General features: G+C 52.6%; 25 protein-coding genes and 3 long non-coding RNA genes across 69 annotated transcripts; 16 read left to right on the top strand and 12 right to left on the bottom strand.

Moving 5' to 3' along the window:
- Window positions 1-6,011: 6,011 nt before the first annotated feature.
- LOC101690398 lies at window positions 6,012-7,208 on the bottom strand. The gene is made up of 2 exons (XR_001181628.1): window positions 6,974-7,208; window positions 6,012-6,363 (listed from the first exon to the last, which is right to left on the bottom strand). It is a non-coding gene; the product is annotated as an uncharacterized LOC101690398 (long non-coding RNA).
- Window positions 7,209-7,594: 386 nt separating this feature from the next.
- Window positions 7,595-18,613, top strand: ZBTB32 (zinc finger and BTB domain containing 32). Of its 8 annotated transcripts, none has more exons than XM_013062813.2 (6): window positions 13,803-14,138; window positions 15,290-16,205; window positions 16,465-16,538; window positions 16,651-16,719; window positions 16,844-17,005; window positions 17,185-18,613. In XM_013062813.2, exons 2-6 carry the CDS (start codon window positions 15,322-15,324, stop codon window positions 17,460-17,462), a joined length of 1,467 nt encoding a protein of 488 aa, XP_012918267.1. In that variant the 5' UTR covers window positions 13,803-14,138; window positions 15,290-15,321; the 3' UTR covers window positions 17,463-18,613. The 8 variants fall into 8 exon arrangements, with proteins under 8 accessions (XP_044931869.1, XP_044931870.1, XP_044931868.1 ...); XM_013062812.2 differs by having other exon boundaries at window positions 15,223-16,205; XM_013062814.2 differs by having other exon boundaries at window positions 13,815-14,138; window positions 16,158-16,205.
- A 142-nt stretch (window positions 18,614-18,755) lies between these two features.
- KMT2B (lysine methyltransferase 2B) lies at window positions 18,756-38,669 on the top strand. 5 transcript variants are annotated; one of them, XM_045075928.1, is made up of 37 exons: window positions 18,756-19,133; window positions 20,263-20,335; window positions 20,581-22,652; window positions 22,897-23,010; window positions 23,104-23,254; window positions 23,541-23,820; window positions 23,982-24,037; window positions 24,279-24,557; window positions 24,845-24,939; window positions 25,217-25,315; window positions 25,456-25,569; window positions 25,711-25,857; window positions 25,957-26,052; window positions 26,498-26,615; window positions 27,104-27,217; window positions 27,408-27,592; window positions 27,668-27,757; window positions 27,849-27,959; window positions 28,094-28,167; window positions 28,743-28,858; window positions 28,955-29,046; window positions 29,129-29,266; window positions 30,115-30,273; window positions 30,450-30,570; window positions 30,647-30,725; window positions 30,826-30,986; window positions 32,059-32,286; window positions 32,368-33,664; window positions 33,751-33,840; window positions 33,918-34,027; window positions 36,567-36,704; window positions 36,794-36,868; window positions 36,972-37,149; window positions 37,424-37,531; window positions 37,647-37,730; window positions 37,849-37,978; window positions 38,072-38,669. In XM_045075928.1, the coding sequence occupies exons 1-37, from the start codon at window positions 18,771-18,773 to the stop codon at window positions 38,345-38,347; spliced, it is 8,211 nt and encodes a 2,736-aa protein (XP_044931863.1). In that variant the 5' UTR covers window positions 18,756-18,770; the 3' UTR covers window positions 38,348-38,669. The 5 variants fall into 5 exon arrangements, 4 of the variants coding, with proteins under 4 accessions (XP_044931863.1, XP_044931864.1, XP_044931865.1 ...); XR_006605546.1 differs by lacking the exons at window positions 36,794-36,868; window positions 36,972-37,149; window positions 37,424-37,531; ... (1 more) ...; window positions 37,849-37,978; window positions 38,072-38,669 and adding an exon at window positions 35,006-35,234 and having other exon boundaries at window positions 36,567-36,694; XM_013062719.2 differs by lacking the exons at window positions 18,756-19,133; window positions 20,263-20,335; window positions 20,581-22,652; window positions 22,897-23,010; window positions 23,104-23,254 and having other exon boundaries at window positions 23,694-23,820; window positions 23,938-24,037.
- A 416-nt stretch (window positions 38,670-39,085) lies between these two features.
- Window positions 39,086-41,014, bottom strand: IGFLR1 (IGF like family receptor 1). The gene is made up of 4 exons (XM_004765097.2): window positions 40,858-41,014; window positions 40,198-40,382; window positions 39,541-39,931; window positions 39,086-39,460 (listed from the first exon to the last, which is right to left on the bottom strand). The coding sequence occupies exons 1-4, from the start codon at window positions 41,012-41,014 to the stop codon at window positions 39,135-39,137; spliced, it is 1,059 nt and encodes a 352-aa protein (XP_004765154.1). The 3' UTR covers window positions 39,086-39,134.
- On the bottom strand, window positions 40,951-44,229 carry U2AF1L4 (U2 small nuclear RNA auxiliary factor 1 like 4). 6 transcript variants are annotated; one of them, XM_045075937.1, is made up of 9 exons: window positions 44,056-44,229; window positions 43,822-43,909; window positions 43,372-43,438; window positions 43,233-43,282; window positions 43,059-43,157; window positions 42,748-42,881; window positions 42,542-42,637; window positions 41,795-42,432; window positions 40,951-41,080 (listed from the first exon to the last, which is right to left on the bottom strand). In XM_045075937.1, the coding sequence occupies exons 1-9, from the start codon at window positions 44,094-44,096 to the stop codon at window positions 41,076-41,078; spliced, it is 1,218 nt and encodes a 405-aa protein (XP_044931872.1). In that variant the 5' UTR covers window positions 44,097-44,229; the 3' UTR covers window positions 40,951-41,075. The 6 variants fall into 6 exon arrangements, 4 of the variants coding, with proteins under 4 accessions (XP_044931872.1, XP_044931871.1, XP_044931873.1 ...); XR_006605548.1 differs by lacking the exon at window positions 40,951-41,080 and adding an exon at window positions 41,321-41,545 and having other exon boundaries at window positions 41,603-42,432; XR_006605547.1 differs by lacking the exon at window positions 40,951-41,080 and adding an exon at window positions 41,321-41,619 and having other exon boundaries at window positions 41,677-42,432.
- A 38-nt stretch (window positions 44,230-44,267) lies between these two features.
- PSENEN (presenilin enhancer, gamma-secretase subunit) lies at window positions 44,268-45,677 on the top strand. The gene is made up of 4 exons (XM_004765100.3): window positions 44,268-44,397; window positions 44,530-44,686; window positions 45,122-45,226; window positions 45,395-45,677. The coding sequence occupies exons 2-4, from the start codon at window positions 44,626-44,628 to the stop codon at window positions 45,532-45,534; spliced, it is 306 nt and encodes a 101-aa protein (XP_004765157.1). The 5' UTR covers window positions 44,268-44,397; window positions 44,530-44,625; the 3' UTR covers window positions 45,535-45,677.
- A 939-nt stretch (window positions 45,678-46,616) lies between these two features.
- On the top strand, window positions 46,617-51,929 carry LIN37 (lin-37 DREAM MuvB core complex component). The gene is made up of 9 exons (XM_004765106.3): window positions 46,617-46,980; window positions 49,730-49,805; window positions 49,992-50,042; window positions 50,346-50,375; window positions 50,461-50,546; window positions 50,632-50,798; window positions 51,346-51,486; window positions 51,574-51,647; window positions 51,733-51,929. Exons 1-9 carry the CDS (start codon window positions 46,947-46,949, stop codon window positions 51,812-51,814), a joined length of 741 nt encoding a protein of 246 aa, XP_004765163.1. The 5' UTR covers window positions 46,617-46,946; the 3' UTR covers window positions 51,815-51,929.
- On the bottom strand, window positions 51,928-54,462 carry HSPB6 (heat shock protein family B (small) member 6). Its single transcript, XM_004765107.3, has 3 exons — window positions 54,207-54,462; window positions 53,103-53,225; window positions 51,928-52,990 (listed from the first exon to the last, which is right to left on the bottom strand). The coding sequence occupies exons 1-3, from the start codon at window positions 54,402-54,404 to the stop codon at window positions 52,820-52,822; spliced, it is 492 nt and encodes a 163-aa protein (XP_004765164.1). The 5' UTR covers window positions 54,405-54,462; the 3' UTR covers window positions 51,928-52,819.
- A 1,226-nt stretch (window positions 54,463-55,688) lies between these two features.
- Window positions 55,689-64,097, top strand: PROSER3 (proline and serine rich 3). Of its 4 annotated transcripts, none has more exons than XM_045075927.1 (11): window positions 55,689-56,169; window positions 56,471-56,567; window positions 56,891-57,093; window positions 57,942-58,069; window positions 58,177-58,283; window positions 59,193-59,275; window positions 59,369-59,508; window positions 62,320-62,507; window positions 62,679-63,624; window positions 63,713-63,794; window positions 63,904-64,097. In XM_045075927.1, exons 1-11 carry the CDS (start codon window positions 56,126-56,128, stop codon window positions 64,028-64,030), a joined length of 2,145 nt encoding a protein of 714 aa, XP_044931862.1. In that variant the 5' UTR covers window positions 55,689-56,125; the 3' UTR covers window positions 64,031-64,097. The 4 variants fall into 4 exon arrangements, with proteins under 4 accessions (XP_044931862.1, XP_044931859.1, XP_044931860.1 ...); XM_045075924.1 differs by having other exon boundaries at window positions 58,174-58,283; XM_045075925.1 differs by lacking the exons at window positions 63,713-63,794; window positions 63,904-64,097 and having other exon boundaries at window positions 58,174-58,283; window positions 62,320-62,460; window positions 62,679-63,208.
- Window positions 64,098-67,693: 3,596 nt separating this feature from the next.
- Window positions 67,694-80,225, top strand: ARHGAP33 (Rho GTPase activating protein 33). Of its 4 annotated transcripts, none has more exons than XM_045075922.1 (22): window positions 67,694-67,849; window positions 68,591-68,672; window positions 69,746-69,843; window positions 69,922-70,006; window positions 70,373-70,453; window positions 70,557-70,694; window positions 71,120-71,212; window positions 71,739-71,861; window positions 71,950-72,027; window positions 72,111-72,177; window positions 72,261-72,320; window positions 72,414-72,566; window positions 72,650-72,752; window positions 73,579-73,723; window positions 73,803-73,885; window positions 73,970-74,077; window positions 75,413-75,558; window positions 76,198-76,351; window positions 76,436-76,581; window positions 76,665-76,739; window positions 77,804-78,478; window positions 78,570-80,225. In XM_045075922.1, exons 2-22 carry the CDS (start codon window positions 68,646-68,648, stop codon window positions 79,838-79,840), a joined length of 3,909 nt encoding a protein of 1,302 aa, XP_044931857.1. In that variant the 5' UTR covers window positions 67,694-67,849; window positions 68,591-68,645; the 3' UTR covers window positions 79,841-80,225. The 4 variants fall into 4 exon arrangements, with proteins under 4 accessions (XP_044931857.1, XP_044931856.1, XP_044931858.1 ...); XM_045075921.1 differs by having other exon boundaries at window positions 68,567-68,672; XM_045075923.1 differs by lacking the exon at window positions 68,591-68,672.
- Window positions 80,226-80,282: 57 nt separating this feature from the next.
- LOC101670183 (inactive serine/threonine-protein kinase TEX14-like) lies at window positions 80,283-89,527 on the bottom strand. 2 transcript variants are annotated; one of them, XM_004765113.2, is made up of 16 exons: window positions 88,048-89,527; window positions 87,169-87,423; window positions 84,307-84,421; window positions 83,764-83,929; window positions 83,530-83,684; window positions 83,388-83,448; window positions 83,187-83,311; window positions 82,966-83,058; window positions 82,184-82,519; window positions 81,948-82,105; window positions 81,677-81,870; window positions 81,521-81,593; window positions 81,349-81,437; window positions 81,089-81,262; window positions 80,568-80,617; window positions 80,283-80,477 (listed from the first exon to the last, which is right to left on the bottom strand). In XM_004765113.2, exons 2-16 carry the CDS (start codon window positions 87,299-87,301, stop codon window positions 80,381-80,383), a joined length of 2,019 nt encoding a protein of 672 aa, XP_004765170.1. In that variant the 5' UTR covers window positions 87,302-87,423; window positions 88,048-89,527; the 3' UTR covers window positions 80,283-80,380. The 2 variants fall into 2 exon arrangements, with proteins under 2 accessions (XP_004765170.1, XP_004765174.1); XM_004765117.2 differs by having other exon boundaries at window positions 81,521-81,691; window positions 87,169-89,527.
- Window positions 89,528-89,556: 29 nt separating this feature from the next.
- On the bottom strand, window positions 89,557-96,671 carry PRODH2 (proline dehydrogenase 2). The gene is made up of 10 exons (XM_004765118.2): window positions 96,398-96,671; window positions 96,126-96,322; window positions 95,898-96,036; window positions 95,728-95,814; window positions 94,064-94,144; window positions 93,832-93,987; window positions 93,589-93,755; window positions 91,279-91,389; window positions 90,782-90,867; window positions 89,557-89,872 (listed from the first exon to the last, which is right to left on the bottom strand). The coding sequence occupies exons 1-10, from the start codon at window positions 96,569-96,571 to the stop codon at window positions 89,688-89,690; spliced, it is 1,383 nt and encodes a 460-aa protein (XP_004765175.1). The 5' UTR covers window positions 96,572-96,671; the 3' UTR covers window positions 89,557-89,687.
- An 11,132-nt stretch (window positions 96,672-107,803) lies between these two features.
- On the bottom strand, window positions 107,804-136,345 carry NPHS1 (NPHS1 adhesion molecule, nephrin). Its single transcript, XM_004765119.3, has 29 exons — window positions 135,923-136,345; window positions 135,597-135,812; window positions 135,391-135,513; window positions 135,078-135,206; window positions 134,509-134,590; window positions 134,042-134,145; window positions 133,725-133,852; window positions 133,458-133,629; window positions 133,117-133,274; window positions 132,735-132,879; window positions 132,496-132,620; window positions 130,309-130,495; window positions 130,003-130,132; window positions 129,657-129,829; window positions 120,726-120,866; window positions 120,508-120,648; window positions 119,400-119,521; window positions 118,041-118,212; window positions 117,789-117,945; window positions 117,541-117,692; window positions 116,047-116,158; window positions 115,782-115,963; window positions 114,005-114,061; window positions 111,509-111,628; window positions 111,344-111,368; window positions 111,162-111,237; window positions 110,900-110,993; window positions 110,697-110,812; window positions 107,804-108,697 (listed from the first exon to the last, which is right to left on the bottom strand). Exons 1-29 carry the CDS (start codon window positions 135,978-135,980, stop codon window positions 108,566-108,568), a joined length of 3,729 nt encoding a protein of 1,242 aa, XP_004765176.1. The 5' UTR covers window positions 135,981-136,345; the 3' UTR covers window positions 107,804-108,565.
- Window positions 136,346-139,233: 2,888 nt separating this feature from the next.
- Window positions 139,234-147,082, top strand: KIRREL2 (kirre like nephrin family adhesion molecule 2). Its single transcript, XM_013062857.2, has 16 exons — window positions 139,234-139,640; window positions 139,847-139,996; window positions 140,568-140,717; window positions 140,873-141,033; window positions 141,394-141,544; window positions 141,786-141,891; window positions 142,001-142,149; window positions 142,484-142,611; window positions 142,702-142,834; window positions 143,152-143,252; window positions 143,391-143,610; window positions 144,084-144,188; window positions 144,482-144,585; window positions 144,912-144,977; window positions 146,095-146,133; window positions 146,403-147,082. Exons 1-16 carry the CDS (start codon window positions 139,298-139,300, stop codon window positions 146,472-146,474), a joined length of 2,178 nt encoding a protein of 725 aa, XP_012918311.2. The 5' UTR covers window positions 139,234-139,297; the 3' UTR covers window positions 146,475-147,082.
- Window positions 147,083-148,562: 1,480 nt separating this feature from the next.
- APLP1 (amyloid beta precursor like protein 1) lies at window positions 148,563-157,584 on the top strand. 3 transcript variants are annotated; one of them, XM_045075919.1, is made up of 17 exons: window positions 148,564-148,807; window positions 149,713-149,856; window positions 150,606-150,738; window positions 150,954-151,066; window positions 151,296-151,429; window positions 151,539-151,723; window positions 152,181-152,311; window positions 152,684-152,758; window positions 153,585-153,743; window positions 153,826-153,954; window positions 154,814-154,913; window positions 155,804-155,911; window positions 156,166-156,189; window positions 156,378-156,448; window positions 156,683-156,745; window positions 156,877-157,020; window positions 157,098-157,584. In XM_045075919.1, exons 1-17 carry the CDS (start codon window positions 148,661-148,663, stop codon window positions 157,230-157,232), a joined length of 1,995 nt encoding a protein of 664 aa, XP_044931854.1. In that variant the 5' UTR covers window positions 148,564-148,660; the 3' UTR covers window positions 157,233-157,584. The 3 variants fall into 3 exon arrangements, with proteins under 3 accessions (XP_044931855.1, XP_044931854.1, XP_004765181.1); XM_004765124.3 differs by having other exon boundaries at window positions 148,566-148,807; window positions 157,134-157,584; XM_045075920.1 differs by lacking the exon at window positions 156,683-156,745 and having other exon boundaries at window positions 148,563-148,807.
- A 3,463-nt stretch (window positions 157,585-161,047) lies between these two features.
- Window positions 161,048-167,797, bottom strand: NFKBID (NFKB inhibitor delta). Of its 6 annotated transcripts, none has more exons than XM_045075917.1 (12): window positions 167,595-167,797; window positions 166,087-166,187; window positions 165,820-165,880; window positions 165,211-165,428; window positions 164,783-164,973; window positions 164,596-164,701; window positions 164,331-164,477; window positions 164,164-164,215; window positions 163,921-164,069; window positions 162,359-162,475; window positions 161,862-162,026; window positions 161,048-161,716 (listed from the first exon to the last, which is right to left on the bottom strand). In XM_045075917.1, the coding sequence occupies exons 4-12, from the start codon at window positions 165,214-165,216 to the stop codon at window positions 161,663-161,665; spliced, it is 987 nt and encodes a 328-aa protein (XP_044931852.1). In that variant the 5' UTR covers window positions 165,217-165,428; window positions 165,820-165,880; window positions 166,087-166,187; window positions 167,595-167,797; the 3' UTR covers window positions 161,048-161,662. The 6 variants fall into 6 exon arrangements, with proteins under 6 accessions (XP_044931852.1, XP_012918232.1, XP_012918230.1 ...); XM_013062778.2 differs by lacking the exon at window positions 167,595-167,797 and adding an exon at window positions 166,295-167,581 and having other exon boundaries at window positions 165,211-165,410; XM_013062776.2 differs by lacking the exon at window positions 167,595-167,797 and adding an exon at window positions 166,295-167,580.
- A 1,163-nt stretch (window positions 167,798-168,960) lies between these two features.
- Window positions 168,961-170,434, top strand: HCST (hematopoietic cell signal transducer). Its single transcript, XM_004765130.3, has 3 exons — window positions 168,961-169,108; window positions 169,924-170,055; window positions 170,284-170,434. Exons 1-3 carry the CDS (start codon window positions 169,066-169,068, stop codon window positions 170,322-170,324), a joined length of 216 nt encoding a protein of 71 aa, XP_004765187.1. The 5' UTR covers window positions 168,961-169,065; the 3' UTR covers window positions 170,325-170,434.
- A 137-nt stretch (window positions 170,435-170,571) lies between these two features.
- On the bottom strand, window positions 170,572-174,203 carry LOC101674756 (transmembrane immune signaling adaptor TYROBP). 2 transcript variants are annotated; one of them, XM_004765132.3, is made up of 5 exons: window positions 174,054-174,203; window positions 173,635-173,661; window positions 173,348-173,482; window positions 173,135-173,178; window positions 170,572-170,805 (listed from the first exon to the last, which is right to left on the bottom strand). In XM_004765132.3, the coding sequence occupies exons 1-5, from the start codon at window positions 174,136-174,138 to the stop codon at window positions 170,740-170,742; spliced, it is 357 nt and encodes a 118-aa protein (XP_004765189.2). In that variant the 5' UTR covers window positions 174,139-174,203; the 3' UTR covers window positions 170,572-170,739. The 2 variants fall into 2 exon arrangements, with proteins under 2 accessions (XP_004765189.2, XP_004765190.2); XM_004765133.3 differs by lacking the exon at window positions 173,635-173,661 and having other exon boundaries at window positions 174,054-174,200.
- Window positions 174,204-187,625: 13,422 nt separating this feature from the next.
- On the top strand, window positions 187,626-190,051 carry LOC101675658. 2 transcript variants are annotated; one of them, XR_200397.3, is made up of 3 exons: window positions 187,626-187,726; window positions 188,924-189,074; window positions 189,621-190,051. It is a non-coding gene; the product is annotated as an uncharacterized LOC101675658 (long non-coding RNA). The 2 variants fall into 2 exon arrangements; XR_001181631.2 differs by having other exon boundaries at window positions 187,689-187,793.
- Window positions 190,052-194,433: 4,382 nt separating this feature from the next.
- On the top strand, window positions 194,434-205,702 carry LRFN3 (leucine rich repeat and fibronectin type III domain containing 3). The gene is made up of 3 exons (XM_004765134.3): window positions 194,434-195,581; window positions 196,918-198,348; window positions 200,411-205,702. Exons 2-3 carry the CDS (start codon window positions 196,934-196,936, stop codon window positions 200,874-200,876), a joined length of 1,881 nt encoding a protein of 626 aa, XP_004765191.1. The 5' UTR covers window positions 194,434-195,581; window positions 196,918-196,933; the 3' UTR covers window positions 200,877-205,702.
- A 1,828-nt stretch (window positions 205,703-207,530) lies between these two features.
- On the top strand, window positions 207,531-222,878 carry LOC101676148 (IgGFc-binding protein). The gene is made up of 8 exons (XM_013062717.2): window positions 207,531-207,543; window positions 208,015-209,313; window positions 212,114-212,994; window positions 215,408-215,963; window positions 216,594-217,189; window positions 219,579-220,167; window positions 220,738-221,288; window positions 222,246-222,878. Exons 1-8 carry the CDS (start codon window positions 207,531-207,533, stop codon window positions 222,864-222,866), a joined length of 5,106 nt encoding a protein of 1,701 aa, XP_012918171.2. The 3' UTR covers window positions 222,867-222,878.
- Window positions 222,879-224,036: 1,158 nt separating this feature from the next.
- LOC123390952 (IgGFc-binding protein-like) lies at window positions 224,037-227,340 on the top strand. Its single transcript, XM_045075908.1, has 4 exons — window positions 224,037-224,254; window positions 224,391-224,532; window positions 224,657-225,348; window positions 226,482-227,340. The coding sequence occupies exons 1-4, from the start codon at window positions 224,057-224,059 to the stop codon at window positions 227,043-227,045; spliced, it is 1,596 nt and encodes a 531-aa protein (XP_044931843.1). The 5' UTR covers window positions 224,037-224,056; the 3' UTR covers window positions 227,046-227,340.
- On the top strand, window positions 227,334-235,830 carry LOC123386982 (IgGFc-binding protein-like). The gene is made up of 6 exons (XM_045075907.1): window positions 227,334-228,101; window positions 228,764-229,310; window positions 229,561-229,760; window positions 231,754-232,149; window positions 235,257-235,546; window positions 235,676-235,830. Exons 2-6 carry the CDS (start codon window positions 228,872-228,874, stop codon window positions 235,719-235,721), a joined length of 1,371 nt encoding a protein of 456 aa, XP_044931842.1. The 5' UTR covers window positions 227,334-228,101; window positions 228,764-228,871; the 3' UTR covers window positions 235,722-235,830.
- A 292-nt stretch (window positions 235,831-236,122) lies between these two features.
- Window positions 236,123-237,259, top strand: SDHAF1 (succinate dehydrogenase complex assembly factor 1). Its single transcript, XM_004765136.3, has one exon. It carries the CDS (start codon window positions 236,252-236,254, stop codon window positions 236,606-236,608), a length of 357 nt encoding a protein of 118 aa, XP_004765193.1. The 5' UTR covers window positions 236,123-236,251; the 3' UTR covers window positions 236,609-237,259.
- A 3,814-nt stretch (window positions 237,260-241,073) lies between these two features.
- Window positions 241,074-245,243, bottom strand: SYNE4 (spectrin repeat containing nuclear envelope family member 4). Of its 6 annotated transcripts, none has more exons than XM_045075910.1 (9): window positions 245,043-245,243; window positions 244,813-244,946; window positions 244,467-244,617; window positions 243,876-244,019; window positions 243,474-243,668; window positions 243,153-243,401; window positions 242,159-242,272; window positions 241,390-241,445; window positions 241,074-241,296 (listed from the first exon to the last, which is right to left on the bottom strand). In XM_045075910.1, exons 2-9 carry the CDS (start codon window positions 244,935-244,937, stop codon window positions 241,119-241,121), a joined length of 1,212 nt encoding a protein of 403 aa, XP_044931845.1. In that variant the 5' UTR covers window positions 244,938-244,946; window positions 245,043-245,243; the 3' UTR covers window positions 241,074-241,118. The 6 variants fall into 6 exon arrangements, with proteins under 6 accessions (XP_044931845.1, XP_044931846.1, XP_044931844.1 ...); XM_045075911.1 differs by having other exon boundaries at window positions 243,489-243,668; XM_045075909.1 differs by having other exon boundaries at window positions 243,153-243,668.
- A 135-nt stretch (window positions 245,244-245,378) lies between these two features.
- ALKBH6 (alkB homolog 6) lies at window positions 245,379-250,571 on the bottom strand. 5 transcript variants are annotated; one of them, XM_013062846.2, is made up of 7 exons: window positions 250,497-250,571; window positions 249,633-249,711; window positions 249,245-249,313; window positions 247,703-247,763; window positions 247,210-247,361; window positions 246,894-247,010; window positions 245,379-245,821 (listed from the first exon to the last, which is right to left on the bottom strand). In XM_013062846.2, exons 2-7 carry the CDS (start codon window positions 249,699-249,701, stop codon window positions 245,558-245,560), a joined length of 732 nt encoding a protein of 243 aa, XP_012918300.1. In that variant the 5' UTR covers window positions 249,702-249,711; window positions 250,497-250,571; the 3' UTR covers window positions 245,379-245,557. The 5 variants fall into 5 exon arrangements, with proteins under 5 accessions (XP_012918300.1, XP_004765204.1, XP_012918298.1 ...); XM_004765147.3 differs by having other exon boundaries at window positions 250,472-250,564; XM_013062844.2 differs by lacking the exon at window positions 250,497-250,571 and adding an exon at window positions 250,375-250,455.
- Window positions 250,572-250,696: 125 nt separating this feature from the next.
- LOC123390951 lies at window positions 250,697-252,699 on the top strand. Its single transcript, XR_006605545.1, has 2 exons — window positions 250,697-250,795; window positions 252,285-252,699. It is a non-coding gene; the product is annotated as an uncharacterized LOC123390951 (long non-coding RNA).
- CLIP3 (CAP-Gly domain containing linker protein 3) lies at window positions 250,973-264,103 on the bottom strand. Its single transcript, XM_004765151.3, has 14 exons — window positions 262,840-264,103; window positions 262,293-262,514; window positions 259,156-259,295; window positions 258,977-259,070; window positions 258,604-258,765; window positions 258,079-258,197; window positions 257,347-257,583; window positions 254,744-254,879; window positions 254,465-254,593; window positions 253,679-253,822; window positions 253,482-253,605; window positions 253,214-253,278; window positions 252,749-252,821; window positions 250,973-252,351 (listed from the first exon to the last, which is right to left on the bottom strand). Exons 2-14 carry the CDS (start codon window positions 262,453-262,455, stop codon window positions 252,297-252,299), a joined length of 1,641 nt encoding a protein of 546 aa, XP_004765208.1. The 5' UTR covers window positions 262,456-262,514; window positions 262,840-264,103; the 3' UTR covers window positions 250,973-252,296.
- Between the last annotated feature and the right edge of the window lie 501 nt (window positions 264,104-264,604).

The raw sequence follows: 264,604 nt of genomic DNA, 5'->3' as shown, positions 1-264,604 counted from the left end.
TTTTCCGTAATTCAGGAAGAATTATCCACTTTGACAACTGATGAATAGTTTAAAAATAAGTTATACTGCGCGCCTGGGTGACTCAGTGGGTTAAAGCCTCTGCCTTTGGCTCGGGTCATGATCCCAGGGTCCTGGGATTGATCCCCACATCGGGCTCTGCTCAGCGGGGAGCCTGCTTCCCCTTCTCTATCTGCCTGCCTCTCTGCCTGCTTGTGATCTCTGTCAAATAAATAAAATCTTAAAAAAAAAAGGTACACTTGCACTTGCATCATGATTTTTTCAGAGTACCAACCTGACCAATGTCATTATTTGAAAATTTGTATCTGATGGCACAATTTCAAAATGTCTTCCAATTTGGATTGCAGAAAGAAATTACACACAGTTGAGGGCCGGAGTGGAAAAAAAGGACACAGGGCAATTCACTAGAAACCAACTCACAAAATGTCCGTTGTATCAAATGGCCAACTCACTGAATTTATCAAAAAGTCTTTTACTGGTATTAACCTAAATGGTTTAAAAGATTGGAGAGAAATGGATTTTTAGTTGTCCCCTCAGAACTGAGCTCAGAGTCCTGCATCAGAGACAGAGCAGAAAGCAGGGAACAGGCTTCCCAGCAGGGTGGGGACCCGAAGGCAGGAATAGTCTTCAGGGAAATCTGGCCGCTGAAGTCGCTGACTCCCCAGTGTGGCCTTGCTTATTCCGAGTTAGGGTTCGAACACCAAGAGTTCAATGTGGGCTAACCTCTCTTAAATGGAAAAGCTTACATTGTTACGTTAATTCTTCCGGAATTGTGATGTAAAGTCCTGGGTGTTCAAGGCACTGTAGAATTACAAGAACCAAATTTTCCAGATCTCGCGATAACCAATTTTTTCTTAAAGATTTTTATTTGAGAAAGAGAGAGAGCACGAGTTGGGGAGGAAGGGGCAGATGGGAGAAGTGGGCTCCCCACGGAGCAGGGAGCCCGAGATGGTGCTGCCGATGCTTAACAGACTGAGCTACTCTGGTGAGAACCAGTCTTATGCAGCCAACGTCACTGATCCCTTAAGCCCCAGGGCCCAGGGGGCCCAGGCACCGACCGGGGGCCCAGGAAGCTATGTTGATGAGACAAGTTGCATCTGCCCTCATTCTGGGTGGTAAGATTGTGAATGTCTTTCCAGTAACATAATGACTCATTCAAACATTCAAATATTTATTGCTTGCCTAACATGGGCATGCACCGGGCACTGGTCTAGATCTGGGGACCCAGCAGGGAACAAATCAGACCTCAATCTCTCCCTTATAAAAGCTGACCTTTTGAAAGAGGAGATCAAGAACACCAAGAAGGGAAATATACATGTCAGAGGATGTAAGTGCTAGGGAGGAAAAGAAAATGTAAAAAGATTTAAAAACGAACAGGGAGGAGAGGCAAGCCATTTCAGCACCACATCTATATCCTGTCTAGGTCTGAGTTTCCCTAAATGGCAAAGTCCCTCTTCTGGATTATTTCCTATTGTCCATTGTCTCATCACCATGTGTGGGGGTTGGAGGGAGCTCAGACTGCCCATCTCTGCAGCACGTGCCTGCCTTGGAGCAGAGATGGATTCAGCGCTGCCCAATGGATCTGGCCAGCAGGGAAAAGTTGGTTACCCAGAGCAGACTCAGGCTCTGAGCCTAGGGAAAGATGAACAGACCCTGGGAGCAGAAAGGACCACTATCCTCTCGCCCCATAAGCCTTCTCCTGATGATTCAGAGATAAATGACACAAAAAAAGTACTGAGAATTCAGTGTTAGCTATTATCATGGCTGTCGTTTTTATTAGCATTTGGGGACCCCATCACTCACTGGGCCAGTTATCCATTTATTGTGTCTTAATTTCAAAATTTATCAGTTGGCCTAAGGTTAGACCTTGTCAGTAGGGGGCGCTGGAGGGACACTGCAAGTGGCTTCTCCCCAGATCCCAGGGCTTTGTTCCTGTTTCCCCAGGACTGTGACCAGCAGGTGGCCGTTACTGTTCTCCACGTTGTAGCTGGCCACCTCCAGCACCTTCTTGAGCCCAGCGAGAAACATACCATTTAGCCCAAGTAAGAGATGTATTGAAAATATGAAATAGAATCATTTCTCCCTTGACTGCCTTTTCTGATGCTCTGCAAATGGAAATAGAAAGATGCAAAACAGAGCAAGTGTTGTTTTTTTGTTTTGTTTTTTGTTTTTGTTTTTTGAAGAGCTGCTTTCAGTCCTACTGCGGGAAAAAAGAAAAAAAATGATCAGAAAGATCCCTGGCATTAAAGTTCATCTCATAAAAATTCATTCCAAAATTTGAACAAGTTTGGAAATGAAGGAATTTTTCAACTTTTTAAAAAAGATTTTATTTGAGAGAGAGAGAGCAAGCAGGAGGGGCAGAGGGAGAAAGAGAAGCAGACTCCCCCAGGACCCTGGGATCATGACCTGAACCAAAGATGCTTAACTGACTGAGCCACCCAGGTGCCCTGAAATTTTTCAACTTTCAAGATCCAGAATCAAGGCCAGTGATATCTGTTTCCTAGAAACTACTCTGGTCCATGCCAATTAGCTTTTTAAACCACCCCAAACACAATGACTTAAAATTATTTTTTAGCTCCTGATTCTTTGGGACCATTGGGGCTGAGCCCAGCCAGGCAGTTCTGTGGGTCTCACCTGGGCTGACTCTTGCAGTTGCAGTCAGCTAGTGGGGTGACTGGGGGCTGTTTGGTCTAGGGTGGTTCCCCTCACATGTATGGCTGGCTGGCAGTGGGTGTAGGTAGCTGGGTTAATGGCTCTCATTGGGCCATGTGTCTACAGCAGGCCAGCCCCAGCGTGTTCACATGGCCGGGCTCGTAGGGTTCCCAGAAAGGGTTTTTTAAACTATTCTCTATAAAAAAAATACCTCTTTCTGTGACTTTGCATGTTCTTAGGAAATGCCAACACTCCCCAGCATGGCCTACCAGGCCAGGCCCTCCCCACCACACCCAGCTCCCACTCACTGCCCCCGGCTCCCCCATGCTCCTCCCCACTTTGCTCTCTCCATTCCAACAGTGGACTTCAGGGTTATGCTTCCTCCCACCCCAGAGCTCTGGAACCGATTTTCCTACTGCCTGGAAGACTCCACTCTCCTAGTCAGGTTAGTGAGTAATTTACTTGTAAAATATTAATATAAGCATCACCTCCTCCAGGAAGGAGGAGGAAAAGCCTGACCAGGTTAGAGTTCTGTTTTCCTTTCTTCAAGTATCTACCTCGTGATTTTCCTTCAGAGACTGTAGCATAGTTTTAAGTTTACTTGCAACTAGTAACAATAGCTAACATTTAAATCACCCCTGGCTCTGTGCCCTGGGCTGTTCTAAGAACTTCATGATGTCTGTTCATATGATTTTCTCCAGGCACAGAAAGGAGAAGAAACTTGCTTCAGTTCACACGGTTGAGGAGTGGTACAGCAGGACACAAACCTGTCAGTCTGGTTCCAGAGCTAGCATCTTAACCATTCTGCTCTGTTCCCTCGCCCTGAAGTAAATAATCTGCATCTCACTACCAGACGGATAGCAGTAGATACTCTGTATGCCTGAATTGTGTCCCCTCCAGAATTCATATGTGGAAGAGCCCTAACCCACAATGTGGCTGTATTTGGAGATAGGGCCTTGAAGGGGGGAGTTAAGGTGAAATGAGGTCAGAAGAGTAGGGAGGGCCCTAATCCAATAGGACTAGTATCATTTCTCAGTCCGCTCAGGCTGCTATAGTAGAACAACATGGACTGTGCAACTTACAAACAACTGAAATCTATTTTTCTCGAGCTCACAGTTCTGGAGGTTGGGATGTCTCCGATCAAGGCACTGGAAGATTTGGTATCTGGAGAGAACCTACCTTCTGGTTCATAGATAGCTGTCTTCTTACCCTAACATCACATGGTGGAAGGAGCAAAGGAGTTCTCTGGGGTCTTTATATAAAGGCGCTAATGCTATTAATAAAGACTCAATCCTTATGACCCAATCCCCACCCCCAGCCCCATCTCCAAATATCAGCATAGTGGGGATCAGGTTTCAATATATGAACTAACACAGACATTCAGCCTATGGTACCTTTTAAGAAGAGAAAGAGATACAAGGAGTGTGTATGTACAGGGGAAAGACCATGAAGGGCCCAGTGAGAAGGCCACCATCTGCAAGCCAAGGAGAGAGGCCAACTCACTGGCCACTTGATCTTGGACTTCCAGCCTCCAGAACTGTGAGAAATAAATTTCTGCTGTTTAAACTACCCCCCCCATCTGTGTAATTTTGTTACAGCAGCCCAAGTACACATACATTTGGTCTCTTCATGCTTGCCATTTGTACTTAGAACCATGCCAAACACATAACAAGTGCTCCAAAAATATATACTCGGGTACCACTACCTTCTCTGGAAAGTCTTTGCTCACCCTTCTCCTCCTCCCACGCCTGGTTTAAGTGCCCCTTATGGGCTTTTGTTGTTACACTTTTCACTTGATTCTGGAAGGATACGTTTTGAGGTTGTATTATTCCTTTTTAGAAGGTTCATCTTTGAATCTAAAGATTTGAGTCTTCCCCAGGGCTCAGCACAAATGGTGTATGCTGTTGGGTGTTCAGTAAATATTTGAGTGAATGCAAGTCTCCTGATCTCCACACACAAGCCCTGGATGGACATCAAGAAGGCTTGAGTTCTAAGCTTCATCCCTAAATTCCTGAGCAACCTTGGATCCTGAAACCTCAAAAATAATCATGGCCTTGGGTTTCTCCAGAGATCAAAGCTTGGGGAAAAGTCTTTTATGCTCTAACAAGCAGGAAGTACAGGGTCATTTTTTAATCAAACACCTGTGCAGTTGAACTGCACTCCTGAGTCTTAGTCATCTGCCTAACTCTAGCTAGACTTCTTGCTGTATCTCAAACATACTATTCACTCCTGTCTCAGGGCCTTTGCACTTGCTATCTCTTCTGGGAACACACCTCCCCCAGAATTTTCCATTGCAAATAATGGCCTTAATTTTCAGTGTTTATGCCAAAGTCAAGGAGGGGTGATGGTGATCGGTAGAAAGCAACTCAGTTTCAAGGCACTGGAGAAAAAGAGAGTTGCCATTGTTCTATTAGTTCATTGACTCCTCTCAGCAGTCCTGAAAGGTGTCATTATCCCCATTTTACAGGTGAAGAAATTAAGGCCATGAGAGGTTAAGTAACTTGCTAAAGTTCTCACAACTAGAAAGTAGCAGGGCTAGGATAGGAATCCAGGCAATTTGGATCCAGTATCAAATTTCTTACCCACAAAGCTCCCTGCTTCTCAACATATATTGCTTAGTTAACACAGGGTCTGGAGTGGGGATGTTGCTCAACAAGCAATAGTTATTTCTCTACCCCTCTCATTTGACTCTTCTAATCTTATAGTCCAACCCCCAGAACCAAGTTGACAACCCTTCCTAGTCTATGAATCTGAAGTCCCTCACTTCATCTTCTTATGCCTGCACATGCTATGTAGCTAGATTTGAGGACTCTAAAATCAGGTTCTCTGGGTTCCCATCTAGGCTCCACCTTTCACTAGCTCAGTAAACATGGGAATGTTACACCCCTCCCCAGGTCTCAGTTTCCTCACCTGTAAAATGGGGACAGTAATAATCCTTATGTTCTAGAATTGCTCTAGGGCTTCATGAGATGATGCATGTAGAATGCTTTCCACCTTGTCCTGCCCATAAAAATGACTGAAATTGTAACATATATGATTAGAGCCTCTCAGTGAGAAGCCCCCCCCTCCACGTGCCAAACTTCCGGGGCTGTGAAAAACACCCAACCACATTAAGGGCCAACATTGGGACCAGATGAACTCATTGTTCATAGACAAGAGGTTGGCTGGGTGAGAGGACTCCTCACCTGATCCAACCCAGATCTACCAGACAGTTACTTCCTAGAGGCAACGTGGTTCAGGGGGGTAATCTCTTGGGTCTGATAGACCTGGGTCTGAATTCCAGCTCTGATTTCTCCTCAGGACCTTAGTTTCTTCATCTGCCAAATGGGAAGAGACTACTGTTAAGACTGATTAAGCATATGAGTTTAATTCAGAAGGTTATGTGATATTCATTCTACTCCTTGCTTAGCCACAGACCAGCTCTGTGGGATGAGATGAGTGTCTTCAGCTCTGTGAGCCTTGGTTGTCAGCTCCACTGGGTGTTGTCACCATTCCTAACCCTGAAGTGGCTATGAGGATTTCCCAGGACCACATGTGCTACACTCTGCACCCTGTAGCAGTATATACCAAGAGTTAGGAGTTTAGGCTCTGGAGTCAGGCTGCAACAGGCCTTGTTCAAATTCCAGCTCTGACAATTAGCCCTGGTGAGGTCTCAGAGAAATCAATTTCTTCTCCCAACTTCAATTCATTTATCTGTGAAGTGAGAATAATATCAATAAATGTCCAATAGAGCTTGTTATAAGAGTTCCATACATGTAAAGCACTTAAAACTGGCTTGGTTCAGTGTAAGTGGCAAAGATATTAGGACAATTTTTAAAATATCCTTTCCTAGAATGCAAATGCATTTGCCCCAAAGTTTGAGGACTTGAAAACATGCACGTAGTGAAGCCTTCAGGATCAGATTCAAGTCCAAACCAAAAACCAAAAACCGGGCACCTGGGTGGCTCGGTTGGTTGAGCAACTGCCTTCAGCTCAGGTCACAGTCCCGGAGTCTCGGGATCGAGTCCCGCATCGGGCTCCCAGCTCCATGGGGAGTCTGCTTCTCCCTCTGACCTTCTCGCCTCTCATGCTCTCTCTCGCTGTCTCTCTCTCAAGTAAATAAATAAAATCTTAAAAAAAAAAAAACCAAAAAAACAAAAGCCAAACCAACCAAACAAAAACCCAAACAAACAAACAAAAACCAAAATATCCACCTTCATTTGTAGTTGAGAAACCAGGGCCACGTGATGACATCAAGCCCCACCCCACATCTACAAGATCAACCCTACTTAACCACAGTGTAGCTCGAATGCCGGACTCTCACCAGAACAAGGTCAGAATCCCAGCAACACCCATGCTCGCCCTGCGACGTGAGCCAAGTGAGACTCAGAAGTTAACCAGCAGAGTAATCAGCTCCCTCGCAGGGTTATTTAGCAGACGTCGATGAGATGACGCACACAACACGGCACCCAGAAAGGGTTCAGCGATCGGGGGCTGTTGTTACTATTGCTACAGCACCTGTCTTCTCCAGCTTTTTTAGGGGTTTACTCCCACCCGCCACTCGCCTTAGTCGGTCTCCGTCCTGACTTCTGGCAGCAGCTACTATCCCAGCCCCTCCTCAGGAGGGTCCTCCTGCGCCCTTCCTTCGTCCCCAGCTCCTCAGCTAGCTGCGGGGAGGTGGGCGCCAGACAACACTCCACCAAGCACAGGGACTGAAATCCAACTGCCGCCTGAAACCGTTGGACTGGGCTCCCGCCTCCTGGTCCTCTAATCAATCAAAAGAAAAGAAGCAAGCCCCTAGACCAATCAGAAGTGGAAGCGGTCGAGCAATGCCCGCCTCCTTAAAGCGCCCTAGCTCCTCATTGGATGTATCCGAGCGCGGACCCAAAGCTAAGCCACTTAGAAGAGAGTGGGGCCAGCCAATCAGCAGTGCAACCGCAGCCGGGCGGGTGGAACCGGAGAGGCAGTATCAGCTCACAGACTCGCGCGGTGCGAGCTCGCCGCCTGTCAACGCCAAAACCCTGCATGGACAGAAAGCCAGCTGGCTAAGCTCTTAGCCCTGGCCAATTAATGGCGGGGCAGAGCAATGGATCATTCTCTCTGCGGTGTGGTATGTGTGTGTGAGAAGGGAGACTGCTAGTACGTGAAGTGCGCAGTTAACCATGGCTCAGGCAAGGAGCATTTGAAGCGCGATCATCTAGACCAATCACAGGTCAAGGCAGTACCCCTTCTAATGCTTTCCTTGTCCCCCCCCCCTTACTTACTTCCGGCGAGGCATGGTGCGTTCTGCAACCAATCAGTGGTGGGCAGGGCAAGAGGCGGGAAAGGGAAGCTGCCTACGGGCACCCGAAGCCTGGCAGGCCCTTGAGGGCCTCCCAACCATCAGAGACACACACTTCATAGACTGTCAGGGGTTGAGAGAGACGTGAAAAGCTTTGCAACGAGGGCTAAGCAGGGTGGCAAGACAGAAGCAGGAAGCGGTGGTATCCCGAGCCCTTGCAGAGGAAGCTTCCAAGACTGTTGAGGCGAAGGAGGTTCAGGGCCCAGTGCTTTCACAGAGAGGGTGACACAGCCACTCAGCAGGGGAGGGGGGCGAGCTGGAGGGTAACGGCTCAGTGTTAGAGACCTGACCCAAGTCCACGGACCAATCAGGCTCCACCGCCCTGCCACACCTCAGAGTCAGCGGAGTGGGTGGGAGCTCCGCAGCCAATCAGGGGTGGGCGCGAGGCGGGAGCGAGCAAGTGGAGCTATCCTAGGTGCCTCCTAGAATGTTGAGCATGCTCAGCAGGAAGCGGCCAGCGCTGCAGCCAATCAGCGTCCGCCTCGGAATCCAGGCGCGACAGGCAAGCTGTGCACGCGCCCAGGCCTCGAGCTCCGGGCCTCGAGACACTCGCCACTTTCTAACGGCCACTCGAGCTTGTGCCGCCCTCAGTGTATGTGAGACTGTGGGAAGAGGAACAGGGTCCAAGTGGGTGAGTGCCGTGGTTTTTCTTACACTTTTTAAGGCTTGGGACTGGTCCAGGCCAACCTGGGGTATGAGGGCTTGAGTGGTTGTTGTGAGGGTTGCGGGCTTTACTCCGTGGGGACTCCCTTTGCCCTGGTGAGGCTGGCAATGGGACCTCCCGGGCACCTTTGGAGGCCAGGCCAACATGTCCTGAGTTGGTCCATGGTCCCTGAGGCTAACTTGACTTGGAAGTCGTATTTGGGGGGCTGTTGGGAGGCCCTCGGGGCTCTGCATGGCATCACTGGCCCTGAGGTATGGCCTCTGAACTGTGGGACGTTGTCTGAGGGCTCTGGACTGAGTCTGAATCTGGCGACTGGAAAGAGAGGCCTGGCGACTCTCCAGAGGTTATTGGGAGTCACTGGGCCAAAGATGAAACTTGTGTGACTTGAGAGATTTTCTGAGGTCTTAGGATCCAGCTTGGGCTGAGAGTGAGAGTTGCCAAGGTTGAAAGCCCAATGGGAAGTTGTCGATGGCCATTGCATCCAGGCTGTGCTAAGAACATGTGGCTGCAAGGCTTTGGGGAGGGGTTGCTGGACTCCAGGTTGAGGCACAGATTTTCCAGTATTGGGTCCAGGTTAGACAGCCTGACCAAGAGGTTAGACCCAAGGTCTTCAGGAGGTTCTTGAGGAGGGAGTTTCTGAATCTCAGAGGTTGTTTGCCCTCCACGGAATATTACTGCTGTGTGACTCTAGAAAAAAACAGGATTGGTTCATGTTAGGCCTTTGGGTCCACTCTCTCCCAAACTCTGATCATTCCGAAAAGGTATCAGGCAGTGAGAATAGGGCCAGATGCATAGGGAAGATGGACGTTCTATTGGAGCACAGGAAGAGGTGTATGAGATATCCTGCTCCTTAAGAAATCACCCAGGTTGTCTTTACAGAAAATTTTTCATTCTTATTGGACAGGGTGTTGATATCTAATTTCACTCGGCTGTTCAAATTATACATGGTATTAGAGCTTTCAGAGTGCTTTCATGTACACCCAGAGTTCTTAAACCTTGGATGGGGGATACAAGGGAGTGGTCTATGAGTAGATTAAAAGGGTTTTTGAGCTCTTGGAAATCACAAGAAAAACTGTATGCATGTTGTTTGGAGGGGAGCATGCAAAGCAGCCGCAAGGATAAACAAGGAGTATTTAACCTGTCCAGGGACTGGCTTCAGTCTGTGAATCCCTTATCATTCACATATACAATGGTATGAGTATCTATAATTTTCTGGTGTAAAGAGTTGATTCTGTGGCTTAAAATGTTTAAAAGGATGGTAATCCCCTTAACCATGACATTAAGAACCACTGGAATTAAGCAGGTTCCTGTATTACCTGTGGGGCCTAGGCCAGACTAGAAATGAAGATTCCCCTTTTCTTCCCACACCTGGTGTTGGCACACATTTCAAGACATATTAGCCTGCATGTCTGAGCTCAGTATACCTGCCCTTCACACAAAATCAAGGCCTGGAGTGTGTACATCGGTGATACAGTTAATCCTCCTGAGTATAGACCTGGGGTTAAGGGCTGTGTAGGTCCTGGAAATGGGCCATTTAGGAGAGGAAGTCCAGGGTTCTAAGCTCCCAAAGCACAGCCAAGAACTGGGGGAAACATGTTCCAGGTGGGCCTTTCCTAGATGCCCTTGGATCCTTGACCCAAGGTGGGAGGACACAGCCAGAGGGGGTCAGAGTAGGTTTCATGCAATACTGGCATTCAGTACTGGTCTTGAAAACAGCCCCACTGAGCAAACTGAGGATCTCAGAAGAGTTAGCCCCATATTAGGGCTGGAGAAAAAGGCCACCTACAGAGAAGATGCAGTGGAACCTAAACTTTCTTTTTAAACTTCGAGTCTAGTTCTTTTTCCACTTGATCCACAAAAGATATGTTAGGATAAGGTTTCTATGACCTAGGTACAGTTCACATAGCTATGATTACACTGGTTCTTGAGTTATATGAAACATAGATTTAAGGGAAGAAAGAAACTAATTTACTCCGCGTTGTCTCTTCTCTGGTATGTGTTGGATGTACTTAACTAGAAAGAGTGGGCATTTGAAAGTTTATGTAAGATTTGGATAATTGGCCTTCATCTGCATAAAATACTGTGGGGGAATTTAACCACCTTAATTTGAAGAAAGAGATGTGTTCCTGGAAAAAGGGAAAGTTCATATAATTTTTCTAAATTGAATCTTGTTTAACTTGGCTTTGGAATACTTAGTATTTAAAATAAGTGCGATAAAGGGAAATATTTTTCATAAAACAAATAATCATGTCTCCAATTGGCCTATTCTGATGGTTTAGTTTTAATTATATTTAAAGAGAATCCATACTTGTATTGCTGTGTTGATATTTTTATATCAAGCCGGGCTGTACCTACAGGGGCATATGAAGTAGCATGCCTATCATTTCTATTGAAGGTCATGACTATCAATTAGAATTTATTATTGAATTAGAATTAGAATTTATTATTGAAGGTCATGCCTATCAACTAGAATTTTAAAATAGCAGACTTTAAACTTTAATTAATAATATAAGTATTGGGACTGAGAGGCAAAAATCATACCTTTTTCTCCCCACATAGTCCTTCCGGTTATGTCTCACCTAATCTCTCCTACCCACTCTACCCTATCCCAGGATGGGGTTTGTGTCCCAGAACCAATGGTTTCCTGGGTCCACCCCAGGAGACAACTGTAGGGGATTCCTACAGAGTCAGCCTGGGAAGTAGAAGGTGGACAAGGTTTTTGAGATTGTGATGGGAGACTTTTTAAGAATAGAGTTATCACTTTCCCTACCCTTCCAAGTCAGAGTACTATTTGCTCGTGCTTCTGCTGTCACTGCTCAATGCAAGATGGTTTGGGCTGTGTAGTCAAGAACATAGGGAGAGAGAAGGGCCTAGAGTGGCACCAGCCTGAGGGCTGAGGCTAGAGGTCCCTGGAGATACCTCTAAGGGGTGGTCTTTAAAAGGATATCCTTAAGTGGGGTAGACACCAGGTAGGAGGCAAAATGGGGTTTCCCATTCTTGGGGGCTTTTGTTCACTGAATGGGGAGTCCCCTTGCCCTTCTCCTCCGTATTAGGTTTCCTGAAAGCCTGCTGACACTCCCTGTCAACTATACTTGGCTTATAGAGGATGCTGCCCTTTGAGGACAATCTCTAACATTCTTGATCATCAATGAGCAAATCCTACCAGTGGGGGAGCTGAGTCACAGGCTCCCTACATGAAGTAGGGTTGTGAGGCAAGGCCACTGGGTGATGCTGTAATCTTCCAGACCCCTGTACCTTTTCTTCTTTTTTTTTTTTTTTAAAGATTTTATTTATTTATCAGAGAGAGAGAGAGAGCGAGCACAGGCAGACAGAATGGCCGGCAGAGGCAGAGGGAGAAGCAGGCTCCCTGACGAGCAAGGAGCCCGATGTGGGACTCGATCCCAGGACGCTGGGATCATGACCTGAGCCGAAGGCAGCTGCTTAACCAACTGAGCCACCCAGGCGTCCCTGTACCTTTTCTTCTGCACTTGGGGTTTCTCTCTCATGGTTTTCCCCCACTTATTCCATATCTCCAGGGCTGTATTACTGTGTTGAAGAACGTTTTTCTCTGTACACCTACATATCAGGAATTGGTGCTTTTATATGTCCAGGCCAAGTGTCTTTTATATGGGTGTTTAATGAGTCCCTGGGTGTGGTGGTATGAGGAGTTAGAAAGCTTAGAAATGGAAAATATTTAACGTTCAGAGTAGCACATGAATACAACCTGTCCATTTGCATTTTCCCTTTCGCTCTGAGTCATCTTCCCCTCTCCCCCCACCCTATGATTGCCCCTCCACCAGCCCCACCCACTGGCACACCCTGTCTGATCTAGGAAGGGTTAACATCTGCATATACCCAAGCTAGAATGAGAGGTAGATGGGGAAGGCATGTTAGGTCTGGAGGGAGAAAGCAGAAGGCTGTCTGAACATTTTGGGGTCCTGGAGCCAAAGGGAGAAACAGGAGTTTAGGGACATAATATTTGGGTCTAGGAGGGGACTAGGATCTAAGGGAGAAAAAGCCTAGGGTGAACCAGACTTTGTCAGGTCACCAGAGCAGCCTACCAATGCCTAATTTGTTTATCTTCCAGTTACTTATTGGGCATATATGATATACCAGGCACATATCACAAATGATTTCTCTACGTTTGTTGAATGAATTAAAAAGCCATAGGATGAGGGATAACAGAATAATAAAAAACAGAAAAAGAAATTTGAGTCTCTCAGACCTCATCCTTTCCCCAGGTTAACGAGTACTAAAGTGTGAAAACAGGGGAAATCTCCTGAGAGCTTGACCCTTTTGACAGGAAGTGAAAGAAACCCCAGAGTTCTGATTTCAGAGAAATGTCATTTGTCATCAACCCAAGAAAAGGGAGTTTTCTCTTCGAGGACCACCGCGGGCCCTTCCTGGGGTTGCCCCCTTCAGAAGTTGATGGGAGAATCTGAGTCACTTGTACATTCAGTCCCCAGTGGTGGCCCAGATGACAGGGTCATTTCCACAGAGCAGTCAGGCTTCCTAGTACTAAAAGTCAGGGAGAGGAAGGACAGGCATGCTTTTGGCTCTCTTTCACTCTCTCCTTGGAATCCCGATGTTTCAGTCCTTTTTACTTCTGAAGTAGTAGAAACAGCTTCTAGCTGCTAGAGCTGACAGTTCTCAGAACTAATCCTATTTGAATGATGCTATTGTACTGACAAACCACTTTCACATTCATCATGTCATTTCATCTTCACCCTCACCTCCAAATGAGATAAGCAAAGGTTATCCCTATTTCATGGATGAGGTAACTGAGGCTTAGAGAGGTGACTTGCCTAACGTGACTCAATTAGTAAACAGCAGAGATGAGACTCGAATGTGGGTCTAATTATTCCAAGGTTCTTGCTGCGAGATGAAATTTTTAAAAAAAGATTTTTATTTATTTATTTGAGAGAGCAGGCAGAGAGTGCGAGACAGCACATGAGAAGGGGAGGGGGCAGAGGGAGAGGGAAAAGCAGACTCCTGGTTGATCATGGAGCTTGATGCGTCGTGGAGCTCTATCTCAGGACCCTGAGATGACGATCTGAGCTGAAGGTGGATGCTTAACTGACTGAGCCACCCAGGCACTCCATGATTTTTATTCTTTTAAAGTAATCTCTACACCCAGCATGGGGCTCGAACCTACAACCCCAAGATCAAGAGTTGCATGCTCTACAAACAAAGCCAGGCACCCCTTCACATGAACTTCTTTGACTCTAGAAGTTCACAAATGAAATACGGAGACAAGGGAGGAAGAATGTCTTGAATCTGGAAGTAGAGGAGGTGGTCTTTCTTAGAGGGGTAAAGCAGAGCCAGGGGTATAAAGCCACACCCCCTTGGGGGGACTGTGGCAGACTGATACTTGGGACACCCAATGGAAGACTGTGAGGTCAGGGGCGGGGCTAGCTCCAGGGGGGCCCCAGGAGCCCCAACAGCAGTTCAGAGCATGCGGTGTCCAGGAGGAAGCTACAACTGGTGAGTGGTTGCTTCTCCCCAGCTGAGACTTTCCTCCCACTACACCCTGCTTTTTGTCCCCTTCCTACCAACCTGTAGCCTTCTCCCTGAGGTGTCCAAGTAGTAATCCTCCCCACAAGGGTCCTTACTCATGGTGACTCCACATTAAGGAATATGCCTACCAGGCACTGAGACACTTAGATCTGTCTCTTAGTATCTGGGTTCCCAGTTCTCTTCTTAAAAGTCAGTGTGGTAGTTTTGATATGTGATGAATTTCTGCCTTATTGGATCTTTCTACTCATTGCTTTGGGCTTATAAAAAACAAAATTAAACCAACTCCTTATCCTAAAATCTGGAAAGAAAATAGCCTCCCCCTATACAGATCCCATTTTCCTTTCTCATGCTTCTTCATAGGTCAAAACTTTCTCCAAAATCTCTCTCCATCCTTGATCAGAACCTTCTCTTCTGTGGCTTCTGCTCTCTCAACCCACTGGATGGGGCTCTCTTCTCGGTCCTTCTCTGAGGACATGTTCTAGAAGTTTCAGCCGTAGGGGGATAATCAATTGATGCTGCCTTGCAGCAATGACCTCAGTCTTACTGTCCTTTCTGCCTCTCAAGACTACTCAGCTCCATGTGATGGGGTGAAGGTGGGGTTGGGGGTCACACTAGCTTTCAAAACTCTCCCGTGAAGCTGTGTCTTGCTCCATCCCTAACTGCCAGGGCTGACTGGGTCTTACGGTGATTTCTTTGTCTGGAAAGAAGAAAGCCTGGCCTGCTCCAAGGTCTTTCCTTGTAGAAGGGCTTAGAGTAGCAGAAGTATCGGCATCTGCTCTTTTTTAAGTAGAGACTGTCAACTGGCAGGGCCCATATATACTAGCCTTAAACCCACTATTTGATATAGTCACTAACTGCTTGGTCCTTACTCTTTAAGTCCTGAATATGGTCTAATTTCTATTCTCCTGCCAACCCCCTCCTCACCCCTACCCTGTGGTCCATTATGATTCTGGATAAGCTCAGGTCCTCTCTTGGGTTAGTTTATTTGTTCCATTCAGGGCACAAAGAGCTCTGAACCAGCAACTCACTCTTTCTCCCCTCACCTCCACAGGCTTGAGAATATGCTGTTCCTCTTTCCTCTTTCCACCATGGACCCCACACTGTGGCCTTTCTTTCAGGTCCTCTGAGACTGGTACCCAGGCAAGGCACAATGCCCCTGTTCCCGACGACAAGACTGCTTAGCCCCTATGGCTCTGATCGGCTGGTACGGCTAGCAGCCAGGCTCCGACCAGCACTGTGTGATACCTTGATCACTGTGGGAAGCCAAGAATTCCCTGCCCACAGCCTGGTCTTGGCAGGTGTGAGCCAGCAGCTGGGCCGCAGGGGCCACTGGGCTCTGATGAAAGGCATCAGCCCTTCCACCTTTGCCCAGCTTCTGTACTTTGTTTATGGGGAGAGTGTAGAACTGCAGCCTGGGGAACTCGGACCCCTTGAGGAAGCAGCCAGAGCCTTGGGGGTACAGTCTCTGGAAGAGGCATGCAAGAAGGCTCGACGGGACAGGGCTAGAGAACTGGGTCCAAGGCTCAAGGAACATCAGGAGGAGCCAGAGAAACCCACAAAGGACTCTGAGAGAGGACTGGAGGGACATGGAGAGCAGAGACCAGAGACATTTGTTAGAGCTGGTTGGAGAGAACAAGAGGCACTGTATGAGCAAAGGCCACCAAAAGACAGCTCTGAGAGAGCAGAGGCAATGAAGGAGGGTGCGGGGAAGCAGAGGAGATCAAAGGAAAAACTTAAGCAATCGCCTAATGGCCATGCGGGAACAGATGGGAAGGAAGACGGGATTATGTGGGTGACAGAGAGTCCAGGGGGCTCTGAGGAAGGTCTGCGGGAGTTCTCTTGCCCCCTTCCCCCACCAGGTTCCCTCCAAACAAGCGTCATTCCTAGGCCCTGGTGGGCTGAGGCCCCTTGGTTGGGGGAGGGCCAGCCCGCCCTGTGGAGCATCCTGCTGTTGCCACCCAGATATGGCACTCCCTTCTCCCATAGCACCCCCATCACTGGAGCCTGGCAGGAGGTCTGGCCTCAGGACCAGAGGTGAGTGAAGAGCCTAATGGAAGACCTCCCTGGCTGGGAGGGAGTGGCTCAGGATAGGCAGCAGTGATGGGTAGAAAGGCACCACATCTCTTATCTGTACTGTACATTTCCTGAGCTGGTGATAGGACAAGAAGCTTCCACCACAGGGGAATTCAAAGCCCAGACCCTAAGGAGGACTCATGACATCTCCCTCTTCAGGAAGGGCCTGGCCAGGATCCCAGGTTTTGCCAAGGCTAACTCTTCCCCACCCCATCCCCAGGATCCCATTGTCCCTGAACCCTGAGAAAGGTCTCTGGAACCAGAACCAGTTGGCCAACTCCAGTCATGCCGCAGGTAAGCCCTGAAGTACCCTGTACAAATGCTGTAACATGGTCTCTCTCTCCTTAGGCTGGGACTCCAGGAGTCCAGCCTGAGGAGAGCACCTCCTTCACTCTGCTCCCTCCAGGTTTCCTCCCCCAGGGCCCCACAAAGCTCAGCCCTGGGGAGATGAAAGAGTCTGATCAGAGGCACACAGGTGAGTAGGGTGAGGGCGATTTTACCTCAGCCCCACTGTAGTTCCCAAAGTCTTTTCTGGGAGTACCAGTGGTCCAGCTCTGGGATTTCCAGCCCTGCTTCCTTTGCCTTCTCTAACCCCACAGGTGAACTTGCAACTTGTGTGGGTCATGTGAGTAGAGCAGGCCTAACTCACCAACAACCTCCCCCACCCCCACCTGCTCGGTCTCGGCCCTATTCTTGTTCTGTCTGTGGAAAAAGGTTCTCACTCAAGCATCAGATGGAGACGCACTACCGAGTCCACACAGGTATGGGCTCCCCACCCAGTGCAATTATCTGCTCCCTTCCAAACTCTGGTCTGTCTGCTCCTAAGTCCTCTGTGTGCTTGACTCCCAACACAGTTCCTTTGCTCAATCGCCCAGATCAACCACTACACCAGCCTTCACCCACTTCTTTCTTTACCGGCCTCCCCCTCCACCTGCCCTAGGAGAGAAGCCCTTCTCCTGTAGCCTCTGCCCCCAGCGCTCCCGGGACTTCTCAGCCATGACCAAGCACCTGCGGACGCATGGGGCCGCACCATACCGCTGCCCTCTGTGCCAGGCCGGCTGCCCCAGCCTGGCCTCCATGCAGGCGCACATGCGCGGCCACTCGCCCAGCCAGCTCCCACCTGGATGGACCATTCGCTCCACCTTCCTCTACTCCTCTTCTTCAAGGCCGTCCCGGGCCTCGACCTCTCCCTGTAGGTCCCCTTCCTCAACCACCTGATGGGGTTGGTAGCTTCTTTGGCTTCAGCTGACAATACAATTAAAGAATGAAAGACGGGCCGACGGGCTGGCTAGGTTTCTGACCCAGCACCACAGCTATTGGCAGCCTAGAAAATCCGGCTCCAAGAAGCGCCGCAGAAAAGTCGCTGCAAGCCTTCTTCCAGATGCCCGCGGGCCCCAGAAGCCTGGGCCAGCGAGCCCGTGTGGGGTGCGGGCAATGAAGTTTGCACGAGTGAAAATTGTGCGGGGACTAGCGATTCCATCATCAAAATAAAGAGTTTCCTGTGCCCTCCTTTCAGGACCAGAAGCGGAGTCCAGACTTTATAGTCTGTGAGCTGGGGAGAGGGAAGGAAGGGCAGCCTTGCCCCTTGTCCTGTGGCGGCCCCTGCTGGCGGTGCTTCCACTGTTCAGCGCGGGGGGCCACCTTCATCTCCAGTTGTCCCTGTTCTCCCTCAGAGGTAGCGGCCCGCGAGGGCCACGAAGTCCAGGCTGACTTAGCAGGAAGCCCTGTTGGCGGAGGCTGTGAGGAACCAAGTTATTAGCCCCTTTCACAGCAAACAACGGTGCGCAGAATATGAGTCTGGGACCCCCAGCCCAGGGCTCCAGGAACGCGTGCTCCACCCTCCTCCTTTCCTTGAGCTTTCTGCCACCCTCCTCCTCTCCTTGAGCACAAGGACCGCAAAGCTGCGGCCTCTCGAGCATTCCCTCGATGCTGTGCAGAACTGAAACCGGGTGGCGCCTCCAACTGAGACTAATCCTCTGCCGCGGCCCTTTCCCACCCCACGCCTCTTGCAGTCGCGAACTTCATTTCCCAGTGTCTCTGGGATTCCCAGGGTCCGAAGCCCACAGCACCCTGGGAGTGGTAGTTCACGCGTACCCTCGTCTCGAAAGGAACAATGGGAAGAGTTTGGGGCGAGAACCACACCTCCCGGCAGCCCCCGAGACGGTTTTCTGGGTCCGATTAGGACCTAGTCCCAGCTCTCGCGGCCCTAGCTCCCGGCGGAAGAAGCGAGGCGCCAGGACTACATTACCCGGAGTTCCCTGCGCCTCGCCCCTCTCCGGCCGCCACACAGGGTCTGTGCTCTCCAGGCGCGGTCTAAGGGTGACTGCCGACTGGCCTCGGACTCCCGCTCCCGTGGTGCCCCGCGCGTGGCCGGCCCAGCCCCCGGCTCCCGCTGGCCCCGCGGCGGCGCTGGTTGCTGTCGTGAGCCGCAGCCGCCCCGCCCCACCTCTCCCTCCCCTCCCCCCCCCGGCCCTGCGCACGGGCCGCCCCTCCCCCCGCCTCCCCGGCCCCTCTCACGGTGCCAAGATGGCGGCGGCGGCGGGCGGCGGCAGTTGCCCCGGGCCTGGCTCCGCGCGGGGCCGCTTCCCGGGCCGGCCGCGGGGCTCCGGCGGGGGCGGGGGCCGCGGCGGACGGGGCAGCGGAGCCGAGAGAGTGCGGGTAGCTCTGCGGCGCGGCGGCGGCGCGGGGGGGCCGGGCGGAGCCGAGCCCGGGGAGGACACGGCCCTGCTCCGTTTGCTGGGGCTCCGCCGGGGCCTGCGCCGGCTCCGCCGCCTGTGGGCTGGCCCGCGCATTCAACGGGGCCGGGGCCGGGGCCGGGGCCGGGGCTGGGGCCCAAGCCGTGGCTGCGTGCCGGAGGAGGAGAGCAGTGACGAGGAATCCGACGATGAGGTGAGGCAGTCGGAGGCGTCCCCAACGCCGGGCGGGGCGGAGGCCGGGGGCTTCCAAGGGTCTGGGTGGCCCCGAGGGGTGGAGTGGGGAAGCGAGGTTCTCAGGGCCCCTGCGGAGGGAAGGGGCCCTGGAAATAGGCCTGGGAGTAGATAGGCTGCACGGAGCTGTCGGTGAAAAAGGCCTATGAAAGTATATAGAGAAGCCCCGGGCTGCAGCTGGGTACTTGGGCCTGAGGCACGTCCTGCAGAAGTATCCTGGGCTGATGATCTTGTTAGTTGGCAGAGCTATTGCAGTAGAGGTTTGAGCGAGAAGGCTGTGGATACTGCATGCCCAACCAGTGGTGGTTGACAGCAGCAGCGTGGCTTTAGTGGACCCAGGCTGGGGCTCCCTGGGCTCTTACCTGTAGGCTGCTTCACCTGGCCTCATAGTCTCTGACATATCCCAGATTCACCAGTTTCCCGATTCCTCTTAAAGTGGAGAGAGGGTAGCATGTTGGAGGGCTTCCTCTTGGGGGCACAGGTTGAAGAAAAATGGAATAAAGGCTGAGACCGGGAACTCTAGCAGGTTCGAGTTCAGCTCAGGATTTATCCTCAGCCTCAGAAAAGTCAGGAGGGTGTAGATTGTATTACTTAAGACAGTTTGTAGTCACCTCAGGGCTCAGAGTAGAGCTTATAATGGTAAACCATTTGAAACACACACACAGACACACACACACTCGACTTGAGTGCCCCTATTCCCATCTTCATTCAGGAGGAAACTGCAACCTGAGAGTGTATAAACAGTAGTTCCACCTTTTTTTGAGTTGGAGGATGGGGGAGTCTGAGCGTAGTGTCTACTGCCTGGCCTGAGAAGACCCAGTTCTGTTCCCTTCTGGGCCAGCGAACCACTGACGGCTGTGCTGGTGTAGTCCGGTATATGGGATGGGGGTTCGAAATACCCTGTGCCTCCAACCCTAGGGAGAGACTCTTTTCTACTCTTTTTATCTTCCACTCTTAAGTTTTTCTCTAAATAGATAGGGGTATGTTAAGGGGGAAACTGGGGCTATACCTCCATACCTGAATCTCCGGTGGAACGAGGGCTTTGGCACTGACTGCTGTTTCTCCCCTCCACCCCTGGTCCCCTAAATCAGGAGTTTCAGGGTTTTCATTCAGATGAAGATGTGGCCCCCAGTTCCCTGCGCTCTGCGCTCCGATCCCAGCGAGGTGAGTGATGGGGAAACTCTACCTCTGTAGCTTTACAGGAATGTTATTCTTGCTCTTCATGTTAGCTCTTCCCTGTTTAACTAGAGTCTCCATCAGCTACATAGCGTGTTCTGTGTTCAAAGCCCAAGCTAGGCTGGGTTGTGGGGGAAAGAGACAAGGAAGACTTAGTCCTTGCCCTCCTGGAGTACCTTCTTCAGTCTGCAGGGCTAGCTTGACCCATCTCCCCACACCTATTCTCCTTTTAGGTCGAGCCCCCCGAGGTCGGGGCCGCAAGCATAAGACGACCCCCATTCCGCCTCCTCGCCTAGCAGATGTCGCTCCTACCCCCCCAAAGACTCCTGCCCGGAAACGGGGTGAGGAGGGCACAGAACGGATGGTGCAGGCACTGACTGAACTTCTTCGGCGGGCCCAGGCACCCCAAGCCCCGCGGAGCCGGGCATGTGAGCCCTCCACTCCACGTCGGTCTCGGGGACGGCCCCCAGGACGGCCAGCAGGCCCCTGCAGGAAAAAGCAACAAGCAGTAGTGGTGGCAGAAGCAGCTGTGACAATCCCCAAACCTGAGCCCCCACCTCCTGTGGTTCCTGTAAAACATCGAACTGGCAGCTGGAAGTGCAAGGAGGGGCCTGGCCCAGGACCTGGGACCCCCAAGCGTGGAGGACAGTCTGGGCGAGGAGGCCGTGGAGGTAGAGGCCGAGGCCGAGGCGGGCTCCCTCTCGTAATCAAGTTTGTTTCAAAGGCCAAAAAAGTGAAGATGGGACAGTTGTCCTTGGGACTCGAATCAGGTCAGGGTCAAGATCAACATGAAGAAAGCTGGCAGGATGCCCCCCAAGCAAAAGTTGGATCTGGACAGGGAGAGGGCCCTTGCTGGAGAAAAGAGCAAAAGCTAGAGGAAGAGGAAGAGGAGGAGACGGAAGAAGAGAAAGACAAGGAAGAGAAAGAGGAAAAGGTAGAGAGAGCTGGACCTGAAGAAGAGATGATGCTAGCAGAGGAAAAGGAAGAGGCAAAGCTGCCATCTCCACCCTCCACTCCTCCAGCCCCTCCAGCCCCTCCACCTGCTCCATCTTCTCCACCTCCTCCACCTCCACCACTGCCTCCACCCCTCCCACCCCCCTCCACTTCTCCTTCATCCCCAGTTTGCCCTCCACCACCCCCAGTGTCCCCTCTGCCCCCACCATCGCCTCCACCGCCTCCTGCCCCAGAGGAGCAGGAAGAATCCCCTCCTCCAGTGGTCCCAGCTACATGCTCCAGGAAGAGGGGCCGGCCTCCCCTGACCCCCAGCCAGCGGGCAGAGCGAGAAGCTGCTCGGGCAGTGCCGGAGGGTACCTCTCCTCCCACTCCAACCCCCAGCACCACCACGGGGGGCCCTCTAGAAGACGGCCCCACTGTGGCCCCCAAAAGTACCACCTTCCTGAAGAATATCCGGCAGTTTATTATGCCTGTGGTGAGTGCCCGCTCCTCCCGAGTCATCAAGACACCCCGGCGATTTATGGACGAAGACCCCCCCAAACCCCTAAAGGTAGAAGTCTCACCTGTTCTGCGGCCTCCTGTTGCCACCTCCCCACTTGCCCCCCCAGAACCAGCACCAGCTCCCTCTCCACCGCGTGCCCCAACCCCCCCATCTACCCCAGTCCCACTCCCTGAGAAGAGACGGTCCATTCTAAGGGAACCCACATTTCGCTGGACCTCGCTGACCCGGGAACTGCCCCCTCCTCCTCCTGCCCCCCCACCGGCCCCACCCCCACCTCCTGCCCCTGTCACTCCATCGCGGAGACCCTTGCTCCTTCGGGCACCTCAGTTTACCCCGAGTGAAGCCCACTTGAAGATCTACGAATCGGTGCTTACTACTCCTCTTGGGGCCCCGGAAGCCCCTGAGCCAGAGCCGCCTCCTGCCGACGACTCTCCAGCTGAGCCTGAGCCACGGGCAGTGGGCCGCACCAACCACCTCAGCCTGCCTCGATTTGCCCCCGTGGTCGCCACTCCTGTTAAGGCCGAGGCGCCCCTTCCTGCGGCTCCGTCTCTGAGCAATGGGCAGCAGTCTCAGGCTCAGTTACAGCAGCCCCTCCAGGCCTTGTCAAGCCAGCTGCTGCCCCAGGCGCTACCACCACAGCAGCCCCAACTACAAGCGCACTTACAGCTGCAGCCACAGCCACCGCCGCAGCAGCTGTCACCACTGGAAAAGGCCCGTACTGCGGGCTTGGGTTCCTTACCACTGTCTGGTGTGGAGGAGAAAATGTTCAGCCTCCTCAAGAGAGCCAAGGTGCAGCTGTTCAAGATTGATCAGCAGCAGCAGCAGCAGAAGGTGGCGTCTTTGATGCCGGTGAGCATGGCACTTTGGCCGGGTTTCTGCACCCAGTCGTCTGGCCTCAGTTTTCTCCATTCTCTCAGTTTCCGGTCACCTCCTGCCTCCTCAGACCCCCTCCAGTATTTCAGGGGACCCTCAGAGCCAGTCCTTCCCTGCTTCTCAGCTGCCTGTGTTCCTTCCCTGGCCTGCCCCGATGCTCGTCCCCCAGCCCTATTTTTCCTCACTTTCCAGCCTCTGACCCTGTTTATTTCCCCACCAGCCGAGCCCTGGAGGGCAGATGGAGGAAGTCGTGGGGACTGTCAAGCAGATCTCAGATAGAGGTTCTGTCAAGTCTGAAGATGAATCGATGGAAACTAAGAGAGAGAGACCGTCGGTATGGAGTGGGAGCAGAGCCCTCTGAAGAAGGCTGGTTACAGGAGCACAAGGGGCAACTTCCCACATGTATTCCTGGTTTCTCCTCCCCTAGGGCCCTGAGTCCCCTGTGCAAGGCCCCCGTATCAAACATGTCTGTCGTCATGCTGCTGTGGCCCTAGGTCAGGCCCGGGCCATGGTGCCCGAAGACGTCCCCCGCCTCAGTGCTCTCCCTCTCCGGGATCGGCAGGACCTCGTCACGGAGGGTAGGGGCGGGTGTGTTGTGGGAAGATTTGACAGCTGTGTCACATTTGGGGGCGAGCACATGCACCAAGAGCCTAGGAGAGTGGGAGCTGAGTTGGATGCTTGGGGCAGGTGGCAGGTGGGTTGGAGTGCTAGGTCTTAGAGCGGATTTGAGGGCACCTGGGACCTGAGCACTGTGGGAAAGTCGGGACCAGAGGGTCAGTTGAATCAGATCTGGGGGAGAACAGGGAACTGAGGTAAAAGGCCTAGTGGCCTTGTGGCCCCATCCTTTCCTCTCCATTGCACTAGATACATCATCAGCATCTGAGACTGAGAGTGTCCCGTCACGGTCTCGGCGGGGAAAAGTGGAGTCAGCAGGGCCTGGGGGAGACTCAGAGCCTGCAGGGTCTGGAGGGACCCTGGCCCATACACCCCGGCGCTCACTGCCCTCCCATCATGGCAAGAAGATGAGGATGGCACGGTGTGGACATTGTCGGGGCTGCCTGCGTGTGCAGGACTGTGGGTCCTGTGTCAACTGCCTGGACAAGCCCAAATTTGGGGGCCCCAACACCAAGAAGCAGTGCTGTGTGTGAGTAGCCAGGGCGCAGCCTCTGTTCCCACCCGTGGTTGTCAGTCACCCAGGCCTCCTGCCCCGCCAGAGCAGTGGGATTGGCATCCTTGTGGAGAGCTTCCTCTCTTCCCCCAGACCACCAGTCCCCTACCCTGGTGACGTGCTGCTCCCCTCCCCAGATACCGGAAGTGTGACAAGATAGAGGCTCGGAAGATGGAACGGCTGGCTAAAAAAGGTAACGAGGCTTGATGCTTTACACAACCTTATTTAGATCCATGGTGTGGAAGAACCGTGTTTTCTTTGCTCTCCTCCCTTTATCTTTGCAGTCTGTTACCTTTGTCATCTTTCCATCGTGTGCTTTCATATCTCTTCTGTACTTACTCTCTTCTGCCCCACTTCTTTTTGGCTTTTTTTGCATCCCAGTGTCCCATGTCCCTGACTGAGCTCAGATCCTACTAAGTCCCCTGTTCCCACAGGCCGGACGATAGTGAAGACGCTGTTGCCCTGGGATTCCGATGAATCTCCTGAGGCCTCCCCTGGTCCTCCAGGCCCACGCCGGGGGGCGGGAGCTGGGGGGCCCCGGGAGGAGGTGGTGGCCCCCCCAGGGCCCGAGGAGCAGGACTCCCTCCTACTGCAGCGCAAGTCAGCCCGGCGCTGCGTCAAACAGCGACCCTCCTATGATATCTTCGAGGACTCGGATGACTCAGAGCCTGGGGGTCCCCCTGCTCCCCGGCGTCGGACCCCACGAGAGAATGGTGCGAATTGCTTGTTGTTTCCCCTTCCAGTCAGTGCTGTGTCTTGTGTAGACGGGTTTTCAGACCAGGGGCTGTATCTGTATGATAGAGAGTGCAGAGAAGGAGGTAATCTGTGGTGGACGGGGAAAGTGGGTGTGTAAAGTTTTCGGAGCTTATCGAGCCAGGTCTAAGAGTCATCTTGTTGGTTAGTTAAAGGCAGTCATGGGGATCCAGGTAACAGGGGATATGGAGGAAAGGGAATGGGGCAGGGAAGAGGAGGACCCTCACCACTTATATGTGCTGCCTAGAGCTGCCAGTGCCAGAACCCGAGGAGCAGAGCCGGCCCCGCAAACCCACCCTGCAGCCTGTGTTGCAGCTCAAGGCCCGAAGGCGCCTGGACAAGGTCAGCACGGCCCCACACCAAGAACCCTGAGCCCTGTGGAAGGCATGGCTCCCGCCCTTCAGGAGCTTCCTAGCAAGTCAGGGTAACGGGCTCACCTGAGTGCTGTGTTGTGTCCACACCAGAGGACAGGCCCTGAGGGGTAAGGCAGGTCCTTCTGGAAAGCAAAGTAGGATTTGGGCAAAAGACAGGGTTGGGCAGGCTGGGGGAGAGGATAGTATGGAGAGAAGTCTGCAGATGGTGAGGCTGGCAGTTTTCTGACCACCGCCACCCTCCCTAGGATGCTTTGGCTCCTGGCCCCTTTGCCTCTTTTCCCAATGGCTGGACTGGAAAACAGAAGTCCCCTGACGGAGTGCACCGGGTCCGTGTGGATTTTAAGGTATGGCTTTGAGGGAGAGGGTCTCAAGGACTGTGTTGGAAAGAAACCTATGGGTTGTAGCGGAGAAACCAGGGCTTTAAAGAATGGCTTTGGCTTATGTTCCTGGCTGCTTTCTGATCTCGTGTCCTTTCTTCCCTCAGGAGGATTGTGACCTGGAGAACGTGTGGCTGATGGGCGGCCTGAGCGTGCTCACCTCCGTGCCAGGGGGGCCGCCGATGGTGTGCTTGCTGTGTGCCAGCAAAGGCCTGCATGAGGTTGGATCCCTGCCTTTTTCCACAACCCCCCAGGTCTCCATTGGCCCTTAAACTGCCTGATTGCTTGGGCCCTCAACAGGGTCTCATCCTTTGGCCTCTTGGCCTCACACTGTGCCCATTGTTCACTCTCCCCATCCCTAGCTGGTGTTCTGCCAAGTCTGCTGTGACCCTTTCCATCCATTCTGTCTGGAGGAGGCCGAGCGGCCCCTGCCTCAACATCATGACACCTGGTGCTGCCGCCGCTGCAAGTTTTGCCATGTCTGTGGGCGCAAAGGCCGGGGATCCAAGGTTTGGGCACAGGAGCCATGAGGGTGGAGGCATGGAGGAGGGGGGAGTACTTGTGCCCATAGGTTCTGCCATTGCTGTTTTTCTCCCAACTTCCAACAGCACCTCCTGGAGTGTGAGCGCTGCCGCCATGCTTACCACCCAGCCTGTCTGGGGCCCAGCTACCCAACTCGGGCCACACGCAAACGGCGCCACTGGGTGAGAGATGAGGCCCACACCCCTTGCATTGGAGTTCTAATTAAGGCTGCTACCACCCCCAGACTGGAAGGTTGGAGGTCCTTATGAGAGTTTTTCTGATAAATAGCATTTTTCTTCCAAAATTTCACGTAGACGAGACTTATGTGCAGAATTTGTACCAAATGATTGAAGAATGCGAAAGGGTTCATGGATTTCATGGTCCTGGGCTCAGAATCACCTGCCCCTGCCTGACCTCTGTTCCTTTTTGTTGCCATCTCTCGGTCTCCCCTACCTCATTCCTGTTTCTCCTCCCTCCTCACTTATCTTGTACACCTTTTCATCTCTTACCTGTCCTTCCTCACTTATCTCCTGCTTACCTTCCACTCCTCTTTGCCCATCTCCTCCCATCGTAGCCCCCCACAATGCTCCAATCTGCTCCCCCTAATGTCACTCTGCACCTCCCCAGATCTGCTCGGCCTGCGTGCGCTGTAAGAGCTGTGGGGCAACTCCAGGCAAGAACTGGGACGTCGAGTGGTCTGGAGATTACAGCCTCTGCCCCAGGTGCACCCAGCTCTTTGAGAAAGGTGGGGACCTGTCAGGGGACCTGGGCCCTGGGGGACACCGGGCAGTGGACCAGGCTCCTACACAGGCAGGACAGATGCAGATTTTAGTGGCTTTGTATTTTCTTCTAGCCACAGAACCTTTTCTTCTGTTCATGGTAGTCTCCCACAGAAGCCTATCCAGTACCTCAAGTAGAGGGACACAGTTCCTCTCAGGGCAGCAGGAGTTGGCCTGGTCCCCACCGTTGTAGTGGTCCCTGACCTGCTTCTTGGAACCTCGAGTCTCCACTGATCACTTTGAAAACCTGGGCTTTCCCCCCGTGTTCATTCAGGCAGCATGTTAGCAAGTGAGGCATTGGGGCTATAGGGCTGCAAGAGGCCGTATCCTCAGCCAGCATTTAGAGAATGGTAGGACCCGAGTTGGGGCATGGCAAAGGCAGCCATCACAGCAGCCAAACAAGGGGTGGTGGCTCTGGCCCCTCTGACTTGACCTTTTCCTCCGTCTTCTGCAGGAAACTTTTGCCCAATCTGTACACGCTGCTACGAAGACAACGACTACGAGAGCAAGATGATGCAGTGCGCACAGTGTGACCACTGGGTGCATGCCAAGTGTGAGGGGCTCTCGGGTGAGCAGGCAGAGTGCCTTGGCTGCCACCTCTGCCCCAGGGGGAAAGGGGGTAGAGGTGTCCCCTGTATACCTGGGGCACAGGCCCTCATGGGTGTCATTAATGTATGTCCTCGGCAACTCCTCTGGGCTGCTGAGAGCTCTCACATTCTCCCAGATCATTCTCTCCTTTCCCACCCTGGCTATTTTAGATGAAGACTATGAGATCCTTTCTGGGCTGCCAGACTCCGTGCTGTACACCTGCGGACCGTGTGCAGGGGCCACACACCCCCGTTGGCGAGAGGCCCTGAGTGGGGCCCTGCAGGGGGGCCTGCGCCAGGTGCTCCAGGGTCTGCTGAGCTCCAAAGTGGCGGGCCCACTGCTGCTGTGCACTCAGGTCTGGGAGGCTCAGGAGGTAGGATGGGGTGGGGTCAGGCCCAGCAGCAGCCCTGCTGACTTTCTGTCTCTACAGTGTGGGCAGGCTGGAAAGCAGCTGCACCCAGGCCCCTGCGATCTGCAAGCTGTGAGTCGGCGCTTCGAGGAAGGCCATTACAAGTCTGTGGTGAGTGGGACACTGAGGGGAATAGGTGGGTGCCAGGAAGAGGGGGTGGTGTGTGGGGTGGGGGCTCTGATCCTGACAAGCCCCCTTACAGCACAGCTTTATGGAGGACATGGTGGGCATCCTGATGAGGCACTCAGAAGAAGGAGAAGGCACTCAGCCAGAGCGCCGGGCTGGAGGCCAGATGAAGGGGCTCCTACTGAAGGTGAGAACTTTAGGGGAATGTCTTTAGAGTGTCTTGAGTGGTAGTGGGGAGGAGAGTGGGGGTCCTCCAGACCCTATCCCTACCAGCTTTCCTGGGGAAGCCAGTTCTTCTCATCCTGTTAACCCACTCCCCAGCTGCTAGAGTCTGCGTTCGGCTGGTTCGACGCCCACGACCCCAAGTACTGGCGACGGAGTACCCGGCTGCCGAAGTGAGCAAGGCTGGGTAACAGAAGGGGAACCAGGAAACAAGGGCAAAAGCAAGGGCACCTGGGAATCCAGGGTCTGGATCCTGGGCCGAGAACAGACGAGGAACATGGTTAGGGTCTGGAGCGTGGTGGAACCAGGGTGAGCGTCCTCGGTGGTTGTAGGCCAGCAAAGACTCTGTACGGTTTGCTCACTTTGTTTCTACTTTGGGAAGGGTAATGTTGGGGAATAGCAGTGAGTAAGCCATGTCTGGGGGGTTGAGCAGGCACATTAGTGCGTGATGACCCAGACGGTCAGGGTGGTGATGGGAAGTCCAGGGTGCTTTGGGAGCCCAGAGAAGGTGCTTAGAGCTAATGCTTCTCAGAAGAGATGACATCCAAGCCGAGATGTGGAAAGAGTATTCCAGGCATGAGGAATAGCATTTCACATGTCATAGGTGGGTAAGGGGCCCTGGCTTATTTGGGAGACTGGAAGAAATGCCACATGGAGAGAGGATCAAGTGTGTCGTGGCATGTTTAGGCTAAGATTGTGGGTGGCCACCCCGTTAGACGTATCAGATGCTGACCCTGCCTGTCCACAGCGGAGTTCTTCCCAATGCCGTGTTGCCCCCGTCCTTGGACCATGTCTACGCTCAGTGGAGGCAGCAGGAACCTGAGACCCCAGAATCAGGGCAGCCTCCAGGGGACCCCTCAGCAGGTACTGGGAAGTGGGGACTGGAAGCCAGGGCCCCTGAGTTGGTGGGACATGCTCTCGGTCCTGATTGTGGGACTTGCCTTCCCACATCTCTTCTAGCTTTTCAGGGTAAGGATCCAGCTGCTTTCTCACACCTGGAGGACCCTCGTCAGTGTGCGCTCTGCCTCAAATACGGGGATGCAGATTCTAAGGTGAGGGCTACCATGTGAAGCCCCAAGTGGTGGGGCCTAGTCCCTGGGGCCTTCCCTCACACCATTTCTCCTCTGCCCCCAGGAGGCAGGACGACTCCTATACATCGGGCAGAATGAGTGGACACACGTCAACTGTGCCATTTGGTCAGCTGAAGTGTTTGAGGAAAATGATGGCTCCCTCAAAAATGTGCATGCTGCTGTGGCTCGAGGGAGGCAGATGGTGAGAGCCCGGGCCTAGAGAGGTGGGCAGCCCCAGGGTCTTGGGTAGGCCCCCTCCCCCAACCCCACCCTACCCCCCACTGTAGGGGAAACTGCTCTTGTTTCACAATTTCTACCCCACCATATCCTCTCACTACTGGTCCCGGGTACCATTTTTTGTTGTCCCAGGACTCTGGTGCTTCAGTGATAGTGGCTCCCTGCCCTATCAGACCCCATATTTGGGTCTGAAGCTTGGCAGATTAAAAGTTAGAAGATCTGTTGATTGAACCTGTGCTGGATGCTTTCTGTACAGGGTGACATTTGGTTTCTACTGTGTCCCCGTGAGGTGAGGTACTGCCTGGGTTAAAACCTCTCCTCACCAGTGTGGGACCTGGTGCTGTAGAATGTCTCAGGCTCAGGAAGTGAGACATGGGATGATACATATTGGGGAGGGGGGAGTGCAAATGTGAAGATTTAAGTAAAATGATACAAGTTTTACATTAAAATAGCATGAGAAGAAGAGCATGCAACTCTTGATTTGGGGTCATAAGTTGAAGCCCCACGTAGAATGGGGCTTCAACTTTTTTTTTTTTAATGGTATGAGAAACATGGTAAATACTGGTTGGTAGGTGTTAGATGTTGTTATTTTTGTCTCTGTGGCTACACGCTGCTTCAGAAAATCTGGAGTAGTTTTGATGTGCACCTGGCCCTGGACACAGCTAGGGAAGAGGGTATGTTTGATGGTTGCCTTTGCTTTGCGAGGTGCTAGGCTAGACGGGCCCAAGCAGAGTCTCAAGGATAGTGATGCTGAGCATCAGACCCTGGTCTTGGTCACTGGCTTCTCCCCTCAGCAGCCCCTTCCACCCGCAGCGCTGTGAACTCTGCCTGAAGCCTGGAGCCACAGTGGGCTGCTGCCTTTCCTCCTGCCTCAGCAACTTCCATTTCATGTGTGCCCGGGCCAGCTATTGCATCTTCCAGGATGACAAGAAAGTTTTCTGCCAGAAACACACAGACCTGCTGGATGGCAAGGTGAGCCAGAACCATGGGGAAGACAGCTTCCCACTGCTCTCGTTTCCCTTCCCACTCCTAGACCCCTGCAGCCCCTCAGCCTTAGCCCCAGCTGTCCAGTCCCTGCCTCAGAGCCTTCCCTCACATCCCCCTTGCTTCTCACCAACCCAGCAATCCCATTTGCCACCCCTCTTCAGGAGATTGTGACCCCTGATGGGTTTGATGTTCTCCGCCGAGTCTACGTGGACTTTGAGGGCATCAACTTTAAGCGAAAGTTCTTGACGGGGCTGGAACCTGATGCCATCAATGTGCTCATTGGTAAGCCTCTTGCTCTCTACCCTGGTCTTCCTGATCCTGCCTGGCCCACCTTCCTGATCTCTTTTCTGCACCGTAGGCTCCATCCGAATTGACTCCTTGGGTACCTTGTCTGATCTCTCGGACTGCGAGGGACGGCTCTTCCCCATTGGCTACCAGTGAGCAGTCCAGGGGGCCTGGGTGGGGTGTAAGTACTCCAGGACAGGATCCCATTTCCCAAGTTATCCTGACCCTCTTACCTACACGCCCACTTGACAGGTGCTCCCGTCTGTACTGGAGCACAGTGGATGCTCGACGGCGCTGCTGGTATCGGTGTCGTATTCTGGAGTATCGGCCATGGGGTCCGAGGGAAGAGCCGGTTCACCTGGAGGCAGCAGAGGAGAATCAGACCATTGTGCACAGCCCTGCCCCTTCCTCAGGTAAGGACCTTGGAACTCCCTCATTTCCTTCCCTGCTCCCCAAATGGTTACCCACCAACCCCATTTCCCTCTTCCCTAAAGAAACCCCTGGATATTTGCCATTCTGCCTTTTGTCGTAATGCCAATAAATGATCACTTAACAGCTCTGCGTTACGTGCCAGGGACTGACTACACTCAGCATTTCACAGGAAGTGAGGGGATAGATAGCTACCTGCTTGTGGGGGGTCGCAGCTTCTAGACAAACAGTTACAGCCCCCTGGCTTGGGGCATGTGTGCCCAGGTTGCTTCCCGCAGCCCTCTGCGGAAGGTGCTGGCTCTGCTCTGCTGCAGCGCAGAAAGGGCCATCGCTCTGCACTGTAACGCCGTGCTGGCATCAAGATGTGAGCCACATCGGTCCCCTCGTAGCCCTGCCAGGGCTGAGGGATGTCGCTGAGAGCCGGATGGCACACAGCAAGGATTGGGCTTGGAGACTGGTAAAGGAGAGCTCGTGGGCTGAACAGGAGGAGGAAGATTATCGGAGTGTGTTTGCAGGGAAGGGGTTTGTGCCAGGTTGGAGCATGACATAAAGTAGAGCGAGGAGGAGGGTATAGCCATCCTGGCTGGTAGCAGGGGAGTGTTGGGAGGAGGTGGCAGAGGTTGGTTCTCATGGATTGGGTGGAGCCAGGTAATGGGGAGCCCCAAGCGCCAGGTTGGGGCAGATGCGTTTGATGTGGCAGGGATGCAAGGCATGGGTGAGAAAGTGGTGGGACTGGCCCTGCTGGAGAGAGGGCAGTGCCCCTTACGGCATACGGGGCCTGAGTCAGAACAGTAGGCGGCTGGGAATGGGGGAGGTGGTAGAAACGGGTGATGAAGGGTTGCAGAGGGCCCCTGATCCACGCATGTGTGGAGGTTTTGAAGAAGCCATAGCAGGGTTTGGGACCTGGGTGATGACTGGGAACCAGTGCACATTGTGACCAGACCATTGGGCAGGGGTGGGGAAGGCTCGGTTGGCTCAAAAGGAGGGAGGGTGTGTCAGGAGAGGCTTTAACAGAGAGCCCCTGCCATTCCTGACGGCATTCTCCTGCCTCCTCAGAGCCCCCAGATCATGTGGACCCCCCTCCAGATATAGATGCCCTCATCCCCGGAGCTCCTGAGCACCACTCACCTGTTCAGAACCTGGACCCCCCACTTCGGCCAGATCCAAGCAGTGCCCCTCCTCCGGCCCCCCGCTCCTTCTCGGGGGCTCGAATCAAAGTGCCCAACTACTCACCATCCCGGAGGCCCTTGGGGGGTGTCTCCTTTGGACCCCTGCCCTCCCCTGGTGAGTACCTGGACGTGTCGGGGAGAGGGGTGGGTGGGTGAGGCAGGAGCTCATGGCTGACACTGACCCTTCCCCCCACAGGAAGTCCATCTTCTCTGACCCACCACATCCCCACGGTGGGAGACCTGGACTTCCCAGCTCCCCCCAGACGTTCCCGTCGTCCCAGCCCCCTGGCCCCAAGGCTGCCGGCCTCACGGCGGGCCTCTCCCCCTCTCAGAACCTCCCCACAGCTCAGGGTGCCCCCTCCTACCTCAGTCGTTAGAGCCCTCACACCTACCTCAGGGGAGCTGGCTCCCCCTGGCCCAGCCCCATCTCCTCCACCACCCCCTGAAGACCTGGGTCCAGACTTTGAGGACATGGAGGTGGTATCAGGACTGAGTGCTGCTGACCTGGACTTTGCGGCCAGCCTGCTGGGGACTGAGCCCTTCCAGGAAGAGATTGTGGCTGCAGGGGTAGTGGGGAGCGGCCACGGGGGCCCAGGGGACAGTTCAGAGGAAGAGGCCAGCCCTACCCCCCGCTATGTCCACTTCCCTGTGACTGTGGTGTCTGGCCCTGCCCTGGCCCCTGGCGCCCTTCCTGGAGCCCCCCGCATCGAACAGCTGGATGGAGTGGATGACGGCACGGACAGCGAGGCAGAGGCCATCCAGCAGCCTCGGGGTCAGGGGACTCCTCCTTCAGGGCCAGGAGTGGGCCGGGCTGGGGTCATCGGGGCTGCAGGGGACAGAACCCGACCTCCTGAGGACTTGCCGTCAGAAATTGTGGATTTTGTGTTGAAGAACCTAGGGGGGCCCGGGGAGGGAGGTGCTGGGCCCAGAGAGGAGCCGCTTCCCCCAGCACCTCCACTGGCTAATGGCAGCCAGCCTCCCCAGGGCCTACCCTCCAACCCAGCTGACCCCACTCGGACGTTTGCCTGGCTCCCTGGGGCCCCAGGGGTCCGGGTATTGAGCCTGGGCCCTACCCCTGAGCCCCCCAAACCTGCCACATCCAAAATCATCCTTGTCAACAAGCTCGGGCAAGTGTTCGTCAAGATGGCTGGGGAGGGTGAACCCGTCTCACCCCCAGTGAAGCAGCCACCTCTGCCCCCTCCCATCCCCCCCACAGCCCCTGCTTCCTGGACTCTGCCCCCGGGACCGCTGCTGGGTGTGTTGCCAGTGGTAGGGGTGGTCCGCCCCGCCCCACCACCACCCCCTCCTCCACTGACACTGGTGTTGAGCAGTGGGCCCCCCAGCCCACCCCATCAGGCCATCCGCGTCAAGAGGGTGTCCACCTTCTCTGGCCGTTCCCCACCAGCGCCTCCCCCAAACAAGAACCCCCGGCTGGAGGAAGATGGAGAGTCCTTGGAGGATGCTCCCCAGGGTCCAGGGCTTAGTGGCAGCGGGTGAGTGAATGTGCTGAGTCTGTGGAGGAGGGCAAGAGAGGTGGGCAGGAGAAGGCAGCTCAGCCTTCTTGGGGTTCCTCCCCCAGGTTTAGCCGAGTGAGGATGAAAACGCCCACAGTGCGTGGAGTTCTCGACTTGGATGAGCCTGGGGAGCCCACTGGGGAGGAAAGTCCAAGGTGAGTAGCCAGTGCCCTTCCCCTGGAGGCTCTGGGGCATCCATCTCTTCCTCTTTCTGACAGGTCTCTCCTCACAGGCCCCTCCAGGACCGGTCCCCCTTGCTGCCACTCCTAGAAGGTGGTCCTCCCCGGGCCCCCGATGGTCCCCCTGACCTGCTGCTTGAGTCCCAGTGGCACCACTACTCAGGTAGGGACCAGCCTTTTGTTCTCCCTACCCCTTCCTTGTGCTTGCCTCAGCTGGGTGATGATGGTCAGATGCAGAATCGGTCCACTTCAAAAGATAGCTCTTGTGCACCAACCCGGCTCTGAGCCCGAGACTAGGTATTCAGAGTTAGAGAGATGTCCTCGGAGCTTGTGGCCCATGGCAGAAAAAGAGAGATGAAGTTTCAGCTCCACATGAAAGGCCCTGCAAAAGTGCCCAAGAGCCCAGGGGTCGGCTTCAGAGCCTGATCTGCCGGGGTCAGAGGGTTAGGTCCCTAGCAGGGCTGAACAGTGTGGGGGCTGTCAGAGTTAGAGATGGGATTTAGAGCCATACAGCTAGATAAGGGCACTCAGCCAGCGAGGAGCTCATCTAGGATCCAGAGGGGCAGGAGGACTAGGAAGGATATAAAAAGAGAACAGTGCCGCAGAGGACACCAGGCATGTGGACTCTTGGGGTACTGGCTGGGAAGGATGTTGCATCAGGGTCCAGAATTGAAGACAGTGGTTGATGAGCGGGCCAAAACAAGACCCAGGCATCTTGCCAGCAAGCTTGGCTAAGGGTCTGAGAGGAGAGGGTGGGCAGCAGCCCAGTGGGATTTGTATGAGAGCTGAGACAGCAAAGCCATGGAGGAGGGTGAAGGGAGCTTGCGGAGGGAAGCAGAGGTGGGAGAAAGCGTGGCCATTGGATCTGAAGAGACAGCTGAGAGGAGCCACGGGGTGGGGGGCGGGGGAGGGGCGTCAGTGCAGTAGCAAAGCTGTCAGGAGGCAGGATGGGTGCGCGCGGAGTGGATTGGGCTAACAGCCTCGGTGAAGCTGGGAGGGCAGTGAGTGCTCTGTTGGTCATAGAGGGCCGTGGGAGAGGGGGTAGGCTACAGCCAAGTGAGCTGGTAACAGAGCAGCCTGAGGTTCGGAATTTCTCCTGGCCCCAGCCCTGTCCGGATACGTGGATTGTCTCATTACGTAGCGCTGTTACTGAGCGTGGAAGCCGAGCGAGGTACACGAGAGACCGCTTAACTGAAAGACTGCGTATGAGGGTCAGAGGTGGCGTGAGGATATGGCAGTGACCATGACGGACAGGTCCCCACCCTTAGGGACCACGCCACATTTTGGTAGAGGAAGCAGACACGTACGTTAGCAAGTGTACTGCAGCTGAGAACGAGCGCCGTGAGAAAGAAGGCAATGAGAGCGCCCGGGTGAGGCCCCTGTAGTCAGCCTGTCGGGTTCAGGGAACAGAATGGAGGTGAGGATGGGGTAAGGGCAAAGAGGAGGTGGAAGAAGTTGTCAGAGGTGAACCCAGGGGCACTGAGGCCTGGAGATGATGGGGTCACACAGCAAACCAGGTTTGGAGTCTTGCCTTGGGCTGGGAGGGCATGTGGTCAGGTTGGCCCAGAGGAGTGGTGTGGGGAGCAAGCGTGGCCATGTGGGTCCTGCCTCTCCTACAGCACCCTGTACTCAAACTCCCTGCTCTGGACGGTCAGTCCTCAGACCGCGCCATACTTGAGCGAGCCGCTGCATCTGGGCTGATCTACACACACACACACACACACATACACACACACACACACACCCTCCCTGCGCCCCTTGTAGCACTTCCACTTCCTTTGTTGGCTTCCCACACCCCACCCCTCCTCATCTCTCTGCTCTTGCCTCCTCGTTGCCCCAGCCTGTCACTTTGGCGTGTCCCAGTGTCCCAGTGCCCCGGCCACGACTTCTCTGTCTGCACTTACTCTCAAGTGTTCTCATCTTTTCCTGGCTCTGGATCCCATCTCGTACTCTGACAGCCTGTAGATTGGTAGCCAGGCTCCTAGATCCCGCTGCCTGCTCCCTGTCTCCAGCAGGTTGCAAGGGCAGGTTTTCTGAGAGGAATTTCAGACTCAGCATGTCCCAAACTCAGCTCTCTACCTTGTTCCACGCTCTCCTCACCATCTCCGTTCCAGTTGTTCAGGCCCCAAACCTCAGAGTTGTCCTTGACCCTCCGCTGGCTCTCACATCCTCATCTCCTACAGCAGCAAGTCCTCTCTGAGCTGCAAAATCTTTAGCCCCTGAGAAATCCCTTAAATAGCTCATAACGTACATGTACTTGACTCTGTGGGTAGGGGCATATATAATAAATTTGTAATATTTACAGAGCTGTGCTGCATATAAAAAAATACATGTGCAAGATATCCTCCTCTGGTATTTTTAATTTTCTGTGAGAGAAGAACAAGGGGCAGATAGATGGGCATTGTTGGTGAACTGGGTTTGAGTGAGCCAGAATTGTGTCCTGCTGAGCCAGGGCACCCCAGGCTGCTGCCGTGGAAGTGCTCATCTCTCCGAGAACTCTAACAGAAAAGGGACTGTGGGCTCGTCAGAAAAAAATAATGTCCATCCTGCAGGGCTCAAGGGGCAGTTAGAGCAGGAAGAGAGCCCTCAGCCCAAGTGTCTATGCTTGTGCATGGAGAGGAAGGGAGGGGGTTGGGGAACCCGGGGCCCCAGAGTCCAGGAGGGGTGATCCTCACCTACTCTCACCTGCTGCTTGGGACCAGGTGAGGCGTCAAGCTCTGAGGAAGAGCCTCCATCCCCAGAGGACAAAGAGAACCAGGCCCCCAAACGGGCTGGCCCGCATCTGCGCTTCGAGATCAGCAGTGAGGATGGGTTCAGTGTGGAGGCAGAGAGCTTGGAGGGTGAGTCGGGAGTGGTGGTGACAGAGGGAAGGTGTCCGGTCCTCCCGTCAAGCCCCATCCTGACTGTTCTGGCCCTGCACTCCCCTCAGGGGCATGGAGAACTCTGATTGAGAAGGTGCAAGAGGCCCGAGGGCATGCCCGGCTCCGGCATCTCTCCTTCAGTGGTAAGCAGAGGGGCTGCTGGGATGCTGAGCACTGGGCGCACTCCCAGAGGACAGGATGGGCCTCTGACATGACATGTGTGTCCTCACCTTTGACTGTCCCCAGGGATGAGTGGGGCAAGGCTCCTGGGCATCCACCACGACGCCGTCATCTTCCTGGCAGAGCAGCTGCCCGGGGCCCAGCGCTGCCAGCACTACAAGTTCCGCTACCACCAGCAGGGAGAGGGCCAGGAAGAACCCCCTCTGAACCCCCATGGGGCAGCCCGGGCCGAGGTCTATCTCCGGTGAGATGTCGGGGCGGCCCTGTGGGTGTTCTCAAGCGCGGGAGTTAGGTCTCGAGATTGGAAACTGAGGCCTGGGAGAAGATGCTTGGCCTCTCCAGGAATTACTCCTAGAGTTCTCAGCAGAAGAGTGAGCCCCATCCGTCCCCCTCCTGCTGTGTCTTGGGGTTGCAGTATTTCTTCCTTGCTAGCAGCAAGCCCCAGTCAGAGGATAGGTGGGTGACATCTCTTTGAAGGAATGGCTGTTACCACCCTCTCTTCTCCCCCCTTGCTGCAGGAAATGCACCTTTGACATGTTCAACTTCCTGGCCTCCCAGCACCGGGTGCTCCCTGAGGGAGCCGCCTGTGACGAGGAAGAGGATGAAGTGCAGCTCAGGTCAACCAGGTATGGAGGGCAGGCCAGGGTGCTGGGGGTGTTCTGGAAGGGTCCTAAAGAGGGTGACCAGGGGCAAGAGAGGTCATTCCTGGGTACCAGCCTGTGACACTGCTGACCCCACCAGACGTGCCACCAGCCTGGAGCTGCCCATGGCCATGCGTTTTCGCCACCTCAAGAAGACATCCAAAGAGGCTGTGGGTGTCTACAGGTTAGTGGGGTTGGGGGGAGGATGCCCCTTGGGTGGATGGACAGGTGCCCTGGTGCGGGGCCACCTTGGTTCTGTCCCCCTCCCTCCTGAGATCCCCCTGGCCCGTCCTAACCTGCAGATCTGCCATCCACGGGCGGGGCCTGTTCTGTAAGCGGAACATTGATGCTGGCGAGATGGTCATCGAGTATTCTGGAATCGTCATTCGCTCTGTGCTGACTGACAAGCGGGAGAAGTTCTACGATGGGAAGGTGGGCTCCGTGGGGCTGTGGGAGCGAGGTGGGCACAGCGGGGCTGGGCCATGGGCACCAAGAGCCCCTGACCGCGCCTCCTCGCCACTCTAGGGGATCGGGTGCTACATGTTCCGGATGGACGACTTCGATGTGGTGGACGCCACGATGCACGGCAATGCCGCACGCTTCATCAACCACTCATGCGAGCCCAACTGCTTCTCCCGGGTCATCCATGTGGAGGGCCAGAAGCACATCGTCATCTTCGCGTTGCGCCGCATCCTGCGCGGGGAGGAGCTCACCTATGACTACAAGTTCCCCATCGAGGACGCCAGCAACAAGCTGCCCTGCAACTGCGGCGCCAAGCGCTGCCGTCGCTTCCTGAACTGAGGCCGCCACCGCCCCCCCACACCCCCTGCTGCCGTCTCGCCCCGAGCTGGGGAGGGGGTGCTCCTGAGCCCCCCCCCCACCCCACCCCCGGAGCCTCTCACCCCCACCCTCCTGTCCAGGGTGGAGGTGGGCTTGCAGGTGGTAGAGGCCCCGCCTCCACCCCTCCGGCCCACCCAGCAATCGCCCCCTCCCTGCCTTGGGGGCCCAGGATGTAGATACTGTACAAAGGTTTCTAAATCCCTTCTTTTCTATGCACTTTTTTATTTAAGAGGGTGGGTTCCCAGGTGGGAACCCCCCATAATAAAGTCTGTCAATGTTTGGAGAGGTGGTCTTCCTGTGTGGTGCTGTTTGGCAAGCGGGAGCTCCTGGTTCTCCACACCACTCCTGAGCCAGGGAAGCCTGTCAGCCTCAGCAGGGGGTAAGAGGCCACCCTTGGGAAGGACAAGGAAATGGGGCAGGGGGTGGGGGCTGCTGTTCCAGCTTCAGAGCCGTATTTGCTCTGCCGGTTCCCAGTGAGAACCAAGTCGGGCTCCCTGCAGATGACCTGCTCCAGGGGTAGCAGGGCCGTTTCTCGGGGAGGACCCGGGCTGTCCAGAGGCACCGGAGGCGGGTTCTAGGTGGCCCCTCAGGCCTTATCTGGTCTGTGTGTGTGGTGGAGTAAGAGCGTTCCTGTTGGGTCTCAGCCTAATTCAGACTGTTTCAAAAGCTCACCTTAATGAGGCTCAGAGACGACAGACACTTGTTTCACAGGAAATTTTATTGAGGACTAGGCTGGGCAAGTCCCAGCTCAGCCAAGTTTGGACAGCACCTGCAGTGCATCTGCCCGCCCTAGCTGGGCCAGGTGTGTGCCAAGCTGTCCCAGAGAAGCAGACGGCTCCCTTGCCACCACCATCTCAATCAAGGCTCGCAGTGGTGAGCGACTGGGCCGCAGCGAGTAGGCGAAGGTGGACCAGGCAGCAGGCACTCCGTATCTTGCCGCCAGGTGTCTGGTTGTGCCACAGGCCATCCCCCCACCCGGCCCCGGCTCGGGATCCAGCAGTACAATCAGCTCCTCCAGCACTTCCAGCTCATCCAGGAGGCGAGACAGGGGCTGCGAGGCCAAATTCGGCAGTTCTGGGAGACAAATTTTGGGGTGAGGGAGAGGAAGGGCAATCTTCCCATCCACCTCCCTCCCTGGCAAGTCCCCAACTAACCTCTGCCCAGGAGTGGAACCAGAGCGACCTCCTTCCGTGAGTCCCCTGTCTCTGATGCCTCCAGGGAGGCTGGAGAGGACAAGTGCGGGGAGAAGAGGAGAGTATGGATGTTGGTGTCCTCGCAAACCAAGCCAGGATAGGGATGGAGGACAACTTTTGCCTGGCGGTGACACCGCTGGGCCACCAGGAGGACCACTGCTGAGGTGACCAGCAGAACCAGCCCCGCGAAAACCAGCACGACCGGCAGGGCAAAATTTGGCAAGACCTGAGTGACGCTGCGCTCAGATGTCCACGACAGACTGGAAATCGGTGATGGGCTGGGGTCCTGGGAGCTAAGGACATCTGGTTTCCCAGACTTCAGGGGACAGGGCCCCTTGGGAGGGATCGACCTCTGCAAATAAGTTGGAGTAAAGTGGGAGGCATGCCCGACTCCTGCCCCCTCAGCCTGAACCTTCCATCCTTCTAACCCTCAGTGGGACCAAATCCCCACCTGATCCAGCTACCCCCAGCCCCCGCAACTTGAACCCAGGTAGGTCTCATGATCTATTATGCCCCACCCCCAATTCTCTTCAGTGGGGCTACACCCTCTCCCTTGATCCAGACCACGCCTCCAGCCCCCACCCCGCCTCCAGCAAGCTGCAGGAGCCGGACCAGCACCTGTGGGCAGCGCTGCTGCGTTCCGCTCCGGCTCCCCGCGGGAGCAGAGGCCGTGGCTCCGCCACCACAGGGGCTACATAGCTCCGCACTGTCGGGGTTGCACTGCCCAAAAGGACATTCTTTGAAGGGGAGCGACATGTGATCGCCAGAATCATTGAGCCCGCAGTTTTCCGAAAACTCGAAGTCTGGTGGGAAACAGGGTCTTAAAGCTGCCCAGGAACTCCTCTCCTGCACTAACGACACCCTTTCCCCCTTTGTCCTATCCCAGCAGGCCCCAGCCCTTGTACTCTACTAACCCAACCTTTCACAAAAGCGCCCACCCTTCCTCCCTGGACTAGCCCCGCCAGTCTCCAGACCCTGCCTCCACAGGCCCCGCCCCCCGTTACCCCAACCCCGCTCCGGCACCAAGCCCCGCCCACTCTTGATTTGTCTGCTCAGCCCAGCCTTTGAACACTGCTGTGATCCGGCCTAAGAGGCAATCCCGGTACCATCCCTTCCATCAGAAGCGGAGCCCCATATCGTCTTAGCTGTGTAAGGCCTGCTGCCCCCACCCCGAAGTAAGCCCCACGGGCAGTAACCCACAAACTTCGTCCCTTCCCCAGCTCCTTATCACCCGCTGGCTCGGCCTGAACATCTGCATGCCCCGTCCCTGCTCCTCACCGGGACAGGGGGGAGGTCCAAAGCGCTGCAGGCAGCTGCTGCAGCACCGGTTATCAGGGTTCCAGTACTCCAGGCGCCCGCAGTGCTGGGAGGCCTCCTGAGGCACCACCTGGACCAGGAGCAGCGCGGCAGGCAGGAGGAGGCATAGGGGCCCCATCCGGGCAGGGTCTGCAGCCTGGGGAGCCGTGACCGCAGGACTTCCGACCACAGCGACTCTGTCACACTTTCCAGGAAACCCAGGCAGAAGAAGGAAGCAGTGATGTGGGGGTATGGAATCCCCAGACCCCTTTGGAAGACAAAAATCTACCCCCAGCTCCTAGTCCAGCTCCTGGTCCATTATCGGAAGGGCCACAAAGGCCTCAAGATGGCTAGAATGACGAGTCTGGGACCACAACGAGTGGATTCATATCCCATCTCTGCCATCTTCCTTGCCTCTTTTCTCATCCCTAGAATGGGATGACAGTACCTGTCTTAAAGGTTTATTGTGAAGAATTAAAATCGTTACTTGAAGTACTTAGAACAGAATCTAGCATATGGTAAGCTTAAGTATTAGGTATTTCCAATGCCATGTCAGGGCAGCTGGCATGGAGGACCGAGCCTGCGCCCTCTGGAGATTCCCACTCAACTCCCAGGAAACAAACTTTAGCTGTCTAACCCCAATCTCCCGCCAGGCTGGGAATCCTCCAACCTGTCACAACCAGGCACCTCCCCCTAGAGAAGCCTGAGAGCCTGGGAATCCTCCAACCTGTCACAACCAGGCACCTCCCCCTAGAGAAGCCTGAGAGCCTGGGAATCCTCCAACCTGTCACAACCAGGCACCTCCCTCTAGAGAAGCCTGAGAGCCGTGCTGAGACTCCCAGCTCAGAGGCGTGCCCACTGCAACCCGTCCCACTGAGGGGTTTCTAGAGCCCTGGGCCTGAGCCTACTGCTCTCCCACCTGTTGTTGGAAGTTCTTCAGCAGAAGTTGTGGCCGGAGACCAGCCCGCTTCCCCTTTCGTGAGGAGATGCGGGGGTGGAAGGAAACTCCAGCCCACAGCTAGGCTCAAGCTAATAGGTTCTAAACCCTCAATACAGAGCTTTATTAGGGGAGGGGTGGTTAAGAGAAGATCCCTGTATTGAACAGATACATCATGGAGCCCAGGAGCCTGGGGAAGATGGAGCTGGGGAGTTAAGGGAGCTTTAAGGAGAGGTCCTGGCTGGGAACATTTAAGCCTGTCAGGGGTGGAGGTCAAGGGAGCCAGGGTCTCAGAAGCGGCCATGCCGGTGGTCTGGGGAATGTCGTCGGTTTCTTTCTCGGGGACGGTGGCCGGTGTGGGACCTCGGGGGTGACCTGGGGACAGGAGTGGAGAGATGAGGGTTAGAGCTGGAAGGAGTGAGGCACTGTTCCCCGGCTCTGCCTCTCTGCTCTGGGATGGGGCAGGTAACCAGAGTTGCTGAGTGGTATCAGGAGGGGTTCTCAGGGACCAATCTCGGGACTGGAGATCCAGACTGGTCTTGGGTTTGGGGCTTTGGGGTTCCAGCTGGTTTGGGGGTTGAGACTCAGGCGCTGGTCTTTGGATGGTGCTCAGAGCAAGTCTTAGGATATAAAAAAGAGACGCTGTTATTGGGGGCACAGGATGAGGTCCATGTCAGGGTCTAAGGGCCTTAGGGTATGAGTTGTCTGGACAGGCTGGTCCTGAGGTACCTGTGCCTGGGTCCCCGCCCATACAGCTGACGTTGGAGGTTACGGGAGATGGGCCGCAGGTGCATGAAGTTGCAGAAGCCACCGCGGGTACATTCCCTGGGTAGAGGATGGACGGACGGATGGACGAAGCCGTTGTCAATGACAGCATCCCAACACACAGGAGTGTGGGAACTCCAGGTGCCCATCCCAGCCCCCTGCTACCATACCCCATTTCATACTGCCGGCAGCATGACTCCCGAAAGTCGGTGACAGGAGACAGCTCAGCATGCACAGCCTGCCCGTTGAACCAGCGGTTATTGAGCTCAGCCACTGCACGCTCTGCATCCTCCTCACGCCGAAACTGAGGGGAAAGTCGATCAGGGTCAGCAATCAAACTCAAAAGTCTTTAGAGGATTTGTCAGCAGCTCTGGGGCCGGGCTGGATTTAGTGATGGACCTCAAACTATGAGGCTTCAAAGGTGGCCATCAGGCACTGAAATGCCTCCACCTCTAGGCTCTCATGTGGGGACAGCAAGCACCTTGACATAGACATTGCCCACGAGGTGGTCCCCCAGGTTGTCGCACACATTCATCTCTTCAATCTCCCCGTACTTCTCCTGCAGCTCCGTGAACACCTCCTGCGGAAGACCAGGAGAAACTCAGCTGAGCTGCTGTTCTACAGGAAACTCTACCCATCCCTTGCCAACCCTCACCTCGAAGAAGTTATCATAGTGTTCTTGCACCTCCTCGTCGCTCACGTGACCTGGGTGGGGGTGGGGGGAGCAGGGTGAAATCAGGGGCTGGCCTGCTGAAGCCTGTCCGCCCTGCCCCCAAGACCGGTCCCTCACTCACAGTGCGATCCGTCTGCGGTTTGGGCGGTGTTCTGTGGATTCTGGTACAGGTTGAGCAGCACTATGGTCTGAACAGAATTTAAAGGGGGCGGGGCCTGAACTCATGCAAAGGGGTGAGGTGAGGTATGACGGTTGAGGGGTGACACTTGGCAACAGAGAAGAAGCCTAAGCGTCTTGAGTGCATCAGCGATGCTTGCCCCTAAGGAAACCAGAAGAGACACCTAGCAGTCAGGGACAGCCCAGCGGTGTTAATTTGTACGTACGGGGGCGTGGCCAATATCCTGGGAGAAGGGACTGAAGGAGGGGGAGGAACCTGCAGAGGCCGGACAAGAAAAAAGCCGATAGTGGGTGGGGCTTAGGAAGCCGGAAAAGGCGGGACCTCGTGGTGACGGACAACAGAAGGGGACTGGCCGGGAGGCGTTAACCCTCAAAGCTCCGTGCCGGGTCTCACCTGGCTGAAAGTCGGTTTGTTGTGAAGCCGGGAGCACCGGTCCCCGTGCCGGCAGGCCCCGATCTTAAAGTAAAAAGAGCAGTTAACCCTGGAAGAGGTGCAAAGACAGAGGTGAACCGAGGGCCGGGGAGGCTGGACACCCCAGAAACACCGCCCAACGCCCCCCAGCCACCAGGGAACCAAATGTCCCGGTCCTGTCCCCCGCAAGGAGCCACTCCCTGCGCCCGTTCTCACTTGTCCTCAGTCCCGAATATCGAAGCTAAATATTCAGCCATTTTTACCCGAACCCTCCAACTCCGTCTGCTCTTTACGTCATTTCCGTTGCTTAAGCGCTTTGGGAAGTGTAGTTCGTCGCTGCCTCCCGACACAGCACGCGCTCAGTAACTGCCTACTGCGCCTGTGGGTTCGAGGCCTGCGCCCTCCCAGCAAAATCACCACTGGAGTTCCGAAGGCGCATGCGTACAGCGTTGCGGCATCTAAAAAGACTACAAACTCCAGAGACACTTGCGGTATCTCGCGCAAACTTCCGGAGTTGAAAGTGGCAAAGGCTTCCAAGCGAGGAAATAGACTGCACTGGTGAGTTGGGGGCTGTTCGCGCACCCGAATAAACGCGAAGAACGTTCAACCCAGCCAGCTTGCTGGTGGGGGCCGGGGTACCCTTCTTTCAGGAAACGCACCCTTCAGTTTTTCTCCGTTTTGTCGTAATAGGGGCGTGGTTGTTCGCGATCCCTGCATCTGTCACTTGGGGTCAAGGCTTGGCTCCTGCTCTACAGACCGGCGGAAAGACTCGGCCTCAGCGCCACTATGAACTTGGAGCGGGTGTCTAACGAGGAAAAATTGAATCTGTGCCGGAAGTACTACCTGGGTAAGGGCCGGTTCCTAGGATCCCAGGAGAAAAGAGGGGACCAGACTAGAGCACCAGAGGGAAGAGAGCCTGGGGCCTGGATTCTTGAGTCTAAGGGATAAAGCGACTGAGGTTGTGAGCTCCTGGGAAAGGAAGGGCCTGGGACCTAAGGAAAGAGGAAGCTGGGGCCTCAGCTTCTGGATCCCAAGAGACGGGGGACGTTGGGCCAGACTCTGGGTCATGAGAAAGAGATGAATGAGGAGTCGGATTTGGGGGCCATAGGGAGGGAGCCAGGATTTCTGTCTCTGATAGCAGAGATTGCCACTTGAACTTGGGTATGAGAGACGGCCTTCCGTCCTCTAGGTGGGAGTTGGGGCGGGGAGAGGTTAGGAGGAGGAGGATCCTCACTGCCTAACGTTTCAGATTGTTTTGTTTTGTTTTGTTTTTTTCTCTTAGGTGGGTTTGCTTTCCTGCCTTTTCTCTGGTTGGTCAACATCTTCTGGTTCTTCCGAGAGGCCTTCCTTGTCCCAGCATACACGGAGCAGAGCCAAATCAAAGGCTGTGAGTCCAGGGTACAGATGAAGGGAGGCCATTAGATGTTGGGAGGGAATGATGGAGGTTTCAGGATTCGGGGCTCCAGAAGAGAAGAGAGGGCCAGCGCGGCGGGGGCGGGGCTGGAGACTAGAGGTCAGATGGAGGCCAACTTTATCCATTCTTGTTCTTTTGCAGATGTCTGGCGCTCAGCTGTGGGCTTCCTCTTCTGGGTGATTGTGCTCACCACCTGGATCACCATCTTCCAGATCTACCGGCCCCGTTGGGGCGCCCTTGGTGACTACCTCTCCTTCACCATACCCCTGGGTACCCCCTGATAGCTTCCTCTGCACAGGCCTGGGACCTGCTTATTCGCCCAGGATGGGCTCCTCTACTCTAAGCTCACTCTCAAACCCCAAGACTTGTTCCCATTTCCTGTGTTCTTTGCTGACATCCCCCAATAAAGGACTCTAATTCTCTATATTGACTTCCTGGATCTTTTGGATTTTGAAACATAAAATGGTTATTAATACTCAGAAATACGTATTTAATGCCTACCTTGTGCCAGGCTTAGTGCTTCACACATATGTGCAGTCCTTCATTCTCTGCACCCTCTGAAATAGGAACTTTCCTGCTCTGGAACCCTATTTTACAATGCAGAATTAAGGATTATTGCTGGCATTGCTAGGGGCCTTTATCCTGTGCTGGTGGTGTGTGAATTTGAAAACTACTTTCTCACTTGGTCTCAGTATTCTCATCAGAAATTTGGATATCAGTGCTATCTCCTAGAAGTTACCTGAGCCAAAGCGTATGTGGTAAATGGAAGTTTCCCGTTTTCTGAGGATGTTGCCTGCAGCATTAGATATGGCCAAGAGTTTTATCAGAGAGGGCTTCCTTGACCATCTTTGAAATTCAGCCCCTACTTTGGTACTCCCAATGTGCCTTCAGTGTTTATCCTTTCTCATTACATTTCATTTAATATGTTTTACTTGTTTCTTGTAATCTCACATCCTCTAAAATATAAGCTCAATTACGGGAAAAGTTTTTGTCTGTTTTGTTCAGTGCTGTGTTCCCAGTACCTAGAAGAGTGCCTGGCACTCTAACAAATACTTGCTAAATAAATGAGGTGCCTGAAGAGAGATTAACAGATAGATGGCACCTAGAGAGTGCTCAGTAAGACTGAAAGCGGCCTAACTCCAGAATTCTCTTCCTCAGGTTAAATAAAAAGGACTCCCACGGTTAAATAAACCCAGTCAATAGCTGAATTCGTGCTCTTCAAAGCTTCTAACACTACAAGTTCCGAGAGGCCTCGCGAAGCCCTGGTCCTACATCACCCATAGTGCCTCGCGCGGCGCAGGCGCCGTTACTCTGGCTGCGTGTTTGGGAGCTGGAACTACACCTCCCAAGAAGCGCTCCGGGATGCCGTTGGTTTGTTTCCGGAAACGGGGCCTCAGAAAGGTGGGACTTAGACCTGGGAGCCGATGGCTGCAGCTGTCAATTGGTCAGGGATGAGATCGACGGTTGCACTGACAAATGGAAATAAGCAGTTGCCGAAGGGGCCCGCCCACAGAAGGGAAACTAGAGGAGGTGACGGCTGCAGTGGCGGTCGCCGCCGGACACTGCTCAGCGCCGAGGATTGGCCGCACACAAAGCTTATCTGACTTCTTCCCGTCTGCCTTCAGCCTTGATTTGTGAACCTGGGCTCTTCTGGGCTCCTCTGACCCAGTTAGCCACACCTCAAACCCAAACCATGTTCCCGGTGAAGGTGAAAGTGGAGAAATCAGGTGAGGACTCCGAGGTAGGGGGCTTTTAGGGGAGCAACGACCGATCGGGGTATGAGAGCTCCGAAAGACAGGATTATCGCCATAAGACGGACCACTCAACTTTTTCCTGCCACCCATCTGACTATCGCTGTCAGGCATGGGACGATTTTTGCCATCTTCATACCCTTCCGGTTTGTACTCAAGGTAGCATTTGAGGTTGAATGGTGGTGGCTCAGACTCTTCGGTGCGGTGAGACATGGGGACCCCGAGCCGTGTAACTCTGAAAAGGACTCGTCTTGGCTCTGCCTCAATTTCCCTATATCCAGCAGTGGTCATTAACAGCAAAGGTCAAGCATTGTGCTCAGAGCCTGAAGTACAGGGAAGCTTTTAATCTTGGCTGTTACTGTATCCCAATAATCCTAGGAAGTAGGAAATGTGATGGATGGGGAAACCGAAGCTGAGAGAGAGGAAGTCATTTTGAGTTGGGTCCGAGTTGATGGGAAACCAGGACTGGCATGTTGAGGGCTAGTGGCACAGAATCCAGACCCCTCCTCCACCCACCCACCCCCCAAAAAGAGTAAAATGATGTGTAGGGTGTTAAATGGTATAATTGGTAATAAAAACGAAACAGGAGAATGTAAGATCTGACAAGATGAGGAAGAGAGCCATGAGGGTAGGTGAGGGACCAGCAAATCAGATCAGGATACAGCTCTGAAGAGGCCCTGAAGTGGAAAACGGATTTGGCCCGTGCGAGGACAAGTATGGAGGCCAGTGTGGCTGGAGCAGAGGGAGTGAGGTAGGGAGCATGAGGGGATGACAGCAGAGAGCGAGAGGGAAGGGAACAGATCTTGTCGCCCCAAGTTAGGACTTTGGCTTTTGCTTAGAGAGGAATTGGGGAGCCAAGGGAGGGTTCAGAACTGAGGAGCAAGTTAATAAAAATGCCCCCCAAATGAAAAAAAAATACTGTGGGTGGAAGAGTAAAGGCCTGGCCACAAATAATGGTTGGGGCAGGCGTAGGCACGGAGGCCTGTGAACACTGGGTGGAAGAGCTCAGTCCCGGGGCTCTGGAGAGCTGTAGAGTGTTCTAAGCAGGAGAGGATCAGGTTTGGTTTGGTTTTCCAAAGAGTCCTCTAGCTATGTTGTGGAGGATAGATCAGAGGACGAGATTGAGGCTGGGAGCCCAGGAGAAGTAAGGGAGAAGACCCGGGTACGGAGGGGGTATGTGGAGAGACACTCAGGAGGCCGAGTGGACAGGCCCTGGGGTTGGTGGGCTGGGGTAGGGGAGGGTAAGAGGTGTCTGTTATGAGGCCCAGGGAGGGATTGGGGGGCTGTGGGACTACCCCAAAATGGCCCAGGGAAAGGGGTAAAGTTTAGAGAGGCCCCGAAGCTAGTGTGGGACCCAGTAGATGGTAAGGGCCAAGGGGATGTTCAGGGAAAGATATCTAGGAGACCATGGGATCCCAAGGTCTAAGGTTCAGGAGAGAAGCAGGGGCTAGGGAAAGAGATGTGGGTATGATCAATGCCTTGGCTCCTGCCCAGGGCTCTTTGCTAGACTCTGAACTGCCTCTAGCCCTTCACCCCCACCATGTCTCTCCTCAGTGATGTTGGGAATCCCTGTGTCTCCCTGTCCCAGGGCTGGCAAAGCATGTCCCCAAGTGTCCTTCCAGGCTTTGAGCATTGGGACAGAGTGATGCTAGGTACTGGCTGGAAGAAGAGAATAAACACCCCACAAGGGTGAGAGGAGAATATTTATAACATTATTACCTCCTTAAATTCTCTGATGAGGGCAGGCAAAAACACAGGTGGACAGAGCCAGGAATGCAGGAAGGTGGGCCCAGATGTCATTTCCTGCCAAAAATGGATATTTTAGGTGCAGTCTCCAAATTATTTTTTTTTAAAGATTTTATTTATTTATTTGACAGAGATCACAGGTAGGCAGAGAGGCAGCTGCGGGGTGGAGGGAAGCAGGCTCCCTGCTGAGTAGAGACCCCCCCCCCCAAAAGGGGCTCGATCCCAGAACCCTGGGATCATGACCTGAGCGGAAGACAGAGGCTTTAACCCACTGAGCCACCCAGGTGCCCCTAGTCTCCAAATTATTAAGTGTTGTCCATTCAGATTTAGTTCAGATTTAAAATAACATCAAATAAAACAAAAAGTCAGCCAAACAAAATACATCTGGGGGCTAGATTCTGCACCCACTTTGAGTCTCTGCCTTATAACTTCGGCTGTAGAGCCAGATGGCCTGTGTGCAAATCCTCAGCCCTAAAATTGCCTCGCTGTGTGACTTTGAGCAAGTAGCCTAACTTCTCTGTGCCTCAGTTTCATTGTACATAAGACATATCTACCTGCCAGAGTCATTTTGAAAATATAACGGGGTTAACAGATGAGACGTGCTTAGAACCATTCTTGGCACATACGTACAACTTTATTATTATTATTACATGTTGCTCAGAGATTTATATACACCATAGGTTTATTTAAATCTCAGAATAGTCTTTGCAGTTAGGTAGCATTGGGAGGCCTATTTTCAAGATAAAGAAACAGGCTCAGTGAGGTAAGATGACTTGGCTTTGGTCACATGTGAGCATGTGGGACAGCCCTGGGACCCAGGGCTTTTGCTCTTCACATCAGTTGTCTTTGCCCACTGCCCCTTCTCAGCATGCCTGGGCCTGGCTCGAGGCTTGGATATACATGCCCTTCCCCAGCCCAGTTGGCTACCCACCTGCCTTGGACCTGGGCACTGACTCCTGCTCGCTGTCCTCTTCCCCAGAGTTGGAGATGGCCAAGGCCCGGAACCAACTTGATGCTGTTTTGCAGTGTCTGCTGGAGAAGAGCCACATGGACAGGTTGGGATCTGGCCAGGTCATTGGGGGCTCGGGGTCCTGGCACATTGGACCCTCTCTCTGGTCCTGGGTGGATCTGGGTAGGGCCCCACAGGCTGACTTAGGGAGCAGGGAGCCCAATGGAAAAGCCACTCTGTCTTCCCACTCGGCCCTGGGAACTCCGAGCCCACAGTTCTCTCCTGCTACCAGGGAGCGTTTGGAGGAAGAAGCTGGGAAAACCCCCTCGGACACCCACAACAAGTAAGTTTTGTGGATGGGATCTGAATCTGAGAATTTGTGTGAGACAGCTTCCTCCTTTATCCAAGCTTCCTCTACCATACTTGTAACCAGCCCATGTGTACAGAGACCCTGTGGCAGCAGAAGCTTAAGTCCCCTCCTGGTTGCCATCTACAGCCCTGGAGGCTCAAGTGGGATGTAGGCTCTAAGGGGTCGGGGGTGGGGTGTCCACGTGAGCATCTCAGTCTCCCCAGGGCACCCTTTGGGTGGTTTTGAGCAGGGGTTTGTTTGAGGGTCAGCCTGCTGACACCTTGTCTCTCCACACAGGGATTGTTCCATTGCAGCCTCTGGCAAACGGTAAGGTGGCAGGGGCCCCAGCCCACTCACTGGCAGGAGGTCGCCAGCCCCTGCCCTGGTCCTGATGTTCTCCTGCCCCGCACAGGCCATCAGCCCGCTTCCCCCACCAGCGGAGGAAGAAGAGGAGGGAGATGGATGATGGGCTGGCTGAGGGAGGGCCACAGCGATCCAGTGAGTAGGCTATGGCCCTAGAGGGCCGGCTGGGTCGGGGAGCTGTGTGAGGATGGTCACACGCCTTCCCCTCCCACTACCCTAGACACGTATGTGATCAAGCTGTTTGACCGGAGTGTGGACTTGGCTCAGTTCAGCGAGAACACCCCACTCTACCCCATCTGCCGAGCCTGGATGCGCAACAGCCCCTCAGTTCGTGAGCGCGAGCGCTCCCCCAGCTCCCCACTTCGCCCGCTGCCTGAGGACGAGGAGGTTGGACATGCGGCGGGCCCCCTCTGGGCAGCCAATGGGGAGATGGTGAAGGATGTCCTCTCCCAAAGCTAGTGGGATAGGCAGGCACAGGTCTCTGTGTTTGCTGGATCCGATGCAGCACACAGATGTGAACCGTTTGGCTGAGAGTGTGGATGGAACTCCTTAAAGCAGACAGATACAACCACCTGGCCTGCCAGAGGGAGGGGACAGGGCTTCCTGAGGCAGGTAGATGTGACCTCCAAGATTAGAGGTTCCCAAAAGCTGGGGGGCTTGACAGGGGTCCTTACTGCAACCAGGTGTAGCCACCTGCCTAGGGTGGCGGATGAGGGTTACTGGGCTGGGTAGGAGTGATTGGGGGTCCCTGGGCTGGATAGAATAGAATCAGGGATCCCCGAAGCGACATTTCTTTGGCATGGCTCCTAAGACGGGTCCCCAGTGAGACCTTTGTGTCTGCTGTCACTGGGAAGGGCAGGAGGAGGGAAGTGCGTACTGCTGGCCCTCTTCTCTAACTCTCTTGGGCCTGGCGTGGGTTCCCTTGTGTCCCCAGAGTTCAGAGGTCACCAACAGCAAGAGTCGTGATGTGTACAAGCTGCCCCCACCCACAGCCCCCGGGCCGCCTGGAGATGCCTGCAGGTCCCGAATTCCATCCCCCCTGCAGCCTGAGACCCAGGGCACCCCTGATGATGAGGTGGGTACGCAGGCTGGCCCAGGGCTCTGGGGCACTGGTACAGGGCTTGGGCATGGCCAACCCAGCCTGGCCTCCCTGTCCATGCAGCCCTCTGAGCCTGAGCCCTCACCATCCACACTCATCTACCGCAACATGCAGCGCTGGAAACGCATCCGCCAGAGGTGAGCGTTCCTGAACCTGCTTGCACCCCCATGGCTTCTGTCCCAGCTGCTAAGTCCTCCCTCTGCCTCTCTACCCCCACCACAGGTGGAAGGAGGCATCTCATCGGAACCAGCTTCGGTACTCAGAAAGCATGAAGATCCTCCGGGAGATGTATGAGCGACAGTGATGTTTCCCTGCTCTTCACACATCCCCCCAATAAACATCCCCTCCCCACACCTTCACACCAACCTCCGCTCTCTCCAGCCCGCATTTCCCGGCCCAGACATAAAGCAGTTGGCGTAGCTGTAGCACGTTTATTGAGGGGAATGGTTAAGGGTGACAGGAAATTCAAGGAGGGAGAAGGATTGTGGGATACCAAAGCAAAAGTGGCTGCCTGGTTGGATCTTGGAAAATGGGGGGGTGGGGCATGTGAAAGGTGGATTACGTGTGCTGTGTGGCTGATTTGGGAATTAAGACAGAATGACTGGGTGGAGGGGGTGGTTCTGGTTAGAGTTGGGAATGGGGCTTAGGGTATCTGTGCAGTCTGAGGTTGAGGGTCCTGCTGGGCCTGAAATAGGTGTCCAAGGGTGAGGTGGGGGTCAGAAAAGGGGTTTAAGAGTCTGGGGGGGCGCTGGCTGGGGGTTTAAGTCACAAGATGGGTGGGGAGAGTAGATTGTCCAGTTGGAATGAGGGGAAGGATCCAGAATCTCAAGGCCCAGGCCTTGGATGGTCTGAATATTCAAGGGGTGGAGGGGGATTATGCTTGACTGGCCTGGGGTGGGGGCAGGGCTAGCCACACCATAATCCAGTGTTGGAGAGGGAAGAGGATTAAAATGCTGCGATGTGGAGATGTTTTAATAGATGAGTCAGAAGGAAGCAGAGGAGGGAGTTCTGAGAGGGTTTACATGCCAAGAAAGTGGGGCCAGGAGACTACAGGCTGTAGGTTGTACCCCAGGGCAGGGAATCTAGGGAGATGTCAGGAGTTTGAAAACTGGAGGGGGTGTGAGAATGGGAGTGTCGGTGGAATGATCTACGTTACCAGGGCAGGGTCTATGTGGGGAAGGGTCAGGGTCAGGGTAGGATCCCAGACTGGGTGGGTGGTTTTGGCGCGCTTGGGACATCTGGCTGGGCGGAGTCAGGTCGGCTTTAAAAGAGGGGGCCTGAGGCGGCTCCCGGGATTCAGGCATGACGCCTACTTGGCAGCAGCCTGCGGCTGCGGCAGTGGGGCCTGGGGCGTTGTGGGTGCGGCCTGGATGGACAGGACGCCCTCAGGGGACAGCACGGACGTCACGGCGGCAGGGTCAACGCCAGCCGGCAATTTGTAGCGGCGGTGGAATTCACGCGCGATGTATCCATGCTCATCCTGGAGAGAGAGGGGACTTGAGTGGCCCCGCCCCTTCCCCATGGATGCCCCGCCCCTCCGGCCTGCGGGTCCCGCCTACGCATTCTGGCCCCACCCCTGCCAGCGGGCTCACCGGACGCTCCTCGTGGCGCGCATGCACCTCCACGTGGTCGCCAACCACCTTGACGGCGATTTCCTCCGGGGAGAAGTGCTTCACATCCAGCAGCACTGAGAAATGCCCAGGCTCCGTCGGGACCTAAGCACAGCCCGATCGTCATCACTGGGGCGAGGCCCCCAGGAGCCAACAGAGCCCTTCCCCCATTGGTTCTGGGGCTGCCCCTGTCGCAGGCCTCCGGAACTGGGCAGTCCCCTTTCCCACTTGTAGCCCCAGAGGATCTCTTCACCCAGAATAACTGCTATCATCCGTCCCCCTGTAATCACTGAGATTCTCTCATCCAGAGAGATGAGGCCCTCTTCCCCTGCAAGGTCAGGGACCTCCGCTCTCACAGGGTGAGGCCTGCGCCCTCCCCCAGTGTCAGAGTGTCCTTTGGACACAGAATCCCCAGCCCCCTAATACCTCAGAACTCCTGATGCCCTCACTGCACACCAATGCCCCCCCCACCAGAAATTGCCAAGATGCCTCTTCCCCCAGCTTCCAGTGTCGTCTTTTTACCCTCCCACTGGAGTCACGGGGCCACTTACGCCCTCCACAGTTACAGTACTCTCCCCCCAACTTCTCAGAGTAGCCAGCCACCCTCTTTCTCAAGTCACAGGACCCTTCCTCCCCCTCTGTCTCTCCAGGAGACATAGGGTCACCACGTACAGTCTCCAAATTCTTCCCCGAGAAATGACAAAACATTCCCTCCCCTCAGGAGCCCCTGGGAACCCCCATGCCCTTCAGAGTAACTGAGCGCCCCCTCTTCCCCAGATTTCCCGGGTCATCAGCCCCCTTCAGAGTCACTAAAGATCGCCTCCGAGTGACGGCCCCACCCTATCCGTGACTCAGTCATTCCAGCCCCTCAGAGCTGAGACCCTCCTCAGATGACCAGGGGCCTCCCACCCGCCTTAGTAATCCGGCCTGTGAGATTCCATACTCAGGAATTCTGGAAGCCCCTCGAGTGGCCGGACTCTCCACCCGGCTCAAAGTCGGGGGACATTCCTCACCGCCCCTTCGGGATGACCGGGGGCCCCAAGCCTTGCAAGTGGTCGAGTTACCGCCCTCCCCCAGGCCTGGCACCTGGGCGGTAGGCAGCGCCACGCTGGGTGCGCGCAGGTAGTAGGGGGCCAGTGAGGCGGGGCAGAGCGCAGCCAGCTCGGCCTCCAGCAGCCCCTCGCCGAAGCGCTGGTCGAAGAGGCGCCCAGGCGCCGAAAGCCCGGGCAACGGGGCCGAAGCGCGGCGCAGCCAAGACGGCTGCACAGGCACGGGGATCTCCATCCTGCTTCGCCGCCGCCGCCGCCGCCCCTAGGCTCCGCAGTGCCCCTGCGTGCGCCGCAGCAGCTCTTATAGTACGCCTTGTGTCCGCCCCTCGGCGGGCCGCCCGGGGACATTGGGACCGCTGCCAGCCCCGGCCATTAATAGAGCCTTATTTAGAAAGCCCAACAATGACTTGGCCATTTATTAAGCGCCTGCTGGATGCCAGAGAGGTGATCCCCCGCTTTCCCAAAGGGGAAACTAAGGCTGAGGAGGCGTAGCCTTGACGGCGCAGCATTTGGGACCCAGGGCCCGAAAACCCCACCGCAGAGTTCGCAGTCCCTTTAATTCACTCCCGCCCTGCAGGCAGCCCTGGGGATGACGCAGACGGCGGTCTTAAGAGCAGATTCTTGGGTACAGGGAATGTGGTAGCCGGCCAGGCTGTCAGGAGGACACAGAACAGACCCGACTCCCATCTCAGCAGAACGCTGGGCCCAGCCCCCCGGCAAGCCGGGCCTAATTCGGGGCCTCTGACTCAGCCTCGGGTGAGCAGAGTAGCGGGGTCTGCCAGGTGAGCAGCGGCCAGAGGGCGCGGGCACGAACAGTCCAGGCTGGCCCCCCAGGGGCCGCGCGCCGGGCCCGAAATAGCTCGTTTTGATCCCACCACCTCGGCTAGGAGCCCAGGCCTGGCACTTAGCGCAACCAGCTGCTCCTACAGCAAGACGGGAAGTGGTTAATGACTCCGCGGCACCGGTTGGCTGGCGCGACTGATGGAGGGGCGGCAGTTAGGCGACAGACTCCCCGATTGCCCTGTACCCAAGAAACGGTGGTTACTTTGGAGTCCAGACAAGCTTTCGGCAGCAAAAGTAGGAGTGGCTATAAGGCAGGGCTGGAAAGAGAGAGTACTTTATGACCCCTCCTAACCGCGAGCTCACCCTCGGATCCTTCCCATTGGCTCACAGGCTTGTCAATTACTGCTACGCGCTACGGTTCTCCAATCAAACACGCTCTCTCAGTCAGTCCGAAAGTACGGCCAGTTGTGCGACATCTCCCTTTGGCCGCTTCCCAGTTACTTTTGTTTTCTCCTCCATCATTGGTCGCCCTGGAGGCCGCTCTCTTCCCGCGCGGGCACTCCGGGAGAGGGACGGGCCTGGCCAGGCATTGCTTAGCAACAAAGATGCACGCAGGCTCAGCCCAGTGAGAGAGCGGAGCTGGCGGAAGCGCCCAGGTAGCTGCTGGAAGGACCGCGGGTGAGGCCGATCCTTCTCCCGGGGACCCCAGGAGGCCTGGAGAGGACCTAGGGTGAGATGAACACAGCGTCGGGTCCGATTTGCTAAGGTCCGGAGTCTCTATTTTTAAAACCGCACTGGAACTACGACTCCCAAGATGCTCCACATCCGCCGGCAGCGCCAGCTTTGGACTTCACCATCTCGGGGTCCCATTGCGTCTTACGTTCCGCTTTCCAAGTGGCTCCAAGGGCTTTTCGTTTTCTTCCACGGGTGTCCAGTGTCATCTTGGGAGTTAAATTTCTGAATTTTAAAACTGCCCCAGATTCCTGTGGGTGTTGGTTTTTAACTTTATTGCTTAGACGGAGCCCAGTTGCTGTTGGGGATTGTAGTCCTTTTACCATTTACACCTTAGTGTACCCAGGACTTTATGGGAAATGTACAGTGTAAGGGGTTAGCCGTGGTTCTCAACCCGAGCTCCACGTCGAAATCACCTGGGACGGTGCCAAAGAGATACAGATGACTAGCCCACTTCCAGATATTATGATTCTTTTCGGCTTGGGGTAAGGACCATGTATCTGTATTTTTAAAAGGCTCCTTTATTGGATTCAGGCTTAAGAACCACCAGTTGGCAGTTCTTGGTTTTCTGAGACTGCCCCCAAGGGCTGGTGGGTAATCGAGCCTCTAGTATCATTATCTTGAATGTGCAGCGCTGCTTCATGGGAATTATAGTTCATCTCTTCCTGGAATCTATGGGAGTGGTAATCTGGTTCTCCCCTCCTCTTCCCAACCCTGAAACCTGACTCCAGCCCACAACCCCCCAACAGGAAGGCTCTGCCTGCCAAACTCACTCTCCTCTTGCAGTCTGCCAGTTTTCTCCATCCAAGACAACCCCCTTGAGGATACTGCCCTGGATCAAAGCCACTATTGGCCATCCGGAAGCCAGACTTGGCACCCCAAGGTGAGGACACTCCATAGAGAGTGCTGTGTGTGAGCCCAGTGGTGAGGGAGTGACAACCAGAGGCAAGGAGGACATGTGATGAGAGACAGGGGTGAGAGATTAAGAGACAGTCCCTCCTCCCCTCCCCATGGCTCTGCCCTCACCCAGTCTTCTGTCATCTGGATCCCTTGTTGTAGCCCCCAGTCACTCTAAGTTGTAACCATTGTGGGATATGTTTCCTCCCCTCTCGACTCGACTAAGACAAACTTCACGTGTGCCTTCATTCCCCTACAGGGATGACCCGTCCACCCTCACTTTCTTCTCTCCTTACCTCCCTATCTTAGACCCTGACCCTATCCAGGTCCCAGAGGTCCAGGCCCGCAGAAGCTCCGAAGGCTCTGGCCACAGGTCCCAGCTCCTCTGAACTGTTTGAAGAGTCCTGGCCATCCAGCTCAGAAAGCCCTTCCCCGCCCAGCACCACTGAAGGACAGATGGGAACCTCTCCGTCACCCACCCTGATCGACAGCAGGGAGTCTGTGGTGGCCAAGTAAGTCCCAGCAGCCCTGGGGGAGAGAAAGGTTTGGATCAGGAGGGGGTAGGCATCCCATAATAATCACCATAGCAAGAGTTGTTTATGCAACACTTTTAGGACCACACTTTATGTGTGCTGTTAAGAGCTCTGGAGGTAGGTTGCCTGGGTTCAAATCCCAGCTCTACCACTTACCCTCTGTATGATCTGGGCCTCAGTTTCTTCATCTGTAAATTGGGGGTATTAACAGCATATATCCCCTAGGGCTGTTTTAAGCTTTCAATGTGTTACTGTCTATAAAGTATCTAGTATCTATAAAGTATGCTATCACATAGTGAGCCCTTGGATTTGTAGCATCTAAGTTCAGCTGCTCTACCAAACAGCCCCAAATTACTTGTGTCTTAATCAAGAGAGCATTTATTTCTCCTTCACGCAACAGTCCAGGCAGAAGCAACGAAGGCCAACATGGCATCCCCTGGCTCAGGTGTCAGGGACACGGTTTGCTTCATGTCTTGTTGTCTCCCATCACTAAGCTTTTGCCCTTTCCTTTATGGACCAGAATGGCTCCCAACCACATCCACTCTCCAGAATCACATCTCCTCATCTCAAAACCCTGCTGGTCAAGAACTTAGTTATGGGGCCATAAAACTATAGGGGCCTCTGAGAAATGCATCTGCAGAAGAGTGGCTATGGGCCTAGTATTATACAGGCTTATATAATACTGCATTACTCTGTAAGAGAAAACAGATGTTGAGGGACAAGCACTAGGTACTGCCAAAGTATCTGATAAACTTCGCTATTGTTATTATTATTATTATTATTTGGCTCTCCTCCTTCACCCGCCTCCCATTCTCTGATGCTCACAGGTACATAAACCGGTTCCGTCAGGCTCAGCCCACAAGCCGAGAGGAGCGCCAGCCTGCAGGCCCATCCCCAGCTGACTTTTGGTGGCTCCGGCCTGAATCTCCAGACACCAGCAGTCAACTTGCTGCAGGTACCAGCTTCAGTCCTGTCCACTGCCGGCCTAAAACCTTTCCTGATCAATGCCCCCAGCAGACATTTCCCATGCCTCCCTAAAAATCAACTGGGGCTTCTCAGCAGGAGCCAATGAACCAGAAGGAAGACCCAGCACAGCAGTCCCAATTCTTGCCAAGTTGGCCAGTGCATCTCAGGCAAAGGCTGTGCCCCCCCTTGAGGAAATGAAGCAGGTGATATATATTCTCATCTACTTTCTTCCCTGTGTACCTGAACTGATACCACCAGCCCTAGGATAGAATTACAGAGTCAATCCCCAATTCAAGGAAGCTTAAAGAAAAAAGGAGGATTTGTTGGCTCATGCAATCAAGAAATCTAAATGTATATGCTTTCAGGCATGGCTGGATCCAGGTGTTTGAATGGTTTTAGGAGGAACTTGATTCTCTTGACTCTCTGTTCCTCTTTCTTGGGCTCAGTCTCAGGCAGGCTTTCCCCTTGAAGTAGTGAACATGGCCCCAGTGACTCTTGGCTTCTAGCTTACATAATCACTTTAGTGGAAAGAGGAGCATTTTCCAGTAGTTCCATCCAGAGCCCCAGAGCTTACTCTCGTTCATTCATTCTTTTTTTTTTTTTTTTTTTTTGCTATTCATTTATCTTTGAGCCAGTTGCTGTGGAACCAGAAGACAGACTATTGTGATTAGCCAGGCCTGGTCAGGAAGGTGGAGTCAGCCCTTCTCCCACAATAATGACTAGAAGGAGGGGTGTGAATCCCCAGAGGAAAACTGGGTCCCCCTTCCCTGGGGAGGAGGAGTGGATTCCTTAGATGGCTTACCAGCATGTGAGCCTATCAGCTGTAACACAGACCTGTACTCCAGGTCTTGTGTCCAAAGTCTGTTTCCCAGCACCCTTTAAGATGGAGCTAGCCTTGGGCGCCTGGGTGGCTCAGTGGGTTAGGCCACTGCCTTCGGCTTGGGTCGTTGTCTCGGGGTCCTGGGATCGAGCCCCGCGTCGGGCTCTCTGCTCGGCGGGGAGCCTGCTTCCCTTCCTCTCTCTCTGCCTGCCTCTCTGCCTACTTGTGATCTCTCTGTCAAATAAATAAATAAAAAAGATGGAGCTAGCCTCTAATCCCTCCTCCCTCGCAGAGCCTCAACACATGGAACTCGTCCCTGCTGGACCTGGAGACACTGAGCCTACAGAGCAGAGCTGCCAGGCTGCTCAGACGCAGGTAGGTGCCTTTCCTGCCCGCCCCCCGCCAGCTCCAGGACCCTCGCACCGCCTCTGAGACCTCTTTTGCCTTGCTTGTGCTTTCTCCCTACAGCAAGGCATCCATCTCTGCCTCCTCACTAAGCCCTAGCGATACCAGCAGCTCCTCATTCCCAGTCAGCTCTGATGGCCTCTCTCCCTTCTCCGTGACCTTCACCCCTGACTTCAGCAAGGGCTCTGACCCCAAGGCACATGGTAAGTTCTGAGGCAAGGATCGAGAAGAGACTGGATGTGAATCCCAGCTCTGACATCTATCCACTCTGGGCCTCTCTGTTTCTCCAAGTTTTAAATCAGCAATAAATGAGTTGAGGGTACAGGGAGCTCTTGCCACAGTCCTCACAGCACCAGTTGTTAACATGGCAGGTTCTCTCTCTGCCTCCTGTTTGCAGTTCTGAACACAAATTTCCAAAATCTGAAGGCCTTTTCCTCATTTGGCCCCGTACCTGCTTGGACAGCAAAATCTGACCGAAAGAATATAAAGGCTGTTTATCGGGCGCCTGGGTGGCTCAGTGGGTTGAGCCTCTGCCTTCAGCTCAGGTCATGATCCCAGGGGCCTGGGATCGAGTCCCGCATCGGGCTCTCTGCTCAGCGGGGAGCCTGCTTCTCCTCATCTCTCTCTCTGTCTGTCTCTCTGCCTATTTGTGATCTCTCTCTCTGTCAAATAAATAAATAAAATCTTTAAAAAAAAAAAAAAAATAAAGGCTGTTTATCATCTCTCTGTATCTCATTGAGGGTGAATAGACATACTTTTTGCTATGACTGTGTTACCTTGAACCACAGGAAACTTGTCCTTGTTAGTAAAAGATGGTTGAGTATGGATAATTTCATATTGTTCAACCAAATACTAATGTGTCTAGGGTACCGAGCCAGCCCTCTGCTGGTGCTGGACGTATGATGTGATTTTGCTGAAGCAGGCAAATTGTTGAACTCCTAATTCCAGCCACCTGAAGTCTTCAGATTTCAGAGATGGGATTATGGACCTGGATTACTGTTACTCCATGGCCAGGTCCTGGGACGCAGTGGTGCACAGGACAGATCCTGTCCGTGTCTTATGGGGTTCGAGTGAATGGGGACAGGCAGGCACAGAAAACAGGTGCACCTGCGTGGTATGTGATCCTGGCAGAGCTCTCGCTTGTCTGATTCTTTGCTTCTTTTCAGCTTTACCTCACCTTTCATTCTCCTCTCCTTCCTAAACCTCAGTGTTCTCATCTGCAAAATGAGGATAAAGCTAGTATCTACTCCATGAGTTGTCCTTTAAATTTACTCATCCTTTCGTCTAAAAAGCACTGAATATCTATTGTGGATGAGGCCCTGGCAGGGAACTTGGGGATTCCACAGTGAAACAGCTGTGTGTGGTCCCACCTTCATGGTCCTCATAGGACATGTGGGCCAGAAAGTAACCACGTAACCCCACAAACACATGTGAAATGTAAGCAGAAATGAGGGCCCTGTAAGAGAGGATGGTGATGCTGGGAAGTCAGAGAAGGCCTTCTTGGAAGAGGTGCTAAGTGGAGACCTGAACAACAAAGGTGGGGACAACACCCCTGCAGCATATACAGAGGACCTCAGGTGGAAGGGAGCACGGTGCAGATAATGGACTAGAAAAGGGGGGGGGGTGTTTGAGAGTAGTATGGGGTCAGATTACATTGGGCCATGGGAGCATGGGAGGCATTTGGTCATTATCTGAGTACTGGGGAGCCATGGGAGGGTTCTGAGCAGAGAGGGATTCAATCTTTCTTGGGTTATTAACAGACTCCCTCTGGCTACTGTCACCCCCCCCCCACCCCACTGCCCCACCGTGAGAGATGCTGGTAGTTTCTCTTGGGCCAGAGCCTAAGGAACAGAGTAGAGGGAAGGGGCCAGCTTTGGAAGTAGAGTCACAGGAAACAGAAGGGAGTGGGAGAGAGAAACATCCAGGATGACACCCTCTTCTCTATGCAGCATCAGATGGTGGGGCTTCATAGAGACAAGAGCCCTACTGATCTTGACGGATGAAGTTAGGCTCTGGGTGCTGAGAATGATGTCCATTTGCCCCACTGAACTGAGGACAGCCTATGGCCCTCCCCTTGGTCACTGCTGTATCCCTGGACCCTGCAGTTCAATATAATAAATAGTTCCTTTGGCATTTATGCCCAGATACTGATGGCACCAGCCTTGTTCTTGACACTGCAGATGTAGTGATAGTCAGATAGACGAAAATCACTGCCCTTGGGTAGCTGGCATTGCAAAGGGAGAGAGAAGAAAGCAAAGAAGTACCACACTGAATATGTTAGAAGGCAGAAAGAGCTAAGAAGGAACCTGGAACAGGAAAGAGGATATGGGCTGGCAGTTGTTGCAGTTTTAAATAGACTGGCCAGGGAAGGCCCCACTAAGAAGGTGATCTGAATAAAGATCTGAGTAAAGATCTGAAGCATGGGAGGGATGGAACCGTGTGCATCCAGGAGGGAACAGCACTCCAAGCAGTGGGAAGCACAAACGCAAAAGCTTGCTTTTTACCAAGACAGGGGAGGTTTCCATTCCAGGAGGGCCCTGACCTGACTCAGATGTTCCCAGGCTCCCTCTGGCTGCGGTGGGTGTGGAGGGGTGTGGGGGGTTAGACAGGACAGATTGAGAGGACAGAAGTAGACCAGAGAAGATCCTGCTGTGGGGCTGGCCCCAGGAAATGGCAGTCAAGAGGGGGAGAAGTGGGTAGATTCTGGAGAATCTGTCTTGTTCACTGCTGTGAACACCATGTCCAGAACAGTGCCTGGCATATAGGAAGAACTCAATAAATATTTGCTGATGAATAAAGAACTGAATGACGACAGGTTAAGAAGCCCATGAGTGCTCTTGCCTCTGACTCTGCCCCTTTTCTCGCTTCCTGCTTGGGAGAGGAGCTGGGACATTATCTGGAGAGCCTGTCTGAATACCTTTCTGGTACAGTCAGAGGGGGTATGCATGCTGTCCTTGGTTTGCTCATCACACCAGCCTGTGACCTTACCCTTCCTCCTTCTACTTACCCCACAGCAACACCAGTACCTGCCTCCATCCCTGCGCCAGCCCAGGTCTCCTCCCAGGCACCCCTGCGTCCAGAGGATGACATTCTATACCAGTGGCGGCAGCGGCGGAAGCTTGAACGGGCTCGGGCTCAGGCTCGAGGAGGACAGGGTGATGGAACCTGGGTACTACCCCAGACTCCTGCCCTCACCACTCCAGTGAGAGCGGGGGTGGGGGTAGGGGTGAGGGTTGGGGAATGAGGTTGGGAGCTTGAGGGGGCTGGAGGGAGGGATGCTAAGGGAAGTTGGAGGAAGGGGAAGCCAGAAGGGAACTGAAGAACCCTCTGCCCTTTTCCTCCCTCTCCCGTCCCTGCCCGCATTTGTCTACAGGCCCATTCTGCCCCTGCAGAGACTCTCGGCTCCCTGGGAACCCAGCCTCCCTGCGTCGCACATTGGGCCAGTGTGGCCCGACCTGGGCCCCTGGAGGCCTTCTATATGGAGAGACCTCCTATTCCCCCAGGGTTCTCTCCACACATCTTTTGGGGTCCCAGCCCCCATGGGTTCTTCTGGGCCCCGCAGTCTGGTCCCTGGGTATCTCTCGGGGCCATTCCTCCCGCACCGTCAACCCCTGTGGCTCTGGCTGCCACATCCCTGCCCCCCGCCTCCACCCCGGCACCCGCAGCCTCCACCCTCCCGCCCCCAACCGCCCCCCAGGACCCGCCCACTCCTGCTCCAAGCTGCCCGGCCCAGCCGGAGAGGCAGGGCCCCAAGCCTCGGAGTAGCAGAGCCCCGCGCCAGGAGTCGGCTGGGGCAGTCGTGGCAGCTGACAAGGAGCCTGGTCCCCAGCTCAGAGGCGCCCTGGGCCAAGTAGTATCAGCTCGACTCTTCCCCGACGGCCTGGAGGACACGCCCCCTCACCTTGAGAGCCCACCTCTACCCGAGGGTGAATCTCTGAAAGTCAAAGCCACACAGCCCCAAACCAAGATTGCGCCACCTCGCTCAGAGGTCACGCCCCCTCTATCTGGATCAGAATTTCCCAAGGCACAGACTCCGCCAAGTCAGTCTAAAGCCGAGTCTCCGAAAGCCAAGGCCACGCTCCCCCTAGCGGTGTGGGAGCCTAGGGAAGACAAAGACACTCCCTTGGCTGAAGCTGGGTATCAGGCGCCCAAGGTCCGGCCCACTCCAGCTAAGGAGGCGTTCCCTGGCGCCAGGGCCCCGCCCCCTTCCTTCAAGGCAGGGTCTCTCGAGGCGGTGGCTGCTCCCTCCTCTGCTGCTGGCCACGCCCCCTCAGAAGATCTGCTCTGCCAGGCTGCCAGACTTCTAGAGGAGGCGGAAGGTGAGCTGATGGGCGTGGCTGCGCGGATCTGGACGGCAGTCCAGCACCTTACGAGTCAACAGCCTGGCGCTCGCCCTTTTTCCCCTAGACTCTGACGGCAGCGAGTTCCAGGACGACCCGGTACTTCAGTTGCTAAGAGTTCAGAGGGCCGAGCTGAGACGCCAGAAAAGGTGACCGTCGCCGGGATATACAACACCCCGTTCCCAGAGCCATCCACCACCCCAGACTCCAATCCTGAGCACATAACCTGAGCCTCTACTATCCTGGCCTTTTTTGCAGGAAAGTGGACGCCCAACTATGCCTCTTACTGGAGCACACTGAAGACCCAGGGACTTGGTCTCCTCCAACCAGGTCGCCCCCCCAGGTCCCCAGGAAGGCGTCTGCAGAGGGAAGGAGTTTCTCTTGAGACCAGACAATATTGAATTGTACAAATTATGTTTTTCCCAATACAATATATTATTTTTTTCACGTTATTGATTGTCTCTGAGAAAGTTGTTCAGGAAAGGCTGAGGGTTATGCTAATTTAGAGAAATAGCTCCCTCCCGCCCCAATCCACCCTCTGCCCCACCCCCACTGTAGTTCCCAACCGACCGTTGGCACAAAATCTCTTCCCGTTTCCCCTCTGAGGAATCCTCTCTGAGGTCCGGAGAGGGGGAGCGGTTCCAAGCCAGATTTCAGGAAAGACTGAGACTCACCTTAGTTGACTCTCAGCTCAGAAGCGGATCCTCCTGACTCAGCTGAAACCAAAGGGCTGTGTTCTGGGCTAATGAAGCTAATGGGGTCATCAGAGTGCTGGACAATGGTCAGCCCTCAGTCGGCAGCCTGCTTGAGCCCACAGCAGCATTCGGCGTGCTCATCCCTCCCTTTTTGAAACACTTCTTCCCCTCTTCCCAGTGCCCCACCATTCTCCTCACCTCTCTGGTCACACCTTGTCATTGCCCCAGCCTGTCACTTGAGGATATCCCAGGTCCCTGGCCTTAACTGTATGTATTCATTCCCAGGTGCTCTCATCTAGCTTCACCTGTCTGGACATCACCTGTCTGGACTTTTGAAAAACCTGTTGTTTTGTCTGTAAATTCTTTGACACACTTCCCATTAAGAAGTAGAGTCAGTGTCCATTCTCCCTGAAACTAGGTAGAACTCTGGGGACTGCCTCAACAAATAGAATACAGAGGAAATGACCCTGCTTTAAGTTTCTAAACCAGATTAGAAAAGGTGATACAGGGACGCCTGGGTGGCTCAGTTGGTTAAGCAGCTGCCTTCGGCTCAGGTCATGATCCCAGCGTCCTGGGATCGAGTCCCACATCAGGCTCCTTGCTCCGCAGGGAGCCTGCTTCTCCCTCTGACTCTGCCTTCCACTCTGTCTGCCTGTGCTCGCTCTCGCTCGCTCGCTCTCTGACAAATAAATAAATAAAATCTTTAAAAAAAAAAAAAAAAAAAAAAAAAAAAAAAAGGTGATACAATTTCCACCTGGTGGCCCAGCATCCCCTCTCTTTTGTGTGCTTTGGAGCCCTGGGCTGCCATGTAAAAAGTGCAGTTGCCCTACTGAGTAGGGATTTTGGTTACACGGGTGTATGCACTTGTCAAGATTCAGTGAAAATTCTGAATTTTATTGTAGGTAGAGTTGATCTCAAAATAAAAACAAATATTGAACTCTAGTTAAAGATATGCATGCTGAAGTGTTTAGGGGATAGTATACCAATATCTGTTATTTATTCTGAAATATATCCAAAAAATAGTGAGACTACTGGAATAGAATGAATAGAGTAATAGGTGACCGGGATATAAAATAGATACAGTAAAATGTCAGTGGTAGGATCTAAGTGGTGGGTATATGGATGTCTACTGTGAAATTCTTCAACTTTGCTATATGTTAGAAACTTTTCGTAATAAAATATTGGGAGAATTTATGACTAGGGTTATTTTGATATCTGTATTTATTAAAAAGGGACGATAGAACGGGTTTCTGTTAAAAGTAGCTTCTGAGGGCTCCTGGGTGGCTCAGTCAGTTAAGCGTTTATTTGACTTTGGCTCAGGTCATGATCCCGGAATCCTGGGATCAAGTCCCGTGTCAGGCTCCCCACTAAACAGGGAGGCTGCTTCTCCCTCTGCCTTTATCCCTGCTGATGCTCCTCTCTCAAATAAAGAAATAAATCTTTTTTTAAAAGTAGCTGTGTATATCATAGACATGGTATATATTTGTTTTCAACCTTTTTGAACAAACCATACATTTAAATGACATTTTTTAAAAAAGGAAATTGCTGTTTAGATATAAAGAGAAATAAAAGATGTTTATAGTAGCAGAACTTGATCTAGTTGGGGGTGACTGGAGCCTAGAAGAATTTCTGAGGAAGTTACAACTTAAGCTGAGACAGGTAGGAATTAACTCATTGACAAAAAGCCATCCTAATTACTATTGCTGGATTATAAATCATCCCCAAAATTTAGTGGCATAAAACAATCATTTTATTGTTCATGGATTCTGTGAATCAGAAATTCAGACAGGGCACAGTTGGGGACAGCTTATTTCTACTCCATGATGTCTAGGGGTTCAGCTAGAAAGACGCAAAGGTGACTTGACAGCCAGGGACAGAATTTCTGGAGCTTCTCCACTTACAAGTCCGGCACCAGGGCTCAGATGACTCCAAGGCTGTGCTCAGATGGAACTATAGACTCTAGTGCTTACACATGGTCTCTCCACAGGGCTTGGGCTTCCTCAAAGCATGGCTTCCTGGCCATAGGTGCACTTCTCACATGATGCCACAAAGCTCTAGAGCTAGTCGTTCCAGCAGACAAAAAGGAAGATGCATTGCTTTTTTGCAACTTAGCCTCAGATATAGCATAATGTCAATTCCACTATTCTCTGTTGGTTGAAGTTGTCAGTCTTGCTCAGATTCAAGGGGTAGAGGACACAGACTCCAGCTTTTCATGAAATCCGTGTCAAGGAATTTGCAGTCATTTTAAAGACTGCAGGCAACGGGAACATCATGTAAGAAATCCCTGCAATGGGAGTGAAGTCTGCAAGTTCAATAAGCTGAAATAAGTAACTCTAAATTGAGCCCTCCTCAGCATTCCCTTTCCCCAATCCTGGCTTAATTTTTTATCCTTAGAATTTATCACCTTCTGATTTGCTATATTTTTGAATATTTTGTTCATTGTTTTCTCCAACCAGCTTCTGAGCCCCATGTGAGCAGGATATATTTTCCCTTGTTTTGGTTACTGATGTAGCCACAACGTAAGTAACTAGAGTTTTTGAAAGAGTGAATAAATCAAAGCGGTGCTCTCTGAGGTGAGGGCCCCTGTTGAGAACACGACCAGGGGAAAAGTTCTCTCGGAAAGGGCGTTGTTAATAGCCTTTTTGGGGCCTGGCTCAAGTCAGAGGCAGAACGATTGGGACTGGCTTTATGGGAGGTGTGGTCTTGTTTCTGGCATTGCGGGCTAAACCAGTTCCTAGGAAAAAGGAGTCAAAGCTGGAGGCCGGCCTGCAAGAAGCAGTAGAGCAGGAGGCAAGGGCAAATATCCAGTGGGCAGGGCAAGGCCGAGTCTCAGAGTGCCTAGGATAACGTCCCAGGCAGGGTATCTGAGTCTGTGAAAACCGTCCATGGGCAAATGCCCTCAGTATTCTGTGGGCGGTGTCAGGGTCAGGACTGACAAGCTGGAGCTACAGGATTGAGACGTTGAAAAGCTGCCTGGGGATGGAGAAAAGCTCTGAGGCCATGGAAGAACCCAACTAAGAGTGTCAAAGGGGGAAAAAAGTGTCAGAGGACTGGTCACTGAGAGTGGACTAAGGGGAGGGCTCAATGCTTAGTGTTAGAAGTGTAGGAAGCAAAGCATAAAGAACCTAGGGGTGTGTCTCAGGAGGGCAATGGGAGCCAATGAAGAGCAGTCATGGGCGCGGCGCTGTCAAACTTCGCTGGGCGGGACCGAAGGCACCGAGCCAGGGATGGGACCGAAGCCTAAGCCAATGAAAAGCCGACAGGTGGGCGGGGCGTCGCCCTAAGGCCAAGGGTGGAGCCAATGAGAAGCGGCGCCGCGTCCCCGCTGCCCCCGCCTCCGTGGGGCGCGCGCCGAAGCCACGGGCAGCCGTTAGGGGCGGGGCCTGCAGCCGCCCGCGCGCGGCTCGCGCCCTCCCCTTTGTGTCGCCATGGCGGCGGCGGCGGCGACGAGGACGACGAGCGAGGGGTCGAGCGCAGCCGGCGCCTGAAGAGGCTACGCTACCATGGTGGTGAGGGGCCCACGCGGCCGTCAGTCCGTCTGCGTGTCAGTCTGTCCGCGCGCGGCCCCGCCCCGCGCGCCCCGCCCCCGGCCCCGCCCGAGCCCGCGGCCTGCGCCGCCCCTCACCCCTCGTCGAGGTCCCTCTCGTCCCGGGTCTTGGGCCCGAGCTCTTAACCCGGCCCCGCCCCCTCAGTGTGCATCCCCTTCCACGCCCTGGAGGGAGGTGACAGTGGCCGAGGACCCAGGCTTGGGGGGATGGGCTAGTCCCGGGAAGGACCCGCACCGCCGGTTGCCCCCTCCCCGGGACCTGCCGAAGCTTCCTGGGTTCTTCGCCATCCCCCATCCCACAGCCATCCTCAGCGTCTTCTCCCAACCTCCATCCCTCCCTGGCTAGCCCCCTCCCCCTCCTACCACCAGCCCCCTTCTTGTTCTTGAGCCCCACCCCCATCCGGCTCCATCCTCAGCCTGACCCTTTTCTTCTCATTCTCACTCCGTTCTGCTCCCTCTCAATCAACCCTCCCCTACCCCTCCATCGGCCTGAGCCTTGGCCTTTCCAGCATCTCCCCTGCCCTTACACCCCAATCCCACACTAGCAGTGTACCTCTGGCTAGATCCTAGGGTCCTTCTCCATCTTCTTGTCCTCACCCTCCCTCCCCACCATCTCCTCCTCCCACCATGCTGCTCCTGCTCATTCATCCATTCATTCCCTCATTCGCTCACTTAACAGACATTCCCTGATACTTCCTGGCAGAGCCCATGTTCCAGACGCAAAGAAATTCACGTCCCGTCCTGCCTTGGGGAGCTTCATGGGCTGGAGAGGGACAGAACCGAGGGTGAGACCCAAGGATGAACCCGGGGTCGCAGGGATATGAAGGAGGGAGTGGCTAGAGCCTGGCCTGGGAAATACCGATCTGGCAGCTGGTTAATTTATTCATCAGATCTTACTCAGCTCCTGCTGTGTGAGTGGGCACTGGGACCCAGAGAAGAATTAGGCTCAACCTTCCTTGTGAGGAGCATCAGTTCTGTGCCCAGCTCTGTGCTGGGTCGCTGATCCTGGGGAAGTCACAGTCCAGTGGGGGGAGATGGACTTGTCACCTGTGGTATCTCAGAGTGCTCAGGGCTGGGATGGGAGAACCTCAGGGGATAGAGGAGTCTAGAAACGCAGGCTAACACTTCCAGGACAGGGAATGAGAGAGATGAGACCTGAGGGATGAGGAGGACGGAACCTATGGAAAGCATAAGGAAGAGTGAGTGTTCCCTGCAGAGGGAACTACCTTTGCAAAGGCCTAGGAGGAAATGAGAAGATGGTGCTTTTGTTGGACTCTTAAAAGTTTGAAAGCTTCCGGAGTGGAGGCCGAAGGGGGAAGATGGGACTGGAGAGGTAAACAGACCTGAGAATTCAGACTTTTATCTTGAAGATAACAGGGAGCCGTTGAAGGTCTATGATCTGTGGAGAGACAGGCAGATATGTGTGGTATGAAAATTATACTGGCGCTTGCTATGAAGAAGCTGGCAGGAGGGGAGAGGTTGGAAGCAGGAAGATTGATAAGATGGGAGCTGTGATTGTCCAGACATCAATAAAAGGTGTGGAGAGGCACATGGGGGCATGACTATACTCCGCAGGGGCTAAAGGAGGGCTTTAAACAGGGAGAGATGGTACCAGCATGTGCTCTCTCTCCCTCACCTTCAGGCTGTGCTCTTCCAGCCCCCCACCCCAGACCACACACAAAGAAGCAGGCCCACCCTTAGTTGCTCTCACCTCTCCTTGACCTACCCTTTTGCTCCATGCTTAGGGCAGCCTATGGAGCAATTCGGGCCTCTGCGCCCAGGCTCACAGATAACAATGCTCCCGTTGTCTCTCTGCTCCCATCTCTGGAGGCCTCTGATTCTTCTTTCTGTTCTACAGGCTCGCAGCACTGACAGCCTGGATGGCCCAGGGGAGGGCTCAGTGCAGCCCTTGCCTCACACTGGGGGGCCCAGTGTGAAGGGGAAGCCTGGGAAAAGGTGAGAGATGAGGGTGAGGTTCAGCTTAGGAGGGGGGTTGAATGCAGGAGCCACCAGTGATGTGTACCTGTCCCCCAGGCTCTCGGCTCCTCGAGGTCCCTTCCCCCGGCTGGCCGACTGTGCCCATTTCCACTACGAGAATGTTGACTTTGGCCATATTCAGGTATGAGGGCTTTGCACCAGGTGGGAGGGTGAGAGCTTCCCCAGCCCTGAAGCAATATTAGCCACTTTACCCTTAAAACCTGTCTCAGGAATAGGTGCTCCTCCCACCTGAGCAGTCAGTGGCAAGAGTCACAGGGCGGAAGGGGAGCACGGTTCATTCATTCGTTCATTTCTTTATTCATTCACCTAACCTTTTGTTAGGTGTAGGCTCTGTGCCAGGACGCTGTACTCTGAGACATTACCAGGCCCTGCCCTCAGGGAGGCCAAGGCCAGGGTTGCAGACCCATCTCTAGATAGTGCCCACCTGGAAAGATCAGGACTGGAACAAAAGTGAGGCCCCTCCCTGGGCCTTTGTTTCCCTCTGCAGCTCCTGCTATCTCCAGAGCGCGAAGGCCCCAGCTTCTCTGGAGAGAATGAGCTGGTGTTTGGGGTGCAGGTGACCTGTCAGGTGAGGCCACCCCCTTCTCATCTGGCCTGACAGATTGGTCTTTGTGGCTTCCAGCTCAGTGTAATGGGACTACTGGTCCTTTCTGTCCCTCCTGTCCCCACAGGGCCGCTCCTGGCCAGTTCTCCGAAGTTACGATGACTTCCGATCCCTGGATGCCCACCTACACCGGTGCATATTTGACAGGAGGTTCTCCTGCCTCCCAGAGCTCCCTCCACCCCCAGAGGGTGCCAGAGCTGCCCAGGTAACCTGCTGGTTGTCTCAGCCCCCTGCCCCCCAGCTATGGTGTGTCCTCCTGAGCAATGTGGGAAGCCGTCAAGAGAGGATAGTGAAATACTTAAACACTGCTATGGCCCAGGTTCCAACCAGTCGGAAGGGAGAGGCCCATGATGAAGCTGCAGCAGGGAGGCTCCTTTCAGTTTTAGGATGATGAGGTGTTCCAGGGGATTCGGTGGGAGAGTCAGCGGGGCCCCGCCCAGTGCGGGCACACAGGAGCCTGGCAGCCCATTTACTAACTGATACGGAAATAGGTCAGTGCTTACCAGTGGAGCGGCACCATGCATTCAGGCTGAATCCCAGCCCTGCCTAGAGGTGAGCTAGGGCAGTAGAGAAGGGCAGTGAACTCTCTCAAGGTCCCCTCACAATAGCCCCCCAACAACCTGCCCCCAGATGCTGGTACCCCTGCTGCTGCAGTACCTGGAGACCCTGTCGGGCCTGGTGGACAGTAACCTCAACTGCGGGCCTGTGCTCACCTGGATGGAGGTGCGCCCAGGAAGGGGGGCTTGGAGCTGGGAGGGAGCGAGGACCAGTTTGCAAGTGTGTGTGGGTGCAGGAAAGAAACGAGCCAGAGTGGAGGAGGCCCTGGTATTTCAGTGTCTGTGTGGGCATGCCTGTGAGGGAGAATGAACGTGTGTGTGTGTGTGTGTGTGTGTGTGTGTGTGTGTGTGCGCGCGAGCGAGCAGGCATTGGACTGTGCGCATGTAAGCATTTCAGGATCTATCAGTTAGAAATAGGTATGACTGTAACTCCTAGAACACCGGGCCCACAGTGGCTCCAACCAGGTTTTCAGAGAGGAGGTGAGCTTGTCTGCTACGGAGGATGAGGGCACCGGGGTGTCCCAGGACATGAGAAGGGCGGAGGGGCTTTGTTGGACAAGAGTTTAGGTGTTTGACCCATAGCTCTGACCAACAGAGGCTCTCAGGTGGGGGACAGGTAGTGGCCTCCTCCTGGCCTGGAGGAAACTTCTCTGCCTTTATTGTCTCCTCCTCGTGGTCTCTCCCCACCTCAGCTGGACAACCATGGCCGGCGCCTGCTCCTCAGTGAGGAGGCCTCCCTCAACATCCCCGCAGTGGCCGCCGCGCACGTCATCAAGCGGTACACAGCCCAGGCACCAGACGAGCTGTCCTTCGAGGTGAGGCTATGGGGAAGCAGACTCCGGCTGGGCTCCCCACTTCCCTTGTCCCTTCTGACCCTCCCTCCAATGACCATCCCTCTCCCAGGTGGGAGACATTGTCTCCGTGATCGACATGCCGCCCACTGAGGATCGGAGCTGGTGGCGGGGCAAACGAGGCTTCCAGGTGAGCCTGGCTCGGGCGGATGGGAGGGCCAGGGCACCGCGCCAGCTAGGGTGGCCCACTCACTGACCCCAAACCCTCCTCAGGTTGGTTTCTTCCCCAGTGAGTGTGTGGAACTGTTTACGGAGCGGCCTGGTCCAGGACTGAAGGGAGGTAAGTGCCAGGGACAAAATGGGGAGGCTTCCCTGCCTTCTTTGCCCATCATCCAGTCTTTCCACCCTTTGTTCACCCCACAGAAGCTGATGGTGCCCAGTGCGGTGTCCCAACGCCCCAGGGTGTCTCCTCTCTGACCTCAGGTAATGGGACAAGAGGGCAGGCCCCTGCCCACCCCACCCACCATGAGACCAGTGGTCACACTGACCCTCTGTGACTTGCCTTTACTCCCACAGCTGTGCCCCGGCCACGTGGGAAGCTAGCGGGCCTCCTCAGAACCTTCATGCGCTCCCGCCCTTCTCGGCAGCGGCTGCGGCAGCGGGGCATCCTGCGGCAGAGGGTGTTTGGCTGTGACCTTGGCGAGCACCTCAGTAATTCAGGCCAAGATGGTGAGGCCCCATGTCCACCTGCCCAGCCCGCTTCTCCCGCCCCGTTACAGCCTGCCCAGACCTGAGCCCCTGCTTCCTCCCAGTGCCCCAGGTGCTTCGCTGCTGCTCTGAGTTTATCGAGGCCCACGGGGTGGTGGATGGAATCTACCGGCTCTCAGGAGTGTCATCCAACATCCAGAGGCTACGGTGAGGGCCTTCCACCAAGCCCTTCCGCAAACACTCACTGAGCATCATCTCTCTTCCAGGCCCTGTGCCATGTGCTGGGGACACAGAGTTATGGAGGGTGTGGGGGGGTGGCGGTTAGGAGAGCTTAGAGTGGGGTCGGACTGGGGCTGGGGGCAGGGAGGGTTTTCTTGAGGAAGTGACAGCCAAGCTGAGGCACAGTGAGTACAGGGGAAAGCAGCAGGAGCTCATGTCCCTGGAGTAAATGGACCTTTCAGATACTGTTAGGATTTTGCCTTTTACTCAGAGGAAGGGGTCTGAGCTGGGGAGGGACAGCGTGAACCGTCTAAGGTGGGAGGCAGTGAGGCAGGAGTCCTGGGGCTAACAGGAGGCGCGCGAGGTAACAGTATGGAGCCTGGGGCTCTGCGAGATGAGGCAAAGAAAGGGTCACACGAGATGGCATTTACCCAAGAGCAGTGGACACAACCAGAAAGTTTTGAGCAGGGGCTGCTAGGATTTTGGCCACATTTTCCAGTGACCTCTTGAAGCCAGGAGAATGACAACTTCGTGGGAGTAGCGTTGTGATCACGTTCTGTATTCAGATGACCTCGGGTAGCCACAAGCAGGAGCACCTCCCACCTGAGCCTCAGTGTCATCCTCTGTAAAATGGGGCACGCTTGGTGGGGCACACAGAGTTGTTAGGGAGTTCTGTAAGGTACTACCTCTGAAGAGCCCAGCACAGGAAGAGAGTTGCTTCTGTCTGTGGACCCTTTGGGAGGTGGGGGAAGAACATGGCCAGGTGGGTCAGCTCTGACCTGAGTCTTTCTTCTCCTTGACCTGGTGGCCTCAGGCATGAGTTCGACAGCGAGAGGATCCCTGAACTGTCTGGCCCTGCCTTCCTGCAGGACATCCACAGCGTGTCCTCCCTCTGCAAGCTCTACTTCCGGGAGTTGCCGAATCCCTTGCTCACATACCAGCTCTACGGGAAGTTCAGCGTGAGTAAGGGAGCTGGCAAGGTTGGAGGGTGCTGGGATGCCCCGGCCCAGCCCCCGTCACGCCTGTGCTTCCTCTCAGGAAGCCATGTCCGTGCCCGGGGAGGAGGAGCGCCTGGTGCGTGTCCACGATGTCATCCAGCAGCTGCCCCCGCCTCACTACAGGTAAGCCAGAAGGGGCAGGGAAGGCCTGTGGGGGGGTCCCATGGGAGCTGAGGCTCAGGTGTCGTCCTCCACTACCACCCCCAGGACCCTGGAGTACCTGCTGAGGCACCTGGCCCGCATGGCAAGACACAGTGCCAACACCAGCATGCATGCCCGCAACCTGGCCATCGTCTGGGCGCCCAACCTGCTACGGTGAGCTGGCAGCCCACCAGCCTGACCCCCTCAGCTTCCTTCCACAAGCTGGGCCTCAAGTCGGCCCCACACTTCCCACCCAGAACCCACCCAGCTTCTGTTCTCTCTTTCACTTCATTCCACACATACTTCCTAAGGACCCCCTGGGTGCGGGCTCTTGTTCTCAGCCAAGGGACCCAGGACCCAACAGTGAGCAAGAACCTGTGCTCCTAGGCTCACATTTTCATGGCGGAGATGGACAATGAGCTAGCAACAAGAAAACTAGAGAGTGTGGTGTGATGGTGACGAGTTCCAAGGAGAAAGATGACAAAGCAGGGAAAGGAGATGCATGTGGCCATGGAATTTTGAAAATTTTAGAGGGGCAGGCGAGGCTTTCATAAGAAGTGAGCCCCAGAGGATTTGATGGTGACCGAGACAGAGGAGCTCTCTGCTCTGCGTGAATTAAGTGGTCCGTGAGATGGTGGATATAAGAACTATTAGGACAAAGAAAAAAAAAAAGAGAGAGAAGGAAGCTTTAACAATTTTAAATAAGGTGGGTGAGGAAGACTCCATTGAGAAGGTAACATTTGGGTCAAGACCTGCCGGAGGCGAGGGTGGGGACCCATGTGGACTTGTGGGGAGGAGCAGACCAGGCTAAGGGAACACAAGTGCCAATGTCTGGAGGCTGGAAAGGCACTTCTGTGCTAGAAGGCCAGCAGGGAGCCCAGGGTGGCGGGAGGGAGCAAGGGAGTGAGTGAGTAGTTGAGGGGGAGGAGATGACAACGTCAGAGTGATGACGGGACCAGCCAGAGCAGTAACTTCTGGGTTCCAGGTCATGGTAAGGACTTTGCTTCTGCCAGGAGAGAGGTGCAGCAGGGGAGGTTCTGAGCCTGCAGGGCCCTGATGGGGTCACAGGCTCCCTCTGGTTGTGGCCTGGAGCAGACTGCAGGGGGCAGGATAACCTGGGAACCCAGGGAGGAGCCGCTGTGATGTCTGGGAGTGGGAGGATAGAGGCTGGGCCACCGTGGGGAAAGTGGGGGAGAAGAGTTTAGAATCTGGAGAGATTTTTGTGGATGGAGCAGACAGGGATTGCTGAGAGGCTGGATGTAGGTGTGAGGGGAAAGAGAGGGGTCAGGAGCATCACCCGGATGTGTCTGGCCTGAGCACTGAGATGGGGAAGGCAGGGAGGGAGGGGGTTGAGGAAAGGTTGAGAACCCAATTCTGGATGTGATCACTTTGATGAGGTCAGAGGTTTTGGATGACTGTCATTTCTTCTGTTGACTTCCCATCGTGCCTAGCTGGAACCTGCCAGCTGGGCTCAAAGCACCTGGCACCCCTCCCCCTTGTCCCATCCAGGTCCATGGAACTGGAGTCTGTGGGGCTGGGTGGGGCAGCAGCCTTCCGGGAGGTCCGGGTGCAGTCTGTGGTGGTGGAATTCCTGCTCACCCATGTGGATGTGTTGTTTAGTGACACCTTCACCTCTGCTGGCCTCGACCCTGCAGGTATGCTCATCCCACCCCCTGATGTCCTGGCTACTGCCCCCTCATTGTTAGGGCTGCAGTGGGAGGGCAGGTGGGCTCCCAGCCCTATCCCTACCCCACTGAAGCTGGACTTCCCTCCTGGCTCCTTGAGGACCCCGCCCCGGCCTCTCCCTCCCCTCCCCCCACCTTCTCATTTCAGCTCCTACGCTCAGGATCCCCACTTCTTGGCCCGGACATCGTTCTTCCTTCACCCCTTGTAGCTCCCGGGGGCTCTTGGGGCCTTGGGGCCACCAGGGAGGAGGTGGGAGGTCCCCAGACTTGACCCCGCCCTGGCCCCACCCAGATTCCCCGCCCTACCCCGGACCCCAGCCCAATCAGGATTCAGCACGTCGGAGGGCCCTCTGGCCCGAGGTAACTGAAGCCAGAGCCGCTGCCCTCGCTGGCTGCCGGGAGCTGCCTCCTCATCAGCTCGTCCTGCCTCACTCCTCCTCCTCACCTGCCTGCTGCCCACCCATTCCCGCCTGATCCGCCCTGGCCCCCTGCCTTGCCAGCCCGGGTGGGCACGCTGCGGGGCCGGGGCTTGGGCTGTGGCGCTTGGCTTTGCCTGTGGCCTTGAGAGGCCCCCAGAGCTGACAGCTGCCCCCTTTCCCAACTCCTTAGGCCGCTGCCTCCTCCCCAGGCCCAAGTCCCTTGCGGGCAGCGGCCCTTCCACTCGCCTGCTGACGCTGGAGGAAGCCCAAGCTCGGACCCAGGGCCGGCTGGGGACTCCCACCGAGCCCACCACTCCCAAGGCCCCAGCTTCACCTGTGGAAAGGTGAGTGGAATGCTGGGGGAGCACAGGGCCAGCCTGGAGGCCCCAGATCCTCTGACTCTCTCCTTTGTCTCCCGCAAACCCCAGGAGGAAAGGGGAGAGAGGCGAGAAACAGCGAAAGCCAGGGGGAAGCAGTTGGAAGACCTTCTTTGCACTGGGCCGGGGCCCCAGCATCCCCCGAAAGAAGCCTTTACCGTGGCTGGGGGGCACCCGTGCACCCCCGCAGCCTTCAGGTCAGAGGCTGCAGTGGGTGGGGAGTTGGGGTGGAGGGGAGGCACTCTGGAGTGCCCCATGCCCATCCTGCCTCTTTTCGCAGGTGGCCGACCTGACACAGTCACGCTAAGATCTGCCAAAAGCGAGGAGTCTCTGTCATCGCAGGCCAGCGGGGCTGGTGAGCGCCAGGTGGCCCAGGCCCGGCCTGGTGGAGGAGCTGGGAGGGCTGGCGGCCCTGGGGTGGCCTCTAAATGTACTTCAAATTTGTGGGTTTGGGGTTCCTTTTTGATGTTCTTTAGTTCCTAATCTGGACATGAGTTTCAGTGTGTTAAAAAAAGTGTCACCCTTGGTTCATGATGCTCTGTGATCACTGGTCCAGGCAGGGCCCTTGCAGGTTTTTATTTATTCCTTTGGGAAAAAAATCTAAGTAATGAAACGACCACCTGTGAGCCCACTGGCCAGAAGTGAAAGAGCCCCACTCCCTTGGTTGCAAGCTCCTTCCCACCAGAGGCAGCCCTGGATTCCATGGGCAGCATCTCCTTGCTCTAAGATTTTATCCCCTGCAGGCCTCCGTGTAACATATGGCACAGTCCTAGCTGTTTTGTAAATGTTGAAGGTCTCCGAAGAAAGGGTGCTGGATGCGGAACTTGACTTCCCGCTCACTGCCAACCACGTAGCTGAGTGTTGCTCAGCCTTGTGCCTCTTAGCTGCTCTCTGGCATTCATGTGCGGCTCTCCCATCCCAAGTCACTTGTCTATCCTCCTCCCGAGGGCTTGGGGGCTTTGGGGAGCACTCCTTACACACCACACTCTGGAGAGTGTTCCAGGCACCCAGGAACGAGGGGAGGGGCACGCTGTGGGCCTTGCTCATGTTCAACTTTACAGGACAAGGCCCAATTGCCCCCTGCCCGCCCCCCCCCAAAAAAAATCAGTCACGTCTGTACTCCTGATAGTGATAGTGAGAGCTCGGGAGTCCCGCTGGTCTCCCGCTCACAAGCCTTGTGGTTGTCAGATGTCAGACTGGCCTTTGGGGGTAGAACGATTCTTATCATGGCCTTGCCATCTCTTTCCTTTCTCATTTTGTGTGTGAATAGTGCGTGGATTTGCAGCCACTGGGACCCTACCCAGGGGAATGCCTCTTCGTGTAACTTCCCCAGCCTAGCCCACTGGGTGATGTACCCTATCCTTACTGCCATATGCCTATGAAGTTCTGACCCCTGACACCTAATTGCCCCCCTTCCAGGCCTCCAGAGGCTGCACAGGCTCCGGCGACCCCACTCCAGCAGTGACGCTTTCCCTGTGGGCCCGGCACCTGCTGGCTCCTGCGAGAGCCTGTCCTCCTCCTCCTCCTCCTCCGAATCCTCCTCCTCTTCAGAGTCCTCGTCCTCCGGATCCTCAGCAGCTGGGCTGGCGGCACTCTCTGGTTCACCCTCACACCGAACCTCAGCCTGGCTAGATGATGGTGACGAGCTGGACTTTAGCCCACCCCGCTGCCTGGAGGGGCTCCGGGGGCTCGACTTCGATCCCCTTACCTTTCGCTGCAGCAGCCCCACGCCAGGGGACCCGGCACCTCCCGCCAGCCCGGCACCCCCAGCCCCTGCCTCCGCCTTCCCACCTAAGGTGACACCCCAGGCCCTCTCACCCCGTGGGGCCGCCAGCCCTGCCTCGCCCACCGCTCTGGACATCTCAGAACCCCTGGCCGTATCTGTGCCACCTGCTGTCCTGGAGCTGCTGGGGGCCGGGGGAACGCCTGCCTCAGTCACCCCAACGCCGGCCCTCAGCCCCAACCCCGGCCTGCGGCCCCATCTCATCCCCTTGCTGCTGCGCGGAGCCGAGGCCCAGCTGAGTGACACTTGCCAACAGGAGATCTGCAGCAAGCTGGCCCTGCCTGTTCCCCGGGGAGCCCCAGGCCAGCATGGTGAGTCCTGCTCTGCCCACCCCATGCCCTTAGGAACCCTGAAGGTGCATCCAAGCCTGGCTGACTTCTCTTCCCATTCCTCTCTGTGTAGGTCCTGGTATGGATTCACCGCTGCTGCCCCCACCCCTGTCGCTCTTGCGCCCTGGGGGGGCCCCACCCCCACCCCCCAAGAACCCAGCACGCCTCATGGCCCTGGCCCTGGCTGAGCGGGCTCAGCAGGTGGCCCAGAGACAGAGCCAACAGGAGCATGGGAGCACCCCTTCTGCTCCCCACTCCCCTTTCCACCGCTCACTGTCGCTGGAGGTGGGCAGTGAGCCCCCAGGGACCTCAGGGGTTGGGCCAGCCCCCAACTCCCTAGCCCATTCAGGTGCCTGGGTTCCTGGACCCCCACCCTCCCTACCAAGGCAACAAAGTGATGGGAGCCTGGTGAGGAACCAGCGGCCCCCCGGGACCTCAAGGAGGGCACTCAGAGGCCCTGCCCAGGTCAGTGCTCAGCTCAGGAGAGGTGGAGGGTGCAGGGGGTATGGGGATGAGCCACAGATGGCAGCTTGGTTCCTGTATTCTGTCCCCCCACAGGTTCCTACTCCTGGCTTCTTCTCTTCAGCCCCTCGGGAGTGCCTGCCGCCCTTCCTTGGGGTCCCCAAACCAGGCTTGTACCCCCTAGGTTCCCCATCCTTCCAGCCCAGCTCCCCAGCCCCGGTCTGGAGGAGCCCCTTAGGTCCCCCTGCACCACTTGACAGGGGAGAGAACCTATACTATGAAATCGAGACGGGTGAGGGAACCCCCTACTCTGGCCCCACTAGGTCCTGGAGTCCCTTTCGCTCTATGCCCCCAGATAGGCTCAATGCCTCATATGGCCTGCTTGGCCAATCGCCACCACTCCACAGGTCCCCTGACTTCCTGCTCAGCTACCCACCACCCCCTTCGTGCTTTCCCCATGACCACCTTGGCTACTCAGCCCCCCAGCATCCCACCAGGCGCCCTACCCGGCCTGAGCCTCTGTATGTTAATCTAGCTCTGGGGCCCAGGGGTCCCTCACCCGCCTCTTCCAGCTCCTCCTCCCCTCCTGCACACCCCCGGAGCCGTTCAGATCCTGGCCCCCCGGCCCCCCGCTTACCCCAGAAACAGAGGGCCCCCTGGGGCCCCCACACCCCTCACAGGGTACCTGCGCCATGGGGCCCTCCAGAGCCTCTCCTGCTGTACAGGGCAGCCCCACCAGCCTATGGGAGGGGGGGCGAGCACCACCGAGGGTCCTTGTATAGGAATGGGGGGCAAGGAAGGGAGGGGGCTGGTCCCCCACCCCCCTACCCCACTCCCAGCTGGTCCCTCCATTCTGAGGGTCAGACCCGAAGCTATTGCTGAGCCGCAGCTGGGAGAGACCTTCCTCCCCTCCCTTCCCCCACACTGATATTGACCCAATCCAATCCCTTGTTTTGTATTTTCTTGAGCTCCTGACCCCTACCCCAGGTTTCTAACTTTGTAACATGTTTCTGATGTGGGTCCCTAACCTGTTATAGCTTCCCTACTCCGGGCTGAAGGGCACACCCATCCCCCCACCAACTTCCCCTCCTGGGGGCTCCCGCACAAATCTGAGGGCTAGGCCAACACCCTGTCTTCCCTCTCCCAGGAGCCCCCAGCTTGTCCTGACCTGTGCACAGGGGATTGGGGAACAGCTCCTGCCCATCTCCCCCCACACTTCCCACTAAACCATCTGACAAAATTAATGAATAAAAATGGTGAAAACACGGCCAGTAGTGTCATGCTGGGGCCAGACTCAGGGAACAAAGAGGCAGAGACAGATGGATTGCTTTATCACGTTATCATTTCAGCAAGTGCTGCATGGGAAGTCCGTCCTGGGAGGCTCTAAGGGGCGGTGTCTGCAGAAAGGCAGTCACAGGCACTCTAAGAATCGATTTCAGGAGCAGGGTCAAAGCTGGGCTTGTCTCCGAGTGGGCATCCACCCCGCAGCTCCGCTATGATCTCCTCCAGCAGGTCCATCCTGGGGAGTAGTGGGATGGGGGTGGAGCCAGGGTCACCACAGGGATGAGGGAGGGGCCCCAGGTGGCCCCCAGCAGGGCCCATTTCTCACTTCTGCAGGCTGGAGAAGAGACATCCTCTGATCAGCTCCGTACTGGGCTCCTGCAGAGGAAAAAGGCTGGAGCTGCCACCCAGTAGCCCTGGAGCTCGGGATGGGCCTGGAAGGGGGAGGAGGGCGAGGGGATAGGCTCCGGTTCCTCTGTCTCACCCACCCTCAGGGCCTTCCCCTGCCAGCAGCCTCCAAGAGGGTGGGAGGCCTCTCTGTGGGTCAGCAGGCAGGGGGTGGGCTTTAAGGCGGGAAGGTCCAGCACGGCTGGCATCTTGGCTGAGTTCCTCTCAAACTGCTCCACAGAACCCTGGTCCCCAGCAGGGAGGCTGTCCTGCAGGCTGGGAGTGTAGGGCAGGGCCCTGGGGGAAGTCAGGTTGGTCAGGGGGCACAGGTCAGTGAGAGGACAGTTGAGGGGTCCCTGGTCAAAGGCAAGGCAGCTGAGGAAATGGGCTGGTGACAACTGGGGTGAGGGCTCATGGTTTAACAAACTGAGTGGTTGCACAGGGCCCTGGGGGGATCCATACTGTAGAGCTGGGCTCCAGGCAGTGGTGCAGGCTGACCCGGGCTGCAGGGCTGGAGTCTGGGTAGAGGCTGGAGCCGGGACTCGGGCTGCTGCCTAGAGTCAAGCTGCTGTCTGAGTCCCAGGCTGAGGCCCTCTGGACTCTGTTGCGGCCTGTGACCTCAGGAGTCTTCAGGGCCTGTGGAGACAATAGCAGGAGCTGTCATGGGTTTCCCAGTGTCCCATAACTCCTCTGGTCCTCCACATCCCTGCCCTGGCTCCTACCTGGCATGGGGAGAGGCCTAGGGACATCACAGGGGGTACAGGCCTGGGTGGAATCTTGGTTCGGGGAGCCACCTCACAGTACAGTGTGTCTGGGGGGACAGACCAGTTGGTTGGAATGGGGGGAGCAGAGCTGAGCTCAGCACCAGCCACCACCCACTCCATGTCCTCTAACCTGGTAGGAAATCCTGAGATGCAGGGCACCGTGTGGTCCAGTGCATCCGGGAGCTCACCTCAGGAGCCGAGTCCTGGGGAAAGGCAGCTGAGTGTGTGATGTGGGTCCGGCCTACGGTTCCACAGTCACTTCCCGGCCGGCCAGCATATCCCGTACCTGGGCCATGGCCTCCTGCAGCAGGTAGCGAGTGTTCTGCAGGCTGCCCCAGCGGTCGGCTGGCCCCAGGCCCAGCCCAGCCTGAACCAGGGCCTGGTAGGGGGCCGGCACCAGGGGATCCAGGGCTGGGCTCTCACCTGCCTCCAATTTAGCCTTCACCTCAGGCCCCTTCCTCCCAGCCCAGGGCAGCTGTCCTGTGAGGAAGCACGATTGGGGGACCCGACCCAGAGGACGACCTCAGCAGGGCTGGGGTGTAGGATCAATCACTGACCGGTGAACACCTCCTGGGCCAGGATGCAGAAGCTGTAGAGATCTGAGGTGGCAGCAGGCGTGTCACCGCAGATGAGCTCAAGTGGCAGCCATGGGTACAGTTCAGGAGGCGGGGGCAGCCCTGGACCTGAGCCTCCCCGGGAGTAGCCCTGCTGTGGCCTGTGGAGGCCGAGGGGCCTAGTGAGCCAGTGGCCACGGGACAGGGATATGAGGCAGGCGGGGGAAGTGGGCGCTCACCTGGGCTGCAGCCAGTGTTGGTGCAGGGGCCGCCCGTGCTCCAGGCTGCTCACTTTGGCCAGGCCTGGCCGGACCAGCTGCACGGCGTGAGAGCTAAGGCCACCGTGGGCGTGCCAGCGGGCCTGCAGGAACAGCAGCGCCTCCAGCACCTGCAGCAGCAGGTGGCCAGGCAGCAGCCCCGGCACAGCACGGGGTCCTCCTGGACTCGGCCCACGTGGGTGCAGCACCACGTGCAGGGAGCCCAGCCACACCGGTTCGAAGAGGAGGCACAACCCCGACAGGTCGGCCGAGGGGCTCAGTGCCATCAGCAGCAACAGGTTAGGGTGGTGCAGGGTGCTGGGCAGGAGGAGAGCAGGCCACTCACAAGGAGGCCCTGACCTGCGTGGTGGGGGCTGCTCCTCGGCACATCAGCACATGCCAGGGGTTGACCATCTGATCTACATCAGCCACCGGACAGAGGAGAAACTGAGACCTGGCTTGCAGGGCCAGCACCCAGTTCATACCCCATCTGGGGTACCTCTGCCTACACCCAGTCACTTCTCTGTGACCTAGAATACACAGCACACAGCCCTGGGACCCACTTTAAAGGAGGAAGGTGGGGGGTGGTCACTCCAGTAGGAGGGCTCCATACCAGGTGCGGGCCCAGAAGTGAAGAACTGTAACTGTGGCTCACTGCCACACTCCTGGCCTCCTGTTTATGAGACACCTTGAGTCCGGAGGGCAGGCTGGAGATGGGTCTGGGGGACTGGGCCATCCTCAGAGCAAGGCTGGGGGTGGTATACCTGCAGTGCTGAAGGTCAGCCAACAGCACATCCGGCTGAGCTTCAGGTGCCTTCAGCTTCCGAGCTGTCACGGAGTGGCCCCTCCACAGGAGGCTAGACAATGCCGGAGGGGGAAAGAGCACAGATCTGAAATGGGGGTCTTCCCACGAGGGAAGGAGCAGAGCTAGACACCTCCCAGACTCTGCTGACAGCCAGGCAGGGGGTGTGGGAGGGGCTCTCACTTGGCCATGAGGGTGTGGGAGCTGCTCTCGTAGGTGCGGTCGGGCTCGCCTTGGGCTGGCAGCAGCTCCTTGGGGTCCGCAAGGGGTATGCCTGTCACCAGCCCCAGTGGCCTCAGGCAGCTCAGCTGGGGATGGGGAGTGGGATTATGATGCACAAAGCAGACAGGGATGTTCCCTGCTCCCCCAACCTCTCCCGCTTACCTGGCCAAACCCCAAGGCTGAAATTCGGGGGGGTCTTCTGATGCGCTCTCGTCTCGGTGCCCTGGGGCAAAGGAAAGTCCAGGAGTAAGTATAGGGCATCTGGGGGCAGTGGGTGAGTGGGCTTTAGGATATGGGTAGTTACCTGTCTGCACACTCCCGCCACGGCAAGGACAGGGAGCCACACAGGCTGTGTCTACAGCCGGCCTGCAACTGGCCCAGGGATGCACTGACCACCAACTCATCGTCATGCACTAGTGCCGACATGTGGGCTCGGCACAGCTCTAAGAGCTCCAGCACCTGGACGGGGAACGTGTGCAGTGAAGCAGATGGGGGTACCAGCTCTATACGCCCCCACTCCACCTGGGCCACTGCTCACCTCCCAGCTCTGCTTGGCACCACCCTGCTCAGCCCAGTCCCAAGGTGTGCGACCCTGCTGGTCATGCAGACGCAGGTCACCCCCTGCCTGCAGCAGGTGCAGCATCACCAGGCTGCGGCCCGAGAAGGCGCCTGCGTGCACAGGTGTGCTGCCATCGAGGCAGCGGCTGCAGTGGAACAACAAGGACAGAAATGCATTAGGAAAGAGGCAAGAAAGAGACAAGAGGTGGCAGGATGGGAGCACTGAGGGATGAGAGGAGTTGCGGTGAACATGGGAGGTGGACATCAGGACAGGAGGGTCACTTGGGGACAGGGTGAGGTCTTTACTGTGAGCATGGCAGGTAGCAGGAGAATGGGAGTAGTCCCTGCTGGATAAGAGGGGGTTAATCCAGAGAACAAGGGGGAGATTACTGGGGCCAGAAGGGTCATCAGGATGGAAGGATGTCATGAGGGAGTGGGTGTCTGGGGAGGAAAGCCTGGCTCTCAGGCTCTCTGGGGCTCAGACCCCGGGGAGCGGTGGGGGCACCGCCATCGGTCCACTCACTGGTTGGGGTTGGCGCCAAAGGTCAGCAAGAGCTGCACAGCAGAGCTGTGGCCCAGCAGCGCCGAGAGGAAGAGCCCCGTCTGCCCAGCGGAGTTCTCACCATCCACCTGGACAACTGAGGGGCAACAAGGCTTAGGACTGTCCCTGTCCTTTACTCCAGAGGCAGAGGTCCTGGGGGCCGCTATGCAACACCTCTGCCAATTCCCAGCCCCTGCAGTCCCTCCTTGACTGGGTGAGCCTTGACTCCAGGTTCTCTCTGTATACCCTGGAAGCCCCACCCTCCAATTACAGGGGACTCTACTCAGGATCTGTCTCAACAAGGTGCTCACCGTTAATGAGCCCACAGAGTTGCAACAGGGGATGAAAACCACCTGCTATGCTGACACCCATCTGCCACCCCAGAAGTGTCAAAAATCACACAAAGTTCCCCAGGGGCGAGGGGGACGTGGACTTCTCAGAACCTCGGCTGACAGGAGCCTCGTGCACCGTCCAGGGAAGGCAGCCTCCACCCAGCTCTACTGCAGTGTATGTACACGGGTCCCATGTGGCCAGCATCCAATTCTTCAAGAACAGCAAACTCTTGGGATGCCTGGGTGGCTCAGTCATTAGGCGTCTGCCTTCAGCTCAGGTCATGATCCCAGGCTTCTGGGATTAAGCCCCACCTCAGGCTCCTTGCTCAGTGGGAAGCCTGCTTCTCCCTCTCCCACTCCCCCTGCTTGTGTTCCCTCTCTTGCTCTGTCTCTATCAGATAAATAAATAAATAAATAAAATCTTAAAAAAAAAAGAAAAAGAAAAGCAAACTCTTGGATTTTCTTAGGAAATCTCTCAAGTTTATTTTTGAGTTCTGCTTCTAAGAGCTGGATCCAAGAAACAACCTCCTCTGCACTGCACTTATGCCAACCCCCTCCCCCCACCATCCTGCTCAGAGCCTCCTTCTCACCCCTCCTCTCCACACCCATTATCCTGAACTCTTCTTCCTTGAGGCCCTTGACCCTCTCCCTACTGAGGGCAAATGCATACTCCCTATGTCCTAGGCAGATATGGCTAAAATCAATCAAGCACTTGGCTTAAGCCAGCTTATTTACTGTCACAAAATTCCTCTAAAGGTGGTCCTTTAAGAACATCTGAATGTCACATTTACTGCCTTCTATTTTAGCCAGTAGCCCACTGTCTTTCGCAAAGGCATTCTAACTGATTTTCTGCATGTGTATTGCCTATAGAAGGGTCTTCTTAAAACACAAATCACTGCATGATATAGATAATCATTACAACCGTAATCATTTCATGTATAATCTTATACAAGTTGTTCCAAAAAAGAGAGCGAGAGAGAGGGAGAGCAAGGCTCTTTTTATGAAGCTAGAATGACCTTAATTCCAAAACCACATAAGTTTCCAGAACCAAAAATAAAATTGTATTTCAATTCCACTTATGATCATATATGCTAACCCCCTGAATAAAGTAAAAGGGATTATCCAATTGATTTATTCCCCAAAATCAAGGATGATTCAACATAAGAAAATCATAGAAAACACATTCATGAATTAACAAAAAATCACACTTGACTCAGTAGATACAGAAAAAGCAACTGATAAAATTCAAAATTTCCATAAGAGACTCTTAATGACAGAGAACAAACTGAGCGTTGATGGAGGGAAGTTGGGGAGGGGGGGGAGATGAGCTAAATAGGTGATGGTTATTAAGGAGCACACTTGTTATGATGAGCAGTGGGTGATATATGTAAATGATGAGTCACTAAATTAAATAAAAATAAAATTCAATACTTACTTATGACTGAGGGGTGGCAAATACCTCAAAAAACTAAGAATAAATGGGAACATCCTCACTTTATAAAAATTATATACCAAAACCCCAGAGCACCCACAATACTTAATGCAGAAATACAGATTAATTCTCTTTAATATAAAAAACAAGGAAAGAGATATCTATTGACAATCAAGTTTGGGGACGCCTGGGTGGCTCAGTTGGTTAAGCAGCTGCCTTCGGCTCAGGTCATGATCCCAGCGTCCTGGGATCGAGTCCCACATTGGGCTCCTTGCTCCGCAGGGAGCCTGCTTCTCCCTCTGACTCTGCCTTCCACTCTGTCTGCCTGTGCTCGATCTCGCTCGCTTTCTCTCTGACAAATAAATAAATAAAATCTTAAAAAAAAAAAAAAAGATTAAAAAAAAAATCAAGTTTGGGGGTTCTGGCCAACAACTTACACGGGGTTAAAAAAAAAAAAAAAAGAATTAGAGTTTAAAGGGCTGAGACCAAACTGTCAACCATCTGTGGGTAACAAAAACTGTAAAAGAGTAAAAAATTTCAACTATTAAGTTCAGAAAGTGGCCAAAAACACAATCGATTTACAAAAATCAATTATAAATTAGATGTTCATTTCCTCCCTACAACTCCAATGGCTTCTCATCACACATAGAACAAAATATAACAGAATTCACCACTACTTCAGAGGCCCTTTCCTGTCTGTGGCTGGTGCCTCTTAGCTTCCACCCTCTCCCTGAGTCCCCCTCCCCTCCGCTGCTACTTAACAATTTGTTTTGACTTCAAGGCCTTTGCAGTGGTTATTTCACCCTGGGGTGGGGGGTGGGGGGTTGCATGACTGGCTCTCATAAAACCACCCTTTTTGGTGTATCTACTTCATCCTCACCACTTTCTTAAATTCTCATGATAGATTTCATTCACAATGACCCAGAAGGTTGTCCCTAAATCCCCATCATGGACATCAGAGGCTGGCGCGCAGTAGGTGCCTGGTACACAGCTGGTGACTGGCCCACTGAAGGCCCGCCTTCCACACAGCCTCTTGAGCTGCACCCCACAGGTAGCTGCAGGAGCTAAAAGAACCCTCACCTCTCCGCAGGAGCCGAGTGAGGCCCCATCCTGGGCCCCCAGCCAGGGCCAGGCGATGCAGTCGTCCCAGCTGGGCTTCTGGATCACTAACAGAGCCCAGCTCCATGGGGAAGCGAGAGCGCAGGGAGGGCATCTGTGGGCTCCGGCCTCCTCACTCAGCTCCTGGACAGGGATCACCTAGGGGTTTCTTATGAGGGAGGCGGAAGTAAACATAGTACCTCTTGGGGGCAATAAATACAGAGCCGGCTGGGAGTCCTAGAAGGCCGCGTGAGAAAGAGAGGAGACTCAGGAGGAGTCTGCTCTGCTGTTAGGTGTTTGAATGGGGAAAGTGGTCGGACAGGGAGAGCTAACGACCAGACCGGCAGGTCTGGGGTCTAAGGGAGTCTGGGGGCTGGGCATTCTCTCTGGGGGAGGGGGTGTAAGGGCTCCAGGGACAGGACCTGAGCTCTGGAAAGGACACTAGTGGTTTAGGAAAAGGGTCTGTTGAAGAGGGGCCTGAGGGCTTGGCCTGAGAAGGGGTAGGGTCTCCAAGCTACGCGAGGGGGTGGAAGGAAGGGTGGTCAGGGCAAGGCTAAGGCGCTGAGGCAGGCTCTGCGGGCTGGGAGAGGGTCTGACGGTTGCGGACACGGACTGAGGTTGTGGGAAGCCTCTGGGTGCTGGGGTGGGGTCTGTGGGCTATGGGAGGGGACCTGAGGGCTATGTCTGTGGGCTGGGAGCCGGAGTCTGAAAACGGGTAGGTTCTGCGGGCCACCAGGCGTGGGAAGGAGGGAGGAATACAAGGGAAGGCCGAGGTCTGGCAGTGGGGTCTAGTCTGAGGGCCCAGTAAGCTCTAGGAAGATTCTGGAGTCTAGGCTCCAGCCCACAGCTCTTTGTACCTACCGTTGCGCTCCAGCAGTGCTTACCACGTGACCCAGGCACGGTGGAGCGGGAACCTGGGGCGCATGCGCTTCGGTGGCTTGCGCTTGCGCAGCATCCCCCTCCTCTGAGAGACACCCCCACAGCCCTGACGTGATGCGAAAGAAAAGAAAGCGATATCCACCCCAGAGCTGTCGGCTGTGCGGTACATGTTACCCGCTTTTTCCGCCTGCCCCAAGACTTGTTTGAGGTGGTGGGCCCTTCCTGATCCCTGTTTCGCTGTCTTCTTTCCACGCTTCTCACCACCACCACGGGCCCCACGTGTCCTGGACACCACTCCCTCGAAATCCTCTGATACCGTACCGTCCACTGGGTCCCACACTTGTATCTCCCCAAAACTGCATTTCCTCCCCGCACCATCTCAGAGCCCCCCCTCTTCAAGCGAGGGCCCTGGGCCTCGCCCTTCAGTGTCTCCCTCCCATCCAGCCTCTCAGCCGGATGGCCCATCTACTCAGCTTCCAGACTGTCCTTCTCACCAGCCCCCTCCTCCGTTTCTATCGTCCTACCATGCTCCAGCGGCCTGTGGCAATTCCTTACTCTAGCTTCCCTTGGGCTCCCAGCCCATCTCCCCGCTCTGGTACACTCACTATGAGGTAGCCAGGGGACTTTTACAAAAGCCAATCCTGACTTTGTCTCTCCCTTGCTTGAAACCCTCCTGACTCCCCAGGGCCCTTGGGACAAAGTCCAGCCCATGAAGCCTGGCAACAAAGATGGCATCATCTGGCCTGCCTACCCTTCCATCCCTGTCTTCCCACTCCCCAGTCTGTTTCACACTCTTCTGTCTATGCACTCACTTGCCTTTCTTTGAATGCTCTTCTCAGTATTCCCTTGGTTATCCTTATAAATTCTCTGGGAAGCCCTCTTGATCACCAGGAGTCTCCCCTGATTCCCCAGGCTGTCACTGAAGATAGGTCTCTCTACCCCTACTGGACCAAGGCCTGTGAGTCAGGGCTTGCAGCTGTCTTTGTCACTGCTGTGTTCCCAGCATTGTTCACCTCAGAGCATAGCTCAGGAGGAGCCTCAGTAAATGCTTATTAAATTAAAAAGTGGTTTTCCTCTTCCCTCTGTCCCTCCCAGCCTCTGGGCTTCAGTGTCTCAGTGTCTGCTTATCATCTGGGCATCCACTGGAGTTAAGAAGGTTCCCCCTTAAGTCATTGATTGGCTGAGTAGAGCTGATCCCAGGCCCAGTGCAGGATAGGCCGCCTCAGGGTTGGAGGGAGGCATGTTAGTTTTTTATCAATGTCCTTGCTATGCTCTGTGATCAGCTACTGGTCTCTCTTGAGCTGCCGAGCTGCTAGCTTGGACTGACTGAGGTCGAGAATAGCTCTTTCCCAAGAAGGCAGCTTCAGTGCAGGGCAATAGCTCAGGATCTTTCTTTCTTTTTTTTTCTTTTTTAAGATTTATTTACTTATTTGACAGTCAGAGATCACAAGTAGGCAGAGAGGCAGGCAGAGGGGGAGTGGGGGAAGCAGACTTCCCGCTGAGCAAAGAGCCCTATGCGGGGCTCAATTCCAGGACCCTGGGACCATGACCTGAGCCGAAGACAGAGCCACCCAGGCATCCCTAGCTCAGGATCTTTATTAACCACATGACTCCTGGGGATGCTAATGGGATACCCTCAGGCCCCGACCCAGCACTCTCCTCCGAAGTTCTTGGCTGAGCAGCTTCTGTTCCCTGCGGGCACCCTGCAGCACGCTCCGGTTCTCCTGGGCCCTCCGGATCAGATAGGGGATCACCTCCTCCAGGGAACCATAAGGGATGGACTTATACACCGCATAGCCGGCCTGCCCTGCAGGGAGATTGTTAGCAGGGTATGAACTCATGTTTGGGGAGAGGCCCCACTGGAACAGAGGCTCTCATCTCTGAGAATGTGACAGACTAGGTGAGTTGGACAAAATTCCCAATGAAAAAAACCCTTAAAATCCTGCAGTAAACATTTAGAAAATGTTCCTAAAGTTATTAAAGTACTGCCAAAAGAGTAAGGAATTTAGTAATCCAAGGATTAAGAGAAAATGCGAACCCAAAAAGGGAAGGACGCAAGGAAACACTTCCACCCTGAAGGCAAGATTTGATGACTTCATTGAATTGAGGGGGTACAGAAATTGAGGCCCAGAGTCTGGCCAGGGCGACTTGTAAAGGAGCATTTCCTGAAGTTAAGCTGCACTCTCAGTGTCAGAGTTAACCAGAAATCAACACTCCCTCCCGCCTTCCCCAGCTCACAGGGAATAGTAGCCTTGACCATAAGTAGAGCAAAGAAAACAAAAGCCCATCTCTGAGAGATCAAGGCCATGGATTAGCCTCACATATTTGTAGCTCAAAGTTTCATAATGGAGATGCTTCTGGAAACCTCAAGCTCTGAATATAAGGTAAAGTGGTTCTGTACCCCTTAGCACCTGGCAGAAGAAAACATAAATCTTCCGGTCTCAGACCCCAGGGAGACACAATCAAGATAACAAAGCACATAGGAAACAAGACACCATGATCGAACACCAGCAAAAGCAAGAGACAGCAGGCTTAAAGAACAGACAAGCAAGGCCTTCAGATAGGGAGCAACAGATCTATCGGGAAGAATCTGGTGGCTGGGCCAGCTGCAGGCTCTGGTTGGGAGTGGGAGAAGGGATCTGGCTAGGAGGGGATGAGGCCAAGGGCTAGGTGGGGCATGGTGTTGGGGAATGGGGAGAATGGGCCATCCACATACCCAGTGCCAAGGAGACGTGGTCACACATCCCTAGAAGTTGTCCAAAACAGACAGGCCCGTCCAGAGGAATGCCCAGCTCCCACATGCTATAGAGAAGGCCACATCATCAGTCCACACAGTGGCTGGATCCAGAGCTGACAGTCAGCCATTATGCACTCATATGGCTATTCCATTTACTAAAATTTTGAAGTACTTCCAAACTCAGTGATAAATAACCACTATTCTCAGGCCCATGAAAGCTCCCCGGCGAGTCCCAGCTCCTTCCCTGGAACCCACAGACCTCCCTGTGCCCCAGCAAAAAAGGAGCAATGCCTTGTTTAGCTGGGGCCTACAGGGCGGTAAATATTTTAATAGCCTCCCCTGCATCCCTGTGAACCTACTTGTCCCTCACCATCCCTACCCCTATTCCATGTCCACCACCCTCTGCCCACCCCTGGCAAGGGAGAGGAATTGAGGGGTCCTCCTTGTGGGGACCCATTTCCCATCCCTCTACATACCGCTTGGTTGCCTGGCGAACAGATTCTTCATTGTGGGAAGCCACCATGAGGTGGCACATGGGGCCACGGTGGGACACATGGGTCAGCATCAGCTCCAGACAGCGGCTGTAACTGAAGGGAGGTGCTCTGTTCAGCTTATGGCTCCTGGTAGTTAAAGGTCAAGTCCCGGGGACTCAGGATTCCTCTCCTTGGGAGTTGGGGTGCTTAAGGGCAAGTACTCAGAGATCATAGGGCACCCCCATTTCCCCTCCACCAGGTGCAGGGGATAGCCCTTCTCTGAGCCTGTTTCCTCTCTTGTAACGATTCACGTTCACCTCACAGCCCTGTTGAGGATGGAGTAAGATGGGGGTGTCATAAAGCCCTTGGCTTGGTGGCCGTCTCAGAGCAAAGGGTGACATCCCATTTATGAGATGACGTTTACCTAAGGTCATTCACAGCAGTGTTGACCACAGAGCACGAGCAACAGTAACGTAACGGTCAGTGGGGCCCGGCTCAAAGGAATGACGGGGCACAAAGGCTCGTGGAGTGCCCTGCACCAAAGAAGGGTGAGGACACTCAGGGGCTCTGATACAGAAAGACAAACTGACTGGCGAATGCTTTCCCAGCTTGCTGCTGGCTGTGTGCCACCCTAAGGACAAGGTGTGGTACATCCATACAGTGGGATATTATTTTAGACATAAGAAGAAATGAAGTACTGATTAATGCGACTGATTAATATGATTGAACCCTGAAAACGTTACACTGAGTGGAACAGGCCAGACACCAAAGGTCATATGTTATGACCACACATATGACTCCATTGGTATGAAATACCCAGAAGAAGCAAATCCATAGGGACACAAAATGGATTAGAAGCTTCCAGGGCCTGAGGGGAAGCAAATGGGGAGTGACTGCTAATGGACATGGTGATGAAGTATTCTAGAATTAGTGGTGATGGTTGGAAAACCTTGTGAATATATTAAAATCCCTTGAATGGTACACTTTGAAATGGTGAATTTTATGATATGTTTATTATAACTTAGTAAGAAATAATCAGATGTGATTAAGCCTGTGGGGCACAATCGTATGTAGGAGCCCTCATAGGCCTCGGGTGTGAGCCTAGCTTCCAGCCATGGCGTGGCCCCTTGCCCTGTGAGATTGGGTCAGTCCCTGTGGCTCTACAAACCTTTCCTGAATCCAGCGGGAAATGGAAGTAGATTTTTAAGCTCTACGAAGACTGGGCCTGGGGACCACCTTAGTTGGGAATGGGACCAGGACCAGGGTCCAGCCCAGGCCCTGATCTAAATCAGGCGATCAGAAAGTATGTGGTAAAGGAACAGTTTGCTTCTTCCCAGCGTCCTGGGATGGGGATCCAAGGAGCTCACCCATGTTTTGCTCCCAGCACAGGGTGATTTGAGGTGAGTAAGAATGCAGGTTCTAGAGTCAGTCTGCTCAGTTCAGAACTTGGTCCTGCCACTTACTAGCTATGTGACCTTGGGTAAGTGATTCTACCTCTTCGCGCCTGGGTTCCATCCTCTGTGAGATGGGTGTTGGGGGGGGGCACTTGGGGTTGTTTATGTATTCAACAGATGTGTTCTGAGCACCTGTCACGTAGCAGGCACAATTCTAAACACTGGATGCTCAACAATGAACAAATCAGAAACCCCTGCCCTCCTGGGCCCACACTCTCAAGGGAGAGACAATGTGCCATTGAATATGAAAGTGTGTAGAATCTCAGATGCTGGTAAGCGCTGAGGAGGGAAAGCAAATTCAGGAAGAGGGTAGGTGTGGGAGTTCTCATTTTTGATAGGGAGGGCAGCGAGGGCAGCGAAGGCTCCCCAAGGAGGTTCCAAAAAGTAGAGACCCAAGGAGGTGAGGGATTGAAGCAAGCAGCTGTCTGGAGGGAGAACATTCTAAACAATAGGAACAGGAAGTGCAAAGGCCCTGGGGATCATCAAGGAGGCCAGTGTGGAGGAACAGAGTGGGCAGAAGAGAAGTTGAGGTGACAAGACCAGGTCATGCAGGGCCTGGGGGCTGCTGTAAGGATTTGGGGTTTATTGAGGGGCAGTGGGAGCAATGGGAGGGTTTTGAACTGAGCAGGGAACGGGATTTGACTTAGATATTAGCAGGCGCCCTCTGGCTGCCTATGGGATACAGACTGGGGTGGTGGACAAAGGATGGAGCAGGGAGCCCAAAGAGGAGGTGGGAAGAGAAGATGTCTTGGACCAGGGAGAGGAAGTGATATGGGGACATACAGAGGCTGCATCATGGACAGTGCTCTGGGATGAAAGGTTATGATTTATCTCTGAGGCCTGTCTGGCCCAGTCCTACCTCCGACTGGTAGCCTCATAGTCTGGCTGAGTGGGGTCTTCTGTCCCTTGGTGCCGAGCCACCTGTCTCTCCTTGTCCAGATATGCCCCTCGTACCAACTTGACTCCGAAGGCCAGGCCAGACCTGTCAGCGGCCTCCGCGGCCTGCCTCAGCCGCTCGTGTGTGTCCTGGCGGGGCACCCAGGCAGCTTTGGGTCAGGGCCCCGGGACCCCAGCCCGCGGGCCCCCACCGTGTACCACACACCTTCAGATAGGCCTGGTAAGTGTTCCACACCCAGGGCCCGCCTTCCCCAGGGCTGTTCCAGCGCCTGGCCAGGGCATCCACCAGCAGAGAGAGAGCGGGGTTCAGGAAGGTGTACTCAGCGTCCACCAGGAGCCTCACGTGCTGGGCCCGGGCGTGCTGTGGGTGGGAGGGACTGCGGTCAGGCCTTGGGGTGCCTGGCACGCGCGGGGGGACGGGCCATGGCCGGGGTTACCTGGACCACCCGGTGCAGGCGGCTCAGAGAGGCCTGGAGATGCCGGTTCTGCTCTGCGCTGAGGCAGGAGACCTGGAGATCCTGGGGGAGCAGCAGAGGAGGTGAGAATGGTTCGGGTGACTGAATCCTTCCGGGGCCCGTGTCTCCCCTCCCCCACCACCCAGAAGGGAGACACGTTTCGAAATTGTTAAATGTAGGAAATGAAGCTGTATCACATAGATACTATATTTTTAAAAGATTTTATTTATTGGGATGCCTGGGTGGCTCAGTGGGTTAAAGCCTCTGCCTTCAGCTCAGGTCATGATCTCAGGGTCCTGGGATCGAGCCCCGCATCAGGCTCTCTGCTCAGCAGGGAGCCTGCTTCCTCCTCTCTCTCTGCCTGCCTCTCTGTCTACTCATGATCTCTGTCAAATAAATAAATAAAATCTTTTTAATTTATTTTTTTTTTAAAGATTTTATTTATTTATTTGACAGAGAGAGATCACAGTAGGAGAGAGGAAGGGAAGAGATCACAGAGAGAGAGGAAGGGAAGCAGGCCCCCGGCTGAGCAGAGAGCCTGATGCGGGACTCGATCCCAGGACACTGAGATCATGACCCGAGCCGAAGGCAGCGGCTTAACCCACTGAGCCACCCAGGCGCCCCAATAAAATCTTTTTTAAAAAAAAGATTTTTTTTTTTCCGGAGAATTGTCTTCCCCTTGGCTGGGGGCAGAGTCTTGGGGGGTCCTGGGGAGTCAGTAACTGGTGAGACTTCCTACATATGACAGCCACCCTCAGAGAAGTCCTACTCGGTGCTGGTGCTATTTCGGGTACCTCACCAAATATTTAACCCACCCAATCTTCACTTCTGTCTGAGGTTGGGACTGACACAGGGGTTGGGAGGGCTGTCTCTGAAATGCGGGCAGGAAGGGGAACAGGTTCAGGGAGACACTGAAGCCAGGGTGGGATCTGGTAGGTGTGAGGGGTCTGGAGCATGTCCAGGGGCTTATGGGAAAGGCTGGGACTGGAGACAAACATGGGCCTCATGAGTACCCGGTGGGGAAGCTGAGGCTGCAGCGTGGGTAAGAAGATCCCACCAAGGGGAGGAAGGAGTGAGGAGGCGGGAGCCAGGACCTAGACTTGGAGAACTGCCATATTGAAGAGACAGGTAGAGAAGAACCTAACAAGGAAGGAGAATGAGCTAGCAGAGATGGAAAGGGAGAGCCGGGCTTTTGTATTAGGGATGCCAGTGACCGGGAGGGCGGGTTGGAATAGTACATGGAAATAAAAAGAAACGAATGAACGAATGAGTGAATGACCAAACCAAAACCCCACTGGCCTAATCATAACTTCCAGTTGATTGGCCAAATACTGATAACTTTCTTCTAGTTGGTAAAGAGCTAACTGTCTCACTCCCTCCTCTGAGAGCTCCCAGCCCCCAGGCCCTCGCCTAGGAGCCCCAGATGACCCACATATTCCATCCATTCCAACCACACCCCAGGGCTACAGCCACATTTATTTCCGATTGCTCCAAGCCTGGGGAGTAGCAGTAGTTACACAGTTGGAACATCCCACTTGCAAGCAGGTGCCTGCTACATCCATGTAAACAGAACTCTGCTTCCCTCCCGGCCCCCCTCCCCACATTCCCCACCAACCATCCATTCTCTCCCAGCCTGAGATCCTTACCTGCCCAGAGTCCATGGCTTCTGCCAGCCTCTCGGGGCTCAGCTCCAAGGAAGCCCCTGGTTTTCTGATGCAGGAGGTTAGCTCCTTCTGGAATGGGGTGGTGGGTGGAGTGGTGAGGGGGAGCTGGTCGGCAGCCCTACCCTCCCACCCCCATCTTGCCCGTCCCTTACACAGAGCCGAGCGCTGGTCAGCGCCGTCACCTTCAGCTGCATGAGGATGTTCCCAGTCGGGCCAGGGGTCTCCAGGAGGCCACGTGACAGGTCCACACACCGAAGCATAGCACTGAAGTTCCCTTCATACCAGGCCTCACTGCCGCAGCCAGCGGGCATTAGCTTCAGGAGCCCACCCATCCCCTTCCTGCCAGCCTCCCCGCCTCCCCGGGCCTGGCCCCTACTCACCCCGTCTTGACAGCTGAGTCTGGCTCCTCTTCAGTGGGTACTGCCAGCAGGGGCCGGAGGCCTAGGGCCTGGAGCTGTTGGACACAGCCCTTCACCTCGTCTGCTGTCTCACCAGCCACAAACTGCCCGTAGATAGACGCTCGGAGAAAGGCACCCGAGAGCCGAGAGCCCAGGAGTCGCCGAGACCAGGCCTGGAGCTGGAGTGACAGAGAGCAATGGCTCAGAGCCCAGCCCGGGGTTGCCCGAGGCCAGTCCCCAGGGTCCCTGCTCACCGCCAGGCCATGTGTGACCAGAGGGGGCCAGGCACACAGCCGCAGCACCAGCAAAGCTCGGGTCAGTTCTCCTGTGCCTTTGAGGTGAAAAGCCCCTCCATCAAAATTCAAGGGCTTCCAGCCCCCAGCGGAGGGTCCAGCTTGGGAACAGAGCACACGACAGGTCCGAAGCATCACAAATCCCTAGCCACTTCTAAAGCAAGTAAAGGGGCTTTGGAGGCAGGTCTACCAAGTGCCCCTTGCCCAGCCAAGGGCAGTGACTGATTAACGAGGCAGTAGCCAGGGCAAGGCGAATCTTTTAGGATCATAGGCTCTTTGGGGGGCAGTTAATGATTAACTGATGGGGACAGAGTTCAGAATAACGGGGACAGGAGTGGAAAGCCCCCAAAATAGCCCCCAACAACCCTCAGCAGAACATCTCACGACTGTTAGATGCCCACCGTGTGCCAATGGGTACTAAGGGAGAGCAGGGGTTCTGGAACAAAGATCTCCGGGTTCAAAGCGATTTGGTTTTGTGATCTTGGGAAAGTTACTCAATCTTGCTTATTGCAATTACTACATCTTTGGATGGGAAAGATGGCAATGTTACTGAATCAATTTGAAAATGCACATAGCGGGCGCCTGGGTGGCTCAGTGGGTTAAGCCGCTGCCTTCAGCTCAGGTCATGATCTCAGGGTCCTGGGATCGAGTCCCGCATCGGGCTCTCTGCTCAGCAGGGAGCCTGTTTCCTCCTCTCTCTCTCTCTGCCTGCCTCTCTGCCTACTTGTGATCTCTCTCTGTCAAATAAATAAATAAAATCTTAAAAAAAAAAAAAAAAAAAAAAAAAAAAAAAAGAAAATGCACATAGCCTGTAAGCCAGCTGTTCCAGGCTGAGCATACATCTTAGAGAACCAGGTTGTGGCCGTAGGGAAACAGGTACAGGGAGGAATGTTCACAGCTGCATGGTTTGCAACGGCCACAAACCACCCAAATTTCCATCAACCGGAGAAAAAGTAGAGATATATCCTGGTCTACAAGGGCATCCATTGCGGGATACTATATGGCAGTGAAAAAGGAACAGACTTCTGGGATGCCTGGGTGGCTCAGTTGGTTACGCGGCTGCCTTCGGCTCAGGTCATGATCCCAGCGTCCTGGGATCGAGTCCCACATCAGGCTCCTTGCTCAGCGGGGAGCCTGCTTCTCCCTCTGCCTCTGCCTGCCACTCTGTCTGCCTGTGCTCACTCTCTGACAAATAAATAAATAAAATCTAAAAAAAAAAAAAAAAAGGAACAGACTTCTGATGCCTCCAACCCCATGGTTAAATCTCACACACACAGTGGTGAGTGAAAGAAGACAGACACCAAACAGGACATGCTGCATTAGTCCGCTCAATACACTTGAAAGCAGGGAAAATGAAAGAACAGTAGGGTTAGGAATATGCACGTGGGTGGCCAAACCATTCAGACAAGACAAAAAGACTATCTCAAAAGTCAGAGAGGTGGTTACCTCGGGCGATGGGGGGAGCTGTAACTGGGTTGGGGCTCTTGGGAGCTTCCCTGTCCTTTTTTCCTAACCTGATAACTCACAGTTGTTCCCATTCTAAGTATTTTTTTAAAGATTTGATTTATTTATTTGAGAGAGAGAGGGTGGGGGAGAGGGGGGGAGCACATATGGAGGGGAGGGGCACAGAGAGAGGCAGACTCCCACTGAGCAGGGAACCCCCCCCCCAACGTGGGGGCTCGATCCCGGGACCCTGGGATCATGACCTGAACCAAAGGCAGACACTTAACCGACTGAGTCACCCAGGTGACTTTTTTCATGCCCTACACCTACATTTTATACTCCTGAATGTACATTTCACAATAAAACAAAAAGGAGGGGCGCCTGGGTGGCTCAGTGGGTTAAAGCCTCTGCCTTCGGCTCGGGTCATGATCCCAGTGTCCTGGGATCGAGCCCCGCATGGGGCTGTCTGCTCCGAGGAGAGCCTGCTTCCTCCTCCTCTCTCTCTCTGCCTGCCTCTTGTGATCTCTGTCTGTCAAATAAATAAATAAAATATTAAAAAAAAAAACAAAAAGGAAACACGAATCATAGTATCAGTCTCCTGGGGCTGCTATGAGGGGTTCTGGTGAGTTCACGAGCTCACATAGCCTGACCCACGAAATGATCTCAGTAAGTACCAGTAAGTACTGTGTGTGCACAGTATCCCTAGTGTCTGTGCTCCCTGTGAGGTATACACTGTTCATCACTCCTGGGTTTGGGGATCCCCAAAACCACCTCAGGCTCGTAATTCACTAGAAGGACCCCCAGAACTCAGAAGAGCTGTTTTATTCACAGTCTTGGTTTACCTCAGTGAAAGGATATAGAGTAAAAAAAGCAAAAGGAAGAGGCCCATGGGGTCCAGGTGACCCCGGGCACCAGCTTCTAGTTGTTCTCTCCCAGGCCACTGAGCAAACAGCGCTCAACACTTCCAGACCCAGTGCATGACGACACACCCAGAGGACTGCAGCCAGCGGCCCTCACGTGAGCCCTGGTGTCCAGGCTTTCTACTGGGGTGTCATTCACATAGTCCCAGCTGTCCTCTGATATGACTGACATTGGTGTCCAGCTCCTCCAGAGGTCAAGCTGACACCGTATGTTCCAGGTAATCAAAAACACTCTTACCAAGCTAGATATTCCAAGAGGTTACCTCCCAGGAGCTGGGCAAAATTAATCCTTCACTGTATAACCCCTAATTCACAGGTGTTGAAAGCAGAGGCTCAGAGAGGTAGAGCTATCTACCTGAAAGCACACAGCCAGTGGGTGGCTAAGTGTCGAGTTAATGACCTTGTCCCCTAGACCCCAGGTTCAAGATTTTAGCCATGCAGCCTCTTTCTCATCTTTTATCAGTACCCATTTCACAGAACATCTGACTAGAGTCAGACTATAAATCCAGCAAAGCTTGAGCTTAAAAAAAGGCTTTGTTTTTTTTTTAGTTCCTTGCACAATTCATATTGAAAAATTAAAACAATAGAAAAGGGGGCAGAGTGAAAAACTAGTCTTCCTCCCACTCCTGAATTTCAGCTCCTCAATTTCCTCCCTATAAGGCAGTGGGCTATCCTTGCAAAGACAGAATATGCACCTATATATCTCCTTTATTTATTATGTAAAGAGGAATACTATTCATTCCTTTGCACATTGACTTTTTCCATTCATGTATTTTGAAAGGTTATTCCCATCTCAGCACATACAGCTCTGTCTCAAATTTGAAAAGTTCTGTGTTGTTTCTGTCTTGAATCTTTGACAGAATCCACCAGTAAAGCCATTTGAGCCAGTTGTCTTTGTGGGAAGTTTGCTTTTTTCTTCTTTAAGAGTTTATTTATTTATTTTATGGGACGTTTTTAAATAATGAATTCAGTTTCCTTAGTAAATACGGGGCTCGTCATATGTTCTATTTCACAAGCTTTCATTCCTTGTGTTTTTCAAGGAATCATCACTTCATCTAAATTGTCAAATCTAATTACAGAATTTGTAGAGATAATCCCTCTTTCACTCTTGATATTGGTCATTTCTGTTCTTTTTTTCCTTCTTCATCTGTCTAGCTAGGGATTTTATCAATCTCATTCATCTTTTCAAACAACCAACTTGGGCTTTGTTAGTTTTCTCCATGGCTTACTGATCTGTCTCTCTTTTTTTTTTTTTTAAAGATTTTATTTATTTATTTGTCAGCAAGAGAGAGAGAGAGAGAGAGCACAGGCAGACAGAGTGGCAGGCAGAGGCAGAGGGAGAGGCAGGCTCTTGGCCGAGCAAGGAGCCCAATGTGGGACTCGAACCCAGGACGCTGGGATCATGACCTGAGACGAAGGCAGCTGCTTAACCAACTGAGCCACCCAGGCGTCCCTGATCTGTCTCATTTTTAACGCTTGGAGATTTTTCTCTTGTATGAACTCTCATCATTGGTGATTCCATTTTCTCTGACACTTAGCATAAAAATTTGCAAACACAATTTAAAGAATGACCACAGACCACTTCTACACCTTCCACCTAGATCCAACAACCCTGCCATCTTTGCTTTTCTCTCCTCTTTCCCTATTTCTTAATATGAACATGTGCCCCCATATCATTTGAAAATAAGTTATAGAACTTGTGGCATCTTGGCATGCATGTCTTAAGAATGAGAACAGGGATGGGGTGCCTGGATGGCTCAGTGGGTTAAAGCCTCTGCCTTCAGCTCAGGTCATGATCTCAGGGTCCTGAGATCAAGCCCCGCATCAGGTTCTCCGCTCAGCAGGGAGCCTGCTTCCCCTCCTCTCTCTCTGCCTGCTTCTCTGCTTACTTGTGATCTCAATCTCTGTCAAATAAAGAAATAAAATCTTAAAAAAAAAAAAAAAAGACTAAGAACAGTGTGCCTGGGTGGCTCAGGAGTTAAGCGTCTGCCTTTAGCTCTGGTCATAATCCCAGGGTGCTGGGATATTCCATGATATTTTTAAAATATTTATTTATTTATTTGAGACCGTGTGAGTCGGGGGTGGGCAAAGCGGGAGGGAGAATCTTAAGTAGACTTCCTGCTGAGCTGAGCACCGAACCCAACACAGGGCTGGATCTCATGACCCTGAGAGCGTGACCTGAGCCAAAACCAGCTCAACCACCTGAGTCGCCAGGCACTCCACGACTTAAAAAAACAAACAAACAATATTGACTTTCCAAAAAAATCACAGAACAAGTGTCTTGTAGAATGCCCCACATGCAATATTTGCCTAATTATATTCATTGATGTCATCTAATGTGTTCCTTTATCCTATATATATACTGTAAATCCCGTGTTCTGGTCGAGGGCCATAATTTAGTAGATTAGCCACCTACTGCTGACCATTTAGGTTGACTCCAGAGTCCCCAGTCTGGTCTCTTAGCCACCATGTTATTAGGACCTCCAAGGCTTCTCAACAACTCTGCCAGAGCAGCCTTGACAGGAAAGTAGGAGACAGGCTGAGGGGCTAGTTTCAAAGCCTTCCCAGACCTGCCATTGGGAGATTAAGAGGACTAGAGTTCAGGGAGGAATAGGGAGAGGAGAGAAGCCAGAAACAAAACTGTCTTTTGGGACTAGATGTGAGGCACCTTAAATATTCATTGTGAAGAGCCGATTTTACCTTGAGCAGAGTGGGGAGCTGTGGAAGATTCTAGCTATGGAAGAGAAACTCACACTTTGGCTTTAAGTCAATCCCCCTGGAAAAAAAAAAGAAGATCCTGCTGACTCCCCAGTGGGAGAGTAGATAGGAGAGAGGGTCTCAGTCTAGAAGCCAGGGAGGAGCCTGATGCAGGGATAGGGGCGCAAGGATGAGGTGGGGCCAGAGTGGAGGTGGAAGAGGGTAGAGATAAACAGGGAACACATGGATGGGTGATGGGAGAGCCCCAAATCCTCATGGAAACCCCAAATCCTAAGGGTGACAGTCACAGAGACCTTGATCGGGTGGACATCTGTCTCCTCACTTTTTTTTTTTTTAAGATTTTTTAAAAAATTTATTTGACAGGGGAGAGATCACAAGTAGGCAGAGAGGCAGGCAGAGGGAGAGGGGGAAGCAGGCTCCCTGCTGTGCAGAGAGCCCGATGTGGGGCTCGATCCCAGGACCCTGGGATCATGACCTGGGTGGAAGGCAGAGGCTTTAACCCACTGAGCCACCAGGCGCCCCAGAAATACCAGCTTCTGACCCCCTTCCCAGATTTCCCCCTTGCAATCTCTAAATACTCCTTTCTTCTTGCCTGATAGGAGGAAGGAGTGGTTTAGCTTTTGTCTTGTTTTGTCTCCCAGGTTCAGGCAACTCAACTTGGGTGCTGGATAATTATTGAATGAATGCATGAAACAAACCAGAGAGGGTCTCATCCCTCTGGCACGTTCAGACCAAAGAGTGGCCCCCCTGGACCAGACTCAGTGTGTGAATCCTCCTGGGGGTTCCCATCTTGGGAATGTCCCTCCCTTGCTCCTCATGGTTCTGAAGAGAAGGAAAAGCTCCTTCAAATGGTCTTCACGGCCATTACCCGTGGTCTCAGCATTGGCTGCACATTGAGATCACCTGGGGAGATTATTTTAATTTTATTTTTTGAATGACATACTATAAAAATGACTTTTTCTTTCGGTATACAGTTCAATGAATTCTAACACATGTATCAATTCATTCTACGCACACACCCCCATTGCAATCAAGATAAGAACAGTTGCCTCCTCCCCAAACACTTCCTTTTGCATCCACACCCTCTCCCGAAGACCCCTGATCTTTTCTAACATTGCTGCGGTTTTGTATTGTTGAGAATGTCAAGTATAGGCAGCCATACAGTATGTAATCTTCAAGACCGGCTTCTTTCCCTTAACCTGATATCTTTGAGATTATGTAAATTGTTACATTTATCAGTAGTTTGCTCTTTTTGACAGCTGAGTAGTATCCTGTTGTGCCAATAAATCTCAACTTGTTTATCCATTAACCTGTAGTTTCCAGCATCTGGTGAGCTTTTAAAATTCCTGAAGTCTGGGCTTCTACCCCATGGAATCTGCTTTAATTGTTCACAGGCATTAGGAATGTCATCAATTCCCCTGGTGATTAAAATGGTCATCCCAGCTGAGAACTGTGGCCCCCACAGTCTGGCCCCTACACTCCTCTCACTTAGCTCTTATATTTCCCCCAAGCCCACCCTCTTTTACTCCTTGCTGTCCCTTGAACACACCGCACTTCTTCCTGTTCAGGGCCTTTGCACTTGCTGTTCCTTTTCCCTTAAAACTCTCCGCTTTCTGGGGCTCCTGAAGGGCTCAGTTGGTTGAGCATCTGACTCTTGATCTCAGCTCAGGTCTTGATCTCAGGGTTGTGAGTTCAGGCCCCGAAGTGGGCTCCAGGCTAGGTGTGGAGCCTACTTAAAAAACAAACAGGGGCACTGTAGATAGATCTGTATCTTAGATCTATAGTCTAAGATCCCATACACCTGTGGGATCAGAATCCTCTCGGTTCTGATTGGATCACCCGATGACCCCTAAGTCCATCAGTGGGGCTGAAGAGTTAGATACTCAGAATGGCCAAATCCTAGTGGCTATTCTGTAGCCCCATGTGGAATGGGCTACATCCAGTGCACAAAGCCTACTTGAAGCGGGGGGATAGATATTGCTGCTTCCCAAGAGTCAGCATGAGAAAGGGTGAATGGACACTAGGTGATAAAATAATTGGACTCCTAAGTGGTTCTAATGGTTCCAGGAGAAAATACATCAAAATAACTTAGAATAGGGATTGGCATATGGAGAAAACTATGAATGTTGTTTGTCTGTTGTCCTTACTTCAACTATTTATTGGCTTCTGACCATTCATAGGATAAAGTACAAACACTATTAGATGATCTTGGTTTATCCTCGTCCATCTGGCCAGCCTCAATTCCTATCACTCCCTGCCTTAACAATTGTCCAGCATCAATTTTAGGAAAATCTCCTCCTGGTACTCCTGTGATCCTCTGCGTCTGGATGCCCTGCACACCTACTCAGCCTCTAATATCGGGGCTCGGTGACCGCTTAACATCGGAGGACACTCCCATTACTGCCATCAAGGTTTTTTTTTTTTTTTTTAAGATTTTTTATTTACTTGACAGAAATCACAAGGAGGCAGAGAGGCAGGCAGAGAGAGAGGAGGAAGCAGGCTCCCTGATGAGCAGAGAGCCTGATGCGGAACTCAATTCCAGGACCCTGGGATCATGACCTGAGCCGAAGGCAGAGGCTTTAACCCACTGAGCCACCTAGGCGTCCCGCTACCATCAAGTTTTTATCTCCAGCACAGACCTCTCCGCAGAGCTCCAGATCCCAATATACAAATTACCTCTTTAGAATCTTGGGCTTGATTTGTTCTTCTCAAACGGGGCGCTATCGCCCCCTGGTGGGAGTTTTGGAAACTATTGCAGACGTTGTTTGTTGCCGCAGAGATTGGAGGACGCTACAGACTTACATAGGCGAGGAACCAGGAACGTTAGACCCTGCGTCCGCGCCCTAAACAAATTGAAACCTAAGCGGTGTTTAAAAGGCTTATTAATTATCTTAAATTATTAACATAACATGTCTACAAATGCATAAAAATGTGTGGTACGGTTTAAAACATACTGATTTTTTTCTGAAATGAAACTTCAGAAATGTGAATTGTGAAATGTGAATTGAGTGAAAAAAATTGTTTTTGTGGTTCAGAATGGCACCGAAGATTGTTCCCCATACAGGAAAATTTCAATTCCAACTATAATGCCTCTTCTGAGATATAATGTAAATTTTTTAAGACTTTTTTTTTTTTTTTTTTGACAGACAGAGATCAGGAGTGGGCAGAGGGGCAGGCGGGGTGGTGGGGAGCAGGCTCCCTGCCCGGCAGAGAGCCCAAAGCGGGGCTCTATCCCAGGACCCTGGGATCATGACTCAAGCTGAAAGCAGAGGCTTTAACACACTGAGCCACCCAGGCGCCCCTATAATGTAAAATTTTAACGGTGTAAAACACACATGAAGAAATGTGCCCATATTACAAATGTTCGGTATGATAAACGTGCAGGAAGTTACACGACCTAGTTAATAGGATGTTAACTAGTACCGTGGTCAAAGAACATTATTATCCCTCTGGAAGCTCTCCTCGTATCACATTCCAATCCCTATTTCTCTCTGCCCCAAAGATGACCACTCCTGACTTCCAATGTCACAAATGAGTTTTACCTGGAATCAAGGCCCGCAACCAGCTCCTTGATCAATAAGGGAGCCAGTTTCCCCCTCTCCCTCCACCCCTGTTTGTGCCCGCTCGTCTCACTCTATCTCTCAAATAAATAAATAAAATCTTTTAAAATAAAAAATCAAGAAAGAACCTCCATTTTACTTTCTCATTAACATATTTTTATTTATTTATTTACTTATTTAACATGGAATACTTCTCAATTTGTGTGTCATCCTTGCATGGGGACCATACTATCATGTCCTTATTGTTTGTTTCATTATATATGTTGTTAAAGCAAGCACTATTTTAATTTTCTTAAAAGTAGAAGAAATATTCTATTTTCTTTGAGTTTATTCTATGGTTCATTTTCTAGTGTTTTTTTTTAATTTCCCCAAAACAAAACAAAATTTTCCCCAACATTATTATTATTATTTTAAACTTTATTAAGCTTTTTATTTTAATTTCAGTATAGTTAACATATAATGTTATGTTAGTTTCAGATGTACAATATAGTGATTCAAGAATTCTGTACATGAGTGAGTGCTCATCATAAGTGTATCTTTTTAAAAAATTTTTTTATTTATTCATTTGAGATAGAATGAGGGAGAGCGCAAGCATGGGGAGTAGCAGGCAGAGGGAGTAGCAGGCAGAGGGAGAAGCAGACATACTGCAGAGCAGGGAGCAGATGTGGGGCTCCACCCCAGGAGTCTAGGATCATGACCTGATATTAGATTAGAGTAGATTAGATACAATCTAATCTACAATCCTTATTTAGTTTTGTCAGTTGGTCCCATAATAGCCATTATGGAAATTATGTGTCACCCTCAGTTGACTCTTCAGTCTCTCTTAATCTGAAACAATTCCTTTTTCTTTCTTTTTTCTTTTCTCTTTTTAAAATACTTTTATTTATTTGTTTGAGAGAGAGTTAGAGTGACAGAGATCACAGAAGGAGAGGAAGAAACAGACTCTCCACTGAGCAGGGAGCCCATGTGAGGCTCCATCCTAGGACCCTGAGATCATGACCTGAGCAAAAGACAGATGCGTAACTGACTGAGCCACTCAGGGACCCTTCAACATTCTATTTTTTTCAGTCTTCTTTTGTGTTGCATAACCTTGACATACATTAAGATTACAGGCCAGTTATTTTATCGAATTCCTACCTTTCTCCCTCATTATTAGATTCATATTATGCATTTTACCCCAGAATATCATTGACATTCTGTCATATCCTCAGTATTTCATATCAGGGGCTTGTGATGTCATTTTGTCTCATGCTTGGTAAAGTTAACTTTGATCATTTGGTTAAGGTGGTACGAATATGTTTTCTCAACTATGAAACTATTATTTTTCCCTTACTAACAAGTAAAATAAATGCTTTTTTAGCTCTATTTGAGCTTGAGTGGGATTATCCATTTTTTTGTATCCTTTAACTAAAGGCCCCCCATTCAAACGGACTTAAGAAAAGGGTAATTCATGGTCGCAACTAACTAAAGCCACCGTTCAGATTGGCCTAGGGGGGAAGGGAAATTTATGGTCCAGAAGCAGCTCTAACTTCAGGCACAGCTGGATCCAGGAGCTTGCTGTAATCAGAAACTTGTCTCATGCACAGTATTATGTATTAAGAGGGACTAGATTCTGGGCAGATGGAAGCAATAGATATTTGCTACATTGTTTCAGACAATGGCAAAGAGGAAACAGGAAGTGCATGAAGAGACCCAACCACAGCCTGGAGTTCCTCTGGGGAGACTTACCCAAGCTGTTCAAGTGGGACCCATCAACCAAGATCCAAGAATATCAGCATATTCTCTTCCCTGGTCACAATGGTTGGTTAAGGGATGGGATTAAAACCCAAGCTGGGCTGAGGGAAAAACAGGCCCAGGACTTCCCAGAACTATCCGCAAAAGAGGCACTGTGGCTGCTGAGTTTGTAGAACGCCAGCTTAGAGCTGTAAGTGGTCATCTTTCAATGAGGAGTCTACCTGAGGATGAAATCAATGCAGAGAAAAGCAGACCCAAGAGACATAGAAGAATAGACCCTTCCTGGCTTTGTTTCAATACGGGGTCCAGCAATGCTTGAAGCCGGCATTCCCCTGATGTTGTCAGCTAGAACAGCCAATAAATTCACCTTTTTTTCTTAGCCAGTGTGGAAACAGAATGCTGCAGGTGTCCTCTTTGAAAAGGAAAAATACACAATTAGAAAAATTCTACGTTTAGGAATCAAATCATCTTTTAAATTAAAAGGGAATTGTTTGGACCTGTGTATTTGTGTATTCAAGTGCTGTAGTCTAAAAGCTAGTATTTTAGTCTTCACTGAAAAAAAATAATATGTTGATGAGCATTTGAACCTACAGTTTTGATAATATGACTAATCAAGTAGAAGTGGAGACCTAAATGAAGATTATACTTAGCTATACTCTGTTCTCCATGAAAATCGGCAGATCTCTCAGTTTTTCTGCTATTCAATATAAACAATAAGCATTATCTTGCTGGGATGCTTAATTATTAAGGCTGTTTTACAAATCATCTTTACTGAAGTATAATTTATATACCATAAAACCCCATCATAAGTGTACAGTTCAATGAGCTTTGACAAATCGTTTTTTTTTTTAAGATTTTATTTATTTATTTGACAGCGAGAGATCACAAGTAGGCAGAGAGGCAGGCAGAGAGAGAGGAGGAAGCAGGGTCCCTGCTGAGCAGCGAGCCCAATGTGATGCAGGGCTCAATCCCAGGACCCTGAGATCATGACCTGAGCCAAAGGCAGAGGATTTAACCCACTGAGCCACCCAGGCGCCCCAGCTTAGACCTATGAAACCACAAACATAATCATGATGTAGAACATTTCCTTCACCCCTCAAAAGTTCTGTTGTGACCTTTTGCAGTCAATTCCCTTCTCATGGCCCCAGGCAACCACTGATCTGCTCTGTCACCTTAAATAAGCTTTGCCTGCTTTAGAATTTCTATAAAATGAAATAATACAATGTGCAGTCTTTTGTGTCTAGCTTGTTTATTGTCTTTTTCTGTAGAGTCTATTTATGTTTACATGTGTGTCATAGTTTATACATCATATTTTAGATACCTGTGGAAAATAACAAGACAAGCAGGATATAACAATGGCTCACAAATTCCACTTATTATTAGCTATCTCGGGTGTAGTGTAACTCAAAATGAACTATTTTTAATATATCTTTGCCAAGTTTTGAAAATTGGACTATTAAAAAGTATAAAGACCCTAGAATAGCGTTTCATTATTGAGATGTCTTTACGATTCATTGTTTCCCATTGGAGAAGTTTAGTTTCTAAAGTCAGTTCCCAGAGCTGGCTTATTTATACGAGCTTTGTTGACACCAGCTTGAATTATCCGCTGTCACTTACACACAACTCTCCTGAAAATAGTCCTGTCCCTTTGTGTCTTGTGGAGCCCACTTAACAAGCTCAGCCAATGTTGGAGCAAAAAGGGCCATTGGAATATTGTGTCCTGCTGGTGTAGGAAAGGGGTGTTGAGAAGGCTCTCACACCAGATGTCCCCTCAGCTCAAAGGGGAGAGAATCAGGTTCCATAGGATCCAAGTCTCCTGCCACCCGATCATAGATTCCTCTTGAGTCCTCATATGTCTCCCCAGGCCAGCAGGGGTCGCAGGGGCCCTGACAAGCAAAGGTGGAGTTGGAACCATAGAAAGATGCCCTGTGGGTCATCATTACAGCTCTAGGAAGGATACACACTCCCTCTCAACTTCCAAAAAAAAAAAAAAAAAAAAAGTTTTAGTTTCTAATTATGGGGGGATCCAACAAATACAAAGAGGAGAGCAATTATAGTGAGCTTCCATCATGAACCTCCCTGTATCCATCACCTAACCTCAACAATATCAACTCTTGGTCGATCTTGGTTTATCTATATCTCCATCTTTTTTCACCTCCTAACCTCACTAACTAGTCATTTTTAAGCAATTCTAAGATAACTCATGATTTCTGTCAGAAAAATAATTTAAATATCAGAAATATGAAACTTTTAAAAGTGCATGATATAGGGAATTGGAGTGGAATGTGAGTCAAGATTCTGTTCATCCTATAAATTTCAAAATTTTCATCAAAATAGAAGACAAAAATGACCATGTAGAGAGGTCTTTACTGGGGATGTGCTTTGCCCTAGGATTCAGAGGAAAGAGTTGTTTTAGCTCAGCAAACTTTAGAGCTGATTTGCCCGTGGGCCAAATACAGCCTGCTGCTTGTTTTCATACTGCCTGGGGCTAAGAATGGTTTTACATATTTTAATTGGTGGTAAAATATCAAATGAAGAATATTTATGACATATGAAAATTATATGAAGTTCAAATTTCAGTGTCTAAAAATCAAGTTTTCTTGGAACTGAGCCACACTTTCTCACTTATGTACTATCTGTGGCTGCTTTTACATGACAGCAGCTGAGCTGAGTAGTTTCGAAGAGGACAGCATGTCCTGCAATGCCCAAAGGATTTACTCTCTGGACCTTTACAGAGAAAGTGTGCAGACTGCATCTCCGCTTCAGAGGGCATGTGTGGTTCAGCACCACGGACAGCATTGTAATGCCCATTTCCCCCCCACGATTGTGAGAACAGTGCACCATCTGGGACAGAGCTACAGAGGGAAATCCTTGGCCCAGAGATCCCAAAGCATCAGCTAAGGCCACACAGAAAGTCAAGCGTTCTGTGCTACCCCCCTTACAGTAGGTGGAGGTTGTTGATAGACAAAGGGTCCGTTGTTATCGCCTTGCCCAGTCACCATCCTCACTTCCCTCGGACTCTCTGTTCCTCTCTTACTCAGTCCAGTGGATGGCCCCTACTCACTCATGCCATAGCTGGACACCAGTCCTGACCTGTCTGATTAGCACAGTCTTTCCCCTGCCTCAGTCGTCCAGCAATAAATATGTGACCAAAGCTAGACTAATAGAGTGTGAGCTCTGGAACTTTAGAGCTATTGGAAAAGAGACACTCTCTTGCTCTGGAGGTTACTAGTCTAATAGGATACAAATCTGCATTTTCTAAGGACATCTCTAGGGAGGAAACTGGGTCCATCTGGGTACAGCCTGGAGTCTATTTTGTTCCTTGACTTTTCAATTGAGTGGGCTAAAGATGTATTTCTCTATATCTGTCTGCTTAACCAGTGTAGTGGAGAAGGCTAATTATCCAGCAGAATGCATAGCTTCCTTCTTCCTTGGTAATAGAAGTTTGGTGAGGCATACAGCTGCCAAGATGGACTATATTTCTTAGTCTCCTTTACAGTTAGGTGTGACTATTTGACTGTGTTTTCATCAGGGAAGGAGTAGAGTGAACCATGTCTGGGCCTGGGCCCATAAGCCAGGGTTGTACCTTCACCACACTCTCTTTTTCCCTCTCCCACCAGTTGAAACCCACAGTGAACTAGCCTATCTATGCAAACTTGAACAATGCACTAGAGGATGGCAGAGGAACGCAGTGGAAAGAATTTGAGTTCTGGAATAACCATGTGCAACAGGGTCATTCACCTCTGATTGCCATGTGAGAGGAAATAGGATCATAGCCAGGCTTTTGTGCTACGGTGTCTAGCTTACCCTTAACTAATATGAACAGTAGGAGGTGGGTTTCTACCACTAGCCAGGAAAGACTTCTGCTGATACAAATCACCTCACCATTGGTACTTCATCGTAGAGGGGTCGCCAGGCTCCAGTTGGGGCATACAGTCTTTCCACCTCATCATACAGGTGTCCAGGAAAAGCCATATCTTCCTCTTCAAGATGTGTGAAACCTGGAGTTGGAAGGGATGATCAGGGCACCTGTCCAGATGTCAGGGGTATCTATGAGCAGAGGGAGTTCTGATATGGTCATGACTCACCTCGGGGATAAGATACCTCCTCCAGTGTTGGTGGTAGCTGGGGGCTGAAGTTCTTCATGGAGTGGTAATATGGCTCTACATCCATTGTGCTAACCTGTCAACAGCCCCCACACACACACACAAAAAAAAAAACACAGATAAAATCTTTTCTATCCTCTGGCTCCATAGTTCCCAGGAAAGACTGCGATTACCCTGAAGTTAATAACAGAATGTTAGTCTGCAGTTCCCTGTCAGCAGAACTTTTGAGACTATCCCCACTCACCGTGGAGCTTCGCGTGTCCCTGTCTCCAGTCCACTGGCTGTCCTCGTATTCATTCCTGACTCGGTCATCCTCCGACCTTCCAGGACAGAGATATGGAGGGCAGCTGGGTGTTGACTCTGACACCTCTCATCCCCAAACCTCCTTCCTCAGAGCCTTTCTTACAGAAAAATATTCCCACTTACCCTGCCTCTGTCTTCTCTGAGATGCCTGAGGAAAGTAGGTAAAAAGGGATCAGAGACACCCTTCCTCTGGCCAACAGGCCCTGGGAGACTAATACGGAGCAGCCCCAGGGCTCTCTGTCACCGTTGGGCCAATATCCCTGTAGGGGAAGAATGGTCTCTCCTCACCTTCAGCAAGACGCCTCAGTCTCCGCCGCCAGAGGAATCCCCCAACACAGGAGATGTTAGAAAGCAGCAAAAGACCCCCAACAGCAAACAGCACAGGCAGCAGGGGCAGCCCTGGGGGTCCTGGGGGAAGAACATATCTCCAGTGAACCCAAAACAATTGGCTCTAGGCCCTAAGGAGCATTCTCTGAGAAAGCCCAATTCTGACTAAGCAAAGCCCTTCTTCATAGGTCAAGGAAGGACATGGGCAGAGATTTCCAAGTCACTCCTTCTTGCCACCTCAGGGCAGGTGGCTTCTTTCAAAAGTCAAACCACTAACAGTGATTCCTATCTTTGCGTGAGCCCTGTGTGTAGCCTGAGGTAGGAGCTCCAGCTGGGCGTTCAAGACCTCTTCCCATGTTTTCAGCCTTGCCCATCAACCATAGACCCTGGTATTGGACCCCTCAGCCACACAAACTAACCAGTGGAGTTGTTTCCAGAATCACTGAGCTAAAGCCACATCCCTAAGCTTTGGAAGAGTCAAATGTCTGTCCTAAATGTCCTGTCTTCTCAACTGATTTTCTTCTCAAATGACTTCCCCTTTGCACAAACTTCCATTCAAGGTAATATTGGAGTCCTTTGCCATATCCCTAAGGACAAGACTAAATCCTTCTAAGCAGACATCTGCTCAGCATCCATCTCCCCATCTTCCGCTAACAGCACTCATTTTCCTTGGAGGAAATAACCCCTTCCTCACTCTTGGGCTGTATATTCCCATAGATCTCCATGGAGGACATGTGGACCTCCCTAGCTGCTAAGAGCACCCATTCCTCTTTCTGCAGTGATCAGTTCAGACCCATCCAGCATTTGGCCCAACGTAGATTTTTGCCAGAACATTTAGGACACTTCTGTGCTGGCTGCTGAGAAGTGGAACAAAGTTGAAGGTATGTGGAGTAGCATAGGTACTTCTTTGCCCTCTTGATGAAAGAATCTGAGAAGGAAGCCATCAGCGATGAAGGCAAAGTTGAGAAATAGGCAAAGAGAGTGAGAAATAGGTCCTTCGTGAAAATCATGAGCACCTATTGAAGTTTTCAACCTCACCAGCCAAGCAATTCTTTTTATTGCGCACAACAGCTGAATTTCTGTCACTTGCAACCTTCTTCTCAGGCTTTGAAGGGGAATTGTTAGCAAAATGGTCGTAATTCTCTCCCTGTAACCATACTCTTTTTTTTTTAAAGATATTTATTTATTTATTTGACAGACAGAGATCACAAGTAGGCAGAGAGGCAGGCAGAGAGAGATGGGAAGCAGGCTCCCTGGCGAGCAGAGAGCCTGACGTCAGCTTGATCCCAGGACCCCGGGATCACGACCTGAGCCGAAGGTAGAGGCTTTAACCCACTGAGCCACCCAGGCGCCCCTGTATCTATACTCTTGAGTAGTCCCCTTACACAATGAGTCTGAGTTGAGACATGTCACTTGTTTCAGCCCATAAAACAATATCAAATGTGACAGAATCAGGAGCTTGAAAGTGTTTGCCCAGTCCTGCTGCTCTTGGGATTCCTCTGACCACCTCCATGTGAACAAGTCAAGGAGAGACATGTGGCCCAGCTATCTCCATTGTCCCAACCAAGAATCAAATTGTTAGATATGTGAGGAGGAGACCTCCTAGATCAACCGGTCCCAGCCGCACATCCAGCTACCTTTATCCCAGACCAGAACTGTTCAGCCACTCATAGAATCAAGAGAAACTATGGTTGTTATTATAAGTGCCCATGTTTGAAGTGGTTGATTTTGCATCAAAAGCCAAATGTAAAGGAGCACTTGGGTGGTGCAGTCAGTTAAGTATCTGACTCTTGGTTTCAGCTCAGGCCCTGATCTCAGGGTCGTGAGATCGCGTACTACTTAGGGCTCCACGACTGCCCATGTCCAGACCTGTCTCAGCCCTGTGTGGGGTTCTGCCTCAGGCCCCCACCTCTGGTTCCATGCTTAGTGGGGAATCTGCTTAAGATTCTCTGATTTTCCCTCTCCCTGCTTGCTTGCTCTCTCTCTCTAATATAAATAAATGAATCTCTCTCTCTCTCTCTCTCTATCTCTCTCTTTTTAAGCCAACTGATACAGGCTCTGCACAGGGCATAGAATCAGCTAATTCTTTCAGTATTAAACTGCATTAAGCAGAGAGAAAGTGTGTCACATCCAGAAAGAGAAAGAGCTTAGGGACAGAGCTAAGTCTTTTTTTTTTTTTAAGATTTTATTTATTTATTTGACAGACAGAGATCATAAGTAGGCAGAGAGGCAGGCAGAGAGAGACAGAGAAGCAGGCTACCTGCTGAGCAGAGAGCCTGATGCAGGACTCCATCCCAGGACCCTGGGATCATGACCTGAGCCGAAGGCAGAGGCTTTAATCCACTGAGCCACCCAGGCGCCCTGGACAGAGCTAAGTCTTAAGCGGCTGGTGGGGTTGGAAACCAGAAGGCTCCATCCTCAGGGGAGAGAGGAATATTCAAGGGATTGAAAACTTACCTTCAGGCTGCTCTGTGGGCAGCTGGTGGTCAGGCTCTCCAGAAGGCTGGTCTAGACCTGGGGGTGGGGGTAGATACAGTGATTGTGAATTAACACCAAGAATCTGGGTAAGCCTTAAATATTTCACAGTTTCCTATTAAGCTTTTCAACCCATTTTGAGGTACTGACTTATGGCTTCTTAGGACTACTTCAAAGAGGCCTGCAAATTGCTGATAATAATGGCAATACTATTAATAGCCATTCTAATGCCAATAATAATAATGATGATGAAGATGATGATTATCGTTGATGAGTGCTTTATGGTATGGAAGATCCCTTTTACCCAAATTATCAATGTTGGAGGTTGACCAAAAAAGATGCTGGACCCTCAGAATGTCTTAATTGAGGTATTAGTTCTAGAGCAAGTAAATGAGTGTGCTCATGCTTTAGTATTTAGAGGGAAGATGGTAATGGGTGAAAGAAAGAGGAGGAAAGGATGAAGTTCCTTACTTTCATTAGGAAGAAGGCTGCTCTGTAAGGAAGGGAAAGACAGAAAGAGGGAGCTTTAATGGGGCAAAGTAAACAGAAGTTTCTTTAAATCAATATTTACATAGCGCTTATTTTATTCGAGTCCCCATTCTAAGCACTGTAGATAGATTTATTTATTTATTTGTTTGTTTGTTTTTGTTTTTGTTTAAAGATTTTTATTTATTTATTTGACAGAGATCACAAGTAGGCAGAGAGGCAGGCAGAGAGAGGGGGGAAAGCAGGCTCCCCTGCTGAGCAGAGAGCCCGATGCGGGGCTCGATCCCAGGACCCTGAGATCACGACCTGAGCTGAAAGGCAGAGGCTTAAACCACTGAGCCACCCAGGCGCCCCTAGATTAATTTATTTAATCCTCACAACTGACTGAGAGAGACCTTACTTTCAGTAACAGGCACAGATATCTGAGATACCTTATCTTTAGACACTGAGGCTCGAAAATGTTAAGTAACTTGCCCAGGGTCTCATGATTAGGAAGCGGCAGGGCTTGGGACCTAAACGAGCCTTTGTGTGATGAGCCACTCAAGTGTTCTCATTAGTCATATGAAGGAATTTGTCCCTTTCATCAAAGTTGCTGAATTTATTGGCATCAGGTTGCCCGTAATTATCCCTAACTTCCCCTTAATGCCTGTAGGATTAGTAGTAATGCCCCCTTTGTTCCTGATACGGGTATAGTTGTGTCTTCTCTCTTTTTCACCTTGATTTGCTTTATAAAAGTTATTTGACATTTTCAAAGCAACAACTTTAGTTCTCATTGATTTTTCTCTATGGTTTTTCTGTTTTCTAGTTCATTGATTTTTGTTCTTTATTATTTCCTCCCTTCTGTTTGCCTTGGGTTTAATTTACTCTTCTTTTTTAAATTTCTTAAGATGGAAATTAAGCATCAGTCTGAAACCTTTTTAAAAATTTAAACGAGCACTTAATGTTGTAAATGTCCTGCTCACACTGCTTTAGCTGCACCCCACAATTTCCATGTTTTCCTTCCATTGAATACAAACATTTTTCTAATTTCCCCTTCTCATTAACCACATTCAGACAGAATCATTTAGTGGCTAAAAACTGGTTCCTGGAGTTCATCTGCCTGAGTTCCAGTCTCATCTTTACCTCCTTCTAGCTGTGGGAGCCTCAGCACTTTGCTTAGCATTTTGGTCTTCAGTTTCTTCATCTATAAAAAGGGAAGAGTATCTACATCCCTGTATCACTTCATAAGTCCCCTGAGGAGCTCTGCAACCTGCTCAAGATTGTCCCTTCCCACCTGGGGTTGTGATAGTGATCTGGGACCCCTTGTCAGTTACTCCGCTGTCCCCTAGGGCATTGCTGGCCAGCAGCCAGATTCTGTATCGTGTAGAGGGCTGCAGTCCAGTCAGGGTGAAGGTGGTGGCCTCGGGTGGTAGGACATCCACATAGAGGAACCCTGAAGTCTCCAGTGCCTCATATCTGCATGAAAAGGAGAGTAGTCATTCGGGGAGGTGCCCCAACCCTGCTGGCTTCCATCTCTTCCTGCCCTGACGGGGACCCACCTGATCTGGAACCTCTGTGGCAAACCCCCATCAAAGCCAGGTTTCCATTCCAACCCCACTGAATACGGGGTCATGCTCACAACCTTTAATCCTGTTGGGGGATCCGGGCGGCCTTTGAGGAAAAGGATGAGGGGAGTAGTCAGAGGCTACAAAAGGAGATTCCTTCCAGGTTTTTCTAAGAATGATTTTAAATATATAGTCGATTCTTATAATTAGCGGTGGTTATGTTCTATAAAGTTGGTATGAACACTGAATTACAGAACATCAAATCATTGCTTCTGGGGGAAATACAGTTAGGTTCCTGTGAACCTCCCGTCACAAAATTTTCATCAACCAATCAATACATGACCTTGTTTTTTTGTGTGTTTCTGTTTAAGACACATTATTTAATGTATCTTATTGATTCATTAACATTGAGCTCACAGTGTTTGGCTCATTGCCAAACAGTGTTACAATTCATGTTTGAATGAAGCTTATCCAACAGAAGTGTTTTCTCCCTATCCTTAGGAACCCTAGACAGCATATCAGCACTATGGCTAAGGGCCACTTTAAATAGCAAAATCACTAACAAAAAGCACAAAAGTGCAATACATGTGGGACTAAATAGACTACAGAGAGGACATTTCCTTATAGTGTGAAAGCTGGGGCAAGAAAGCAGAGTGTCACCTTGTTCTAACCCAACCGAAAATATGTTCATTGGGTGACTCAATTTTTTTTATCTGCTCTGTACATATTCCTAAATGACCAAGAAAGCAGCAGGAGTATTGATTTGGGAGTTACAAATAAATTTTAGCACGTAGGCAAATTTGCAAATAGACTTGACAATTATCAGCCCTGGCTGTATATGACATACGTTCCTTGTGTGAATTTTTTGGTGCCTATGTCACATTCATTCCTTGTTTCTTCTGGTTGCAGAACCCTGAGTATCCTTTGGAAAACCACTTGTCCACATTCTCAGACCAGGTACTTCTGATGGAAATGACCCCACTCCTTGTAGGAGAGATACATGACTGAGCCAAGCCAACCAGGATGTCGCCTTCCCTGACCACAGGGTTGGTATAGGGGTGGGATGTGACCTGAATAGAGCCAGTAAATCATAAGTCTAGTAATTTCATACCACTGTTAGGAAGAGAAAAAAAATTCCATTTCCCCTGGGAAGTCTAACAGCCTCTATGAAGAGCCTTAGAATAAAACCAACACAGAAAAGCAGACCTAAGAGTCAGATAGTTCTTGATGATAGCTGAACCTAAATCCAGCAACTCCTGACAACCTACTTTTTAATTACTTGGGCCAATAATCCCCCACTTCTTTTCCTTGTTGTGAGGTTCCCTGAAGATCCAGTCTCCACTAGTATTTTCAAGGCAGGCTAAAACTCCATCTCCGTTCATAAACACTTCTCAGGTTTGGGGAACACTGCCTTTCTGGGCCAACTAGACTTGCAGATAGACCCAGGGAGCATCTGCCCAACACCCTCACAGCCCACTCCCACCATACTGATGCTGACGAGTTGAATGTTGGTGTGATCGGAGCCAAGGGTGTTGGTGGCTGTGCAAGTGAAGAGGGCGTAGTCCTGGGCTGCAGACACGTTGGCAATGGTCAGGAGACTGCTGTGGATGCCACCCTGGTGGTATGTATGCTCTGTGTACCTAGGGCGGGGAGTGGGACAGAGGTTCAGGAAAGGTAACTGGGGTTGGAGGACCAAAGTTAGGACTAGTGTGCTCCCTGGCTAGGCCTTCAGTCACCTGGGATCCTGGAGATCCAGAGGGACTCCATTTTTGGTCCAAGTGAAGACGATGTTGGGGACACCTCGGGCACGACAGTGGAGGGTGGCAGAACTGGTGCTGTCTCCAGCTGCAGCCACCTTAGTTAGGGGAGTGGGGTGCTCCACCTGGGGAGGAACTAGAAGGGGTTGTTGGTCAAATGAGGTATGTGGAAGGACATGAGATATGTGAGTTTAGTGGAGGCCTTAAAATCAGAGTTTGGGTGTTACTCACATCTGACAACAAGTCGGACCAGTCCTCGGGCTGGAGGTGCCACTCCATTGTCCACAATGCACTGGTAAGCACCAGCCTGGGCCAGTTTGGCATGGTGAATTCGAAGACGCCCTGTGGCTCCCTTTGACATTTTCTCCATGTCCTCCAGGCTCTGGTCCTCCTCCTCTTCTCCCTTGAGGCACAAGATACAGGAGATGGTCCCCCCATCAAGTCTGGCCCCAGCCTCATTCTCCCCCAAACTGGGTCCATCTTTATTCTCCCAGACACAATCATCCTCCACAGATCTAGCAAAGAAATCATTCCCCCATCTTTCCATTCCCTGAGTCATCCATCCATCTATCCACGCATTTATTCATGGGCCCATCCATTCATCCACCAATCAAGAAAATTATTCACCCATTAATTTACCCAATCATTCATGCTCAGAATGACCTATCTACCCATCCACCATCTATTTAACCATCCATCTCTGCATTGATTTATTCATTTATCTATCCATTCATCTACCTCTCCGTCATCCTTTTGTGCATTCACCCATTCATTTGTCTTCGTTCTGCCTTCCACCTATCCACCCTTCCATCTCTCTACCCATTCACCCCTTCTATTTACTCATACATGCACATACCCATAAGTACATGCAAATGTTCATCAGTTGATTTAACTACTACTGTTTATCCGTCTCTCCATTGACCCATGCATCCATCCATCCATCTGCCTATCCATCCATCCATCCATTCATCCATCCATCATTCTTTCACAGACATCTTTCCACTGATGGCTTATTTTTTAAAAGATTTTATTTATTTATTTATTTATTTGCCAGAAAGAGAGATCACAAGTAGGCAGAGAGGCAGGCAGAAAGAGAGGGGGAAGCAGGCTCCTCACTGAGCAGAGAGTCTGATGCGGGGCTTCATCCCAAGACCCTGAGATCATGACCCAAGCCAAAGGCAGAGGCTCAACCCACTGAGCCACCCAGGTGCCCTACTAATGGTGTATTTATCTATCCATGTACCCTCTAATCTAGTCAATTTATCTATTCATTTCTCTCATTCAACTATTTAGTCACTCATCTATTCATCCTTTATCCATTCACTTGTCTGTTTGTCCATATGTTCTTCCCTCCATTTATGTACCATCTACCTACCCATCCATCCACCTGCCACCCATTCATTTGTTTACCTACCCACTCATGCATCCATCCATCTGCCATTCAACAGTTAGTTAGTTCTTGGAGGATGTCCCAACAAATATATCATTATATAGGATCATATAGCTGTGATCCCTCCCCCCAAGGAGCTCACAGTCAAGAAACCACATCCACCAGCCCCCACCTCCATTGACCAAAGGTTGGATCCTTACCAGCCTCTCCCAGCTGAACATCTCTGGAAGGATGGGATTGGCATCAACGGTGCAGACTATGTCCACAGAACCCCCAATATTCACCTCAGTTGGGTCCTGGAGAGCTCGGATAGTGGGAGCATCTGGAGAGGCAAGGAATTGGGGAAGGCACTTGTGCCATACAGATAGATGATGGTGGGAGAAGGCCCCAGGTGGGAGAGGTGTCTTAGAGGTGCTCAGGAAAGTCACAGGTATGCAGTCTGCCCTTTATGCAGAGCACTTGGAGTAAAGCTCTCAGGGTTAGTGAGGCATTCCCCCACCCTCCACCATACTGCGCCTCTGTGGTGACAAGAGGAGGTCTGGTGGAGTTCCAGGATTGTATGGAAGTGGATCTTCCACAGTGGGTTTGGCTTCCTTCCTTTCTTTCTTTTTTTTTTTTAAGATTTTATTTATTTATTTGACAGAGATCACAAGTAGGCAGAGAGGCAGGCAGAGAGAGAGAGGGATAAGTAGGCTCTCCACTGAGCAGAGAGGCTGATGTGGGGCTGGATCCGAGGACCCTGAGATCATGACCTGAGCCGAAGGCAAAGGCTTAACCTCCTGAGCCACCCAGGTGCCTCCCCACTCCTTTGTTTGTTTGTTTTTTGAGAGACAGAGAAAGAGAGAGAGAGCTCCTGCATACACAGAGCTCATGTGTGCAGAGGGAGAGGGAGAGAGAATCTGAAGTCTTAAGCAGGCTCCACCCTGAGCACAGAGGAGCCAGGGCTCAATCTCAGGACCCTGAGATCATGATCTGAGCTGAAATCAAAAGTCAGATGCCTGGCTGACTGACCTGCCCAGGCACCCCAGGGCTTCCTGATGAGACTGAGTCCCATGTAGGTGGTCCCCTGTCTGAGCAGATTCCACGTAAGGTCTCTCTAGTGGGTAGGGTTCCCAAAGTGGGAATGACTCCATCACAGTGGAGGATCCCAAAGTGAGAGGCTTTCCGGATGAGTGGACATCCCTAGGTAGGCAGAGCTTCCACAAGACGAGACTCCACATTGGGCAAGAGTCCCTGAGTGGGTGTGGTTAGCAGGGGGGCGGGGTTCCCAGAACTCCTTAGTTTCCTAGGTTGATAATGGGGCCTCACAGTGTACATCCAGCCGCACTAGAGTTTCAGCGGTGCCCTCCGAGTTCTGGCAATGCAGCTGATAGAAGCCGTCGTCAGCGCGGGTCACATTCCATAGCTGCAGGGCTCCACCAGACAGGATGCGATGCCGCGGGCCACCAGCTGGGGGAGATCAGTGTGAGGAGCCTGTCTCTCCGGTACGGGAGACCTGCACCCCTTTCTGTGGCCTCTCCACGCACCTGGGCTGAGGCGGTAGCCACGGAAGGTCCAGTTGAAGGCCTCAGGGGCAGGGTTGGCAGATACAGACACTGGCAGCAGTGCCTCGCCCTGCTCCACCGCAGTCACCACAAACACTTGCTCTCCCAGGAACTCCGGAGGGTCTGTGGGAAGGGCGCCACCAAGAGTCAAGATTGTTGTAAAGGTTGGGTTCTGGGATGGATTTGAGATCAGGTATAAGGGTTAAAGTTGGAGTCATGAATAGACTGAAGGTTGTGGACAAGGTATTCAGAGATGAGCTCAGCTATTAGGAGTTCAGGATAGAGGTTAGGATCTAGCTTAGGAAGAGAGTAAAGGCTAGAGTCAGGTTAAAAGATGGAGAGAAGGGATGCCTGGGTGGCTCAGTTGGTTGGATGACTGTCTCTTTGGCTCAGGTCATGATCCCGGAGTCCTGGGATCGAGTCCTGCATAGTGCTCCCAGCTCCATGGGGAGTCTGCTTCTCCCTCTGACCTTCTCCTCACTCATGCTCTCTCTCATTGTCTCTCTCTCAAATAAATAAATAAAATCTTAAAAAAAGAAAAGATGGAGAGAAGGCCTCCAGAGCAAGATGGCTGAGGAGTAGGAGACCGAAATATCAGGTCCCAAGAGTTCAGCTACATAGTTATAAAACCATTCTGAACACCTAAAAACTCAACAGGAGATAGAAGAGAGGAAGAGCAGCAACTCTAGAACAGAAAACCAACCACTTTCCGGAAGGTAGGACATGCGGAGAAGTGAATCCAAAATGATATACAGGAAGATAGACCTCAGGAGGAGGGCCAGCTCCTGGCAAGCGGTGGAGCAGCAGAGCACAAAATTAGAACTTTTAGAAGTCTGCTCCATTGAGGGACGTCACTCCAGAGGCTGAGTGGGAAGTAGAACCCTTGCAGAGACAGTTTGGTCTCAGGTTCTGCCAGGTCACAGAATGATCAAGGGTGTCTGAATGTAGCAGAGCTCCCAAGTATCAGAGCAGGAAGCCAGCTACAGAGACAGAGCCGAGGAGTGAGCTCTCAGCTCAGGGTTACCTTAAACTGTGATCCGTGGCACAGTCGAACCACTGCTCTTCGAGCAGGGACCCCACAAGTGGCAAACCTGGGGAGACCCCCTCCTTTTTCCTCTGGGAGGAGCAGCATGAAAGCACTCTGCAGGAATCTGCTGGGTTTGGAGACTCCAAACGGGTAGTGTGCCAGAGATAGAAATGCTCCGTCACAGGCTGGGTGATCTTGGAACATGGCCAGAGACCAGGGAGATGGGGGGGGATTGATGGCTTTTCTCTGAGGGCACACTGAGGAGTGGGGCCTGAGCTCTCATCTCCTCTGGGCTAGAAATTGAGAGGCTGCCATTTTCATTCCCATCCTCTAAGGAGGATGTTCAGGAAAACAGGAAACAGGAAAGCTCTATGGAAAACTTATAGGGAACAAAAACTCCAGAGAGCAAACCCGAGCAGATTTCTTAGCCTGGCCCCCAGCAAGGGCAGTGCAATTCAATCTGGGGCAAAGACATTTGAGCATCATAGTAACAGACCCCTCCCCCAGAATATCAACAAGATCAGTGAGCCAAGACCAAGTTCACCAATCAATGAGAACTGTGGAACTCCAGAGCTAGGGGAAGGCACCACATAGAATTCATGGTTTTTTTTCCCATGGTCTTTTAGTCTTTCAAAGTTAAATTTTTTAAATTTTATTTTTTCTTATTCTATCTTTTAATTTTTTTCCTCTTTCCTATTTTAACATTTTTAAACAATTTTATCTTATCAATACCATTTTTAAAACCTTTTAAATTTTCATTGTTATAGTTCTATTTTATCCCTTCATTGTATTTAACCTTATTTTTTTGTATACGTAAAGATTTTTTTTTCTTTACAATTTTGGGATACAATTTCCTCTACTAGATCAAAATATACCCTAAATCTAGTGCATGGCTTTGTTCTAGTCTCCAGCCTGATCGCATTCTTTCCTCTTTTTTTTCTTTTTTCAACTACTTCTTATCAATTCCTTTTTTAGAATTTTTTTAAATTTTCATCTTTACAGACATATTCTATCCCTTCATCATGATTACCCTTATTTTTGTATATATGTAAGTTTTTCTTTCTTTAAAACACCCCAAATCAAGTGTGTAGCTCTGTTCTTTTCAGCAGTCTAATATATATATATATACATGTTTTTTTTTTCTTCTCCCCCACCCCCCAGTTTTGGGTCTCTTCCAATTTGGTTAGTGTATATTTTTCTGGGGGTTGTTGCTACCCTGTTAGTATTTTGTTCTCTCATTCATCTATTCTTATCTGGATAAAATGACAAGGTGGAAAAACTCACCTCAAAAAAAAAAAAAAAAAAAAAAAAAGACATAAGCAGTACCAACAGCTAGGGACCTAATCAATTCAGACATTAGTAAGATGTTAGAACCAGAGATCAGAATGATGATTACCAGGTGCTAGCTGGGCTCAAAAAAAGCATGGAAAATACTAGAGAATCGCTTCCTGGAGAGATAAAAATCCCTTTTTGGAGAAATAAAAGAACTAAAATCTAACTTAGTTGAAATTTTTAAAAAAAGCTATTACTGAGGTGCAATAAAAAATGGAGGCTCTTACTGCTAGGATGAATGAGGTAGAAGAGAGAATTGGTAATACAGAAGACCAAATAATGGAGAATAAAGAACCTGAGAAAGAGAGAGATAAACGACTAATGAACCATGAGGGGAGAATTCGAGATCTAAGTGATACCATAAGATGAAACAATATTAGAATAATTGAGATCCCTGGGGCACCTAAGTGGATCAGTTGATTAAGCCACTGCCTTTGGCTCAGGTCATGATCCCAGAGTCATGGGACTGAGTCCTGAATCTGGCTCCCAGCTCTGCAGGGAGTCTGGTTCTCCCTCTGACCTTCTCCCCTTTCATGCTCTCTCTCATTCTCTCTCTCTCTCTAAAAAAGAAAATAAACAAATAGAATAATTGGGATCCCAGAAGAAGAAGAAAGAGAAAGGGGGGCAGAAGGTATATTGGAACAAATTATAGCAAAGACTTTCCCTAAATGGCAAAGGGAACAAGCATCAAAATCCAAGAGGCACAAAGAACCCCCCTCAAAATCAATAAAAATGGGTCCATACCCTGTCATCTAATAGTAAAACTTACAAGTCTCAGTGACAAAGAGAAAATCCTGAAATCCTGAAAGCAGCTCAGGACAAGAGGTCTGTAACACACAGCAGTAGAAATATTAGATTGGCAGCAGACCTATCCACAGAGACCTGGCAGACCAGAAAGGACTGACATGATATATTCAGAGCACTAAACAAGAAAAATACGCAGCCAAGAATACTATATTCAGCTAGGTTCTCATTGAAAATAGAAGGAGAGACAAGCTTCCAGGACAATCAAAAACTAAAAGAATTTGCAAACAACAAGCCAGCCCTATAGGAAATATCGAAAGGGGTCCTCTGAGCAAAGAGAGAGCCTAAAAGTAACAGACCAGAAAGGAACAGAGAGACAATATACAGTAACAGTCACCTTACAGGCAATACAATGGCACTAAATTCATATCTTTCAATAGTTACCCTGAATGTAAATGGGCTAAATGTTCCAATCAAAAGACACAAGGTATCAGAATGGATAAACAAACAAGACCCATTGATATGCTGTCTACAAGAAACTCATTTTAGACCCAAAGACACCTCCAGATTTAAAGGGGGTGGAAAACAATTTACCATGCTAACGGACATCAAAAGAAAGCTGGGGTGGCAATCCTTATATCAGATAAATTAGATTTTAAGCCAACGACTATAGTAAGAGATGAGGAAGGACACTATATCATACTTAAAAGGCCTGTCCAGCAAAAGATCTAAAAATTTTAAATATCTATACCCCTAATATGGGAGCAGCCAATTATATGAACCAATTAATAACAAATAATAACAATTACAAAATCAAAGAAACACATCAAAAATAATACAATAATAGTGGAGGACTTTAACACCCCCCCTTAACAAAACAGACAGATCATCTAAGCAAAAGATCAACAAGGAAATAAAGGCTTTAAATGACACACTGGACCAGATGGGAATACCAGATATATTTAGAACATACCATCCCAAAACAACAGAATACACACTCTTCTCAAGTACACATAGAACATTCTCCAGAATAGATCACATCCTGGGTCACAAATCAGGTCTCAACCAATACCAAAAGATTAGGATCATTCCCTGCATATTTTCAGACTGCAGTGCTCTGAAACTAGAATTCAATTGCAAGAGGAAAGTTGGAAAGAACTCAAATACATGGAGGCTAAAGAGCATCCTACTAAAGAATGAATGGGTCAACCAGAAAATTAAATAAGAAATTTTAAAAATTCATGGAAACAAATAAAAATGAAAACACAACTGTTCAAAATCTTTGGGACACAGTAAAGGTGGTCCTGAGAGGAAAGTATATAGCAATACAAGCTATTTCTCAAGAAACAAGAAAGGTGGGGCACCTGTGTGGCTCAGTGGGTTAAGCTTCTGCCTTCAGCTCAGGTCATGATCTCAGGGCCCCAGGATTGAGTCTTGTATCGGCCTCTCTACTCAGTGGAGAGCCTGCTTCCCCCGTTCTCTCTGTCTACTTGTGATCTCTCTCTCTCTCTGTCAAATAAATAAATAAAATCTTTTTAAAAAGAGGGGTGCCTGGGTGGCTCAGTGGGTTAAAGCCTCTGCCTTTGGCTCAGGTCGTGATCCCAGGGTCCTGAGATTGAGCCCTGCATTGGGCTCTCTGCTTGGCCAGGAGACTGCTTCTCTTCCTCTCTCTCTCTGCCTGTCTCTCTGCCTACTAGTGATCTCTGTCTGTCAAATAAATAAATAAAATCTTTTTTTAAAAAAAGAAATAAACAAGAAAGTTATCAAATACACAACCTAACCCCACCCCTAAAGGAGCTGGAGAAAGAACAGCAAAGAAAACCTAAACCCAGCAGGAGATGAGAAGTAATAAAGATCAGAGCAGAAATCAATGGAATAGAAACCAAAAGAAAAGTAGAACAAATCAGTGAAACTAAGAGCTGGTTCTCTGAAAGAATTAATAAGATTGATAAAGCCCTGGACAGACTTATCAAAAAGAAAAGAGGAAGGACCCAAATTAATAAAATCATGAATGAAAGAGGAGAGCTCAACCAACACCAAAGAAATACAATTACAAAACCATATTATGAACATATTACTATACTCCAGCAAATTTGACAATCTGGAAGAATGGATGCATTCCTAGAGACGTATGTGCTACCAAAACTGAACCAGGAAGAAATAGAAAACCTAAACAGACCCATAACCAGTAAGGAGATTGAAGCAGTCATCAAAAATCTCCCAAAAAGCAAGAGCCCAGGGCCAGATGGCTTCCCAGAGGAATTCTACCAAACATTTAAAGAAGAATTAGTACCTCTTCTCCTGAAACTGTTCCAAAAAATAGAAATGGAAGGAAAACTTCCAAACTCATTTTATGAGGCCAACATTACTTTAATCCAAAAACCAGACAAAGACCCCATCAAAAAGGAGAATTACAGACCAATATCCTTGATGAACACAGATGTAAAAATTCTCACCAAAATATAGCCAACTGGCTCTAATAGTACATTAAAAGGATTATTCACCACGACCAAGTGGGATTTATTCCTGGGCTGCAAGGTTGGCTCAACATCTGCAAATCAATCAATGTGATAAAATACATCAATAAAAGAAAGAACAATAACCATATGATACTCTCAGTAGATGCTGAAAAAGCATTTGACAAAATTCTTGATCCAGGGGTGCCTGGGTGGCTCAGTGGGTTAAGCCGCTGCCTTCGGCTCAGGTCATGATCTCAGAGTCCTGGGATTGAGTCCCGCATCGGGCTCTCTGCTCAGCGGGGAGCCTGCTTCCCTCTCTCTCTCTCTCTGTCTGCCTCTCCATCTACTTGTGATTTCTCTGTCAAATAAATAAATAAAATCTTTAAAAAAAAATTCTTGATCCAAACTCTTCACAGTGTAGGCATAGAGAGTACATACCTCAATATCATCAAAACCATCTATGAAAAACCCACAACAAATAGCGTTCTCCTTTTTTTTTTTTAAGATTTTTTTATTTATTTGTCAGAGAGAGAGAGAGCGTGAACACAGGCAGACAGAATGGCAGGCAGAGGCAGAGGGAGAAGCAGGCTCCCTGCCAAGCAAGGAGCCCGATGTGGGACTCGATCCCAGGACGCTGGGATCATGACCTGAGCCGAAGGCAGCTACTTAACCAACTGAGCCACCCAGGCGTCCCCAAATAGCGTTCTCAATGGGGAAAAACTGAGAGCTTTTCCCCTAAGGTCAGGAATATGGCAGGGATGTCCACTATCACCACTGCTATTCAATATAGTACTGGAAGTCCTAGCCTCAGCAATCAGACAACAAAAAGAAATAAAAGGCAACCAAGTTGGCAAAGAAGAAGTCAAACTCTCACTCTTTGCAGATGATATGATACTTTATGTGGAAAACCCAAAGACTGTACTCCAAAACAGCTAGAACTCATATAGGATTTCAGTAAAGTGTCAGGATATGAAATTAATGCATGGAAATCAGTTGCATTTCTATACACCAACAGCAAGACAGAAGAAAGAGAAATTAAGCAGTCCATCCCATTTACAATTGCACCCAAAATCATAAGATACCTAAGAATAAATGTAATCAAAGAGACAAATACTCTGTATAAAGTCTTTGGAAGAAAACTAAAAAGTACTCATGGAAGAAATTGAGGAAGACACAAAGAAATGGAAAAACATTCCATGCTCATGGATTGGAAGAACAAATATTGTGAAAATGTCTATGTTACCTAAAGCAATCCACACATTTAATGAATCCTTATCAAAATACCATCAATTTTTTTCAAAGAAATGAAACAAATAATCCCAAAATTTATATGGAACCAGAAAAGCCCCCAAATAGCCATAGGAATGTTGAAAAATAAAACCAAAGGTGGCAGCATCACAATTCCAGACTTCAAACTCTATTACAAAGCTGTCATCATCAAGACAGTATGGTAGTTAGCACAAAAACAGACACATAGATCAATGAAACAGAATAGAGAGCCCAGAAAGGGACCCTCAACTCTATAGTCAACTAATCCTCAACAAAGCAGGAAAGAATGCCCAATGGAAAAAAAAGTCTCTTCAGCGAATGGTGCTGGGAATATTGGACAGCCACACGCAGGAGAATAAAACCTGACCATTTCCTTACACTGCACACACAAAAACAGACTCCAAATGGATGAAAGTCCTCAATGTGAGACAGGAATCAATCAAAATCCTTGAGGAGAACATAGGCAGCAACCTCTTCAACCTCAACCTCAGCAACTTCTTCCTAGAAACATCAACAAAAGCAAGGGAAACAAGGGCAAAAAATGAACTATTGAGACTTCATCAAGATAAAAAGCTTTTACACAGCAAAGGAAACAGTCAACAAAACCAAAGACAACTGACAGAATGGGAGAAGATATTCACAAATAACATATCAGAAAAGGGGCTAGTATACAAAATCTATAAAGAACTTAGCAAACTCAACACTTAAAGAACAGATAATCCAACCAAGAAATGGGTAGAAGACATGAACAGTTGAAGACATGAACATGAATTTCAGCAAAGAAGACATCCAAATGGCCAACAGACACAAGAAAAATTGCTCAACATCACTCGGCATCAGGGAAATACAAATCAAAACCACAATAAGATACCACCTCACACCAGTCAGAATGGCTAAAATTAACAAGTCAGGAAATGACAGATCTTGGCAAGGGTGCAGAAAAAGGGGAACCCTCCTACACTGTTGGTGGGAATGCAAGCTGGTGTAGCCACTCTGGAAAACAGTATGGAGATTCCTCAAAAAGTTAAAAATAGAGCTATCTTATGACCCAGCAATCACCCTACTGGGTATTTACCCTAAAGATACAAATGTAGTGATCCAAAGGGGCACATGTACCTGAATGTTTATAGCAGCAATGTCCACAACAGCCAAACTATGGAAAGAACTTAGATGTCCATCAACAGATGAATGGATAAAGAAGATGTGGACACACACACACACACACACACACACACACTGGAATACTATGCAGCCATCAAAAGGAACGAACTCTTTCTATTTGCAATGATGTGGATGGAATTAGAGGGTATTATGTTAAGTGAAATAAATCAACCAGAAAAAGACAATTATCCTATGATCTCACTGATATGAGGAATTTGAGAGGCAGGAAGGGGGATCATGGGGGGTAGGGAGGGAGAAAATGAAACAAGATGGGATTGGGAGATGGGGCGCCTGGGTGGCTCAATGGGTTAAAGCCTCTGCCTTCGGCTCGGGTCATGGTCCCGGGTTCCTAGGATCAAGCCCCTCGTTGGGCTCTCTGCTCAGTGGGGAGCCTGCTCCCCCCCGCCAACCGCCTACCTCTCTGTGATCTCTAGCTGTCAAACAAATAAATAAAAACATCTTTAAAAAAAAAAAAAGATGGGATTGGGAGGGAGACAAACCATAAGAGAGACTTAACCTCATGAAACAAACTGAGGTTTGCTGGGGGGTGGGGAGGTAGTGATAGGCTGGCTGGGTTATGGACACTGGGGAAGGTATGTGCTATAGTGAGTGCTGTGAAATGTGTAAGCCTGATGATCCACAGACCTGTACCCCTGGGGCAAATAATACATTATACGTTAATTTTTTAAAATGCAAAAAAAAAAAAAAAAAAGAAGTTGGAGAGAAGTTCAGGAGGGTTCACAGCAGGGGTTAGAATAGAAGGCAAAACGGAGGTTGTGCAGGATAGGAATTGGTGTAGAGCCAGGGTCCATGATAAAGATCAGGAAAGTTTCAAGCTTTAGAATGGAGATAAAGGACGGTGTCAAGGTGAAGACCCAAGTAGTGTAAGGTTGGGAGGGAATCAAGAGGGGTTCCACATACACAACACGTTGAGGCGGTAGAAGGCGCTCATGGTTTCCCGTAGTTCAGGGCTATGGGCTTGGCAGGTCACTCGGTGGCCGTGGTCTCGGGATGACAGTCTCAGAAGGACGCTCCTAGCTGCTGCAGAGCCTTTGAATGGGGCACTACGGGGTGGTGTGGCCACGCTTTCCAGCCTGTGGCCGGAGGAGGGGTGGTAGGGTCAGGTCAGGGCTAGCACAGAGATGAAATCAGAGCCAGAGGAGTGGTAGGTACAGGACAGGACACCAGCCAGGGGTGGGGAGGAGGGCACAAACGGTGAAGGGGCCTGACCAGAACCAGACAGAGGAGGGGCCACTGGTGCTCTCACCTCTCCCCTTCCTTGTCCCACGATAAATTGACGGGAGGGTTGCTGCTAACACTGACGCAAGTTAAGTTTAACGCATCCCCTGGGCGCAGAGCTGTGGCGTTGGCCAAGATCGTCACGTTGGTAGGGGGAACTTCAAGAACAGACCAGAAGAGAAAGACTCAGAACTGCATCCGCCTTGCCTAGATCCCAGACTCTGCCGCAGCGTCCTGGCTGTCGGTATGTATGCACTTTCCGGCAGCCTGGCTCTGGCTTAGTTCCCTGCCGCGACCAAGCCCTCCCCCAGACCCTGGCTGGGAGCGCACTCACACTGCACCACAAGCTGCGTGGATGCGCTGAGTTGACCCGCCTTGCACGTGAACTTCGCCTGGTTGTCCGATGGACCCGTGATCAGTACAAGCTCTCGGGAGAACGTGCTCCCTGACTTCTCCAGACTTCCCAGCTGCACCCGCCGCGGCTCCTGGGGCTGCCGCGGTTCGGTCACCGTCCGGGAATCCTGAGGACAAACACTGACTGGGGGACCGCCTTGCCCTGCCATTACCCCAGAAACAGCCCCATTCGTGTGATGAGGAAAAGGGGCCTCCTTCCCCTGGAACCCAGCTAAGGTAGAGGAATGGGGACTAGAATAGAGCACCTCCCACCAGGGGCCCCAGAGCCTATCCTGGATCACCAGAGCCCTGAGGTTTTGCAGAGGGAACCCACCTCCAGTCCCACGCCCCATCTCTGCGCCCCACCTTCACGGCTCTCTGGAGGCCAGCAATGGTTGGTGCCCCCTGCTGACCTTCCCCTCCACTCCTCAAAATCCTTTCCAACTAAGCAAACAACCACACGCCAGGAAAGTCCCATGGAATCCCCAAGCCTTTCCCAGAATTTCTTCATCTTTTCCTATCTTTAGTTCTTTTTCTTAAAATTCCCACTTTCCTCCCAAATTTCCTTCGATTGTTCCCTTAACTTCATAGTCATTCACAGATTTCTGAATCTTTTCCCAATATTCCCTTATTACACTAGTCTTTTTTTTTTTTAAGATTTTATTTATTTATTTGACAGACAGAGATCACAAGCAGGCAAAGAAGCAGGCAGAGAGAGTGGAGGAAGCAGGCTCCCTGCTGAGCAGAGAGCGGGATGCAGGGCTCAATTCCAGGATCCTCAGATCATGACCTGAACCGAAGGCAGAGGCTTTGATCCACTGAGCCACCCAGGTGTCCCTTACACTAGTCTTTTACTAGAATCCTTTGTATTGACCAAATTCTTGGCATTTTCCCCCAACTCACCCAATTAAATTTCATTTCTATAATTCCTAGTCTTTCCCCTGGAATTTTCACTAGCCCCCTAAGTTCCCAGGATTTTCTCAGAATTCGCTCAGAATTTATTTTATTTTATTTTATTTTAGTCAAGGTTTTTTTTTTAAGATTTTATTTATTCATTTGACAGACAGAGATCACAAGTAGACAGAGGGGATGGGAGGGGAAGGAAGCAGGCTCCCTGCTGAGCAGAGAGCTGGATGCAGGGCTTGATCCTGGGACCCTGAGATCATGACCTAAGCTGAAGGCAGAGGCTTTAACCCACTGAGCCACCCAGGCACCCCAAGGTTTGTTGTGTGTGTTTTTTTTTTTTAAGATTTTATTTATTTATTTATGTACCAGAGAGCGAGCAAGAGAGAGGGAGAGAAAGAGAGCTCGAGAGTACAAGCAGTGGGGGTGGCAGGCAGAGGGAGAAGCAGGCTCCTTGCTGAGCAGGGATCCTGACTCAATCCCAGGACCTTGAGATCATGACCTGAGCCAAAGGCAGATGCTTAACTGACTAAGCCACCCAGGTGTCCTGAATTTCTTTTAATTTTAATGGAATTTCACTTTCTTACCTCCAAATCCCATGAATGGAATTTTATATTAATAAATTTTCAAGTTCTGTGGAATAATTAGTCTTTCCCCCAAATTTCTAGCCTTTTCCCATCATTGTCCTGGGACCTGCAATACTTGTTCCTTCCCTAAAATTTCAGCCATTTCGTCTGAATCCCTAAGATTTTTTTTTTAAGATTTTTTATTTATTTATTTGACAGATAGAGATTATAAGTAGGCAGAGAGGCAGGCAGAGAGAGAGGAGGAAGCAGGCTCCCCGATGAGCAGAGAGCCCGACGTGGGGCTCGATCCCAAGACCCTGGGATCATGACCTGAGCCGAAGGCAGCGGCTTAACCCACTGAGCCACCCAGGCGCCCCTGAATCCCTAAGATTTAACCAGAATTTCCTTTACTTTTGATGAAATTAATTGCCTTTTCTCCAGAATTCCCAGAGTTTTCCTAGGATTCCGTTTCATCCTCATGGCATTTGTGTCTTTTCCAGTTCCCTACCAAAACTCAAACTCTTTAGTATTTTTCAAGAAATTCACATTTTTCCAACATTTCCGAAGACTCTGGAGGAGACAGAAAGGGGCTCTGTCTTCCGCAACCCCACCCCACAGCCCTTTCTGGCCACCTCCCTAAGCCCTTGTTTGGCACCAACCTTGAGCCAGGTAAGAGAGGGTTCTGGGTTGCCTCCAATGGCCAGACACACCAGCCTCACTCGAGTCCCAGCCCGGAGGCGTTGTCCCTCTGGGGGGCCCTCTATCCACAACTTCTGGGCAGGATCTGTGAGGAAAGCAAGAAGAGTGGCTTTTCTCTCTGCGTTGGGCCTGAGGGTTGGGGGGAGGGTCTCTAAGGAATGGGGCACCCCCGGGGGGGCAAGGGTGGAGGCTCACTCACATTTTACATTCAGGGTGAGTGACTTCTTGAAGGTCTCTTTGGTGAAGGCCTCGCTAAAGGCCTCACACGTGAGAGTCAGACCATTGTCTTCTCGCCGCACCAGGAACGTGAGGTTGGACATGGAGATGTGGCCGCCATGCAGGCCCTGCCAAGGAGCGAGCTTCAGACTTGGCAACAACAGCACTCCCATCCCCGGTACCCAAGGTCTGGGCTCACCCCAGACCCTAGCAAGGACACAGAAAGCATCTCCACCCCCTCCTCTGTGAGACCCTGGAGGCCAGACTCAGTCACCCAGGCTGCCAGGCCCATCCTCTCCCAGATCCAGGAGTTGTGCCCTCGGCTCCCTCCTCCCTCAGACCCAGGAGTCTGGCCACTGCCTCACATCCATGACCATCTCTTCTGTGGGCACCAGCTGCCGCCAACCCAGCCACCATCGCAACAGGACCCGTGGGCGACTGGACTTGGTGACGCAGGAGAGCGAAACGTTCTTGTTCTCAGACTGGGATGCGGATCCCAAGATGGTAATGGCACTGGGGGGGACTGCGGGGATGACGGGCAGAGGAGAGACGTGAAACTTGGCTGGATGCCTCACAGACCGGCCCCGACAGGGGACTGGGGACAGATAACAAGGTCTTTGGCATCAGATAGGCATGATTTGGGGGCACAAACAGATGGTTCTCTGGGGCACGGAGTGACAGATGGGCAGCTGGGATCAGGACTCACAGGTGACCTGCAGCGTGACCCCGCGTTCCTGGATCCCCGTAGATACGCTGTTTTGGGCCTCACAGCTGAGCCTCGCCCCGTGGTCTTCCGGTCGCACGGTCATCACCAGCATGCTACGGGCCACCGCCTCAGCATGCTCCGTGCCCCATGCTGTGGACATGGGCTGGCCATTCTGGAGATGGAGAGAGAGCCGCACCTGCTCAGGGCCAGCTCCTCCCCCCACCTCCCCGCTACCCCTCCCATCCCCAGGCCGGCCTCTGTCCTCACCTTCAGCCACTGCAGTGTGGCTGGTGGATTTCCCCCTCGGGCCACACACAACAGCTCAAGGCTCTGTCCTGCCCGCACGTGCCCCTCGTCCAGGCCCGGCCATTCAATGACCGGGGGTCCTGGGGGGACTGGGAAGCAGCAATCACCCAGTGGGTCTGGGGAGCCCATCCATTCTTTCCAGACCCCACAATTTGCCCTTGAAACCCCGTGTTTCTCCTTGATAACCTGAACCTTCCCTAATCTCTGCACTCACCCAGGACCCCCTAAATCCTGCTTCCCATCCTCCATGCCCACAGCTGACTCAGTTCCCCACTTACACAGAACATTCATGGTGACTGAGACCCGGATAGGGGTGTCCAATGCTGGGCTGGACGCCTCACAGACCAGTAGCTGCCCATTATCTGAGCTCTGGGGTGTCACCCTGGGATGAGAAGTTGGAGTTCTAGAGTCAGAGTCATCATCTGAAATTTGGGGACTCAGGGAGAAGAGGTGGGGGATCCCAGGTTCCCACACCTGGTCTAAGTCTCTTTGCTGATTTCCTCTAGGATCTAGAATTCCATGGAAGAGATCTGTGGGGTGGGCAGTGGTCAGCAGTGAAAATTGGGATTCCAGAGGCCCTCTCCTGGCCCAAATCCTTGTACTTAATGCTTTGGAACTAGTTTTGGAGGGTTGTTGTGAACAATTAGGTCCCAGATGTTCATGCCTGACTCTAATCTCCATGCTTGGAGTTCTCACAGAGAAACTTGGGGGTCAGGCTGAGGGGAGGGCATCGCAAATTTCATACCTGGCTGTGGCCTCCGTGGTGAAGAGCTTCTCCTGGGACCCCGCGTTCACATTAGCAGAGGTGTCAGAAACTGTTTGTCCGCCTGGAGGCAACAAGAGGGCTAGAGGGATGCCAGGTTCCCCCCAAGGTCGATTCTGTGGAGAATGGCCTGGAAATCCTTAGGGTGGACACAGTGCCCCCTCCCTCCTGGTTCCAGGGGATAAGCTCCAGCTCGGTTCCTCCACCGAGGCCTCCCTGAATGCTGGAGGTCCTGGGCCTCACCCTTGCCCTCACCACCTGGCCGGGTTGAGTCACCCACCTCCATCACCCTGCTTCTTGCTTCTGCACCCGTGATGACACCCATATCTCCATCTGGAGCCTCAGCCTCTTCCCTGAGTCCCAGACTGCCAGTCCTGCGATCATTTTGGTGTCTCTCCCTGTAGGTTCCCTCCCATTCCAGGGTCTCACACTGGCCTCAATATCTCCCCAAGTCCGTTCCTGCATCCCCATCGCTCAGGAATATCTTATTTTCTGGGACCTCTAGAAGGACACCCCCCCCCAGGGGCTCCTGACAGTTCACCCACACTCACTCTGTAAGAAGGTGATGTCGGGTGCTGGCTTTGCATCCCCAGACAGGCAGCTGACCACGTACTCTTGCCCAGCAACCCACGTGACTGTGCTCCCTGCCTCGGGGGTCAGCTGGAGCACCTTGGGGGGCACTGGTGAGAAAAGGTGTGGGGTAAGCTGCCACCACTGAGAAAAAGATGAGGATTTGGGTTTGGAGTCTCAGTGCTCATCAGATGTGCACCTTGGGTCTGGGACTGGGGGCTTGAATCATGGACCCCAGGACAGGAGAGGGATGGAAATCTGGATGCATGCATCCTGGAGGTCTGTCACCCGTACCCAGGATGGAGAGGATCACTCTGGGAGACACAAGCTCAGGGCCTGTCTCCGAGCGGCCGACCTGGCACTCATACTCTGCGTCGTCGCTGAGGTCACACGCTTCAATAAGCAGGTGGAATTCACCTGCAGGCGAGACCAAGGGTCGCAGGTCAGGACCTTAGGGAGCCCCTGCTGGTGGTTCAGGGTCTCGGGCCCTGACCACTTACCTCTACTAGGGTCCCCTTTGAGGTGATACCTCGGGAACCTGGGGATCCTGGGATCCGGCCCCAGGAGTAGCCCATCTTTGGCCCATTGCACCGCACTGCCGGGGGCGCTGACCCCACACTGCAGCTCAGCAGTGGCCCCCTCCACCACCGTCAAGTTTTCAGGTAGAGCCCAGAAGCCTCGCGGGGCTGAGGCAGGAAGCGGCAACTGGGCCAGGCCTGGGGACACAGGGGTGTCAGCAGGAGAGGAAAGAGGGGTCAGTCTGGAGAACATGAATGGAAAACGAGGGCCACTTGCCACTGAGTCACAGGGCCAGGATCCCACTCACCTGTGGTCAGCAGCCCCGTGAGGAGCAGGGCAGCCCTGACGGGTGTCCTCAAAGCCATCTCAGGTCCTCTGCCTGTGGCTCCCAAAGGGTCCACTGCCTGCCTCCTCTCTGTTTCTGTCTTTCGCTGGGTCCTTCTCCCTACGTCTCTGGCTTTTCTTATTGTCTCTCTTCGCCCATTTTGTCTCCTCTTTCTCTGTTTTCTTCTCTTCCCGTGAGTCGGTCCCTCTGTCTCTCTCCTTTCCTCCTCTTCAGTCTCACCCTTCTTCTCTCCTGCCACCTCCACCCCTGCTCTCCTCTCCCCATTCACGGCCCCTCAGGGGGGAGAGCAGCTCAGAGTGCAGCGGGCTCCCAGAGGCCAGGAGAGTGAGGAGGCTGATGTGGTCAGTGGCCCAGAAACCCAGACCCTGCCTCCCCCGGCTGCCGTCCCAAGTCTCCAGCTCCAGGCCTCTGCCCAGCAGCCTCCTCCCAGCCCAGCTGGGGCATGAAATCCCCTGTCAGCACATGCCAGGAACATTCCATGGTGCCTCCCCAGTCCCCATGACCCCAAGGGCCTGGCTGGGGCAGGGATAAGGGGCAGCCGGTCAGACCCAAGTGGACAGCTGGACCCAGTGTGGGGTTAGGACTCCCCAGCTCTTCCCTCCCCTGGCACATGACCTTGGCAAGTCTCTACCTTCCCAGAGTAGACATGTCCTCATTGCCATCAGGGGTCTCTGGGGGAGAGTGTGCAAGAGTGTGTCTGAGAGACTGTGGAAATGCAGATATCTATGTGCATATGTGTGCGTGAGTGCAGGGGCATGTGAGCACGGAGGAAGTGAGAGTGAAACATGATCTGTGAGGGGCACCTGGGTGGCTCAGTGGGTTAAAGCCTCGGCCTTCGGCTCGGGTCATGATCCCGGGATCCTGGGATCGAGCCCCGCATTGGGCTCTCTGCTTGGTGGGGAGCCTGCTTCCTCCTCTCTCTCTCTGCCTGCCTCTCTGCCTACTTGTGATCTCTGTCTGTCAAATAAATAAATAAAATCTTAAAAAAAAAAACAACATGATCTGTGAAAGTATACGCAAGAGTACATATGTGTAAAAGAGTGTCAAAGGTAGACAAGCGTGCAGGGCCATCAGAGTGGGTGGAGGGAAAGGCAGGGTCCAAGACCACTTGCCCTAAGTGGGTATAGGAGAGAGCCCAGCTTGGGAACCCTGTGGCCATGTGAATTCTGGTTCACAAAGCTTCCCTCTGTCTCTCCCTCTCTCCCCCTCCCTCCCTCCATTAGTGGTTACATCTCAGGCAAACTTCACCTATGTCACTGTCTCTGTGCCTTTATGTGTCTCTGTTTTCTGTCTTTCTATGTTCTCATCTCTGTTCCCCACTCCCCATGCTCTGTCTCTCTCACACACCAGACCATCAGTAATATTTGTTCTCAGTCAATATGGGACTACACTTCTTTTATTTCTTTCTCCATCGCTGAGCCCTCCTGATTGTCCCGTCTTAGAATTTTATAACCCTAATGCTGCTTGGCCTGCCCTACCCACCCCACCCCAGCGTGCACACAAACACACACAACACACACACACACACACACACACAGGATAAGCTTCTTCTTCCTACTTATCTCCTGCAGGAATTGGAACGGCTCATTCCCCCCCCCCCCGCCCATTCCCACTCCCTTCTCTGGTCCTCCTCCAGGAAGAAAATGAGGCATCTGGCCTGAACCCCCACAGCTCCATCCTTGATGTTCCCTCTAGTTTCTTCCCTCCCATTACTGACTCCTCACCCTCCCCCATATTCCCTCTCCCAACTGCCCCCCACACGTCCTGGGGAATGGACTGGATGCAGAGCTGGCTTTTCTGTCAGTAGGGGCTCTCACCAGATGGTGTCCCTCAGGGCCGGGGTGTAGAGCTGTCAGTTGCTGGAACCTTTAATTAGCACAAACCTTCCACCATCCACCTTGGCTGTTTTCCTTCTCTGGATACTTCTGGGGCCTCCACTCTCCATTTTTCCATGTCTGGGGCCCAAGAGAGCCAGGAAGGGGAAGCGATGTCAGGTGTCTGGAAAAACAGCCTTACTAACTGACTTCCTCCCCAAGACTCAGGAGTCCTGGCTCTGAGCTCATCCTCTGTCAAAATCCAGGGTCTGGATTCCCCAAACAGAAGCCAGCTCAGGCCCCCAGACCTAGAAGTCTGTGTCCTGAGGACCCACCCCTCTCAGACTCAGCAGCCCAAGGCTGAAGCTGCTTCTCCCCAAGGACCCAGGAGTTTAGGCCTCCAACCCTTCCCCCCACCACACACAGGGCTTAGGGCAGATGTTCACTGTCTGTGATTTTCAAATCCTCCTGGGCCTGTGTGGGGGTGGGAGAGATTGGTGGTTAATCCACGGACTCTAAGACTTAAGACCTGATTTTCTGAGCCCTATCCTCCTCTCCCAACTGCACCAAGCTGCAGGCAGGAGACCTAATTCAGTCCCCAACTCCCCAGAAAGTCGCAGGCCATTAGTTTCTCAGTCAACGGAAGTCTGAATGCCCTATCTTAGAATCCTGGAGTCCAAGCCCCTGCCATTTGGAGAGACAAGAACCTGAGCTCAGGAACGCCAGAGAACCTGAGTGTGGCCCCCCCAGTCCCTGCAGGCTCTGGAATGTCAGACCCAGGGTCCCAGGCCCCCAGACCCCCCTCGGTCGGCTCGGGGTCCCGCCCACCTGCCCCGCCAGCTGCGCAGCGCACCGGCCGGCCTGCAGCGTGGGAACGCCCCAGCTGGGCGGCATGCAGCCGTCAGGACAAGCTGCGCGGTTCCCAGCCTCCCTGCCTGGCCCAGCCTGGGCACCGCCGCCTCGCAGCCGTCGCCCGGCAACCACAGTCGAGTGGGATGAGGGGCTGAGCCTGGACTGCGGGGTCTCCGGGAAGGAAGGGCTGGGGGCCTGGATTCCTGGATCCTTGGAAGTGCTATGGTTTGCAGCAATAACAAGGCAGGGGAGGGATATTTTGAGCTGGGGTTTTAAGGCGAATAGAACTGAACCCCCTCCTCTTCTCAGGAGTCCCAGTTGCCCCCAGGCACCTCGGTGTCCTCTTCCTGACCCGCAGACCCAGGGGAGCCCCGAGCCCCGCCTCCCCAAGGCGCGGAAACTAGCGAAGCCCCAGGGGCTCCCATTTATAGCTTCGTTTCCACTCGGCGCGTTCCCTCCAGGACCTAGTCTGAGCAAGTTTCTTCCATTCTCCCCCGTCATGCCCCCCACAAGCCTGGCAGGGTGCAGGTGTCCAACCCAACCAGAACGCCCTCCTTCGACCCAGGTGTTCCGGCTCCCAGACCCCAATTTGGCTGGGGCGCCCGCCTGCCGGGAGACCCCGGCCTGCGGTGCCCCCATTCATCCGCGTCTTGGCCGCGGGAGTTTCTCAATGGGAAGGCGCAGGTCTCCCAGGGGGCGGGGCGAGTGGGATCAGACCCTCCCCGGTTTCTCCGAGACCAAGCGCGCGGAAACCGCCGGTGTTTCAGATTGTTGGAGCCTGCGGCTGAGCAGACTTGGGGAGCTCCAGGCCAGAAACGGGGTGGCTCCTAGCCTGGGGCGAAGAGTCGGGCGCGAAAGGAGCTCCGACCAGGGTGGTGAGAGGTGTGCCGTTGAGGAAGGAGTTTTCAAGGAAGCCAGTGCAACAGCAAGTCTACGGGATCTTGGGGGACACACATTCAGAATGTTGGTCCCCGCCCTCCTCGTCCTCCTCTTCTGCCTCCGAGGGCATGCAGGTACCTGGGGGGGGGTGAATTGGGGGGAGGATTGTTTGCCAGATGCCTCTTTATTGGGGTAGATGGAACGGGGTGGGGGGGGGTGTGTGCTCAGACACCTAGTTCTGCAGGAAGAGAACTCTGGGAGGCTGGACTCCTGGGTCCTGAATGACGGAGCTAAGCTCATTTTTAAACTCAACCCTGGTCCCCTCCCCCGATCCTCCTAGGTCTGTCGCCCCATTTTCTGCAACAACCAGATGACTTGGTGGCACTGCTGGGAGATGAGGCCCGGCTGCCCTGTGCCCTGGGCGAATACTGGGGGCTGGTTCAGTGGACTAAGGATGGGCTGGCTCTAGGGGGCGAAAGGGACCTACCAGGTGAGATTGTTCTCTCTGCTCAGGAGGGGTTGGCTCCAGGTAGGGGTGCTGGGCTTGGGCCTTATCTGAAGTTTCTATTTTGATGTTTTCAAATTTGGGAAATTGTTGGGTTTAGATGAACATCTGGAAGAACTGAAGTTTTAGCTTCTTTGGGGGAGTAGGGGATTTTTATTTGCATTATGAAATATTACGTAAATGCAGAAACGCACCTAAAACATAAAGGGAAGATTTGCCAAGTAGTTCTAAAGTAGACCCTCACGTGACTACTACTCACGTTCACTGGCTGTTCCCCAGAAGACTTCCTTTCTCCTTTCTCCTATCATAGCCCTCTGCTCACTCCAGAGGTAGTATCTAATCGGACTTCTATGGCAGTTGCTCTTTTGCTTTTTTCTGACTTTTTCACCCACCCCCAGTTTGCTGTGACTCTGGATTGGGAGGGGGTTAGAGTCTCTCTGGCCCAGCACCCACTTTTGGGTGTCTTTCTAGTGTGGGATGTCTGGGGGCGGGGGAGGGAGTTTCTGGGAGCCAGAAACTCAGAGCCTTGGTGTGACTGCCTCTTCCTCAACTGCAGGGTGGTCCCGGTACTGGATTTCAGGGAATGCAGCCAGCGGCCAGCACGATCTTTACATTAGGCCCGTGGAGCTAGAGGATCAAGCTTCATATGAGTGCCAGGCCACACAAGCAGGCCTCCGCTCTCGACCAGCCCAATTGCATGTGCTGGGTGAGGACCCTCACTTGTCCCTGGGAAGCCCAGGGGGACAGCCAGTGCTAACTGATTACCAGAGTTCAGGGAACCCAGAGGGGTGGTCAGTTAGAGCCAGGAAGATTGGGGTCTCTGGGCTCAGGATAGAGCTCTGACCCCAATCTACCCCACAGTGCCCCCAGAAGCCCCCCAGGTGCTGGGCGGCCCCTTTGTGTCTCTGGTGGCTGGAATTCCTGCGAATCTGACATGTCGGAGCCGTGGGGATGCCCGCCCCACCCCTGAGCTGCTGTGGTTCCGAGATGGGATCCGACTGGATGGGACCACCTTCCGCCAGGTCAGGTCCAAATCTCTATGCAGCCTTTGCCCATTCAGGGAAAACACGCTTATCCAGGGGAGAGGGGGCATGTGAGGGAAGAGGTTCAAGTGTTGGGACTCTTGGTATGTGATTAAGGACAAGAACTCCAGAGCCAGACTACCTAGGTTCAAATCCTGGCTCAGTCACTTGCTGGTTGATTGGTCTTGAGTTCAAGTGGCTGAATCTCTCCATCTCTCAGCTTCCTTATCTGTACAATAGGGACCATTATAGTCACTTCATGCGGTAATTGTGCAGATTAAATAAAACGCTTAGAAGTGTCAGGTAGTAAACACTGCATACAGGGTAAGTGAAATCATTATTATTATTCATAACCTCCAGACCCTGCTGAAGGAAGGAACCACTGGGTCAGTGGAGAGCATCTTATCCTTGACTCCTTCCAGCCATGATGATGGAGCCACCTTGGTCTGTCGGGCCAGGAGCCAGGCCCTGCCATCGGGGAAGGATACAGCTATCACACTGAGCCTGCAGTGTGAGTACAATCAGACCCTGGCTCTTGAAGAAAAGAGGGCCCGAGACTAGGGTCCAGGATATTAGGAAGGAGGAGGTTGTGGACCTGTGGTCCTGGGGGAACTGGAATTGGAGTCCTGGGCTCCTAGCTCAAAAGGAAGAGACTGGGGACCCAGCCTATGAGAGGCTGGGCATTGGACTCAGGTGCTCCATGGAGGTGTTCCAGGTCCTTGCTCACCGCTGACCATGACCCACCTCTACAGACCCCCCAGTGGTGACTCTGTCTGCAGAACCACAGACTGTGCTGGAGGGAGAGAAGGTCACTTTCCTGTGCCATGCCACAGCTCAACCTCCTGTCACTGGCTATAGGTGAGGACGAAGGTCACTGGAGAACGGGTTTGGGGAGGACTGAGATTGGGACGTAAGTGGGCGTGCCTGGGGAGCAGAGACAACACCAACAGCCCCACTCCCTCCGCAGGTGGGCAAAGGGAGGCTCCCCGGTGCTCGGGGCCCGCGGGCCAATGTTGGAGGTCGTGGCAGACGCCTCATTCCTGACTGAGCCCGTGTCCTGCGAGGTCAGCAACGCTGTGGGTAGCGCCAACCGCAGCACCGCGCTCGACGTGCAATGTGAGCCAGGGCGGGGCCCGGGGTGGGGCCAAAGTGTGGCGGACCGTAGCGGGTCAGGGGCTTGAGTGAGGCGTGGCTAAGATGGGCAGAGAGAGGAGGCGGAGCCGGAATGGGATGTAGGCCGGGATTGGCTGTGCTGGGTCGGTGCCAAGGAGGGGCGGGGCGAGGGCGAGGCCTGGGCGTGTGAGTCGGGAGCGTGAGCTGAGTGGTTATGGAGCAGACGCCTATCCTTGGGGCCTTGAGGCTGTCGTTTCTGAGTGACTGATCCCGAGTCAGAAGTTGCATCCTTGCATCCCTCCCCGGCCGTGCGACGCCTCCTCTCTCTCTCCTCCAGTCGGGCCAATTCTGCAGGCAAGGCCAGAGCCCATGTCAGTAGACGTAGGGGAAGATGCTTCTTTCAGCTGCGCCTGGCGCGGGAACCCGCTCCCACGGGTAACTTGGACCCGCAGCGGGGACGCACAGGTGAGACCCGATCTGGGCCCTGTGGCCGCGGCTGGCGGTGGACGGGGCTTCCCCTCAAGGTCCTGCCCCTGACGCCCTACCCCATCCCAGGTGCTGGGGTCCGGGACCACGCTGCTTCTTCCGTCGGTGGGGCCCGAAGACGCAGGCGACTACGTATGCAGGGCTGAGCCGGGGCTCTCGGGCCTGGGGGGCGGCGCGGCGGAGGCTAGGCTGACTGTGAACGGTGAGAAAGGGGCGGTTTCTAGAAGACCGGGTAGAGCCCTGGACTGGGAGCCCGCAGAGTGGGCGAGCTCTAAGCGGGGGGGGGGGGGGGGGGGGTGGGCGTGGGCTGGCCTTGAAAAGTCGAGCTTTGTAGACCCCGATCTGGGGTGGGAGCGAGACCTAACCCAGGCGAGCCTCTGAGAGGTTCAGAGTTTATTGAGGGACGTGGCCTGCTTGATTGGCATTAGTGGAGAGGGCCAAGACCTGGCCCCGGCTTATTGAGAATTGGAGTTTCCGAGGGTCCGGCCTCTATCTGATCGTCCACAATCTCCAAACCAGCTCCCCCAATTGTGACCGCCCTGCATTCTGCGCCCGCCTTCTTGAGGGGCCCCGCCCGCCTCCAGTGTCTAGTCTTCGCATCCCCAGCTCCAGATGCCGTGGTAAGGAAATGTCACCGCTGTCATGACCGGCCTCCCTGACCTCCCAGTCGGACCTCCAAAACTGCTGTGATCCACAGCCTGCCCGCCTTTCCCTCCCCTTCCAGTCTCCTTAAGACTTCCCTTTTTTTGTGCCCCCAGGTCTGGTCATGGGATGAGGGCTTTCTGGAGGCGGGGTCACAGGGTCGGTTCCTGGTGGAGACATTCCCAGTTCCAGAAGGCCGCGAAGGACAGGGCCCAGCCCTGATCTCTGTGCTACACATTTCGGGAACCCAGGAATCCGATTTTAGCCGGGGTTTCAACTGCAGTGCCAGGAACCGGTTGGGTGAGGGAGGTACCCAGGTCAGCCTGGGACGTAGAGGTGAGATCCTGGGCCTGAAGACTCCAAGCCCCCAAACGCCACAATCTGTAAGCCAAGGACCTCCACATGCAGACAGCTTCAAACCTTAAGAGCCTCAAAATTAGGAGTCCCTTGAATCCTGAGTCCCCCCAAAACAGTAAATTCCTTTAAATGTGGAATTCTAAGTTGAGAGACCCCTCACACTTAGGTACCCCAAAGAAGGGTAGCTCCAAATATGGGGCATTGTAAAGTTTAAAAATGCTCAAACTCCCGGACTCTCTAAAGCCAGGCAGTTTAAACTTGTGGAACCCCAAATTCAAATGCCCTTAAACTGGAAGGACTCTAAGCTAGGGACTACAAACTTGGGTATCCCCAAACTTGGTGACCTTTTGAACCCAGAGAATCCAACCCAAGCAAGCTCTGAGTCCCTGTTCCCCGGTTCCTCCTGAGCCTCACACTTAGCCTCATCAGAACACTCCCTGTCCTCCCCATAGACTTGCTGCCCACTGTCCGGATTGTGGCTGGAGTGGCTTCTGCCGCCATGACTCTTCTTATGGTCGTCATCGGGGTGACCCTCTGCTGCTGGCGCCATGGCAAGGGTCAGTGACTGAACCCCACCTTGGTACCTTCCCCCAAGCCTGCTCCCCTTCCACCGACAGATCTGGCCTCGACCTGCCCCCAGTCCCACCTCTATGGTCTTGGCTCACCTTTGGGTCCTGATTCCTCCCTCAAGCCCTATGCCCATCTTCTCAGGGTCCTTACCCTCCCAGGTTCTCATTGTTTCCCAGCCTCCTGACCCAACCCAGTTCTCTTTCTTCCTGCTCATTGGTCTCCACAAACTGTGACCCTGCTCCATCCCTTATTTCTGTTGTCCCACTGTCCCTGGCCTCAGCCTCTTTCTCCAAGCAAAAGAACCTGGTGCGAATCCCAGGGAGCAGTGACGGTTCCAGTTCTCGGGGCCCTGAGGAGGAGGAGATAGGCAGCGGCGAGGACCGGGTAGGACACTAGGGTCCCCAGACACAACTCAGCCTTTGAACAATGAGAAACCCAGTCCCAACTGGGCCCCCCAACTCAAAGAGGGTCTGAGTCCAAACAAGTGATCCCAGGCTCCAATGTCCCCCAAGTCCAAATATTCCCCTGACCCAGTTATCCCCTAGACCAAATATGTCCCCAGGGCCCTTTGTCTTGAGTCCAGACCTGAGCTCCAGCTGCTCTTGATCCCTTCTGCCTGGCCTCCACTGTCCAGCTGGGGGTTGTCAGGGTCTTGCACTGGGCCAGGAGGATTCTCTGAGTACCCCCTCTCACTAAGCACCCTACCCCAGGGACCCATTGTGCACACGGACCACAGTGACCTGGTTCTGGATGAGGAGGGGGCTCTGGAGACCAAGGTGAGTGTTGGGAAGGGAGGGGTTCCCTTTACTGAGTCTCCAGCTCTCTCCCAGCTTGGTCCTCTCCTTGTTAATTCTGGGTCCAGACCTGGGACCTAGCCCCCTTCACCCTTTCCTCCTGCCTTCTGGGCCACTTCATTCACCTCTGCAGCCTGTTGGCATACTTGCTGATTATGCCCACAAATCTGTCCAGCCTTGGCCTCCCTCTTGAGCTTTCCCATCACAGTCCCACCCCAGGCCTCCTAGATGCCTCTGCTAGGCCCCTTCCACCTACCAGATCCCACACTGGCCTCATATCTCCCCAAACCTGCCTCTCCTTTGGGGTCCCCACTTTTGAGCTCCACTGACCTCAGCCTCTAGTCCAGAGCCCTTCTCTGTCTCCTTTATACACAGAACACACCACTCAATTAGCCTGAAACACTACTTTCCTTCCCATACCTACCTAATTCTGTCCTTCATTCCTCTGGTCTCGGCTCAAACATTTCTTGTTCTGGAAAGCCCATGCTTCCCTCCTCACAGTCCTGATCATGCTGTGTTCCGCCTATCACAACTAGGACCACTCTGTCCTGGCTTCCTATCCCAGTCCTGAAATCCTGCTTCTGCTTCCCCATTAAGACTTATCCCTCCACCTGTCCTTCCCCCATCACTACCCTGACACCTCTTGACACTGGGGATTTGCCATTTCCTCTTTGGCCTGGGATTTCCATGAAGGCAGGGGACCCCAGTCTCTCCCCGTGGTAGTCACCTCCAGCAACAGCATCAGGCATGACACAGAATCAAAGCCTTGGGGCTGGTGGGCAGATGAATGAATGTCTTGGTCTCAATCTCTCTGTTCCCCACTGCATCTCCTTCATTACCACCAACCCTTAGCAGGCCTATAACCCCCTGTTGCTGCCTTTCTCTGCCCATTTCCTTCTGTCTTTTTGTCTCTTGTCACTGTTTTTCTGTCCCACTTTATCTTCCTATCAGTCTATATGTCTGTCTCTGTCTCTGGGTCTCAGCTTGCTCCTATTTCTAAGTCTCAGGGTCAAGTTTTATGTGTGTCTCTCCATTAGGGACCCTAACCTCCCCCCACCATATCCTCATATAACTCATATAATCCCATTTGTCCCCTCAGGATCCAACCAATGGTTACTACAAGGTCCGAGGAGTCAGTGTGAGCCTGAGCCTTGGTGAAGGCCCTGGAGGGGGCCTCTTCCTGCCGCCCCCCTCCCCCCTTGGACATCCAGGGACCCCTACCTTCTGTGACTTCAACCCACACCTAGGCATGGTCCCCCCCTGCAGACTTTATAGAGCTCGGGCAGGTTATCTCACCACACCCCACCCTCGAGCTTTTACCAGCTACAGCAAACCGACATCCATTGGACCCCCAGATCTGGCCCCCAGGACTCCACCTTTCCCATATGCTGCTTTCCCCATACCCAGCCACCCACGTCTCCAGACTCATGTATGACAGCCCTCCAAATGAAGAGTCCTGGAATCTTCAACTTGCCATAATGGATTGTCCTGATTTCTGAGGAACCAGAACAAGTTGGTGACCTTCCTCCTCCAAAACTGAACATTGATGGGAGAGAAAGATCATACAATTGTCTGACTTACTGGTGTATAATCAGGTCAGCCAAAGAAGCTGCCCCAAAAGGAGCAAGATGGCCACTTGACCAACTATTTCCCCTGTGTAAAAGGGATTCAAGATGGCAGATGGGCTCTTTGTAAAGGGATGGGGACAGGGGTGATAGGAGTTAGAGGCAGGGATGGAAATTATTTCTAGACATTGAAAGAAGAGATTTCAAAATGACCACCTGTACTGAGCAGACAGGCAACATAGGAAGATCTAGATAGAAGCCAGACCAGGCCCTGTCCTGGTTCTCTCTGAGGGGCATTTTGCTTGGCCAATGGAAGTGCAGCCAAGATGGCTGTTCACTCTCTGGGAACCCAAGATGGCCACTATCTTGATTCCTTCAAAATTCCTTCAAGACCCTGGAAAAATTGAATCCAAGGAGTGAGGATAGGGTGAGAACTGACATGAGAGGAGGGAAGTGGGTTGGGTTGTGTGGGGGTGGAATCTGGGGATGAGAATATTTATGTTTAATTAAAAAAAAGAAGTTGAGAAGTGAATGTGTCTTGGGGATTCTCCTAGCATTATCACCCTCCACAAGGAAGGATTCCATTAAATCTGCCCTAAGAATGGATAAAGAAGATGTGATACACACACACACACACACACACACACACACACACACACAATGGAATACTATGCAGCCATCAAAAGAAATGAGATCTTGCCATTTGTTACAACATGGATGGAACTAGAGGGTATTATGCTTAGCGAAATAAGTCCAATCAGAGAAAGACAACTATCATGATCTTGATATGAGGAAGTGGAGATGCAACGTGGAGGGTTTGGGGGGTAGGAAAAGAATAAATGAAACAAGATGGGATGGGGAGGGAGACAAACCATAGAGACTCTTACTGTCACAAAACAAACTGAAGGTAACCAGGGGGAGGGGGATAGGGAAAGGGTGGTGGGGTTATGGACATTGGGGAGGGTATGTGATATTGTGAGTGCTGTGAAGTGTGTAAGTAAATCTGGCGATTCACAGACATGTACCCCTGGGGCTAATAATACATTATATGTTTATAAAAAATTTTTTAATTTAATTTTAAAAAACCTGCCCTAAGGCCCTTCCTCTACCCTAGGCAATGAAGTGAGAGTAGGAACAAAACCATGAGCCACCCATGTAGCACTCCAGGTTCTTTCGACATACATCTACACAAACATAGATGCACAGATGCACATACATGACAGGGCTGCTCCAGTGGGCTTGGGGTAGACAGAATTCTAGTTATTTGAGGAGACAAAGCAGTGAGCCCTGAAGAGGAGGGGGGGAGGAAGAACCTAGAGAGAATAGAGATGCCATTGTCCTTAAAGCAAGGATGGGTTGAGTCCTGTGGTGCATGGCACCTGACTCGGGTCATCCTTAAAGAAAGGCTTTGATTTATGAATCCTTGAGCTAGGAATTAAAGGTCCAAACACCTGGGATCCTTGGAAAGCAGAGCAGAAGGCCAAGACTTCTGAGTCTTAGGAAGAAAGGGGTGGGCGGGAGAGGCGAGGGTCCTTGGTCTTTAGTCCTGAAAATGAAGACCCCTGCAGCCCAGACTCCTGGATCTGAGGGAGAAGGGGACTGGGTCTCAGCTGCTGTGTTTGATTAGGGAAGTTTCCCAGGCCTGTATTCCTGGGACCTCAAGGGAGGAATTTGCTGGGGGGAGAGATCTCCAATGTTGTCACGCCTGTTAGAGAAGGCTGATTTGTAAGTGGGTGTGAGGGAAGAGAAAGCTGGGCGTGAGGGTCCTGAGGAAGGGCTCAAAACGGCGGAGCCTATGACCCAGACTCCTGGCTATGTCCTTGCATGGGGTGGGACTCCCGGAATCTCTAGGAGGCGGGGGCTTGGCGCTGGCTCCCACCCGGGGTTCCCGAGCTGCTCCACTCTGCGCAGAGCTGCCACGCTATTGTCCTGGCTAGGAAGGCGGGGCCGGCGTGGGGCGGGGCTGGCGGCGCCGGCGCAGCCCGGGGGCGGCGGGAGGAGGTGGCGGCGGCGGCGGTGGCGCTGGGAGCTCCTGTCACCGCGGGGGCCGGGCCGGGCCGGGCGGGAGTGCAGGGGACGTGAGGGCGCGAGGGCCGGGACATGGGGCCCACCAGCCCCGCCGCTCGCGGTCTGGGCCGCCTCCGGGACCCGCCGCCGCTGCCGCTGTTGCTGCCGCTATTGCTGCTCCTTCTGCGCGCGCAGCTCGCCGTCGGGAGCCTGGCCGGTGGGAGCCCCGGTGCGGCCGAGGTGAGGCCCGGCCGGGTCCTGGGGGATGGGGGAAGGGGCGGGACCGGGCCTTGGACCCGGACACAGACACGTCCAGGGCAGAAAGCGCAGTCTTTCCAGCCAAGGGGCCGGCCCCTATACGCCCCTAACGGCACTAGGCATTCATGAACCCAGGAGTTCTGGCTCCAGCTCCCCCATCTTCTGTCCTCCCAGCTGCCTCCCGCCCCTGGCTTAGGAACTGGCTGTTCCAGAGCCGCTGGTCCCGAAAGTCTAGCCCCCTCAGACCCTCCTGACCTAGGTGACTCAGCCCCTACCCCTTCCCACCTGAACACGGGACCCACCAGACAGTAAGACACCTGCATCCAAGAATGTTTGCCCCTTGCATCCTCTGGACCCATTTGAGGGGCCCCGCAGCCTCCCAGAACGCAGGAGTCTAGGTCTTCAGCCTCCGACCCCCGACCCAGGATGTAGCTCTCCAGCCCTGGAAGGATTGGAGTCCAGGCCTGCAGGGCCCTGAAGCCAGGCCTTGTCGTCTTTGCGCTGGAGAATGGGACCCTGAGCTAGGGATGGAGGGAGGAGGGGCCAGAACGCCTGGGTTCTGGCCTCCTCCCCCGCGATTCAGTTTTAACCCCTTCGGGCTCCAGTGCGGCTGCGCCCGGGTGGGGGCGGAGCCTGTCACCGCGGCAACAAGGCCGCGAGACTCCCGGGGGACCCGGGTCGCCATAGCAACAGGAGAGCTGGGGCGCCCCCGCCCTGTGGGAGCTGTTTCCCGGGGAACAGTACCTCTTAGGAGGCGGGTGCGCGGTGCTTTGTGAAGGGGGCTGGTGTTGGGAGTCTGAACCTCTGGGTCCTAAGGAGCAAAGGTCCGAGGGACCCACGTGCCAACGTCCCGGGGCCCTCGCTGACCCCTCCGACCCGACCTTCAGGCCCCGGGGTCGGCCCAGGTTGCCGGACTATGCGGGCACCTAACGCTTCATCGGGACCTGCGCACCGGCCGCTGGGAGCCAGACCCACAACGCTCCCGACGCTGTCTCCGGGACCCGCAACGCGTGCTGGAATACTGCAGACAGGTGGGCGGGACCTACTGAGAGGGGCGTGGTCAGTGGGAAAGTGGTTCCGAGACTGGACCGCGTCGCCCAAAAGGAGCTAGTGGTACAAAAGGCAGGGTCCAAGGAGAATGAGGGATCTAAGTAGGCAGCAGGAGCTGGGGGCGAGGCCAAGAAAGAGGCACATTTAGGATAGGGCAGGACCTGTTTTTGAGAAACTAGGTCAGGAAAGGAGAACTGGGCAAAGAGGGCCAGCTAAGGGCAGTATCTAGTGAAAAGACGGAGTTTAGAACTCTGTGATGGGCTCCTCAAAAGTAGGGGTAAAGGTGGGCGTGGTCAAATGAGGGGCGGGGCTAAGAAAAAGATCTTGCGGACTGCAAGATAGGAAAAGGGGTGGGGCTCAATGAGAATAGGAAAGCTAGGAGGCTTAGCTACAAAAAGGCAGTTCTAATACAGAAAGAAGGGATGCTTCCTGAGAAGCCAAACCGAGGAAAAGGTGAGGCTTAAAGGTGGGCCAAACCTATTGGGGGAGAGGACAGAGGTGACACGAAGAGAGGTGGGTATTAAATCTCTGGGTGGTTGGCGGGGCTTCTGAGGGAAAGCTACTGGGGGCGTGGCCAGGGTCCTGGCGGGCTTAGATATCTAAGACCGGTTCTACGGAGAAGCAGAGCCTAGGGAGATTATTAGACCCTTGAAAAGGGACATGGCCAGTGGAGAAGCACGGCTGGCAGGGGCGAGGCTGCGAGCTGATCGCCCCTACCCGGTGCCCCCAGATGTACCCGGAGCTGCAGATTGCACGTGTGGAACAGGCGACACAGGCCATCCCCATGGAGCGCTGGTGCGGGGGTGCCCGGGGTGGCCGCTGTGCCCACCCCCACCACCAGGTTGTGCCTTTCCGCTGCCTGCGTGAGTCACAGGTTGAGGGAGGGGATTAGAAGTGCGGGGGGATGGGTGTCTCCCAGGGGTGAGATTCTGGGCCCTGGGCTCAGGTTCATATTAGGTATCTGGATGTCTGGTGCCAGAGTGTGGCAGAAAACCTTCGAGGATAAAATGCCTGGATTCTGAGGAGGTTGGAGCTAATGTCTGTGGGAAGGTCTCACTGTGGTGCCCCCATTCTCCAGCAGGTGAATTCGTTAGCGAGGCCCTGCTGGTGCCTGAAGGCTGCCGATTCTTGCATCAGGAGCGGATGGACCAGTGTGAGAGTTCAACCCGGAGGCATCAGGAGGCACAGGAGGTCAGGACCCTGGCCCATCCCATCCTCACACTCCAGAACCCAGGAGTTCAGTCCCCTAAGGCCCCATCCCCTCCAGAACTTGAGTCTGGACCTCAGCCCCCTCTTCCCAGTAGAACAGAATCCAGAATCCAGGCTCCAGCCCCATCAGTCCCCAAGACCTAGGCATCCATGCTCCCCTCTGTCCTCTCCTAACCCACAATCCTGACATCTGGGCCTACTCTTCCCACAGGCCTGCAGTTCCCAGGGCCTCATCCTGCATGGCTCCGGCATGCTTTTGCCCTGTGGCACAGATCGGTTCCGAGGTGTGGAGTATGTGTGCTGTCCCCCTCCGGTGACCCCCGATCCGTCTGGGACAGCAGTTGGGTGAGTAGGAGGGAATCCTCCATGCCCATCCCAAGGCTCCTGAGGCAGGAAACAGAAGTCTGGGGGTGCAGGTCAGATTCTCATTGCCCTGAGTGTTCTATTCCCTCAGTGACCCCTCCACCCGGTCCTGGCCCCTAGGGGGCAGAGTAGAGGGCGGTGAGGAGGAGGAAGAGGAGGACTCCTTCCTACAGCCAGTGGATGATTACTTCGTGGAGCCCCCACGGGCTGAAGAGGAAGAAGAGGAGGAAAGAATTCTACCCTCAAGCTCCCACAGCCCTGCAGGGGTCAGCAAAGGTGAGACAGTCTCTGGACCCCTAGTTCCCTCTGCCCTGGATGGAGGATGATTTGAGGGAGCCTTGGTGTAGGGGTATCTTTAGGAGGGAACTGTTGGGGAGAGACCCAACTAAGGGGAACGGAAGGGATGGGAGCAATTCTGGGTAAAGAAAAGGAAGGGCCGTCCTGTGAAGGATACAAAGGGTTGAAGATGGTTTGGGGGTACCTAGAGGTGGAGGAGCCATCTGGTTGTTCCTCAGGGTTCTTTTGGGGAAGGCTGAAGGATGGTGTAATGGATTCCTAAGCTTTGCAAGAACAGGCCCAGTTCAGAACTAGATCTCTCACGATGCCTCACAGCAGTTATGGTTATGTGGACACACGGTGGCCTCCAGTGTGCTCTACAAAATGCAGTTCTCTGGGAAGGGAAGGTGACCTGGGGATGGGCTTCAAGCTGATTCCCTGATTCCTGGCCTTGCAGCAACCACCACCGCGAGGCCCACAGATGGTGTGGATGTGTACTTTGGCATGCCTGGAGAAATCAGCGAGCATGAGGGGTTCCTGCGGGCCAAGATGGACCTGGAGGAACGTAGGATGCGCCAGATTAATGAGGTAATGATCCTGGGAGCCCCAGGATTTCCCACAACACAGAACTCCCTAAATAAACACAGAATTCCTCAGGCGCATATTGAGGCTGCCTCCAAAGACTCCTCAAGCCCCCAGCAACCCCTAGCCCTCAACATCACCTCTAAGATGATCAGGGATCATTGACCCACTTAGAATCCCACTAAGATGCCACCAAGATTCTATGAAAACTCTGGTACACTGTATTCTTCTACTTTAAATTCCTTCTGAGCCTCAACCTCTGGTGAACCAGTGGAACCTAAGGGATCTGGAGACTCCAGAGTCTTGAAGAGGGTTTGGGGGGACTCACTGGGTAAAGCAGGGAAGATTCCAGGATCCTGAAGCTCCCCTTGACCCCAGGTGATGCGTGAATGGGCTATGGCAGACAACCAGTCCAAGAACCTGCCCAAGGCTGACAGACAGGCCCTGAACGAGGTAGGACACCCTCCAGTGGGTCTTACTCACCCTACCCCACTACCTGGGACATACCTGGTCTCAACCTGGTTTTGGCCTGGTCCGGCCTCCCTCAGCTCTGCCCCTACTATATTGGTCTCTCCTGGCCCCACCCTTCCATCTGGCCCCCACCTCTCTGGGCCTATGGCTGACCAGGCCTTTCTCTTCTCCTCAGACTGACCATATTTAGCTTCCTCTTAACCTGATGCTTACCTCTGAGGGCCGGCTCTATGCTTCTCTCCCCAGCTGAGCCCCTAAAGACACAGCCAGGGCCTTCTCAGGCCCTGCCCCCTGACTCTGGTCCCACCCCTCTAATCTCACTTTTTCTCAATCCTGGCTCAGTAGGCCCGGCCTCATGACTCACCGGTCACCTTTAGTCCTGGCTGGGGTTAGCCCCACACCCTGACTCTTGCTCCACTCCTCTCTGTCCTATTCAGGCACAGACCATCTCCAGTTCGCCCTACCCAGGCCTAAAGCCTTCCCTATCCCATAATACTTGGAAAGTATTTCCTTTGAATGTGAGCCAGCTCAGTTCCTAGATTGTTCCTAAACAGTTTTGTTTCCCTCCTCAGATCAGCTCCCATTTGGCCTGGTCCTGCCTGGCTCTGCCTGGCCCAGTATCCCCATTCCTTCCAGTCAGTGTCCCGGGACCTAGTCCCACCCTAGGGTGGATTCTACTCATGCCTAGACCCATGGCACCCTCCTCCACTACCCTGTGGCCCTAGAGCCCTGCCTTTCCAGACTGCCTATGCCCCAGACTCTCACCAGTTTTCACCTTTCCTGGCCCTGTGCTCACCCCCCTCGCCAGCACTTCCAGTCCATCCTGCAGACCCTGGAGGAGCAGGTGTCTGGGGAGCGACAGCGCCTGGTGGAGACGCACGCCACCCGAGTCATCGCCCTTATCAACGACCAGCGCCGGGCGGCCCTGGAAGGTTTCCTGGCGGCGCTGCAGGGGGATCCGCCTCAGGTGTGGGAGCTGAGGGGTCGGAGGCCAGAGGGTGGAAAGGTCTTGGGCAGGCCCCGGCAGGCAGCCTTTCTCCCTTCCGCAGGCGGAGCGCGTCCTGCTGGCCCTGCGGCGCTACCTGCGGGCCGAGCAGAAGGAGCAGCGGCACACGCTTCGGCACTACCAGCACGTGGCGGCTGTGGACCCTGAGAAGGCCCAGCAGATGCGCTTCCAGGTCTCTGATCCTTCCAGCCCCCAAACAGCCCGTTCGCCCTCCGACCCCGGTGTCTAGGACCCCATCCCTCAAGATGCCCTTCCTATCCCTGGCAACCCCCCACCCCCGTGCCTTAGGACCTTTTCCAGCCCCTTGGACCCCGACTCCTCAGACCCCGGATCGCTGCTCTCACCCCCACTCCCCCGCCGCCACCCCTGTGCCTTTGACCCCCCATCTTGTCCCTTGGATTCCTACTTCTTTTCCCAGAATCCCCCTCCTGGGCCTTGCGCCCTGTTCCTGCCCATCTGCTCTCCTTTCTCCCTCACCCCACTTGTGTCCCCTGCAGCCCTTGTTCTGTGTCCTCAGATCCCAATTCCTACCTCTTGGATGTTCTCTTCGTGTCTTGACTACTCCATTCCACACTTTTGAACTCCAAATCTTGCCCTTGAGTCACATCATTTCCAAAGGACCCCCCTAATCCCACTTCCTTCTCTGCAACCCCTGAAACCTCATTTTCTATCCCTCAGAGCCGACTTTCTGCTCCTCCTTCTCACTCACCTTGACTTCCTGTCTTCCGTGCTGTATTCCTTGTATCCTGGACTTACATTGTCTCTTGGGCACTTTTCCTGGTGACTACTCCTTTCCCTTCTGCCTTACTTCCTTTTCCAGGCCCCTCACTTCCTGTCTGCTGTACATCTTTTCCTTTTCTTTTTATTCTGCTTCTCCTCCTTCAGTTTTTTCCCTCCTGTGGCCCAATTCCTGGCCTTTGAGCCCTATTTCCTGTCCATCGTATATGCTACTTTTCCTTGGACCCTGTTGACTTTCCTGCTTCACCCTGCCTCAGTTTCCCTATCTCTCCCCACTGCATCCTCCCCCACAGGTGCAGACCCACCTTCAAGTCATTGAAGAAAGGATGAATCAGAGCCTGGGGCTCCTTGACCAGAATCCCCACCTGGCTCAGGAGCTGCGGCCCCAGATCCGTGAGTGCCTGTGACCCCCAGTTTCCATTCCAGGGCTTCTTAAGGCAGGGGCCCACCTTCTATTGGTTAAGGAAAGTGGCAAAGCCAATCCAGACTCGAAGGCAAGCCCCCCCCCCCATGAGAGAACAAACACCAGAAACTGTGACCTACCGAAGCCCCAGATCTGTTGTGACTTCCTACTGGATATTCCACACCTAATCCTATTCTTTAAAGAAGCCATTCTCTTGGGGTGCCTGTGTGGCTCAGTTGTTAAGCATCTGCCTTTGTCTTAGGTCATGATCTCCAGGTCCTGGGACTGAGGCTCGCAATCAAGCTCTCTGCTTCTTGGGAAGCCTGCTTCTCCCTCTCCCACTTTCCCTGCTTGTATTCCCTCTCTCGCTGTGTCTGTCTCTGTCAAATGAATAAATACAATCTTTTATTTAAAAAAAGATTGTATTTATTCATTTGACAGACAGAGATCACAAGTAGGCAGAGAGGCAGTCAGAGAGGGGGGGCTGGGGAAGCAGGCTCCCTGCTGAGCAGAGAGCCCGATGATGCGGGGCTCAATCCCAGGACCCTGGGATCATGACCTGAGCTGAAGGCAGAGGCTCAACCCCCCGAGCCACCCAGGCACCCCTGAATGAATAAAATCTGAAAGAAAGAAAGAAAAAGAGAAAGAAAGAAAGAAGATAAGGAAGGAAGGAAAGAAGGAAGGAAGGAGCCATTCTCTTGAAACTTCAACCTCAATCCTCCCTGCCAGGGGTGTCTCCATCTAGCTCCCCACTTTCCCAGATCATACTTGTGGCTATACCCAATCACTCTACTATTAGGTTGCCGTTTGCTCCCCCAGCTTTGTTTTGAGGCATCCCTAGGTTCATGATCTCAACCCCCTTTCCTCATGTTCCCCTCAGAGGAGCTCCTCCACTCTGAGCACCTGAATCCCAATGAATTAGAAGCCCCTGCCCCAGCGGGCAGCAGTGAGGACAAGGGTGGGCTTCAGCCTCTGGATTCCAAGGATGGTGAGTTAACCCAAATATGATAGCCCCAGACTTCAGGGGACAGGCACCCAACCTCCATGCTAATCCCCTAAAGTCTGGGGGTGTCTTACCAACACAGTGAGTGGGAGAGGGTAGGAACAGATGTCTAAGGTTGTGCAGACGTCTGTAGGATCCTCCTGCCTTGGCCCCCGGGAGGGTGTGTCTCCACCCTTTCCTCGATGATGCCCTCCTTTCTTCACTGTTCTGCCTGTCTTGCCTCCTCTGGCTGCCCGCAGACACCCCCATGGCCCTTCCGAAAGGTGAGTATCTCCCAGAACAGACCCCAGCCACCAAATCCCGCTAGTCCCTGAGCCCAGAATGGGAAAGGGTCCATCCTTTGGGAACTCCAGACCTGCTGGGTAGAGTCCGGAGCCCCTTCTGACCGCCTCCTCAGGCAGGCATAGCACCATTCTCGACTCTCAGGAATAAGATAGGACTTGGGGGTTAGGGTCCACAGAACAAGATGCTGCATCCTCTGGGAAAGAGAAGATGTCCCCCCTGGAGCAGTATGAGCGAAAGGTAAGTCAGACCTGTGGGAGCCTGAGGGTCGATGGGAGAGGGGTCCTGGACTCCAGCATCTGAAGAAGGAGGGTGTTAGGGGTTTGGATTCCTTGGTCTGAGGGAAGAAGGGATTGAGAACATGGATTTCGGGATCCTAGGGAAGAAGGAGGCTGGGGGATGCCCTACTGGGGCCCAGGGGCGGAGGAAGCCGGGCCCAGTCTCCTGAGTCGCTGACACCTCCTGCTTCCCCAGGTGAATGTGTCTGTTCCAAGGGGTTTTCCTTTCCACTCATCGGAGATTCAGAGAGATGAGCTGGTAAGAGGAGGACTATTCTGGGGACTTAGGGGGAGAGGTCAGAAGTCAGTGGCTAGGTTTTGACTCCCAAAGCCACACAGGGCCTTGGTGAGCCTCAGAGATGGCCTCTGCCCCATGTCCTCTCCACGCAGGCACCAGCAGGGACAGGAGTGTCCCGAGAGGCCGTGTCTGGTCTGCTGATCATGGGAGCAGGTGGGGGCTCCCTGATCGTCCTCTCCCTGCTGCTCTTGCGCAGGAAGAAGCCCTATGGGGCTATCAGCCATGGAGTGGTGGAGGTGAGAGACACAAAGACATGGGATGGGGGAGGAATTCCAGACCCTGGACGCAAAGGAACTGTGAGATCTGTGGTCAGGTCCCTATGCCTCTCTGTTCCTGGCCTCTACTGCAGGTGGACCCAATGCTGACCCTGGAGGAGCAGCAGCTGCGGGAACTGCAGCGTCATGGCTACGAGAACCCCACCTACCGCTTCCTGGAGGAACGACCCTGAACCAGCCCCCTTTACCTCCTTTGGCTGAGCCCAGACCTTCCCACTTTCTGGAGCCCCAGAACCCCAACTCCCAGCCTTGTGGGGGGCCTCAAAAATGTTCATTTCGCACCCTTTTTGAGGGGGCTGGAAGTTCTTATTTCCCCTTTCCAATTCCAAATTCCATTCCCAAGAAATCCCCAGATATTCCCAGCTGCCTCCCTGCTTGGGATTCCCTCACTTTAATTTATTTTGTAAGTTAATTTATTGTTCCTTAAGGTGATCACCAGCTTGGTCCCAGTGTCTGTTGTTCCCTAGAATTCACCCTCCCATGTGCTCCCCACTAACAAGCCAATAAAATCCTTCCCCCACCATGCCATCCTGCGTCTCTGTGGGGGAATCAGTGTGTAATCACAGCTCTGGACGCTGCTGTGGATCCCAGCCCAGGCCTCCTTCACCTCCTCAAACAATGGGAAGGAGCTTTAGGATCTGAGATCTAAAAATCTGGGCGGAGCCTGTAGGAGGGCAGGGATTGGTGTGCAGGGGGCGGGGACCAGACTGGACAGGCTCCCCCTGCCCACTCAGGAGCTTTCCGTGGTGCTGAACGGTTTATTACTTCGGACCTCTATTTGCTAAATCCCAAGATAGACTCTGAGGAAGCTGTGTTCTGGCAGTTTCTCCTGCCTTCTATTCACCCTCACACTCATTCACACATAGCATCCACCCCCAACCTACGATTCCAAGAAGGGAATGAGAATCTTGAACCCCTCTTCCTATTCACAAGTTTTCATCCCTTCTATAGGAGGCAATAGGAATCCCCCTGAAGTGTGTAAATTCCAGTTATGTGTCCCAGAGAGGAGAATGTGATGTCTGCAAATGCCTATTGGAATTTAAACCCTCATGCTCCCCGTCTTATGGCTTTGGGGTTAACCATCTGCATATGCTTTTCCCTGCCCCAAGAGGGTTGTTATGGAAATTAAAAGGGTTAGTATTTGTGGAGATGTTAGAACTGTGCCTGCTATTTCATAAGTTTTAAAACAATATGGAAGCAGGGATGCCTGGGTGGTTCTGTTGGTTAAGTGTCTGCCTTTGGCTCTGGGTCATGATCCCAGGGTCCTGGGCTCTAATCTGCATTGGGCTCCCTGCTCAGTGGGGAAGTCTGCCTCTTCCTCTCCATCTGCCTCTGCCCCCCCCATGCTCTCTCTCTTTCTCTCAAATAAATAAATACAGTCTTAAAACAATATGGCAGCAAATACTCATAAGTCACTCACCCTATGCCAGGCACTTGCTCCCAGAGCTTTTTACATACATTGACACACTTAATCATTACTTCTATCCCATGAAGGAGGTACTATCACTCTTCCCTTTTATAGGTTAAGAAACGGAGGTAAGAAGTTACATAACATGCCAATGGTCACCATCTAGGAAGGGTCAGAGCTAGGGATCCAACCAGGACAACCTGGTTCCAGCAACGATATTCTTACTCATTTTGCTAACCTGCTGTCCAGTAATTTGAGGCTGTCCCATATGCTGTTCAGGGTGTGCACTGCAAAACTCCAAGTGATAACTTTCACTTTCTACACACTGTAGATTTCCCTTTTAACACAACTTCCCAGCAGGTGGCAGTAATATGTCATGCTCTAATGTCAGCTTAGTACACAATTTAATTGCAGATGGCCTAGGGAGGAAGCTCCTAGAATTAGATTTTCTTCCAAAGAGTCTATGAGCTCAGAGTGTCTCATCATAATATATACATGTAATTACAAGTCATGTATATTAAATATAGACTTAGTAGACATTGGGAAGAAAATGCCCACATGACGCAAGTTGCATACAATGCCACAGCTTCATTGGAGAACCCAGTTTCCAACATCATTCTGATACTGGTTAAACCTTTAGTTGCATTATACTGTACCTAGCAGAAATCTATGGCTAGCGCCACAGATAGGGGGTAAATGCTGGCTTTGTGTTTTCACAGTCAAGGGTGATCAACAGGCTAACTGAATAAGGAGCTCCAAGCCCGTGGGACAGGAAGTGAAAGGCCATTTTGCTCAGTATGCTCAGTGTGTGATTCCTTACTAATGTTTACATATTAACGGTGATACTTAGGGTAATTCGTTTTAAAAGACTTGTTACTGGAATTCCAGCAGGGGATTGCTTTTGTTCATTTGATGCTCTTGTGCCATTAAGCTGCCCTTCTTTTCCCATTGAAAACAATTTAATTTTTCTTTTAATAATACAGTTTCTTAGAGACATTTTATCATTCTTTCATTTTTAATATGTATGTGCATGTGTTTGTTGATACATCTTGGAATATATATATATATATATCTTATATGTCAGTAGGCTCTAAGATGCCATCACTGCCTTATGGGGGCGCCTGGGTGGCTCAGTCCTTAGAGTATCCAACTTTTGGTTTCAGCTAAGGACGTGATCATGGGTCCTGGGATGGAGCCCCATGTTGGGCTCCACACTCAGCACAGAGTGTGCTTGGCCCTCTCCCTCCCCTTCTGCCCCACTCCCCACTCACACACTTTCTAAGACAGATAGGTATATAAATAGTTAGATAGATAAAATACCTTTATGCGAAGGAAGAAATACAGAAATTAAACTGCCCTACAATGACTGTAAGATGCATTCCAGTTAAGTTCTTAGAATCTATAGGATAACGTTCCTATGAATTCTTCACGGGTCAGCTGCCACAATGTGCATCCTCAGAAGAGAAGTGCATGCTGGTACAGGGCTGTAGATGTGGAAGACTAACACAGGCGGCGCTGGAAACCCCGCCTCCCAATATTCAAGCCTTGGAGTAGTGCTCCCTCCCCAGATTCTAGGTTTGGCCATGTGAATGACTTTGACCAATGTGATGTCAGCAAGTGTGAGGCAAGCAAGTGCGTACTCTCTTAGCACACTTCCTTTTGGAACCACCCACGTTCCTGGAGAGACCACATGGAGAGAAGGGTGCTTGGCCCACTCCCAGTGGTCCCAGCTAAGCTGTCAGACATGTGAGCAAAGTTGCCCAGCCCAAACAGGCCCCTAGCTGACTGCAGCTGCATGAGTGACCAAAGCAGGACTGTCTAGTTGAGCCCAGCCCAGACTGTAGGATCATTAGCGAATAGTGATGGTTGTTTCAAGCCTTCACTTTTGGGATGGAGACATGGGTACATGCCCCCAAGTAGGCTTGTTTGTTGTCTATGAGAGGCTCTGAGCAGTGAGGGGTTAAGATGAGTCAGAGGGCTTTCAGTGGGCCTCTTTTGGTGATAAGAGTGGGATGAAGTCCAGAGCAGAGACTGTGGGGCAGTTATGAGAAAGGGCCATTGGGAGGTCCTCTTAGTTTGGGTCTCTCCAGAAGCAGGATTTGAGGACAATCTATTGGTAGGAGAGGTGGGAAAGGACACAGAGAAGGGAAAGCAGTCAGGAAAGGATCTCATCAAGCCAGAACCAGTACAGGGAACTGAAGCTTAATTCTGTTGGGGAATTCTGAGAGCATGTGTAGAACACACACTTCCACATTTACCCTCACAGAGAGGTGTGGGACCTGGAGTCCTTCTATACCATCTCCTTTCAGTCTCTGGTTTGAGGGCTGTTAGATGGGAAAGGGCATCAACTTGTTGGCACTTAAGGCTACCTGGCTCACACCCAAGATAGAGCAGACACCAGTGGTCTCATGATGTCCACAGGCAGTCAGACCACCAGGTACTGACAGGGTGAAGGATGCAGACTTGGCACCCACAGTCTGCTACATACCCTACCCACGCAGTCATCCAAACGTGCCTCCTCAGCCAAGCACCACCGCCGTTCCCCCGCACCAATGCCCCCAGAGATTAAGACAATGACAGCGCAGTCCAAACTGAGTTTAATAAGGTATTTCAAATAGGGGAGGGATTCACTGGAAATGCGGAGATCTGGGATAGGGGCCCTGCCAGTTGAGTTCTGAATTAGAAAGCATAGGACCTAGGGAACTCCAGTCTAGGAAGAGTCCTTCCTATGTCTCAGGGGTAAGGACCTGAATGGTGTGGGTTTGGGGAGTCATCTCAGGAGCTCTACCAGATGACAGTGGAAGCTATTCTGGGGGTATCCCAAGTACTGTGTAGGGAAATCACATCTGGGATTCTAGGTGAGTTGAACTGGACTTGAGTAGGGGAGGGGGTCCCAGAAGATCCCAATGGAGGAAGGGTTAGGGGTCTAGGGTGTTTCACAGAAACAATCAAGGGGCCTCGATTTCACAGAAATCATCAAGAGGGCTCCTTGTGGGTAGGGTAGGGGTATTACACCACCCCAAATATTGGGGATCGTTTACCCCCACCCCGGGCAGCCATTTTGGGGTTTTAATGTAAGACCCTGATGGCAGGACATTCCACATACATTATCATGGATTTGCAACATTAGCATACGCTGGCTGTCCCACAGGACGGTGGGGACTGGAAAATCAGTCCAGGTTCTGGGTTTGAGTCCTAAGAGGACAGGCCTGGGGGTGCCACACGGCTCCTCTTCAACAGCTGCCGGAGCTGCGGACAAGACAGGGGAGAAGTCAGGGAGGCTAAAAAGAGAGGCCAGGGCCACAGACCCTCTAAAGTCCTGAGTGGGTAGGGTCAGGGGTTCAGCTCGTTAGGTCAGAGGCCACTCTGCAGTCAGGGTGGGCTCAGGACTCACCCCCTCGGGGCCCGGCCCAGGCCGCAGCAGGTGGACAGGCTGCTCGTTCTCCAGGTTTCGCAATGTTGGATCCGCCCCAGCTGCCAGCAGGCGCCGTACGATGGCCTCCTGGGGTGGTCCAGGGGGCAGGGCAGCCGCCATGTGGAGGGCTGTGTTCCCATGGGCCTGGGGACAGTGAGGGGAGGGCTGATAAAGATGCAGACTCAGCTGGCCTGGGCCTTCCACAGTACACTCCAGAGTCCAACACTGCTGCCTTCCCAGCCGTATTCCATGTGCCCCTACTTACATCCCGGAATCCCCTCCACAATCACATTCCACACACCCCTCGGTCTATGCCCCATACATTCCTGCAATCTACAACCATCCACATCCTATCCGGTCCCCACCTGGGTTCTCTACATTGTCCCTGCCACTGCCACAGCCCACAGGCCTCTCCAAGCCCCCCGCTCTTCTCTGTCACATCTCACACAATTGCCCATTCCAACCTAGGTCCCCACCTTCATGTTGACAAAGGCCCGCAAGTCTCCCCGCGGCAACTCAAGCAGCAGCTGAACCAGGGTAGGATTGGCGGCCTGCACAGCCAGATGCAGAACTGTCTTATTGCTCTTGATCTCCTGTAGAGAAAGGAACGGCGGAGGTCAGGCCAATTCTTACACCCAGAGCCCCTCCCAAGGAATCCAAGAGCCTTTAGACACCTTGTTTCTCCTTTGCAAGCACCCAGGGGTTCCTTACGCAGTTATCTATGTTGTGCACTATATAAGACTATCACCTTTAAGGGGATGCCATTCACATCATATGCATCACAGAACTATGTTTCTTTTGACAGTTTTCCAGCCCAAGTGTCTTTGAGAAGAAGGTTCTTACCTAATCCTCCAAAGGCACTCTGCACTTACAGCTGCCCTAGCCACCCCACATTCCATTAGGCATGCTAAAATGTACCCACATCTCACACAGACTGTACTTGATCTATAAGGATGGGACTTGAACAGCATTAATCAGGGGACTCAACAAACCCATACATACTTCCATATTGAGTTGTTCTCTTCATATTTTGGAGCAAATAAAGATATTTTCCACAATGGGACCTTATTATGTGCCCTCATTAAAAATATGCTGTGTTTCTACAAGACAAAACAACTTATCTGGCTCACCAAATAGATAATGAAGAGAAGACCAGAAGATGGAAGGGGAAAAGCTCTAAATTAAGAACACCTTTAAAAGTCTTACAATGGCAATATGAGGGCTTTATTTGGGTCTGAAGGGTTTTTTTTCTTTTTCTTTTTTTTAATGAAAAAACAATGCAGGGGCACCTGGGTGACTCAGTGGGTTAAGCCTCTGCCTTCGGCTTAGGACATGATCCCAGGGTCTTAGGAGCCTGCTTCCCCTTCTCTCTCTGCGTGCCTCTCTGCCTACTTGTGAATCTCTGTCTGTCAAATAAACAAATTAAAAAAAAAAAAATCTTAAAAAAAATGTATATCACTTTAGAGTCAATCAGAAATTCGAACACAGCCAGGATACTTGATATTATGAGTTTAAGTTTTTTTTAAGGTGAAATGATGGTATTGAGGTTAAAAGAGTTCTTCACTTTAGAGACATAATTTTTTGTGGATATACTATTTTCTCTATTTTATCTGTGTTCAAAATTCTTTTTATTTTTTTTTTTTTTAAGATTTTATTTATTTGAGAGAGAGGAGAGTGCGAGAGTCTGGCACGAGGCTCGGATTCTAATCCCCTCTCTGACTCTTACAAGCTCTAAGATTTTTGACTCCTATACCTCAGTGTCTTTATTAGTAAGGCAGTAAAAGTAATAACAGAGCACTTGTCAAAGGGGGTTGGTGAGGATTCGATTAGCTAATCCATGACACTCGATGCTTGATGAATAGTAAGTACAACCTAAGGTCAGTGATCTTTTTCTCTGGGGCCCAGGGAAACATAGCCACGTGCTCAAGTTCACATGGCTGGCCAGAGGCAAAGTCAACATTTGTCTGAATGCCCTGAATGTCCAGGTGCCCCATCCCACACACCCTTCTAGAGGCCGGCTGCCCACTGCCCAGCTCACCTGGCTGGTGTGATCAGCACCCATGTGCAGCAACATCTGGACACAAGCCAGCCTGTCTCGGGCCTGGGTGCTCAGCACCCGGGAACATAGGTCAGGTGGGTGCATAGCCACATTGAGGGCCAGGATGGCTGTGTGGAGAGGGGTGAGGCCTGCAGGATAGAGGTGGTGAGGGCTCTGCATCTGAGGCGACCTCCCCCACCCAGCCCCACCTGCCACACCCACCCTGCCCACCACCCAGCTTACCCTCGAAGTCTCTGGCTTCTAGGTTAACCTGAACCCCCGAGTTAATCACGGCCTGGGGAGGAGAAGGCACAGTGCTGGAGTCGAGTCTCCCCAGGCCTCCTAGCCCTGGAAGCCAGGATCTGAACAACCAGTCCAACCCCTTCTCCCCATTGGCCCACTGGTCATACCGAGAGGACTCCTGGGAGCCCATAGGTAGCAGCCACATGCAAGACAGAACGTCCCTGATGATCAGTGGCATTGGGCTCTGCTCCGAGGTTCAGCAGGTCCTCCACAATCAGGGGCTGGTTGGCGGCAGCAGCCACCAGGAGAGGGGTCTGCAGGAAATAAGAAGGTCAGTCTGGGCCCCTGGTCTCCTCCCCTCTGAAAAACCAATAATCCAGGCCCCCAGACCTCCTGCCTTTAAATCCAGCAGTCTGGGCCCCTGGCCCTCACCTTGCCCTTATGTTCCCGAATGTCCAGATGTCTATATATTTGAAGCATCTCAGCTGCGGCATACGCTGCCCAGCGTAGCCCCCGAGCCGCAAACAGGTGCAGGAGCCTGAGGACAGATAGAGGACAAGCAGTGAGCGCAGAACCCCAGCTAAGCCAGAAACAGGCAGACTGCAACCCCCATACTCACGTGTCTCCCTCCTCATCCTGGGCCAGCAGCTGCTGTGGCCCCAGAGCCAGCATGTGAGCACGGGCTGTGTCCAGGGATGGTCCGGTGGCCACGGGGGGCAACTGTGGGGGTCCTAAGGGGAGTCCAGAACCTCTCCAGGATCCTGCCTGTGGCAGGGAAGGTTCTCCATACAGCCGGGTATCCAGAGGGTCCTGAAGGATACACGTGGTAGGCAGAGCCAATCAGCTGAGAACTCCTTTTCTTGACATATATACATACACACACACACAGAACGCCAAGTAGGGTGGCTGGATGCCCCATCTGTACCGAGTGACCTTGGACCTTGGGGCCTCAGTTTTGCCCATCTGAAGAACGGGCTCTTAATCTAGCACAAGGGCAACTGGGAATTTTAGGGGCCCTTCAGCATCCTGTTCCACTCTGTATCTCACCTCCATCCCCACAGAAAATGGACACTGCCGCCCTGTGTCGGAGGGTGGGTAGAAGTCAGGAGTCGGGAAGCCTTCAGCAGCAGAAGCAGGGTAAAAGTAGGGGCTGTCTGTGTAGGCAGCATGCGTGTTGGGGTCCCAGTCTGGAAAGCCCGTGGTGGGAGCCAGGCTGCCAAGTCCAGAACCCAGAGTCTCTTGGTGTACTGGGAAGCGAGAATGGCCTGTGTGTGAGAGGAGGAGCAGGGGCAGGCCTGGTTACCAGGGTTGGGGAAGTCATGACCAAGGCTGGAGGACGGGGGTGAGAGCCTGGAATCTCCCAGCGTCCTGAGAGCTAGTACTTGTGGGACACCAAAGGGCTGGGACTCAGAGGGCTGAGGGCTTAGACTCCAGGAGCTGCAAAAGGCTGGGAGCCTGGGCCCCTCGAACACTGAAGGACTGTGTACATAGACCTATGGGCTCCAGAGAATCTGGGCGATCAAACTGCTACCGAGTCCCAGCAAGAAAGAGGGTCTGACTCCCAAGTTCCCCAAAGTTCTAAGATTTGGAATGTTTGAGTCCCTGAAGAAAGCTGGGGAGGTGAGCTGAGGGAACCAGGTGAGTTTCCAGACTTACCAGCCTCACTTTCATTCACAGATGGGGTCAGGGACTGGGCCAGGGGAGATGGAAACTGTTCCTGTAGAGGGATTTAAAAAAAAAAAAAGGAACAAGGGGTAATTTATGGGACAAATTCCTCAGCATCCATGCCCCGCCCACAGCGCATCTAAGTCAGGACTACACCTCTGATCTGCTCCGAGGGTCAAGGGCTCACAAGTCATCAAGTATCTGCCCAACAGGACATGGCCTCACGAGTTACAGTTTAGAGGGCTTCGTGGGCCTTACCGGTGTCCCACCAGCGTCAGGCTGCTGCTGACGGCGCCTCTGTTCTTCCAGGAGCTTCTTCACGGTCTGTGATGGGCAGTGGCTGCGTTCACTCCGGCTCACTGCGGGGGAGGCGGGGGGGGGGGGCGGGAAGGAGAGGGGAGGGAAGCAATCAGAGTTCCTTAAGTCACCCAACTACGGGGGAGTGGACTCGGGCACCCTCCCTCACCCTCCTGCGCGGAAAAACTGGCACACTGACGACGCCTGAGAACTCCAAAGCCAATCTTAGCTTTCAGGTGCAGCTTCCGCCTCCGCCGTTTCCTTCCCTTTGCTCCGCACTTTCCCCTCTGACCCAATTTTCCACCAGCGTCGTGGAAACTGAGGAAGGGGGTGGAGGGCGCTCCTCTGCAGCACCTCCCCACACTTTCCGTGAAAAATCCCAGCCCCCAGATCTCCCAGTCCCGAGGCCTTGGGGGTCGCTGGGAATCACTCCCAGGAGACTTGCACATTCAGGTTCCCAACACCTCTCTGCCCTCGACACACTTCCCGGGAAAACAGGCGTCCGAGTCCCCGGGCCCTCTCCCCAAGGAAGGACAAATCAATAGCCCCCTAGCTCGTCGGGGATCGGAAGTCCAGACCGCATCCCCTCTTCAGTTCTAAGAGTCCAGGCCCCATTCTGCGGAACTCCGAGAGCCTAACACCCCTTTCCCCAGGACCTAGGAGTCCGGGCCCTCAGCCTCGCCCTCCCTTGCACCTGGGAGTCCCCCTTTCCAGAAGCCTGGTCCGCACCACCCCGGAAGTCCGAACCCTCAACCCTCACCCTTCCAAGCCCGGGTTCCAGCAGAGGAAGGGTTAAGCGGGGGAGGGCGGACTCGGAAACAGCCCAGATACGACGTGCTGACGTCACGGCGCTCACGCAAGGGAATCTTCCATCCACCCCTTCCTCTCTCGGCGGCGCGCGGCAGGTGGCCCTCTCAGAGTCGGCGCGCGCCGCCAGGCGTGGAGCGCTCGGAATCCCCGCACGTGGGGAATTCCTGCTCCGCCCGGGGACCCGGGGACCCGGGGTGGGTGGCGACTCGGGAATTCCCGGGGCCCGGGTAGGGTCAAGGCCAGTGTGGGCCCCCTACGGCAGAACGCCTCCTTACCCACACCGACTCGTGGCTGATTTTTTTAAACAACCACGCCCCCAGGACTCCGTCTAGCTCCTTTCTAAAGCTATGAGACCGGGCCGCCAGCCCCCTCCTCCCACAGTTCCCAGGGGTCGGGGCTCCCAGCCCTTTCACCCCACCCCCCGACCCAGAATTCCGAATCCCCGGTTCCTTAACTCTCCCAGGACCCAGAATCCCAGCTCCTCCTCCATCACCAGCAGAAGTCCCGGACCCCTACCCTCTTCAAACACCGAGTACGCTCACTCGCAGCACCCAGGCTTAATGCTCCCGCTCAGTCCCGCAGGTTCGTGAGAGCCGGACTCCCAGCCCTCGCTCTCCCAAGGGGCCGAGCATGCTTCTCCTCCCCACCCCCTCCATTACCTCGCGGATTCCGTGGCGCGGATTGCTGGCCCCCAGGGCCGCGGCCTCGGCGCTGCGCCAGCCTCGCTCTTCCCCCGCGGAGCCGCCGCCGGGTCCCCAATCTAGGACCTGTGCCCCGCGAGTTTTTAAACTGGACTTCTTGGCACCGCCCAGTCAAGGGCAGGGCCCCTCCCACAGACTCGGGAGTCCCCGTGTCGCGCTTGAACTAGCCCAGTCTCTGAATGGGCGGGGCTGACACTGAGGGCCTGACTCCTGCGCCTCCTACCTGGAAAGAGGGAGCTGGTCTGAGGGTGAAGCGGCCAGGGATTGCCGACACCTGAAGGAGGAGGGCACTGGGGGCCTGGACTTCTGGGTCTCTGTCCAAGGGGGTACCGGAGGCTTTGGTTTTGGGGGCCTGGGTTGGAAGGGGAGGCTTTGATTTCTGGAGCCTGGGCTGGAAGGGAATAGTATTCCCTAGTCCCAGGGTACGAGGAGGCTGGGATTCGGGGGACTCCTAGTCCCAAGGGAGGGAAGGTTTGTAGGTAAGAGTGACATCGGTAGACGCAAATTTCTCCCTTTCCCCACATCACCTCATTCAGAGGTCAGTTCTCATTTATTCATTCGTCATTAAAGATTATTTATTACTGAAGTAAAAAGGGAGGCCCTTTGCTGGGGGCCCTGGTATAGCTGTGAATTAAGCGGACAGGAATTCCCAGCCCTTAAGCCAACTGACATTCCCAAGGGAGGCTTGTTCTCAGTTCCCATGTCGGTGGCCATGTTAATCATTTCTCCCAGCCTTTCAAGACTTGGGCTGTCCTGATTCTCCTCCCTCACACATTGATTCCTTCCCAGTTTCCTGGACTGTTTCCACCTCTTCACCCATTCTTGGGGGCCAGGGGCACTCCTCTGTCTGAACTCACTTCCTGGGTGATCTCATCCAGTCCTGTGGCTTTATTCATTCATAAACCAGCAACCCGAAAATTTACATCTCAGGCCAGAAACTTATCCCTAAATTCACAGATGCAGCTGTGGTCATTCAGTGCTGCAGGGAGATCTAGGAGGCATTTCCAACTCGGTGTCCCGAGACTTTGGCACTTTCCTCTAAATCTATTCTCCCCTCCTACTCCATCTCTGTCAAGGAATGCTCGGTAATTCCAGTAGCTTAGCCCAGAAGCTTTGGTCATCCTGAATCCCTCTCTCTCATACACATCCATACATACATGACCAGCAAGTTTTGTTGGTTCCACCTCCAAAATATCCCCAGTATCTCCTCAATGTCCACAACCCTGGCCATCCGTCCTCTCCTGCCTGACCCTACCCCCAGTTCATCCCCAAAGGCAGTCACAGGGACCCACTTTTTACTTCTCCCCCTCCCACACCCTCACACAGGAAGCAGGTGACATTGCCACCAGCAGGGTGACATCCGCTATTCTGCTTCTTTACTCCCCCACTGTTCCTCAGGACTTCTCTGGACCAAAGCCTTTTGCCTACCATGGCCCCTTCAGGTGTCATCCTGCTCCTTCTTTTGCTCCCAGGTGAGCAAAAGTGATTATGGGGGGGGGCAGGGGGAGTGGCAGGCAGAGTCCCTATGAGAGGGGTGGCTTGGGCGGCCTCTGAAGGGAGGAGTGCTGAGGGCACATCTTCCTAGGACCTCTTCCTCCCTGGAGATCCATTTTGGAGGCAGAGTCTGGTTCTTTATGGGAGAGAAGCTGAGTCTGGAGCCTGTTGATCTCACCTTCTCACTGCTGGATCTTCTCTACTTCCACTTCTGATTTTCTATCTCTTGGCCTCTTTCTCATTTGCTCTCTCCCAAATGGAGGTTATTTCTCAGGACACCACCTCTCCCTGCTAATCCACTTTCCCTCTCTTTTCACGGTGGCAGCCGCTCTGATAACCCCAGGTGAGAAATTAGCACCCCTTCCCTTGTGCCACGGTACTGCTTTCATCCCTGAAGTGTGGCCTGAGGATCCTGTCTAGGTCACCAGCTCCCCTCTCACCCCCAAATCAGAACCCACAGGGGATCTACAGTCCTCTCTGGGTCCCCATCTCACTGCCCTCATCACCAAAATGAAGCCCCAAGGACTCGGCCACCCCCCCCCCCAGCCTTCTTTGGGAGTACCCACTATGCCCAAAGCACCATGTATGTCTCTCTGTGCTAGGATCCCCCCGACCCTACACCCTGCTTCTCTCCAGGCTCCCACCTCCCTTTTCATCCCCAAGTCAACCTCAGGGTATCTAGACACTCCTGCCTCCCCTCCAGGGACTTCCTCAGCCCCATTGGCCCCAAGTGCAGCCCTGAGGGTCTGGAACCTCCCTCAACCGCCTTCCTGTCTTGGCCCCCACCCTCCAGGTTCCTGTTCCGGATGTGGGCCCCTCTCTCTGCCAGTGCTGGCAGGGCTCATGGCCGCCGACGCGCTGGTGTCGCTGTTCATCATCGCAGTCGTGTTTGCGTGTGCTTGCCCGCGCCACCGGCCCACCCTAGGTGAGGGCAGAGACAGGGTGGGGCCCGGAGGGAGAGGTGTCCCTAGAGCAGGGGGTCCCCAGGGAGGGGTCCCCCAGGGAAGCCCTGGAGGAGATTCTGGGGAAACCCTGGGGGCGGTGCAGGGGGGAACTCCGGAGGAAACCCCTGAGGCAGGGGGTCCCCAGGAAGGTGGGGCTGTGGGTGGGTGGTAGGTGGTCAGGCCTCATGCTTTCTCTCCCCCACCCCCAGAAGATGACAAAGTCTACATCAACATGCCTGGCAGGGGCTGACCCCCCTGTAAGTGAAACCTTTGATGTTGGACCCTCTCATCCTGCATCGTGTGCTGCCACACAGGAAACGTACTCCCCACTTTGGGGTGGAATAAAGCTATTGAACTACCTCTGGTTCTGATTCTTCCTCACAGAATCCCAGGGTGCCCAAAGCCTCCCTCCCACTTAGCTGTTTCTGGGTCCATGATCTCCCGGAACCCCACATAGCCCTGCCCCCTCAGCCGAGAGATCTGGAATAACTCAACAGTGTTTTTGTGTGCCGTGTTTATTTGGGGGCAGTAGTGGAGAGAAGTCTGACCCCTCGGGTAGGGCACTCTGAGGATCTGTATCTTGGTGGGAGTAGGAATAGGGTGCTGGGGAGGTATCAGGAATGACTGGATCCAGGCATCAGGTTGTTGACTGCTGCAATGTGGGCTCATTTGTAATATGGCCTCTGTGTGTGGAGGTCACTATAGACATCTGACCTCTGACCTTGGAGCTCCTAATGGGAGGGACAGGGTGGGAACCGTTAGTGCGTAAGGTCCACTGAATAAACTTAAAAAAAACTCAGCCTTCTCCCTGTGGCCTATACGGCTCCTAGAAGCTTCTTCAACCTTGCAGCCATGGAAAAGATCTGTATTTTAATCAACTGCATTTAGTGTTTCCCTGTTTCCTCTGCCTCATCATTATACACCAGCCTCAGGGCCTTTGCACAAGCTGTTCTCTCTGCCCAAACACCGCTTTCCTGGATATTCCCATGGATGGTTCCTTCTCCCCCTTCAAGTCTCAGCTCATGTCACTTCCTCAGAGAAGTGTTTCTTGATTTTGTCATCTAACTTCTCCCCACCACACACACACTCCAGGCCCTGTCACACCAGTTGTTATTTCCTCCTCAAATTATCTTATTTCTTAATTTGCTTCAGGTCCATCTCCTAGGATGTAAACTCTGTTGCTGTGTAGGGGCTCCACAAATTCCACCTAAGGATGAATAAATTGGAATAATGTCTTGCCCTAAAGTTTCATGGTCCCTGATAACTGAAAAGTTCCCTCATTCTTCTGGACCTCACAAAGCCAAACTCAAGAGGCTTATGCTTTACAAAGAGACTTTTTATCCACAAGTGACACAAAGCAAAGGTGGCTGCAAATAAGTAAGAGACTTCACAGAACAAGGCTTACAGTTTTGGGAAGAGGGGTCTAATGGCCCGAAGAGGCAGCCCTCAGACTGAGTCCCTGAAATCATATGCAAATGACTGGTCTGGATATGCACCTTTATGGGAAGGGGTCTGTTTGGCCTCCATTAGATTCTCACAGGAGCCCTTGACCCCCTAAAGAGTTGAGAAAGGCATTGATAAAGAGGCAAGCAATGGAAAGATACCTCTGATTGGAGGTTTTGTTTTTGTTTTTGTTTTTGTTTTTTTTGTTTTCTTGAGAGAGAGAGAATGTGTGTGCACACCTGGAAGGAGAGGATGGGGAGATTTTTTTTTTTTTAAGATTTATTTAGGGGCACCTAGGTGGCTCAGTGGGTTAAAGCCTCTGCCTTCGGCTCAGGTCATGATCCCAGGGTCCTGGGATCAAGCCCCACATGGGGTTTTCTGCTCAGCGGGGAGCCTGCTTCCTCCTCTCTCTCTCTGCCTCACTCTCCGCCTACTTGTGATCTCTGTCTAATAAATAAATAAAATCTTTAAAAAATAAATAAATAAAGATTTATTTATTTGACAGAGAGCAAGAGTGGGAGGGGAGGGACAGAGGGAGAGAGAGAATCCCAAGCAGACTCCCCACTGAGCACAGAACCAGCCAGGACTAGATCCCACAGCCCTGAGATCATGACCTGAGCCAAAATCAAGAGTCAGGTGCTTAACCCACTAAGCCATCCAGGTGCCCCTGCATGGTGGTTCTTAAGAAGGGTTTCAAGATCCCTGTACCACCCCTAGATTATACTCACAATTTCATAAATTTTTGTGTGGATTTTTCTGAGGAGTCTCTCGCTTTCATCAGCTTCTCAAAGGGATACAGGATCTTCCAAAAAATTCTTAAAACTTCTCTTTTCAGATTACCAAATTAGGGCTGAATCATGTCCTCTGCCTTTCCAGAGCTTCTCCCGGAAATCATCCTGTCCCAGACAATTCCATGCCTGCCTTCTTGCTAAGGCCTGCATTTGCCCTGGCGAAGGTAAAGCCCTCCCTGTATTTCCTCACGTGTTTTAAGCTGAGCATAAGGTCATGATTGATCATTGAAAGCAGTTTTGGGAGGCGCTTGGGTGGCTCAGTCATTGGGCATCTGCTTCAGCTCAGGTCATGATCCCAGGGTCCTGGGATCAAGTCCCTCCTCAGGCTCCCTGCTCTGTGGGAGGCCCACTTCTCCCATCTTCTCTCCCTGTGCTGTGTTCCCTCTCTCACTGTGTCTCTCTCTGTCAAATAAATAAAATCTTATAAGTAGTTTTTTTTTAAGATTTTATTTATTTTTTTGACAGAGAAAAATCACAAGTAGGCAGAGAGGCAGGCAGAGAGAGGGGGAAGCAGGCTCCCCACTGAGCAGAGAGCCTGACGCAGGGCTTGATCCCAGGACCCTGAGATCATGACCTGAGCCAAAGGCAAAGGCTTAACCCTCTGAGCCATCCAGGCACCCCAATAAATAAAATCTTAAAAAGAAAGAAAGAAAGAAAGAAAAGAAAGCAGTTTTGGACAGATGCTCTCCAAGAGCCTTTGAGGGTTTGAAATGCTGCTGAGAAATTGGCTTTAGGGTCTAGGTTCTAGAAGGACTGGGGAAGTGTTTAAGACAGACACCCACAGGGTAGGAGTGAGATGTGAGGAAGAGAAGCAGGGTTTTCTCACCTGATAAGGAGACTCTGTCTCAGTGATGCGCTGTTTCCTGGTCACTGTTGGGGGGTTGGGGGGTAGTGCAGAATGCAGAGTTAAGGCGGTGAACTGGGATCCTTTTGCTGCTACAAAATCAGCCCTTCCATCATTGTCCCTTTGGCTGGTTGTGACTTGGGAGTTTACCCCTCCCTCAGAGAGTCCCAGGCTATCCCCTCCAGCCCCACTCACCCTCCACAGCCCCTCGCCCCCGAGGGAAGAGCCGGCCCAAGGAGTACACAGCCAAGGCAATGAGGAGGGTCAGCACCAGGTCCCCCAGCACAATCCCCGCCAGCACCCCAGGACTCATCACAGAGCAGTTGCATCCTGAGAATGTGAGACAGGGGTTGGGGGTTGTCACTGGGGGCTGGGAACTGGGAGGAGGTGTCAACAGGGGAAGGTTTGGAGAGCTTAGGGAACAGACAGAGATGGGGAGCTCTTTGGGAGGTAGGGAGGGGGACTACAGAGTCTAGGCCTACCGTCCTGTGCCTGAACAGAGCTGAAACCTGAGGAGAGAAAAAGAAGGTAAATTGAGGCAGGGGGTTGTGACTGGAGGGTGGGTGCAGAAGCTGGGGAGGATGGGTCCCGAGAGCCAGGAGATAAGAGTGGAAAGCCGTGTCTGGTGGGACCTGTGGGCCAGCGTCAAGGTCACTGACTGTGTTACTTCTACCCCGACTTGTCCTGTTGCAACACCAAGTAGAGTTCCCCCCACCCCCGCCGCTGCTACCAGAGGCCACATCTTGGGGTCTCAGGCTCTGAGAGACAGCCATAAGTTTTGGGGGGCTGGGGCTCTGCTTTTCCCCATCTCCCTTTTTGGTTCTCTCTCTACCCTGCTCCCTGCTCTGCCCCAAGCTGAGCCCAGGGATTCGGGAGGTGGCTGTGATAGCCCCCAACTCACCACCCACAGTCAGAAGGAGAGGCAGGAACAGGAGCCTGGTGGAAGGTCCAAGGACCCCCATGACGCAGGCAACACCGCTGGACATCGGAGTCCAAGGGCCAGTGGGATGTGGTGTTGCGTCCAAGTGAAGGAGGAAGTCTGAGGTGGGCGGTGGCAGGAGGGAGGAGGGGACAGTAGAGGAGGAGGGACAGAGACAGATAACGCCAGGAAGAAACAGGCCAAGACACCCCCAGGGGGCCATGCTGTAGCCCCTAACCACTGGACATAAAAGGGGAAAGGGTCCATGTGCCCAACTGGGGGCCAACCATCAGTGTACCAGGAAGTTAGTAGCTATGACTGAAGCCACCTTTGCCTCTTCCTGGCTGGGCAACCTTAAATAAGTCATCCAACCTCTCTGGGCCTCAGTTTCCTTATCTGTAAAATAAGGAGTAAAATAGTGCCTATTTTGTAGGGGTTTGTGGGGAGCGAATGGATTAATGTTTCTAGAACAGGGTCTGACACTCGTCAGCTTTTTATAAGCACCAGCTATAATTATTTGATAATCAGAACTTTGTGATGTTTATAGGATATTAAGAGAGCCCTCAGGATCTGGGCACTAATGAGCTGCATTCTGTCCTAAGGTGTTAACCCTTTTAATCCCTCAGCAGCCATCTGAGGTAGACGCTTTTGTCATCGTCATCCCCACTGTACAGAAAGGTGCAGACACTTGCCCAAGGTCACGTAGCAAATAAATTTGGTAAGGAAACACAGGACACAAAGACAGATATCTGACCCTTAGAGAGAAGGAAAAAAGAGCCAAGAGGAAAGATACGGAAGGAGAAAGGGGTGGCGAGGCCAAGAAGAAGAGAGAGGGATAGACAGGGACACAGATATAGACAGCACAGACACAGGATTGGGGGTTTGGAAGGAGGTGAGTGGGGGACAACATGCAGACCACTGGGCTGGGCTGCGCTGCACCACCGAATGAGGAAGTAGCTGGAAGTGAGGACAGAGGGAAGGTGACCCAGGAGGAGACTGGGACTTCAGCTGGGGCTGGCTAGGAGGAACCTGAGGTTAGGGCACTGGGGGGATGGGCCCAAGGCAGGAAGCTCCCCTCCCCCATCGGCGCGTCACACCCCATAGCTCCCTGGGCCTGGTCTCAGGAGAGAAAAGGGGAAACTGGATGTCTGTCATGGGACAGATTCTGAGTGGCCCTTCCTGGTGGGGGGATTTGGAAGCCAGAGGAGGGCCAGGGCCCAGTCGGAGGCAGCACTGGCTGCCATCAGCCGCGAGCACCCAGGCCTGGCCCAGTCTGGTCGCTAAAGAAACAACATCCCCACCACCACCACCACCAGGCCTGCAGTGGGTGCAGAGAGAACAGGCCCCAGAGGGGCCTCGAGATGGCGGAAGCTGAATGAGCCTCTTGGCTTTCAGAGAGCAAGGGAAACTCTGAGCCTGAAGGGCTTCATCTGACTCCAGCACTCAGTGCTCTCGAGCTCACTCTGGCTGGGCTGGGGGAGCAGACTGTTGGGGGCATGGCTGCTGTGGTCCAATTTTATTGTGAGGATTTTGTGAGGTCTATAAGAGTAATGTCTGCCTGGCATGTTCTATCTGCTCAGTGACTCTTAATCACCGTCCTCCTCATTACTGTTATTGTTAGTATTTCAAGTCTCTAGTTCTGGGCTCACCTTGATAACCAACCTCCCTCAACCCCTCAGACTCGGCCTCCCGGTCTGGTCCTCCCGACTCCAGCCAGGCCCAAGCTGTCCCCAGAAATAGCCCTTATACTCGTGCACCAACCAATCAAGCAAATGTGGCCATACAGCCGGGTCTGTGTCCTGGAGCCCCCTACCTTTTAGTGGCTGAGATATGAGGAAGTCTGAGGTATCCCAAAGGAACAGACGGGTGGTGGCAGATATCTGGGGTGGGGGTGGAGGTGGGGGTGGGGGTGTGGGTGGGAGGGGGTGGGCTCTTTACCAACTAAAAATAAAGTATTAGGGCACCTGAGTGGCTCAGTGGGTTAAGCCACTGCCTTCGGCTCGGGTCATGATCTCAGGGTCCTGGGATCGAGTCCCGCATCGGGCTCTCTGCTCGGCAGGGAGTCTGCTTCTCTCTCTCTCTCTCTGCCTGCCTCTCTGTCTACTTACGATCTATCTCTGTCAAATAAATAAATAAAATATTTTAATAAATAAATAAAAATAAAAAAAATAAAAATAAAGTATTAAATATGTTAGCAACTGGTACGACTGTACTGATACAGAGCACAGAACACTGATCCAGGCTGGTCGGCCTGGGCTCTCCGTGGGTGGATGGGCCATTGGATGAAAAAAGGGTGAGATGGAGGGCACCCAGCTGACTGGGAGACACCCCTCACCCAGTGCCAGGCTCCAGGAAGTAGGGCTGCTTCACCTCCCATGAGATCTGTGAAGTGTCTTAATCTGTCCTGGCAAGCAGCCCAAGAGTTGGGCAAGGCCCAGGCTGACTCTGCCAGAAAGCAGGCAATGTGGTGAGCCTGTGACAAGCTCGTCTCTGTGGAAGCGACAGCCCCTCCCTACTCTCCCTCTTCTACTTTTGCCCCCTACAATCCATCCTCCCCATAGTGGTCAGGGGAGGCTTTTTGAAAAGTCAGGGAACCAATTTTGTAAGTGGCTAAAAATTGTGAACAGATACATCACAGAAGAAGAGACCCGGATAGCCAATAAGCATGAGCGAAAGCGTTCAACATCATTAGTCATTAGGGAAATACGAATTAAAACCACAATGAAATACCATTACACACCCACTGGAGTGACTAAAATGAAAAAGACTGACCCTTTCGAGTGTCCGCAGAGACGGGGAGCAATTGGAAATCTCACGCTGCTAGTGGAAATGGAAAACAGAACCACCACTTTGGAAAAGAGTTTGGTAGTTTCTCATAAAGGTAAATATTCACCTACTCAGAGATCCAGCAATCCCACAGAAGCAGGCATCTACCCCAGAGAAATAAAAAACATATACTTACATAAAGACCTGCCCATCTTTCTGTCCTCCCCTCCTACCCCTCTTTCCCTCACTTCCCCTACTCCAGCTACACTGGCCTTCAGTTTCTTGAGTCAAGTTCATTCTCACCCCAGGGCCTTTGTACCTGCTGTTCCCCCTGCCTACGATGCTTTTCTCAAAGTTCAGGTAGAGTCAGCCCTTTCTCACCCTCCAGATATCAGCTCAAATGTTACACCCTCACAGAGGCCTCTCCTGCCCACCACCACTCAAGCCACCTCCCACCATCAATTTCATTTTCTTCCTGTATTTATCATACCTGAAGTTCTCTGAACTGTGTGATCCCATTTTTCCTGTCTGCTACTTTCTCTAGAATGGAACTCCATGAGAACAGGAACCTTCCTGCCTTCTTCACTGTTATATCCTCAGCACAGTAGGTGCTCAGTAAATACTCTTTCAATATTGCAATAAACGGCCACCAGTAATGGGTTGGATGAAGGATGGCTCTTGAACCCTGCAGAGGTCTAAGGGATCCCAGACGTGCCCACCATTTCTTTTTGAATTGATCACTTGTCAGATAAGAATACTAGTGTCTGCCAATATCCTCGTGCTGCTTCTTCTTCCATGAAATTTTCAGCAGGGCATCTGCCCACCAAACTAGAAACTGTATTTTCTGGCTGCATTTGTGTGTAGAGTGGTCATAGAACTTTGTTCTGGCTGATGAGCAATGTGGGAATAAATGAGCAATTTAGAAGTCCTAACCTTTGCGGACGGATGTACTCCACTCTTCCTGATTTCCTCATTCCCTGGAATTTGAATGTAGGAATCTTAGAACAAGTAGATGAGGGCAACATCATCAAAATGAAAGAGGGAGAAGACAGAAGAAGCCTCAGTGCATTTTGCTTTGACAAAGAACGTGGTGGAAGGGCCCTAACATTCTTGAACACATCCCCTTTGCTGTTTAAGTTAGTTAGTGCTTCTACTGTATGCAGTGAAGAACGTGACTGCCTCATCTGGGTCAGGCGTAACCTTGGTTTAATGACCAGAGCCAGGAGGTGGGTGTAGGTAGCCTCAACTTGTGGAAGGAGTCCTAAGACAGTCACAGTGCGGGCAGTTGTAAGCCAGGTAGCCTGCCTGGAAAAGGCACCTCTTTCTTCTTCTCACTTTCAGATAAAATTCTGATGTGAATACCTAACTATTTCCAGATAAAATACAATGCTACATAACCACACAGGGGAGGAGAATGAGTGGGAAAGGATGGGCCCAAGTTGGATGGTTGTCGGGGGGCAGATAGACTGTAGAGGACTCCTCATACTCTTTTATGTTTCATCTTTTCAAAATTCTCTAAATTAAAAATTTCTTGAGGGGCACCTGGGTGGCTAAGTCAGTTAAGCATCTGCCTGCGGTTCAGGTCAAGGTTTCAGGGTCCTGGCAGGCTAGCTGCTCAGCAGGGTGTCTGCTTCACTCTCTCACTCTCCCTCTGTGCTCTCTCTCTCTCTCAAAGAAATAATAAAATCTTTTTAAAAGGGGGGGGGTACCTGCGTGGCTCAGTCAGTAGAATGTTTGCCTTCAGCTCAGAGCATGATCTTGGGGTCTTGGGATCAAGCCCCATGCCAGGCTCTCTGCTCAGTGGGGAGTCTGCCTCTGCCTCTCCCTCTGTGCTCTCTCTCTCTCTAAAATAAAAAAATAAAAATTGAAAAAAAATTCTCTATTTTTCTTGTGGTGACGATTACATGGCTGTATGCACTTGTCAAAACTCACAAAACAATATACTAAAAAGGATGTATTTTACTCTATGTAAATTCTACCTGAAAAAAAAAAAACAAACTGTTTTAAAGAGATGAAAATTGTAAGCACCAAAAGAACTAGTAAAGAGGTTTCATGATGTCTTTATTTCCTACCAGGTGCAATGTTAACAAGTAAACAGATGTTTCCCACTTTGACTTCTGGGAAAATGCTGGCAAATACTGACTTGCAAGGTGAATGAAGCAGGATCCCGGTGATAGGCATTGTTTTCTCCCCTTCTATTAAAATAGAATTTGTAATTGGGTGTCTGGTCTCCTAGCCAAGACTATGTTTCTCAGCCTCTTTGGAGGCCAGTGAGGCCTTGTCACTGTCTTCTGGCCAGTGGAACGTGGGAAGAAACAACTTCCAGGTTGTGTCCCTCGAGGCAAAGATGTGGGCTCCCTTTCTTTGTCCTTCCTCTTGGCAGGAACATGACCCTGACACTGGGCATGGACAGACATCCTAGACCACAACAACTGACTTTTTATTTGTGAAATGAAGGTCTTTAAAATATAATTAGAGCAATGATCCATGGGTATATTAATTGTGGTTCATCTATGTCATAAATGCAGTCATTATAAATGAATTAGAATTCTTTAAGCTCATTTGAAGAGATTTTAATTGAGAAAAGTAAGGTAGGGAGAAGAGAATATAGTATGAGGCCAGTGACCAGAAGAACCCCTTGTAAACATGTAGATATATGTTTGCATATTGAGAGGTGATGCATAAAGTTGTGGAAGGAGACACCTCAGGCTGCCACCATTGGTAACACTGGTGACCTGGGTCAGGATAGGAGATCGGGGAGGGTAAGAGGAAAACAGGGTTGCAACTGAAAGAAATAGATGATAACAATAATATATATAACAAGATGCCTTTTATATCAAATTATGCATGTAAAATTGTGTTTATCTACACAGCAAAAACTGAATGACATTCAAGAGAATATCAACAGTGGAATCTCTGGGTGGTGAGATTTAGGTTGCTTCTGTTTTCTTTATTTTTAAAATTTCTGTTTTTACAGGAAGTATTTTTTTTTAAGATTTTATTCATTTATTTGACAGACAGAGATCACAAGTAGGCAGAGAGACAGGCAGAGAAAGGAAGGGAAGCAGGCTCCCTGGGGAGCAGAGAGCCCGATGAAGGGCTTGGTCCCAGGTCCCTGGGATCATGACCTGAGCTGAAGGCAGAGGTTTTAACCCACTGAGCCACCCAGGAGCCCCATACAGGGAGTATTCTTAACTTGTATAATCATTAAAAAAATTTTAATTTCAGAAAACACAACAAATACATAAAGGCAAATTTGCAGGGGGATAAAAAGACAGGACTTCTGCTGCCAGTAATGGTGGTCTAAGAAACCAGAAAGCACCATCTCACTGAGGAACAAATGAAAATGCAGGATGAAATATATGGGAAGAGTTACTCTAAGTAGCAAAGCACTGGTAAGAGGGTAAGGAAATACTACCCCAAACCCAAAATAAAACAAGAGAGGAACCCAGAGCACAAATGCCTTCGGAAGAAATGCTTTCACATTGTTCTAAGGGCATTTTCCAATCCAGAAGACAGTTTGGGACTAGAGAGGCAGAAGTAAATGCCCAGACCCACCCTGACCAGAGAGTCTGAACATAAGCTCTTCATTTTAAGCTGGGATCTGAATGCTGTTACACTCAAGGTAAGAGTGAGCTCGAAGTCACGTAGCCTTCATGTGAACTAATAGCTTATCCTTATATGCCCTAAGCCAGGTAAACCTAGGTCTTGTCCTGGATTAATATCTCCTCTGGAGTAACGTATAACTGTATTTGGTCTTCAAAGTCTTCCTACAAGTCTAAGACAACATGAACAAGAATAAGCAGAATCAATAGATATGACAATGTACATGCAAATACTTCAGATTTCTGACCATATCGTATACACAAGTTTTCGTCCTGCCCCTTTTTGTAAATTATTTGTATGAACCCGGAATGAGCACCTATATTCCCTGTTCATCTGTGACCTGACCTTGCTGTCAGACCTCTGCTCTTTGCCCTGGAAAGGAACCAAGGAGACAACTGTCACACCACAGAGGGTAAAATAAATCAGACACCAAAGCTAAGATTTCATTTCTCAGTTCACCTATGCTAAGAAAGAGCTGTGGGGTGAGTCCGTTTCCCCTTTCTTCTTCCCACTGCCTGGAATGCGGATGTGGTGGGAGCCATCTTGGACCACGAAGGTCAGGCTATTCCCCAAGTGATGGCAAAACCATAGGTTAAAGCAGCCTGGATCTCTGATACCATGAAGCCCTGGACTGTTTATACTTGGTTTATTGGTGAGAGAGAAATAAACTTCTACTTTGTTTAAGCCACTGTTATGTAGAATTCTGTAATAGGGTTCATATCCTGCTAACCTATGTCCTACCTAAGTGCTCGTTACCCATGAGAGATTTCTCCTGTTTCTAAAACTCCCTTAGAAATATCAGTCTTGGGGGGCCTGGGTGGCTCAGTAGGTTAAAGCCTCTGCCTTCAGCTCAGGTCATGATCTCAGGGTCCTGGGATCAAGCCCCGCATCGGGCTTTCTGCTCAGCAGGGAGCCTGCCTCCCCCTCTCTCTGTGCCTGCCTCTCTGCCTACTTGTGATCTCTGTCTGTCAAACAAATAAATAAAATCTTTAAAAAATATATCAGTCTTACTGGGTTTGTAATATTATATCCTCTGAAGTTTTTAAACTTTTATTCACTCATGCATGTATTCATTTATCCAACACTATCTGTCCAGGCTCCTGGATGGGTGAAAGACATGTAATGATAAACAAAACTGCCCTCACAGAGCTTACATCCTATGTGGAGGGAGACAGGCAATAGACAAGAAAACTAAATAAATAAAACTTTCCTATTTTCAGAGATACCACGTTCTAAAATGTGCAGCAGAGACTGGCTAATTTGTCACTAAAATGGCTTCCCTTTGCTCCTTTGCACACAGCTGGACATTTCCCATCATCCCTTGCAGTCAGGTATGTAAGCCAACAGCACGTGAGCAAATGCATTTCTTTTTTTTTTTTTTTAAGATTTTTTTTTTTTTAATTTGACAGACAGAGATCACAGGTAGGCAGAGAGGCAGGCAGAGAGAGAGGAGGAAGCAGGCTCCCTGCGGAGCAGAGAGCCCAATGTGGGGCTCAATCCCAGGACCCTGGGATCATGACCTCAGCCGAAGGCAGAGGCTTTAACCCACTGAGCCACCCAGGCGCCCCAGCAAATGCGTTTCATTGGACCTCCGGGTGTCACTCTAAAAACCTCCCACTTGTGACCCTCACTTCTTTCAACAACCACTATTAGAGAGGATGGGGGGGGGCAAGGAGGCGCAAGCCAACTAAAGTTGCCCAGAGCCAACGGATGGAAGGAGCCTGATTCCCTGGGTGACTCAGCCACAGATCCTGACTGCATCACACTATGGTGTGAAGGAAATATAGACTGTACTAAGCCACTGAAATCTGGGGGTTCCTTGGTTAATGGTAGCTAGTAATTTACCTTACCTAACACACTCCATAAAGCAGAGACTCTGGAAGACTACAAAAACGGCTCCAATTTTTCACCCCTCTCCCTGCCTCCTGCCATCTGACTTTACCATAACTTCCTTCAAGGGTGGAGTCTATTCCACTCCCCCCACCCCCTCACTGCCCTTGAATCTGAGCAGGTGTTGGGAACCGATGAGGTCAAAAGAATGTGGAAGAAGGAAATGGAGTGACAGTTGCCATCAACAGCTGATACAGGCTCTCTGACCAAATAAATTCAGGAAAAAAAAAATGCCCTGGAACTTTTGGGACACATGGTCTGGGAGAAAGAAGCCAGCTTCCACGTGAGAGCACCATGCTGGAGTGGCCCCGTGTGTTTGCTCTGATCAACAGCCCACTGACCTTTCATCTGACAGTCAACATTGCCAGCTATATGAGTGAGCCACCTTGGCTACCTGGACCAGTTGAGTTTCCTTTTCTTTTTTTTTTTTTTAAGATTTTATCTATCTATCTATCTATCTATCTATCTATCAGAGAGAGAGCGAAAGAGCACAGCAAGGAGAGTGGCAGGCATAGGGAGAAGCAGGCTCTGTGCTGAGCAAGGAGCCCCATGCAGGACTCAATCCCAGGACCCTGGGATCATGACCTGAGCCAAAAGCAGCTGCCTAAGCCACTGAGCCACCCAGGCGTCCCTCCAGTTGAGTTTTCAAATGCCTCCAGCCCCACTCAGCATCTGACTTCAACCATATGATGGACACCAAGTGAGCACAGCCCAGCCCCACTGAGCCCTTCTTGAATAACTGATCCATAGAGTCAGAGGAAAAAGAAAATGGTTGGTTTAAGCTGCTTAATTTTTGGACAATTTGTTATGTAGCAAAAGATAACTGAAACACTGGGGTTGCAAACTCTACCCTAACCTGCATGCTACAGTAGCCAGACATGTAATGTAAGCCAGTGAGCAGGGCCTGGTGTGGGATAACAGAGCATGGTGGGGGACCCTGATTTACAGGGAATCCATGCTGTGCTGATCGAGGCTGTATTTATCCCCAGAACTGTTCATATTCCCCTTTCTGCCTGCATCCCAGCCACAGTTCCCAGTCTCCCCCTTTATCTGGATTTATCTGGGGTTCTGCCAGTGGGAAGCAGTGACAGGAGCCTGGAGAGTGGGAGCAAGGGGCCATGGCAATTCATCCCTCTCCCCATGGTTGTGCCTCCTCACAGCTCCAGCCAGCCTGACAGTCCCACTGGGCCTCCAGTTTCTTTTAGGTGACTTTGTCTCTGGGCTTTCCTGATGCCACCTCCTCCCTTTCTTCCTCCAGCCTGGAGTGACAGTGGCTTCCCACTGTTGCTAATTTCTGATTGCTTCGCTGGCTCCCGCTTAGCCCCCCATCTCCTCCATCTGGTGCATAACCATCTCCATGCGTCAACATCCCTCTGTTCTAATATCTGTATCTTCATCAGGCCCTCACAGGTAGAGCAGCTCCTGCCCACTGTGCCCAAACAGACAAGTGGGCTCCATGTTGTCAGATAACCCAACATGGCAGAAGGCAAACACCAAGAAGGTTGTGGGGTGTTCTGAATTTTCAAATGCTGTGGCTGCCAGTGGTCCTCTTACTTCAGAGTACACAGAAGCGACAGGAGAGACCGAGGAGAGTACTTACTGGGTCAGTGAAGAGACCTTTACTGAGAACCTACGGTGTACTGTGTGCAGGTGCTGTGTGAGGAGCCGGGGACAAAAAGTGGTAAACCAGAGAGGGGAGTCCCTGCCCTGTGTGCTTCCGTTACGGTAGAGGAAACAGAAAAGCAAATGGAGACAAAGGACAGCATGTGGAACATGCCAGGAAGAAGGAAAGGCGGGTGATACTGTGTGAATGGGGGTACAGGGGAGTCAGGCTTTAGTTGCAGTGACACGATGGCAGCAATGAGATGGGGCATCTGAGCTGAGAGTCCTCAAGGACAAGAGAGTCAGGCTGATGAAGATCTGGGAGAACCATGTTCCCAGAAGAGGGAATGGCCATCACAAAGTCCCCGAGCCAGGAAAGAGCTGGAAGTGTGTGAGGAACAGCGAGAAGGGATGGCTGGGGCAGAATGAGTGAAAGGGAGGGTGAAGGACTATTGGGGTTCGGGAGGGGGTGCAGTGGCCACAGGAAGGAGCTTGGATTTTAATATAAGTGCAATGAAAAGCCGCTGGAAGATTTTAAGAAGGGAAGTAGTATGATCTATGTTTTTGAAAGACAATTCCCTGCCACCACCACAAAGTGTTGTATGAGGACTACAAATAGGACACAAGATTAGAGGCAGGGAAACCAGTCTGTAAGCAATTGTGGTGGTCCAGGTGGTACACTGAATGGGGTTTGGACCAGGGTGTTAACAGTGGAGCAGTGAGAAGTGGGTGGGTTTGGGAGAGCTGTGTCACAGAAACCAGAAGGGGAGTTTTCAGACAGGACTGGTCTGGAGGACTTGTTAAAATGCAGACTGCTGGGTCTTGTCCCTAGAGATTACAGTTCAGTGGGTCTAGAGCAACATAATTTGCATTTCTAACAAGTTGTCATATGATGCTGCTACTGCAGACCCAGATATCACACTTTGAAAACCACTAGGTGTAAAACGATGCTTTCTAATAGAAATATAATGTAAGCCATGTGCATCATTTAAAAATTGGGGGGGCACCTAGCTGGCTCAGTCGGAAGAGCACGTGAGTCTTGATCATGGGAGCCATGAGTTCGAGCCCTGTGTTGGGTGTAGAGATTACTTAAATAAATTTAAAAATAAAATAAAATAAAATTTTCCAGTAGCCACAGTTAAAAGAAAAAAACAGGTGAAAGTATTTTAATAAAATAGTCCAGTCATATGTTTTATTATTAATACATCCCAAATACTCTTGTTTCAGCAAGTTGACAATGTTTTTTTAAAATTTTTTTTTAAATCAGGGGTGCCTGGTGGCTCAGTGGATTAAGCCACTGCCTTCGGCTCAGGTCATGATCTCAGTGTCCTGGGATCGAGCCCCGCATTGGGCTCTCTGCTCAGCAGGGAGCCTGCTTCCTCCTCTCTCTCTGCCTGACTCTCTGCCTACTTGTGATCTCTCTCTCTGTCAAATAAATAAATAAAATCTTTAAAAAAATTTTTTTAAATCGATTTATTTACTTGAGAGAGAGAGAGAGAGAGAGAGAGAGGACGAACAGGAGGGGCAGAGAGAGAAGAGAGAATCTGAAGCAGACTCCATGCTCAGCAAGGAGCTCGAGATGACGACCTGACCCAAAACCAAGAGTGGGATGCTTCCCTGCCACCCCGGCACCCCTACCTATTACCAATGTTTTAAAAACTCTTGAGATATTTTACATTCTTTTTCTTTTTTTAGTAATAAGTCTTCGAAATCCCAGTGTGTGTTTATACTTATAGCACATCTAAATTAGGACTAGTTAAACCTTCAGTACCCTGTGTAGCTAGTGCCTACCATACTGGACAGCACAGGATAGGCCGGCTGTTGCAGAACCAGCGTTAAGGACAGAATTGCCTCTTGAGTTTAGCTACATGGAAGAGTTTTAGCAACACAAAAGTGTCGGGATTTTTTGTGAAACAGAGGGAAAGATGGGGCACCTGGGTGGCTCAGTGGGTTAAGCTGCTGCCTTCGGCTCAGGTCATGATCTCAGGGTCCTGGGATCGAGCCCCACATCGGGCTCTCTGCTCAGTGGGGAGCCTGCTTCCCCCTGCCCCTGCCTGCCTCTGCCTACTTGTGATCTCTCTCTCTGTGTCAAATAAATAAATAAAATCTTAAAAAAAAAAAAAAAACAGAGGGAAAGAGATGGAGGGGAGAGCATGTAGACACTTCCCTTCTAAAGTTTGGCTGTATTACTATAATGGATGGATCAGGCTGACAACACTGAAACCCAACACTGGATATTCATATCACAAACACAAAAGAAACATCCAGACATTATTATGTGCCTCCTGATTGAAGAACTCAACATCACCCATCACCACCCTACTCTTACCGCCCGGCTGGCTCAGTGGGTGAAGTCTCTGCCTTCAGCTCTGGTCACCGTCTCAGGGTCCTGGGATCAAGCCCCACATCAGGCTCTCTTCTCAGCAGGGAGCCTACTCCCCCCACACCCCGCCTGCCTGTCTACTTGTGATCTTTCTCTCTGTCAAATATATAAATAAAATCTTTTTTTAAATTAATTAATTAATTAATTAAACCTGAATCTGACCCAGCCTCTAGATCTACCAGTTTGCAGGACATAAAGGGGACAGAAGAACATAATAAAGGACACCAACAAATGCAACCAGCCAAATCAGACTGTGCGATAAATGAGAGGGAGGGGGAACCACCCTAGAATAAAAGACATAAACAGGTGCCAACAAAATGCAATGCGTAGATCTTGTTTGGATTCTAATATAAGCCAGTCAACAGTTAAGACATTTCTAAGACAATCAGGGAAATTTCGGGACAAGCTGGGTATTAAATAAAATTAAGAAATTATTTGTTGTTGGGTGCGATAAAGGTTTTTTTGTTTTTTTTTTTTGTTTTTTGTTTTTTTTAAAGAAACGTGTATTTTAGAGATACATAAAGAAGTATTTATGGATGAAAGCATATGATGTCTGGGATTTTGCTTTAAACTAATTTTGCGGGGAAGGAGGCAGAAAAATACAACAAGATTGGCCATATGTTGATAATTGCTGAAAAAAGGTGATGGGTACCTGGGGGATCATTACACTATTCTGTTTTTATGCATCGTTGAACATTACCATAGTAAGATGCAGTTTTTGGTTTTTTGCTTTTAAAGGGGGTCGAGAGGTAGCTGTGAAGGAAAAGAGAGAAAAGAAGGGGAAGGGATTTTTCCTCTTTTAAGACTAAAGCGCTATGAACAGGCTCGAGAGTTGACAGGGGATAGTGGCGATTGAGGAGATCCGCAGGCTGGCTCCAGGACATATACAGCGGTGGGGGTCTCGCTGGTTCTTAAAGGACCCCCGCCCTTCCCCCACATAACCCCGCCCCCTGCTGCTTCAAAGCGGCTGCGACTCCCGGGACAGAACAGTGGCCTATACCCACCTGCTAAGGTCCATCTGGTTTGACCAGCCCCCCGCGCTTGCGCAGCAGTCCCCCCACCGGGCGCCGGACTCAGTTACCACATCCCACAATCCCCCGCGCCGCTCTGGAGGCGCGCTCTAAGAGGGGGAGAGGCCTCTTCAGCCACCAGATTTGAGCAAGGTGAGGCAGAGGGTGTCGCGTAGCCTTCTGGGAAATGCAGTGGGCTTGGTAGGCCAGAACCACCATTTAACCCACGCACGAGACTACGTGCCCCACAATGCACCACGCGCGTTGTGGCTGAGCGGTGTATTGCTGCCCCCACGTGGCAGATGAGCGGTTATGTCTAAACCAGGGAATAGTTCTGAGAGGAACAGAAGCGGCCGGGACGGGGAACGCTGAGGGTTGCCCTGGAAACCTTTGAGGAGGTCAGTCCAGAGGGAAGGGGCCCCGCCACTGGCCCAAGGAAGAATGGTAGTCGTGAGTAAGTTGGAGGTAGGGCCCACTATGAAGATTAAATGAAATGAGGACAGAACGGGGCGTGGGTGGCTCAGTGGGTTAAGCTTCTACCTTCTGCTCAGGTCATGATCTCAGGGTCCTGGGATCGAGTCCCTCATCGGGCTCTCTGCTCAGCAGGGAGCCTGCTTCCCCTTCTCTCCCTGCCTGCCACTCTGTCTACTCTCTCTCTCTGTCAAATAAATAAATAAAATATTTTTTTTAAGATTTTATTTATTTATTTGACAGAGAGAGATCACAGTAGACAGAGAGGCAGGCAGAGAGAGAGAGAGGGAAGCAGGCTCCCTGCTGAGCAGAGAGCCCGAAGCGGGACTCGATCCTAGGACCCTGAGATCATGACCTGAGCCGAAGGCAGCATCTTAACCCACTGAGCCACCCAGGCGCCCCAATAAATAAAATCTTTAAAAGAGAGAGAGAAATGACAGAACTGTTGGGTGTATATTATTGTTATCATTACAGCTAGTACTCATAGAGCAAGTACTTACATGTGAACCACTGCTTCCAGCTTTGTACATGAATTATCTCATTTAATCCTCCCAACAAGCCATTTGAGGTACTTTCGAGAATGAAATTGAGGCTCGAAGAAGGGAATAACTTGCCCAAAGTCAGTTCAGCTGGTCAGTGGCAGAGCTGGGGTATGAACTTAGGCTATCAGTCTTCCCTGTGGGTGCTTTTCTTCACTAAGACCGTAACACCCTCTGATCGCTCTGTTAAATTAGCCCGAGATTGTAATTAGGACATGAATCAACTCAAAATGGCCATTTGCATGTGGATCTCTGAGTTGGGGATTATGAGTTTCTGCCCAAATTTGTGATTTAGCCTTGCTCCAGGACAGAGTTTACAATCAGCATAAATTTATAATTAGCACATGAATCAGCACAGTATCTGTTCACAGAGCTCAGATTTCTGATTAGCACTTGAATCAACAGCCATTTGTGTTAGAAGTTGGAATCATTAGTTTCAGATTAGCACACAGATCTGTGCATACTGGGATTATATTCACACCTAGAAAGCCCCACCCCCTCTGGGCCAGGTGACCTCCTCCTTAAATGTTGTCCTCATCCCTTCACTGAACCTCCACCCCTAACCCCACCATCATGCACTGGCAGGTAGACTTGGGGATGTCCTTGTTCCTCTCCTCTCCTCCATCTTGTTCGTAATGGAATATCACAGCGCCAAACACAGTTCAGAAGTTACCTATTCTCTTTCTGCCTTATGAGGAGACAAAACACCAAAGCCTGGACCATATCTGATTCACAGGTACGTTCCCTGCATCAGGTCTGGCACACAGCAAGGGCTCAATAAATGCTTGGAGAGAGAATGCTTGGGGATGGGGCACTCACCATCCTCTTTCTGCATCGACCTAAACATTTATCAAGTCAAGCCAGATTCACTTTGCCCTCAAAGAAGTAAAATTTGTGGTCACCCAGCCCAAAGGCAAAGGCCCAGTATAGGTGGGTGGGTGGGTGGGTGGTCAGGGTGGGGCTGAGATGTGTCCCTGGAGCGAGATTTGGTGTAGCTGATGGAAGGAGATCCCACTGCCTGTTCTGGCTGCCTGCCCTGAGCTTGTATATCTGGTGATGGTTGATGTTGGGTCCATTATAATCCATACACTGCATAATCGTGACTGGGAGGAGGCTACCCAGCCTGGGAAGAAATTCTCAGCCCTCCTTGCATCCGGGATGGCCATGTGACTAGTTCTTTCCAGTAAAATATGGACAGAAGGGAGGTTTATTGAAGTTTTTTTCTGGGGCCAGTTTTTTAAGATGGTGAACCTTCTCCACCCTGTCTCCTCCCATTTGCCAGGTGGAAGCAGATAATTCTGAGCCCCAGGAAAAAATGGAGGGAGAAGATTAACAAGTCTGCTGTGTGAGTCACCAGATGGAGGACAGCTGCCAACCAAGCAGGACACCTGTGGCAAGAAATCAACTATTGTATGAAGTCACTGAAATCAAGAGGGTTCTTTGTTACAGTAGCTGACATTGAACGCACGGATACTCTGACCCTTCCTCTCTAGTCCCCTGATAACAGTAAACCTTGGACACCCACCTGTCATTCTGCGACATGAACCTCTAATCCCCAGTTGTGGTGTCCAGGCTTTCATATAGCAGTTTCATACAGTGGCCCAAAGGCTTTATGTTTACTAATTAAAAGTTACCAGTATATGGGGTGCCTGGATGGCTCAGTGGGTTAAAGCCTCTGCCTTCGGCTCAGGTCATGATCCCAGGGTCCTGAGATCGAAGACCACATCAGGTTCTCTGCTTGGCAGAGAGCCTGCTTCCTCTTCTCTCTGTGCCTGCCTCTCTGCCTACTTGTGATCTCTGTCTATGAAATAAATAAATCTGAAAGAAAAAAAAAGAATGTGTTCAACTTAAAAAAAAAATTACCAGTATATTCCCCTCCATTCTTTGCACAAATGTAAACTTTCTCCCATGTACTTATGGAAGTTCTCTTCCAGGCTGACAGTTGGAAGTCATTAAAGCAGACCTCAAGCATTGAGTTAGGTCTTCGACCATCATTAAGCAGAGCCAGATTACACAGGATCTTGTGGTTGCCCTGAAAAAAAGTCCATGCTTGCCAGAAACCCATCAGTCTGATTTAGGGTGGCTAGGTATATGTTTGGGAGGGTGGGGAGGATATACACATCTTCCTGCCTGTCTCTTTTGACCCATCCGTACGGGAATGCACCTTCAGACCTAATCTTTTTTTTTTTTTTTAAGATTTTATCTATTAAAAAAAATTTTTAAAAAGGATTTTATTTATTTATTTGACAGAGATCACAAGTAGGCAGAGAGAGAGAAGGGGAAGCAGGATCGCTGCTGAACAGAGAGCCTGATGCGGGGCTCGATCCCAGGACCCTGGGATCATGACCTGAGCCAAAGGCAGAGGCTTAACCCACTGAGCCGCCTAGGCACTCCCAGACCTAATTTTTAAAGTAGGGTCCTGGGTGTGCCTGTCTGGCTCAGTCAGTTAAGCATCTGCCTTCGGCTTTGGTCTTGATCCCAGGGTTCTAGGACTGAGCCCCACATCGGGATCCCTGCTCAGTGGAGAGCATGCTTCTCCCTCTCTGTCTCCCCTGCTTATGCCCTCTCTCTCTCTCTGTGTCAAATAAATAAATAAAATCTTTAAAAAATAATAAAGTGAGTTCCTAGTCCCCAGTACTGATCGTGTGCTAATTACAAAGCTGAGCTAATTCCAGTGAACACCGGAGGCTGGACTTGGGTTGGTGGGTATTAGTTGAGGATAAAGAGACCCCACCTCTATCCATCACTGCTCAAACAACCCCCAATTTGAAAGGGGCCTGAATTTATTTATAAACTCTTTTTCTGACAGAGTGACATCATTGATTTGAATGTCCATGTGCACGCATGTGTGCATGCACGTGTGTGTGTGCCCATCCCTTGTAGGTGTTTGATAGGCTTTCTGAATATTTTTCTCGTGTACATGTGTGAGAATGTAGCTCACCAAGCATGCAAGAAAGAATCTGAGCAGAGTATGTTTCTGCACGTATGATTTCTCACATGTCTGAGTAATGGGTCTGTGCGTGTGTGTATTGGAGGTGTGTAACTAAATGTGCACTTGTGTATGTCCCCTGTTTTTGAACATGAAACCAGGTGTACATGCGTTCCATGTGCCTGCTGTGTCTGTGTTTGGTGAGCCTCTGAGTACGTGACGTGCATTTAGGAATATGGATGTGTCTGCCATGTGTATTTGTATGTTTAGGCAGATTCTGTGTGTGTATATGAGCAGTCCCCTTCCCCCCAAGACCCCTTCAGCTCTCAGGCAGTTTAACCTCATTCTTCCTGCTGGGGCTTTTTCTGCTCCTTTTGTCCCCTTCTCCAGATGTTGTAATTAAGTAAATGCGGCAATTAAGCAGAGCACCCCAAAGACCATCCAACCAGGATCCCCTTGCAGGATCTGATGAAGGATTACAGCACATACAGACACATGCACGGGACTATCCAGGTACTGCAGAGACCCCCCAGACTGCACGTGCTATAGCATGAGGACAAACAATGCAGAGGGCCCCTTTGCCTACCTGCTTTGTTGGTACTCATCCTTCAGGTCTCAGCAGGGGTTGGGAGAGCCTAAAAGGTTAGACTCTGCCTCTGGGATCCCCTCTGCTTCCTCTGTCAGAGCCCTGACCACTCTGGCCTGTGGTTTGCCATCAAAGCCCTTAATTATTTTCCCCTGTGTGTCTCCTATCACACCCCTCTGGCCACTGTGGTCTGGGTCTCTGTCATTACAGTCCTAGTCTGTGCAGCCCAAGTTTCTCCCAGCCCAGTCCTGATCACTCTGGGCTGTCTGGAGGAGTGTCTTTTTTGCTTTTGAAATTTGAGCTCAGTGAAAGCAGGATCTGACACTGCCTTGGTCACACGTCTGCTGCAGTGTCATTTAGCACAAAACCATAGCCAGATACCTACAGTAAATGTCGAACTAGCATCTTTGCCTCTGACCCTCTCTGTTTCAGGGCCCTGCTTTACGTCTCTAAGTATTTTGGTTTCTCTAGCACACACTTAGAATGCTAAATCCCCTCAATCCACCAGCTTTCAGCACAGCTGTAGTGGACAGTTCCCTGCAAGTAAGCAGATGGCTCTTGTTTAGCTCAGTGGTTTTCAAAGTGCGTCCAGAGATTCCCCAGACCCACAGCATTGGCAACCCTTGGGAACTTGTTAGAAATGCAAATGTTTGGGCCTCACCTAGAAGTACTGGATCAGAAACTCTGAGACTGGGGCCTGGAGATCTATTGTTAAGGTGATCCCAACACAACTAAAGTGTGAGGACAACTGGTTTAGTTCATGTAAGGTATCCCTTTCTGCATCTCTGCCTCAGATCTCGGATGACTCTCAGTGCCACTTCCTCCCACCAAAGAGATGACCATCACCCAAAGGCATAAGGACTAGGGTATAAATGCAGGAGTAGGGCGAAGACATTTTGCAGGCGGGGGAGAAAGGGGAGGAACCATAATTCTGATGTGTTCTACAAGGTTCCTTAATGTTCCCCAGCTAAACTGAGCCCCTGTTGCCCAGAAGGGTAATCTGCTCTTTGTCCGCACTGTCTGTTAACTTTCTTCCTCCCCTCTCTCATTCCCTCCCAATCCCTTGCCCGTTTCCTGGGGTCACCCCCAAATCAGTCAGTTCCACTGAATTCTAATCCAAATCTGCTTTTAGACTGTCTCCAGGTATTTCTGTCTATCTCCCCACCTCCAACACTTCTGTAGTGTCTCTGAGACTTCTGCATCCTTTTTCTGAGTGTCTGAGTAACTGGTGTCCATTATGCTGGAGGGGAGCTCCGATGAACTTTGCTAATGATCGGAAAGGCGGGCCCTAGAGCTGAGTTAATTTTAGCTGCAATTTTTCAATACACATGAGTGGAAGGAGCCAAAAGTCTGTTCTGAAACCTTCAGCAGAGCTAGGGATGCAAGGCAATGTGCATACATGTCCCTATCGCCAACAAGGGGGCTTTACTCCTCTACTTGGGGTGGGAGGTGGCATTCCTGAGGATGGTATGTGACCATTCAGGTTCCCCCAGGGTTAGGGCCATGATCAAAGGCCAAGACTATGTTCCCTTCAGAGCAGGGGTTCCAAAGATCAGGTCCCCTGTGTTGTTATCACTAAGTTCTCAGGGCAGGCTTGCAGACTACCACTCACATCCCTCTTCCTGCGATACCATGTGCCAGAAGACCTGCGGAATCCCCCCCCCAACTTTCAGTACCCTCTCACAATGGTCAGGACGGGCAGACCCCACTCCTGGTGAGTCATTTGTTAGTATAATTCTTGGAGAGTCCTCTAAGGGGCAGTGGACCTGAGTCAGGGAGAGTGGAAGGCAGTGGACACACTTCTCTGGGTCAACCTGTCCAGCCCCCTGCCTCTGTCCCATTTCCTATCTTGTCCATTCTTCATGGGATATCTATATCCAGTGCGTCTTGAGGTCTAACTATAATTCCAGAGGGTAACAGGGTCTGGAAGTCAAGTTTACCCCTTGCAGCCAGGGCAAGGAGGCTTGGAGGAAGGAGCAGAGTCTCCTCTCTGGTTTGAAAGATCAGGCCTGTTGCTGGGCAGGGTCCAAGTAAGGAAACCCCACCTAAGGAAGGACATCCCAGGGAGGTGGTGCAGGAGACAGGGTTGGGGGCCCGAGGCTCTGGGATGGAAGGGATATTCAAAGCTGTGAATAAGAACTGGAAACACACCCTGTTCAGCCTCTGCACCCTCACCCCCCAGCCCACCCGTGTCTCTGTCTCTTTGACTTTTTCTGTGTCTCTGTTTCTGTCTATCTCTGTCTTGTCCTAGTCTCTTTCTCTCCGGCTCTCCCACTGTCTCTGTGTATTTCCATCCTTGAATACGTGTCTCTATCTGTCTCTCTACCTCTCTCATTCTACTCCTGTCTCTGGATCTAAACCTGCCCATCTTTTGTCTCTCTCTCAATCTGTGTGTCTCTTTGTCTCAGTCTCTGGGTCTCTCTCTGGGCCCCTCCGTATCCAAGGATTTTTTTTCTCGCTCCCAAGCATCGCTAGGGCGACTCCATGGGAGATGGGGCCCGGACGCGCGCCTTTGAAAGATGAGGGCTGCCTACACCTTTAAGCACGGGCACGCGCGGAGCCTGCGCCTTTAAGCGCGGGCGCGCGCGAGGCCCTGGGTTCCCGGCGAGGAGGCCGCGGGAGCGCCCGGACCCGGCCCGCCTGCCCGGCCCCCGCCCGGCCCCCGCCCCGGCCCCGGCGGGGGAGGGGTCTCTGAGCGCGGCCCCTCCCCCCTGCGCCCAAACCTGCGCTGCGGTGTCTCCACCCCGCGTGTCCCCGTCTGTCCGTCCGTCCTCGCCCAGGCCTCGCCCCACCCCGGCCCCAGGGGCTGCCTTGCCACCACCCCCCCACCGCATTCGCTTCTCTCCCTCCGGGCCAGTCCCCGCCGCCAGGGAAGCAAGCTGGGACCAAGCCGCCCCAAACCCAGGGCCAGCACCCCGACATCAGTGGCCTGCACCCCGAGATTGGATCCAGAGATCTGGAAACCTGAGCCTGAAACCTTGATCTGGGGCTGGGACCCCAAGACCTGGCGCCTGAACACCTACTATCTGGGGCTGGAATCTCAACATCGACTTGGAACCCCAAGACTTGGAATATGGACCTCCAAATTTGGAAACTGAACCTCAAGATTTCTCATCTAAAGCCCCAAATCTGAAACTGAACTCTGAATGCTGTGCCTGGGACCTTGAAATCTGGGACCAAATTCCCATATCTATACTCCGGAACCCCCTATTTGGGACCCAAACCCTGAGATTTAGGCCTCAAATTCCAAGATCTGAACTCTGGCATTCCAAGGGGCCTAAGCCTGTGCTAGAGCCTGAAGTCCTTGCTGAAAACCCGAATGCTGAAATTGAGGGCTAGAGACCTCCAAATCTTTATTTGGCACCCCAGTTCTGAACCTGGCACCCCAGTATTGGATCCCAGGACTGGGCTTGAGACTCAGACCTAAAGTCTCCATTTGGCTGTTTAGCATCCCAAGACCAGAGCTAGGAGCCACTGGCTCTGACCAACCAGAACTGGAGCCTGGGTCTCTAAAATTGGTCCCTAGAGGCCATATATTTAAAGATCTAGGACCCCAAGTATCAAGGTCTAGAGACTCCATGGCCACAGATCTGGGCTGAGACACAACACAGTCCCTCTACAGAGGCCTTGGGAACAGAGAAGGCATGACCAGGTCCCCCCACCAGAGCCCTGACTCCTGACCCCTTGGAGCCTGAGGACTCTGCTCCCTGGGGCGACTTCCAGCTCAGGTAAGGCTACTGGGGGCCGGGGGAAGGGGGCGGGGGGAGGGCGGGGAGGGCTTGCTGGTGGGGAGGGACTTGGGAGGAACTTTGTGGCTGAGGGTAGAGGGAAGTGAGGATTAGGTCCCCTGGGCACCCTTGGGGTTTCCCCAGGAAACAGATATCCCATCCCCCCTCCTCCAAGGGTTTGCCCCCATCTCCTGCTGGGCCTCATATACTCTCTGGATATTGATTTGACCAGCACTGGCCCTCTCTGACCTTCTCTTCCCCAGTTTATAGCACCTCCAGGTCTCTGATCTTGCACTCTGTTCTCCAATTTCTTCCCACCATCTGTCTCATCTGACCATCTTCACATGCCTGTCCTGGCCAGTGCTCCTCTCACTGACCAGCTGTGTTCCCCACTCCTCACTGTTCATCTTCAACACTTCCATCCACCACTGCTGTCTCAGGCCACCTGTCTGCTTCTTCACTCACTGACCATCTTTGGCATCTCTGTCCACCATGCCTCTCTCTGATCATCTTTCACTTGCTCTCTTGCTCTTGCCCATCCCTGACTCTGAGCCCTGGCCTGTCTCTGACCATTCTTTGCCATTGCTCTCGCCCTTCTCCCACCGCCTGTCCCAACAGCCACTCTGCGACCCTTACTGACCCCCTCTCCTCTCTCTAGAGCACTGGAGTTCTCTCATCATCTCTAGTATCTCTGTCTGCCTTTCCTCTCTCTGATCACCTCTCCTCACACCCACCATCCTACCAGCCATCCTCATCTCCAGCTGTCTCTGACATGTCTGCCCATTCCTCCTCTATCTGACTGCCTCTCTGGCTCTTGACCATTTCTGACCATCTTCTTGACCATGTCTCTTAGATCTCTTAGAGCACCCTGACCATGTCCCGTCCTTTGTCCACCTCTGTTCTCCTGGCCATCTCTAACCACCTCCCTTCTCTGGTCGTGTTTGACTACTTCTAGTCATTCCCACCACCTTGACCACCTCTTCTCTCTGGCTGTCTTTGACCATGTTTCAAGCCCTCTGGCTTCCCTTCTATCCACTCTGATCACCCCTCTCATTCTCTGTCTCTGACCATCTCTAATTACCTCCCCTTCCTCTGACTGTCTTTGTTCGTGTCTGCTCCCTCTGACCCTCCATGACATGTCCCTCTGAGTCTTGGACCATCTCCTTTGGCTTTTGATGGGTCTGACCACTCCTGCTCCTCTGCCTGACACTCTTTGACCCAACTGTTTGGTTTCCAGCCCACTGTGACCTTCTCTAGGGTCTTGAACCATCCCAATGGCTTCTGGCACCCCTCTTCTGGCCTCAGTCTGCCCTAATGCCTCCCTTCTCCCCTGTAGGCCACCCCTGCCCGCAATGGCCGTCCTCCCACTGCTCCTCTGCCTGCTGCCGCTGGCCCCTGCCTCGTCTCCATCGCAGCCAGCCACACCCAGCCCGTGTCCCCGCCGCTGCCGCTGCCAGACACAGTCCTTGCCCCTCAGCGTGCTGTGCCCGGGGGCAGGCCTTCTGTTCGTGCCCCCCTCGCTGGACCGCCGGGCCGCCGAGCTGCGCCTGGCGGACAACTTCATTGCGGCCGTGCGCCGCCGCGACCTGGCCAACATGACCGGCCTGCTGCATCTGAGCTTGTCGCGGAACACCATCCGCCACGTGGCCGTGGGTGCCTTCGCGGACCTGCGTGCCCTGCGGGCCCTGCACCTGGACGGAAACCGGCTGACCTCGCTGGGCGAGGGTCAGCTGCGCGGCCTGGTCAATTTGCGCCATCTCATCCTCAGCAACAACCAGCTGGCGGCCCTGGCGGCCGGTGCCCTGGACGACTGTGCCGAGACGCTGGAGGACCTGGACCTCTCCTACAACAACCTGGAGCAGCTGCCCTGGGAAGCCTTGGGTCGCCTGGGCAACGTCAACACATTGGGCCTCGACCATAATCTGCTGGCGTCTGTGCCCGCCGGCGCCTTCTCCCGCCTGCACAAGCTGGCACGGCTAGACATGACCTCCAATCGCCTGACCACCATCCCACCCGACCCGCTCTTCTCCCGCCTGCCGCTGCTGGCCAGGCCCCGCGGCTCCCCCGCATCCGCCCTGGTGCTGGCCTTCGGCGGAAACCCGCTGCACTGCAACTGCGAGCTGGTGTGGCTGCGGCGCCTGGCCCGGGAGGACGACCTGGAGGCCTGCGCCTCCCCACCTGCGCTGGGTGGCCGCTACTTCTGGGCTGTGGGTGAGGAGGAATTCGTGTGTGAGCCCCCCGTGGTGACTCACCGCTCACCACCCCTGGCGGTGCCTGCAGGCCGACCAGCTGCTCTGCGCTGCCGGGCAGTGGGGGACCCCGAGCCCCGCGTGCGCTGGGTATCACCCCAGGGCCGGCTGGTGGGCAACTCGAGCCGTGCCCGTGCCTTCCCTAATGGGACATTGGAGCTACTGGTCACCGAGCCGGGCGACGGGGGTATTTTCACTTGCATTGCAGCTAATGCAGCCGGTGAGGCCACTGCCGCTGTTGAGCTGACTGTGGGTCCCCCACCACCTCCCCAGCTAGCCAACAGCACCAGCTGTGACCCCCCGCGGGACGGGGATCCTGATGCCCTCACCCCGCCCTCTGCCGCCTCTGCCTCTGCCAAGGCAGCTGACCCTGGGCCCCCTACTGACCGCGGGGTCCAGGTGACTGAGCATGGGGCCACAGCTGCTCTTGTCCAGTGGCCGGACCAGCGGCCCATCCCAGGCATCCGCATGTACCAGATCCAGTACAACAGCTCAGCCGACGACATCCTCGTCTACAGGTGCACAGCCCGGCAGTGGGCAGCGTGGGTGGCAGAAGGAGGTGGGGGGAGGGTTGGAGATACATCTGTTGACACCCCAGGCTGCAACGCAGCTGAGAAATGAGGCTGAAATGATTACAAAGGAAATCAGACAGTGAAGTGAAAGAAATTAGGCAGAGACGGTAAAAGAAATCTGGCATAAAAAGAAACAAGGCAGATAAAAAGATAAAAAGAAACAAGGCAGCAAAAGTCAATGGTAACAGATACAAAAAAGAAATCAGGCAGCAAGAGTAAAAAGTAATCAGGTCAGAAGAATAGAAAGTTAATTGTGGGGAGGGGGACAAGGTTGGAGAGGTACAAACAAATTGCATAAAAAGGTAAAGAGGAACTGGGTGCTTCCAGAGGACAGGACTAGATAGAAGCCAAGTTGTAAGAAGAAAAGGAGATAAAATAAGAAAGTACAGAGTTCTTGTGGAAAACAAAATGAGGGAGGCAGCAGAACAGAGATCAGGGTTTGGGTCTGTGCAGTACGAACTGCTCCAGATGTTAGAGTTCCAATACAGTGACATCTCCATTTTTAATTTTCTAAATCAAATTCAACCTAGATCATACTCCACCTGCTAGGTGAAAGGGCACGTTCAATTTGCCCAGTGTTGGGGACTCCCTTCTCCATGGAATTGTGGCAAGCAATAGAAGAAACTCGGGGGCTTATGCGTAGGAGGATCAGGACATCTCCTGCCCCGGAGCTGGGGAGCATTTGGAACATCTGCTGTGGCCGGCCCCATGTGGTCAGGAATGGTCGCTCTAACCCAGTTGCTGCTGGCACTTCTCACCCTTCTACCCTTGCATGGCTGGCTGTGGGTGGTTTCCTCTTCTCACTGCCAGGCTGGGCAAAGGGTGCAGTCCCTAAGGCCTGGCTGCAAAGAGCCAGCCTCCCAATGCCTGGGGTGTGCATGTTATAAACCCAGGACCTGGGTCCCCTTTCTTTCCCAGAGGCCCACATCTCAAGAGGTCATCATCTGATTTCCTTTACAGCCCTGGAAATCTAGCGAGCTTATTCTGTTCCCTCTATTGGATGGCCTTACTGCCTGGAGGCGGGTGGGGGAGTTGGCTCCATGGAGGGCCCACACCTAGAAATCCCACAAATCCTGTCCACCTTGCCTGGCAGGGGGTGAGACAAATGCTCTCTTAGTCACCCTTTCAGAGACAATCACCTGTAACTCCCTCATTAAAGCAGTTTAGGAATAAGACAGATTGTAAAACAAGTTAAATCCCCAACAGGGTGCTCTGCTGCCAAAGGAAGGAAAGTAGAACTGGGTGCTAGGGATAAAAGGAAATGGGAAAGGTAAGGATAAAAACCAGGCAACAGAGATAAAAAGGGAATTGAGAGCCAGAGCTGGAAGAAATAAGGCAACAGGGAGAAAAAGAAAGCTGTGATGGCTGAAGTACGTCAGTTTCATGAGAACAGAGAGGGCTCACTGAAAGCAGGGTATACATACAGTAATGATAAGAAGGCAGTGGGGCTAGGGGACATTCATTGGCAGGTTAGAAGGCGGGCATCAGCAGTGTGCGAGAATCGGGTGGTTAGATGAGAGAATTCTAGCTGGATGCTGGAGCAACGTGGGGCAGCTTGAAAAGGGAAATCAGGCCCCAGATGGAGGCGAGGCTGACCAGGGGAATTTGGGGAAACCTGCAAAGTTGAGCAGGGGTCTGGAGGGAGACGGAGAGCTGGGATTGGAGAGAAAATTGCATCGTAGGGAAGCTGGGCAGTGAGGCTGCCCTGAACCCACAAAGCAGAGGAGCAGTGGGCAGCGTCCCCAGAGAGAATCTGGGCACTATGGCTAGAGGGAGATTAAACGGGGATTTGAGCGGCAAGCGCCAGGAACCTAAGAGGACCCGTGGGTTATCAGTCAGGAGGCTGACTGGGTCTTAGACGGAAGGGAATTTGAGTCGTGATGGGAAGGAACTTGGGCTAACAGGGGGCTGGAGGAAATGGGCCAGACAGGAGGGGTTGCGGCACAGTGCAGGGTGGGTGCTGGGCAGCCAGAGCAGAGACCTGACCCCCACCTGCCTATCCCTCCAGGATGATTCCTGCCGACAGCCGCTCCTTCTTGTTATCGGACCTGGCGTCGGGCCGCACCTACGATCTGTGCGTGCTGGCGGTATACGAGGACAGCGCCACGGGGTTGACCGCCACGCGGCCGGTGGGCTGCGCCCGCTTCTCCACTGAGCCGGCGCTGCGGCCATGCGGGTCCCCGCACGCACCCTTCCTGGGCGGCACCATGATCATTGCCCTCGGTGGAGTCATCGTGGCCTCGGTACTGGTCTTCATCTTCGTGCTGCTTATGCGCTACAAGGTGCACGGAGGCCAGCCCCCCGGCAAGGCCAAGGCGCCTGCACCCGTCAGCAGCGTTTGTTCGCAGACCAACGGCGCCCTGGGCCCCACACCGGCCCCACCCGCCCCTGAGCCCGCCGCGCCCAGGGCCCACACCGTGGTCCAGCTGGACTGTGAGCCCTGGAGGCCCAGCCACGAACCCACGGGACCCTAGCCTCACGCCCACCTCTACGGCCCTTCTGGCCCCAAGGGTGGGAGGAGCCAGGCACCCGGTGGGACCTGGCCTCAGACTCACCAAATTGCTCACGGTTTTTAAAACTCTGATGGGGAGGGTGTCGGGGGCACCGGGGCACAACAAGAAAGTCCTATTTTTCTAAGCTGGGGCCTAGGCCCTTGCCCTTGTCTCTGTCTGTGGGGGCTGGGGGGGTTCATGCAGGGGTCTGGAGTTGGGAAAGCCTCCTCTGGGGAGAGACGCCCCGCCAACCCCGTTCTGTCTGAGGTTCCTGAATGAGGCTGAGGATGGCCATTCATTCAGTTGACAGAATTCCATGAGGGTACCCTCTGGGCGTGCCCTCTCCTGGGTTACGCTGCCATGAACCAGGTGGCCCCAAGCCCTGCTCAGACAGTGACAGTTCAGAGTGAGCAGAAATGTGGTGATGAGGGAGACCTAGGAGATTGCGGGAGCCCAGGAAACGTGCCTGGCTCAACCTAGGGTGTGGTGAGGGAGGCTTCCTGGAGGAAAGATGAGATCTGAGCATGACATCAGAAGGAGATAATTGGACAAGGAGCAAAGGGAAAGCTGTTGCAGGCAGAGGGCCCAGCACAAGCAAGGACTGAGTAAATGCCAGACACTGGGGAGTACTATGGTAGAGGTAAGGCAGGAGGGGTGAGCAGGGTACAGGACCTCCAGGCTGAGGAATTCAGACCTTGGCCTGATGGTACTGGGGAGCCATAGAGGATTCTATGGGGGGGGGGAGAGGAACAGGGTCAGGAATGGGCTTTAGGAAGCTCTTTCTAGCTGTCATGAAGAGGTGGACCAGAGGAGAAGACTGAAGCTGGGGGTGTGGGGGAAGCCAAGGCAGGGACCCAAGTGGGTAAGGACAAGACTGGACAGGGATAGGGCTAGGGAAAAGGAGTAAGGGGTAAGTGAGAGAGGAAGCTGAATGGACAGGTTATGGGGCTGAAGGACGGTGGGGGAGGAAAATGTACAAGGTGAGGCCCAGGTCTCTGGCCAAGGGAGGGAGCTACCTGATATAGAACCAGGAAGAAGGTACAGATTTAGGGAATATGCTGAGGCCAGTGGGGGACGGGTGAATGTGGGGGGCCCAGAAGACATCCACGGGGTGGTGGCAAGGAGGCCTCAGGGCCCTGGTCTGAGGTTGGAACCGGGGACCGAAAAGAAGGCTACGTTAGCAGAGATGGGGAATGAGGCCACTGAGGTGATGAGACAGCCTCTGGAACTTTCCATATTTAAGGAACAGGCAAAGAGAAACCTGGCAAAGACTACTAAATAGGAAAAGTAGATGGAGGGACAGAGTGACGCAAACCAGACAAGTCAGACACAAGTGACTATTGTGTTCAGTAATGTCAGGCCATAGTGACCTCAGTAGAACGGTGTTAGGGGATTGGTTGGGCAGGGGCCAGATTCTGCTGATTTGAGGGTAGGAAGTCAGAAAGTATAGTTAGGGAATGTAGTCCCTGTGATTCTGTGGACCTAGGGCCTGGATTATCTGGACCTGTCAGCCCTGTGTCTCTGCAAGGCTGGTTCTCACTCTGTCTTGGACTGCCTTAGGCTCCCTTGGACACAAACCTAGAGGTTTGGAAGACCAAACCCTGATTCTTGGTAACACTGCACCTCCTTGGAGATCCAGGAATGGGATAGGCAGTAAGAGGAACAGGCCCTAGTCTTCCTTTGGAGGTGGGTCCAGAGGCAGAGAAAATAGGGGTAGGGGAGATGGACTTAAGTCCTGCAGGTGTTCTCTGGAATGATGCTGGTGTGAGGGGCATGGTGAAGAGGGCCCAAGACTGGACTGGCCATTCTCATGACCAGGTGCACGTGACCTTGTCCTCATGGGATAACATCCTAGATTCTGTAATGGTTTTCTTGGTGGGTGTAGGCTTTGAAAAATGAGCTTCCACCAGCCATGGGAACAATCTGAGTCCCAGGGACTCCAGAGTCCTCCAGAAGGACAATGAGGTCCTTCTCGTTTGCGGCCCTTGGTGGCTGAGGTCAGGTGAAGCCATCAGGGTGAGTGAGGTGTGATGGCCAAGGGGGTTTGGGAGTGGGAAGATTTGAGATCTAGTGCCAACCGCAAAATACCAGTTGCTGCCACGAGGGGGAGCCAGAGGGCACCCTGCCTCAACCCTCACTTTTAAATTTGAACAATTTATTGTGTGCCTACTTGTGCAGCATGCTGGGAATTCAAGACTGAGCAAACACAGGCACAGGGTGTGCCCTCACATATCTCACCATTTGGTGGGGAAACAAATGTTAAATAATCACACAGTCCAGTGTAAATCATCTGTGGTGACCGTGGTTGGGGGGAGGGAGGAGCGGCATGAAGGAGAGATCCACGGAACCGTGACCCAGGAGACCTGACCCAGGAATTGAGGTTGAGAGAGGCTTCCTAGAAGAAGTGACTACTCAGCTGAGATCTGAAGGATGCTCAGGTTGGAGTTAACTGCACCGGAGGTGGAAAGGAGATCCGACGCAAATAGTACAGCGTGTGCCCAAGTGTAGGGGCTGGGGGGCGGGGTGGGGTGAGGGAAGGGGACAGGTGATGCAGGACCCTGTAAGCTGCCGGCAAGAGTCTGGGTTTTATTAGAAGTGGCATGAGAAGCCATTGGAGGTTTTGAACAGGGAGGAGAGTAGAGCTCCCTGCTCTTCAGGAAGCTCTAGGGTCAGGTCTGTTTGCATGTGCAGGGACAGAAGCGAAGAAAGGAGACCAGGGAAGGAAGGGGCTACTGCAGTAGTCCAGGCAGAATGCTGACCCAGATGAGGTTGGGGCCTGAAGTGGATGGACTGCAGAGATATTTGAGGCTTCCTCACCAGAGACCTCTGTTCCTTATGCAAAGGAGGACAGTACGGACCACTATCCAATGATCTGGCTCTCGGGCAAGATTGCAGAGACTGGAAAGAAGAGTTGTGGGACCCTTCCTCAGATGAGGAAGTTGACCTCTCTGTAGCATAAGAATTAACTTTTTCCAGGTTTAGGTACCAAACAGAGAGTGGACATTGGTTCTGCAAGGCAGAGACCATGGCTGGTTAGGGGGAATCTCCTTCGAAGAAATATAGGCCTGGAAGGGGGACGCACACCCAGCGGTAGCTAATTATGCATTTGGAAGCAAAGAGAATGGGAGGAGAGAGATGGGGGCACGCTAGTTCCTCTAGCATGGTCCCCCTTGCCTCTCCATCTGGGGGCCTGGGTCGTCCCCCACCCCCATGTAGGAACAATACTCCTACGGACAAATGATCCCATGTAACTAGAATTTAAAGTTAAAACGTAGCTTTCCAACTCTGCCCAGCAGAGTCCACCAATTTCCTGAGCTCAGTGAGGGTTACTCCTCTTCCTATGGTCCAACCCCACTGTGGCTTTGAGAATGCCTTGCGCACTTTTGAGACCAGGTATCCCGGAACCAAAGTTCCAGGCTCCTGGAGCATTCTCTCAAAGTAACTGTAGTTCTCATACAAGGACGCTTCCCTGCCACATCAAACCTATGTGTCTGCGTCTGGTGAAGCTAACACAGGCCCCGAGTGTGCCCGAAGTCTGGGATCCCTTCCCTGCCAGGCCTCAGCTAAAGCCGAACTTTCACAGCTGGTTCCCTGGGCACGTATGTGGGGGAGTCCGATAAAGGGGTCCTCTGAAAAGGGATATTTCTATTCTGGGTTGAACCTGAGTGTGGCTTCTGCCTTTGATTCCTCCCTAATGTCTCCCTGGTGCCCCTTCCTGTTTCACAAAACAAAAGGATGGGTATCAGTGCTTGGTGCTGCCCTGACCTGTACAGAGAGTGAGGCTGGGAACACAGTGTGGACCATCCCAGCCCCAGATCCCGCCTTCACAGAGCTCCAGGCCTTGGGGGAAATACATGCTCACCGGACAATGGCACCCCAAAGTGGAGAGGGCTGGGATGGCGGAAGCACAGGGAAGACTGATTAGGGCCTGTCGAAGTGCAAGGGAGCCCAGAATGGGCTCCTTACTGTGCCTGGCTTGGGAGGTGACCTGAAGACCGAGCCAGCTTCTGCACTGTGACCTGTAGAGTCCCACCACAGCACCTCACATTTAGAAGGACCCTGTGCTTGGTTGAATGCCCTGCTGTCACCCCCATGACATTCATAATAATTTTTGGACAAAGGACTCCCCATTGGCACTTTGTACGGGACCCTGCATCCTTGAGGGATATTACAAAAAGAGCCAGGAGAGGAAAGGGTCTTCTAAGGACAGAGAACAATGTGTGCAAAACACGAGGAGAGAGCATTGTACTCTTGAAGAGCTAGCCAAAGTTCTGTGTAGCTAGAGCACAGAGTGGAAGCTGGGGGAGCGTAAGGGGGGAGTTCCAGAAGCTGGGAGGTGTCAGCGGCCGGGCTGACAAGCAGTGGCTCCATTCCAGGGGCCCTAAGGAGCCACTGCAGAGGAATGGGGTCAGGTCAGAACTTCGGAAAGATCCATCTGTCTGTGGTGGGGAGGGGGGCTAGGGCCACATGACAAAGAACAAGTTCTGGTGGGAGGCTGGGCTGCCCGTGGAAAGGATCAGAGTGTCTGGTCATCAGGATGCAGGCTTATGAAGATCCTTGAATACATGGGTGACAGAACCCCAAGGCACCAAGACACTGGCCAGGGAGACCCAAAGCCACAGGCTGAATCCAGAGCTTCATTTGCACTTGAAGATCTTCACAGTTGGGGGATGTGCTCAAGGGTAGGTTAATGGGTGTCACTGATAGATACTTGAAAATCTTTATATGAGAACTCACATGGATAGACTGATGAAAGTGAATGCAAAATTGGCAAGAATTTAGAGTATAAAATGTAAGACTTCAAAGGACTTTATTCTGGGTATATTCTGGCTTTAACTCTGTGGAACCCCTGGAGTGTCCTTCCCTCTCCCCAGTCCTCTGGATAAAACAGCAGATCTGAGGAACTTCCTCTTCCTCCACAGCCCTAAACGCTGTGGGGGGGCCCTCCTCCCCCGGGGCTGGGAACGGACCCCCTTCCTGCTTCTCCACTCACCTCCTTCTGGGGCAGCACATCTCGCATGCCCTGCCCCCGTGCTTCTGCTTTCCTTCTCTGGCTTCCTGGACTGCCCCCAGGCCTCGCACAACCACAGGTGGCACACAGGCCCTTAGCTTCTTCCCAAACCTGCCCCTCTTCCCTGGATCCTCTCAGGGCGGCCCTCCACTCAGCCTGCTGGCAGCCCTCCTACCTGGCCATCCTCCGTTCTCTGGTTCCAGCTCCTGCCTCACTCACCTGTGTCCCTGCATCTCCTCCCCCTGGGGTCCTGGCTTCAGTCTCCCACGCTAGATCAGGGAATCTTCGTAAAGCCAAACCCAACCCTCCTCTGGATAGAACCCTCCATGGCTCTCCTGGGTTCCTGGGACAAAGTTCCAGCGACTCAGCCTGGAGGGACAGGCCTTGCCCCCTCCCCCACTTGCCCGCAGCTCCATCTTGAGCATCTATGTTCCCTACCTGGGGCTGGAGGAAAATAAGCACTCCCTGAAAAGCCCACCCTTCTGCACGCCCAGGTTGTTCCCTGTGCCCTCGGGGGAGCCTTCCTTCACCTCTCCTGCTTGTGCTGAAGAGCAGGGGAAGGATCTTAAGCAGGTGAGAAATGAAGCCATTCAAAGAATTCCTTTTTGAATTCTCCTTCTACCCTCCCCCTTACCAAAGGGAAGGGTTCTGGGGGGGAGAAGGGAACTAGGGGTGCAGGCTCCTACGACCTGCAAGGGAAGGGGCTGCAAATAGCATCCAAGTTCCCTCACCTGTCCTTGTCTGGAGTGCCAGACTCTCCCTGTCCCAGATCCTCCTTGCAGGGTGCAACTCCATTGTTCTCTAGCTCGGGATGTTCTGGAAGGAGGGGAGTCACATGGAAGCCATTGTCTTCTCTTGGGCAGTTCCACCCCATATCCGCCAACCCCCCGACATCGAGCACAGCAAGTCCGCTTACACAACCCAGGAGTTCAGATCCCCAGTCCCCTCCTCCCTCAGACACAGAAGTCCAGCGTCTACTTACTTCCCCTCCTTCCTCAGAATCCAGGAGCCCAGGCTCCTGGCCCCCTCCTTCCTGGAACCCCAAAAGTTCAAGCCTGAAGCCTCTCTGTCCTTGGCAGGCTCAGGAGACCTGTCCCAATTTTCTTGGAAACCATGATATTCTTGCCCTGCCCCCCTTTGATCTCCTCATTCACCTTCCCCATCTGCCCCTCCCTTCTTCTCTCTGTGTCCCTCCTCCTCTCTCTCTCCCTCTGTCTGTCTCCCTGCCCCCTCCCACATAATTAGACCTCATTCCGATCAATGGCACCAGGTCAGACTGGAACCGGTGCTAATAGGGACATCCGGCGTGCGGACCCAGGGAGGTCTGGGTTCAGACATCTGGGATTATAAATACCCCCGCCCTGTGGCCTCAGCCCAGCTCCTGCAGGTGAGACCTCCAGCCTTGCCTTTTTCCCTGGGCTCCAAGGCCTCAGCCCTTCTCTGGCCTTCCCTTTGTGACCCCCATCTGTTCCTGCTCCTCTGGTACAGGGGCCGGAGGCAGACTGGCAGGAGAGACGGCACAGCTGGTATCTGTCCAGCCTCTCCCTGGGCCATGGCTGCTGTCTCCCCTGCCCTCCTGTGCCTTGGTGCCCTGGGCTGCCTGTGGGGTGAGTGATTTACGGGGGATGCAGAAGACTGGTGAGCTGATCTGGGTCTGCAGCAGGGGACTGGCTGGGCAGACTGGGGTTTGGGGCTGCCTGGCATGGTTCTGTAACAGGGGACTGGCCACCATGGAGCTTCTTGGGTCAGGGCCCTGGCCAGCTGGAAGCAGGGATGTTTGTGTAGACTCTGTGGCGGGAAATTGGAGAAACCGGTGGTGGGAAGGGGGCTGAGCAGGACTTTCTGGGACAGATGGTTCAAAGGATGCAACTTTATTTTAAGTTAATATTTACCATTGTTCCCTGGCCTTTACATATATTATCTCATCTAATATTCCCATAGCTCAGGCAACACCCCCATTTTACAGATGAGGAAACTGAGGCCCAAAGGTGGTACCTTGCCCACGTTGACACGGCTAGGACATAGCAGTCAGGATTAGAGCCTGATGCATTTGACCTCAAAATCTAACAGATTATGCTGACTCCCTCCTTTCCCCTCGGGTTCCCTCAGGCCCAACGGCTGCATTTGTGGAATTCCAGGGCCGTTACTTCATCACGGCTTTCTTGGAGAATGGGGGCGCTGAGAAGCCCGACTTCCGCCTATACGTGTCGCCACCGCCGAAGGGGCCCCCGACGGCCGTGCAAGTGAGGGCGCACCCGGTGGGGGGACCGCCCTTTCGGCGCGCGCTGAACCTCCTGCCAGGCACTACCGCGTGGGTGCGCCTGCCCAGCGCTGTGGAGCTGCGGGGCTCGCGGCGGGCAGCGGGGGGCGCCGTGCGCTTAGCGGCGTCGCGACCGGTGGGCGTGACAGTGGTGAACGCGCGTGGGCGCACCTCCCTAGACACCGCGCTAGCGCTTCCGCGCCGCCTGCTGGGTACTCGCTACGTGGTGGTGACGCCGTCGCTGCAGCCCAGGGACCGGCACAAGGAGTTTGCGGTGGTGGCCGGCGCTTGGCCCACACGCCTGAGCCTCACGCCTCCGGTGTCCATCTTGCTGGATGGCGTCAAGCATGCTGCCGGCCGGACCCTCCTCGTGCACCTCGACCCGTTCCAGGCGCTGCAGGTGCAGAGCGCAGGCGACCTCTCGGGCACCCGCGTCGTGGCCACTCGTCCCGTCGCGCTGCTGGCTGGCCACAGTTGCCTGCAAGCGAGAGATAAGGCCTGTGGCCACGTGTCCGAACAACTGCTGCCCCAGGATTACTGGGGCCGCGTCTACGCGGTACCCCCGTTCGCGCCCGCGGCTCCCGGACCCAGAGACCGTGTGTACGTGGTGGCGGACAGCCTGGGCAGCCTGAGCTTCTGGGGGGGCGGCGCCAAAGGGGCGCGGGCTCTGCGCCTAGGAACCGTGCTGCACTTCGCCGTGGACCCAGTGCGCCCCCTGGTGCTGCGCTCCTCCGCCCGCCTGCAGGTGGTTTTCCTGGCGGCGGCGGCGGCCCGCGGGGGCGTAGCCTACGATCCCTTCTTCGCTCTCCTGCCTCCGGTGGACGCGTTCAGCCGCAGCTTCGCGCTCACCGCGCAGCCCGGCTTTTCCAACGTGGCGGTGCTGCTGGCGCGCGAGCCCACCCCGGTGCTCCTTGATCAGCAGCCGCTGCCCAACCTGCACTGGCGCCTAATCCCCGGCGGCCCAGAGCAGCACTCTGGTGAAAGCCAAGAGCCCGCTCCGGGTTTCGTCTGGACCGAGGTGGCATATGGGCCTGAGCCCGGAGTGGTGCACTTCCTGGAGACTCCCGGGCCGCCGGTGGGCGTGCTTAGTTTCGGCACCGCCCCTGGCGCGGGCTTCGGGACCCAGGCCATGGGGCAGCCAAGCGTGGGTGAGCAGCACTGGGGCCCAAGGCGGTGGGAAGTTGAGCAGACGATGGGATTCCTGGAGATCAGCGATGGGGAAAATCGTAACACTACCTTTAGTTGCTCACATAGCAGCCCGAGAGGCAGAGTCGTTCGGGTTTTTGTTTTTTTGTTTTAAAGCAAATCTTCTGCTCAAAATCTTCCCATGCAATTAATATTACACCCAGCAAAAAGCACAGTGTTTTATAAGGCCCCGTACAATGTGTTCCCATTACCTCTCTGATCTCATCTCTTCTCATTCTTGCCTTCCCTCACTCCACCCCAGCCACACCAGCCACCTTTCTTCTCCCTTCTCAGAACCTTCAACACTGACCATCCCCATGATGTCTTTATGGATCGCGCCCTCATCTCCTTCAAGTCTCTGCTCAAATGCCACCTTCTTACCAAGGCCAAATTGACCACTCCATTTAAAATCCTAATTCCCTATCCCTTACAAAACTGCAGCCCTTCCCTGACTTTTTTTCCACAGCTCGTCTCACTTTCTATATACTTACTTATTCTCTTTCTGTCTCCCATTAGTTCCTTGGGGTCAGTGCTTTAAAAAAAAAAAAAAAAAATTAAGGAAGTTCCAAGATGCACAGTTAATTGTATGATTTTAAGGTAGGACAGTGTTCAACCCTTAGTAAATATTTGTGGAATGAATCATAATGGTTATAAGTTGTTAAATGTGCACCAAATCACATGCCAGGCACTGGGCTCAAAAAGGAAGTTATTGTTGAAGGTCACATGTTCTTTTTCTTTACTACAGTATAAATTGTAAACAGTAGGGTTAGGGGAAGGGATAAAATAATGGGTGCTTGACCTTCCCTCTAGTCTTTGAGGTTGACTATATAACAGTATTGTAATAATTCCTTTTTTCTGGAGAGGGGAAGGGTTGGAGGTCAAATCTTTTGCCAAGTTCACACAGCTAGAAAGTGGCAGAGTCAGGATTTGAACCCAGCTCTACTTGCTTCCAGAGCACAAGCTTTCAGCCACCTTTTTGTGTTGCTTTATTTTGTGCTGCTTCACACAGACTTAGAGCCTAGACTTTTAAGCTAAGTGGTAAATTCTCTTATATATAATGTATGTACATTATACAGTATATTCCTCACAGTCACTGTGGAGGCAGGCCTCTTTATTACCCCCATTTAAAAAAAAAAAGATTTATTTATTTGAGAGAGAGAGAATGGGGAGAAGGGCAGAGGAGAGAATCTTCAAGCAGACTCCCTGCCAAGCAGGCCCAATGTGGGGCTAGATCCTAGGACCCATGAGATCATGACCTGAGCCAAAACCAAGAGCCAGATGCTCAACTGACTGAACCACACAGGCGCCCCTGTTTTCCCCATTTTATAGAGGAAGCAGTTGAGGCTGAAGGGAAGAAATCACCATCCAAAGCTACACACTGAGCAGGTGGCAGCTGCAAACCCAAAACCCGCTCAGGCTGCTGAGAAAGAGGTTTGTCACTTCAGTGCTCTGCCCAGACTACAGAGTAGCTGGACAGTCGCCATGGGCCGGAATACAGTTTGGGTGCTCCCACTCAATTGCTTCCAGTCCCCCCCAAAACAGTGGGAGACAAGGAAGGTGACAGAAAAGTGAGGGAGAAGTCAGAAAGGCTGGGGTTTCTTAGAAATGAAAACATGGACTTCAATTCGTTTATAAAAATTGGCTCAGAGCTGGATTCTGGAGGCAAGAGGCCTGGATTCAAATCCTGCTACAAGCTGTGTGACCTTAGGCAAGTCACATCACCTCCCTGAACCTCAACTTTCTCCTCTGTGAAGTGTGAATAATCATACCAACAACTTCATAAGGTTGTTGTTGCATTAAAAAAAAAAAGTTAATAGGAGAGTGTCTGGCATGCAGTAAACATTGGCTATTATTAATTTTCCACGATTTTTTTTTTAGATGTACTTCTGGCTAGGCCTGTTCTAGGCACCAGAGATGCAGCAATGTACAACAAAGAAATATTCCTACCACAGGGAGCTGATACTTTGGTTCATATTCTAATCCATACCAAAAGTCCTTATTATGTTTTGATGGAAAATATGCAAACCCCTACAGAACAAAGTTATTTTTTAAAAGTTTACTTTGTAGGTGTCAAGCATCATGCCTCAACAGCTATGAAAAAATAACTCCCCTCCCTAGGAAACGGGGTGGCTAGATCCCAACAGAATACACACACACACACACACACACACACACACATACATTCTTAAGGCTGCTTAACATGGCAAGCTGGAAGTCGACCCACAGATGTGTTTAGACTTACCAGCACAGAGATTTTGTAGTAACTGATCAGTGTTCTTGGATGGAGTCTGTGCCCTCCAGCTCATCACAGCCTTGTATACCCACACTGTGCTGACCATTTCTTTCTTTTTTTTTTTTTAAAGATTTTATTTATTTATTTGACAGAGAGAGATTACAAGTAAGCAGAGAGGCAGGCAGAGAGAGAGAGGAGGAAGCAGGCTCCCTGCTGAGCAGAGAGCCCAATGCGGGACTCGATCCCAGGACCCTGAGATCATGACCTGAGCCGAAGGCAGCGGCTTAACCCACTGAGCCACCCAGGCGCCCCTGTGCTGACCATTTCTGTATTGTTTTCCGGCCCCACCCTTCTCTTTCTGATGATATAGGCCCGCTTCACTCTACATTGGGAACCCTGCTAGCTTATAGATGTTGAGTCTCCAAGGGCCCTAAAGGCCTAGGGCATGCAGACAGGAAAGGGATGGGATCAAATGCCAAGATCTGATTCTGTTGCATCATCATTCATGTTTCATCTCATCTCATCTCCAGATATTCTGACTGCAGAAGATGTGAACCCTCCCGCAGAATTCTATCCCCTTCTAGAATCCTCCCTGATGATGCCACTCCAGTTCCCAGGATCCTGTAAGGACCATATATGCTTCAGTGGAACCACATGTTACCTTGTGAGGCACAAACCTGAGTGCTTGCCCAGCACCCCAGCCACCAAGATCATGTTCAGTCCCAAGCCAGTATCTCCGAAGGACTCCAAAATGGTGCCCATCTCCAGGTCTAAAACCACGGCAGTGCCCAAACCAGGAGCAGAGAGCACACCTGAAGCAGAGCCAGGGCCTGTCTCCATCGCCATGAATGAACTTCAGCCTCAATCTTTGGCTTTCGTAAAACCAGAACTTGAACCTCTGGGTCTAAAAGAACCATTTCCTGAAGGCCGGGTTGTGGCTGAACTAGCACCCGCACCTTTCCCCCTGCCCATGCCCGCAGCTGAACCAGAGTCCAAACCCAAGACAGAAACCATCCCAGCAGCTAAGCTGGGTCTCAAGGTGGTGGCAGTGACTAAACCAGGCTCAGAGGCTTTCTGGCAAGAACTTGAAACTGTGTCTGAGTCCAAAATGCCATCGGAGGCCAAGTTGGAGACAGTGGACATCTCCAGTAAGGGGCCAGGGGACATCACAGGGCGTACCTGCTGGGTTTCTGGACTGCCATACATCTACACTTTTGACGGCTACTCTTTTCCTGTGCCTGGGGGCTGTACCTACATGCTGAGCCGTTGCCCTCAGGCCCTACCCAGTGGCCCCCCTGCCTTCCAGCTGTGGATCGCCACCTCTGGAGAGAGGCAGCCCATGCACTCTGTCACAATGCGTATCTTTGGTGTCACCATCACTGCTGTCAAGCATGAGTTCGGCTTTGTGCAGGTAAGAACCATTAGGTATGGAATCCTGGGAAAATGTATCCTTCTCTGTCCCTCATTTTTGTCAGCTCTACGGTGGAGGCAATCTTATATAAGTCCACATAGTCCCTTATCCAAAATGCTTGGGGCCCAGTGCATTTCTTTTTTTTTTTTTTTTAATTTTTTTTTAAGATTTTATTTATTTATCAGAGAGAGAGAGGGAGAGAGCGAGCACAGGCAGACAGAATGGCAGACAGAGGCAGAGGGAGAAGCAGGCTCCCTGCTGAGCAAGGAGCCCGATGCGGGACTCGATCCCAGGACGCCGGGATCATGACCTGAGCTGAAGGCAGCTGCTTAACCAACTGAGCCACCCAGGCGTCCCCCCAGTGTATTTCTGATTGTGGAATTTCAAGCAGTCATACCACACAAATGCTGTATATTATTAATAATCCCAATAAGTAGTACATAATTATAAACATTAATATCTCTGCAGTGCAAGGTCTGAATATGCACACTAAGTGGGATAAATGAAGGCATTAAGGAGCCATACCACAAATTCAGATCAACTTTGGCTACCAATTACGTTTTAACATCAAATACACAAAACATCTCAGTCTTCAGGCCACTTTTGCATTTGGGGCTAAGGGATCATGGATCTCTAGAACCTGTTAACAGTTTCCTGTAAAGTGGAAAGGAGTTAAAATACAGAAAGCATAGAACAGAGTCCACTTCCTGGTAAGTGTCATACGAGGAGAGTTTGCTGGGTTTATTGTCCCCTAATACTGACAACTGGAACCTCTACATTCTGGGAGCTTTGGACTTAACCTTGGACCACAGGCAGCCAAGGTGTGGAAGGTATGAAATTTCTCCTCAGGTTGGGAGACATTACTCTGCAAGGTTGTGGGGACTAGGATATATTTAATCAGGGTTGCGAGAGGGAGTAAACCTATGAGGTTATGGATGTACTAAGCCACTCCTCAGCACCACTGTAGAAAGACAATGCACCCCAGAACCTGATGGCCTGAGTTCAAATCCCTGGTTGACCATCTGTTATCTGTATGACCTCAGGCAAATTATTTAAACTCTCTGGGCCTTAGTTTCTTCATCTGGGAAAATCAAGATGATGAAAAGATTTCACTCATCAGACTGTGGGCTCATGTGTGGAAATGGGCTCCAATGGGCTCATGTATGGGAAGCTCGGAAGTACAAGATGCTAGGACCTGATGCAGGAGCCCATGGTTCTCCACACTCCCTTCCACACACTTCTGGGGAACCCACCTGCCACCAAGAAAAAATGGATCAGGAGTGTGGCATCAGGATGTCTGAGAGTGTAGTTTTAAGTAGGAGGACCTCTCTAAGAAGATGAAACTTGAGCCAAGTCTTAAAAGAGGTGAGGAAGAGAGCCATGGGCACTCCAGGCAGAGGAAACAGCAAGTGCCTAAGGCAGGAATCTGACAGGCACGTTAGAGGAACAGCAAGAAGCCAGGATGAAGAGAAGGGATTGTGGGAAGGAGGAGGAGAGACCATGGGGTCAGACTGTATGGGCTCTTGCAATAACTTTGTCTTCTATTCTGTGTAAGGTGGAAGCCAAGGGAAGATTGTGTGTGGAGGAGGGTGAAATATCACTTGGGTGTGAGCAGGATCTCTGTGGCTGCCATGAGGGGAAATGACCATGGGGCTTGTGAAGGATGCGCAGTGAGGAGGTTGCTACCATTGTCCAAGCAGGAGATGATGGTTGGACCAGGGTGGAGGTGGTGAATGAGAGTAAAAATGGGTTGGTAACCTTCTCAGTGATTGGATGGGAAAAAATGGAAATCATGGATTGGGAGGAGAGATATTGAATGATCCAGAAGTTCTTGGCGGAGGCTCTTGGTAATTGGGGAAAAGACATTGGGTCCTAGCTGAAGGCTCTCCTGTGAACTGGAGACTTCTTAGTAGAATCACTTATCTAGATTCCTAGAAGGAAGACTTCTGGATTTTGCACGAGGTCACATCTGGGTATTGGTAACAAGAGTCCTGGTTAGAAGATATTAAAAATAATTTAAAAAATAAAAAGATTCCTGGTTAGTGGATGGAGAGACCGTCCGACCAGAATAATGGCTCCAAATTTTCCCTGAGGAAATATTTCAGACATGCCAGTGGCTGCATGTGGTCCTAGGAGACGTTCAAGGTCACAGGATTTGGCGGTTCCAGATGCCAGTGTTAGGGGACAAGAGGCATTGCGACCCTCCTCCTATGGAGCATGAGGTGGACTCTGTACCAAGTGCTTTTTGTAACTCATTCCCACCTTCCCTCCCCGAAGTTCCCACTCTCTTCGAATCCCCAAATCCAAGCCCCTCAGTCTCCATCCCCCGCTTCCCCTCAAATGCTCAGGAATGCCTGCTGTCACTGTCACTGTCCCAGTAACTCCTGACTCCTGCTCTTGGGTCACCCTGCAGGTGGACCAGCAGCGGATCCGGCTGCCGGCGACGCTGCACGGAGGGAGGCTGCGTTTGCATTTCCGCAGCTCAGAACTATGGGCAGAGGCAGGTCTGAAGCAAGAGCCAGCAGCGCTGCGCCTGGTGTACGACTGGCAGCACGCGCTCTCTCTGCAACTGGCCGAGGGCTACCGGGCGCACGTGGTGGGCCTGTGCGGCAACTTCAACCAGGACCCGATAGACGACGTAGGCGGTCCGGACCTGCGCGCTTTCTTGCGCTCCTGGGCCTTGCAGCCACCGGACGCCCCATGCCACGCCCTCTGGGCTGCTCCCTGCGCCAATCCAGCGTCCCCAGCTGAGACCCCAGGGCCCTGCGCCATTCTGGCCGATCTGAACGGGCCGTTTAGCCCCTGCCACGACGTGCTGCTGCCTGCGCCCTTCGAGATCAGCTGCAGGGCTTGGATCTGCCCCTTTCCCAACTACCGACCTGCGCTTTGCTTAACCCTCCAGGTCTACGCGCACGCGTGTCAGCGCCTGGGTGTCAACATCGACTCCTGGAGATTCCAGACTGGCTGCTGTGAGTGAGCCTTAGATGGAAAAGGCTATGAGTTACTGGGGAAGGGCATTCTGGGACTGAGGGGGTGGCACTCCTTGATGCTGGAGTTGATTCCTGAGGCAAGCCTGCAGGGTCCCTGTGGTGGGACTGCGAAGCACCAGAGGCTGGGTCTGGACATGGAGACTCCTCCGCCCTAGAGGCGGGATTTCTGGTTTCTGGGAGCTGGAACACCTAGGTCTTGGAGTGTGGGGTTTCTGGGTCCTAGGGCGAAGGCTTCCAGGCCCTGGGGTCCAGAAATAGTTAATTCTAAAAGGCAAGTTTCTTGCATTTGGTGGACGAAAAGTCCTCTAGGTGACAAGGACTTCAGACTCTGGGGTGAGAGTTTTGCGTCCCAGGGCCAGACTTTTATGTTCTAGAACGGGGACTTCTGCTTTCTGATGATAGAAACTTATTTACTCTGTGAGATGGAGATTTCTGGAAAGCCTCCATTCTAAGAAGGAGGATCTCAGGATCCTAGTCACGACTCTTCGAAGCTGAGGGCTAGAATGTCTCCATTTCGGGGGTAGCTGAATAATTAGGTCTTTGGAACCAGACTGGGAGGTCCTGATGTGAACACTCGCTCCACTCCACCTTCTTCTCCTCTGCCCCCAGCCATCAAGTGCCCCCAAAACAGCCATTATGAGCCGTGTGGCTCCTCCTGCCCCGAGACGTGCATGGGTCCGTTGGGAGCGTCGTGCCTGCTGCCCTGCGGGGAAACGTGCGCCTGTGACGCTGGCTATGTCCACAGCGGTCCTGACTGCGTCCTGCAGCGCTGGGGACCTGGTGGTTGTGGCTGCACACACAAGGGACGTCTGCTGGGACCAGGCGAGACTTTATGGGAGGGTGTGGGCTGCATGCGCCGCTGTGTCTGCCCAGCTTCAGGAGGGAGCGTGATCTGCAGCCAGGGTGGTTGCAGGCCAGGCGAGCGCTGCATTCTGTCCCATGGCTTGCGCACCTGTGTGCCCTGGAGCATGGCCACATGCGTGGCAGCCGGCGGAGGTCACTACATCACCTTCGATGGGCGCCGTTTTCGCTTCCCTGGCTCTTGTGTGTACCTGCTGAGCGGCCTTAGTTCTCCCACACCGCAGGAGCTGGCAGACTTCCGTGTGCTCCTGGGCACTGGTCCTGATGGAGTCCCAAGTAGCCTCGAAGTGCTTCTGTCTGGTTACCACCTGAAGCTGGACCCCAAGGAACCCGGTCATGTCCTGGTGAGAAAATCCCAACCCTGCCCACACATTCACCCAGGGATCCCACTTTATATAACCTCTCACCTAGAGTCCTTACCTCAAGACTCCCAAACTCTGATCCCTAGATCCCCCTAACCTAGAGCTAAGGTCATATCTTGAGTTTTTGTCCTATGATACTGGACCCTCAACCCAGGACTCCCACCTCTTTCCTCTTGCCCCATGGTCTCTGACCCAGCTGCTTAACTTTAATCCCCCAAAACTAACTAACCCCCAAATCAGAACTCAAGCCTTAAGTCTTTAGGACCAAACCCTAAATCCAGAAGCCTCTTACCCAGTCCCCCATAACTTCTTGTGGCAAAGGGAAAAAGGTTGTAATGTTGTTGAAAAGACTACAGGGAAGTCACTTACTAGGCACCGCTGTAATAACAAAGAATGCACGAGAGTCCTTTTAAGGTAGACACAATTGACCTTACCATTTTCCAATGAGGAAACTAGCCCAGAGAGATGAGGCCATTTGCCCAAGGTCACATAGCTCATAGATAACAGAGCTGGTATTTAAACCTTGGCGGTTTTGCTCCAGGGTTTGTTATGCTGTCTCTGCAAATAGTAAACAAACAAACAAACAAAACAAACAACACATGACCTCAACTTCTTCCTTTGTGAAACATAATTCAGAGTCTCCAATGATTCTGACACCACTTCAGTGTGGCAAATTTACTCATCAAGGTGGGAAAGACACTGGGTAGAGACATTGGGAGAGCAGCTGTGGAGCTTTGGGGATGAGGGATGAGTATTCCCCGACCAACAGAGGACAGGACCCAGACACTGTCAGTTATTTTTCATCAGCAGTTTGCCTTGGCTATATTTTAAATTTATCACTGATTGCCTTTTTTTTGTCTTTTGGGGGGGAATTTTTTCATTGTAATTTTATTGGATTTATAACTCCAATTTGGAGAGACTGTTGAGTTTTCCAGCCCACCAATATGGTATATTTTTGCTTTTAGAAGTCTTATTTTATTTTTTTATTTTTATTTTAATTTATTTAAATTCAGTTAGTCCCAGGAACACTGCCTTCCAGTGAAGGATACAAATCCTTACTTTATCCTTCCATTTTTTTCCAGTGAATATTATTATTTCTTTCATTTTACAGAGAAGTTAAATTGCCAAAGTGAGACAGCTAACCAAACTAGGAGTGAAGATTTGAACCCAGATAACTTAACTCCAAAATCCAAGGGCACTTAACTACCTCACTTCACTGTCTGAACACATGTAGTTATTAAAATCAGACCATATGAATCTGCCAATACTCGATGTTTTTTCCTACAAATGTGACAGTTTCTTTTTTTTAAAAAAATTTTATTTATTTATTTGACAAAAATCACAAGTAGGCAGAGAGGCAGGCTGAGAGAGAGAGAGGAGGAAGCAGGCTCCCTGCTGAGCAGAGAGCCTGATGCGGGGCTCGATCCCAGGACCCTGAGATCATGACCTGAGCCGAAGGCAGAGGCTTTAACCCACTGAGCCACCCAGGTGCCCCAAATGTGGCAGTTTCATATAGTTCAACCTAAGTGTTTGAGACAGATATTCTTGGCTTTGAGTGTCTGGGACAGAAACTCCTAGCCTTGACTTCATTGTGATCCCCAGTATACCAGAGCTTTCAGTCCTGATTCTGGGCTCTTGAAACTCCAGTCCTGACCCAAGAATCCCATTTATTCATTCGGTGATCACTTATTGAATACCTATAGTGATCCAGCCACCATTCTAGGTTACATGTGTTAACTGTATTTCAGACGCAATTTCAGCCCAAGTCCTGGGCATCCCCAGACCCAGTCCAGGAATTCCAAATCCCCAGTTCCCAAAGCTTACAAACCCTCACCCCCAATTCTTATACTCCCAGCCCCAGCAGCTGTGGGCAAATATGGTTAGACCAGGAACAGCAGCTTCAACATTTGTATATTTGCATAGCACCCTGGAGCCCCTGCCATTACCTAGAAATCCAAGCAACTCTAGAACTCTACAGCCTAACTTGACCAATGAGCCTCACTCATTCATCCATGCATTAGTTCAACAAATATTTATTGAACACAGACTAAGTGCACCTGTGTCACTTTCAGAGGCTGTTGGTTTCCACTCCCCAAATCTGATCCCGGAATCTGATCTGATCTGATCCACAGACTGAAACCCGAGAATCCACAGTTCTCATCATCCAAGTATTTGTTGAAAAAAGTATCAGTACCATGGACAGCATCCCAAGCTTTTAGTTTGATTTTGCTTTTTTTGTTTTAGGTCCTAATAGATCCTTAGTCCCTCAACAAGGCCTTCTGGAGGCCCTGCTTGTACCTAGGGACATAGGCATCCTTTGTACTAATACTGGGTCCTTAGAGCCCCAGCTTGACATATCCTCTTCACACAGGTGAATGGAGACTGGCAGAATCTACCATTCCAGGCTCTGAGCAACAGAACCCTCATCTTTCGCCATGGCTGGGACACTGTAATCAGCTGCCCCTTTGGCTTGCGTGTGACCTATGCCCCTGGGATCCGCGTGGTAGTGGATCTTCCAGCAGCATATATGGGCCATGTGGCGGGGCTGTGTGCTGACTACAATGGGGATCCCTCGGATGACCTCCAGGTGCCTGGAATTGTGCTGGGCACCAATATGCCTGAGGATGCACTGGTTTGGGCCTTTGGCCATAGCTATTTGGTGGGTTCCCCGACTGAGTGCCTGAATGCTGCTGACAAGATGCCGCCACCGCCACCATCCTGTGTCACCCTGCCAACCACCAGCACCCCAGCCCACTTTGCCCACATCTGTGACATCCTCTTGGACCCCCTGGGACCCTTCCAGCTGTGCCATGAGATGCTGGCACCAGGCCCCTATGTCCAAGATTGCATAGTGGATGTATGCCTGGGTATTGGACCCTGCCCCATGCTCAGCCTCTACTGTGAAACTTGCCAGCTGCTGGGCGGCCAAGTCTTCCCCTGGCGGAATTCGAGTCTGTGCAGTGAGTGCCTAGGGCTTCAGTACAGCCTCTCCATCTTTGCTCATCTGGGGAACCTGGTCCCACTCCTGACTGAGGTCCAGCTCTTGGGCTGTTGCCCATCCCAGGATGTCAGCTCATCCCTGCACAATACAACCCTGAGACCCTGGACTTCCCACTGGGCTGGGTTCCACCCATCCCTCCACTCCCCACCAGACCCTCAACCTTGGCCCATCCTAAAGTGTCAGGCCTAAGCCAACAAAAGTCCAGGCCAGCTCTCATCCTTCCCTCTTCTTAGCCCCGATTATGGACCAGCCCTTCACCCCTTACCTCTCAGGGACTCAGACCTGTTCATGGTCCAGCCACCCAGCCCTTATCCATCCAGGCCCTACAGATTGGCTGGTCCATAATCAGGCCTCTGATCCATGGTTAACTACCTGGTCTTTTGCTATCTGAAGGTTCCTGCAGCTCTGCCCATGTGGACTTTTACCCCTGCAGGGCCCCAGATGCCCCATCCTAGCCCCAGAGGTGGAGGGTGAGACTCCCAGTAGACAATGCCTTGAAGCAATCCTCCAATCCGCCTTGCTCCCGCAGGCCCGCTGTGCCCCGCACACTCGCACTACACGCTGTGCGCTCCGGATTGCTCAGCCACTTGCGCGGGGCTGAAGACACCGCCTGGCTGCCACGGCCCTGGGCTCTGCCGCGAGGGCTGCGTATGCGACGCGGGCTTTCTGCTGAGTGGCGCAGACTGCGTGCCCCAGGCTCAGTGCGGCTGCCTGAGGGCTGGCCGCTACTTGGAACCCGGCGCGCCACTGCCTCCCCCTCACCCCGCGACCAACCGCTGCTGCCGTTGCCACGCTGGCGGCCAGGTGGTCTGCAAACCCTGCCGCGCAGCCCGGGGCCGCCCAGGCGTCTGCCTCGCCTCAGACGGACTCCGCTTCCGCACCTTCGATGGCACCACCTTCCACCTTACAGACGCCTGCACCTATTCGATGGTGAGCACGGGCATGGGCCGCCTTCGGGGTGTGTGGCCCTTCGAAGTGGTGCTGGAGAAAGGCCCACAGACGCCCGAGCTCCGCCGCGTGCTGCTCCGCGTTCATGGTCACCGCTTCGACCTAGACTGGGAGGACTGGGGAAACATCACGGTGAGTCCCCGCCCCGTGGTCCGCCTCCTTTGAGCGGCCTGGCAGTCTCTGTTCTGACAGGTGGGATCTCCCAGTGTCGCTGACTGATGCCCTCCTCTCTCCAACAACCTCATTTCCACTCTTCTCCTCGTCCCTTCTCCACGGCCCCCTCTCCTCTGCCCCTTCCCCTTTCCATCCCTCTCTCAACAGTTGTGTCTGCACATTCCCGTCCCATGATGCTCAGGATCTCTGTTTCTCCCACTTCTCTCCTTTCTCTTTTCACCACCCACGCCCACCCTGCCTATCTCCCCTGCCGCCAGTCTTCATCTCTGTCTCTTTTCCTCCTCCTGGTCTTTTTTCCTCCTCCTCCGGAAGGAGGGTGCCCTCTCCTGCTCCACGCGCCTTCTCCAGCTCCGCAACTACCATCACCTCTTCCCCAGGAGGCCCACCCAGCCTTCCCTGACCCTTGCTCCCTGCTGGCCCAACCCCCTCTTTGGGGCCCCTGCCTCTCCACTGCCCTTCCTCTCGAGGTCTCCCCATCTTTTTCTCTCCAAAGTGGTCCCTCTCTTCTCTCCTCCTCCTGTCCCCCACACCCCCTCCCTCCTCTTTCCCAGCTCTACCATCCTCTGCTGCCTTCCTTCCCCAGGTCCGTGGATGCTCTCAGGTACCTCTCCAGCCCCTGAGTAAGGAGTTTCCCTCTCTCCCAGCACTCCAGGTCCACCTCTTCACTCTCCCTACCCCTCACTCAACTCCCCCCCTCCCCCTTCCCACAATGCCCACTCCCAAGCGCCACCTTGAATGTCCCTACCCCTTGACTCCTCTGCTCCCCGTGTCCCTCTTCTCACTCCAACAGTCCCTATCACTCTTCCCCTGTTCGGGCACACACTCCCCGCATCACCCCTGCTCACAGTCTTCTCCCCGTTCTTCCCAGACCCGGTCCTTCCCCCTCACTCTAGGCTACCCCACCCCTGCCCACAGGTGGACGGCGTGCGGCGCTGCCTGCCCTTCGTGCTGACCAACGGCAGGGTGCGCGCCTTCGCGCGGGGCGCCTCCGTGGTGCTCGCGGTGCGTGGGGGCCCACGCCTGCTTTTCCGGCTCGGTGGTCACCTGAGCGTGGAGCTGCCTGCGGCCTACCGCGGCCTCACGCGCGGCCTCTGCGGCAACTTCAATGGCAATGCGTCTGATGACCTACAGCTGCCACAGCCCGGACCCTGCGGCGCGCCACATCCCTGCCCGGGTTCGGGCTGTCCACCAGCCGCCGGGAACGCGGGCGCAGACGCAGCGTGGCGTGGCGCTTGCGGCCTCCTACGCGAGCCCAGCGGCCCGCTGGCACCCTGCCACGCACTCCTGCCACCAGAGCCCTTCTTCCAGGCCTGTGTGGCCGACATGGGCCACGCCCACGGGAACCGCAAAGCGCTCTGTGCCTTCCTGCAAGCCTACGTGGCTGCCTGCCAGACGGCTGGTGCGGAGATGAGGCCCTGGAGGGCTCCCAGCTTCTGCCGTATGTCCCCCCGCAGAGGGTTTCAGAGCCCGCCCCAGGTGGGGTCCGGGGAGGGAGACCGCAGTCTGGACTTCATTCATAACACAGGTGTTAGTTGAGAACCTACTATGTGTCGGTTCCAGCTGATGATACAGCACCAAATGGGACAAAGCCCTGCACACCCTGTGGCTGGGAAAACAGATTTGATTTTATCCCTTAGCTAACATTTATAGAGCACTCATTCAATATCAGGTGCTGTGTTAAAATTGTTTCCCTGGACCAGCAATACTCAGGGTTTGTTTACAATGCGAATTCTTGCCCTGTCCCAGACTTACTGAATCAGAAACTCTGGAGTGGGACCCAGCAATCTGTTTTAACAAGTCCTGCAGGAGACCTAGACACAAGGCTGTGTCTGATAACCTGTTTTACCTGCTTTAAGTCTGCTCACTCCATCTACGAACTGCTCCAGGAGTTAGGGACAACTGTCTAACCCTAACACTAACCCTAACCCTAACCGTAGTAGAGGCCCGAGGCACAGGGTTTTCCAGATCTCACAGCCAGGAGGGGGCAGAACTGGCTTGTCACCGGTCCCCAGAATCCCCTCTCTAAGGCCCTAGGCTCTGGTTTCTCTCCCAACAATAATGTAAAAAATAGTTCCAATAATAACATGAAAAGAACAGCTGACCTTACTGTGCCAGTGCTCCCAAGAAACCCATCAGGCAAGTACACTTCATGGATGAAGGAAACCAAGGCATAGATAGTTAAGGAATTTGCCCAGAGTCACACACCTAGAAAATGACTTATTGGCTGGCATCTGAATATTTTGTTCATTTAACAATTCTCATCAACTTCCAACTTCTCTGTCCACATGTATTCTCCTTGATCCTCATGGACTCTCAGCCTCACCTTGACTTATCATTGTGGTGTCAGCGTCTATCTCCTTCTGACCTTCTGTCTCTAGGTTCAGATGTTCCTGGAGGGAATCTGGGTTGCTCTTGGAATCTGGGGTGCTCTTTACTTACAGATGGATGGTCGCCTCCATCTCTGTCTGTCATGGTCAGACATGGGATGGGGAGGGAAAACCCCATAAAAGACAGAGCAGGGAAGCCCTGTTAGTCATGTCTGGGATACATTCAAGCAGCTAGTGCATTAGTGCATTGCATAGCATATGCGGACACTGCTCAGTCCCTGTTGGTTGTTATTGTTGTCGCCATTAATCTGAGGGGGAGGTCTACGATCTGAGGGTGCTGGGCCAGCAGAGGGCAGGCCCCTGGCTTGCCGGAGTCTGACAAGCCCCCTCTCCACAGCCATGCGGTGCCCCCGCCACAGCCACTACAGTCTGTGTGTGAACCCCTGCCCTGCAGCCTGTCCAGGTGTTCAGGAAGTGGTGCGGCTCCCCACTCCCTGCGCTGAGGGCTGCGAGTGTGAAAATGGATTCTTCCCGGCCGGGCGTGACTGCGTCCCTGTGGACCACTGTCCTTGCTTCCACAATGGCCAGTACTTCCCTGTGAGCATCCTCTGGGGTCCTCCCACTTTGCCTCGGATCTCCGCACACCTCCTTGTGTGGGTTTCATCTCAGAACCTCTGGCTGCACCTTCCTTTCAAGCTACCTCCCTTTTCAGCTTTCCTCCCTTCCTCCACAGCCGGACCAGACTGTCCTCATCAAGAACTGCTCCTCCTCCTGTACCTGCCAGCTAGGGAAGGGTGTGGCCTGTGTCCCCTTCAGCTGCCCTATGCAGGAAGTCTGTGGCATCACAGATGGAGTCCTAAGCTGCCGTTTCCAAGGTGCCTGGGGCTGTGGTCTGAGGGGTCAGAGATTGGGGCATGACTTCTAAGTCCTGGGAAGGACAGGACTGGTGACCCAGACCCCTGGGACTCATAAGTGCCTGATCTTCTCTCTCCCCCACAGCCACCTTGGGCCCTGCCCCGAGCTCTGTGGCCCCACCACTGGTTCCCCCACCTTTCCCACCCCTGCTCCCCAGCCCCAGTCCCCAGTGCCCAGACAGCTCCCACTTTGTTCCATGTGGGTCTGCATGCCCAGCCACATGTGCCGACCCTGCAGCCCCAGAGCACTGCCACCACCCCTGTGCTCCAACCTGCCAGTGCCTCCCTGGCTACTTGCTGCTAGGGGACCGATGTGTGCCCCGTGCCCACTGTCCCTGCTTCCTGCACCAAGGCCAGACTTTCTGGACAGACAACTGTACTCAGCAATGTCACTGCCCGACCCTTGGGACCCTGGTGAGCAAGCTTCCCCAGTGTTGGCCTGACAAGTGCCATGGTCACTGTAAGGCCTCCATAGGTGGCTGGTACCACTGCCTGTTAGTGCCATCCCCACCCAGTCCCACTGTCGTGGAGAAGTCACTGGTCTGTGCTGCCACTGGAGACTTCCACTTCCACACATTTGGAGGAACCCACTATGAATTCCCTGGTTCTTGTGTCTACCGCCTGGCGGGTCTCTGTGGCACAGCCCATGCCAACCTTGAGCCCTTCAGTCTGGATTTGACCCCATTGCGGCGGCCACGTGCCTGGACCAAGGCCCTGACCCTCTCAGCCTGTGGCCTGAGGCTGGACATGAGTCCCAAAGATCTCAACCACATCCGGGTGAGTTTTCAAAGGCTCCAGATCAACCTACTATCCCTCACCATCCTTACTACCCACAGGTAACCCACAGTGACCCCTCTTCATTGACTCTCACGGGTCCTCAAAGATGTCCTCCAATTTCCTTGTGGTCCATTGACTTGCCTGTTGACCCCTTCCCACAGACCCTCTATTTGAGATTCCTATTACCCTTGAGTCTCCTATTACCTTCCCATTAACCCTCCACTGAGTCCTCAGTTGACTCCCCTTTAACCAAAGACAGCCTTGATCTTCCCCTTGACCTTCCGTCTAATATCCCACAAACCCTTCACTACCCCTCCCAAAATGATCTTCCTACTGCTACACTGACTTGCGCATTAACCCTGTTTACTGTCCTCATAACCTCACCCCACACCCCATAGGTATGTACTCCTGTCTTTGTGGGGGTTTTTAAAGATTATATTTATTTATATGACAGAGCTCACAAGTAGGCAGAAAGCAAGAGGGGAAAGCAGGCTCCCTGCTGAGCAGAGGGCCCGATGCGGGGCTCAACCCCAGGACCCCCAGATCATGACCAGAGCCGAAGGCAGAGGCTTAACCACTGAGCCACCCAGGCGCCCCCCGCCATTGTGCCTGTCTTTGATTTTAGTCTCACTGTTTGAGTCTTCCTTAGACTGTCCCATTAAAATTCATTGACTCCACTCCCTTTTACCCACCAACTTAGTCTCCCATTGCCACCCAAAGCCGCAGAAGCATTCTCTTGATCCTCAGTACCTTTTGTATTTGTGTCCACTTCCTTCATTATCCCTTTTCTTATCCTCCCATTGATCCCTTACTGACTCCTCCCTACTGACTTTCTAATTATTCTTTTTACCCTTTGTTGATCTCCCACGGATCCCTCATTAACTTTTAATTAATCGTTCCACCATTGACCCTCCCCACCACACACATACACACATGGAATCCTTTATTGACCCTCCATTTAGCCTTCACTGATGGTCCATTGAATCTCCCTATGATTCCTAATGACTATCCCTGTTAACCAATGTTTCCCCTTGATCTTTCTCTGACCCTTTATCGACATTCCCAAGAATTTCTACTGACAGCCACTATATCCCTCCCCCACTGTTCTTGCCACCTGCATGCCCTCCCTGTAGGTGGATGGAATTCTGGAATCACTGCCTTTCTTTCACGGCCACTGCCTCCGTGCCTACTACCAAGGCCACCAGCTCTGCGTAGACACGGACTTCGGCCTCTCCCTGACTTATGATTGGGACAGCCTGGCACGTGTAACGCTGCCGAGGCTCTATGGACCCTACCTGTGTGGGCTGTGTGGCCAACACAGTCCGAGCAGCCCCACCATGCAGGTGCCTGACACCTGGAAGGTGGCAGAAGTGCCTGGTTGTGGCCCATTCTGCGGGCCCCTCTGCCCCGGCCCCTGCCCAGAAGCCAAGCGCACTGGATTCGCTGGAGACGCCTACTGTGGGCTGCTGACGGCGGCCGAGGGTCCCTTCGGGTCATGCTACGCCGCGCTGGACCCACTCCCGTTCATGAACCACTGCCTGGACGATGTGTGTCGCCACTATGGTGCTCGTCACATCGTCTGCCGAGCCCTGACGGCCTACACTGTCGCCTGTCAGGCTCTGGGCGTGCGCCTGCGGCCCTGGAGGACGCCTGACTTCTGTCGTGAGTGCGCAGGGCTTGGCAGAGATAGTGGGTGAATCTCGGAGGAACTGGCCTTTGGGACACCAGGGGAAGAATGCGGAAGGACCAAAGGAGAAGTTCAAGTCTGGGTGGGTGGAGCCAGGTGCAGAAGGGTGGGACTTGGAGAGGAGTTAGACCTCCCCTTAGAGGGACAGCAGTTTATTAACGAGCTCTTTCTTCCTGTCTCTTGTGCCTGTCTCATTCTCACTGTCTCTCTGTCTCCTCGGTGCTTCTCTGTGCCTCCCTGTCTCTACCTCGCCTTCCTATTCTCTGGTCCTCTCTCCCCGCCGTGTTGCTCTCCATGACCCCGACGCCGCCCCGGCCCCCCACCCTCCGTCTCCGCCTTCCCATCTGTTCCTCCCTCCCGCCTTACCCGTTTCTCCCACCCTCGCTATTTCTTCCCCGGGTCTCTCCATCTTTTTCCCCTCGCTGGGCCCCCACAACCACATCCCACCCCGCGGCCCTCCCCAGCCTTGCTCTGTCCGCCGCACTCGCACTACGAGCTGTGCGGCCCGTGCTGCCCCGCCACGTGCGCGGGCCCAGAGAGCTGCTCCGGCCGCGGCGCCAGCGGCAGCCGCTGCTGTGAGGGCTGCGTGTGCGACGCGGGCTTCGTGCTGAGCGGCGCCTCCTGCGTGCCTGTGGCCAAGTGCGGCTGCCTCCGCGCCGGCCGCTACCGAGCTCTGGGCGCCGCGTGGTACCCCGGGCCCGGCTGCACGCGTCGCTGCCACTGCGGCCCCGGAGGCACGGTGACGTGCGGGCCGCGGCCGTGCCGGCGCGGGCGAGTGTGCGGCCTGCGCGGAGGCGAGCGCCGGTGCTTGCCCGAAGGACGAGGCAGCTGCGCCCTCGCGGGGCCCGAACACGTGCTCGCCTTCGATGGCCGCGTGCTCACGCTGCCCCCGCCAGCGCCCTTCCCTTCTGGGCCCTGCCTCCACCTGCTGGCCCGCAGCGGAAGCCAGGGGCCCTGTGGCTTCAGCCTAGACGCGGCCCGCGATGGGGCTGGGCTGCTCAGCCTGCACCTCAACATCTCCGGGCACCATCTGCAACTACACCGCTCCCTTGTCGGCGTCATCACGGTATGTGTCCACTCAACTGCGCCCACGCCCCGCCCTCTCCCTCCTGGAAGTGCCTCAGTTTCCCCCACCATAAGTAAAATGGGCGTGTCTGTCCCTCAAGGCTAATGAGTTAGTGCGAGTATGTGACAAGGTAGGAGCACTACCTGGAACGGAGTAATGGCTCAGGTAAAGCATAGCTGTTAGATATGCATTGCCACCTCTTACCCAGGACTGGAGAAAATCAGTCCTTGAGGATTATTTCAGTAAACTGGAGAGTCTCTCTGTGGTCCAGGAAAGCCCTGCCCTGGAGGATTTGATGGGCAGCTAGTCCTGGGAGAGCTCACATCCTCTAGGGAAACACATGATAAGTAAATAAGTAAGTAGTAAATCTGCTCATGGGTATAAGAACTACAAAGATAAATAAAACAAAGGAGAAAGAGAGAGAGAGAGTACAAGAACAGAGTAAAGAGGTTTAACATTTAAATAAGGTGATGGGGAAGACCCCACTGAGAAAGTAACATTTGAGTCAAGATCTGAAGGAAGTAAGGGAGCGGAGGGGGTCCGTGTGGACATCTGGGAAGGAGCAAACCAGGCAGAGGGAATGCAAAGGGCAAAGGTCAGGGAAGTGGCATGGGAGCAGGCTCAGCCTTCACAGCCCCAATCCTGACCCCTTTCCTCCACAGGTGGATGGTGAGCACTGCCGGCTGCCCTGGGTATTGGCAGAGGGCAGGGCCTGGGCCACTTTGGAGGGCCGCCATGTAGTGGTATACACAGCCTGCGGGCTACATCTCATGTATGACTGGGACAGCCAGATGCGCCTGACTGTACCTTCCACCTTCCATGGCCAGCTGGTGGGGATCTGTGGGGCCTTTGGTGGCAAAGTTGGCCCCCTTGACTTACCTCCAGACAAAAGGTCCTGGCCCAAAGGCCTGTTCACTAACCCCTGCCCGCTGCCCCAGCCCAATCTTGACTTTAGCATCAGCTGCCGCACGCAACGTGCCCAGATCGTCAATGCCCCTGAACTATGTAGACTTCTACAGGCACCCGATGGTCCCTTTGGCCGGTGCCTGGACCATATCAGCCCCAAGCCTTTCCTCAGGATTTGTCTGCAAGACATATGTCATACCCAAGGCCAGCACCCTGGTGTCTGTGATGCCCTCACAGCTTATACCGCAGCCTGTCAGGAAGCTGGCATCCCTGTAACTCTCTGGAGGGGCCCCAAGCTTTGCCGTGAGTGCTCTGGGTGGGTCTGGAATGCGTCTGGGGGAGGTTGCAGGCAGCAGGAGGAGCCCCTTCTGATGGGGATCAGAGAAGCCAGGACATAGATGGAATAAGTAGTGTGTGGTGGGAAGGGCATCTGAGGGAAAGAGAACTGAAATTGCAAAAGTGTGAAGGTTAGAAAATATCAGTGGGAAGCTGGCAACAGGATTGGAAAGGGAAACTTGAATCCTAAGCATGGGCCTTTGCCATCTGCCTGCAGCCATGGCTTGTCCACTCCGAAGCCACTACAGCATCTGTGCACGGACCTGTGATGGGGGCTGTGTCGAGCCTACCAGCCCTGCACACTGTTCTCCCCAATGTTACGAGGGCTGCGAGTGTGACCCTGGACTCATTTTTGATGGCACAGACTGTGTGTCTCAGGACCACTGCGGCTGTTTTCACAGTGGACGCTACATCCCTGTAAGAGAGGTCCCCAGGCATGGGCGGGTGGATGCAGAGTTTCCCATACCTCATCATAAAATGTTCCTTGGACCACGCTATATCAGTCAGCATTTGCAGTTGTAATTGCTAGAAAATGAGGCCAAGTATCTTAAATACAAGGATATATCTACCTTTAATTGTTTAAATTTGAGGCCTTCAAACATGGCTGGATTCAGGGACTCAAATGATGTAACTAGGACTCAAGTTTCTTTCTCTCTTCCATCCCTGCCTTTTCTTTTTTCTATATTGGCTTCCACATGAAGTAGGCTCTAAGTCCAAATGCTATAACAGAGGCTCAAAATTGCAGTGGCTTAAACTCAATAGCTTATTTCTCTCTCATGTATAGTCCAAGAATAACCAGTTTGGTTCCTCCAAGTCAGAGACACAGGCTCCTTCTATCATGTGGTTCTGCCTCTTCTGTAGTATTGCAATCATTTGTTCCCAACCACATCTACAGTCATGCAAATTGGCCAAGAAAAAAGAGGGGAAGGAAGGTCAGGCCTCCTCTCTTTAAGGGCATAACCCAGAAGTAGGACATACCACTTCTGTTCACATCCCATTGGCCAGAACTTCACAGAAGGGCCCCATCTGGCTGCAGAGGAGGCTGGAACATGTCTTTCACTGGTGGGCCTGAGTCTAGCTATAAATATTAATTCTGGGGAAGAAATGGAGAATGGGTATTTGAGGACATGCATAGCCTCATTCTCCAACCACTTCTGAATGTAGGGTATGGTGGTCTCCTCCTGCTCTGAGTTTATGATGTACATTTAGCCATCTCAGTGGAAAGACAGGCTTCTCTCTCAGCAGAAGTTCCAGTGCTGACTCCTGTTGTCCCAGTGTAGGTCATTTGTCTATTCCTAAGCTGATCACAGAAGCAGAGAGATGGGGTACTCTGATCTGTCTCTGACTGGCCAGGCCTGGGACATGTGCCCAGAGCTGAAGCCAGAGCATAGGTATATCACCTAGGAAACCCCCCAGACTGAAAGTAGGGCTAGTTCCCCAAAGAAAGTGGAAGGCTGTTACCAGAAGACCATGGATGGACCCCAAGCAAGCAAAGTATTCCCTTCAAAGTTTTGCAGCTCTTAAAAGTCCATTCAGGGGGCACCGGGGTGGCTCAGTGGGTTAAAGCTTCTGCCTTCAGCCCCGCACTGGGCTCTCTGCTCGGCAGGGAGCCTGCTTCTCCCTCTCTCTCTGCCTCCCTCTCTGCCTGCCTCTCTGCCTACTTGTGATCTCTGTCTGTCAAATAAATAAATAAAATCTTAAAAAAAAAAAAAAGTCCTTTCAGAAGAAAGGACTCCCAGGATGGTTGACATAGTTGTCTGGAGATTAGGGGTTACTGGATAGGAAAAAACATGAAGGTTTAAACCCCAGACCACCCTGGAAATGAAGAGATGCCCACACACGGAGGAACAAGGCATAAGGGCTGATAGATCTGCCATTGTGTTTCCACTCCACACTGGCACTGACACTAGCCACACATCAGCATTTGCAGGGAGCTCTTAAGGCTTTTCACACACCAGTGAAAATCATCCTAGATTAAGAGACTTAAAAACCACCATGGTCAAATGCAGTACACAAGGCTTGATTAGATCCTAATTCAAAAAATGTCATTAATAGACATTTAGAGAGACAGTTTGCAGAAACTCACCAAACTTTATTTTTGCCCATCTCATAGAGAAAAAATAGCTCAATGGATTTTTTAGTTTGTATTTGTCTTTCTAGGAGGTTGGGCATCTTTTCAAATGCCTAAGAAACATTTGTATTTCCTTTTCTATTCACTTTCTGAATAGCCTCTGCCCATGTTTTTAGATTGACTTACTGGTCTTTTTTTTTTTTTTTTTTTTTCTTTCTAGGAACTCTTTATATGTGAGGGAACTTAGTTCTTCATGATGTATGTTTTACACATATGCTTTATTTGTTGATATTCCCAATGGTTTTTTGAATCCGATTTTGAGTCTGTCTGTCTCTGCAGGTTGGGGAATCTCTGGTCCTACCTGGCTGCCAGGAACGCTGTATGTGCTTGCGTGGTCAAGGCCTCCAGTGCCAGCCCTTTTCCTGCCCACAGGGCACAGGCTGCATCCTGGATGGGGGTGTGCGGTCCTGTGAAACTGGGGAGGGTGCTACATGCCACCTCGAGCCGGGGGGCCACTTCACCACCTTTGATGGCTTTAGTGGGCTCACACCCATGCCTGTTACATCCTGTGCCTATGAACTAGCCACAGTGGTGGGTTCCAGAACTGAGGATCCTGACTGGTTCCATGTCATTGCTGACTTCCTGCCCTGTCCTGGCTGCACTACTCGCAAACCACGAGTGATCATCGGCTTCAGGGATGGCTGTGCAGCTGTGGGAGCCAATCAAGAGATATGGGTAAGGGACTTGCTCAATTCTAGCCAAGACTCTTTTGTAACCTGGCACTGATCCCTGGGGCCTTTTGATCCTTAAGTGGCCTTCCATAGCCTTTTGACATAGAACTGTCCCATCACCCTGATCTCACATTGACCTCCGTTGGCTAAATGTCTTTGTCCTGATCTCCCGTGACCCTCTAGACCCCACATAAACTTCACCTTGGACTTCTCAGGATCCATTGACTCCCCTTGACCCTCTAGATACCACATAAACATTACCCTGGAGTTCTCAGAACCACTGACTCCCCCTTAACTCAAGTCCTGCTGAACTCCTGGCAACCATTGACTGAGAGATCAGAGCTCTAATGGGGGAAGCCCAGGCAGAATGATCAGGGCTGGGGTGGGGAAACCACAGGGAAGCAGTGGAAGCCCAGAGGAGGCACCCTCAGTTTAGGAGACCAGTGAAGGAAAGTGACAAATGAGCTGAGACCTGATATTAGGCTGGGGGAGAGAGCAGGGAGGAGTATTACAGAACAAGGCCAGGGAAAAGGAGGGACCATATTTGGGGAATGGTGGTAAAAATCAACTCTTGAGTTTAAAATAGCCCACTAAATGTCCATGGAGTTAGTACCAAGGAGGTCGTTAGCGATTTAAGAAATCGTGGCAAAGGGATGTCTGGATGACTCAGGTCATGATCCCGAGATCCTGGGATCGAGTCCCATATCAGGCTCCCTGCTCTGCAGGGAGCCCGCTTCTCCCTCTGCCTCTGCGTCTGTCTCTCATGAATAAATAAAATCTTTTTTAAAATCACAGCAGGGGAATAGCTCCTGGATTGCAGGTTTGAGGAATAGCAGGAACAGACACCTCTTGACAAATTGCAAACTCGCCTTGTCAAACAGATGAGAATAGAGCTAAGCCAGGGAGAGGCAGAGGGTAAGGGTACCTTAGAACTGATTAACTGCTAGGATTTTGTGATGGGAGAAACTTGGGGATGTTTAATTGCTGATAGGAAGAAGCCAGACAAGGAGGGGTTGGAAATCCAGCTGAGAGAGATGCCAGGGAGGAGGGCACCTAGCTCTCCTAAGGAACACAGAAGCAGGGGAGCAGTAGAATTTGAACTGGGCAGGCAAAATGGTTAGTATTTATAAGAGGAAAAGGAACCTGAAACCCCATGCTGAGAAGCAGAGCACAGCTGTGCAGTGGAGGCTAATTGCCAATGGGAAAACAGTCCAGCAAGAGAACAGCTGGGGTGTCTGCTACAAGCTGGCAGGTAAGCTAAGCCAGAGCCTTTAGTTAAAGGATGGAGACCCTGATTGTGTGTCTCCTAACCTTCTAATGTAACTATGGATGAGTGAGTGACTCAACCTCTCAATACCTTTGTTTGCTCAACCACAAAAAAACAGTACTTACCACATAGCGTAGCCGTGAGGATTCCTGCAAAGTACGTGGCATATACTAAGGGCTCAGTAAGTAGAAGCTGTGACTGTTCTTTGGGACACCTGGCTGGCTCAGTCTGAAGGGCTTGAAACTCTTGATCTTGGGGTCATGAGTTCGAGCCCCACTTTGGGTGCAGAGACTACTTAAAATAAACTTAAACTTAAACTTAACTTAAATAAACTTAGGGGCACCTGGGTGACTCAGTTGGTTAAGCAGCTGCCTTTGGCTCAGGTCATGATCTCAGGGACCTGGGATCGAGCCCCAGGTCAGGCTCCCTGCTTTTCCCTCTCCATCTACCTCTCCCCCTGCTTGTGGTTGCACTCTCTCTCTCAAATAAATCAAATCCTTAAAAAAAAAAAAAAAAAAGCAAATAAACTTAAAAAAAAACTTTTAAAGCTGTGATTGCTCTTGCAACCACTTTTATATTATTAATGGAGACACGGTACATATAGCTGAATGGCTAAGAATACAGGTTATGAGGGGCGCCTGGGTGGCTCATTTGGGAAGCCTGCCTTTCCCTCTCCCACTCCCCCTGCTTGTGTTCCCGCTCTCGCTGTGTCTCTCAGTCAAATAAATAAATTCAAAAAAAAAAAAGAATACAGGTCATGAAATCAGACCCCTTTGGTTCAAAACTGCTCTGCCACTTACCAGCTATATGAGCCTGGGCAAGCTGTGTTAATTCTCTGGGCCTCAGGTTTCTAATCAGTAAAAGGCAAGAGGCATATAGGCATACAGTACTGATCTACTTTATCAGAGTGTTAGTGAGGATTTAATATCAGTTAAATGCTTTAATATTGGGTGCCTGGGTGGCTCCTTGGTTTGGGTATCTGCAATCAGCTCAGGTCATGATCCCAGGACTCCCCTGGGTGGGGTGAGGGGGGGTCTGCTTCTCCCTCTGACCCTCCCCTCTCTCTCAGGCTTTCTCTCTCTCTCAAATAAATAAAATCCTTCAAAAAATAAATACTTTAGGGATGCCTGGGTGGCTCCATCAGTTAACTGGGTGCCTTTGGCTTAGGTCATGATCCCAGGGTCCTGGGATTGAGTCCCACATATCAGGCTCTTGCTCAGTGGGGAGCCTGCTTCTCCCTCTTCCCCTCCCCTGGATCACATAAAGCGCTCTTCCTCTCTCTCTCTCAAATAAATAAATAAAATCTTTTAAAAATGAATAAATAATATATCATTAATTACATAAAATATAAATTAGGTGACAATATGTTTAAATATCAATTGTATCATATACTGCTAATGTACTGTCTTACATTATCTTATAAAATAAATAAACACTAGAGCACTTAGAATAATGCCTGACACAGAGTATGCGTAAACAGTTACTAGATTATGAAGACACAGGTGAGAGAGATGCGACAGCTTCCTAAGGCTTTTTCTCTAAAACTCCGTTTTAGGAAAGAGTTTATTATGGATATTTCAAGCATCACAAGAGAAGAGAGAGTGGTGTTATAAAACCCTGTTACAGTTACAAATATTTTGCCATTCTTGCTTTCATCTTTTCCTCCCACTCTTTTTGCTTTGTTCGTGCTGGAGGATTTTTAAAGGAAATCCCAGACCTTACTCCTCTCGCGAAGACCTGGATTTGCATTTCTGATAGCGTAGCAGGATTCACCCTGGTTTCTGAGCCGCACCTTGGGATTCAAACTCTAATCCCCGCCCCTGACCCGCCTCCCCAATCTACAGGTAAACGGACAACCCGCGCGGCTCCCAGTTCGAGTGTGCAGGGGCGTGGTCGCACGCTGGGCTGAGGGCTCCCAGGTTATCATTGAGAGGTCCCCCACGCTGCGGGTGCTAGTGGGGCCGGAAGGGGCCGTGGCCCTACGGGCCTCCCCGGCGCTCCAAGGACGCCTCCGAGCAGCCTGCGGGGACTACAACGGAATCGCAGCCGACGATCTGATACTCCCAGGAGGACTCCGGGGTGCCAGCCTAACCGACGTGTTCCAGGCGTGCCGGGCTCGGGGCTTCAACAACTGGTGAGGACTTGCCCTTCTCCTGCCCTGGTACTTGACTCACATCGGCAGAGGGCGCGATTAGCGCAACTCCCTGCACCCTAGGCAGCCTTTGGGCACTCGGAGCTCACACCTGTCTCTGTCATCCCACAGCACGGAGAAGCTTGTTACTCCAACCTTGACACAACACTTCGCCTGACGCCGACCCTCTGGTGTCCCCGTGACTGGGACCTCCTGACACACACCTGCCCTTGGGATGGGAACCCACGAACCTCCCCGAGATTGTTTTAATAAATAACATGACCAAATCTGCTTGTGCCTATATCTTCTTCCCAGTGCGCCCGCGCCCTGGGGGGGCACAAAGATTCCAACCTCTAGGTTCCCTCTCCCAGGACCCCAAGAGTAAGGTCGGGATCCTGTCTCCTCCCGACTCAAAATCTGAGTTGGAGCCCCTGACAACCCCCATCTTCGTGTTCCCAAACCCGCAGTCCTCTCAAGGACAAAGATTCCTTGCGGAGCAGGCCTAGGAACCAGCAATTCCGCCCCTGAGCCGCAACATTATGACGTAACTGCATCGACAGCCAATGGGAGAGCAAAGCAGGAGGCGGAGGTTTTGGAGGGCGGGGGCCGGAAGTTCCCGTCGCCCGGCACAGCCGTTTTTCTGAAAGGTACCGCTGCGCGGCTGTTTGTAGGACGTTGCCTGCGTGCGCCCTCAGTCCAGCTGCTGCCATGAGCCGCCCCAGCCGGCTGCAGAGGCAAGTTTTGAGCTTGTACCGCGAGCTGCTGCGCGCCGGGCGCGGGAAGCCGGGCGTCGAGGCGCGAGTTCGGGCCGAGTTCCGGCAGCACGCCTGCTTGCCGCGCTCCGACGTGCTGCGGATCGAGTACCTGTACCGCCGCGGGCGGCGCCAGCTGCAGCTATTACGCTCCGGCCACGCCACGGCCATGGGTGCCTTCGTGCGTCTGCGGGGTCCAACTGAGGAGGCCAGCGGCTCGGGGGCCCCAGGGACCCAGCCTGACAATGCTGGTGGTCCGAGGAACCCCCTCAACAGCACGGGGTCACCAGAGAACCCTCTCGATGGGCGGTGACGGGCCGAGCAGCTCACCCGGTAGCACAGGGGAACCGAGGACCCGCCGGACTGCGTGGGGGAACCGGGGAACCCATCTGACGGAGGGTGAGATGTCTTGAGAAGACCAGCTGGGTGGATTGGGGGTGTCGGAGAGCCCTCCTAGCGACGTGGGGTCCTAGAAACCCCCATGAGGGATGCTGAGAGATTCCTGACCTTGCCCGATCCATGATAACGGGTCGAACTTCCCCATTAGGGTTTGGGGCGGCTTGGTTGCCGGCTGGCTGAACTGTGACAAGCTGAGAGCTACTTACCTGAACGCTTGGGGAGCCAGGACGCCCGCCCTTGGACAGAAAGAGACACCTTTCTCTTGACCCCAGGCTCCCCTATCTTGTATGTAACTCTGAGAAGAGCATACTTTTTGCTGAGAAGTTTGGGAAGATACCCTGATGGATGGTGAGAAGCCCCGAAACCCCCTTTGGAAAACTATCTTCCCATTAATTGCGGCATACTAGGACCTGGGAGGAAGGGGCTGGGGTATCTTACCCCCCATCTGATCAACTAAAGACCCCTCAAGACCTATACTTGGTGATTCTAAAGGGGAGCCCTGACTTCTGTGCCCTTCTCTCAGGACTGTTGGGAAAAAAGAAGAATAAAATCGGGGCTGAGATTACTTTCCTGCTGGTGGTCTCAAAAATTTCACATGTTTGGAGATTTTTGAAAGGGCCCTCACCAAGAAGTGACCCTCTGGGAGGAATAGGTGTGGAGAGCTGTCTCTTCCTCTCTGGAGCCCTCTAGACTAGCAGATTGTTTGAAAGCAGCCTAGTTCTTGCACCTGGGCAGCTCCTTGAGACCCACCCTGATTTGACCCCAAAGAAACCCCAGTTGACTCCTTCATAGAAGGTAACAAGGTAGGAGAGAAAATGGTGGCGCTGGGGAGGCCTAGCTGGTAACCCCGAGGCAGTGCTAGGGACCTCAAACGTGGCTAAATGAGTCCAGCCTCAGCTACAAGGCCCTGGGGCAGGGGCAGGGGAGATGGGCTCATAAACCCCAGACATACTTCCTCCATATCCCTGTATTAATCTTCCCTAGACATTCTCTGGGGTACTGCACTTTGCAGCACTGAACTCTGTTCGCATCCATGTCAGTTACATAAATGGAAAGAGTGGAAAGCAGATGAATTCTTAGCAAATGCGGTTGGGAAGAGGAGGAGACCCTTAGGAAAGAAACCCAGACTTCCGACTAAAGAGAGGCTAGACAGAGGAGAAACATGACTCTGCTCTAATCCCCATGGGCGTCGCAGGTGCACAAAGAGTTATAAAGTGGAATTGAAATTTGAAGAGTTATAAGGAGTTTCCCAGGTGCTGGGTTGGGCTTCTAAGTGGGAGGACCAGTGTGGACAAAGTTCTGGAGGGGACAAAGGGCAGAAATGCAGGATTCCAGCTGGGGCTTGGAGTGCCCCAGAGCACAGGCTGTGTGGTTTGCACACATGGCTTCTGCCTCAGCTATCTTGGCTTGCTCATCTCTCTCCAGCCTCGGTTTTTTTGTTTTTGTTTTTGTTTTTCCATCTGGATGTTCTTGTTAATCCTGGCCTGACTCCATCTCAGTAAAAGCCCAAGCCTTGAAAGTGGCTAATGGAGTCCTACCTATCCAGCCCCACAGCACTCCCCTCTCCCTCTTGCTTCCTCCTGGCTCCAAGGATTTGAGTCCTAAGAAGCTCCATGATGGGAGTTTCTGGTAGGGCTGTAGGCAGTGAACAAGTCCCCACTGGGGCTGGGTGACCTGAGTCAGGAGGGGAGACATTCTACCCAGGTGCTATAGATGACTAGAGTTTCTGTGGTAGAGAGAATGAGGGAAGGGAGTGCCTGATTGGAGGGAGGAGGTTGTAGGTCGTTGGTGATGAAGAGCAGGAACCCTCGTACTGCAATTCCTGGGTTTGGATCCCAATCCCAGCATTCACTGATTTTATGATCCTGGGCCTGTGATTTAACTAACCTCTTTGGTCCTCGTATCCTTATCTGTGAAATTGGGCATCGTAATAGGGCCTCCCTCATGTGGCTGTTAGGATACAGTGGATTAAGTGCTGTGGCAGCAGGTGATGTCCCAGCTTCGTGACCTCTTGCCTACTTGGGTCCACTTGGGGCTGAAGAAGTGGGTTCCCAGGAGACGGCCAGCTTCCTGCCCTGAGCAGCTGTCCCAAGGGGCCAAACCGGTGACCATATACGTGCATGAGGTGAGCCAGTGGAGCCTTGGGGACATCTGGGAAAATCACAGTACCTGAGGAGGAGCCACTAGCCACACCAGCAAGTTACACCACTCTTTTTTTTTTTTTTTTTTTTAAGTAATCTCTACACCCAACGTGAGGTGAGGCTCAAACGTACAACCCCAAGATTAAGAGTCATATGCTCTACTGAGCCAGCCAGGCACTCGATGTTACCATCACTCTGGCTCAGCTCCCTCCCTCAGACAGCACTGGACCATCCTGGGTATGAATGATGTGGGGGAATGACTAGGATTTTCTTGACATCATGAAAGTATTGTGATTCGATACCAAAACAATCCCAATATGGAGATGTTCCATGAATTGCTCACGAGTAAAAGGATATGAGGTCTAGGATTGGCTTCAATGTAATCTAGGGAGAGGGGAGTAGGTGCCTGGGAGAATTAAAGAGGATTAGCTCTGAGTTGATAATGACTGGAGCTCGTGATGAGTCCATGAAGACTTGTAATGCTGTCCCTTCTTCTTTGGTAATTCAAAAAGTATCCGAATTGAAGCTGGGAAAACAAAACAAACTCAGCCTAACTCAAATCAGAAGTCCTCACTGTGGTCCACAAGGCCTCACCTGATCTGGCCCCATCACCTCTCACCTCACCACCTTCCATGCTCCCCCCTCCCACTCATGCTCCAGCCACACTGGCCTTCCCGCTTGCCTGGCACACTTCTACCTCAGGGCCTTTGCACTTTGCACTTTCTTCCTGGAACACTCTTCTGCCAGGTCTGCACTGTCCAATATCTGAGAGCGACCTGAGATTTGAGTATTTGAAATGTGATTCGGGGCCATCTGGCTAGCTCAGCTAAAAGAGCAGGTGACTCTGGATCTTGGAGTCCTGAGTTCAAGCCCTATGTTGGGTGTAGAGAAAACTTAAGTAAATAATCTTTTAAAAATGTGATTAGGGGAAAAAATGTAACTAGGGACTAAGGAATTGTGAAAAATTTTATAAATGTTTTTTGACTCCTCTGTTCCCCTTGAGAGCCTCAGTTTCCTGTTCTGTTAAGTGGGGACACACCATCGGGTGGTCGTGAGCATTACAGAATAAAGATGTGTTTAGTGCACATCCAGGTGCCTGGCACAAGGTTCCTGCCTCTGTTCTTGAGTCTAGTCCTGTTTCTTTTGTCCTGACTACATAAACTCGGAGGAGAGGATGAGCTCAGACACCTGAGGCTGAGGACTGGACTTCAGGACTGAGCCCTGGCAATTTAGCTTGGTGTCATCAAGACCCCAGGGAAGGGGAATGTTATGGTCCTACACCAGGGAGGGCCAGCCTGGGAGTACTTGTATAGAGTACCTGTATGCATGCCAGACAGGGGTTGTAGCAGGTGTCGGCAGCTAGCCCACATCACCTGCATCCTTCTGGTACATACCTTGAGCTTCCAGGGGCAGGCACCTGCGCCTCTTTGCCTGGGGAGCCTTGACAGGCAGGAGAAGTGGGATGTGCTGGGGAGTTCGCATCTCCAGAACAGTCCCTAACTGATGAGATACGGGAGCTGGTACATAAATGTCACAACTTCTTCACCCTTTGGGTGGAACTACTCTGATTGTGTTCCAGACTCTCCAAGGGGCCCCTAGTGGAAGAGAACCCCAGATGCCCAGCAACCAGCTCATTAATTGCCTTTCCTGGCTCACTCCCCCACTCCCCTATCAATCTGCCTAGGGGGATCACCCCTCCAATAAACTACTTGTGCTTGAGTCTTTGTCTCAGGGGCTGGGGGATCCCCATTAAGATGGGGTGATTTGTTCTGTGTTGTACACTCAAAGCAAAGGAATCTGCTGAGGGGGCCGTCTTGGACGGATACATCAGAGCTGTATCCCAAATTCTGAACTCAAACACTCAATATCCTCACACATTCTGCTGTGGTCTGAATGTCTGTGTCCCCTCAAGATTCATATGCTGAGATCCTAGCCCCCAATGTGATAGTATTAGGAGGTGAAGCCTTCAGGAAGGGATTAGGTCATGATGGTGGAGTCCTCATGGAAGGATCTTTTAGAGCCCTTAGGAAAGAGAGCTCCCTGCCCCTTCTGCCATGTGAGGAGACAGCGAGAAGGTAACCATCTGTAAAGCAAGTAGCAGCCCTCAGCAGATACCCAATCTGCTGGCACCTTGATCTTGGACTTCCCAGCCTCCAGAATGGTGAGGAAACAAGCTCCTACTGTTTATAAGCCATCCAGCCTGTGATTTTGTTACAGCAGACCACGCGGACTAAGACACATCTTTGACAGTGACTGTTTATTACATGTATCTGGGCTACGTACTCAGATTGGAGGAGGACCATTGACATAGCTGAGCACCAGGTAAGGTGTCCCGGCCAGTCGGGCAGAAGAGCAGCAAGACCCCCCTGATGGTGGCAGGAGCAACGTGGCACCCACCAGGAGAAGGAAGAGGAGGAGGAGGAGGAGGATCAGCGAGTGCCCGGATGCAGGAGGAGGGGCTCTGTGAAGGGAGACGGGGTGTTAAGTGCATGGTGCGCTGCCACCGTAAGCCCTGTACCCCCACACCCCCAGACCCATCTCCCAGGTATCTCACCCAGGGTCTACCTCCAACATCACGCCCTGGAGATTGGGAGATGCTCGCTTCTTGTCCTAAGAGGGGACAGCAGCCAGCAGCAGAATGGATGGAAGTAACACTTAGTCTGGACTCTTCCTTCCTACTACAGACCTACAGAGCTGAGCTTTTTTTCCCTCCTGGCACCCCCTGAACCCTCAGGACCCAACCCACATGGGCTTGGAATATCTCCAAGTGGGGTTGTTATCTGTGCCTGCCCTCCATCCAATCTTCCTTTTCCTGATAATGGTGGCTCAATGTACAGGGGATGGAGGGCATCCTGTCTTCCCCTCTCAGGTCTTCGGACTCTGGAGTAGCTGACCCACACAACTCCCACTTCCAAGATTGGGCATGTGAGCTGGATCTGGCCAATGAGAGCACTCCATTGGCTTGCCACTGTGATTGCTTCCGGGTACAGGTCATGACCCAAGCTGGCCAAGTGGAAGTCAGCCCTGGGACTTTGCCGCCAGTAGGTCAGTGGCACTCTGCTTCTCCTTAGGTGGGTGAACCAGTGGGACGTGAGTGTTTAGCTGGGGCCGCCATAAGCTGAGAAGGCGACCACCTTGGAGAAGAGCCCAAGAGAGGGAAGGACTGAGCCCTAATAGCATCCAGATCTTTTCAGCAGCACGCGGACTTTTCACTTACATGAAAAAATAGCATCCCTTTCTCTTGTGTAATTCAATTTGGGTTAGGTTTCTGTCACTTACCATCATGATACCCAACAGATAGCCCTGGCTGAGGACCTGCTCACCTGAGACTTCCGGAGCAGGGAACGTCTTCGTTGACCTGCCAAGTGTTTCCAGTGGCTGAAGCCCGACATGAGCATGTCTTGTGGGGAAACTGAGGTGTGGGGTCCTTGGGAGAACTAGGGACGACACAAAGTTGCACAAGAGCCAAGATAGGCTTGTCACAGATGAGATTCTGGGGATGAAAAAGATCTCGAGAAGCAAGGAAGAGAGGGGCAGAACCGAAGACATCAAGAGAAAAGAGACATTATTTATTCATTAATTCAACAAATATTTAATGAGTATCTATTACATGCCAGACACTGTTCTAGAATCTGTACACAGGCAAAGTCCTAGCGTCCATAGAGCTTATTCCAGCAGAGAGACCACACATGAAGAAATAAATGTACAATGTCAAGATGTGGTAACTGCTGTTAGGAAATAAAGAGGTTAAGCACTGATCATGTATGGAAGTCAGGGCAGGCTTCTCTGAAGAGGTGACATTTGGGAGGGGTGCCTAGCTGGCTCTGTTGGTAGAGCACGTGACTTGATCTCAGGGTTGTGAGTTCGAGACCCACGTTGGGCATAAAGCTCAGTTAAAAAAAAATGTTTTTTTTTTTTTAAATAAAAAAAGGTGACATTTGTGGAGTGACTGGAATGAAATGAGGCGATGAGGGGGCATGAGTCTGGGGACTTTTGAGATCGTGAATTTGGGATGTTTGAAGAACCAGGAGACTAACGTGGCTGCAGAGGGGAGAGTGAGGGAGAGCGGAGGAAATGAAGAAGTGCAGATAGAGACCATAAGAGGAAACAGAGGTAAAGAAGACACAGAAACCAAGAGAGGCAGGGGGAGGGAGGGAGGGAGGAGGACAACAGTGAAATAGCAAGAGAGAGACACTGAGAAAGACTGAGGGAGAGACAGAGCCACAAAGACCCCCTTGAAAGGGAAGTACCCTGATAAGAAACAAAGAGGTATCCCAAAGGTGCCTGTGGGGGAGGGGATCCCCCAACTGCTCTCACCTCAAGGCCTTGTCCCCTGCCCTGGGGGCCTCTGTGACCACACAGCTCACAGGGAGCTCCTGGTGTCCAGGCTGTCTTTTGCCACAAGGGCCTGAGGCCTCCAACATCCCCTGCCGGGTCCCACTCCAACTCTGCAGGAGTGGGGTAGCTACTGGGTGTCCAGGGCCCCCAGATCCCACCAGGTCCTGGCCCATCCAAGTCCCCCTCGACTTCCAAGTCCTGATCCAGTGGGCTGGCCTCCTCAAATACCTGGTCAGAAGACAGAGTTATGGGGGCTGTGGAATCGGTACCTGGGGCGGGGACTGCCAGGGCAGGCCATACCAGGCTAGAGCTGACCAGCTGGGCCTGCAGCCACCACAGTCGCCGAAAGATGCTGCTTCGGTGGGCTCTGAGGGCTCTCAGGACCTGCTCCAGGGATGCCCGGGCCTGAGGTTCACTCCGCTGTGCCAGCCCCTCACCAAACGCCAGGAGGGCATCTATGCGTTCAGCTGCCCCACGCAGGTCTGCCTGGAGCGCCTGGGGACACAAGGTTAGACACCACCCCTCACCCATATCCCCCCACACCAGGAGCACGCGAGATCTGGGACCTGGAGTTATGTCCCTTCTCATCTTTCCTACCCGGGCATCTGGAATGTGGAATAAACCCATTTCCCACCCCAGGAAGTTTGCACCCATTCCTGAGGCCCTGCCCACCCTCCCACATCTTGGCCTCCCACTGCCCACCTGCAGCTGGCCCATCCTACTCTGGGCTGATGCCCAGGGCCCCAGGCCTCGCTCCAGGTCCCGCAGCCGGAGGCCCAGCCCCAACAGGCATAGGGCTAGGCTGTCCTGCTCAGCCTCCAATACCTCCTGGCCAGAGCTGAGGTGCTGGGGAATACAGGAGACTGGGTTAGGGTCAGGGGCTAACCAAGACCTTGCCCCTACTCCCAATGCCACCCCTCTGCTGTCCTTCCATCCAGTGTCCATCTCTGGGTCTGCACCAGAGCAGCTCCCTCCCTGGTGGAACCAGGCCTGAAGACCTGTAAGTTCAAAGCCTCCAGGTTTCCAAGGCTCCTAAAATTGTGGACAGTTGGGGTCTGGGGACCTGGACAGGGAGGGGTGATAGTGCTGGATATCTCCACAAGGAATGGGACTGCTCCTGGGTCAATGATAAAACAATTCTCTCCCAGTTGGTAAAATCATGAAAATCATTTTCTAGAGCATCTCTACCCCCCTCACAGATGCCCAATGCTTTCCCAGAATCATCTCATCCCCAGATTCTGGGGGAGAGGAAGTGGGGGGCTGGCACAAGGGGCCTGGATCACCTCAGCTTACCTCACAGTGTTTGGCCGCTGCTGCGTCCTCACTGGAAGTGGGTGCTGGCAATCTGAGGGGACCAGCAGCAGGCTCAGTGCCCCCCAACCCACCCTGGAGGTGTTGGGGAGGGTCCAAGGAGTCTTGCCCCAGTTTCTGGGCCTGGTCTGGTCTGGGAGGTATGAAGCATTGACAGGCCTCTGGGTGAGTCTAGGTGCCCGTTATCCACCCTACCCTACCCCTGGCCGCAGTTCCCTCTGCCACATCCCTAGGTGATCATAGCCACAGTACCTCGTAGCCTCAAAATGCCTCTGCTTTTCTGCCCCCACCCTTTTGGGACCCCAGTTGCAAAAGCCCTAGCCCCTACCTGAGTCTCTCCTCAGAAGCGGGGCAGAGGGTGAATCCACCAATGTCCGGCTCCCTGGGGGCTCCAGGGGGGTGGTTGAGGGGCTCTGAGGGGGGTCTAGGCCCCAGAGGTGGAGGCAGGGCCATAGCTGGGAGCTGGGGATAGAGTCAGTGAGGATCCCCAGTGAGAGCCCTTTTCCTGGCCAGGGGTATCCCCCACCCCCACCCCCAGACCTCCTCAGTAGGACTTACCAGGCCTGAGACAGCCAGAGGCCCAGGGGCAGGCTCACCTCCACCTTCTAACCAGCAGAACCTGGACCAGCTGGTAATCTGAGGCCTAGCTCAGATGACAGCAGCACCGTTTAACTCCTTCCTCCCCAGCCGCCAGTTAGCTGAACCTCCCAGGCTCACCCCATTCAACGCACCTAAGGAGTTTCCAGATAGAACCCTGACCCCTCCAGAGCCCTGGATTCTGCCCCACTTAGGGACCATATATCTGACCCCAGAACCCACACCATCCAAGGTCCCTGACACAGTGCCCCTCAGGAATCCACGCATCTGACCCCCGCCCCAATCCAAAGCCAGAGAGAGATTTTTGTTGCTTTATTTGAAATGGGACCTCTTCCTATAGTTCCCACAAAGTTACTGGGGGGGGGGGGTCGTCCGGGGGAGGGGAGGGAGCCGCCTCTGCCCCAGGGTTCCAAGGTCAAAGGGTGGACGCTGTCAGGCCCAGGCGGAGAGCCCGGGAATGCAAGCGGACGCGCCAGTCACTTGCTCAGTAGGAGGCCGGTGCGCAGCACGCGGGGCACGCGGCGGATGGTCAGCGAGACTCGCGTGCCACGGACCAGGCTGGCTCCGGGCTGCGCGGACGGGCAGGCGGCAGCGTTGGGCGGCAGGGAGGCGGCGTCCAGCGCGTCTACGCGGGCAGCTGCGATGCCGTGGAGGAGGCGCGTATAGGCGGTGCCACGGAGCACCAGCAGGCTGCGCGGTTCCAGCAGCAGCGAGGTGGCTGGCCGGGGCGGGGACCGGGGCTGCGGGGTGGGCTGAAGGTCAGCGAGTCCCCGGAAGTCAGGGGGCTAGCAAGGTTAGCGGACTTGAAAGGTTGGGCGGGGGGGGGGGGTGGTCAGTGAGTTCCCAGGGACCAAGGCTCAGGGGCGATCAGTGGGTTCCCAGGGAGAAGCTCTGGAGTGGAAATCCTATGAGACTCGGTTAGTGGGCTCGAGTGAGGGGCAAGGACCAGCAAGCAGTCCCTGGGGGTCGGGGGCGGGCGGGGGGGGGGTGTGCGGGGAGGAAGTTGGCTGCAGCTTGGACCCAGTGATCAGCAGGCCTAGGACTCTGTATGGAACTGGACAAAGGGCTTGGCTGAAGGCAGGACGGTGGGGTTTGGGATGGGGTAACAGTGAGGCGGGGAGGAGCCAAGGTGTGGTCTGGGCCTGTCTGCAGACATCAGGATGTCTGAGGACACCCACGCAGTAGAAGGGGGTGTCAGCCTACCCAGGAGCACCTAGGGATACAAAGGAATAGCTGGCCTTGGGGTGCCCAGGGGAGTTTATGTGAACCCTAAGGTATGGGAAATGCATTACTCAGAGAAAGGTCAGGGAAGCTGCTGTCACCCGCAGCCCTCACAGAAGGGGATCAGTATATCTGGGGGGCCTTGAGCAGCGAGTCATGGGTTGAGGCCCCGGGGGAATCTGAAGGTGTCTCAGGAGGCAGATCTACACTATTGGAGTGGCAGAGAGGTCTGTGTTGGGGTATCTGAGGGTATTAGTGTGTGCTGGAGTACTCGGGAGTCCTGCATAGGGTATATGGACCCTGGGCTATTGGGAGCACTCTGAATGTATGGGGCCAGGGAAACTGTAGGGCATTGGGGCATCCATTTAGTAGGTAAGGGTACTGGGTTGTCTTCAGGTATCATTTCTAGGGCACCCTGCAAATGGATGGGACCAGAGTCTGGGAGGATGAGGGTGCATTCCATGAAGGGATGGGGGAAGGTGTCTGGGAGACTATCAGGGGTACCCTGCAGGCAGGAGAGAGTGGGGCCTACTGGAGGATGTGGGATGTCAGAATGCCCATGGGTGGCTGGGGCAGTGTCTCAGGGCCCACCTGCTCTGCAAGGTCATCGTCCTTTGGCTGCCGCGGCTCGTAGAGGTCCAGCATGGTGTGGGAGCCCAGGCTGATGGTGCTGACGGTCGGGTAGTAGAGTGGCCCATCCTCGTGGGGCTAGGGAGTGGGCACCAGGGCTGGACAGGGCAGGAGTCCACACCCCCCCACCCTCTGGGGCTCAAGGAGGGTGCCCCTGCTTGGAATGGGGGTGCTGAATGCCTGGTTGGGGTATGTGGCTTCTTAATGAGTAGAGGTGGGTCACCATGACACCCTGCCCCATGGAGGTCTGGGGGTCGGGGTGAAGGCGTGTGGTTACCATGATGCCCTCCCCAGGCAGATACTGGTTCACAAGGACGTGGTTGGCTGGGAGACCCCCAAAAAGGCTGAGGTCAGATACTTTGTCCACGTAGCGCTGGAGCCACAGAGGCAGCCGCTCAGGAACCATCCCCCGGGGATGGGGGAGCCCACCTGGGAGAGGGCAATGGGGTCCTGAGGACACCCAACCGAGGAGCCCTGGCACTTGGAGTCCCCATTAGGAATATCCCAGGGGTTGGGAGCACTCTGACCCGGGGGAACCTCTGACTCTAGAGATCACTACCCACTGCTTCCTTCAAACCCCTGGACACTTGGAGATACCCCCAACTCATCAGGAAATCCTTAGTCTATCAGAATCTCTGCTCGCCCCTCAGAATCCTCCTGGCCCTTGGAACCCCCTGAACCCTCAAGGATCCACCCAGTGTCACCAACCTGAGTCACTTGCCCGAGTCTACATCCCCAAATTGCCCATGCCCCTGGGCAGGGACACTTACCCCAGTTCTGTAACTTCCTCCCAGAGAGCTGGGTCCACTTTGGCTTTGGGGCATTGAAGACCTAGGAGGTGGGGAGGGGTCAGTCCTTTTTCAGGACCACTCTGATTCTCCCACCAAGAACAACATAGGGCCCTCTACCGGGGGTGGGGGGGTACATCTCAAAAGTCTGTGGGATTCTTCTCTGAGACAGTGTTCCCAGGATTGTGTTGTTTGCTCTTGATCCTGTGTCTACTAGGATCAAGAAAAAGAAACCAGAGCTACACAATCGTGGTATGAATCTACTCAGAGCTCTGGGCTGGATGGGGCTCTTTTAACCCAGCAAATAGTGTGCACGCCGTTAATTTCCTGAATCCCAGGCTATCTCAGCACAGCCTGACTTCTGGAACCTCTTTGTTCCTATCCCCTGGGGGAGGAAATGTGCTAGGCTGGGCTATCTCAGTGTAGCAAAGAGAGTTCTTCGAAAATTCTCCACTGCCAAGATCCCAAGGGTCTAGAATGGGCAATCTCCAAGATAATGTACTCGATAACCTTGTCATTCCTTTCACAGTTATGGCGCTGGAATGGGCTACCACAGCACAAGAGTCTGTGTTCTTTGGGGTGCCTCGCTGGCTCGGTTAAGCATCTGACTCCTGATTTGGGCTCAGATCACAATCTCAGGTTCCTGAGTCAGGTTCCACGCTCAGCAGGCAGTCTGCTTGAGATTCTCTCTCTCCCTCTCTCCTTCCTGCCCTGCATGTGCGTGCACACATTCACTCTCTCTCAAATAAATAAATAATTTTTTTAAGTGTCTGTTCTTGTAGCTAACTTATTCCTGGGACTCACACTAGACAAGACTACTTGGGATAACACAAGGAAGACCTGTGCTCTCAGGCTTTGAGGCTGCAAAAGCTCTGAGCTTTGTAAATTCTTTTTTCCCCAAACCTTAAACACAGATGCAGAATACTGGGCCATCTCAGCACAGGTGATCTGTGCTTGATGACCTTGTTCCCAAGACTCTGGGTCTACAATGAGCTATCTCAGCAGAGTGAAGAGTTTACTCTGTAACATTCTGATGCCTGGGTTTTGTCAGCACAGAAATCTGAAACTGCAAATTCTTAATTCCCCCAACCTCAAATGGCCCAAACTGGGCAATCACAGCCTATGTTTATAACTGCCTTTTCTCCATGATAGCAGGATTGGGCTATCTCAGCAAAAAGGGCCGGAGATTTTTAACCTCCTTGTTTCTAGCATAAGGAATCTGTTTCTAGCTTTCCTCTGTTTTGGAGGCTGGACTGGGCTATCCCAGCACAGGGAGTCTGAGCTGCATAACTACCTTGCTAAGAATCAGTTTGGTTTCCCCTAAGTCTTCTGGGAAAGTTTCTTTCTGACAGGCCCCAGCAGGTCCTGCAAGAGGAATACGGAAGCGGAGGGATGAGTGCCGGGTGGCACTCTCCTTCCTGCCAGGATCATCACTGTAGCCTTAGGGGCTCTCACACAGAACCTGGAGATTGGGGAGGGACCAGGGAGGGAGGGAAAAACAAACCAGAAGCGTGTTGTGATTACCTGTCGAAGCAAATACTCTTCCTCTTCCTTGGAGATGAAGTCAGGGACATAGTAGATTACAGGTGGTGCCTAGGATAGAGAGCCTCCTGAAGGTGCGGCCCTGAGACCCACACAGGAGCCCTAGTGTCACTGAGCAGTCAGTCCTTCCCTCTGAAGAGTGGGTCCAGACATTCCCAGACAGGCCAGGGCCTGACTTCAAAGAACTAATGCTCATTTTGAGGGGTGGGAAGTGGGGGTGAGGGTAGAGATATATCCTGAGGGTAAGAATCAATTTGGAGGGAGGAAGCAGTCCCAGCCCACAAACCCAGGACTCAGCCTACCTCTCCCCACTCTTATCTTCCACCCGTTAGTCCCCACCTTCACCCTCTGCAACCCCAGTCCTGACAACCTGCTCCACCCTGAATGGTTCCAGGGCTGGGACCCTGGCGTCCTCATCCTCCATCGACACCAACTCCATGCACCCAGTCCTGTGGGGGAGGGGAGGACACTCTGAAGTCACCAAGCCTCCCACCCTCAGGCTATGATCCCATTTTCTGCTTTACCAAAGGCGTGGGGCCTCCCCTCAGCCCTACTGGGAAACTCACTTGGTTTCTAAAACCCGAATTCTCAGCATCTCAAAAGCCACCCGGACACAGTGAGCGCTCAGAAGGCTGCCCCGCTGCCCCAAACTCCATCCACAACGGCCTCTCAAACTACACACATTTTTGCCTTCTTAAGCTTCTCACAGAGAACATCCTCTGACCTCACTGGGAGCCATTCTCAAGAGCTCCACGACTTCCAGGGCCGCACCCCTAAAATCCCTTCAAACAGTTTGAGACCCCATCCTAACAACTTCAGACTTGAAACCATGAGTCTGGCTCTCTAACAATATTCAAAATCACCATACACCCTCCTCCCACGTCAAACCCTTTCAGGTGCCCCACTCTCAACACCCACGTGCCCTCCGTCTCCTAAGAAAGGTCCACCCTCAGTCTCCTCGGATCTCCCCATTCTGGACCCCTTCACATTTCTCCTCCCGAGCGCCCCTTCCCTGCAGCAACCTTGGGCCTTTAGTCCGGAGCCTAACTCCAACCTTCTTCCCTACCCAAACCCCTTAGACTCCCCACCCCGAGTCTTCCAGAATTCCATACTCTGAGCTTCCCGGGACTCCCATCTGAGCTTCCCCAGGTCCCCGTTCTCAGTCCTCTCACACCCCCATCTCCGTCCCAAGCCACCCCCAAAACTGACCGTCCACCAGTGTCCCCTCCAATACCCGAATTAAACACCCCCATTCCCTTCCCAGCCACTTCCGCCCCACGTTCCTGACGCAGGTTTCCTCAGACCAACAGGAACTCTCAAATGTCTTAAGGGTCCGCCTCCCACCCAATCGGCGCTCTCACCCAACTTTCCCCGCCCCTCCTCAGTGATAGGCTGCACCTCCTAGCCCCTGAACCACTGGGGATCCTTCGGAAACGGGTCTTCTGGCACCGACCAATCAGGCTCCAGGAGCCTACCAGTTCTCACCGCGGAGTGGCCGCAGACGTGAGGGGTAGCTACGGAAGGGGCAAGATGGTAAGGAAAGCCACCCGGAGGAGGCAGGACGGTTAGAACGACTTCCCGCAGGCTAAATCATTCCGTTCCCATTCCGCAGGGAGGCTAGATTGAAGGAATGCCTTCCTCTCTCGTCCTCTCCCAGCAAGGGTCCAAGAGCAGGCCTACAACTCCCCAAATACTGACCTGACGCAGACAAGCCATAGAAACATTTTTATTGAAGGGGATAGGGGTCATGCTGAGTTCGGGGACATGCAGTGAAGGGGCAGTCGTGAGCTGTCCTTGGTGGTCAGGGCCCCAGGTCCACCCTAGACCCCCTGGGCCTTTAGGTTCTCCCTCAGGCTGTAGGTCTGACCCGGGTGCTTGAGGTCCTTTGGGGCCAGTGACTCAGATTCGGTGTTTTGGACCTGTGACCAGAACGTAGATTGAAATAGGGGTTCCAGGATTTGCGATCCCCTCAAGGCCTTGGGGCCCTTCATATACTAGAGATGGAGGCTTTAGGATTTGGGGTTCCCTGGGTGTGGGGCTCTTTACATTTGGGTGTCTTGAGATCCATCGATTCAGGGCATTGAAGTGCTCCGGTTTCCAGGGATGAGAATTCCTGTTTGGGGTCTCCTGGTGCCTATGAGCAGGGCTTGAGGTGCTTTAGGAGCTATAGGACTTGGGGGCACAGGGGAATTTGGGACATGTACTCTGGGGTCTGGGATCCCCAGAGTCCCAGAATGGGGCCTCCAAATTTTGGGGTCCCCCAAAGGGGGAAGTCATTACTTAAAAAATAGAGAATTTTCTGGGAGTCTGGCCAGCACAGGGGCTGTGGGCCGTGTGGGGTGGGCTTCATACAAGGCACTGGGGGCTTCTTCAGGGCGCAGAGGATAGGAAGACTTAGGGGTCCTGTAATTAGCACTTCCAGGACTGTTTTGGTGTCTGTAAATTGGGGGTGAGAGTGGGCTGGTTAATGTGGGTCTCTTCTTGAGGGGTAAGAGTGGGGATTTGTTAATGTAGGGTGTCTGATTGCAGTGTAAGTTTTGGGGGTGACCATGGTGGTCACAACATCTTGAGGGGACTGATGTTAAATGTAGTTGTTACTCTGTTGCTCTGGAGATATGACCTGTGTTTATTTCAAGGGGACTTGATGGAGGGGGGTGTCTTTGTTAATGGGGGAGGGTTCTGATCCAGTGATGAATGACTCAGGAATGTTCTGCTCTGGAGCCATTATGTAGAAGTCACCATCCTTTGAGGTGATGTGGAAACGTTATTGGGGGGTCTGCTCTGAGGGGTTGGGGACAGGGACTAGCCTGAAGGTGCTACACTCAGGGAATCTCTTTCTGGGTAACATAGGGTCTGTATTTGGGGGTTATGAGGGAATCTGTTAATAATGGGGCCTCAGTGATCGAGGGCTGGCTAATGGGGTCTCTATTCTGGATGTGTTACTGGGAATCTCTATCTCAGGGTGACTCAGGGGCTCCTTGTGTCAGGAGATGCTAGAGGGGACTCTTTGACTCTCTGTCAGGTATCCAGGCCTCTATGACTGCATCTCCGCCCTCAGCATCCAGGGAAACCAGCAGCAGAAGAGCAACCTGGAATGGAGAATCACGTCCATCCGTCATACCTTGATGCAGAATACAGAAACATCTGGATTCATCACCACCCTCCTCCCCCGACTCCTACTCTTCCCCAAGTGACTAGGGTTTGGCCTTTCTGGATTCTGTCTCTACCTGTCTGGCAATGCCTTCTCAGGCTCTTGTGAAGTGGAAGGTGTTCTGCCTCCTCTACCCACCCTTTAAGAGTGGAAGCCACCAGAATTCAGTGTGGGATCTCACCCCCTAAAAAACATTTCTGGGTCAGCTAGTCAAAAGTTTTGCTAACCTCTATTTCCAGCCCCAACCAGAAGCCCAGATCCCTGTGTCCAATGGCCATTTGTACAACCTCTCCCTGAACATCCCCCTGGAGGTGGGCCAACGGTGGGCTACCCACCTGGAGATGGAGTTCTCTGATGCGATGTCCTTTGGGGTTCGGACTGTGGTGAAAGTGCGCTTGGGTTGTGTCACTGAAGGGAAGGGCAAGGTTTCAGGTAAGGGAATGATAGACCCTCAATACCCAAACAGACTCCTTGTCAATGATACTTATCCATGTCCCCAATACCCACCTGAACCCCACATTCCAGTACCCATCCGGATCTCTTGTTAGTAACCTTCCTTATATCCCCCATACCTACACATGCCCCAGTGCCTGCCCAGAGCCTTGTTGTTACCATTCCCAATACCCTACCCCATAGCACCTATCCTCTTTGGGATCCTGTCTCATCATTTTCCTGGGCCCTGTATCCCCTGTTAAGTCCTGGAAATATGTCACCAGCATATACCTGAGAACTCAAGACCCTTCCTCCCATCCCCAAACCCTCATCCCTCCTCTACCTCCTATATCCCAATCCCAACTCACTTGTCACTTGATGCACTTTTTTGGCTCCGATACTGTCCCCAGGGGGGTCAGTGGATCCACCAATCCTGGGAAGACATAAGAAGAGTGGGAGGAGTCAGAATCACAAGAAGCCAGGAAAGAAGCTGAACCCATAGGGTTCAGGAAGAGCTAGGGTATGAAGGGGAGTATCCACACTGCCCTGCTGGTCTGAGAGGAAAAGATGCCTGAGAAGCCTAGGGAATCAGGGTTCTGGGAGGTGCCCTGGGTTGGGGTTGGTGTTTGGGCTCACCTCTGAATTCGGGATGCTGGCGCAAAGACTCCATGCCGTGGGGGACAGGTGAAGTACCGGACACCGAAGACAGAACCATCATGCTTGCCAGTGGGCTGGTCTAGCTCAATGCCATACCAGTAACCTGCAGCAGTGGGGTGTCAGGATGCCTCAAGGTCTTACCTGCCCAACCCCCCACCCCAGATCACTGTCCTCACCGGGGGCAAAGTCTGTCTTCCCATAGAAGCGCACGGTCCCTTGCTTCTGGCCCGCGACAAGGACTTGGTCTCCAACCTCAGCCTTGGCTCCTTCCCGCTGTTGCAGGCTGCCCAGAGACGGGGATGACGGGGGCTTCTTCTTGCCTGGGGTAAAGGATACAGTGGGAAGGAGTGGGGCCCCAAGATGCTTGCCCTGGGGACCCTATGCCACCCAAAAAGACCCAAGGTAGAAGCTCTGTCCTGGCTCCAGTCAGGAACTCTAGAGCCTTCCCCAGAAACGGAGGGTTTGGGACTTGAAAGGAAATCTCAACGGCCAGAAAATTGGGCTGGGGGTGGGGGCATGGGGGTTAGGCCTGAAGGGAAACTGAGTCAAGAACCTGGAGAACCCCAAAATCCTTTCTCAAAACTGAGATTATCTGGACCCAAAGGAAAAACTGAGTCACAGAATTCAGAAGCCCAGAAGTTATCCTTTTAAAATGAAGGGAGGAGTTGGGTATGAAGATAAATAAAGTCATTAAAGCCAGGAACCCCATAGATTCTTCCCTAAAACTGGGGAGAAAACCCTTGCCCTGAAGAGAAACTAAGTAACAAAAGGCAGAAAACCCACAGATCTTTTGAAGAACTGGGTGGGGGGCCAGTACTATGTCAAAGGAGAAACAGAGTCATAAAAGTGAATTCCTCTAACACAGGAGTTTGGGCCTGAGGAGAAAATGAGTCACCGAAGCCAGGCTACCCACAGAATATCCTCAAATTGGCTCTCCTCACCCAGAAGGCTCCCCCTCTGACCTTTGTGTTCCCTGCGGCCTTTGCCAGTGACACGGGAAAAGTCCATCCGAGGAGTCCGAGGTGTGGAGGTGACCGATGAAGGGGTTGCGTCCACTACCTTGGAGATCTTGGACACAGAGGCAAAGAGACCTGCAGGGGGGACAGAGCCTGTGTTGGGAGTGGTCCAAGCCTCTGCCCTCTGCCCGGCCATCATCGCCCCACCCCCATCACCAGTCAGCAGCATCAGAACTACTGAGTGGACCCCACTGCCACCCCTTTTGAGCCCCAGGTGGGACTGACCCTGCTTCGGAGGGCAGATGAAGTAACGGACACCCCCAACACTGCCATCATTCTTGCCCTCGGGTTCATCCAGCTCCACGCCCACCCACTGGCCACTGGCGAACTCCGTGGTCCCGCAGAACCGAAGTGTGCCCGTCTGAGGAAACAAGTGAGGATAAGGTTTTTGAGGGGGGTGGGTCCTTGAGAAGCCATGATAGATCACGGGCACACAGGCAGCATGGAGAATAGATGAGGGAACCCTGAGCTCCAATCTGGACACCCCCATTTCCTGGCTGTATGACTGAACAGCACTGAGCCTCTGTGTCCTCATCTATGATATGGGAACAGAAATCACACCCACCTTATAGCATGGTTATAGAACTTCCCTGTTCAGTGCAGTAAACAGCCATAAGCCACAGATAACAATTTAAATGAACTGAAATTAAATTTAAATTTAATTGCCCTGGTTACACTCACCACATTTCAAGTGTTCAGTTGCCACAAAATAGCTTATGGCTATTTTACTGGGCAATACAGACACAGAATATTTCCATCCTCACAGATGGAAAGGTCGATTAGACAGAGCTGGCACAGCCTCAGAACAGGGCCTGGTGCTGAGTGAGGGATCAGTGAGTGTTGACTATTTTCCTGCAACTTTGGTCAAATGACCTCCGAGGCCTCAGATTCCCCTGTAAAATGGAGATAGCAAAGCACTTCATAGGCTGGCTGGCTAGTTGAAACACTTGCAATATATGCAAATTCATTTAGTTGCCGTGAGCCTTCCGTGGGTATGGCTATATCACTGTATGAGGCTGCTTCATTCTCTAAGCCCTAGTTCCTTGTCTATAAAATGGGTGAATTGATAGTGCCTACTCTGGAGAATTAGTGTGGGGATCAGAAGACTGCCTGGCATACAGAGAACGCTTGGGTTGCACCAAACCCTATTCTAAGGGCTTTCCGGATTTTAATTAATTTAAGTCTCATACAACCACCTGAGGTGGGTACTCTTATTAGGTCCATTTTAGAGATGAAGAAACCGATACCTGGAGCTGGAAAGTAGGTGGCCCCAAGCCCCACAGTTGGAAAGCAGCAAAACTGAGATCTGCCTGAGTGCATAACCACTGTGCTATGCTGTTTCTCTAAGAGGCAGACTATTATTATTGTTCTTATCTTCAAACAAAAAGCTTCACCTCTTTGAGCCTCTAACAGTCTTCTGGGTTGTAAAATGGGGAGAGTCAAACCATTTTGCTTTCAGAATTGTCACGTGGATTTGATTAGCTCAGGTACAGAAGGTGTTACCGATGGGGTGGCTGCGTGCAAAACCCATGATAGGGAAACACAATGTGACTTTCAAAATTCCTCACTGTACAGGGACGCCTGGGTGGCTCAGTTGGTTAAGCGGCTGCCTTCGGCTCAGGTCATGATCCCAGCGCCCTGGGATCGAGTCCCACATCGGGCTCCTTGCTCAGCGGGGAGCCTGCTTCTCCCTCTGCCTCTGCCTGCCATTCTGTCTGCCTGTGCTCGCTCTCTCTCCCTCCCTCTCTCTGACAAATAAATAAAATCTTAAAAAAAAATTCTTCACTGTACAAGCAACGAAATTCAAATTCCTTCCAGTGGCCTGCAGGTCTGGTATGATCCAGCCCCTGCTGGCCTTTCCACATCTCCCTCCAGTCCTGCTACCCCTTCCCTCTTCTTGGCCTTTGGACCTGCTGATTCCTCTGCCTCAGGCATCAGCTCCTCACAGAAGCCTTTGGAGCATCCCAGCTAAAACTGACTGCATATGCCCGCAGCCAGGGGCGATTTACTAAATCCAAACTTTTTTTTAACCTAAAAAAAATTTTTTTTAAAGCAATCTCAACATCCAACTCATTGGATTGGTCTCATGACCTTGAGATCAAGAGTCACATGCTTTACTGACTGGGCCAGCCAGGCATCCCTAAATCCAAACATTTAATGGTTTTCAAAACCCTTGATGCTACCAGAAACTGTCTTAAACTATGGGTTTCCTTGATTGGACATTTCTCCTTCATTAGAAAAAAATTTCCATAAGAGTGGGTCTGGGCTCATATAACCCTTAATTCCCAAGGACAGTCTGGGTCCAGCATGGAGACACCAGCAAAATAAATCAAAGCTGGAGAAATAATGATTCTCTCTGCCCTCTGGGCATTTGTACCTGCTTTCCCCTAAGTGGGATCCCCCCTTTTCCTTTTCTTCTCCTGGTTCATCCCTCTCTATCATCAAGGGGGTGCATCCGTCCCATCACACCCCTGATTATTCTGACCTGTCCTTTATTTTCCCTAAGTACTGACCACTCTGGGAGCAGAGGTGGGCCCTGCCTAGGGCCTACAAGGCCCAGGAGAACTCACAGGTGCAGAGCTGCACTGATCACTCTGCTTCCTCTTGACACCCACAATTGTTCTGGGCTGACACTGTCAGGCGATAGATCTGTCTTCCCTCCCTGCGCTGAGAGCTCAGTCCAGGGTGGAGCAAAAGGAAGCACTCACAGAACAACTGTGGAAATGACTGGGAGGGCGGATGTCCAAAGAGAGGGACTACACTCTGTCCAAGGACCCAGCTCTGAGGCATGAGGGCCGCCCTCTCCCCACCTTTCCCCAGTCTCTGACCTTCTGGCCATCCAGCAGCACGCGGTCTCCCAGGCGCAGACCCAGTGCACTGAGCATGAGATTGCCCGGGACGTTGTCATAGTTGGGTAGCGTGACCTTGGGGAGGGCACAAGAGAGCGGCACAGCCTCCTCCAGCAGTGTTCGCAGCTCCTTGGCCACCAGTGCTGCCTCTGCCTTGTCCAGGGACATGTCCATGGGGTCTGGGACCACCTCTGCTGGCACCTGTCCCTTTCGGTTCTGGAGGCCAGTGGGAAGAAAGGAAGTGAGGATTCAGGGGCACAGGCTGTAACTCCACTGAGCCCATGCTCCCAGAGACCCCTAGTCTAGGTAAAGCCAAGGTAGAGCTAGGTCATACCCTAGGCCAACATGGGAATACAAAGGGGTGAGGTACTGAAGTACAGACCATGTCCCGGGGAAAGTCCACCCCCAACCTCAGGCTGGGGATTTCAAGTAACTGAGAATGGAACTAGGGGTAAAGCCAAGGGAATGAAGGTCACACTTCAGTCTCTGGGGCATAATCTTAGGGAAGCCATGCCCCGGGAGCGCCCAAGCCTGGAATGGGACCATGTGATGGTAAATACCAGCTACCACTTCATTTCTTGAATGTACAAATGATTTTTCTAAGAAGCTTCCAGAAGTGCAAGGGGTCCTGGCCCCTTCCCCCTCTGCTGGCCGGGCAAGGGTGGGGAAGGAAGAAGGAAGCTACTGGGGGCTGGGCCAGGGGTGCAGTACCCGCAGCGCTGGGTTGGCACCATGCTCCAGCAAACATTTGGCCGCACCCAGGCACAGGTTGGAGGCAGCGATGTGCAGGGCTGAGCCATGGTTGAAGTCACTGCACGTGGAGTTCACCACTGGGTTGTGGGCGAGAGGAGGGTTCCAGGTGAGTGGTCTCGACACCCTGCCCTGTCCTCCAATACCATCTTACAGTCTCCCCATGCCCATCTCTTAAGCCACAGGCCTCAATGCAGCTTCACATGCAAACCACCCCCTCCTATACCCCTTACCCCCCACCCCCATCCTCTTTAGGCCCCGCCCCCCCCAACAAGGTCCCCCTCTGCAGTGGCCATGGGTCACGGATGTCTGGGCCCCATCTCCCGCATCTCTTGCCTCCAACCTACCACTATCTCCACAGATCCCGGGTCCCTCGCCCCTCAGCTGCCCCCTCCCCCAAACACATCTGGGGCACCCTCCCTTGGCTTCCAGCCTCCTTCTTAGGCCAGGGTTCCATCTCATTCCAGCCTGGTCCCTCCTGCTCACCTCTTGGCCTTGCGCCCTTCAGCAGCACGCGCACCAGGTCAGGAACATCGAAGTAGGCAGCGTAGTGAAGCGCGTTCATGTTGGTCCAGCGGCTGCGCAGTGTTACATCGGCGCCCAATGCCAGCAGTTGCTGTGAAAGGCGCACAGCCGCAGCGGGGTCCCCTGCACAACAGCCCAGGTCAACTTGCATACCCTCCTCCAAAGCCTGGGTCCAAAGCACTGGGAAGGCCCTGGACCTCAGGGACTGTGCTTTACCATGTTGGGCTGTGGATTCAGGATGGGGGTCTCAGGGGCAGGATTCTGAGTGGTTCTGAAGGTATCTGGTCTGGAGGCCTACGTGTTGGGGCTCAAGCTTTGGGGGTTTGGACCTTACCAACTCCATGAGCCCCAGCTTTGCACGCATAGTGGAGCAGTGTCATGTCGGTCAGCCCATCACGATCATTCACGTGGCAGCCTCGACGCAGAATCTGGGAGAACCACGGGAACAGGGAGGTTTACCCAAACATGTGAGGGACCCTGTCCTCTCCCTCCCTGGCTTCCCAAGTATCTTACCTCATTGCCGATGACATCGATCTTGTGTTGGACTTGGGGTACCCACTGGCGCACAATGGCGAACAGTTCAGGGATGGTGGTCTGGGGGTCAAAGAGAATCTCCTGGCATGCCGGGTCATTGGGATCGAAGAATGTGAAGGCTAGGGCAGTAAGAGGTTCAAAGTCACCCCAGGCAAGCTGACTCCCTCTTTCCATCCTGAGGCAGGACAGCTCTAGGCTTTTGCCTTTAAGATCTTCTAATGCATGGTCTCAAACCATATTGCGCACGGGCCACAGACATTTTCTGTGTGGCCAGCAAGCGGCTTCAAGATCAGAAAATTTCACACAGAACTCTGGACACCCCTGTGTGTCTTGCCAAGTTGGAAAAATCTAGTAATTCTACAGAGCAGCAAACCCTACTCCTTGAAACTGAGAGTGTGGAAGGAGTGTGGTACCTTGAGTCTGCATGTGTCCCCCCAGGGTTGGGGAGTGGTTAGGGGATTGGGTGGGGGTTGCTACTGCTCTAGCACACCGCTGCCCTGGCAGAGAATGGGCACAGTTTGGCTAAATCTCAAAACAAAACTTAAAAATCCCAGAAAACCAGGTTTTTAAGAAAAATCTCAATTTTTCAAATTGAGGTAGCTGCGGCCAGCCAGGGTGAGGGGCTAGAGGAACTTGCATCTCCCCCCAGGCCTAATCGTTGATGGCTAATGTTGATAATGCTCCCTGTAGCATTATCAACACTTAGCACAGGGCCTGGAGCAGGCAGGAGCCCTCCCCGTACTGAATGAATGAGGAAATGAACACCCAGATGTCACACAGCCCAGGAAAGCGCCAGACACAGCGTCTCCAGGAATCAGCCTGTGTGGGTTCCTTTTAAAACCCCAGTCACGTCACAGCCCTCCTTGGCTCAGAACCTGGCCCAGGCTCCCCCTGACACTTGAATTACTGACCACCGTCCTCCCCGCAGCCCACAAGTCCTGCACAAACTGGCCTCTTCTGTTCTTTGCCCTCTCTCCCTCACTCATCCTACCCAGCCACACTGGCTCCTTCTGTCCTCCCAACACGCCTGGCACATTCCTGTCTCAGTGGCTTGGCACTTGCTGTTTTGCTTGCCTGGGACAGTGTCTCCACACCCCCACCCCCACCCCGAAGCCTTCTCAGGGCTTGGCAGGCTTTACCCAAACGTCACTTCTTCAGGGAGGCCTCCCCAGAACACCCCGTGGAAATCAGCACCTGTGCCCTTCTCCATCCTGGGCCCTTTTTTTCCTTCTTTAATCACAGCCTATCCCACTACTTAACAGTAACTTGTTTACTCCATCTTCCTTCCCTTTCTCCCTCCTTCTTTTTCTTTGTTTTTCTTCTTCCCTCATTTTTCCTCTTCTCCTCTCTCACGTGTCTCCCTCACTAGGATGTAAGCCCTACGTTTCAGTGCTGTCTGTTCGCTCCCTTCTCCCTAAGGCCCAGAACCGCAGCTGGCATGCAATGGGTGCTCAAGCAATGTCCTGCTAAATTAACTGCATACAATTTCATTCACAAATACACGAGTTCTTCACCAAATCCACCTCGGCCCCCACCCTTTCTCCTAGACCCCATTTCCAGATACCTTCATGTTCTATGACCAAAACCCTCCTTGTTCTATGAGCAAGAGTCTGAGGGAGGCGGGGTGGGGCACAGGGAGCAGCCTACACCCTCTGACCTCCCACCAGGCCACGGGCCCCAGCCATGTCTAGCTACATTTCCAAATGAGGTTCTCCATTTTCCTGGCGTGGATTCCTTGCACCGGACACCCAGATAATGTTCTCATTTTTCTATCAGACTGAGCTCAACTTGAAGCCTCTCTGACCTGCTTCTAGCAGGTGACACGGTCACAGATGCCATCCCTAGTGACCCCTACTCTTTGAACCTGGTGTCTAGTTTCTGAACTTACAGCTGCTGGGAATTCCCAGCCAGCATCTTCTAAATGCCTCCTCCACCTTCTGTATCCAGTAGCCAGAAGGAACTTTTAAAAATATAAATCAGATCCACCACTCCCGCTGCTTTTAAATATCTCTCCACCAAGTGCCCTCCCTTAATTACACTCATTCAAAGTCCTCACAGTAGCCCCTAAGGCCCTCCCAGATGTAATCATTACCAAACGCTCACCTTGACTCCCATCACTCCCTAACCACAGCTTCAGGACCGTCTTCTGTTCCTGCCCAGGGTTTTTGCACTAGCTCCTCGCAACCAGAAACTATTTTTCTCCAGCTCTCCTATGGCTGATTCCTCCTCATGCTCTGGGCTTTAGTCTAAATCCCACCTCAATCAGAAAGACCCACTCTGACCACTCCACCTCAAGGTGTTGCCCCCAGGCCCCCCTATTATATGTCCCTCCTTTATTTCTTCCATAGCATTCACTCCATCTGACTTGCCTGATTTAACTATTACTTGCTCCCTCCTGAGAACAGGGATCATGCCTGGATCGCTCACCATGAAATCTCTATCACCAGAATAAAGCTTGTCACAGACTAGTAGCAATGGCTAATATGCTTGGTGAATGATTAGACACCTTCAGCTTCTCCAAAAGAGGCCACCCCTTCTGCTCCACAACTTCCGAACTCAGAGCCTTTACTCCTGTAGTAATCTCTCTGGGTACTCCCTTCCCCTGGCCCTTTCTCTTGTTAAACCCCACTCATCCTTGGGTCTTCCTCAAATGCTACCTCCTCATGGAAACCATGTCTTTAAAAGCTCCTGCAGCATCCAGTTCTTGGCAAACACAATTATCCTCATGTCTTGTAATTATACATTTATATTATATTACGTTGTTATCAGTGTAGTTTGTCACTGAGGCCTGTAAGTTCTCTCAGGGCGAAGACTGGGTCTGTGTGGCTCCATGCTTTGCCCCAAGCTCCTAGCATAGAGCCAGGTCCATGACAGGCTTTCAGTAAATGTTTGTTGAATGACTAAATGATTGAATGATGTGTCATGAATCAAAGATTAGGATTATTCCAATTCCATTCTTCAATGGGTGAATGAATTAATTAATGAAGGGGGGAGTCCAAGGGCCAAGACTCCCCTGGACCACTTTCAGATCCCCCAGAATTACCAGCAGAGCTCAGCCCAACCTCCCTGGCCACCCATGGCTCCAGACCAAATTGCAGGGTGGGGAAGGTGGTTACCGTAGTCCTTGGGGAGGGGGGCAGGTGCCGAGGGGTGCACAACAGGCTTCTGCCGGCGCTCCTGGGTGGGGCTGGGGGCCTCGGGGACCAGCTCATCCTCCTCCTCTTCTTCTTCCTCCCCCCGGAGTGGAGGGGCCATTGGAGCGGGATCTGTCTTAGTCATGGTCTTCAGTGGCCCTCCGGGGGGCGGGTGTAGAGTTGGGGGCGGCTTTCAGGCAAATCCTGGAGACAGCGGTCAGTTATAGAGAGCGCCCCACAGGGTCCAGCGTGTGAGCCCCCAGAAGCTCCCAGAAGCTCCAAGGCCCTCAGTGGCTCCCACGCCCCCAGCTCTGGATTTTGGGCAATCATAGCGACGACCATTACCCCTCAGAGGACCCTGGTATACGGGCCCAGCGCCTAGCACTTCCCCCAGGTCCAGCCCCCCATTCTTCTCCTCCCACGTCAGGCCCCTCGGTCTAGGCCGCCCCCTCCCCTGGTTTGTTTATCTCGGGATGCAGGATGCTTCGCCCCTCCCCTTCTCCGCGGGCCTCCCCTATACCCATCTTACCTCGGGCGGATGGGGCTGGAGACCAAAGCTGAGACTGGGGAGACTGGAGTAATGGGGTGTCAGTGTCGGGGGAAGTGATGGGGGAGGAGAGGGAGACAGAAGGGGACGAGGCCCAGACGCCGACAGGGGATGGGGGTGGAGAGGGAGGGGCGCCGATGGCGCATGCGCAATGCTACCCCCCCACCAGGCGCGGGGGCGGAGATACTGGGAGGCTCCTCGCTTTGATGAAAAGACTTAAGGCAGCGTTGAGAAAGGGATAGGCGCGGAGGATGGAGAAAGAAGAGACGGCCACGAAAAAAGATGTGAGACATCAAAACAGAGAGAGATGAAGCAGAGACAAGGGCAAAAGGAGAGGGATGGGAAAGCGAGCACAGTTCTTTTTTGGGCATATGCCTGGGATATAGCCTTTCCGCAGGCCCGCAAACCAGGCCAGTTAGGGCAGGGGTCTTAGTGTGGTGGTGATTATGAGTATTTTCTCTCTCTCCGAGGTCTCAGACCTAACTCCTTCTCTATGCTTGCCGCATATAAAGGATGTCTCAGAGGGATGATTTTGTAGACTCCTTTCATCCTCTTTGGTCATCAGTCATGTCGTTATCATCAGAGTGCTCAAGAGTTCTTACCAGGCTCTGAGAGGCTAAGCCACTTGTCCAAGGGCACACAGCAAATAGGTGATGGAGCTGACTTGAAACCAGACAGCCTGGCTGGAGAGTCTGGACTTTTAATCACCATGCTATACTGTTATAGCAGTGTGTAGGGTACAAAGCTGCCAATGAACCCCTTCAGCCCTCTCCAAACCTGTATGTCCCCCAAGAAGACCAAGAGCCAGACCAGGGTCCAGGCTTTACTGGTTCCATCAACCCGGTTTGGCTGTCACGCCTGCATAGCTGTGGGCTGCAATGCCCACAACCCCAGCCCAGAGATGACTGGGTGCCTTTGCCTTCCACCCTTCATCCTTCTAATGGTCAGGGCCGGCAATTCCATTTCCAAAATATTCCCAGAATTTAACCCCTCACCTCCTTTCCCCCCACCCATGCCCTCATCCTGGTCCTTCCTTCATCCTCTGCCCTGGATCCACTGCAATACACTGGCTTCCTTGCTCCTCCTCAGTGCAGGACCTTTGCACTGGCTCTTCCTTCTGCCCAGAACGCTCCTCCCCCAGATACTCAGTTCCCCTTGTCCCCTTGTTTAGGATTTTACTTACTGGTGCCTTTTCAGGGAGGCCTTCTCTGCTTTATCTAAAATGGCATCCCTACACACACACACACACACACACACACACACATTTCCCTGCTTGTTTTTTTTTTTTTTTTTTTTTAAGATTTTATTTATTTATTTGACAGAGAGAGAGATCACAAGTAGGCAGAGAGGCAGGCAGAAAGAGAGAGAAGCAGGATCTCCACAGAGCAAAGAGCCCGACATGGGGCTCCATCCCAGGACACTGAGATCATGACCCGAGCCGAAGGCAGAGGCTTAATCCACTGAGCCACCCAGGCGCCCCTTGTTTTTGTTTTTAAAGATTATTTATTTATTTGACAGAAAGAGACAGAACACAAGCAGGGGGAGTGGGAGAGGGAGAAGCAAGCTTCCTGCTAAGCAGGGAGCCTGATGTGGGACTTGATCCCAGGACCCTGGGATCATGACCTGAGCCGAACGCAGACACTTTATGACTGAGCACCCAGGGGCCCCACCCTGCTTCAGTTTTTGCCACAGCAACACTGCCTTCCTCCAGCTGACACCCTGGATGTTGGGCATTTCCAGGGGCTGT

The sequence above is a fragment of the Mustela putorius genome, unplaced genomic scaffold, assembly GCF_011764305.1.
Source record: "Mustela putorius furo isolate JIRA1106 unplaced genomic scaffold, ASM1176430v1.1 tig00000174_pilon_pilon_pilon, whole genome shotgun sequence".
Lineage (NCBI taxonomy): Eukaryota > Metazoa > Chordata > Mammalia > Carnivora > Mustelidae > Mustela > Mustela putorius.
This window is presented reverse-complemented; position numbering and strand designations above follow the sequence as displayed.

What these genes read in the sequence shown, in the direction of transcription:
- ALKBH6 (XM_004765147.3), bottom strand. Translation starts at nt 250,515, where the DNA reads ATGGGGGTGTTTAATTCGGGTATTGGAGGGGACACTGGTGGACG. An exon ending in GGAGGGGACACTGGTGGACG is followed by an intron (nt 249,712 to 250,471) that starts GTCAGTTTTGGG and finishes CCTCCCCCACAG; the next exon opens with GACTGGGTGCATGGAGTTGG. An exon ending in AAGAGTATTTGCTTCGACAG is followed by an intron (nt 247,764 to 249,244) that starts GTAATCACAACA and finishes CCCACCTCCTAG; the next exon opens with GTCTTCAATGCCCCAAAGCC.
- APLP1 (XM_045075919.1), top strand. Translation starts at nt 148,661, where the DNA reads ATGGGGCCCACCAGCCCCGCCGCTCGCGGTCTGGGCCGCCTCCGGGAC. An exon ending in GGAGCCCCGGTGCGGCCGAG is followed by an intron (nt 148,808 to 149,712) that starts GTGAGGCCCGGC and finishes CCCGACCTTCAG; the next exon opens with GCCCCGGGGTCGGCCCAGGT. An exon ending in TGCTGGAATACTGCAGACAG is followed by an intron (nt 149,857 to 150,605) that starts GTGGGCGGGACC and finishes CGGTGCCCCCAG; the next exon opens with ATGTACCCGGAGCTGCAGAT.
- LOC123390952 (XM_045075908.1), top strand. Translation starts at nt 224,057, where the DNA reads ATGCGGTGCCCCCGCCACAGCCACTACAGTCTGTGTGTGAACCCCTGC. An exon ending in ACAATGGCCAGTACTTCCCT is followed by an intron (nt 224,255 to 224,390) that starts GTGAGCATCCTC and finishes CTTCCTCCACAG; the next exon opens with CCGGACCAGACTGTCCTCAT. An exon ending in CCTAAGCTGCCGTTTCCAAG is followed by an intron (nt 224,533 to 224,656) that starts GTGCCTGGGGCT and finishes TCTCCCCCACAG; the next exon opens with CCACCTTGGGCCCTGCCCCG.
- CLIP3 (XM_004765151.3), bottom strand. Translation starts at nt 262,455, where the DNA reads ATGACTAAGACAGATCCCGCTCCAATGGCCCCTCCACTCCGGGGGGAG. An exon ending in AGCTGGGGCTCATGGAGTTG is followed by an intron (nt 258,766 to 258,976) that starts GTAAGGTCCAAA and finishes GCTGTTGTGCAG; the next exon opens with GGGACCCCGCTGCGGCTGTG. An exon ending in TGCTGCTGGATGGCCAGAAG is followed by an intron (nt 254,880 to 257,346) that starts GTCAGAGACTGG and finishes TTGTTTCCTCAG; the next exon opens with ACGGGCACACTTCGGTTCTG.
- LOC101676148 (XM_013062717.2), top strand. An exon ending in ATGAGTTCGGCTTTGTGCAG is followed by an intron (nt 212,995 to 215,407) that starts GTAAGAACCATT and finishes GTCACCCTGCAG; the next exon opens with GTGGACCAGCAGCGGATCCG. An exon ending in AGGACTGGGGAAACATCACG is followed by an intron (nt 221,289 to 222,245) that starts GTGAGTCCCCGC and finishes CCCTGCCCACAG; the next exon opens with GTGGACGGCGTGCGGCGCTG.
- LOC123386982 (XM_045075907.1), top strand. Translation starts at nt 228,872, where the DNA reads ATGTATGACTGGGACAGCCAGATGCGCCTGACTGTACCTTCCACCTTC. An exon ending in GAGGGGCCCCAAGCTTTGCC is followed by an intron (nt 229,311 to 229,560) that starts GTGAGTGCTCTG and finishes ATCTGCCTGCAG; the next exon opens with CCATGGCTTGTCCACTCCGA. An exon ending in GAGCCAATCAAGAGATATGG is followed by an intron (nt 232,150 to 235,256) that starts GTAAGGGACTTG and finishes CCCAATCTACAG; the next exon opens with GTAAACGGACAACCCGCGCG.
- NPHS1 (XM_004765119.3), bottom strand. Translation starts at nt 135,980, where the DNA reads ATGGCTTTGAGGACACCCGTCAGGGCTGCCCTGCTCCTCACGGGGCTG. An exon ending in CACGGGGCTGCTGACCACAG is followed by an intron (nt 135,813 to 135,922) that starts GTGAGTGGGATC and finishes CTGTGTCCCCAG; the next exon opens with GCCTGGCCCAGTTGCCGCTT. An exon ending in GGTCACGCTGCAGGTCACCT is followed by an intron (nt 133,275 to 133,457) that starts GTGAGTCCTGAT and finishes TCATCCCCGCAG; the next exon opens with TCCCCCCCAGTGCCATTACC.
- PROSER3 (XM_045075924.1), top strand. Translation starts at nt 56,126, where the DNA reads ATGACTAGCCCACTTCCAGATATTATGATTCTTTTCGGCTTGGG. An exon ending in ATGATTCTTTTCGGCTTGGG is followed by an intron (nt 56,170 to 56,470) that starts GTAAGGACCATG and finishes CTCCTCTTGCAG; the next exon opens with TCTGCCAGTTTTCTCCATCC. An exon ending in CTCCTGCCCTCACCACTCCA is followed by an intron (nt 62,508 to 62,678) that starts GTGAGAGCGGGG and finishes ATTTGTCTACAG; the next exon opens with GCCCATTCTGCCCCTGCAGA.
- U2AF1L4 (XM_045075936.1), bottom strand. Translation starts at nt 44,096, where the DNA reads ATGGCTGAATATTTAGCTTCGATATTCGGGACTGAGGACAA. An exon ending in ACTATGATAACTTCTTCGAG is followed by an intron (nt 43,158 to 43,232) that starts GTGAGGGTTGGC and finishes GGTCTTCCGCAG; the next exon opens with GAGGTGTTCACGGAGCTGCA. An exon ending in GGGCGGGGACCCAGGCACAG is followed by an intron (nt 42,433 to 42,541) that starts GTACCTCAGGAC and finishes TTATATCCTAAG; the next exon opens with ACTTGCTCTGAGCACCATCC.
- PSENEN (XM_004765100.3), top strand. Translation starts at nt 44,626, where the DNA reads ATGAACTTGGAGCGGGTGTCTAACGAGGAAAAATTGAATCTGTGCCGG. An exon ending in GTGCCGGAAGTACTACCTGG is followed by an intron (nt 44,687 to 45,121) that starts GTAAGGGCCGGT and finishes TTTTTCTCTTAG; the next exon opens with GTGGGTTTGCTTTCCTGCCT. An exon ending in GCAGAGCCAAATCAAAGGCT is followed by an intron (nt 45,227 to 45,394) that starts GTGAGTCCAGGG and finishes GTTCTTTTGCAG; the next exon opens with ATGTCTGGCGCTCAGCTGTG.
- KIRREL2 (XM_013062857.2), top strand. Translation starts at nt 139,298, where the DNA reads ATGGGAAGGCGCAGGTCTCCCAGGGGGCGGGGCGAGTGGGATCAGACC. An exon ending in AGCCCAATTGCATGTGCTGG is followed by an intron (nt 140,718 to 140,872) that starts GTGAGGACCCTC and finishes TCTACCCCACAG; the next exon opens with TGCCCCCAGAAGCCCCCCAG. An exon ending in CACCGCGCTCGACGTGCAAT is followed by an intron (nt 142,150 to 142,483) that starts GTGAGCCAGGGC and finishes TCTCTCCTCCAG; the next exon opens with TCGGGCCAATTCTGCAGGCA.
- LRFN3 (XM_004765134.3), top strand. Translation starts at nt 196,934, where the DNA reads ATGGCCGTCCTCCCACTGCTCCTCTGCCTGCTGCCGCTGGCCCCTGCC. An exon ending in GACGACATCCTCGTCTACAG is followed by an intron (nt 198,349 to 200,410) that starts GTGCACAGCCCG and finishes CTATCCCTCCAG; the next exon opens with GATGATTCCTGCCGACAGCC.
- KMT2B (XM_045075928.1), top strand. Translation starts at nt 18,771, where the DNA reads ATGGCGGCGGCGGCGGGCGGCGGCAGTTGCCCCGGGCCTGGCTCCGCG. An exon ending in AGGTGGCGTCTTTGATGCCG is followed by an intron (nt 22,653 to 22,896) that starts GTGAGCATGGCA and finishes TTTCCCCACCAG; the next exon opens with CCGAGCCCTGGAGGGCAGAT. An exon ending in AGAAGTTCTACGATGGGAAG is followed by an intron (nt 37,979 to 38,071) that starts GTGGGCTCCGTG and finishes TCGCCACTCTAG; the next exon opens with GGGATCGGGTGCTACATGTT.
- LOC101674756 (XM_004765132.3), bottom strand. Translation starts at nt 174,138, where the DNA reads ATGTCCAGCGGTGTTGCCTGCGTCATGGGGGTCCTTGGACCTTCCACC. An exon ending in TCTCCTTCTGACTGTGGGTG is followed by an intron (nt 173,662 to 174,053) that starts GTGAGTTGGGGG and finishes TTCTCTCCTCAG; the next exon opens with GTTTCAGCTCTGTTCAGGCA. An exon ending in CTCTGTTCAGGCACAGGACG is followed by an intron (nt 173,483 to 173,634) that starts GTAGGCCTAGAC and finishes TCACATTCTCAG; the next exon opens with GATGCAACTGCTCTGTGATG.
- ZBTB32 (XM_013062813.2), top strand. Translation starts at nt 15,322, where the DNA reads ATGCCCCTGTTCCCGACGACAAGACTGCTTAGCCCCTATGGCTCTGAT. An exon ending in CAACTCCAGTCATGCCGCAG is followed by an intron (nt 16,539 to 16,650) that starts GTAAGCCCTGAA and finishes TGCTCCCTCCAG; the next exon opens with GTTTCCTCCCCCAGGGCCCC. An exon ending in GCACTACCGAGTCCACACAG is followed by an intron (nt 17,006 to 17,184) that starts GTATGGGCTCCC and finishes CACCTGCCCTAG; the next exon opens with GAGAGAAGCCCTTCTCCTGT.
- PRODH2 (XM_004765118.2), bottom strand. Translation starts at nt 96,571, where the DNA reads ATGCTTCGGACCTGTCGTGTGCTCTGTTCCCAAGCTGGACCCTCCGCT. An exon ending in TGGTCACACATGGCCTGGCG is followed by an intron (nt 96,323 to 96,397) that starts GTGAGCAGGGAC and finishes CTGTCACTCCAG; the next exon opens with CTCCAGGCCTGGTCTCGGCG. An exon ending in TGACCAGCGCTCGGCTCTGT is followed by an intron (nt 95,815 to 95,897) that starts GTAAGGGACGGG and finishes ACCCCATTCCAG; the next exon opens with AAGGAGCTAACCTCCTGCAT.
- SDHAF1 (XM_004765136.3), top strand. Translation starts at nt 236,252, where the DNA reads ATGAGCCGCCCCAGCCGGCTGCAGAGGCAAGTTTTGAGCTTGTACCGC.
- NFKBID (XM_013062776.2), bottom strand. Translation starts at nt 166,574, where the DNA reads ATGTGCAAGTCTCCTGGGAGTGATTCCCAGCGACCCCCAAGGCCTCGG. An exon ending in AGAAGCCAGAGACTTCGAGG is followed by an intron (nt 164,070 to 164,163) that starts GTAAGCTGGGTG and finishes TCTATCCTGCAG; the next exon opens with GCCTCACCCCTCTCCACACA. An exon ending in CTGGGCCGGGCCCCGAGGGG is followed by an intron (nt 161,717 to 161,861) that starts GTGAGTCCTGAG and finishes TCTTGTCCGCAG; the next exon opens with CTCCGGCAGCTGTTGAAGAG.
- SYNE4 (XM_045075909.1), bottom strand. Translation starts at nt 244,937, where the DNA reads ATGGCCCTGCCTCCACCTCTGGGGCCTAGACCCCCCTCAGAGCCCCTC. An exon ending in GCTTCTGAGGAGAGACTCAG is followed by an intron (nt 244,618 to 244,812) that starts GTAGGGGCTAGG and finishes CATACCTCCCAG; the next exon opens with ACCAGACCAGGCCCAGAAAC. An exon ending in CCCTGCTCCGGAAGTCTCAG is followed by an intron (nt 241,446 to 242,158) that starts GTGAGCAGGTCC and finishes GTCCCCTCTTAG; the next exon opens with GACAAGAAGCGAGCATCTCC.
- LOC101670183 (XM_004765113.2), bottom strand. Translation starts at nt 87,301, where the DNA reads ATGCCCTCCCTGCGCTCTCGCTTCCCCATGGAGCTGGGCTCTGTTAGT. An exon ending in GCTGACCTTCAGCACTGCAG is followed by an intron (nt 82,520 to 82,965) that starts GTATACCACCCC and finishes CCTCCTGCCCAG; the next exon opens with CACCCTGCACCACCCTAACC. An exon ending in CTCTTCTCCAGCCTGCAGAA is followed by an intron (nt 80,478 to 80,567) that starts GTGAGAAATGGG and finishes ACTACTCCCCAG; the next exon opens with GATGGACCTGCTGGAGGAGA.
- ARHGAP33 (XM_045075922.1), top strand. Translation starts at nt 68,646, where the DNA reads ATGGGCTGGAGAGGGACAGAACCGAGG. An exon ending in CAGACGAGCTGTCCTTCGAG is followed by an intron (nt 71,862 to 71,949) that starts GTGAGGCTATGG and finishes TCCCTCTCCCAG; the next exon opens with GTGGGAGACATTGTCTCCGT. An exon ending in TGCACCCCCGCAGCCTTCAG is followed by an intron (nt 76,582 to 76,664) that starts GTCAGAGGCTGC and finishes CTCTTTTCGCAG; the next exon opens with GTGGCCGACCTGACACAGTC.
- IGFLR1 (XM_004765097.2), bottom strand. Translation starts at nt 41,014, where the DNA reads ATGGGGCCCCTATGCCTCCTCCTGCCTGCCGCGCTGCTCCTGGTCCAG. An exon ending in CGCAGCAGCGCTGCCCACAG is followed by an intron (nt 39,932 to 40,197) that starts GTGCTGGTCCGG and finishes ACTTATTTGCAG; the next exon opens with AGGTCGATCCCTCCCAAGGG. An exon ending in GGTTCCACTCCTGGGCAGAG is followed by an intron (nt 39,461 to 39,540) that starts GTTAGTTGGGGA and finishes TTTGTCTCCCAG; the next exon opens with AACTGCCGAATTTGGCCTCG.
- HCST (XM_004765130.3), top strand. Translation starts at nt 169,066, where the DNA reads ATGGCCCCTTCAGGTGTCATCCTGCTCCTTCTTTTGCTCCCAG. An exon ending in GCTCCTTCTTTTGCTCCCAG is followed by an intron (nt 169,109 to 169,923) that starts GTGAGCAAAAGT and finishes CCCACCCTCCAG; the next exon opens with GTTCCTGTTCCGGATGTGGG. An exon ending in GCGCCACCGGCCCACCCTAG is followed by an intron (nt 170,056 to 170,283) that starts GTGAGGGCAGAG and finishes CCCCACCCCCAG; the next exon opens with AAGATGACAAAGTCTACATC.
- LIN37 (XM_004765106.3), top strand. Translation starts at nt 46,947, where the DNA reads ATGTTCCCGGTGAAGGTGAAAGTGGAGAAATCAG. An exon ending in GGTGAAAGTGGAGAAATCAG is followed by an intron (nt 46,981 to 49,729) that starts GTGAGGACTCCG and finishes CCTCTTCCCCAG; the next exon opens with AGTTGGAGATGGCCAAGGCC. An exon ending in AGGGCACCCCTGATGATGAG is followed by an intron (nt 51,487 to 51,573) that starts GTGGGTACGCAG and finishes CTGTCCATGCAG; the next exon opens with CCCTCTGAGCCTGAGCCCTC.
- HSPB6 (XM_004765107.3), bottom strand. Translation starts at nt 54,404, where the DNA reads ATGGAGATCCCCGTGCCTGTGCAGCCGTCTTGGCTGCGCCGCGCTTCG. An exon ending in TGGCGCTGCCTACCGCCCAG is followed by an intron (nt 53,226 to 54,206) that starts GTGCCAGGCCTG and finishes GGCTGTGCTTAG; the next exon opens with GTCCCGACGGAGCCTGGGCA. An exon ending in CGCGCCACGAGGAGCGTCCG is followed by an intron (nt 52,991 to 53,102) that starts GTGAGCCCGCTG and finishes CTCTCTCTCCAG; the next exon opens with GATGAGCATGGATACATCGC.